The 288,358-nt window shown below is 44.9% G+C and overlaps 14 protein-coding genes, 1 non-coding gene and 3 pseudogenes across 18 annotated transcripts; 13 read left to right on the forward strand and 5 right to left on the reverse strand.

The window, feature by feature from the left end:
* Window positions 1-2,481: 2,481 nt before the first annotated feature.
* On the reverse strand, window positions 2,482-18,157 carry LOC147988492 (uncharacterized; annotated as a pseudogene).
* Window positions 18,158-65,176: 47,019 nt separating this feature from the next.
* LOC125530040 (uncharacterized) lies at window positions 65,177-68,084 on the forward strand (annotated as a pseudogene).
* Window positions 68,085-93,123: 25,039 nt separating this feature from the next.
* LOC147988493 (COP9 signalosome complex subunit 1-like) lies at window positions 93,124-95,138 on the reverse strand. Its single transcript, XM_087534937.1, has 4 exons — window positions 94,976-95,138; window positions 93,772-94,076; window positions 93,442-93,558; window positions 93,124-93,346 (listed from the first exon to the last, which is right to left on the reverse strand). The coding sequence occupies exons 1-4, from the start codon at window positions 95,136-95,138 to the stop codon at window positions 93,128-93,130; spliced, it is 804 nt and encodes a 267-aa protein (XP_087391063.1). The 3' UTR covers window positions 93,124-93,127.
* Window positions 95,139-103,941: 8,803 nt separating this feature from the next.
* Window positions 103,942-104,874, forward strand: LOC147988494 (uncharacterized). The gene has a single exon (XM_087534946.1). The coding sequence runs from the start codon at window positions 103,942-103,944 to the stop codon at window positions 104,872-104,874; it is 933 nt and encodes a 310-aa protein (XP_087391072.1).
* An 18-nt stretch (window positions 104,875-104,892) lies between these two features.
* LOC147988495 (uncharacterized) lies at window positions 104,893-110,509 on the forward strand. Its single transcript, XM_087534952.1, has 3 exons — window positions 104,893-105,007; window positions 105,115-105,430; window positions 110,353-110,509. The coding sequence occupies exons 1-3, from the start codon at window positions 104,893-104,895 to the stop codon at window positions 110,507-110,509; spliced, it is 588 nt and encodes a 195-aa protein (XP_087391078.1).
* Window positions 110,510-111,053: 544 nt separating this feature from the next.
* Window positions 111,054-112,400, forward strand: LOC125539471 (flavonol 3-sulfotransferase pseudogene; annotated as a pseudogene).
* A 4,192-nt stretch (window positions 112,401-116,592) lies between these two features.
* Window positions 116,593-118,102, forward strand: LOC125539556 (uncharacterized). Its single transcript, XM_048703078.2, has 2 exons — window positions 116,593-116,991; window positions 117,111-118,102. The coding sequence occupies exons 1-2, from the start codon at window positions 116,700-116,702 to the stop codon at window positions 117,857-117,859; spliced, it is 1,041 nt and encodes a 346-aa protein (XP_048559035.1). The 5' UTR covers window positions 116,593-116,699; the 3' UTR covers window positions 117,860-118,102.
* A 7,994-nt stretch (window positions 118,103-126,096) lies between these two features.
* LOC125543016 (uncharacterized) lies at window positions 126,097-133,996 on the forward strand. 3 transcript variants are annotated; one of them, XM_087544459.1, is made up of 17 exons: window positions 126,098-126,553; window positions 126,653-126,869; window positions 127,518-127,795; window positions 128,317-128,493; window positions 128,638-128,979; window positions 129,094-129,384; window positions 129,466-129,560; window positions 129,679-129,741; window positions 129,836-129,924; window positions 130,018-130,107; window positions 130,230-130,895; window positions 131,579-131,653; window positions 132,415-132,485; window positions 132,573-132,630; window positions 132,788-132,805; window positions 132,903-133,104; window positions 133,216-133,996. In XM_087544459.1, exons 1-17 carry the CDS (start codon window positions 126,333-126,335, stop codon window positions 133,725-133,727), a joined length of 3,465 nt encoding a protein of 1,154 aa, XP_087400585.1. In that variant the 5' UTR covers window positions 126,098-126,332; the 3' UTR covers window positions 133,728-133,996. The 3 variants fall into 3 exon arrangements, with proteins under 3 accessions (XP_048562226.1, XP_087400585.1, XP_048562220.1); XM_048706263.2 differs by having other exon boundaries at window positions 128,638-129,384; XM_048706269.2 differs by lacking the exon at window positions 132,788-132,805 and having other exon boundaries at window positions 126,097-126,553; window positions 128,638-129,384.
* Window positions 133,997-134,819: 823 nt separating this feature from the next.
* TRNAL-UAG (transfer RNA leucine (anticodon UAG)) lies at window positions 134,820-134,899 on the forward strand. The gene has a single exon. It is a non-coding gene; the product is annotated as a tRNA-Leu (tRNA).
* A 1,502-nt stretch (window positions 134,900-136,401) lies between these two features.
* Window positions 136,402-150,321, forward strand: LOC125543031 (uncharacterized). The gene is made up of 6 exons (XM_048706276.2): window positions 136,402-137,324; window positions 137,408-137,512; window positions 139,103-139,277; window positions 139,991-140,117; window positions 146,479-149,624; window positions 149,714-150,321. Exons 4-5 carry the CDS (start codon window positions 140,038-140,040, stop codon window positions 149,579-149,581), a joined length of 3,183 nt encoding a protein of 1,060 aa, XP_048562233.1. The 5' UTR covers window positions 136,402-137,324; window positions 137,408-137,512; window positions 139,103-139,277; window positions 139,991-140,037; the 3' UTR covers window positions 149,582-149,624; window positions 149,714-150,321.
* An 8,187-nt stretch (window positions 150,322-158,508) lies between these two features.
* LOC147988496 (uncharacterized) lies at window positions 158,509-166,608 on the forward strand. Its single transcript, XM_087534957.1, has 4 exons — window positions 158,509-159,015; window positions 159,222-159,311; window positions 159,398-159,663; window positions 166,512-166,608. The coding sequence occupies exons 1-4, from the start codon at window positions 158,509-158,511 to the stop codon at window positions 166,606-166,608; spliced, it is 960 nt and encodes a 319-aa protein (XP_087391083.1).
* Window positions 166,609-170,051: 3,443 nt separating this feature from the next.
* Window positions 170,052-171,162, reverse strand: LOC125539648 (protein PHLOEM PROTEIN 2-LIKE A1-like). The gene is made up of 3 exons (XM_048703185.2): window positions 170,963-171,162; window positions 170,731-170,852; window positions 170,052-170,636 (listed from the first exon to the last, which is right to left on the reverse strand). The coding sequence occupies exons 1-3, from the start codon at window positions 171,086-171,088 to the stop codon at window positions 170,258-170,260; spliced, it is 627 nt and encodes a 208-aa protein (XP_048559142.1). The 5' UTR covers window positions 171,089-171,162; the 3' UTR covers window positions 170,052-170,257.
* Window positions 171,163-181,768: 10,606 nt separating this feature from the next.
* LOC147988497 (disease resistance protein PIK6-NP-like) lies at window positions 181,769-184,456 on the forward strand. The gene has a single exon (XM_087534961.1). The coding sequence runs from the start codon at window positions 181,769-181,771 to the stop codon at window positions 184,454-184,456; it is 2,688 nt and encodes an 895-aa protein (XP_087391087.1).
* A 6,144-nt stretch (window positions 184,457-190,600) lies between these two features.
* On the forward strand, window positions 190,601-194,270 carry LOC125543041 (Ypt/Rab-GAP domain of gyp1p superfamily protein). The gene is made up of 8 exons (XM_048706288.2): window positions 190,601-191,205; window positions 191,557-192,218; window positions 192,594-192,710; window positions 192,787-192,965; window positions 193,057-193,150; window positions 193,266-193,343; window positions 193,456-193,557; window positions 193,760-194,270. Exons 2-8 carry the CDS (start codon window positions 191,670-191,672, stop codon window positions 193,889-193,891), a joined length of 1,251 nt encoding a protein of 416 aa, XP_048562245.1. The 5' UTR covers window positions 190,601-191,205; window positions 191,557-191,669; the 3' UTR covers window positions 193,892-194,270.
* A 6,008-nt stretch (window positions 194,271-200,278) lies between these two features.
* On the forward strand, window positions 200,279-201,957 carry LOC125532561 (uncharacterized). The gene is made up of 2 exons (XM_048696579.2): window positions 200,279-200,995; window positions 201,138-201,957. The coding sequence occupies exons 1-2, from the start codon at window positions 200,798-200,800 to the stop codon at window positions 201,636-201,638; spliced, it is 699 nt and encodes a 232-aa protein (XP_048552536.2). The 5' UTR covers window positions 200,279-200,797; the 3' UTR covers window positions 201,639-201,957.
* An 11,708-nt stretch (window positions 201,958-213,665) lies between these two features.
* Window positions 213,666-215,671, forward strand: LOC125532562 (uncharacterized). Its single transcript, XM_087544471.1, has 3 exons — window positions 213,666-213,964; window positions 214,498-214,709; window positions 214,852-215,671. The coding sequence occupies exons 1-3, from the start codon at window positions 213,691-213,693 to the stop codon at window positions 215,440-215,442; spliced, it is 1,077 nt and encodes a 358-aa protein (XP_087400597.1). The 5' UTR covers window positions 213,666-213,690; the 3' UTR covers window positions 215,443-215,671.
* An 11,335-nt stretch (window positions 215,672-227,006) lies between these two features.
* LOC125543050 (disease resistance protein RGA5) lies at window positions 227,007-232,261 on the reverse strand. Of its 2 annotated transcripts, XM_048706302.2 has the most exons (4): window positions 231,774-232,261; window positions 231,343-231,674; window positions 227,591-229,604; window positions 227,007-227,356 (listed from the first exon to the last, which is right to left on the reverse strand). In XM_048706302.2, the coding sequence occupies exons 1-3, from the start codon at window positions 232,140-232,142 to the stop codon at window positions 227,630-227,632; spliced, it is 2,676 nt and encodes an 891-aa protein (XP_048562259.2). In that variant the 5' UTR covers window positions 232,143-232,261; the 3' UTR covers window positions 227,007-227,356; window positions 227,591-227,629. The 2 variants fall into 2 exon arrangements, with proteins under 2 accessions (XP_048562259.2, XP_048562254.2); XM_048706297.2 differs by having other exon boundaries at window positions 231,343-232,261.
* Window positions 232,262-256,675: 24,414 nt separating this feature from the next.
* LOC125532563 (uncharacterized) lies at window positions 256,676-258,637 on the reverse strand. The gene is made up of 3 exons (XM_048696581.2): window positions 258,278-258,637; window positions 257,517-257,728; window positions 256,676-257,374 (listed from the first exon to the last, which is right to left on the reverse strand). The coding sequence occupies exons 1-3, from the start codon at window positions 258,549-258,551 to the stop codon at window positions 256,784-256,786; spliced, it is 1,077 nt and encodes a 358-aa protein (XP_048552538.2). The 5' UTR covers window positions 258,552-258,637; the 3' UTR covers window positions 256,676-256,783.
* Between the last annotated feature and the right edge of the window lie 29,721 nt (window positions 258,638-288,358).

A 288,358-nucleotide genomic window follows, 5' to 3' on the forward strand; every position in this document is an offset into this window, starting at 1 on the left:
AGGTGCAGCTTCAAGGATAAAGAAAGTCCAATTCAAGTCACACTCAGCAAACACATTGTAGATATACACATCTCTAAGGCTACTGAATATACGTTTGAGCTGTTTAGGATCTTCCGGTTGAATCCATATCTGCAGCAAAAAATAATTATGGAGCATGAGACATGAAGCGATGCAATGTATATATATGCATTTGCATTGAAATGATAAATGGACAAGGCATAGACGCAGAGGGAATTGTAGCAGTAGAAAAATACCATCTGAGAGCAAAAATCCAGACACAAAGTCGAGAGGCTTCTTGTACTACTACTGGATAAACACTTGGTCAACGTGAATGGCTTCTGCCCAGACAGGGCAGCAGAGGCGAGGCTTACTTTTTCAAGTTGGGGAACAAAGCCACAACACACAGGTGTGGTTACATACACCCCACCAGGTATCAAAGAGCACTTGCTTCAGTTTAGGAAGAGTTACTAGATCAACCCGCACGCACTCAAGGCAAAATAATTCAAGTTTCTGGAGCTCTGAGCACGGGGCATCTATGCTGAGGACAGATTTCCGACCCAATTTGCAGCATCTCAAGTTAAGAAACTGAAGCTTATCACAAGCATTGAGGAGGTTGGGGACATCCGAGTCTCCAAATGCAAGGTTGTGGAGAGTTAGTCTTGTGAGCCATCTGAAGGCGACAGGGCAAGAGTGGAAGAGACATGAACCGCTGTCCAAACGAGACAAGTTGGGCATTGCTAGGTCTCGCAAGATGCGTTAATATCACAAACTCGAGGCATTCGGTCTCGCCGTTCTTGGCCACATCCCCGACGGCATGGCCAATAGAGCACGAGAAAGGTTTTGAAAGGTAAAAGGTACTCTCTCCGTTCAAAATTGAACTAAAACCACGACGAGTAATTTGGAACGGAGGGAGTAAGTCTCAGGCTCTTGATGGAACAGCTGCCGCATTCGCACGTGGACGATAGCAATCTCCTCGTCGTTTCTGTGTACGCCCCCATTATCTGACCCAGCGTGACGTAGCTAGCGTTCTGAATGTCAGATTCACCTATGAGCAGACAATAGAGCTGGTGAGGGAGGTGTCTCCATTGTTTGGAGAGCGATCCGGTCTGAATTGCACTGGGCATCTGAAGGAGTTCGAGGATTAGGATAAGGATGTCGCTAGGGAGCGCACTGATTCTGTCTTGGGCATCTTGGCTCTGCAAAACCAAAAGGAGAATATGTCTAGCAAGACAAAACGGACTAGAAGAAGAGAGGGGGTGGTGAATTTTTATTTACCATGATTTGATTGGATGCCGCAGCAGATCGATGTAACACAGCAGCCAGCTTAGGTCTGTTGTTGCACACAACTTAATGAAACGGCCAATCTTGCAGCCGGCCGGCCGGCCTTTGTTAAATGCTCCCTCCGTCCGCGAATAAATGTACATATACCTTTTGTCTTAAGTCAAAGTTTTCAAAATTTGACCAACTTTATAGAAAAGATAATGACATATATGATATCAAATTGGTATATTATGAAAATACATTTCAAACCGAATCTAGTGATACTAATTTAGTGCCATAAATGCTGCTATTTTCCCTATAAAGCTGACCAAAATTTTAAAACTTTAACTTAGGACAAAAGCTAGAATATACTTATTTGCGGACGGAGGGAGTATATAGGAGTAGTTTATATTGGTGTACACTTATTCATTAGAAGTACACTCCCCGACCCAACGGCGTATGGCACGATCGACATTGCCAGCGATCAACTCCGGCAATGTGGCTTGGATGCCAATTGTTGGTGTCTACCCTAAACCTTAGCCCTAGCTCTCCCTCTCTGCTGCTGTAGCTCGCTCTCGCTCGCCGCACTCGATCGACAAGAGGAGAAGGAAGACGATTAGGGGAAGCACACTGGACACAGGAGTTTTTCCGGCGCACGAACGCCGCCACCGCAACCACGGCTATTCCCTCGAGCTCAGACTCGACCCGCATCTGTTACAACGCATACAAGGGGGTCTTATACCCTGGGCCACGTCCGGGCACGCACCCACTCCCTAGTCCACATCGAGCGCCCGGTCCGGCCCGCTTTGCCCACGCCCGCGACATGCATGCACACGTCCAGGTCGCGGCGAGCCCGCCTTGGACCAGCTCCACGCACCCCCTAAAATCGCCAACAAAATGCGCACACACATGCCCAGCGTGTGCGCGCCCATACACGCGCTGGACGCGTCCGACACGGCGTCGCGGCTTATTTGCCCAACACTTCACCCCCTAAGCCGTGGCTCAAAGGAGGCCGGCGTCTGCCATCAGCGCCCGCTTCGCCACTGTGCTGCCGTGTACATGAGCTGACCATCAGCCCGCTCGCCGCCCGCTTGTCCATGTCGTTGTAGCCACTCGTCGAATGCCTTAAGGCGACCAAGTGCCTCCTCGAACGCCATGGTGGAGACATCACAGAACTGCTCATTTCCGGCCGCCGCCGTGTACAGGCGGTCCTGGACAGAATCAAGGAGCTTCTTCACCATCGCGGCGGCGTCCAGCGTCCAGCGTCGACCCGAGCCCCGCGAAGCGCGCCGCCATGCCACCGAGCTTGCCGGCGAACACATCCAACGCATCGGCCTCCGCCATGCGTAGCTGCTCAAACTCTCCCCGGAGAGTGCCCAGCCGCGCCGCCCGGACTCGGTCCGCGTCGACGAACATCCTCTTCAAGCTAGCCCATATCTCCGCCGCCGTTTTCTTCGACGAGACCTGTAGCAAGATCTCCTCGGAGAGCGCCCCGAGCAAATACGCCCTCGTCGGCTTGTCCTTCTTGGCGATGACCGCCACCGCCGCATCCTCTGCCAGAACGCATGCCTCCCATAGCCTCAAGGTTGGCCTCGACCTTGATTGCCCACACGGTGTAGTTCTCACCGGTGAGCACTGGGCACGGCACAGGTAGCGAGCTCCCCGACCCAACGGCGTACGTACGGCACAATCGACATCGCCGGCGATCAACTCCCACAATGTGGCTTTGTTGCCAATTGTTGGTGTCTACCCTAAACCCTAGCCCTAGCTCTCCCTCTCTGCTATTGTAGCTCGCCCTCTCTCACGCACTCGAAAGACAGGAGGAGAAGGAAGACGATCAGCAGAAGCACACTGGACACAGGAGTTTTCCCGGTGCACGAACGCCGCCGCCGCAACCACGACTATTCCCTCGAGCTCAAACCCGACCCGCATCGCATACAAGGGGGTCTTATGCCCTAGGCCATGTCCGGGCACGCACCCATGCCCAATCCACGTCGAGCTTTCGGTCCGGCCCACTCTGCCCGCGCCCGTGACATGCACGCACATGTCCGGGTCGCGGCGAACCCGCCTTGGACCAGCTCCACGCACCCCCTAAAATCGCCAACAAAACGCGCGCACACACTCGCCTACGGTGTACACCTACACGGCCACCCCGTGCACTGCTCGCACACGCTTGCTGCAAATCCGACGCGCCCGACACGCCCATACACGCGCTGGACGCGTCCGACACGACGCCGCGGCTTATTTGCCCAACAGTTTATTACTACAAAACAACTTATTGAGACGGCCGGTCTTGCGGCAGCTAGCTAGCTAGATATATACTTATTAATGGCGGTAGGAAATGATAGTTATATTGCTGGGATTATGCAACTGCTAATCGGATCTTATCTAATACATATGAACACTATTTGATTTGATGCGGAAATTAGTTGACAGTAGTGTTCATACCTCCGTTTGGAGAGGCCATCACGGTGGAGGAAGTAGTCGGATGACAAACTGTAGCAGCGTAGCAGGTCACTCCGGCACCTCGCCGGAGCAAAGTCAGGCCTTCACGTCAACGTCCAGCGCACTCCCGATTGGATTTGGAGTAAATTTCGGAGGGCACTGTTATGCTAAATGATACAACGATCAATTAGGTGCAGGGATGCCCTCCTTTATATATAGCGTTGTATATGACGTGGGACCTAACCATAATCTTAATTAGCCCCCCAATCACAGGCGCAAATTGCTAATTACCGTTAATTAGTGTTGATCCCATAATTAACTATTGGGCCCACTTTAACTTATGGTAATTAACATATTAACCATTTAATCACTTAATTTTCTAACATTCTCCCACTTGATTGAATGGTTAATGTCATTAGTCCATACTTCAACAAAGGCATCACACCAAGATAATGTATTCGTAGCAATAGTATAATCATTACTGGAACCCCAAAATCTATAGCGTAAGACTTCATTTCGGAATGGATAATTATCTATGGTTGGGAGTTATGGGCATGCATCCATACTCCCTACTTATGGTCCTAATAGTTTGTTTCCTAATTAATCATTATGTGCACTTAGTAAGCGAAACAAACTTCCTTATTCCAAGTTCAAATATTGAGATCTCATCATTTAGTTACCCCAGTAGTTATAGGCTTTCCATTAGACCCATGTTAGCAATATGTTCTCGAAAGAGATTTGGTGGCAAGCCATTAGTCAGGGGATCAGCAATCATCATTTTAGTATTTATATGCTGAATTTTAATTGTTTGATCTTGGACTCTATCTTTCACAACAAGGTACTTAAGGTCAATATGTTTGGAAGCACCACTTGACTTGTTGTTACTTGAAAGGAAAACTGCAGCTTGATTATCGCAGAATAATGTAAGTGGTTTATTTATGCTGTCTACCACTATAAGTCCGGGGACAAAGTTCATAAGCCATACGGCTTGCCCGGTAGCCTCAGAACATGCCACAAACTCTGATTGCCTAGTTGAAGACGCAGTAAGTGTTTGTTTGCAGCTTTTCCATGAAATTGCTCCCCCTACAAGTGTGAAGATATAGCCTGATGTGGATCTCTTAGTATCCTTACACCCTGCAAAATCAGCGTCTGAGTACCCCATAATTTCTAGGCTGTCAGTCTTTCTATATGTAAGCATATGATTTTTAGTCCCTTGCAGATAGCGCATTACTTTCTTGACAGCTCTCCTGTGATCTAAGCCTGGATTAGACTGATATCTGCCAAGCATTCCAGTTACATACGCTAAGTCGGGACGCGTACATACTTGAGCATACATGATGCTCCCAACAGCCGAGGCATAATGAATTGTCTTCATTTGATCAATCTCTAATTGATTCTTGGGACACTAAAATAGACCAGACTTATCACCTTTAACAATAGGTGCGGGAGTGGAAGAACAGTTATGCATGTTGTATCTTTTAAGGACTTTGTCCATATATGCCGTCTGGGACTGTCCTAATGTCCCTTTAGACCTGTCTCGGTGGATTTCTATGCCCAAAACATAAGAGGCATCCCCAAGATCTTTCATGTCAAAATTAGATGAAAGAAATCTTTTGGTCTCATATAACATGTCTAAATCACCGCTGGCTAGCAAGATATCATCCAGATAAAGTACTAATATGATAAACTTGCTCCCACTGGTCTTAATGTATATGCAATAGTCCACTTCATTTTCCTTAAAATTAAATTTCCTTATAACCTCATCAAATTTAAGGTACCACTGTCTAGACGCTTGTCTTAGCCCATAGATAGATTTATTAAGTCGACATCCCATATGTTCCTTGCCTTCTACGACAAAACCTTCCGGTTGAGCCATATATACATTCTCATGCAAGTCACCATTAAGGAATGCGGTTTTAACATCCATCTGATGTAGCTCTAAATCATAATGAGCAACAAGAGCCATAACAATTCTTAGCGAATCTTTCTTCGAGACGGGAGAAAATGTGTTAACATAGTCTATGCCCTCTCTTTGTGTATAACCTTTTGTTGGGGAACGTAGTAATTTCAAAAAAATTCCTACGCACACGCAAGATCATGGTGATGCATAGCAACGAGAGAGGAGAGTGTTGTCTACGTACCCTCGTAGACCGTTCGCGGAAGCGTTATATCAACGCGGTTGATGTAGTCGTACGTCTTCACGTCCGACCGATCCAAGTACCGAAAGCACGGCACCTCCGAGTTCTGCACACGTTCGGCTCGGTGACGTCCTCGCCTTCTCGATCCAGCAAGAAGGGCGAAGTAGTAGATGATTTCCGTCAGCACGACGGCGTGGTGACGGTGTTAGTGAAGAACAATCTCCGCAGGGCTTCGCCTAAGCACTACGAAAACTATGACAGAGGATAAACTAGAGGAGACAGGGTTGCCGGCACACGGCTTGGTATTTCTTGATGTGTCTTTGGTGCTAGCCCTGCCCCTCTATTTATATCTTGAGCCCTGGGGTCGAAACTTGGAGTAAAAGCCTCCACAAAGTCGGTTTCACCCGAAAGGCAAGAGTCCTTCTCGGACTCCAGGGCCAGACGCCAGGGTTCCCGGCGTCTGGACCCAGACGCCAGGGACCCTGGCGTCTGGCCCCTGGACTCCGCAAAACTTCCTTTTGCACTTTCCAAAAACCTTGTGGGCTTTCCCCTTTGGCCCAAATAAAGTGTTCTCGTACCCAAACATTTCGGGAAACATCCGGAACCCCTTCCGGTGATTTCCGGAACCCTTCCGGTGACCAAACACTATTATCATATATATCAAACTTTATCTCCGGACCATTCCAGAGTTCCTCGTCATGTCCGTGATCTCATCTCGGACTCCGAACAACATTCGGTCACCAACATACATAACTCACATAGTACTATATCGTCAACGAACGTTAAGCGTGCGGACCCTACGGGTTCGAGAACTATGTAGACATGACCGAGACACCTCTCTGATCAATAACCAATAGCGGGACCTAGATGCCCATATTGGCTCCTACATATTCTATGAAGATCTTTATCGGTCAGACCGCATAACAACATACGTTGTTCCCTTTGTCATCGGTATGTTACTTGCCCGAGATTCGATCGTCGGTATCCAATACCTAGTTCAATCTCGTTACCGGCAAGTCTCTTTACTCGTTCTGTAATGCATCATCCCGCAACTAACTCATTAGTTGCAATGCTTGCAAGGCTTAGGTGATGTGCATTACCGAGAGGGCCCAGAGATACCTCTCCGACAATCGGAGTGACAAATCCTAATCTCGAAATACGCCAACCCAACATCTACCTTTGGAGACACCTGTAGAGCACCTTTATAATCACCCATTTACGTTGTGACGTTTGATAGCACACAAAGTGTTCCTCCGACAAACGGGAGTTGCATAATCTCATAGTCATAGGAACATGTATAAGTCATGAAGAAAGCAATAGCAACATACTAAACGATCGGGTGCTAAGCTAATGAAATGGGTCATGTCAATCAGATCATTCACCTAATGATGTGATCTCGTTAATCAAATAACAACTCTTTGTTTATGGTTAGGAAACATAACCATCTTTGATTAACGAGCTAGTCAAGTAGAGGCATACTAGTGACACTCTGTTTGTCTATGTATTCACACATGTATTATGTTTCCGGTTAATACAATTCTAGCATGAATAATAAACATTTATCATGATATAAGGAAATAAATAATAACTTTATTATTGCCTCTAGGGCATATTTCCTTCAGTCTCCCACTTGCACTAGAGTCAATAATCTAGATTACACAGTAATGATTCTAACACCCATGGAACCTTGGTGCTGATCATGTTTTGCTCGTGGAAGAGGCTTAGTCAACGGGTCTGCAACATTCAGTGTATCTTGCAAATCTCTATGTCTCCCACCTGGACTAAATCCCGGATGGAATTGAAGCGTCTCTTGTTGTGCTTGGTTCTCTTGTGAAATCTGGATTCCTTTGCCAAGGCAATTGCACCAGTATTGTCATAAAAGATTTTCATTGGACCCGATGCACTAGGTATGACACCTAGATCGGATATGAACTCCTTCATCCAGACTCCTTCATTTGCTGCTTCCGAAGCAGCTATGTACTCCGCTTCACATGTAGATCCCGCCACTACGCTTTGTTTAGAACTGCACCAACTGACAGCTCCACCGTTTAATGTAAACACGTATCCGGTTTGCGATTTAGAATCGTCCGAATCAGTGTCAAAGCTTGCATCAACGTAACCATTTACAATGAGCTCTTTGTCACCTCCATATACGAGAAACATATCCTTAGTCCTTTTCAGGTATTTCAGGATGTTCTTGACCGCTGTCCAGTGATCCACTCCTGGATTACTTTGGTACCTCCCTGCTAGACTTATAGCAAGGCACACATCAGGTTTGGTACACAGCATTGCATACATGATAGAGCCTATGGATGAAGCATAGGGAACATCTTTCATTTTCTCTCTATCTTCTGCAGTGGTCGGGCATTGAGTCTGACTCAACTTCACACCTTGTAACACAGGCAAGAACCCTTTCTTTGCTTGATCCATTTTGAACTTCTTCAAAATCTTGTCAAGGTATGTGCTTTGTGAAAGTCCAATTAAGCGTCTTGATCTATCTCTATAGATCTTTATGCCTAATATGTAAGCAGCTTCACCGAGATCTTTCATTGAAAAACTCTTATTCAAGTATCCCTTAATGCTATCCAGAAATTCTATATCATTTCCAATCAGTAATATGTCATCCACATATAATATCAGAAATGCTACAGAGCTCCCACTCACTTTCTTGTAAATACAGGCTTCTCCGAAAGTCTGTATAAAACCAAATGCTTTGATCACACTATCAAAGCGCTTATTCTAACTCCAAGAGGCTTGCACCAGTCCATAAATGGATCGCTGGAGCTTGCACACTTTGTTAGCTCCCTTTGGATCTAAAAAACCTTCCGGTTGCATCATATACAACTCTTCTTCCAGAAATCCATTTAGGAATGCAGTTTTGACATCCATCTGCCAAATTTCATAATCATAAAATGCGGCAATTGCTAGCATGATTCGGACAGACTTAAGCATCGCTACGGGTGAGAAGGTCTCATCGTAGTCAACCCCTTGAACTTGTCGAAAACCTTTTGCAACAAGTCGAGCTTTGTAGACAGTAATATTACCGTCAGCGTCAGTCTTCTTCTTGAAGATCCATTTATTCTCAATTGCTTGCCGATCATCGGGCAAGTCAACCAAAGTCCATACTTTGTTCTCATACATGGATCCCATCTCAGATTTCATGGCTTCAAGCCATTTTGCGGAATCTGGGCTCACCATCGCTTCTTCATAGTTCGTAGGTTCATCATGATCTAGCAGCATGATTTCCAGAACAGGATTACCGTACCACTCTGACGCGGATCTCACTCTGGTTGATCTACGAGGTTCAGTAGTATCTTGTCCTGAAGTTTCATGATCATTATCATTAGCTTCCTCACTTATTGGTGTAGGTGTCGCAGAAACAGTTTTCTGTGATGTACTACTTTCCAATAAGGGAGCAGGTACAGTTACCTCGTCAAGTTCTACTTTCCTCCCACTCACTTCTTTCGAGAGAAACTCCTTCTCTAGAAAGGATCCATTCTTAGCAACGAATGTCTTGCCTTCGGATCTGTGATAGAAGGTGTACCCAACAGTCTCCTTTGGGTATCCTATGAAGACACATTTCTCCGATTTGGGTTCGAGCTTATCAGGTTGAAGCTTTTTCACATAAGCATCACAGCCCCAAACTTTAAGAAACGACAACTTTGGTTTCTTGCCAAACCATAGTTCATAAGGCGTCGTCTCAACGGATTTTGATGGTGCCCTATTTAACGTGAATGCGGCCGTCTCTAAAGCGTATCCCCAAAACGATAGCGGTAAATCAGTAAGAGACATCATAGATCGCACCATATCTAGTAAAGTACGATTACGACGTTCGGACACACCATTACGCTGTGGTGTTCCGGGTGGCGTGAGTTGCGAAACTATTCCGCATTGTTTCAAATGTACACCAAACTCGTAACTCAAATATTCTCCTCCACGATCAGATCGTAGAAATTTTATTTTCTTGTTACGATGATTTTCAACTTCACTCTGAAATTCTTTGAACTTTTCAAATGTTTCAGACTTGTGTTTCATTAAGTAGATATACCCATATCTGCTTAAGTCATCTGTGAAGGTGAGAAAATAACGATATCCGCCACGAGCCTCAATATTCATCGGACCACATACATCGGTATGTATGATTTCCAACAAATCTGTTGCTCTCTCCATAGTACCAAAGAACGGTGTTTTAGTCATCTTGCCCATGAGGCACGGTTCGCAAGTACCAAGTGATTCATAATCAAGTGGTTCCAAAAGTCCATCAGTATGGAGTTTCTTCATGCGTTTTATACCGATATGACCTAAATGGCAGTGCCACAAATAAGTTGCACTATCATTATCAACTCTGCATCTTTTGGCTTCAACATTATGAATATGTGTGTTACTACTATCGAGATTCATCAAAAATAGACCACTCTTCAAAGGTGCATGACCATAAAAGATATTACTCATATAAATAGAACAACCATTATTCTCTGATTTAAATGAATAACCGTCTCGCATTAAACAAGATCCAGATATAATGTTCATGCTCAACGTTGGCACCAAATAACAATTATTTAGGTCTAATATTAATCCCGAAGGTAGATGTAGAGGTAGCGTGCCAACCGCGATCACATCGACTTTGGAACCGTTTCCCACGCGCATCATCACCTCGTCCTTTGCCAGTGTTCGCTTAATCCGTAGTCCCTGTTTCGAGTTGCGAATATTAGCAACAGAACCAGTATCAAATACCCAGGTGCTACTGCGAGCTCTAGTAAGGTACACATCAATAACATGTATATCACATATACCTTTGTTCACCTTGCCATCCTTCTTATCCGCCAAATACTTGGGGCAGTTCTGCTTCCAGTGACCAGTCTGCTTGCAGTAGAAGCACTCAGTTTCAGGCTTAGGTCCAGACTTGGGTTTCTTCTCCTGAGCAGCAACTTGCTTGCCGTTCTTCTTGAAGTTCCCCTTCTTCCTCCCTTTGCCCTTTTTCTTGAAACTAGTGGTCTTGTTGACCATCAACACTTGATGTTCCTTCTTGATTTCTACCTCCGCAGCTTTCAGCATTGCGAAGAGCTCGGGAATAGTCTTATTCATCCCTTGCATATTATAGTTCATCACGAAGCTCTTGTAGCTTGGTGGCAATGATTGGAGAATTCTGTCAATGACGCAATCATCTGGAAGATTAACTCCCATCTGAATCAAGTGATTATTATACCCAGACATTTTGAGTATATGCTCACTGACAGAACTGTTCTCCTCCATCTTGCAGCTATAGAACTTATTGGAGACTTCATATCTCTCAATCCGAGCATTTGCTTGAAATATTAACTTCAACTCCTGGAACATCTCATATGCTCCATGACGTTCAAAACGTCGTTGAAGTCCCGATTCTAAGCCGTAAAGCATGGCACACTGAACTATCGAGTAGTCATCAGCTTTGCTCTGCCAGATGTTCATAACATCTGGTGTTGCTCCAGCAGCAGGCCTGGCACCCAGCGGTGCTTCCAGGGCGTAATTCTTCTGTGCAGCAATGAGGATAATCCTCAAGTTACGGACCCAATCCGTGTAATTTCTACCATCATCTTTCAACTTTGCTTTCTCAAGGAACGCATTAAAATTCAACGGAACAACAGCACGGGCCATCTATCTACAATCAAACATACATAAGCAAGATACTATCAGGTACTAAGTTCATGATAAATTTAAGTTCAATTAATCAAATTACTTAAAGAACTCCCACTTAGATAGACATCCCTCTAATCCTCTAAGTGATCACGTGATCCAAATCAACTAAAGCATAACCGATCATCACGTGAAATGGATTAGTTTTCAATGGTGAACATCATTATGTTGATCATATCTACTATATGATTCACGCTCGACCTTTCGGTCTCCGTGTTCCGAGGCCATATCTGCATATGCTAGGCTCGTCAAGTTTAACCTGAGTATTCTGCGTGTGCAAAACTGGCTTGCACCCGTTGTAGATGGACGTAGAGCTTATCACACCCGATCATCACGTGGTGTCTGGGCACGACGAACTTTGGCAATGGTGCATACTCAGGGAGAACACTTCTTGATAATGCTACCGTCAATCAAAGCAAGATAAGATGCATAAAAGATAAACATCACATGCAATCAATATAAGTGATATGATATGACCATCATCATCTTGTGCTTGTGATCTCCATCTCCGAAGCACCGTCATGATCACCATCGTCACCGGCGCGACACCTTGATCTCCATCGTAGCATCGTTGTCGTCTCGCCAATCTTATGCTTCCACGACTATCGCTACCGCTTAGTGATAAAGTAAAGCATTACAGCGCGATTGCATTGCATACAATAAAGCGACAACCATATGGCTCCTGCTAGTTGCCGATAACTCAGTTACAAAACATGATCATCTCATACAATAAAATCAGCATCATGTCTTGACCATATCACATCACAACATGCCCTGCAAAAACAAGTTAGACGTCCTGTACTTTGTTTGTTGCAAGTTTTACGTGGCTGCTACGGGCTTAAGCAAGAACCAATCTCACCTACGCATCAAAACCACAACGATAGTTTGTCAAGTTGATGCCGTTTTAACCTTCGCAAGGACCGGGCGTAGCCACACTCGGTTCAACTAAAGTTGGAGAAACAGTCACCCGCAAGCCACCTTTGGGCAAAGCACGTCGGGAGAACCGGTCTCGCGTAAGCGTACGCGTAATGCCGGTCCGGGCCGCTTCATCCAACAATACCGCCGAACCAAAGTATGACATGCTGGTAGGCAGTATGACTTATATCGCCCACAACTCACTTGTGTTCTACTCGTGCAAATAACATCAAACCATAAAACCTAGGCTCGGATGCCACTGTTGGGGAACGTAGTAATTTCAAAAAATTTCCTACGCACACACAAGATCATGGTAATGCATAGCAACGAGAGAGGAGAGTGTTGTCTACGTACCCTCGTAGACCGTTCGCGGAAGCGTTATATCAACGCGGTTGATGTAGTCGTACGTCTTCACGTCCGACCGATCCAAGTACCGAAAGCACGGCACCTCCGAGTTCTGCACACGTTCGGCTCGGTGACGTCCTCGCCTTCTCGATCCAGCAAGAGGGGCGAAGTAGTAGATGAGTTCCGGTAGCACGACGGCGTGGTGACGGTGTTGGTGAAGAACAATCTCCGCAGGGCTTCGCCTAGGCCCTACGAAAACTATGACAGAGGATAAACTAGAGGAGACAGGGTTGCTGGCACACGGCTTGGTGTTTCTTGATGTGTCTTTGGTGCTAGCCCTGCCCCTCTATTTATATATTGAGCCCTGGGGTCGAAACTTGGAGTAAAAGCCTCCACAAAGTCGGTTTCACCCGAAAGGCAAGAGTCCTTCTCGGACTCCAGGGCCAGACGCCAGGGTTCCCGGTGTCTGGCCCCTGGACTCCACAAAACTTCCTTTTGCGCTTTCCAAAAACCTTGTGGGCTTTCCCCTTTGGCCCAAATAAAGTGTTCTCGTACCCAAACATTTCGAGAAACATCCGGAACCCCTTCCGGTGATTTCCGGAACCCTTCCGGTGACCAAACACTATTATCATATATATCAAACTTTATCTCCGGACCATTCCGGAGTTCCTCGTCATGTCCGTGATCTCATCTCGGACTCCGAACAACATTCGGTCACCAACATACATAACTCACATAGTACTATATCGTCAACGAATGTTAAGCGTGCGGACCCTACAGGTTCGAGAACTATGTAGACATGACCGAGACACCTCTCTGATCAATAACCAATAGCGGGACCTGGATGCCCATATTGGCTCCTACATATTCTACGAAGATCTTTATCGGTCAGACCGCATAAAAACATACGTTGTTCCCTTTGTCATCGGTATGTTACTTGCCCGAGATTCGATCGTCGGTATCCAATACCTAGTTCAATCTCGTTACCGGCAAGTCTCTTTACTCGTTCTGTAATGCATCATCCCGCAACTAACTCATTAGTTGCAATGCTTGCAAGGCTTATGTGATGTGCATTACCAAGAGGGCCCAGAGATACCTCTCCGACAATCGGAGTGACAAATCCTAATCTCGAAATACGCCAACCCAACATCTACATTTGGAGACACCTGTAGAGCACCTTTATAATCACCCATTTACGTTATGACGTTTGATAGCACACAAAGTGTTCCTCCGGCAAACGGGAGTTGCATAATCTCATAGTCATAGGAACATGTATAAGTCATGAAGAAAGCAATAGCAACATACTAAACGATCGGGTGCTAAGCTAATGAAATGGGTCATGTCAATCAGATCATTCACCTAATGATGTGATCTCATTAATCAAATAACAACTCTTTGTTTATGGTTAGGAAACATAACCATCTTTGATTAACGAGCTAGTCAAGTAGAGGCATACTAGTGACACTCTGTTTGTCTATGTATTCACACATGTATTATGTTTCCGGTTAATACAATTCTAGCATGAATAATAAACATTTATCATGATATAAGGAAATAAATAATAACTTTATTATTGCCTCTAGGGCATATTTCCTTCACCTTTAGCGACAAGTCTTGCTTTGAATCGTTCGACATTTCCTTTAGAGTCATGCTTAGTTTTGTAGACCCACTTACAGCCCACCTTTTTGACTCCCTCGGGAATTTCTACTAAATCCCAAACATCATTAATACTCATTGACTTAATTTCATCATTCATGGCCTCAAGCCACTTAGATGAGTGTCCGCTTGTCATGGCTTCCTCAAAGGAGGTGGGATCATTTGCCTTTCTAATGTCATTTCCATCTTCGGTCATGTAAACAACATATTCATCTGTATTAATGGCAGCTCTTCTATCCCGCTGTGATCTCTGTAAAGGTTCATTAGATATCACAGAAGACTGAATGATGTGAGGCTCATTATTAGGTGATGCACCAATAAACCCAGAATGATTAACTGGAGGTGTTGCGCTTGAAGACGAAGGAAAAACAGACTCTGGGATCATCGGTAATGGTATGTCAGTCCGATTTTCCTCAAGTGTGATTTTTCTTGTCTCGGAGCTCCCACTGACATTAACATTCTCTAAAAATTTAGCATGCCTCGTTTCGACAAATTTAGTGGTACGTGTTGGACAATAGAAACGGAAGCCTTTGGATGTTGCAGGATATCCAATAAAATCGCAACTGACGGTTTTAGGATCTAATTTTCCAATGTGTGGATTAAAAATCTTAGCTTCAGAAGGACAACCCCACACATGCAAATAATTTAATCTTGGTTTCTTCCCGGTCCACAATTCATAAGGTGTCTTGGGTACTGATTTACTAGGAACCCGATTAAGTATATGCACGGCTGTCTTTAATACTTCCATCCAAAAATTAACCGGTAAACTGGAGTTGGAAACCATGCTCCATACCATATCCATAAGTGTACGGTTGCGTCTTTCAGCGACTCCATTTTGTTGAGGTTCACCCGGCATTGAGTATTGGGCGATTATTCCATTTTCTTGAAGAAATAGAGCAAAGGGACCGGGAATTTGTCCATAAGGAGCATGTCTCCCATAATATTCTCCGCCTCGATCTGATCGCACTATTTAATCTTCAAATTATGCTGATTTTCTACTTCAGCTTTGTAGATTTTAAATTTATCGAGTGCTTCAGATCGTTCGCGAATAGGAAAATTGTATCCGTAACGAGAATAATCATCGGTGAAAGTAATTAAGGAGTCATATCCATCAGCAGAAGTAATAGGAAATGGATCACAAATGTCAGTGTGGATTAATTCCAAAACCCCACTACTACGAATTGCTCCTTTCTTAATTTGTTTTACGAATTTTCCCTTAATACAATCGATGCAGTGATCTAAATCCGAGAGGTCTAAGGGGTGAAGTATCTCTTCTTTAATGAGACGCTCCATTCTCCCCTTCGAAATATGGCCTAAACGACAATGCCATAATTTCGACGAAGTCTCATGCTTATTTATTACATCACAAATATTCAAAGATTCAGAGGAGTCGTTCAAAAGGAGTCTATAGAGTTTGTCATGGCGAATGCCATGACCAATATCATCATGACCAAACTTAATAACACATCGTTTGTTCCCAAAATAAGTCTCAAAACCATCATCATCTAATAGAGAAACAGAAATAAGGTTCCTCCTCATGGTAGGAACATAAATAGCATTATTAAGAAGGAGGGTGAAGCCATCTTTTAGCACTAACGGGAGAGTCCCGGCAGCTTCAACATTAGCCTCCTGTCCATTTGCAACTCTAAGAGTTCGCTCCCCCCTTTGAAGCGTCCTCACGGTAAGGAATCCCTGCAATGAGTTAGAAATGTGCACGGTGGCACCTGAGTCAACCCACCAAGTATTAGGGGAAAATCAATGTAAAGGGATTCATCAACCATGGAAATTGTGTCCATACCCATCTTTATAAGCCATGCCTTAAAGCCATCACAATCCTTCTGCTTATGTCCGTCATGTTTGCAAAACTTGTAATAAAGCTTCTTAGGTGCAGAAGGCTCATTAGCAACAGGCTTTGACCTTTTGGCCCCAGACTTGTTTGATTCGGCCTTATGTGAAGGACCTAATTTTTTCTGAGTCTTATTTTCACCATTAAACTTTCTCTTCCCTGAGTTCATGGAAGTAAGATGAGCGTAATCTTTTCTCTCAATCTTAAGTCGCTCCTCTTCTTGGACGCACATAGCCGTGAGCTCACCCATGGTCCACTTCTCCTTCTATGTGTTATAGTTGATCTTGAATGGACCAAACTCCACAGGAAGGGAGGTCATAATGAAATGAACCAAGAAGCCCTCAGAAATCTCCATGTCCATGCCCTTTAATTTTGCGGCCATATCGTTCGTAGTCATGATATGTTCTCTCACACCGCTTGCACCATCATACTTAGCGGTGAGCATTTTCATGATCAGTGTACTGGCATAGACTTTTGTGGAGCCTTTAAATTGTTCCTCCACCGATGCCAGATAAGTCTTAGCACATTCGGAATCGGGGATAGCTCCCCTAATCCCAAGAGTAATTGTGCTTTTCATGATCATGAGGGACAATCGATTGGAGCGCTCCCACTTCTCCTTGTTAGCCTCATAAACCTTAGTTCTCTCAGCAAGGTTTTCATCATCAGAGGACAAGGGAACTGGAGCCTTCTCCCTAAGTGCGTAGTCAAGATCCATGACCCCAATGTTAATGGAAATCTGCTCCTTCCATGTAGGAAAGTTAGTCCCATTGAGGTGCTCAATTGAGTTTAGGAGGCCAGAAATAAGTGATGGGTTCAAAGCTGAATAAAACATAAATAACATGGATATTAAAATTACGAATTATGAAAATATCCATATTAAAAAAAACATTGCATGATATCAATCCTACGTTGGTCTGATTAACATCATGACAAATTTAATAAAATCCTAATTCGCAATACCGTTGGGCAATAACGAAAAAAAGGACCTAATCATATAATAACATCATCGGGAATTAACCGTAATATTCATGATCACAAACAAAGTTGGTCAGTATGTAATCATGCATTACTAAAATTAATCATGGCAATTATCCCGAATATTATTGCAGTGTTAAACCAAAATTTCACGTTGGTTCTATCTTAATTTAACACAATTATGCCAAAAAAATCTACCGATTACACAAAGAATCAACTGTATGTAGATAATTAGCACTTATATGTGTACTGCATACAGTGAGTTAATGTCAAATCTGCACGTACTAATAAAATGCTGCTGTATGTTACTTGCCATCACGTAGTTAGCCGAACAAAAGAAAAGAAAAAATGCTGTACGGCCCACTAACTCGTACTAGCCCAAAGTCATTGGAACTGGCCAGTTACGAGCATGCGGGTAAATCCCTAATCGAGTTAGCTTCCTACTGCGCCGCCGCCGTTCATGAGAAAACCAGATCGGATAAGCAGAGTGAGTTAGCTCTGCGAGGCGCGCGGCGGCGGCGGGAGCGCCACCTTGAGGCGCGTGGCAGCGGCAGCACGGCCTGAGGCGCACGGCGGCGCGGCGCAAGCACAGCCGGATGTGCTCGTCTACAGCAGCATCACCCTGAGGCGGACGGCGGCTATGACACCACTGCTGATGTGCGCGGCCGAGGCCTCCTTACGTGAATTTTCAGGCAAGTTTTATGACACAGATTGATCTACTACCAGTTTTTTCTCAAATAGATTCATGTGATTAGATCCAACCGGCTACTGATACCAAATGATAATTATATTGCTGGGATTATGCAATTGCTAATCGGATTTTATCTAATACACATGAACACTATTTGATTTGATGCGGAAATTAGTTGACAGTAGTGTTCATACCTCTGTTTGCAGAGGCCATCACAGTGGAGGAAGTAGTCGGATGACGAACTGTAGCAGCGTAGCAGGTCACTCTGGCACCTCGCCGGAGCAAAGTCAGGCCTTCACGTCAACGTCCAGCGCACTCCTGATTGGATTTGGAGTAAATTTCGGAGGGCACTGTTATCCTGAACGATATAACAATCAATTAGGTGCAGTGATGCCCTCCTTTATATATAGCGTTGTATATGACGTGGGACCTAACCATAATCTTAATTAACCCCCCAATCACAGGCGCAATTACTAATTACCGTTAATTAGTGTTAACCCCGTAATTAACTATTGGGCCCACTTTACCTTATGGTAACTAACATATTAACCATTTAATCACTTAATTTTTTAACAGGAAAGACACATCGAGATGAGGCAGAGTCGGAGAAGATCATCACAATCCTTCTCCGCCACGGATTCCATCCCATTGTTAGGCATGGTCGGATAGATCCGATCATGGACGGCAAGATGCTCCTACTTTGGACGAAACCGGCCTTGCAGCTGCTACTATCTAAGAGCATCTCTGGCCAATTCCTTAAAAGGTTACAAAGGAGTACATCGATCTAATGATAGCGAGAAATCTGATAGATGTTCGTGTACTCCTTGTTATAGTAGAGACTAGAAATGAGACTAAAGGCGATGCAATCTCGAATTCGAAACCGAAGAAGAAAAAAGTGTGCAAACTCTAGAAACAATTTGAATGAGAATCAGCAATTTCAAAATAACAATATAGAGAAAATATTAATCTAATTAGTGGGAGAAGTTATGAAAAGTTGGATTTGTCTAGTTGTGATTCTTGTTTTCTTTGATTCAGTTCTCTTAGCAAAGAATTGGTGAATTATAGACTCCAATGTATGAAGATGGTGTTCAATAAAATAAAGAAGTATTGCAATTTGTTTTCATGGCCGAAAATGATTTAGATTTGACAAAAAAATAAATTAATCCTTTAAATATAGGAGATCGGCTAGGTCCGGCCAAAACATAGAGTAAAAATACTCCACTAAGTTTTAATCGACTGGATACTCCTCTATTTTTTTAGGGATCTAGCCAATCCCCTATAAACCTATAGAGCAGTAAAATGTCGGGTGTACTCCTTTAAATCATACCTAGCCAAAGTCCTAAGTTGACTAAAGCAGTAAAATTTGGGTCATGGCGCCTAAATATACTCATCCCCCATACCTGTCATTTTAAAAAATGTTTATAAAATATATTTTTAAAAAGTGTTAGCATAATTCAAAGAAAAATGTACATAACATTTAAACAAATGTTTCACGAGTTTCAAATATTTTTTCTAACATTTTCCAAAAAATGTTTCATACCATTAAAAATGTATGTGACGTTTTCAAGAAAAATTCAGGCAATTCAAAAAAATGTTTGTAATATTTTAAAATGTTTATATAATGTAAAGCAATGTTCCCATAGACTAAAACAGCATTATTTCTGTTAAAATGTACAACTTGTATTCTCAAAAAAAATGTAAAACTTGTATTTTTAAGAAAAATGTTCATGTGTATTCAAAACAGTGTTCAAAACATGTATTTAGAAAATATACCTCATGCATTTGGAAGATGTCTAAAGTGTATCATAAAAATGTTGTGTCCTCTTAAACTGGACACTGTGTTATAAAAAAAGACATGTATGAAAAAACCGATAAAGAAACAAAAAGAAAAGGCAAGAAAACAAAGAAACATAAGAAAGAAATAATCAAAAGAAAAGTATAACAAAGAAATAAATAAAAACGAAATAACCAATGAGAAAAGAAAGAAAACAAAGCAAAATGAAGAAAAAGGAAACCAAACAAAACCGGTGAAAAAAATAAAAAGTTCAAAAAATAAAAGAAAACCATAGAAAACCGGACCTACATGGACCTACAACAAAGAAAAATAAAAACAATTTAGAAAAAAATAACCCTAAGAAAAAAATAAAGAAAAATCAAGGAAATCCGTACAAGAAGCGAACGAACCTAGCTACTGGGCCGGCACGTTAGAAGTTGCCCGTAGACGATTCCTTTTAGAAATCGGTAAATCATGTATTTAATGCGCCGCATAGGAGCTCCTTATGGGCCTTATTAGTGTGTTGAAGAACTCTGGGCCTGATTTGTTGAGGCAGTGTTCATGGTACGTGTCGTGTGATAAATAAATGTGCAACTCTCAGATCATGTATATCTAAGAGAGTTATCCTCGTTATCTTATTTATCCCAACATGTAAGGATGTCACCTCATCATATAATTATAAATTAGATAAGGCCCACATCAACATGCAATCATGCATGGAAAACTCCACCCCGACAATCAACCATGCATGGAAACTTTTTGCCACTCAATTATTCTATTTATATTTAATAAATATTTTACTAATATACATAATCAAATATAATAAGTAATATGTATTTTAATTTTGGTTCTTATATTATCAATCCAAATTTTCATCAATCAATTCCCACAGCATCGCACGAGGGATCCATTGGTTATCACTAGAATTTACGAACATAATACTACAAGAGCTTAATAATGATATTAGTGGAGATGGAGATTTGTGCAACAACATGCCCGTTCAACTAGTCAATATAAAAGTTGCAAGTAAAAAAGGAAAGGCATAAAAGATACTTCCTCCATTCAAAATTAAGATATACAGACTGAAATGAGTGAACAAACATACTAAAGCATATCTATATACATTCGATTCAGAAAAAAACTAGAACACCTTATATTTGTGAACGGATGTAGTAACATTTAAGTCCCATATCCGTATGCCTTGGTAGGGTTTTTTCCTTTGTGGAAATACCATGGTAGATTATTTATTGCACTGGTATGACCAATCATCAATTCCGTTTGTCCAGCAAATTAACTGACAAAACCAGTACAAAGAATTCGTGTGCTGGATTATTTGCTAATGGCTCAAATGGTATTCTCAAAAGAAAATCATCAGGAGACGGCCTTTGCATTCATGTGTTACATTATTTGCTACTCCCTACCCTCCAGGCATGCCCTGATGTCTTGTTGTCACCTCGTAGGTCGGTTGGAGCACCTGTTTCACCGCAAGAAAGATAATTTTTGGAGAAAAATTCCATCAAAAGTTTAGGCCAATCGAAATTACGGATCTCCGGGAATATAAGAAATGGTGAAGGGCTCTGAAAACAGACGCGGAAACACAGAGAGAGATCCAATCTAGGGGCGGGCTCCCGCCCCCCGCCCCTCGGACCAGAGGGGGAATCCTTCTCCCGTCTAGGGGAAGGCCATGCAAGAAGAAGGAAGGGGCTCTCTCCCTCGGTGGCGCCGGAGCGCCCGTAGGGGGAACCATCATGGCGGCGATCTACTCCAACAACTTCGCCGTCTTCCTCAACACTAGGGGTGGACTAACGAGCAGCTCGGCTCGTTAAGCTCGTACTTGTTAAGCTCGTGCTCGTTAAGGCTCGGCTCATTAAGCTCGTTAAGATTAACGATCAGAAAACCCTGCTCAGCTCGGCTCGTTTGAAGCTCGTTAAACTCGTGAGCGCTCGCGAGCGCTCGTTAAAAGATTATAATGTGTTATGATATACATGATGAATGTGTAGGTGTAGTTTTCAAGACGAAATATGATGGCTATAAAAAGAAATGCAGTAGCTTGTTGTCTCGTATGTCGATTAGATTTAATAGATGGGCTGAGGTGCTATAAAAGTTTGTCACGTAAAATGAAAATATGTGTTGTGTTGTTACTAACGAGCTTAACGAGCTACTCGTGAAACTCGTTAGCTCGCTCGTTAAGCTCGTTAAGCTTAATGAGCTGAAATCAATGATTGGCTCTGTTCATTAAGAAGCGAGCTACGAGCTTAACGAGCCGAACTATCGAGCGCTCATTAAGCTCGCGAGTTACGAGCTTTTGGTCCAGCCCTACTCAACACATTCATCACCTTCCCTCATCTCTATTGTCAGCGGTCCACTCTCCCGCATCCCGTTGTACCCCCTACTTGAACATGGTGTTTTATACTATATATTATTATCTAACGATGTGTAACCATCCTCTGATGTTTGAATATACTCTTTTTGTCCTCTGGGTTGGTTGATGATCTTGATTGCTTTGAGTTGCATGTCTTATTTTGGTGTTGTCTTATGGTGCCCTCCGTATCGTGCAAGGGTATGTGATTACCGTTATAGGGTGTTGCAATATGTTCATGATTCGTTTATAGTGGGTTGCGGGGGTGACAACGGCCTAAACCCGACTAAGGGGATTGCTGCGTATAAGAGTAAAGAGGACTTTACACTTAAGGCTATGGTTGGGTTTTATCTTAATGATTTTTAATAGTTACTGATGATTGCTAGAGTTCCAACTATAAGTGCACTTGAGCTCATGGCTCTCCCTCGTATAAAATTGAAATAATGATTACCGATCTTATTATCAATCGCCCAGGACAATTTCACAAATTCTACCATCTAACTTTTATTTTCATATTCTCTATTATCATGCAAACCTATTCCATTACACCTACAAAGTATTTCTAGCTTTATTCTTGCATAGTAGTTTTATTCTTATTATAGGTAAAGCAAATATTAGTCTGCGTAGAGTTATATAGATGGTCGATAGAAATTGAAGAAAATATAAATTCTCTACCTTTAAATCCTCATTAGGTTCGACATTCTTACTTATCAAAAAAGGCTACAACCGATCCCTTATACTTGTGGATTGTTACACCTCCGATACAACTAAAACTATCAGGAAAAATGTTTAAAATGTCAAACCCTCCCAGTGAATGTCAGCCAAATAAGATTTCGGTAAAATGAGGGTTAGGATCTAACTGATACTCCCACTCCAACCTAGGGAGCACCAAAGTACCGTAGAAACTACTCCCTCCGTCCGAAAAAGGTTGTCCCTTAAATGGATGTATCTAGCACCAAGTTAGTGCGAGATGATGATTACGGAAGCAAAGTAACGGACGTGCGTGTCATCTCGCAATTCCCTCCTTCCCCATGAATTTCAGGGTGGGGTCCTCCCTCTTCCCAAACAGATAACGACAGCTTTGTCTGTAGCTTCCATTCCGTAAAAAATGTCCGTAACTGTAGCATCTCTCGTGAATGATTTACCCAGTCAACATGCACACGGCATGAGCCCACATATCATTGGTGCTGGAAAAACAACCGTGCGGTGGAAACATATATTGACAAAGATCGACGAACGATAGAAAGCTGAAGACTGTTTTGACCACGATCCGGTGGCTGAAAAGGCAGGAAATTGAGGGAGCATCCTACGAGGGAGTTGGCTCGAGACCTTATAGGTAGAATATAGAACAAAATGTACACATCAGTGCTACTGCCAACACATGTGCAAATTTTTGGGATAGTTTACCTCCAAACATACATAAATATTGAAAACGTGATTTACAATAATATCTAAAACTGGATTCCGATGCAAGAAATTAAATGGTTTTGCACAATCCTAGGACCAATTAATGCACCCAGAATGAACAGAAGTCATCATATGGCTTTTGGATGGGAGTGTGGCGCACTGTTTACTTTGTTCCGACGAAATCTCGGCACTAGTGATATCAGCATAGTCCACAGAATATTCTTTAGTCCTATATTATCAGTCCCCTGATAAAGATATAGTCCTGTACAAAATGGTAACCGTACTGTATACAGAATCAGTATCCTTGAAGCTTGATCTCCAGATATGATTGCCAGAACAGCCGACGGTCCAGCCAGCAGAAGTGCCATATAAAAGCTAAATTCCGCAGAAAACTTGAGCAGTTTGATTGGTCCAGTCGAGTTTAATGTCTTCCCCGGCCATTGATGTAGCATCCAAACGTGCAAGTAGGACAGAGCCGACGAAGAGCTAGAGACGCGAAACGAGCCTCTGAACCAGGACACCAACATTTCCGGGTCATATACAGCTGACGGAACTGCTAATACCATGAGTGGGTTTCGCAAGAGTAGTTGTACTACTACTAGGCCCCGTGTGGCAGAGTTGATACGCCCTTCCCGACCAGCATGATCAAAGTGATTAGTGAACCATACAATCAATACAATGAACTCCGGCATGTAAAGACTTATGGCGCCACTCCCTAGCCACTCTGCGGCCATTGTGCAAGTTGCTATCGGTAGCATTATAAGATAGAACTTGTGCAGCGCTAGCAGCACCTGTACTGCACCAGGACTGGATCCAATAGGGGATGCGGCTATCATTACTGCTAGTGCACCTAGAGACGAATTGATGAACAGAAAGAAGTGAGAGAGAACAAAAGTACCGCCTTGTTGTTCGCTGAATTTTGAGTACATATCACGAATGATAACTGCAAACAACAAGAAATCACTTCCATTTTCATCCGCCCCTGGGAACTCTCAGGGCCATGTACAAATACAACATCTTCACTGCTGTCGTGATCTCCAAAAGAGCTCTCTCCAAATACAATCTCCTCACCGCTGTCGTATGTTTTCTCTTTTCCTATACGCTTCTCAGCGGGGGGTGCGATAATGTTGTCGTACTGGAAACTAGGATTCTCCTCAAATTTCTTGGCAGGATTCTCCTTAAATTCATTCGCAAGTACACCTATGAAGACAAAGAAGATAACAGGAACGATAGCAATTCTGATATACCTTTTGTTGATCAGAAGTAATAAGACATAATGTAGCAGCACCACTGCGGCAGCTCTGTAGCAAGTCTGACCAAATCTTTTCAAATAGTACCACAGCAGCAATCGCAGCCCCACAACGACCATGAGCACGCTGAAATCCTCCTTATATATTATCAGATCTGTATTTTGTTCATTTAGCAGGGACCTGAATGATTGTGCAACCATAAAAAGGACGACTGCTGACTCCAAAAGATGATGGCACTCGTACACTAATTTCACTTTGCTTTCAAGTCCAAGGGTTGATATCATAAGTTGGATATAAGCCTGATAGCAACACAGTTTTTCGTCAGATGGTTTGGAGACAAACTAGTGTTGGCTTGTTATCTTGAATTAAACACAATACCTAAACTGATGGTGGTTTTCAGGAAATAAATGTGTAACAAGTTCGATTTTGAGATTTGCCAGGGCTTGCAATTTATGAGATGCATAGCAATGCCCTAATAATTCAATTAGTTTGAGGAAGATTGTGGAGAATTGCAATTTACTCACATCATGTCATTGATATCTCGAAAATAAGCTACAAGAGGGACGACTCATGAAGGCACAGAGCCACAGAGTAGCAAATAGTTTATTTTTTCTTCGATAAGGGGCTTAATAAGCTTTTTTTTCTTTCCGAGCCGTGGGCTTAAGCATTTCCTTAAGTTATAATATCACATCAAGCAATACAAGCAAAACTTTGCTAGCAAGTAATCCCTATATTAAGTTACATAGGGAGTAGCTAAGCTTTTAAAGGAGCGATTACGTATTACTCTTGAAACATACAGATTTCTGCAATAAAAACAAAACTGAGATGAACTGACGGACACAGCAGATTGAATCTTTTACTTCTCAGCAGTAAAATCAAAGCTATGGTTTCTTCTATTGGTTTTGTTTGAATTGAACAAAGTAGGGTTCCGGAAACCAGATCCTTCCGCTAACTTCTAGTTGATCTTTTTGTTTTGAAAGGAACTTCTAGTTTATCGGCTAGATAACTTCTGATCAACTGTATGCTAGTGATTCAAAGAGTAAAAATCACAGGGCTAGATATTTCAACATCTTTACGTAGATGGGGCAGATAAATTCGATTTTCCAAAGGACCTAGAGAAGAATCTAAGCAAACAGAGATATAAATTTGCTTTGATTCAAGGTTTACCTTGTAGAAGCCTCGATCACGCTCCGAGTGAATTTCCTTTTTCGCCATATTCTTCTCGTAAGAAGTAAAAACACAGTTCCGCCGGATCGTCTTCGAAATAGTCGACCAATTGGTTGAATTTCTTGTTCAGCTGAGCGGAGCGTGTATGTACATCAATCGGGGTGATCAAGGCAGGACAGGAAGAAGCTAGCACCTAATTACTCCAAATTCCGGCCGGCCGCCTTGTTTAGGGCTCGCCCCGTCTTGAAGCTTGTTTGAGCTTCAACACAGCTGGCTCGAATGATTGGGGGAGGAGATGGGAAATGAGATAGGGACTTGGTTCTAATGTCAACAGGCCCCATTTGAGTTGTAATTTTTTGGGAGCTCGATAAACTAAACTCTAAATGCAGCTGGCAGCAGCTTGTGGCAGATGTACGGGGCTATGGGCTGGATAATGCCGACCACCGCGGCATGTGAACTATTGGGCACTTTTGCGTACAACTCCTTTTAAAGTAAGGACAAAGCTTTTAAATATTATATTTTGGATGAGTTGGAGGAGAGAGAGGAGCAGAGAGAAGGGAAGCGGGCTACCAATTAACAGCTGGCTGTAGCACATGCTTCTAGGCATGTTGTGAGAGGAGGTAGGCCATGTATCAAAAAAAGTACATATTCATATGTAACTATTATACTTGACTGCTATTCGTTGGATGGCAAAAGTATTTCGAACACCACTAGTGCAGAACCGGGCAATAGCACCGGTTCGTAAGGCCCTTTAGTAACCGGCACTAAATTGTAGGCACTAAAGCCCCCCCCCCCTTAGTACCGGTTCAGCACGAATCGGTGCTAAAGGGCAACCACGTGGCACGAGCCAGCTTCGTGGGCGCGTAGGACATTAGTACCGGTTGGTAACACCAACCGGTACTAAATGTTTGGGTGTGTTTTGGTTTTATTTTTTATTTTTACTTTAATTTTGTGTTTTCAATTTAATTTAGTGATTGTTTTACATTATAATGAGTTGTTAAATCATTAGGTGATTAGTTTGACTGGATGCGTGGATCCTAGCTAAGTCATCAAGTATATGTCATATCCATATTATATATACTTGATCACCTACTTAAGTGATCGAGGTAATATGGATATGGCATATACTTGATCACTTAGCTAGAATCCATCCAGTTGAAACTAATATGCAATTTCTTTCATAAATGACATAATAACTCATCATCATCATCATCATATTAATTAATATAAAAACTCTTGCATCATATATATCATCACCAACGGTTTTCATAGCAAACATATCATCGAGTTCAACATGGTAATGATATTATAAGCGTTCATAACACCACAAAAGCAAATCACTCTTTGAGATTAAGTTCAGGACGAAGAACACGGACATGAGAGGACAAGTACTAAGAGCATGAACTAGCTAATTAATCACTCCTGCTGCTCTCTCTCAGGTAAAATAGCATAGAACATGTATAGCTTTGCTGATTCATCATATTGGAGCATGCAGATGAACATGTCTCCTAATTGTGGGTTGCGCTTCTGATTGCTGCCCCCTAGTACTTCTCTATGATCGTTCACAATTTTGCTCCAGTCTTTTACTATTAAGCATTCCTCGCTATTAGAAATCATGAATGCACTAAAGTGCATTGTAGGATATCTTGGCCGTAAGCTAACAATATTCATGGTACCTTTAGTCTCGATCCAATCAGGCACAACATTCATCGGGAGTCCCTGTTGAAGAACATCGTATAGTAACATACTTACCAAATGAAGTTTAGCTTAAAAAATAATGTATGCAAAAGATGCACTCAGGAGAAATAGTAGAAATCTTACCATCTTTCCTAAATATATGTGACCGTAGTTCAGTACGAACACTATTGATCGCACGTTTTGAGTACTAACATTTCTAAATGCAGGAAAGAAATTTGTCTTGACAGCATCAAGATCCTCAAGCCATGAAACATAATGACTTGTCTCCTCACAGTTTAGTTCAGCCCCGGGACAGTGGACGGTCCTGTCTACCAAGCGCCGGACATGTTTGCTTGATTGGAAGTAAACTGTCAATATAAATTGAGATTTATTAATTATTCAACTAGTTCAAATAATCTCATACCGAAGACATAAATATGGTTGAGAAACTCACATAATGGTAGAACTGAAGGCGTCTGCACATCGACTCAGATGTCTCTATTACCTTCAATATCATCTTCCGGACGAATATCAAAGGTGATAACCATATCAGGCTCAAATGCATAAGCCTTGCATAGTGCTTGCCAAGTTTTGCATTCAAAATAGGTGTATGTGTCTGCATTGTATAATTTGATGTTGAAGGTATAACCATGCTTGGTCTTCAAGTAAACTCTTTTTACCTCCATAGTTTCGTTAGGACTGAAACCTATCTTATCCAAGACAAAAATTCTTGCATGGCAGGGGATACGCTAGTAGAATAATGAAAAATTAAAATTAAAAGTTGTAGCAAATGAAGCATAAGTCATGCTTAATTACGAAAAAAGACTTGTCGTTGTGACTTACTGTATCCACTTCGAAGTTCTCATCCAGCTTGATGCTGAAGCGTCTATCATCAACTAGAAAATTTCTGCCGCACAGGCTGCGCTGGTCTTCGCAGTATTCGCACATAATAAAATCGTGTTTGTCGTCAGACGACATTCCTATGTTCATAGGTGAAACATTAAACACTTATTAGTTCTGTTAATTCAACTAATTCTGTTAATTCAACTAGTTCAACTAATTAATTGAACTAATTCAACTAAGCACTTACGAAAAATATACCTAATTAATTGAACTAATTCAACTAACTAGTTCAACTAATTAATTCAACTAAACTAGTTCTATTAATTTTCTTACTAAAAATAAGGTAGCTAGTTCTATATAATAAAATGTTAATTAGATAATGAAATCTCATATAACTAAATTAAATAATATCTAACATATAATTTATATCTAATTCATCAAATCTTATATACCTAAATTTTCTTACTAAAAATAAACTTGTTCTATTAATTTTCATACTAAAAATAAACTAGTTATATTAATTCAACTAATTCAAATCTCATATATATACCTAATTAATATCTAGCTATACTAATTCAACTAGGTCAACTTGTTCTAAGTCATGTAAAATATATTTGACATTAATATTTAACATCTTTTCCATATAATTCATCTAACATTAACATTCTAACATTATTATCTACGTAATTTATCTAACATTAATCTAAACAACAGAAAATAGAAAATAAGTAAAAACAATGTGTGTGTGTGCATGTGTGTGTGTGTGGTGTGTGTGTGTGTGTGTGTACGACTGGGGGGCGGCGGCATACGGGCGGCGGTGGGCGACGACGGGGACGGGCACGGCGCGCGAGAGGCGGCGGCGACGTACGGGCGCGGCGGGGGCGACGGGCCGGGCGGTGACGGCGACGACGGGTGGCGGGGGCGACGGCGGTGACGGCGATGACGGGTGGCGTGGGCGACGGCGGTGACGGAGACGACGGGCGGCGGGGGCGGCGCGCGATGGGGCGACGGGCGCGGTGAAGAAGTTGGATCGAGAAGAACTACTGGTGGTTGATGAAACTGATTTTTTCGTAGGTTCCATATATATAGGAGGGGTCTTTAGTGCCGGTTGGAACCACCAACCGGTACTAAAGGCCAATTTTCGCCAGGCCAAGGGGCGGGAAACGGCCCCTTTAGTACCGGTTCGTGCCACGAACCGGTACTAAAGACCCCCCCCCTTTAGTACCGGTTGGAGCCACCAACCGGTACTACAGGTTGTGCGCTGCCACCGGCGGTGCACAATGTTTAGTCCCACCTCGCCGAGCGAAGGGCAGCCGCACTGGTTTATAAATCCAGCCGCGGCTGCTCCTTCGAGCTTCTCTATATAGCAGGCTTCTGGGCCTAATTAACTAGGGCGCGCTGCCCTGTGAGCCTGCTGGCCCTTCTGGGCCTGCATTTGCACACCCTAGGTCTGGCAGGCCCACTGGGCAGCGCGCCAACAAATTTTTTATATAGTTTTTCTTTTCTGCATTATTTATTTTCTTCTATTTATTTTTGAGTAGTTTTTTCTATAGTTTTTTTCTTTTCTGCATTATTTATTTTCTTCTATTTATTTTTGAGTAGTTTTTTATATAGTTTCTTTCTTTTCTGCATTATTTATTTTCTTCTATTTATTTTCGAGTAATTTTTTTGTATAGTTTTTTATTTTCTGCATTATTTCTTTTCTTCTATTTATTTTCTTCTATTTCCAGTTTGTACACGAAGTGCGTCCAGTTTTTGCCGTGACCCTCTCTACTCTTTCGCACATGCTATGCGGGTGAAATAATGATACCATGCCAAGTTTCAACATTTTCAGGATTTATTTTGTAGTGATTTTCAATTTCACAGTCATTTAGCTCTCTAAACAATTAGGTAAATGATCGAAAAACAACAAATGATGTTAGAACATGTTGGAAATTGATGATGTCGCTTTGAATGTTGCATACTGAACACAAATGAAGTCCGGAGTTCAAATAAGTTTAAAAAACATTGAAGTGGCCGTGTAACAGATGAGTTCTCGTCCGAAACCCTGATACTCCGAAAGAGTTTGTCCAGTTTGTACACGAAGTGCGTCTAGTTTTTGCCATGACCCTCTCTACTCTTTCGCGCATGCTATGCGGGTGATATGATGATACCATGCCAAGTTTCAATATTTTCAGGATTCATTTTGTAATGATTTTCAATTTCACGGTCATTTAGCTCTCTAAACAATTAGGTAAATGACCGAAAAACAACAAATGATGTCAGAACATGTTGGAAATTGATGACGTCTCTTTGAATGCTGCATGCTAAACACAAAAGAAGTCCGGAGTTCAAATAAGTTTAAAAAACATTGAAGTGGCCGTGTAACAGATGAGTTCTCGTCCGAAACCCTGATACTCCGAAAGAGTTTGTCCAGTTTGTACATGAAGTGCGTCCAGTTTTTGCCGTGACCCTCTCTACTCTTTCGTGCATGCTATACGGGAGAAATGATGATACCATGCCAAGTTTTAACATTTTCACGATTCATTTTGTAGTGATTTTCAATTTGACGGTCATTTAGCTCTCTAAACAATTAGGTAAATGATCGAAAAACAACAAATGATGTTAGAACATGTTGGAAATTGATGACGTCGCTTTGAATGCTGCATACTAAACGCAAAAGAAGTCCGGAGTTCAAATAAGTTTAAAAAACATTGAAGTGGCCGTGTAACAGATGAGTTCTTGTCTGAAACCCTGATACTCCGAAAGAGTTTGTCCAGTTTGTACACGAAGTGCGTCCATTTTTTGTCGTGACCCTCTCTACTCTTTCGCGCATGCTATGCGGGTGATATGATGATACCATGCCAAGTTTCAACATTTTCAGGATTCATTTTGTAGTGATTTTCAATTTCACGGTCATTTAGCTCTCTAAACAATTAGGTAAATGACCGAAAAACAACAAATGATGTCAGAACATGTTGGAAATTGATGACGTCGCTTTGAATGCTGCATACTGAACACAAAAGAAGTCCGGAGTTCAAATAAGTTATTAAAAATAAAAAAGAGGTGCAATGCTGGTTAATTTGCTTCAAGCCTTTCGGAATAGTGTAGACTGCACTGCACATAGCTCAGTGCAATCTATGCTATTCCGAAAGGCTTGAAACTAATTAACATGCAGGTGAGCATTGCGCCTCTTCGTCATTGTCTGTGCACTCACGGCTTATAAACCGCTCATACTGCCTCTCTCTTGGCGAGGTGGGACTAAAAATTAGCTTACTAAGAAACTCTAGTACCGGTTCATGGCATGAACCGGTACTAAAGGTCTTTGTGGTGGCCCCAGCCTGACCATAGCCTGACACAGCCTCATTAGTACCGGTTCGTGGCATGAACCGGTACTAAAGGTTGCCCACGAACCGGTACTAATGATGCCCGTCCGCCTAGCCGTTGGAGCCGACAGTAATGGTCACATTAGTGCCGGCTCAAATTCAAACGGGCACTAATGTGCTTCACATTTGACCCTTTTTCTATTAGTGCACCGTGGTCCGGACATAGAGTGGAGGTTTAAGAGTCCGCCTTGGAGATGCCCTTAATGAATAGCACTAGAGTTGGAGATGCCCTAAGGATCAGCATCTGTGATGTGTTTCTAAAACTGGTCTAAAAGCATGATTAGGGCACCTAAGGTGCTACCGTGTTTCACTACTTCTCCTTGCTAAATGTTCGCAACGTTTTGTTTTCCTTTAGTGTATGGAGCCAGTTAAAGAAAATGGCATGTATGTGAAGGATCGAGGATCCCGCATCGCCAACAAAGACTGTAGCGGCCGCTCTGGTCGGCACCCTATCGAAGGGCCTGCTCGTCACCCCCTCGTCATGGGGACGACATCATCCGGAGGTCGTGGCCGCGTTATCCGGAACGCCGTCGTGGCCATCATCATCATCACCGCGATCTACACCAACACCTCCGCCATCTTCACCAACATCTCCATCACCTTCCCCCCTCTATCTACAGTGGTCCACTCTCCCGCAACCCGCTGTACCCTCTACTTGAACGTGGTGCTTTATGTTGGGGAACGTGGTAATTTCAAAATTTTCCTACGCACACGCAAGATCATGGTGATGCATAGCAATGAGAGGGGAGAGTGTGATCTACGTACCCTTGTAGATTGACAACGGAAGCGTTTGGTTGATGTAGTCATACGTCTCCACGGCCCGACCGATCAAGCACCGAAACTACGGCACCTCCGAGTTCTAGCACACGTTCAGATCGATGACGATCCCCGGACTCTGATCCAGCAAAGTATCGGGGAAGAGTTCCGTCAACACGACGGCGTGGTGACGATCTTGATGTACTACTGTCGCAGGGCTTCGCCTAAGCACCGCTACAATATTATCGAGGACTATGGTGGCAGGGGGCGCCGCACACGGCTAAGAATATGATCACGTGGATCAACTTGTGTTCCTCTGGGGTGCCCCTGCCTCCGTATATAAAGGCTCAAGGGGGGGGGGGTGCGGCCGGCCTAGGAGAGGCGCGCCAGGAGGAGTCCTACTCCCTCCGGGAGTAGGATTCCCCCCCCCCCCAAATCCTAGTTGGAATAGGATTCGCGGAGGGGGGGAAAAGAGGAAGGGGGCAGGCCCCCTCTCCTTGTCCTATTCGGACCAAGGGAGGGGAGGGGCGCGCGGCCCATCTCTGGCTGCCTCTTCTCTTTTCCACTAAGGCCCACTAAGGCCCATATATCTCCCGGGGGGTTCCGGTAACCTCCCGGTACTCCGGTAAAATCCCGATTTCACCCGGAACACTTCCGATATCCAAACATAGGCTTCCAATATATCAATCTTTATGTCTCGACCATTTCGAGACTCCTAGTCATGTCCGTGATCACATTCGGGACTCCGAACAACCTTCGGTACATCAAAACGTATAAACTCATAATATAACTGTCATCGAAACCTTAAGCGTGCGGACCCTACGGGTTCGAGAACGATGTAGACATGACCGAGACACGTCTCCGGTCAATAACCAATAGCGGGACCTGGATGCCCATATTGGCTCCTACATGTTCTACGAAGAACTTTATCGGTCAGACCGCATAACAACATACATTGTTCCCTTTGTCATCGGTATGTTACTTGCCCGAGATTCGATCGTCGGTATCCAATACCTAGTTCAATCTCGTTACCGGCAAGTCTCTTTACTCGTTCCGTAATACATCATCCCGCAACTAACTCATTAGTTGCAATGCTTGCAAGGCTTAAGTGATGTGCATTACCGAGAGGGCCCAGAGATACCTCTCCGATGATCGGAGTGACAAATCCTAATCTCGAAATACGTCAACCCAACATGTACCTTTGGAGACACCTGTAGAGCACCTTTATAATCACCCAGTTACGTTGTGACGTTTGGTAGCACACAAAGTGTTCCTCCGGCACATGGGAGTTACATAATCTCATAGTCATAGGAACATGTATAAGTCATGAAGAAAGCAATAGCAACATACTAAACGATCGGGTGCTAAGCTAATGGAATGGGTCATGTCAATCAGATCATTCAATCAATGATGTGATCCCGTTAATCAAATAACAACTCCTTGTCCATGGTTAGGAAACATAACCATCTTTGATTAACGAGCTAGTCAAGTAGAGGCATACTAGTGACACTCTGTTTGTCTATGTATTCACACATGTATTATGTTTCCGGTTAATACAATTCTAGCATGAATAATAAACTTTTATCATGATATAAGGAAATAAATAATAACTTTATTATTGCCTCTAGGGCATATTTTCTTCAGTCTCCCACTTGCACTAGAGTCAATAATCTAGATTACACAGTAATGATTCTAACACCCATGGAGCTTTGGTGCTGATCATGTTTTGCTCGTGGAAGAGGCTGTTGGAAATATGCCCTAGAGGCAATAATAAAATGATTATTATTATATTTCCTTGTTCATGATAATCGTTTATTATCCATGCTAGAATTGTATTGATAGGAAACTCAGATACATGTGTGGATACATAGACAACACCATGTCCCTAGTAAGCCTCTAGTTGACTAGCTCGTTGATCAATAGATGGTTACGGTTTCCTGACCATGGACATTGGATGTCGTTGATAACGGGATCACATCATTAGGAGAATGATGTGATGGACAAGACCCAATCCTAAGCATAGCACTAGATCGTGTAGTTCGTATGCTAAAGCTTTTCTAATGTCAAGTATCATTTCCTTAGACCATGAGATTGTGCAACTCCCGGATACCGTAGGAGTGCTTTGGGTGTGCCAAACGTCACAACGTAACTGGGTGGCTATAAAGGTACACTACGGGTATCTCCGAAAGTGTCTGTTGGGTTGGCACGAATCGAGACTGGGATTTGTCACTCCGTGTAGACGGAGAGGTATCTCTGGGCCCACTCGGTAGGACATCATCATAATGTGCACAATGTGATCCAGGAGTTGATCACGGGATGATATGTTACGGAACGAGTAAAGAGACTTGCCAGTAACGAGATTGAACAAGGTATCGGGATACCGACGATCGAATCTCAGGCAAGTATCGTACTGATAGACAAAGGGAATTGTATACGGGATTGATTAAGTCCTTAACATCGTGGTTCATCCGATGAGATCATCGTGGAACATGTAGGAGCCAACATGGGTATCCAGATCCCGCTATTGGTTATTGACCGGAGAACGTCTCGGTCATGTTTGCATGTCTCCCGAACCCGTAGGGTCTACACACTTAAGGTTCGATGACGCTAGGGTTATAAAGGAAGCTTGTATGTGGTTACCGAATGTTGTTCGGAGTCCCGGATGAGATCCCGGACGTCACGAGGAGTTCCGGAATGGTCCGGAGGTAAAGATTATATATAGGAAATCCTGTTTCGGGGTCGTCGGTATTGTACCGGGACCACCGGAAGGGTCCTGGGGGTCCACCGGGTGTGGCCACCTGCCCCGGGGGGCCACATGGGCTGTGGGAGGTGCGCCTTGGCCTACATGGGCCAAGGGAACCAGCCCCAAGAGGCCCATGCGCCTAGGGTTTTAAGGAGGGAAGAGTCCCACAAGGGGAAGGCACCTCCTAGGTGCCTTGGGGGGGAGGGAAACCTCCTCTTGGCCGCCTCCCCTTTCCCATCTAGGGCTGCCCCCCCTAGGGGTGGGAACCCTAGAGGGGGCGCACCCTCCTCCCTCTCCCCTATATATAGTGAGGCATAGGGGCTGCTCATAACACGCGATTAGATCTCTCTCGTTGGTGCAGCCCTCCCTCTCCTTCCTCCTCTCCCGCGGTGCTTGGCGAAGCCCTACAGGATAGCCACGCTCCTCCATCACCACCACACCGTTGTGCTGCTGTTGGATGGAGTCTTCCTCAACCTCTCCCTCTCTCCTTGCTGGATCAAGGCGTGGGAGACATCTTCGGGCTGTACGTGTGTTGAACGCGGAGGTGCCGTCCGTTCGGCACTAGGATCTCCGGTGATTTGGATCAAGACGAGTACGACTCCATCAACCCCGTTCTCTTGAACGCTTCCGCTTAGCGATCTACAAGGGTATGTAGATGCACTCTCCTTCCCCTCGTTGCTGGTTTCTCCATAGATAGATCTTGATGACACGTAGGAAAATTTTGAATTTCTGCTACGTTCCCCAACAGTGGCATCATGAGCTAGGTCTATGCGTAGTTACTATGCACGAGTAGAACACAAAGTAGTTGTGGGCGTTGATTTTGTTCAATATGCTTACCGTTACTAGTCCAATCTTGATTCGGCGGCATTGTGGGATGAAGCGGCCCGGACCGACCTTACACGTACTCTTACGTGAGACAGGTTCCACCGACTGACATGCACTAGTTGCATAAGGTGGCTAGCGGGTGCCAGTCTCTCCCACTTTAGTTGGATCGGATTCGATGAAAAGGGTCCTTATGAAGGGTAAATAGCAATTGGCATATCACATTGTGGTTTTTGCGTAGGTAAGAAACGTTCTTGCTAGAAACCCATAGCAGCCACATAAAACAAGCAAACAACAATTAGAGGACGTCTAACTTGTTTTTGCAGGGTATGCTATGTGATGTGATATGGCCAAAGGATGTGATGAATGATATATGTGATGTATGAGATGATTATGTTCTTGTAATAGGAATCACGACTTGCATGTCGATGAATATGACAACCGGCAGGAGCCATAGGAGTTGTCTTAATTTATTTATGACCTGCGTGTCAACATAAACGTCATGTAATTACTTTACTTTATTGCTAACCGTTAGCTGTAGTAGTAGAAGTAATAGTTGACGTGACAACTTCAAGAAGACACGATGATGGAGATCATGATGATGGAGATCATGGTGTCATGCCGGTGACGATGATGATCATGGAGCCCCGAAGATGGAGATCAAAAGGAGCAATATGATATTGGCCATATCATGTCACTATTTGATTGCATGTGATGTTTATCATGTTTATACATCTTATTTGCTTAGAACGACGGTAGTAAATAAGATGATCCCTCATTAAAATTTCAAGAAAGTGTTCCCCCTAACTGTGCACCGTTGCGACAGTTCGTTGTTTCGAAGCACCACGTGATGATCGGGTGTTAGATTCTTACGTTCACATACAACGGGTGTAAGACAGATTTACACATGCAAACACTTAGGTTGACTTGACGAGCCTAGCATGTGTACAGACATGGCCTCGGAACACAGAAGACCGAAAGGTCGAGCATGAGTCGTATAGAAGATACGATCAACATGAAGATGTTCACCGATGTTGACTAGTCCGTCTCACGTGATGATCGGACACGGCCTAGTTGACTCGGATCATGTAATCACTTAGATGACTGGAGGGATGTCTATCTGAGTGGGAGTTCATAAGATGAACTTGTTTATCCTGAACATAGTCAAAAAGGATTTTGCAAATTATGTCGTAGCTCGCGCTTTAGTTCTACTGTTTAGATATGTTCCTAGAGAAAAAATTAGTTGAAAGTTGATAGTAGCAATTATGCGCACTAGGTCCGTAAACTGAGGATTGTCCTCATTGCTTCTTAGAAGGCTTATGTCCTTAATGCACCGCTCAGTGTGCTGAACCTCGAACGTTGTCTGTGGATGTTGCGAACATCTACATACACGTTTTGATAACTACATGATAGTTCAGTTAAACGGTTTAGAGTTGAGGCACCGAAGACGTTTTTGAAACGTCGCGAAACATATGAGATGTTTTGAGGGCTGAAATTGGGATTTCAGGCTCGTGCCCACGTCAAGAGGTATAAGACCTCCGACGATTTTCTTAGCCTACAAACTAAGGAGAAAAGCTCAATTGTTGAGCTTGTGCTCAGATTTTATGAGTACAGCAATCATTTGAATCGAGTGGGAGTTGATCTTCCAGATGAGATAGTGATGTTTCTCCGAAGTCATTACCACCAAGCTGCTAGAGCTTCATAATGAACTATAATATATCAGGGACATATATGATGATCCTTGAGATATTCGCGATGTTTGACACCGCGAAAGTAGAAATCAAGAAGGAGCATCAATTGTTGATGAAACCACTAGTTTCAAGAAGGGCAAGGGCAACAAGGGATACTTCATGAAACGGCAAATCTGCTGCTGCTCTAGTGGAGAAACCCAAGGTTGAACCCAAACCCGAGACTAAGTGCTTCTGTAATAAGGGGAATAGCCACTGGAACAGAGTTACCCTAGATACTTGGTAGATTAGAAGGCTGGCAAGGTCGATAGAAGTATATTGGATATACATTGTGTTGATGTGTACTTTACTAGTACTCCTAGTAGCACCAGGGCATTAGATACCGGTTCGGTTGCTAAGTGTTAGTAACTCGAAATAAAAGCTACGGAATAAACGGAGACTAGCTAAAGGTGAGATGACGATATGTGTTGGAAGTATTTCCAAGGTTGATCAAATATCGTACGCTCCCTCTACCATCGAGATTGGTGTTTGCGTTGAGCATAGACATGATTGGATTATGTCTATCGCAATACGGTTATTCATTTAAGGAGAATAATGGTTACTCTATTTATTTGAATAATACCTTCACTGGTCTTGCACCTAAAATGAATGGTTCATTGAATCTCGATCTTAGTGATACACATGTTCATAAGATAGTAATGATAGTACCGCCTACTTGTGGCACTGCCACTTAAGTCATATCGGTATAAAACGCATGAAGAAGCTCCATGTTGATGGATCTTTGGACTCACTCATTTTTGAAAAGTTTGAGACATGCGAACCATGTCTATTGGTGTATATGCATGAAGAAACTCCATGCAAATGGACCATTTGGACTCACTTGATTTTGAATCACTTGAGACATGCAAATCATACCACATGGGCAAGATGACTGAAAGCCTCGGTTTCAGTAAAATGGAACTAGAAAGCAACTTGTTGGAAGTAATACATTTTGATGTGTGTAGTCCAATGAGTGCTAAGGCGTGTAGTGGATATCGTTATGTTCTTACTTCACAGATGATTTGAGTAGATGTTGTGTACATTCACTTGATGAATCACGAGTCTGAATTATTGAAAGGTTCAAGTAATTTCAGTGTGAAGATCGTCGTGACAAGAGGACAAAAGATCTATGATATGATCATAGAGATGAATATCTGAATTACGAGTTTGGCACAGAATTAAGATATTGTGGAAATTGTTTCACGACTAATACAGCCTGGAACACCATACTGTGATGGTGTGTCCGAACATCATAACTGCACCCTATTGGATATGATGCATACCATGATGTCTCTTATCGAATTACCACGATAGTTTATGGGTTAGGCATTAGAGACAACCACATTCACTTTAAAAGGGGCACCACGTAGTTCCGTTGAGACGACACCGAATGAACTATGGTTTAGAGAAACCTAACCTGTCGTTTCTTAAAAGTTTGGGGCTGCGACGCTTATGTGAAAAAATTTCAGGCTGATAAGCTCGAACCCAAAGCGGATGAATGCATCTTCATAGGACACCCAAAAACAGTTGGGTATACCTCCTGTCTTAGATCCGAAAGCAATAAGGGATTGTTTCTAGAATCGGGTCCTTTCTCGAGGAAAAGTTTCTCTCGAAAGAATTGAGTGGGAGGATGGTGGAGACTTGATGAGGTTATTAAACCGTCTCTTCAACTAGTGTGTGGCAGGGCACAGGAAGTTGTTCCTGTGGCACCTACACCAATTGAAGTGGAAGCTTATGATAGTGATCATGAAACTTCAGATCAAGTCACTACCAAACCTCGTGGGATGACAAGGATGCGTACTACTTCAGAGTGGTACGTAATCCTGTCTTGGAAGTTATGTTGCTAGACAACAATAAACCTACGAGCTATGGAGAAGCGATGGTGGGCCCGGATTCCGATAAATGGCTCGAGGCCATATAATCCGAGAGAGGATCCATATATGAAAACAAAGTGTAGACTTTGGCAGAACAGCTCGATGGTCATAAGGCTGTTGAGTACAGATGGATTTTAAAAGGAAGACGGACAATGATGGTAAGTATCACCATTAAGAAAGCTTGACTTTTCGTTAAGATGTTTTCTGACAAGTTCAAGGAGTTGACTACGATGAGACTTTCTCACTCGTAGTGATGCTAAGAGTCTGTTGGAATTATATTAGCAGTCACTGCATTATTTATGAAATCTTGCAGATAGGATGTCAAAACATTGTTTCCTCGACGATTTTCTTGAGGAAAGGTTGTATGTGATACAACGGGAAGGTTTTGTCAATCCTGAAAGATGCTAATAAGTATGCAAAGCTCCAGCAATCCTTCTAAGGACTGGAGTAAGCATCTCGGAGTTGGAATGTATGCTTTGATGAGATGATCAAAGATTTTGGTGTATACAAAGTTTATGAGAAACTTGTATTTCCAAAGAAGTGAGTGGGAGCACTATAGAATTTTTGATGAATATATGTTGTTGACATATTGTTGATCAGAAATGACGTAGAATTTCTGGAAAGCATATAGGGTTATTTGGAAAGTGTTTTTTCAATGGAAAGCCTGGATTAAGCTATTTGAACATTGAGCATCAAGATCTATAAGGATAGATCAAAAACTTAATGGTACTTTCAAATGAGCACATACCTTGACATGATCTTGAAGGTGTTCAAGATGGATCAGTCCAAGAAGGAGTTCTTGCCTGAGTTGTAAGGTATGAAGTTAAGACTTAAAGCTCGACCGCGGCAGAATAGAGAGAAAGGACGAAGGTCGTCCCCTATGCTTAAGACGTAGGCTCTATAGTATGCTATGCTGTGTACCGCACCTGAAATGTGCCTTGCCATGAGTCAGTCAAGGGGTACAAGAGTGATCCAAGAATGGATCACAGGACAGCGGTCAAAGTTATCCTTAGTAACTAGTGGCCTAAGGAATTTTCTCGATTATGGAGGTGGTAAAAGAGTTCGTCGTAAAGGGTTACGCCGATGCAAACTTTGACACTAATCCTTATTATTCTGAGTAGTAAACTGGATTCGTATAGTAGAACAGTTATTTGGAATAGCTCCAAATAGAGTGTGGTAGCTGCATCTAGGAGATGACATAGAGATTTGTAAATCACACACAGATCTGAAAGGTTCAGACCCGTTGACTATAACCTCTCTCACAAGCAACATGATCAAACCTAGAACTCATTGAGTGTTAATCACATAGTGATGTGAACTAGACTACTGACTCTAGTAAACTCTTGGGTGTTAGTCACATGGCGATGTGACCTGTGAGTGCTAATCACATGGTGATGTGAACTAGATTATTGACTCTAGTGCAAGTCGGAGACTGTTGGAAATATGCCCTAGAGGCAATAATAAAATGATTATTATTATATTTCCTTGTTCATGATAATCGTTTATTATCCATGCTAGAATTGTATTGATAGGAAACTCAGATACATGTGTGGATACATAGACAACACCATGTCCCTAGTAAGCCTCTAGTTGACTAGCTCGTTGATCAATAGATGGTTACGGTTTCCTGACCATGGACATTGGATGTCGTTGATAACGGGATCACATCATTAGGAGAATGATGTGATGGACAAGACCCGATCCTAAGCATAGCACTAGATCGTGTAGTTCGTATGCTAAAGCTTTTCTAATGTCAAGTATCATTTCCTTAGACCATGAGATTGTGCAACTCCCGGATACCGTAGGAGTGCTTTGGGTGTGCCAAACGTCACAACGTAACTGGGTGGCTATAAAGGTACATTACGGGTATCTCCAAAAGTGTCTGTTGGGTTGGCACGAATCGAGACTGGGATCTGTCACTCTGTGTAGACGGAGAGGTATCTCTGGGCCCACTCGGTAGGACATCATCATAATGTGCACAATGTGATCAAGGAGTTGATCACGGGATGATGTGTTACGGAACAAGTAAAGAGACTTGCCAGTAACGAGATTGAACAAGGTATCGGGATACCGACGATCGAATCTCGGGCAAGTATCGTACCGATAGACAAAGGGAATTGTATACGGGATTGATTAAGTCCTTGACATCGTGGTTCATCCGATGAGATCATTGTGGAACATGTAGGAGCCAACATGGGTATCCAGATCCCGCTGTTGGTTATTGACCGGAGAACGTCTCAGTCATGTCTGCATGTCTCCCGAACCCGTAGGGTCTACACACTTATGGTTCGATGACGCTAGGGTTATAAAGGAAGCTTGTATGTGGTTACCGAATGTTGTTCGGAGTCCCGGATGAGATCCCGGACGTCACGAGGAGTTCCGGAATGGTCCGGAGGTAAAGATTTATATATAGGAAATCCTGTTTCGGGGTCATCGGTATTGTACCGGGACCACCGGAAGGGTCCTGGGGGTCCACCGGGTGTGGCCACCTGCCCCGGGGGGCCACATGGGCTGTGGGAGGTGCGCCTTGGCCTACATGGGCCAAGGGCACCAGCCCCAAGAGGCCCATGCGCCTAGGGTTTTAAGGAGGGAAGAGTCCCACAAGGGGAAGGCACCTCCTAGGTGCCTTGGGGGGGGAGGGAAACCTCCTCTTGGCCGCCTCCCCTTTCCCATCTAGGGCTGCCGCCCCCCCTAGGGGTGGGAACCCTAGAGGGGGCGCACCCTCCTCCCTCTCCCCTATATATAGTGAGGCATAGGGGCTGCTCATAACACGCGATTAGATCTCTCTCGTTGGTGCAGCCCTCCCTCTCCTTCCTCCTCTCCCGCGGTGCTTGGCGAAGCCCTGCAGGATAGCCACGCTCCTCCATCACCACCACGCCGTTGTGCTGCTGTTGGATGGAGTCTTCCTCAACCTCTCCCTCTCTCCTTGCTGGATCAAGGCGTGGGAGACATCATCGGGCTGTACGTGTGTTGAACGCGGAGGTGCGGTCCGTTCGGCACTAGGATCTCCGGTGATTTGGATCACGACGAGTACGACTCCATCAACCCCGTTCTCTTGAACGCTTCCGGTTAGCAATCTACAAGGGTATGTAGATGCACTCTCCTTCCCCTCGTTGCTGGTTTCTCCATAGATAGATCTTGGTGACACGTAGGAAAATTTTGAATTTCTGCTACGTTCCCCAACAGAGGCTTAGTCAACGGGTCTGCTACATTCAGCTCCGTATGTATCTTGCAAATCTCTATGTCTCCCACCTGGACTAGATCCCGGATGGAATTGAAGCTTCTCTTGATGTGTTTGGTTCTCTTGTGAAATCTGGATTCCTTTGCCAAGGCAATTGCACCAGTATTGTCACAAAAGATTTTCATTGGACCCGATGCACTAGGTATGACACCTAGATCGGATATGAACTCCTTCATCCAGACTCCTTCGTTTGCTGCTTCCGAAGCAGCTATGTACTCCGCTTCACATGTAGATCCCGCCACGACGCTTTGTTTAGAACTGCACCAACTGACAGCTCCACCGTTTAATGTAAACACGTATCCGGTTTGCGATTTAGAATCATCCGGATCAGTGTCAAAGATTGCATCAACGTAACCGTTTACATTGAGCTCTTTGTCACCTCCATATATGAGAAACATATCCTTAGTCCTTTTCAGGTATTTCAGGATGTTCTTGACCACTGTCCAGTGATCCACTCCTGGATTACTTTGGTACCTCCCTGCTAGACTTATAGCAAGGCACACATCAGGTCTGGTACACAGCATTGCATACATGATAGAGCCTATGGCTGAAGCATAGGGAACATCTTTCATTTTCTCTCTATCTTCTGCAGTGATCGGGCATTGAGTCTGACTCAACTTCACACCTTGTAACACAGGCAAGAACCCTTTCTTTGCTTGATCCATTTTGAACTTCTTCAAAATCTTGTCAAGGTATGTGCTTTGTGAAAGTCCAATTAAGCGTCTTGATCTATCTCTATAGATCTTTATGCCTAATATGTAAGCAGCTTCACCGAGGTCTTTCATTGAAAAACTCTTATTCAAGTATCCCTTTATGCTATCCAGAAATTCTATATCATTTCCAATCAGTAATATGTCATCCACATATAATATCAGAAATGCTACAGAGCTCCCACTCACTTTCTTGTAAATACAGGCTTCTCCGAAAGTCTGTATAAAACCAAATGCTTTGATCACACTATCAAAGCGTTTATTCCAACTCCGAGAGGCTTGCACCAGTCCATAAATGGATCACTGGAGCTTGCACACTTTGTTAGCTCCCTTTGGATCAACAAAACCTTCCAGTTGCATCATATACAACTCTTCTTCCAGAAATCCATTCAGGAATGTAGTTTTGACATCCATCTGCCAAATTTCATAATTATAAAATGCGGCAATTGCTAACATGATTTGGACAGACTTAAGCATCGCTACGGGTGAGAAGGTCTCATCGTAGTCAACCCCTTGAACTTGTCGAAAACCTTCTGCGACAAGTCGAGCTTTGTAGATAGTAATATTACCATCAGCGTCAGTCTTCTTCTTGAAGATCCATTTATTCTCAATTGCTTTCCGATCATCGGGCAAGTCAACCAAAGTCCATACTTTGTTCTCATACATGGATCCCATCTCAGATTTCATGGCTTCAAGCCATTTTGCGGAATCTGGGCTCACCATCGCTTTTTCATAGTTCGTAGGTTCATCATGATCTAGCAGCATGATTTCCAGAACAGGATTACCGTACCACTCTGGCGCGGATCTCACTCTGGTTGATCTACGAGGTTCAGTAGTATCTTGTCCTGAGGTTTCATGATCATTATCTTGTAGGATCTAGAATTAGATGTGTCTAAAGGGGGGGTGATTAGACACTTAGTGCTAAAGTTGCAATTTTTAATCTTTTTCGGTTTGAGTGGAGTTTAGGCACAAATTCAATATGCACAATACATATCAAGCAAGCATGCAAAGAGTATATGAGCAGCGGAATGTAAAGCATGCAACTTGCAAGAATGTAAAGGGAAGGGTTTGGAGATTTCAAACGCAATTTGGAGACACGGATGTTTTTCCCGTGGTTCGGATAGGTGGTGCTATCCTACATCCACGTTGATGGAGACTTCAACCCACGAAGGGTAACGGTTGCGCGAGTCCACACAGGGCTCCACCCAAGGGCAACGGTTGCGCGAGTCCACGAAGGGTCCAGGAAGAAGCAACCACCCACAAAGGGTCCACGAAGAAGCAACCTTGTCTATCCCACCATGGCCATCGCCCACGAAGGACTTGCCTCACTAGCGGTAGATCTTCACAAAGTAGGCGATCTCCTTGCCCTTACAAACTCCTTGGTTCAACTCCACAATCTTGTCGGAGGCTCCCAAGTGACACCTAGCCAATCTAGGAGACACCACTCTCCAAGAAGTAACAAATGGTGTGTAGGTAATGAACTCCTTGCTCTTGTGCTTCAAATGATAGTCTCCCAACACTCAACTCTCTCTCATAGGATTTGCATTTGGTGGAAAGAAGATTTGAGTGGAAAGCAACTTGGGAAGGCTAGAGATCAAGATTCATATGGTAGGAATGGAATGTCTTGATCTCAACACATGAGTAGGTGGTTCTCTCTCAGAACAAATGAATTGGAATGATGTGTGTGTTCTGATGGCTCTCTCTTAGAATGAGAAAGAGGTGGAGGGGTATATATAGCCTCCACACAAAATCCAACCGTTACAAAGTTTTCCAATCTCGGTGGGACCGAATCATAAAACTCGGTCGGACCGAAAATGTAAACCTAGTGACCGTTAGGAATTTCGGTGGGACTGACATGCAACTCGGTAGGACCGATTCGGTTAGGGTTTGGGCATAACGTAACTCTTCATGCATAGCGTTTATCCAATCCGGATCTTCCGATGCTTCTTCAACCTTCATTGGTTCAATGCTAGAGATAAATGAATAGTTTTCACAAAAGTTAGCTAAACGAGTTTTTGAGTGAGTGATTCTCCCGGTTTGTATATCATTGAGGATTTGCTCGACGGGATGATCTTTGGCAATTCTTGCTCGAACTCGTGAGAGCTTTTGCTTGGGTCTTTGTTGAGCATCTTCTTCATCTTGTTCTTCCTCTTGGCCTTCTTCATTGTTGACGTCGTCGTTTTCTTGTCGTGGTGGAGAAGGAGGTTGTTGATGTTCATCTTGACGTACTTCCTCGTTTTACTCATCTTGGTGTGTCCCACTTGTGGATGCTTCCGTGTCGAATCTTGGTTCACCTTGTTGTGAAGTAGAAGCTTCCACTTGGACGGATGAGGTACTCTCCTTTACCTCCGTTGGACGAATTTTGCCAATGGACAAATCTTGAATTGCTTCTGAAGGGTCTTTGTCTCCTACATCAATTGGCAATTGCTCTACTTGCGAGCCATTAGATTCATCAAACTTCACATCTACCGTCTCTTCAACCTTTCGGGTGAAATTGTTGTAGACACGGTAAGTGTGAGAGTTTGATCCATAACCAAGTAGAAAACCCTCATGAGATTTAGGAGCAAACTTTGAATGACGATGCTTATCAAGAATGTAGCACTTTGAGCCGAATACTCGAAAGTATCCAACTTGAGGCTTGTTACCGGTGAGGAGCTCGTATGCTGTCTTGCCGAGTAGCTTGTGAAGATATAAGCGATTTGTTGCGTGACAAGCTGTCTCAACCGCTTCTGCCCAAAAGTGCTTTGGCGTCTTGTATCCATCAAGCATTGTTCTTGCCATTTCGATGAGCGTCCGGTTCTTCCTCTCAACAACTCCATTTTGTTGAGGTGTGTATGTAGCCGAGAACTCGTGTGAAATCCCTTCTTCGTCAAGAAAGGTGTCCACATTTGCGTTCTTGAACTCCGTTCCGTTGTCACTCCGAACCTTCTTGATCTTCACATCAAACTGATTTTGGGCTTTCCTAGCGAAGTTTCTGAAGATCTTCTGGACCTGCGATTTGTCATTAAGGAAAAACACCCACGTAAATCTTGAAAAATCATCAACTATAACTAGACCGAAAGAATTTCCACCGAGACTCTTGTAGGCATTGGGACCAAAAAGATCCATGTGAAGCAGCTCGAGTGGCCTCCTTGTGGTCATGATGTTTTTCACGTGATGTCTTCCTCCAACCTGTTTACCTGCTTGACAAGCACTGCAAAGTCTATCCTTATCAAATATGACATCGTTAACTCCAAGGATATGATTTCCTTTAATAAGCTTGTCAAGGTTTCTCATGCCAACGTGACCTAGTCATCTATGCCACAACCAGCCTTTTGAGGATTTAGCAACAAAGCAAGTTTTAGGTTGTGCCTTTTTAGAGAAATCGACAATATAAAGATCACCTCTACGCATACCCGTAAAGACCATTTTATGATTGTCTCGACGAAATACTTGGCAATCTACCTCAGTAAATAGGACATTCAACCCGAAATCAGCAAGTCTAGATACTGAAAGTAAGTTGTAGCCAAGAGATTCAACAAGCATGACATTTTGAATGGAACTATCATGTGAGATGGCCACCTTACCAAGGCCAACCACTTTACCCTTTGAACTATCACCAAAGGTGACATATTTTCGAGGGCCGTTGTTTTCAGCAAGCTCACGGAACATCTCTTCATCTCCGGTCATATGATCAGTGCATCCACTATCAAGAACCCATTCCTTTCCTCCTGATTCATATCCCCGAAGATTTGCCATAAGACCAAAATGTCTCATTGCATTGTCAAGATCGGAGTCACTATCATCATCATCATAATATTCATGTTCATCATGATCTTGTGACTCATCATTTCCTAGAGAGGGTAATTCATTAGATAAATGATCAAAGTGGTTATTTTTATGAATTCTTATAGCTTTGAGTATGATATCATTAATGATTCCAACATCTCCTTTAGCATGCTTAAGATTGGCAAGTTCAAGAAGACATTTACCAAAACTAGGATCACTAGAGTTCATCTTACTCAAGGCAATGGATTTATGGAGAATTTCATCCAAAGTTTTCAAGGAATGATTGAGAAATTGTTCCTCAAGAAATTTCCATATAGTATAGGCACAATCTTGAGTAGGCAAACAAGCAATCAGATTTTTGGGCAATCCTCTAATGATGAGCTCAATAGTTCTAAGATTGCGAATCATGTCAATATCTTCATCTAGGGTAGGATGCAAGGGATCAATATGGGGTGCACAAGGGCTAGCAATATACTTGTTCAAATGATATTGATTGAAGATTACAAGCATCTCATTTTTCCACTCATGAAAATACTTTCCATCAAGAATAGGCACTCTATGTCTAAGACTCCCTAGAGTAGACACATCCATCTTCCTCCAATGGTGATTAAACCAAGGAAATGGAGACCAAAGCTCTGATACCACTTGTAGGATCTAGAAGTAGATGTGTCTAAAGGGGGGGTGATTAGACACTTAGTGCTAAAGTTGCAATTTTTAATCTTTTTCGGTTTAAGTGGAGTTTAGGCACAAATTCAATATGCACAATACATATCAAGCAAGCATGCAAAGAGTATATGAGCAGCGGAATGTAAAGCATGCAACTTGCAAGAATGTAAAGGGAAGGGTTTGGAGATTTCAAACGCAATTTGAAGACACGGATGTTTTTCCCGTGGTTCAGATAGGTGGTGCTATCCTACATCCACGTTGATGGAGACTTCAACCCACGAAGGGTAACGGTCGCGTGAGTCCACACAGGGCTCCACCCAAGGGAAACGGTTGCGCGAGTCCATGAAGGGCTCCACCCACGAAGGGTCCAGGAAGAAGCAACCACCCACAAAGGGTCCACGAAGAAGCAACCTTGTCTATCCCACCATGGCCATCGCCCACGAAGGACTTGCCTCACTAGCGGTAGATCTTCACGAAGTAGGCGATCTCCTTGCCCTTACAAACTCCTTGGTTCAACTCCACAATCTTGTCGGAGGCTCCCAAGTGACACCTAGCCAATCTAGGAGACACCACTCTCCAAGAAGTAACAAATGGTGTGTAGGTAATGAACTCCTTGCTCTTGTGCTTCAAATGATAGTCTCCCAACACTCAACTCTCTCTCATAGGATTTGCATTTGGTGGAAAGAAGATTTGAGTGGAAAGCAACTTGGGAAGGCTAGAGATCAAGATTCATATGGTAGGAATGGAATGTCTTGATCTCAACACATGAGTAGGTGGTTCTCTCTCAGAACAAATGAGTTGGAATGATGTGTGTGTTCTGATGGCTCTCTCTTAGAATGAGAAAGAGGTGGAGGGGTATATATAGCCTCCACACAAAATCCAACCGTTACAAAGTTTTCCAATCTCGGTGGGACCGAATCATAAAACTCGGTCGGACCGAAAATGTAAACCTAGTGACCGTTAGGAATTTCGGTGGGACTGACATGCAACTCGGTAGGACCGATTCGGTTAGGGTTTGGGCATAACGTAACTCTTCATGCATAGCGTTTATCCAATCCGGATCTTCCGATGCTTCTTCAACCTTCATTGGTTCAATGCTAGAGATAAATGAATAGTTTTCACAAAAGTTAGCTAAACGAGTTTTTGAGCGAGTGATTCTCCCGGTTTGTATATCATTGAGGATTTGCTCGACGGGATGATCTTTGGCAATTCTTGCTCGAACTCGTGAGAGCTTTTGCTTGGGTCTTTGTTGAGCATCTTCTTCATCTTGTTCTTCCTCTTGGCCTTCTTCATTGTTGACGTCGTCGTTTTCTTGTCGTGGTGGAGAAGGAGGTTGTTGATGTTCATCTTGACGTACTTCCTCGTTTTACTCATCTTGGTGTGTCCCACTTGTGGATGCTTCCGTGTCGAATCTTGGTTCACCTTGTTGTGAAGTAGAAGCTTCCACTTGGACGGATGAGGTACTCTCCTTTACCTCCGTTGGACGAATTTTGCCAATGGACAAATCTTGAATTGCTTCTGAAGGGTCTTTGTCTCCTACATCAATTGGCAATTGCTCTACTTGCGAGCCATTAGATTCATCAAACTTCACATCTACCGTCTCTTCAACCTTTCGGGTGAAATTGTTGTAGACACGGTAAGTGTGAGAGTTTGATCCATAACCAAGTAGAAAACCCTCATGAGATTTAGGAGCAAACTTTGAATGACGATGCTTATCAAGAATGTAGCACTTTGAGCCGAATACTCGAAAGTATCCAACTTGAGGCTTGTTACCGGTGAGGAGCTCGTATGCTGTCTTGCCGAGTAGCTTGTGAAGATATAAGCGATTTGTTGCGTGACAAGCTGTCTCAACCGCTTCTGCCCAAAAGTGCTTTGGCGTCTTGTATCCATCAAGCATTGTTCTTGCCATTTCGATGAGCGTCCGGTTCTTCCTCTCAACAACTCCATTTTGTTGAGGTGTGTATGTAGCCGAGAACTCGTGTGAAATCCCTTCTTCGTCAAGAAAGGTGTCCACATTTGCGTTCTTGAACTCCGTTCCGTTGTCACTCCGAACCTTCTTGATCTTCACATCAAACTGATTTTGGGCTTTCCTAGCGAAGTTTCTGAAGATCTTCTGGACCTGCGATTTGTCATTAAGGAAAAACACCCACGTAAATCTTGAAAAATCATCAACTATAACTAGACCGAAAGAATTTCCACCGAGACTCTTGTAGGCATTGGGACCAAAAAGATCCATGTGAAGCAGCTCGAGTGGCCTCCTTGTGGTCATGATGTTTTTCACGTGATGTCTTCCTCCAACCTGTTTACCTGCTTGACAAGCACTGCAAAGTCTATCCTTATCAAATATGACATCGTTAACTCCAAGGATATGATTTCCTTTAATAAGCTTGTCAAGGTTTCTCATGCCAACGTGACCTAGTCATCTATGCCACAACCAGCCTTTTGAGGATTTAGCAACAAAGCAAGTTTTAGGTTGTGCCTTTTTAGAGAAATCGACAATATAAAGATCACCTCTACGCATACCCGTAAAGACCATTTTATGATTGTCTCGACGAAATACTTGGCAATCTACCTCAGTAAATAGGACATTCAACCCGAAATCAGCAAGTCTAGATACTGAAAGTAAGTTGTAGCCAAGAGATTCAACAAGCATGACATTTTGAATGGAACTATCATGTGAGATGGCCACCTTACCAAGGCCAACCACTTTACCCTTTGAACTATCACCAAAGGTGACATATTTTCGAGGGCCGTTGTTTTCAGCAAGCTCACGGAACATCTCTTCATCTCCGGTCATATGATCAGTGCATCCACTATCAAGAACCCATTCCTTTCCTCCTGATTCATATCCCCGAAGATTTGCCATAAGACCAAAATGTCTCATTGCATTGTCAAGATCGGAGTCACTATCATCATCATCATAATATTCATGTTCATCATGATCTTGTGACTCATCATTTCCTAGAGAGGGTAATTCATTAGATAAATGATCAAAGTGGTTATTTTTATGAATTCTTATAGCTTTGAGTATGATATCATTAATGATTCCAACATCTCCTTTAGCATGCTTAAGATTGGCAAGTTCAAGAAGACATTTACCAAAACTAGGATCACTAGAGTTCATCTTACTCAAGGCAATGGATTTATGGAGAATTTCATCCAAAGTTTTCAAGGAATGATTGAGAAATTGTTCCTCAAGAAATTTCCATATAGTATAGGCACAATCTTGAGTAGGCAAACAAGCAATCAGATTTTTGGGCAATCCTCTAATGATGAGCTCAATAGTTCTAAGATTGCGAATCATGTCAATATCTTCATCTAGGGTAGGATGCAAGGGATCAATATGGGGTGCACAAGGGCTAGCAATATACTTGTTCAAATGATATTGATTGAAGATTACAAGCATCTCATTTTTCCACTCATGAAAATACTTTCCATCAAGAATAGGCACTCTATGTCTAAGACTCCCTAGAGTAGACACATCCATCTTCCTCCAATGGTGATTAAACCAAGGAAATGGAGACCAAAGCTCTGATACCACTTGTAGGATCTAGAAGTAGATGTGTCTAAAGGGGGGGTGATTAGACACTTAGTGCTAAAGTTGCAATTTTTAATCTTTTTCGGTTTAAGTGGAGTTTAGGCACAAATTCAATATGCACAATACATATCAAGCAAGCATGCAAAGAGTATATGAGCAGCGGAATGTAAAGCATGCAACTTGCAAGAATGTAAAGGGAAGGGTTTGGAGATTTCAAACGCAATTTGAAGACACGGATGTTTTTCCCGTGGTTCGGATAGGTGGTGCTATCCTACATCCACGTTGATGGAGACTTCAACCCACGAAGGGTAACGGTCGCGTGAGTCCACACAGGGCTCCACCCAAGGGAAACGGTTGCGCGAGTCCATGAAGGGCTCCACCCACGAAGGGTCCATGAAGAAGCAACCACCCACAAAGGGTCCACGAAGAAGCAACCTTGTCTATCCCACCATGGCCATCGCCCACGAAGGACTTGCCTCACTAGCGGTAGATCTTCACGAAGTAGGCGATCTCCTTGCCCTTACAAACTCCTTGGTTCAACTCCACAATCTTGTCGGAGGCTCCCAAGTGACACCTAGCCAATCTAGGAGACACCACTCTCCAAGAAGTAACAAATGGTGTGTAGGTAATGAACTCCTTGCTCTTGTGCTTCAAATGATAGTCTCCCAACACTCAACTCTCTCTCATAGGATTTGCATATGGTGGAAAGAAGATTTGAGTGGAAAGCAACTTGGGAAGGCTAGAGATCAAGATTCATATGGTAGGAATGGAATGTCTTGATCTCAACACATGAGTAGGTGGTTCTCTCTCAGAACAAATGAGTTGGAATGATGTGTGTGTTCTGATGGCTCTCTCTTAGAATGAGAAAGAGGTGGAGGGGTATATATAGCCTCCACACAAAATCCAACCGTTACACAGTTTTCCAATCTCGGTGGGACCGAATCATAAAACTCGGTCGGACCGAAAATGTAAACCTAGTGACCGTTAGGAATTTCGGTGGGACTGACATGCAACTCGGTAGGACCGATTCGGTTAGGGTTTGGGCATAACGTAATCTCGGTGAGACCGATTACACAAACTCGGTGAGGCCGAGTTGGTAATTAGCTAACCAGAGAGTTGGTCAGGCAAACTCGGTGGGACCGATTTGCTTTTTCAGTGAGACCGAGTGGAACTCGGTGAGACCGAAAAGTTACAAAGGGGAAACACTGAGTTTACATTGCAATCTCGGTGGGACCGATTGCATATCTCGGTGGGACCGAGAATATTACAATAGGTAACAGAGAGTTTGCAATCCCATCTCGGTGAGACCGAGATCCTTATCGGTAGAACCGAATTGCTAGGGTTTGGCAGTGGCTAATGACAAGTGAAACTCGGTGGCGCCGGATAGGAAGAATTGGTAGGACCGAGTTTGGCTTAGGGTTTTGGTCATATGTGGATATGGGAAAGTAGTTGAGGGTTTTGGAGCATATCACTAAGCACATGAAGCAAGAGGCTCATTAAGCAACACCTCATCCCTCCTTAATAGTATTGGCTTTTCCTATGGACTCAATGTGATCTTGGATCACTAAAATATAAAATGAAGAGTCTTGAGCTTTTGAGCTTGAGCCAATCCATTGTCCTTAGCATTTTGAGGGTTCCACTTTCACATCCATGCCACTCCATTGTTGAACTTATCTGAAACATGCTAGATAGAAGTGTTAGTCCAACAAGAGATATGTTGTCATCAATTATCAAAACCACCTAGGGAGCACTTGTGCTTTCAATCTCCCCCTTTTTGGTAATTGATGGCAACATACATCAAAGCTTTAGATAAAGATATACAGAACAGCAAGTAAAGCTTTGGAAGAACATGTAGCAAGCATAGGGTCCCCCTACATGTATGCACTCATGTAAATATGAAATATAGAGGCATGTGAGAGCATAATCATGATAGAGTAGGCAATGTGTTACATGTATCTTGACCATATGCATCAGAGCAAAAGATCATTAAGGAAAATACCTTCATGCTCATGAGTCCTTCTTGCAAACAGTATGTACATAAGCAAGAACTCCTCATACTCATGATTTTGATGCATATACTTACCTTGTGGTCTCGAGTTGGCGTAGAATGGAATGAACCTGCAAACAAGGTTAGATAACACAGGTACGTCCACTAGCCAGAGCAAACAAAAGAAACCATAAGAGTGCCAAGACTGGGATGACATGTAGAGAGTGATATCATTGGATTCAGCATGTCCCCAATAATAAAGATATGCAATGAATTTGGCTGATTTCTTTTCCTTTAGGTGTCTTGCTCCCCCTGAATCTTACATGGGGTATTGGGAGAAGATAGGAAACAGAAAATCAGAGCTGAATAGAACTAAATTCAAATGAGTTCATATGAACATGTCTTTTGGAGTTCATATGAACATGTCTTTTCCCCAAAAGACATGTGGCATCTCTCCTCTTGAACATCAAGCATCTGGGATCCTTGAATATTTTTCTCTCCCCCTGGAGATCTCTCTCTCCCCCTTAATACCTTTACTCTCTTGGTGTGATCTCTCTTTCCTGCAAGCTTTGATGTGATCTCTCTCTCCCCCTTTGACATCAATTTCCAAGAAGGTTTTTCCTGGAATCCGTCGAAAGGGTTTGGTCCTTGAGGTTCAGCACAAGGCAGAGGATAAAATTGTGATGCTTGTGGAGGACAAGATTCATTGAGTGGAGCTGGATCATGAGAAATGTAGAACAAGTGGCAAACTGTTTTTCTGATTGCAAAGTCGGTGGCACCGAGTGGCATATTTCGGTGGTACCGAAAATATTCGGTTGGACCGAAATTTGCAAGTCGGTGAAACCGAGTTTACACAGAGAAAAACACTTGTCACCTCAGCTCACTAGTCAAGTAAGATATCACAAAGATTTGCAATGAATTAAGTGATGGATTTGCAAGGAATTTGATGCAGGAATGTGCGGAACAAAACTAACAGGAAAAAGTGAAAGTTTCTAGATGAAGTTTTTTTTGATTTTGTTTGAGACAGAAGGAAACAAATATGCAAGGAACAAATGCAATAACTCAGAAAAGGACACAAGAGAACTTCATCTAGAATTGGGCGGTGACATAGTCACCTATGTTAGAGTATATTGACTTAGGAGTCAAGTGAGGACACTTGATCATAGGTCATACTCATCGTTTAAGCTCAAAATGGGGTTACCATTTGTCGTTTAAGCATCTTGATGTATTCTCATCTTGTTGAGTTGCTTTGACCCATGTCTTGGAGTAAAGCTTCTCTAAGATGGAATGACATACCTTGGGTGGTGATGTGGTTCTTGCTCATGTAGTTGAACTTGTGTGGGTGCTCAGGGTTGATGTAGTTCATCAAGAGTTGGGAGCACCACTTGGAGTTTGAGTTCATCTACCTACATGGGTTAGTTCTTGCAAGGAAGAGCACTTGTGTATCCAAAAATGAACATGGAATTTCTCAAAGGATATGTTTGAATGGTTTTGTGCTTCCTTGTCTTCAACCACTATTGTGTAGAGTCTTGGTGATGTAGAGATTGCTCAAGATATGAGTGAGTCGCAATCTCATGGAATTAGATTCAACCAAGTACCTACATGGGTTAGACAACATGCAAGGTGCAAATATATCCAAGACATAAGATAGTTATCATAAGAGATATATCATGGATTAGTCATAAGCTCATGTCTTGCATGTATCCAATGGAGTTTTCTACTCCAAGTTCGAGGCATCAATGATGTTCAATTCTCCTCTCAACCTGCAAAACACTTTCTCATCAAGCGGTTTAGTGAATATATCCGCTAACTGCTTATCGGTGCGAACATGCTTAAGATTTATGTCACCCTTAGCAACATGATCTCGAATGAAATGATGACGAACTTCAATATGCTTAGTTCGAGAATGTTGTACAGGATTATGACCAATTTTGATAGCACTTTCATTGTCACAAAGCAGTGGAACATGTCTCACATAAATCCCATAATCTTTAAGAGTTTGGGTCATCCAAAGTAATTGAGCACAACATGAACCAGTAGCAATGTATTCCGCTTCGGCGGTGGATAAGGATACCGAGTTTTGTTTCTTGGAAGACCAAGACACAAGAGATCTACCAAGGAATTGACAAGTACCCGAAGTGGACTTTCTATCAACCTTGTCTCCGGCATAATCTGAGTCGGAATAGCCAACAAGATCAAAAGAAGACCTCTTAGGATACCAAATGCCAAAATTTGGTGTATGGATTAAATATCTCACTATACTTTTCACAGCTTTAAGATGACAATCTTTAGGAGCAGCTTGATATCGAGCACACATGCACACACTTAGAATAATATCGGGACGTGAAGCACATAGGTATAACAATGAACCAATCATAGAGCGATAAACCTTTTGATCAACAGGTTCACCATCTTTGGTCAAATCATTATGTCCACTAGTGGGCATGGGTGTAGACATACCTTTGCATTCTTGCATATTGAACTTCTTGAATAAGTCCTTGGTGTACTTTGTTTGAGAGACAAATGTACCTTCCTTAGTTTTCTTGATTTGCAACCCGAGAAAGAATTTGAGTTCACTCATCATAGACATCTCAAACTTCTCTGACATTAGCTTTCCAAACTTTTCACTAAAGAGAGGGTTAGTTGAACCAAATATGATGTCATCAACATAAATTTGGCATACAAATAGTTCTCCATTAACCCTTTTAGTAAAAAGAGTAGAATCAATTTTACCAATTTCAAAACCACTTGTAGTGAGGAACTTGGTCAAGCATTTATACCATGCTCAATTTCATAAGGCGTCGTCTCAACGGATTTTGATGGTGCCCTATTTAACGTGAATGCGGCCGTCTCTAAAGCGTATCCCCAAAACGATAGCGGTAAATCAGTAAGAGACATCATAGATCGCACCATATCTAGTAAAGTACGATTACGACGTTCGGACACACCATTACGCTGTGGTGTTCCGGGTGGCGTGAGTTGCAAAACTATTCCGCATTGTTTCAAATGTACACCAAACTCGTAACTCAAATATTCTCCTCCACGATCAGATCGTAGAAACTTTATTTACTTGTTACGATGATTTTCAACTTCACTCTGAAATTCTTTGAACTTTTCAAATGTTTCAGACTTATGTTTCATTAAGTAGATATACCCATATCTGCTTAAGTCATCTGTGAAGGTGAGAAAATAACGATATCCGCCACGAGCCTCAATATTCATCGGACCACATACATCTGTATGTATGATTTCCAACAAATCTGTTGCTCTCTCCATAGTACCGGAGAATGATGTTTTAGTCATCTTGCCCATGAGGCACGGTTCGCAAGTACCAAGTGATTCATAATCAAGTGGTTCCAAAAGTCCATCAGTATGGAGTTTCTTCATGCGCTTTACACCGATATGACCTGAACGGCAGTGCCACAAATAAGTTGCACCATCATTATCAACTCTGCATCTTTTGGCTTCAACATTATGAATATGTGTGTCACTACTATCGAGATTCAATAAGAACAGACCACTCTTCAACGGTGCATGACCATAAAAGATATTACTCATATAAATAAAACAACCATTATTCTCTGATTTAAATGAATAACCGTCTCGCATTAAACAAGATCCAGATATAATGTTCATGCTCAACGCTGGCACCAAATAACAATTACTTAGGTCTAATACTAATCCCGAAGGTAGATGTAGAGGTAGCGTGCCGACCGCGATCACATCGACTTTGGAACCGTTTCCCACGCGCATCGTCACCTCGTCCTTAGCCAATCTTCGCTTAATCCATAGTCCCTGTTTCGAGTTGCAAATATTAGCAACAGAACCAATATCAAATACCCAGGTGCTACTGCGAGCTCTAGTAAGGTACACATCAATAACATGTATATCACATATACCTTTGTTCACCTTGCCATCCTTCTTATCTGCCAAATACTTGGGGCAGTTCCGCTTCCAGTGACCAGTCTGCTTGCAGTAGAAGCACTTAGTTTCAAGCTTAGGTCCAGACTTGGGTTTCTTCTCCTGAGCAGCGACTTGCTTGCCGTTCTTCTTGAAGTTCCCTTCTTCTTCCCTTTGCCCTTTTTCTTGAAACTAGTGGTCTTGTTGACCATCAACACTTGATGTTCCTTCTTGATTTCTACCTCCGCAGCTTTCAGCATTGCGAAGAGCTCGGGAATAGTCTTATTCATCCCTTGCATATTATAGTTCATCACGAAGCTCTTGTAGCTTGGTGGCAGTGATTGGAGAATTCTGTCAATGACGCAATCATCTGGAAGATTAACTCCCATCTGAATCAAGTGATTATTATACCCAGACATTTTGAGTATATGCTCACTGACAGAACTGTTCTCCTCCATCTTGCAGCTATAGAACTTATTGGAGACTTCATATCTCTGAATCCGGGCATTTGCTTGAAATATTAACTTTAACTCCTGGAACATCTCATATGCTCCATGACATTCAAAACGTCGTTGAAGTCCCGATTCTAAGCCGTAAAGCATGGCACACTGAACTATCGAGTAGTCATCAGCTTTTCTCTGCCAGACGTTCATAACATCTGGTGTTGCTCCAGCAGCAGGCCTGGCACCCAGCGGTGCTTCCAGGACGTAATTCTTCTGTGCAGCAATGAGGATAATCCTCAAGTTACGGACCCAGTCCGTGTAATTGCTACCATCATCTTTCAACTTTGCTTTCTCAAGGAACGCATTAAAATTCAACGGAACAACAGACAGGCCATCTATCTACAATCAAACATACATAAGCAAGATACTATCAGGTACTAAGTTCATGATAAATTTAAGTTCAATTAATCAAATTACTTAAAGAACTCCCACTTAGATAGACATCCCTCTAATCCTCTAAGTGATCATGTGATCCAAATCAACTAAACCATGTCCGATCATCACGTGAGATGGAGTAGTTTCATTGGTGAACATCACTATGTTGATCATATCTACTATATGATTCACGCTCGACCTTTCGGTCTCCGTGTTCCGAGGCCATATCTGCATATGCTTGGCTCGTCAAGTATAACCTGAGTATTCCACGTGTGCAACTGTTTTGCACCCGTTGTAATTGAACGTAGAGCCTATCACACCCGATCATCACGTGGTGTCTCAGCACGAAGAACTTTTGCAACGGTGCATACTCAGGGAGAACACTTCTTGATAATTTTAGTGAGAGATCATCTTATAATGCTACCGTCAATCAAAGCAAGATAAGATGCATAAAAGATAAACATCACATGCAATCAATATAAGTGATATGATATGGCCATCATCATCTTGTGCCTGTGATCTCCATCTCCGAAGCACCGTCATGATCACCATCGTCACCGGCGCGACACCTTGATCTCCATCGTAGCATCGTTGTCGTCTTGCCAATCTTATGCTTCCACGACTATCGCTACCGCTTAGTGATAAAGTAAAGCATTACAGCGTGATTGCATTGCATACAATAAAGCGACAACCATATGGCTCCTGCCAGTTGCCGATAACTTGGTTACAAAACATGATCATCTCATACAATAAAATTTAGCATCATGTCTTGACCATATCACATCACAACATGCCCTGCAAAAACAAGTTAGACGTCCTCTACTTTGTTGTTGCAAGTTTTACGTGGCTGCTATGGGCTTAAGCAAGAACCAATCTTACCTACGCATCAAAACCACAACGATAGTTTGTCAAGTTGGTGCTGTTTTAACCTTCGCAAGGACCGGGCATAGCCACACTTGGTTCAACTAAAGTTGGAGAAACTATCACCCGCAAGCCACCTATGTGCAAAGCACGTCGGGAGAACCGGTCTCGCGTAAGCATACGCGTAATGTCGGTCCGGGTCGCTTCATCCAACAATACCACCGAACCAAAGTATGAAATGTTGGTAAGCACTATGACTTATATCGCCCACAACTCACTTGTGTTCTACTCGTGCATATAACATCAACACATAAAACCTAGGCTCGGATGCCACTGTTGGGGAACGTAGTAATTTCAAAATTTTCCTACGCACACGCAAGATCATGGTGATGCATAGCAACGAGAGGGGAGAGTGTGATCTACGTACCCTTGTAGATTGATAACGGAAGCGTTTGGTTGATGTAGTCGTACGTCTCCACGGCCCGACCGATCAAGCACCAAAACTACGGCACCTCCGAGTTCTAGCACACGTTCAGCTCGATGATGATCCCTGGACTCCGATCCAGCAAAGTGTCGGGGAAGAGTTCCGTCAACACGACGGTGTGGTGACGATCTTGATGTACTACTGTCGCAGGGCTTCGCCTAAGCACCGCTACAATATTATCGAGGACTATGGTGGCAGGGGGCGCCGCACACGGCTAAGAATATGATCACGTGGATCAACTTGTGTTCTTCTGGGGTGCCCCTGCCTCCGTATATAAAGGCTCAAGGGGGGGGGTGCGGCCGTCCTAGGAGAGGCACGCCAGGAGGAGTCCTACTCCCTCCGGGAGTAGGATCCCCCCCCAATCCTAGTTGGAATAGGATTCGCGGAGGGGGGAAAAGAGGAAGGGGGGCCGTCCCCCTCTCCTTGTCCTATTCGGACCAAGGGAGGGGAGGGGCGCGCGGCCCATCTCTGGCTGCCTCTTCTCTTTTCCACTAAGGCCTACTAAGGCCCATATATCTCCCGGGGGGTTCCGGTAACCTCCCGGTACTCCGGTAAAATCCCGATTTCACCCGGAACACTTCCGATATCCAAACATAGGCTTCCAATATATCAATCTTTATGTCTCAACCATTTCGAGACTCCTCGTCATGTCTGTGATCACATCCGGGACTCCGAACAACCTTCGATACATCAAAATGTATAAACTCATAATATAACTGTCATCGAAACCTTAAGCGTGCAGACCCTACGGGTTCGAGAACGATGTAGACATGACCGAGACACGTCTCCGGTCAATAACCAATAGCGGGACCTGGATGCCCATATTGGCTCCTACATGTTCTACGAAGATCTTTATCGGTCAGACCGCATAACAACATACGTTGTTCCCTTTGTCATCGGTATGTTACTTACTCGAGATTCGATCGTCGGTATCCAATACCTAGTTCAATCTCGTTACCGGCAAGTCTCTTTACTCGTTCCGTAATACATCATCCCGCAACTAACTCATTAGTTGCAATGCTTGCAAGGCTTAAGTGATGTGCATTACCGAGAGGGCCCAGAGATACCTCTCCGATGATCGGAGTGACAAATCCTAATCTCGAAATACGTCAACCCAACATGTACCTTTGGAGACACCTGTAGAGCACCTTTATAATCACCCAGTTACGTTGTGACGTTTGGTAGCACACAAAGTGTTCCTCCGGCACACGGGAGTTACATAATCTCATAGTCATAGGAACATGTATAAGTCATGAAGAAAGCAATAGCAACATACTAAACGATCGGGTGCTAAGCTAATGGAATGGGTAATGTCAATCAGATCATTCAATCAATGATGTGATCCCGTTAATCAAATAACAACTCTTTGTCCATGGTTAGGAAACATAACCATCTTTGATTAACGAGCTAGTCAAGTAGAGGCATACTAGTGACACTTTGTTTGTCTATGTATTCACACATGTATTATGTTTCCGGTTAATACAATTCTAGCATGAATAATAAACTTTTATCATGATATAAGGAAATAAATAATAACTTTATTATTGCCTCTAGGGCATATTTCCTTCACTTTATGCTTCGTATTATTATCCAATGATGTGTTGCCATCCTATGATGTCTGAGTCGATTTTAGTTGTCTTATCGGTGGTTGATGAATTGCTATGATTGATTTAATTTGCTTGTGGTTATGTTGTTGTCCTTTGGTGCCCATCATATGAGCGTGCGCGTGGATCACACCATAGGGTTAGTTGTATGTTGATAGGACTATGTATTGGAGGGCAAGAGTGACAGAAGCTTCAACCTAGCATAGAAATTGATGCATACGGGATTGAAGGGGGACCAATATATCTTAATGCTATGGTTGGGTTTTACCTTAATGAACGTTAGTAGTTGCGGCTGCTTACTAATAGTTCCAATCATAAGTGCATAGAATTCCAAGTCAGGGATGACATGCTAGCAGTGGCCTCTCCCACATAATACTTGCTATCGGTCTAGTAAAGTAGTCAATTGCTTAGGGACAATTTCGCAACTCCTACCACCACTTTTCCACACTCGCTATATTTACTTTATTTCTTCTTTATCTAAACAACCCCTACTTTTTATGTACTTTCTCTTTATATTCTTGCAAACCTATCCTACAACACCTACAAAGTACTTCTAGTTTCATACTTGTTCTAGGTAAAGCGAACGTCAAGCGTGTGTAGAGTTGTATCGGTGGTCGATAGAACTTGAGGGAATATTTATTCTACCTTTAGCTCCTCGTTGGGTTCGACACTCTTACTTATCGAAAAATGTTGTGATCCCCTATACTTGTGGGTTATCACGGGGGCGGCACGGGCACGGGGCGGTGGCGCGGGTGTGATGAGGGAGGAAGAGAGAGGGGAGAGAGAGGGACGTGGGGCTAGCCGCTTATTAGTTTAGGTCACAGCTCTTTGCCGTCTGCTAGCGGACGACAAAGAGTCTAGCTAACGGACGTTAGTTCGCCATTTTCTTTGCCGTCTGCTAGCGGACGGCAAAGAAAGTGGCAGTTAGGTGGCCCTCGGTAGTATGCCACCCTCCCTCTTTGTCGTCTGCTAGCAGACAGCAGAACTTCTATGTCGTCTGCTAGCAGACGGCAAAGAGCTGGCTGACGGCAAAGAGCATCTTTGTCGTCCGCTCTTTCTTTGTCGTCGGCATTCTGTATGTTGATGGCAAACACCTCCTTTGCCGTCAGCTAGCGGGCGGCAAAGAACTAGCTGACAGCAAAGATCCTGATTCCAGTAGTGTTGGTAGCCTTCTATTTTCAGTTGTCTCTACCCATACAAGTTTATGTTTCCGCTGGTTTGTAAAATAATACATGATCTCCTTGGTTTCAGCCATACTTGGACCAATCACAATGACCGAAGTATCATGGAGTTCAACTACGGCAATGCGCAAAGTTTGCTTGAATCCATGTGAAAGCAGCTCTGGCTGCTTTCCTTTCCTTCTTCTTCTTCTCTTCTCCCTCCTCTACATCAACCTCAGCCTCGGTAGGAGCCATACCGATAAGAGCAGTCATCTACTGGCGCCACCCACCAGAATCGGTGCTCATACAGAGAGGCCTCCCGTCGATAGGAAGACCGGTGATCAAGGAGACATCCTGGAGCGTCACAGTCATCTCCCTAGTCCGAAAATGGAAACTGTGCGTCTCCGGCCTCCACCGATCAGCAAGAGAGGACACCAGTGGAGCGTTGAGGTTCAGCGTGGACCAGCTGACCAACTGAATCCACGGGAGGAGTCTTGCCTGCTGGATGTAGGGTGTGTACCGCTCATCATAGGGCATGACAGAACCAGAGACCCCGTGATACCGAATCTTCAGAGGTTCAAGCTTCTGCAAAAAAACAAGTACTGACAAATCTTAGGGCATGTCAATTTCAACTTAAGGCAAATTTGCAAAAAAAATAGATTACTCATTATTAGCATTCCCTTCTCGCGCATCATGTAGGCCCGGTGTCGTGTGTCGTAGGCATCGTCGAGAAGGCAAACCATCCTTGCAAAGTTCAAACAATAAACATATATGAGTTCATCTCAAATATCGGTATACACTAAACATCTCATATGTATTCATCTACAAGAATCTCAGCATCTCCTTCTCACACAATGAATAAATGATTTACAATACTCATTTGAAAAATTCTCATATATATCTCCTATGTCATATGTATCTAAAAAAACTCAACATCTCATATTTCCAATAAACTCAACATATCATATATAGCTACAAAACTCAACATCTCATAATTATCTACAGTACTAGGCATCGCATATATATCTAAAAAAACTAAACAATCTAGGGTTTCACTAACAAGAATCATATATTGTGAACTAATGAACAATACTAGGGTAGTACTTACACATCCTAAATCACAACACCCGATCATGGACAAATAAAGATCCAAACCAAGCAAATCAAGGGTTCCACCCAATCTTGGACAAATCTCTAAAATGGAAACGAATTTACGGAGGAAAAGAAAGGGAGCGGAGGAGTTTACATAGTAGGAGGGATTAGAGATCGATTCCGCGGCTGAAATCTCCATATCTAAGAGGCGTGTGGGGGAGGGGGGTCGAAGGGAGCGCCGCCGCCGCTCTCTGTTGACAGAGAGCAACTGCCTGGGGAGGGCTGGCCCGATGCGGCTTAAGTCAATGTGCAGCGCCTAAGCGCTAGGCGCTGCACATTACATGTGTGGCTCCTATGCCTTAGGCGATGCACGGCTGGACGTGGGGCCGCGCCTGGCCTCGGGCTACCATGCTGGCCGAGCGTGCGACGCCTAAGACAAATGCGCTACATAGTGAAGTGCAGCGCCCGGCTGTCAAGCGCCACACAAAATGGCATTTTGTAAAAAAAAATAAGATCAGTTGAGAAAGTTATTTTTTTTAAACTTTGGAGACTTTAATTAATTCATAATCATATCCTTTGCAATAAGCGGAATCAGGAAATCAGGAGGTTTATCAAGCCACACCCTTGACTCCTGACCCAAGAAACTAAAACGAGCAATAGTATGAGTGCACTCGTTTACATCACGCACATAATGATTTATTGTCGCCTTGCCGAAAGAACTCATCAACCTTCGACAATCGTCAGTAATTACCGCACGTGATGCCCGGTAGTCATCCGGATTCTAGATAGCTTGAACAATCTCCATAGAATCACTCTCAATGGACAAAGAAAAAATGCCCATCTCCTCAGCAAGCCGTAGTCCCAATAATAGCGCAAACGCCTCCATCGTTGGAGCGTCCATTGCATTCGGTTTATATTCCATGGCCGCTGCAACAAAACCTTCCTTCGAATCTCGTAAAATAGCACCACTTGCCCTTGCACCTGAGTCAACATGATATGAAGCATCAACATTAAGCTTTATACAGCCTGATGCTGGTCTAGACCATCTAGTCTGTCGTGGAGGAACTAGCTTCTTTTCTGCTACCCAGTTAGCAGGACGAAATCACTATTCTGACCCTTTGAATGAACTTTGTCACAAAATGAACTCGATGTGAAAGTATTTCACGATCTGACCCTTTTAGCAACGCCACAGCCCGCGGCGTTTCTGTCCAACATAGAAACGCCGAGGTAGCTAGCATGTCTGACCAAAGAAGAAACGCCAAGGTAGCTAGCGTTACGGACCATGTAAGAAACGCCGAAGGCGCTGGCGTTGCAGCCCATCATGGAAACGCCAATGACCATGGCATTGTTGCCCTGTTTGGTCATAATTAATTAGCCTTATTAATTAGGTTGTTCATCCACGTTCCACATGCACATGAAAAAGGGCAGATCGTTGGGCTTGTCGTCCCCGCCACCATACGCGGGGTTCGTCTCCACCGCGACCCTGTCTCCTTTCCAGGCCGCTCCCTCCAGATCCGACGCTCGCCTTATCCTTATCCTTATCCTTATTCAGCAGTTAGGGGTAGCTCAATTTTCTGGAATTCAACAGTGAGTTCTTCTGGTAATTATTTGGATTCGCTCTAGTGTTACGAGCATCTTGCCGTTCATGATTAATATTACTCTGCTAAATCCAACCCGCGTCAATATCGGGCGCGCGCCGTTTAGATCGGATCTGTCCCGCTATGCCTAACAATGGAATGGAATCCGTGGCGGAGGGGGATTGTGATGGTCTTCTCCGACTCTGCCTCATCTACGTGTGTCTCTCTTACCTTGATAAGTATATCTAATCTAGCTAGCTGCCGCAAGGCCGACCCGCCATCACAATAAGTTGTTCTGTAAACTGCTGCAAGGCCTCAACAAGTCGCTAGCTATAGATAGGGCTTCAACTTTGGCCGTTCCAGCAAGTTTTTGTGCAACAAAACAAACCTAGGCTGTACATCCATCTGCTGCGGCATCCAATCAAATCATGGTAAATTCACTGCCCCCTCTCTTCTTCTAGCCCGTTTTGTCTTGCTACTAATATTCTCTCCTTTTGGTTTTGCAGAGCCAAGATGCCGAGGACAGAATCAGTGCGCTCCCTAGGGACATCCTTATCCGAATCCTTGAACTCCTTCAGGTGCGCAGTGCGAATTCGGACCGGATCGCTCTCCAAACGGTGGAGACACCTCCCTCACCAGCTCTCTTGTCTGCTCATAGGTGTATCTGACATTCAGAGCGCTAGCTATGTCACGCTGGGTCAGATCATGGGGGCGTACACGGAGACGACGAGGAGATTGCTATCGTCCACGTGCGAATGCGGCGGCCGTTCCATCAAGAGCCTGAGACTTACCTTTTACCTTTCAAAACCTTTCTTGTGCCCTATTGGCCATGCCGTCGGGGATGTGGCCAGGAACGGCGACACTGAATGCCTCGAGTTTGTGATATTCACGCATCTTGCGAGACCAAGCAATGCTCAACTTGTCTTGTTTGGACAGCGGTTCATGTCCTTCTTCCACTCTTGCCCTGTCGCCTTCAGATGGCTCACAAGACTAACTCTCCACAACCTTGCATTTGGAGACTCGGATGTGCCCAATCTCCTCAATGCTTGCGATAAGCTTCAGTTCCTTAACTTGAGATGCTGCAAATTGGGTCCGAAATCTGTCCTCAGCATAGACGCCCCGTCATCAGAGCTCCAGAAACTTGAATTGTTTTGCTTTGAGTGTGTGCGGGTTGATCTAGCAAGTCTTCCTAAGCTGAAGCAAGTGCTCTGTGATACTTGGTGGGCTGTGACCACACCTATGTCTTGTGGCTTTGTTCCCCAACTTGAGAAAGTAAGCCTCGCCTCTGCTGCCCTGTCTGGGCAGAAGCCATTCACATTGAGCAAGTGTTTATCTAGTAGTAGTACAAGAAGCCTCTCCACTTTGTGTCTGGATTTTTGCTCTCAGATGGTAAGTTTCTACTGCTACAACTCACTCTGCGTCTATGCCTTGTTCATCTATTATTTCAATGTATATATACACATTGCTACACGTCTCATGCATGCTCCATATTTGTTTTTTTACAAGTGCAGATCTGGATTCAACCGGAAGATCCTAAACAGCTCACACGTATATTCAGTAGCCTTAGAGATGTTTATATCTACAATGTCTTTGCTGAGTGTGATTTGAATTGGACATTCTTTATCCTTAAAGCTGCACCTTCACTGAAGAACTTCTATGTAAGTCTGTTAATTAAGATTTTCTATGCCATTTGCCCACTTGATATTTTTTTTTCTTTGACATGTTTATGCATTTTCAGCACTAACTATATACCAGCATGCCACTAACGCTCTTCTGTCACCAATAATAAAGATGAGAGCAGGGTATGTGCAAGTGTAAATAGTTAGTTTTATTGCAAACAAAAGCACTTGTGGAAAATAAGTTAGTTGTATTGCACAAGCTAGAACACAAGGCAAACACACTCAGTCACTCGCAGCTTTAACGAAAGGTACTACATGCTGCATTGGGATGTAGGCAATATGAGATTCATTAAATGATATCATTGACAATGCAATGCAAAAAGGTAGAAATTCTTAAACATGGATTTTCTTGGGAGAGAATTTCCATGCAAGTTAATGTTAGAATTCCTTCAAATTTCTACAGATCATGATATAATTGCATAGGTACCATATACAGCGTCATTCCTGTTTCAGAGAGCTGTATGCAGATTCCCCTAAAACCATATGAGGGCCTATCTTTAAATACTAATATGAAGCTCAATGCATTTTTTTGAATAGTACTCCCTCCGATATTGATGCAGGTTTAGTACAACTTAGAACTAAAGTTGTGCTAGAGCAGCATCAATTAATATTGATCGGAGGGAGTAGTACATTTACTTGTAAGTTTTTGTAGCTACCGGTCTGTCGCTGTACTGCATCTTGAAAACTAGTATTGAGGTTGATGCTGATTTTATATGTAATATTTGCCGTTTCTTTTGTTGTTGGGTCCATGCAGTTATCTCGACACTCTTGTGAACCCAACAAGTTTGAGGATATTGCCAAGAAGACCGACTTGGTGTGGGAAACCTCCAGTTTCAAGCATTTGAACTTGTCATGAAAAGATCTATGGGCTTGAAGAGAATCGAACTGCATGATAAAGACCCATGTGAGGAGTGCAAAGCCATATCCCCCGAGTGTTTAAGGTTTCCTGTGGATGAATCTAGCAAGCGTCGGATTAAGGAGCAACTCACATATGGATTCTCCTTAGATGTGGAGATAATAATGGGATGATGCATATAATCAAGCAGTGCGCAGAACCAAGTTAGTTGCTTAGCACGCCCATTAACAAGGGATATATATATAGAGAGAGAGTAGGTGCGAGCATATGTAGGCTTACTTTTTCAGAGACATGGTGAGTGCCCATGTGTTGCAACAGGAGTCAAAAAAAATTCATGTTTACAAGGTATTGGGTTAAACTAACACCTGTTATTGTAATTTTTTACACACATATTTAGTAGGTCAATGTGTAGAACTTAGCTCATTTGACATGCATGGGACCCAGACAATGGATATCAAAGCAACAGCAAATGCAACCATGTGAGCATCATACTAGTAACGGTCTAAAATAAAATTCATTTTTAAATATTATCCTTCCAAACAAAATGTAATGGCTGGTTATTGAAAGTGCACAAGAAGTTGCAAGCGAGAATGAAAAAGCATGTGTATATGCGTTCCAGCAACAAAGCATATGCATAAATACATTGATTATGCCTTTTTATGTAAAAAAAATATTTACAAATTGAACATTACAAGTCCAAAATAAAAAGAAAACAGAAGTTTCACCAAACATATTTTTCAAAGTGTTAACTAAGATTTGATAATCCACAAGGGACCTATCCATAATGTAGCCGGGCAAACAGTATTGTGGTAGACAGTCATATCGACGGTTATTATGCCGATCGCCCCAATATCGTGACTCTGCAAGAGTTGCTCCTGTTACCTAATCTCACGGAAGACACGTAATAGGTAGAACATATTTTGGAGATAACTTGGGCCTCTTTGATTCATAGGGTTTTCAAAACGTAGTAGCAACAGAAGTATAGGATTTGAGTGGCGTGCCCACTTGAATACTAAAGGATTAGCAAAGGAGTGCTTGATGCCACAAGAGAAACAAAGAAATTGTAAAGAGGTTGAAGTAGATGTTAGATTTTCTATGAAATGTAGTACAAAAGATTTCATAGAAAAAATTCCTATGGGATCCAATCCTATAAATCAAAGGACCAACGTAGGAAAATTGCCTATGGATTTCAATCCTCCAGAAGTCCTATAAAATTCCTTTGAATCAACGTAGCCCTTATTGTTTAATAAATCTGTTTTGCCTTGTGCACATTATTGGCGGCGACATCTTGATGACAAAGGTGATGTTGCATGGAAGAAAATTATCATGCTTCTGTTTCCATCTTCGTGCGGCATGTGCTTGCGGGTGTAAGCAGCTTCAAATTCAAGAACTTCGTACAAAGCATCTTGAAGGAATATGTACATTTTTTTGTGAAAAAAAAGGTGAGATTTGTTGAGTCAGAAGAATAGCTCAACACAATAAACGTATGAAGAGATTCAAATGTTTGGATCCTAGCAAACTTAATAAGAAAAAAGTGCACGTGAACTAAACAAGTAGATGGCAAACTTGAAGAAAAAATACTTTCTTTGTCATTTGTTTCTATTTTAGTTTGTTCACCTAAAGAGCTATAAAGTCAGATTCTTTTCTAGTAAGATGATAATGTGAACAAAACACACATCATTAAAAAAAATGCACACATTGATACACTTCAAAAAAACAGTTGATATTTAATATTGGTTCTGAGAAGTACCCATAATCAATTATCCAAAATGTAGTTTAATATTCTCCTGAAAGGAGCAGTATCACATTATCCGTAGCATCACAACAGTGCACACGACAGAACTTGTAACAGTTTGTTAGACAGCTCCATGACTACATATTATCCGGTAACACTTGACAAAGCTTGCACCTACTCATTACTACCAAGGCATATTATCCAGTAACACGTGACTAAGGCAACACCTACTTATCACCACGGAAGGTCATCACCACGAAGGTAGCTGCGGAGTTCTTTTGAATCAACCGGAACTTCAGGTGTCAAATCAAGCTCAGGATCCGAAGCGCTCAGCTCCAATGAGGTCACTCCTTGAGCAAGCTCCAACTCTGGACCGTACAAGTTCAGCGGCTTTGTCGAATCATCGGATGGCCAGTCTAAGCTATTGACAGCCTAATAACGACATAAAATGAATAAGGCACAGCAATTCAAAGCATATTGATGAGTATTCACAGAACTAATTATGGAATATCTCACATCCGTTGCTTGGAGATATTTGATAAACGCCTGATTCTTCTCTGTTACATCAGACCTTATGTTGTAAAGGTAGAACTGAAGCATTGCAATCCTAAAGAGAACAGCTTGTTAGAGATGGCAAAAATGAAAGTCCAATGACAGATGATGGTAGTGACTTACATGTTATGACACGCTCTAATCACCTCCTGTGTTGAAGCGGCCGACAAAACGTGCTCGTTAACCAAAGTAATTGCTTCATTGCAAGTTCGCTCAAACTCCATTTTCAGCTTCTGGAGATAGATCGTCATGATCTCCTTATCCTCCCATTTGAGCTCGAAAGTTTGGATCATCCGAAGCTTAGACTCCAATATGTCAACCAAGGCATTGTGAAGATAGTCAAGCTCATTTTGAGAAATCTGAACGCCCAATTTAGCAATCGATGAAAAGTAGCTGATAGCATCTACAAGTAGAATAAATAAGTTATTTATTGAAACTATTATGCAATCCTCTCTACATTAGTGTAGACAGTTTGAAACTAGATTTTTTTTTTCACTTGTTTTTACACACTAGTTTTGCCCTATGTCTCTTTAAAAAGCTCAGTTTTCCCTTTGTATTCCCACATGTCTAAACAGAGATTTTACAGACAAGTGCAAACTGGCCAGTGTCAATACTAGTGTGGAAAATGGAAAAAAAAATATGAACATTTCAATCCATATTGAAGGGTGTCTTTGAACTAAATTAAACAACTTATCACAGGTTCAAAAAACTCACAACAATTATAGAGCAAAAACTATGATATTGCAGAATATGGCGCTGGGCACTACTAATGAGCAGAATACCTCTCATTGATTCGGAATTCATAAAAGAGGGAACAGTTATGACGTACCATCTGAGCGGCCAGAGACATGCGCAAGCATACCAGCAATGGCCAAGTTGGGTCGGCCAGCGAGGTGCGCGGCGTAGACAAGGTGCTCACCTACTGGAGGGTCATCACTCACTCCAGCAGCAAGGTCAAGGTAGGCAAAGCAGGTGCTAGCTGTTTTCCTGGTAGTATCCAGCCTCTTCATCTGCTTTGACAGTTTGTGGTGAATATCCTTGTAGAGATTTTCTAAATGTTCACGCAGATACATATCCAGAAGCAGATTTGGCTCCAGCTTATCAAGATGCTTCAAACATGATGCGTGGTGACTGTCATGAATATTACATGGTTAGAATATATGACACAAATCGGTTGGGGAAAACATGTAACCTACTCTACCAGAGTTAAACAAACAAAAGTTTTTCATAAAGAAAAACTCCAAACCAAACTTTCGAATGGACAAAAAAGGGCACACTCGATAGCTTCAGCACAAGTGGTTCAACCAACGAGATACTATGCCATATTTCAGTACACAGTCAAGCTTTCATGGTATTTGAAACTGGTGGGTCCCAGGTTTTTTCTGTGCACATACAGTCCATTAGAAAATAGGAAATACTTAATGGCCACTCATAATGATGAAAAGCTGTACAGCGCACTACCGGAAACCGGCCCAACCCCGACGGCCAAATCAATACCGACGGCTGCCGTCGGCCTACTTTGAGCTATGCCGACAGCCACGACTTGGCCGTCGGCGTATCTTGGCCGTCGGGCTACCACGAGCTAAGCCGACGGCACCCGTCGGCATACAACAGTCGTCGGCCCAGCTGCGAACACGGCGACAGCAACCGTCGGCATATCCAGGCCGTCGGCATACCCGTGGGCCCGGCGACCCCGCCCGTGACCAGCGGCTAACGTCGTCAAATCTATGCCGACGGCCTGGACGGGCGGCCGTCAGCATATATCGTCATGCCACGTCACCGATCCGATGCGCACCGTCCATGAGCTAAGCCGACGGCTGCCGTCGGCATACCCGCCACGTCAGCAATCCGCGGCATGCCGCCCACCTAAACCCTGCCGTTTATATGCCTACGGCAATGCCGTCGGCATATTAACTGACATGTAGCATGTGCTTTTTTAATGCTTTTTATGTATTATTATATTAACTGACATGTAGCATATGCTTTTTTATGTATTATTATATGAATATATATGTAGTCTGTAATTTTTTTCCATAGATTATGAATATATATGTAGTTTGTAATTTTTTTCATAGATTATGAATATATATATATATATAGTTTGTATTTTTTTAGCACAGTAATAATGTGACGTCATGTTCTTTTGAATATAGGACATTTTATTTTATTAAAATCAAAAACAGCTATGCCGACAGAAGTTTTGTGGCGGTTGCAAACTCCCGGCACCCGTCTCCAGAGTGTGACCCCCTCACGTCCGCGGTCTGCCCCCTCACGGACAGCGCCGACGCCGGCATCTATGGGATGACCTACCACAACCGGGTGGTGTTGTGGCATGTCCGAAGAGGCGGCACACATCTCCGGGGCATGGTCCCCCTAACGGACGGCGCCGCCGCCGGCACCTGGAGGGGGGAAACGGACGCGTCGGGTCTACACGGAGGGGATCTTGTTGTGGGTCTGGCCCGGATGTTGCTCCAAAGTCTTCCTATGGGCTGACCTAACACAACCGGGTGGGGAGGTCCGCTGGTCAAAGCCCGTCTGTGCAAAGTCAAAGGGCTAGATCCCGTGGTCAAACGCTACAGGGTTAGGCGGGACGAGGGCCCTGGGAGGGTACCAATGCCACCGGAGCGTCGCACCGGGCCCTCATACATGCGGGGTGGTGTGGTGGCATGTCCGAAGAGGCGGCACGCGTCTCCGGGGCGTGATCCCCCTCACGGACGGCGCCGCCGCCAGCACCTGGAGGGGGGAAACGGACGCGTCGGGTCTACACGGAGGGGATCTTGTTGTGGGTCTGGCCCGGATGTTGCTCCAAAGTCTTCCTATGGGCTGACCTAACACAACCGGGTGGGGAGGTCCACTGGTCAAAGCCTATCCGTGCAAAGTCAAAGGGCTAGATCCCGTGGTCAAACGCTACAGGGTTAGGCGGGACGGGGGCCCTGGGAGGGTAGCAATGCCACCGGAGCGTCGCACCGGGCCCTCATACATGCGGGGTGGTGTGGTGGCATGTCCGAAGAGGCGGCACGCATCTCCGGGGCGTGGCCCCCCTCACGGACGGCGATGACACGGTAGTAGACGTTCTGCGGTAACGATGCGGCGTGAATATTAATAAATACTCGGAGGGCGATAAAATCATGAGTTTTTTACACGACGTGGGCACATGTGCTATAGGACTGATGGTAATTTTTTCATAATTGTTCGTGATGGAGAAGTATCCGAACAATTCCCTCTACGCGGATTGCTCTTCGCGCGTCTACGACTGTGGCCGGCGGCCTCCGGGGGCTAGCATGCCGCCAAATCTTGCGTAGGCGGCCTCTCACAAGTCTGGAAGTGTTTTTGCGGTTGCAAATGCCCGGCACGGGTCTCCGGGGTGTGCCCCCCCCTCACGGACGGTGAAGTCGCCGGCACCTGGAGGGGGGAAACGGACGCTTCGGGTCTACACGGAGGGGATCTTGCTGTGGGTCTGGCCCGGATGTTGCTCCAAAGTGTTCCTATGGTCTGACCTAACACAACCGGGTGGGGAGGTCCGCTGGTCAAAGCCCGTCCGTGCAAAGTCAAAGGGCTAGATCCCGTGGTCAAACGCTACAGGGTTAGGCGGGACGGGGGACCTGGGGGTAGCAATGCCACCGGAGCGTTGCACCAGGCCCTCATACATGCGGGGTGGTGTGGTGGCATGTCTGAAGAGGCGGCACACATGTCCGGGGTGTGCCCCCCCTCACGGACGGCGCCGCCGCCGGCACCTGGAGGGGGGAAACGGACGCGTCGGGTCTACACGGAGGGGATCTTGTTGTGGGTCTGGCCCGGATGTTGCTCCAAAGTGTTCCTATGGGCTGACCTAACACAACCGGGTGGGGAGGTCCGCTGGTCAAAGCCCGTCCGTGCAAAGTCAAAGGGCTAGATCCCGTGGTCAAACGCTACAGGGTTAGGCGGGACGGGGGCCCTGGGAGGGTAGCAATGCCACCGGAGCGTCGCACCGGGCCCTCATACATGCGGGGTGGTGTGGTGGCATGTCCGAAGAGGCGGCACGCGTCTCCGGGGCGTGGCCCCCCTCACGGACGGCGATGACACGGTAGTAGACGTTCTGCGGTAACGATGCGGCGTGAATATTAATAAATACTCGGAGGGCGATAAAATCATGAGTTTTTTACACGACGTGGGCACATGTGCTATAGGACTGATGGTAATTTTTTCATAATTGTTCGTGATGGAGAAGTATCCGAACAATTCCCTCTACGCGGATTGCTCTTCGCGCGTCTACGAATGTGGCCAGCGGCCTCCGGGGACTAGCATGCCGCCAAATCTTGTGTAGGCGGCCTCTCACAAGTCTGGAAGTGTTGTTGCGGTTGCAAACCCCGGCACGGGTCTCCGGGGTGTGCCCCCCCCCTCACGGACGTTGCAGTTGCCGGCACCTGGAGGGGGGAAACGGACGCGTCGGGTCTACACAGAGGGGATCTTGTTGTGGGTCTGGCCCGGATGTTGCTCCAAAGTGTTCCTATGGTCTGACCTAACACAACCGGGTGGGGATGTCCGCTGGTCAAAGCCCGTCCGTGCAAAGTCAAAGGGCTAGATCCCGTGGTCAAACGCCGTGCAAAGTCAAAGGGCTAGATCCCGTGGTCAAACGCTACAGGGTTAGGCGGGACGGGGGACCTGGGGGGTAGCAATGCCACCGGAGCGTCGCACCGGGCCCTCATACATGCGGGGTGGTGTGGTGGCATGTACGAAGAGGCGGCACACGTGTCCGGGGTGTACCCCCCCTCACGAACGGCGCCGCCGCCGGCACCTGGAGGGGGGAAACGGACGCGTCGGGTCTACACGGAGGGGATCTTGTTGTGGGTCTGGCCCGGATGTTGCTCCAAAGTCTTCCTATGGGCTGACCTAACACAACCGGGTGGGGAGGTCCGCTGGTCAAAGCCCGTCCGTGCAAAGTCAAAGGGCTAGATCCCGTGGTCAAACGCTACAAGGTTAGGCGGGACGGGGGCCCTGGGAGGGTAGCAATGCCACCGGAGCGTCGCACCGGGCCCTCATACATGCGGGGTGGTATGGTGGCATGTCCGAAGAGGCGGCAGGCATCTCCGGGGCGTGGCCCCCCTCACGGACGGCGATGACACGGTAGTAGACGTTCTGCGGTAACGATGCGGCGTGAATATTAATAAATACTCGGAGGGCGATAAAATCATGAGTTTTTTACACGACGTGGGCACATGTGCTATAGGACTGATGGTAATTTTTTCATAATTGTTCGTGATGGAGAAGTATCCGAACAATTCCCTCTACGCGGATTGCTCTTCGCGCGTCTACGACTGTGGCCGGCGGCCTCCGAGGGCTAGCATGCCGCCAAATCTTGCGTAGGCAGCCTCTCACAACTCCGGCAGTGTTGTTGCGGTTGCAAACGCCCGGCACGCGTCTCCGAGGTGTGCCCCCCCTCACGGACGGTGCAGTCGCCCGCACCTGGAGGGGGGAAACGGACGCGTCGGGTCTACACGGAGGGGATCTTGCTGTGGGTCTGGCCCGGATGTTGCTCCAAAGTGTTCCTATGGTATGACCTAACACAACCGGGTGGGGAGGTCCCCTGGTCAAAGCCCGTCCGTGCAAAGTCAAAGGGCTAGATCCCGTGGTCAAACGCTACAGGGTTAGGCGGGACGGGGGCCCTGGGGTAGCAATGCCACCGGAGCATCGCACCGGCCCTTCATACATGCGGGACAGTGTTTGGCATGTCCGAAGAGGCGGCACACGTCTCCGGGGTTTGCCCCCCCTCACGGACGGCGCCGCCGCCGACACCTGGAGGGGGGAAACGGACGCGTCGGGTCTACACGGAGGGGATCTTGTTGTGGGTCTGGCCCGGATGTTGCTCCAAAGTGTTCCTATGGGCTGACCTAACACAACCGGGTGGGGAGGTCCGCTGGTCAAAGCCCGTCCGTGCAAAGTCAAAGGGCTAGATCCCGTGGTCAAACGCTACAGGGCTAGGCGGGACGAGGGCCCTGGGAGGGTAGCAATGCCACCGGAGCGTCGCACCGGGCCCTCATACATGCGGGGTGGTGTGGTGGCATGTCCGAAGAGGCGGCACGCGTCTCCGGGGCGTGACCCCCCTAACGGACGGCGCCGCCGCCGGCACCTGGAGGGGCGAAACGGATGCGTCGGGTCTCCACGGAGGGGATCTTGTTGTGGGTCTGGCCCGGATGTTGCTCCAAAGTGTTCCTATGGGCTGACCTAACACAACCGGGTGGGGAGGTCCCCTGGTCAAAGCCCGTCCGTGCAAAGTCGAAGGGCTAGATACCGTGGTCAAACGCTACAGGGTTAGGCGGGACGAGGGCCCTGGGAGGGTAGCAATGCCACCGGAGCGTCGCACCGGGCCCTCATACATGCGGGATGGTGTGTTGGCATGTCCGAAGAGGCGGCAGGCATCTCCGGGGCGTGACCCCCCTCACGGACGGCGCCGCCGCCGGCACCTGGAGGGGGGAAACGGACGCATCGGGTCTACACGGAGGGGATCTTGTTGTGGGTCTGGCCCGGATGTTGCTCCAAAGTGTTCCTATGGGCTGACCTAACACAACCGGGTGGGGAGGTCCACTGGTCAAAGCCTATCCGTGCAAAGTCAAAGGGCTAGATCCCGTAGTCAAACGCTACAGGGTTAGGCGGGACGGGGGCCCTGGGAGGGTAGCAATGCCACCGGAGCGTCGCACTGGGCCCTCATACATGCGGGGTGGTGTGGTGGCATGTCCGAAGAGGCGGCACGCGTCTCCGGGGCGTGGCCCTCCTCGCGGACGGCGATGACACGGTAGTAGACGTTCTGCGGTAACGATGCGGCGTGAATATTAATAAATACTCGGAGGGCGATAAAATCATGAGTTTTTTACACGACGTGGGCACATGTGCTATAGGACTGATGGTAATTTTTTCATAATTGTTCGTGATGGAGAAGTATCCGAACAATTCCCTCTACGCGGATTGCTCTTCCCACGTCTACGACTGTGGCCGGCGGCCTCCGGGGGCTAGCATGCCGCCAAATCTTGCGTAGGCGGCCTCTCACAAGTCTGGAAGTGTTGTTGCGGTTGCAGACGCCCGGCACGGGTCTCCGGGGTGTGCCCCCCCCCTCACGGACGGTGAAGTCGCCGGCACCTGGAGGGGGGAAACGGACGCTTCGGGTCTACACGGAGGGGATCTTGCTGTGGGTCTGGCCCGGATGTTGCTCCAAAGTGTTCCTATGGTCTGACCTAACACAACCGGGTGGGGAGGTCCGCTGGTCAAAGCCCGTCCGTGCAAAGTCAAAGGGCTAGATCCCGTGGTCAAACGCTACAGGGTTAGGCGGGACGGGGGACCTGGGGGTAGCAATGCCACCGGAGCGTTGCACCAGGCCCTCATACATGCGGGGTGGTGTGGTGGCATGTCTGAAGAGGCGGCACACGTGTCCGGGGTGTGCCCCCCCTCACGGACGGCGCCGCCGCCGGCACCTGGAGGGGGGAAACGGACGCGTCGGGTCTACACGGAGGGGATCTTGTTGTGGGTCTGGCCCGGATGTTGCTCCAAAGTGTTCCTATGGGCTGACCTAACACAACCGGGTGGGGAGGTCCGCTGGTTAAAGCCCGTCCGTGCAAAGTCAAAGGGCTAGATCCCGTGGTCAAACGCTACAGGGTTAGGCGGGACGGGGGCCCTGGGAGGGTAGCAATGCCACCGGAGCGTCGCACCGGGCCCTCATACATGCGGGGTGGTGTGGTGGCATGTCCGAAGAGGCGGCACGCGTCTCCGGGGCGTGGCCCCCCTCACGGACGGCGATGACACGGTAGTAGACGTTCTGCGGTAACGATGCGGCGTGAATATTAATAAATACTCGGAGGGCGATAAAATCATGAGTTTTTTACACGACGTGGGCACATGTGCTATAGGACTGATGGTAATTTTTTCATAATTGTTCGTGATGGAGAAGTATCCGAACAATTCCCTTTACGCGGATTGCTCTTCGCGCGTCTACGACTGTGGCCAGCGGCCTCCGGGGACTAGCATGCCGCCAAATCTTGTGTAGGCGGCCTCTCACAAGTCTGGAAGTGTTGTTGCGGTTGCAAACCCCGGCACGGGTCTCCGGGGTGTGCCCCCCCCCCCTCACGGACGTTGCAGTCGCCGGCACCTGGAGGGGGGAAACGGACGCGTCGGGTCTACACGGAGGGGATCTTGTTGTGGGTCTGGCCCGGATGTTGCTCCAAAGTGTTCCTATGGTCTGACCGAACACAACCGGGTGGGGATGTCCGCTGGTCAAAGCCCGTCCGTGCAAAGTCAAAGGGCTAGATCCCGTGGTCAAACGCCGTGCAAAGTCAAAGGGCTAGATCCCGTGGTCAAACGCTACAGGGTTAGGCGGGACGGGGGACCTGGGGGGTAGCAATGCCACCGGAGCGTCGCACCGGGCCCTCATACATGCGGGGTGGTGTGGTGGCATGTCCGAAGAGGCGGCACACGTGTCCGGGGTGTACCCCCCCCTCACGAACGGCGCCGCCGCCGGCACCTGGAGGGGGGAAACGGACGCGTCGGGTCTACACGGAGGGGATCTTGTTGTGGGTCTGGCCCGGATGTTGCTCCAAAGTGTTCCTATGGGCTGACCTAACACAACCGGGTGGGGAGGTCCGCTGGTCAAAGCCCGTCCGTGCAAAGTCAAAGGGCTAGATCCCGTGGTCAAACGCTACAAGGTTAGGCGGGACGGGGGCCCTGGGAGGGTAGCAATGCCACCGGAGCGTCGCACCGGGCCCTCATACATGCGGGGTGGTATGGTGGCATGTCCGAAGAGGCGGCAGGCATCTCCGGGGCGTGGCCCCCCTCACGGACGGCGATGACACGGTAGTAGACGTTCTGCGGTAACGATGCGGCGTGAATATTAATAAATACTCGGAGGGCGATAAAATCATGAGTTTTTTACACGACGTGGGCACATGTGCTATAGGACTGATGGTAATTTTTTCATAATTGTTCGTGATGGAGAAGTATCCGAACAATTCCCTCTACGCGGATTGCTCTTCGCGCGTCTACGACTGTGGCCGGCGGCCTCCGGGGGCTAGCATGCCGCCAAATCTTGCGTAGGCAGCCTCTCACAAGTCCGGCAGTGTTGTTGCGGTTGCAAACGCCCGGCACGCGTCTCCGAGGTGTGCCCCCCCTCACGGACGGTGCAGTCGCCCGCACCTGGAGGGGGGAAACGGACGCGTCGGGTCTACACGGAGGGGATCTTGCTGTGGGTCTGGCCCGGATGTTGCTCCAAAGTGTTCCTATGGTATGACCTAACACAACCGGGTGGGGAGGTCCCCTGGTCAAAGCCCGTCCGTGCAAAGTCAAAGGGCTAGATCCCGTGGTCAAACGCTACAGGGTTAGGCGGGACGGGGGCCCTGGGGTAGCAATGCCACCGGAGCATCGCACCGGCCCTTCATACATGCGGGACAGTGTTTGGCATGTCCGAAGAGGCGGCACACGTCTCCGGGGTTTGCCCCCCCTCACAGACGGCGCCGCCGCCGACACCTGGAGGGGGGAAACGGACGCGTCGGGTCTACACGGAGGGGATCTTGTTGTGGGTCTGGCCCGGATGTTTCTCCAAAGTGTTCCTATGGGCTGACCTAACACAACCGGGTGGGGAGGTCCGCTGGTCAAAGCCCGTCCGTGCAAAGTCAAAGGGCTAGATCCCGTGGTCAAACGCTACAGGGTTAGGCGGGACGAGGGCCCTGGGAGGGTAGCAATGCCACCGGAGCGTCGCACCGGGCCCTCATACATGCGGGGTGGTGTGGTGGCATGTCCGAAGAGGCGGCACGCGTCTCCGGGGCGTGACCCCCCTCACGGACGGCGCCGCCGCCGGCACCTCGAGGGGGGAAACGGACGCGTCGGGTCTACACGGAGGGGATCTTGCTGTGGGTCTGGCTTGGATGTTGCTCCAAAGTGTTCCTATGGGCTAACCTAACACAACCGGGTGGGGAGGTCCCCTGGTCAAAGCCCGTCCGTGCAAAGTCAAAGGGCTAGATCCCGTGGTCAAACGCTACAGGGTTAGGCGGGACGGGGGCCCTGGGAGGGTAGCAATGCCACCGGAGCGTCGCACTGGGCCCTCATACATGCGGGATGGTGTGTTGGCATGTCCGAAGAGGCGGCAGGCATCTCCGGGGCGTGACCCCCCTCACGGACGGCGCCGCCGCCGGCACCTGGAGGGGGGAAACGGACGCATCGGTTCTACACGGAGGGGATCTTGCTGTGGGTCTGGCCCGGATGTTGCTCCAAAGTGTTCCTATGGGCTGACCTAACACAACCGGGTGGGGAGGTCCACTGGCAAAGCCTGTCCGTGCAAAGTCAAAGGGCTAGATCCCGTAGTCAAACGCTACAGGGTTAGGCGGGACGGGGGCCCTGGGAGGGTAGCAATGCCACCGGAGCGTCGCACTGGGCCCTCATACATGCGGGGTGGTGTGGTGGCATGTCCGAAGAGGCGGCACGCGTCTCCGGGGCGTGGCCCTCCTCACGGACGGCGATGACACGGTAGTAGACGTTCTGCGGTAACGATGCGGCGTGAATATTAATAAATACTCGGAGGGCGATAAAATCATGAGTTTTTTACACGACGTGGGCACATGTGCTATAGGACTGATGGTAATTTTTTCATAATTGTTCGTGATGGAGAAGTATCCGAACAATTCCCTCTACGCGGATTGCTCTTCCCGCGTCTACGACTGTGGCCGGCGGCCTCCGAGGGCTAGAATGCCGCCAAATCTTGCGTAGGCGGCCTCTCACAAGTCTGGAAGTGTTGTTGCGGTTACAAACGCCCGACACGCGTCTCCAAACGCCCGACACGGTAGTAGACGAATCAGGCACTCGCATAGTTACCGGATCAGGCACTCGGTAACGGTATCCCTCAGTCAGTTGCTCTCCTATGTATCACCTTTCGCGAGACCATAGAAAAAAATATACGTGATATTTTAGAAAATTGTTGTACAATATAAAAAAAGATCATGTCATTAAAAATAATGTTTCAAATCATTAAAGAAAATGTATGGTACATTTTAAATAATGTTCATGCATGTAAAAAATATGTATAAGAAAACATTAAAATATTTATATAAAATAAGAAAACATTACAAAATTTATACAAAATAAGAAAAGTAAAAAATAAAAATATGCATGGATGGATGTTGGATGTTAGATTGTTAGGTTAGATGTTAGATGTTAGGTTGTTAGGTTGATATATAGTTGAATGTTGGATGTTAGGATGTTAGATTGTTAGTTTGCATTATTTTTATCATGATGATCTTGTTATTTGAGATGTGCTCTAAATTGGTATGAGATGAGTGATTATTTTTATCATGATGATCTTGTCAAAAAAATTGAACCGGACAAAATTTGACACTTGACAAAATATGATTTTTTTTTCATAGTTTTAAGTGTCAGTGCTTAATGTTAAGTAGCTATGTGAGATGTGCTGCAAAATTATGATATGATGAGTGGTTATTTAATCATGATGATCTTACTAAAAAAATTGAAGGACAAAATTTGACACTTGACGAAACATGATTTTTTTTTCATAGTTAAAAGTATCAATGCTTAATGTGAGGTGATGACCTAAAATTTTTCACTCGGTGTAATTAACAGGATTTGTGGTGTTCCATCTTCGTGGAGTGATTGTCGACGTTGGAGGTGTTGGTCCACAATCGTCCGTCTCCTTTGATCGACTGCATCGGAGGGTGAGCAACAATTCCATGACCTCGTCCACTTTTTTTCCATGTCACTAGATTAAATTTTCACATCAAGTCGCGTAACCTAGGTCTCCCGTCCGAAAGGGTTGCATCGATAAATATGCATTCAATTGCATATTTATCACCGCAGCTCTTTCGGATTGTCCAGCGCTTTCCACGGACAGCCCGAGGATGTGTAGATTGGGTACGTTGTTTATGCTCTACCCCGTTCCGAGACAGGATTTCGACGGCGCCTCCCTGTTGTTCTCCAGATGCACATTCTCTCGGCATTTTGCCGAGACGTGTATTTGGAGAACAGCGGGGAGGTGCTGCCGAAATTTTGTCTCGGAATGGGGTAGAGCATGGACAACGTACTCAATCTACACATTCTCGGGTGGGATTAGGACCCATCTTTACCTATTAGAGATGTAGGTGGATTAAATGCCGTTTCTCGTCAACCCTGTAAAAAATAAAATATTGATGTGAGTAATTTAAATGAATCATTAATTTTGTTGTGTGGCTTCCAATAAAGCAGATATGGCAGATAATCAGTGGATGTATAGTGGGTTTTTCCGTTGGAATCAAGTAACAACAGAGTGGGTCGAGAAAACTGATGTGTTTTTGAAAGAGACATTCTGTAGTCCAATGAGGATGGTGCCAGAATGCCCGTGTGCCAGATGTAAGAGGCGTATCCGCAGAGATAAGAGTGAGATGACTAAGCACCTTCGCACGCATGGATTTATGCCCAACTTTAATATGCCGATAAACTTTGCCCAGCGGGACCGTGGTAGAGAGGATGTGATACGACAACGCGTCGCTGGTTATGAGGACGATGGGGTTAGAGACATGCTAGATGATGTCTTTGCTGCACAGCCAACACCTCCGTCACATTCAGCGAATGAACCGGAGGAGCCGGAGGAAACCGCAAAGGCCTTCCTGGAAATCTTGGCCTCGTCAAAGAAACCTCTCTATGAGGGTGCCAAGCTGTCTGTGCTGGATGCCATCTCGCAACTGATGGCAGTCAAGGTTGAGTACGGCTGTAGCCGAGGTTGCTTCGAAGCATTTCTGGGAGTATGGGCTAACACCCAGCCTGAGGGCCATGAACTGCCGAAAACCATGTACGGTACGAAGAAAATCATGAAGGCGCTCTCGATGGACTATGACAACATTTTCTTATTGTACACATGGCAATCATTTGATTCTTTTGCAGAAACTGGATCCTTCGCGGAAAGGGCCGTAAACCGAATGGCCTTATCACTGTCCTGTTGAAGGAGTTTTGGCCTAGCCTATTCTGCCCGCGGCCAGACAGGGACCCGCAGCAGCGGGTTTTGGCCACGAGCTGGGCCCACTACGAGGCTTGCAGCAACGCGGAGTACGGGACGACCGCTAAGGCCATGATCACCAAATTTTGGGTAAGTTCTCTTCTGAATCACTTGTCTTCAGTTTCGTTCATAGTTTATCATTGAATCACTCAACTCATGCCTTGTTTGCTTCTGGTTTATGCATGATTGCAGCAACTCTATAGAGTTCTTGACGAGCACAAGGCCAGAGCCGACGTGGTTTTGCTTGCGGCTGCGAAGAAGAAAGCTCGTCAGTTCCAGTACGAGATGCGCTGGGTTGCCGTCTCGCAGTACTACCACTACTACCTGCACCAAAAGATGACCAAAACTCAAGCGCAGAAGCTACGACTTACCTTGAGCAGGGAGCAGTTCATGATGGTAACTATTACTAACTTTTCATTGTTTCAAGCAGTCAACTATATGTTTCGTGCTCACATGTCATGCTTCCAAAATTTGCATAGGTTGTTCCTCATTGGTGCTATGGAAGGCATGACGGATGGGCGAGTTTGGTGGATAGGTGGCTCGGCGCCGATGCAGAGTTTGCTGCCAAGAGCATCAAGGCACGGGCTAACCGTGGAGACGACGGGACACACGGCCAAGGAAACAGGAACCACTGGGGCTTCAAGGCCATGAAGGTATATCTACTTGTGTTCCTCTGGGGTGCCCCTGCCTCCGTATATAAAGGCTCAAGGGGGGGTGCGGCCGGCCTAGGAGAGGCGCGCCAGGAGGAGTCCTACTCCCTCCGGGAGTACGATTCCTCCCCCCCCCCAATCCTAGTTGGAATAGGATTCACGGAGGGGGGGGAAGAGGAAGGGGGGCCGGCCCCCTCTCCTTGTCCTATTCGGACCAAGGGAGGGGAGGGGCGCGCGGCCCATCTCTGGCTGCCTCTTCTCTTTTCCACTAAGGCCCACTAAGGCCCATATATCTCCCGGGGGGTTCTGGCAACCTCCCGGTACTCTGGTAAAATCCCGATTTCACCCGGAACACTTCCGATATCCAAACATAGGCTTCCAATATATCAATCTTTATGTCTCGACCATTTCGAGACTCCTCGTCATGTCCGTGATCACATCCGGGACTCCGAACAACCTTCGGTACATCAAAACGTATAAACTCATAATATAACTGTCATCGAAACCTTAAGCGTGTTTCGAGAACGATGTAGACATGACCGAGACACGTCTCCGGTCAATAACCAATAGCGGGACCTGGATGCCCATATTGGCTCCTACATGTTCTACGAAGATCTTTATCGGTCAGACCGCATAACAACATACGTTGTTCCCTTTGTCATCGGTATGTTACTTGCCCGAGATTCGATCGTCGGTATCCAATACCTAGTTCAATCTTGTTACCGGCAAGTCTCTTTACTCGTTCCGTAATACATCATCCCGCAACTAACTCATTAGTTGCAATGCTTGCAAGGCTTAAGTGATGTGCATTACCGAGAGGGCCCAGAGATACCTCCCCGACTATCGGAGTGACAAATCCTAATCTCGAAATACGTCAACCCAACATGTACCTTTGGAGACACCTGTAGAGCACCTTTATAATCACCCAGTTACGTTGTGACGTTTGGTAGCACACAAAGTGTTCCTCCGGCACACGGGAGTTACATAATCTCATAGTCATAGGAACATGTATAAGTCATGAAGAAAGCAATAGCAACATACTAAACGATCGGGTGCTAAGCTAATGGAATGGGTCATGTCAATCAGATCATTCAATCAATGATGTGATCCCGTTAATCAAATAACAACTCTTTGTCCATGGTTAGGAAACATAACCATCTTTGATTAACGAGCTAGTCAAGTAGAGGCATACTAGTGACACTCTGTTTGTCTATGTATTCACACATGTATTATGTTTCCAGTTAATACAATTCTAGCATGAATAATAAACTTTTATCATGATATAAGGAAATAAATAATAACTTTATTATTGCCTCTAGGGCATATTTCCTTCAGTCTCCCACTTGCACTAGAGTCAATAATCTAGATTACACAGTAATGATTCTAACACCCATGGAGCTTTGGTGCTGATCATGTTTTGCTCGTGGAAGAGGCTTAGTCAACGGGTCTGCTACATTCAGCTCCGTATGTATCTTGCAAATCTCTATGTCTCACCCCTGGACTAGAACCACTGGGTTAGGCAGGACGGGGGCCCTGGGGGTAGCAATGCCACCGGAGCGTCGCACCGGCCCCTCATACATGTGGGATGGTGTGGTGGCATGTCCGAAGAGGCGGCACACGTCTCCGGGGTGTGCCCCCCCTCACGGACGGCGCCGCCGCCGGCACCTCGAGGGGGGAAACGGACGCGTCGGGTCTACACGGAGGGGATCTTGCTGTGGGTCTGGCGTGGATGTTGCTCCAAAGTGTTCCTATGGGCTGACCTAACACAACCGGGTGGGGAGGTCCCCTGGTCAAAGCCCGTCCGTGCAAAGTCAAAGGGCTAGATCCCGTGGTCAAACGCTACAGGGTTAGGCGGGACGGGGGCCCTGGGAGGGTAGCAATGCCACCGGAGCGTCGCACTGGGCCCTCATACATGTGGGATGGTGTGTTGGCATGTCCGAAGAGGCGGCAGGCATCTCCGGGGCGTGACCCCCCTCACGGACGGCGCCGCCGCCGGCACCTGGAGGGGGGAAACGGACGCATCGGGTCTACACGGAGGGGATCTTGCTGTGGGTCTGGCCCGGATGTTGCTCCAAAGTGTTCCTATGGGCTGACCTAACATAACCGGGTGGGGAGGTCCACTGGTCAAAGCCTGTCCGTGCAAAGTCAAAGGGCTAGATCCCGTAGTCAAACGCTACAGGGTTAGGCGGGACGGGGGCCCTGGGAGGGTAGCAATGCCACCGGAGCGTCGCACCGGCCCTCATACATGCGGGGTGGTGTGGTGGCATGTCCGAAGAGGCAGCACGCGTCTCCGGGGCATGGCCCCCCTCACGGACGGCGATGACACGGTAGTAGACGTTCTGCGGTAACGATGCGGCGTGAATATTAATAAATACTCGGAGGGCGATAAAATCATGAGTTTTTTACACGACATGGGCACATGTGCTATAGGACTGATGGTAATTTTTTCATAATTGTTTGTGATGGAGAAGTATCCGAACAATTCCCTCTACGCGGATTGCTCTTCGCGCGTCTACGACTGTGGCCGGCGGCCTCCGGGGGCTAGCATGCCGCCAAATCTTGCGTAGGCGGCCTCTCACAAGTCTGGAAGTGTTGTTGCGGTTGCAAACGCCCGGCACGGGTCTCTGGGGTGTGCCCCCCCCCCTCACGGACGGTGCAGTCGCTGGCACCTGGAGGGGGGAAACGGACGCGTCGGGTCTACACGGAGGGGATCTTGCTGTGGGTCTGGCCCGGATGTTGCTCCAAAGTGTTCCTATGGTCTGACCTAACACAACCGGGTAGGGAGGTCTGCTGGTCATAGCCCGTCCGTGCAAAGTCAAAGGGCTAGATCCTGTGGTCAAACGCTACAGGGTTAGGCGGGACGGGGGACCTGGGAGGGTAGCAATGCCACCGGAGCGTCGCACCGGGCCCTCATACATGCGGGGTGGTGTGCTGACATGTCCGAAGAGGCGGCACACGTGTCCGGGGTGTGCCCCCCCTCACGGACGGCGCCGCCGCCGGCACCTGGAGGGAGAAACGGACGCGTTGGGTCCACACGGAGGGGATCTTGTTGTGGGCCTGGCCCAGATGTTGCTCCAAAGTGTTCCTATGGGCTGACCTAACACAACCGGGTGGGGAGGTCCGCTGGTCAAAGCCCGTCCGTGCAAACTCAAAGGGCTAGATCCCGTGGTCAAACGCTACAGGGTTAGGCGGGACGGCGGCCCTGGGAGGGTAGCAATGCCACCGGAGCGTCGCACCGGGCCCTCATACATGCGGGGTGGTGTGGTGGTATGTCCGAAGAGGCGGCACAAGTCTCCGGGGCGTGGCCCCCCTCACGGACGGCGATGACACGGTAGTAGACGTTCAGCGGTAACGATGCGGCGTGAATATTAATAAATACTCGGAGGGCGATAAAATCATGAGTTTTTTACACGACGTGGGCACATGTGCTATAGGACTGATGGTAATTTTTTCATAATTGTTCGTGATGGAGAAGTATCCGAACAATTCCCTCTACGCGGATTGCTCTTCACGCGTCTACGACTGTGGCCGGCGGCCTCCGGGGGCTAGCATGCCGCCAAATCTTGCGTAGGCGGCCTCTCACAAGTCTGGAAGTGTTGTTGCGGTTGCAAACGCCTGGCACGCGTCTCCGGGGTGTGTCCCCCCTCACGGACGGTGAAGTCGCCGGCACCTGGAGGGGGGAAATGGACGCGTCGGGTCTACACGGAGGGGATCTTGCTGTGGGTCTGGCCCGGATGTTGCTCCAAAGTGTTCCTATGGTCTGACCTAACACAACCGGGTGGGGAGGTCCGCTGGTCAAGGCCCGTCCGTGCAAAGTCAAAGGGCTAGATCCCGTGGTCAAACGCTACAGGGTTAGGCGGGACGGGGGCCCTGGGGGTAGCAATGCCACCGGTGCGTCGCACCGGCCCCTCATACATGCGAGATGGTGTGGTGGCATGTCCGAAGAGGCGGCACACGTCTTCGGGGTGTGCCCCCCCTCACGGACGGCACCGCCGCCGGCACCTGGAGGGGGGAAACGGACGCGTCGGGTCTACACGGAGGGGATCTTGTTGTGGGTCTGGCCCGGATGTTGCTCCAAAGTGTTCCTATGGGCTGACCTAACACAACCGGGTGGGGAGGTCCCCTGGTCAAAGCCCGTCCGTGCAAAGTCAAAGGGCTAGATCCCGTGGTCAAACGCTACAGGGTTAGGCGGGACGGGGGCCCTGGGAGGGTAGCAATGCCACCGGAGCGTCGCACCGGGCCCTCATACATGTGGGGTGCTGTGGTGGCACGTCCGAAGAGGCGGCACGCGTCTCCGGGGCGTGGCCCCCCTCATGGACGGCGATGACACGGTAGTAGACGGATCAGGCACTCGCATAGTTACCGGATCAGGCACTCGGTAACGGTACCCCTCAGTCAGTTGCTCTCCTATGTATCACCTTTCGCGAGACCATAGAAAAAAATATACGTGATATTTTGGAAAATTGTTGTACAATATAAAAAAAAGATCATGTCATTAAAAATAATGTTTCAAACCATTAAAGAAAATGTATGGTACATTTTAAATAATGTTCATGCATGTAAAAAATATGTATAAGAAAACATTAAAATATTTATATAAAATAAGAAAACATTACAAAATTTATACAAAATAAGAAAAGTAAAAATAAAAATATGCATGGATGGATGTTGGATGTTAGATTGTTAGGTTAGATGTTAGATGTTAGGTTGTTAGGTTGATATATAGTTGAATGTTGGATGTTAGGATGTTAGATTGTTAGTTTGCATTATTTTTATCATGATGATCTTGTCATTTGAGATGTGCTCTAAATTGGTATAAGATGAGTGATTATTTTTATCATGATGATCTTGTCAAAAAAATTGAACCGGACAAAATTTGACACTTGACAAAATATGATTTTTTTTCATAGTTTTAAGTGTCAGTGCTTAATGTTAAGTAGCTATGTGAGATGTGCTGAAAAATTATGATATGATGAGTGGTTATTTAATCATGATGATCTTACTAAAAAAATTGAAGGACAAAATTTGACACTTGACGAAACATGATTTTTTTTTCATAATTAAAAGTATCAATGCTTAATGTGAGGTGATGACCTAAAATTTTTCACTCGGTGTAATTAACAGGATTTGTGGTGTTCCATCTTCGTGGAGTGATTGTCGACGTTGGAGGTGTTGGTCCACAATCGTCCGTCTCCTTTGATCGACTACATCGGAGGGTGAGCAACAATTCCATGACCTCATCCACTTTTTTCCATGTCACTAGATTAAATTTTCACATCAAGTCGCGTAACCTAGGTCTCCCGTCCGAAAGGGTTGCATCGATAAATATGCATTCAATTTCATATTTATCACCGCAGCTCTTTCGGATTGTCCAGCGCTTTCCACGGACAGCCCGAGGATGTGTAGATTGGGTACGTTGTTCATGCTCTACCCCGTTCCGAGACAGGATTTCGACGGCGCCTCCCTGTTGTTCTCCGGATGCACATTCTCTCGGCATTTTGCCGAGACGTGTATTTGGAGAACAGCGGGGAGGTGCTGCCGAAATTTTGTCTCGGAATGGGGTAGAGCATGGACAACGTACTCAATCTACACATTCTCGGGTGGGATTAGGACCCATCTTTACCTATTAGAGATGTAGGTGGATTAAATGCCGTTTCTCGTCAGCCTTGTAAAAAATAAAATATTGATGTGAGTAATTTAAATGAATCATTAATTTTGTTGTGTGGCTTCCAATAAAGCAGAGATGGCAGATAATCAATGGATGTATAGTGGGTTTTTCCGTCGGAATCAAGTAACAACAGAGTGGGTCGAGAAAACTGATGTGTTTTTGAAAGAGACATTCTGTAGTCCAATGAGGATGGTGCCAGAATGCCCGTGTGCCAGATGTAAGAGGCGTATCCGCAGAGATAAGAGTGAGATGACTAAGCACCTTCGCACGCATGGATTTATGCCCAACTTTAATATGCCGATAAACTTTGCCCAGCGGGACCGTGGTAGAGAGGATGTGATACGACAACGCGTCGCTGGTTATGAGGACGATGGGGTTAGAGACATGCTAGATGATGTCTTTGCTGCACAGCCGACACCTCCGTCACATTCAGCGAATGAACCGGAGGAGCCGGAGGAAACCGCAAAGGCCTTCCTGGAAATCTTGGCCTCGTCAAAGAAACCTCTCTATGAGGGTGCCAAGCTGTCTGTGCTGGATGCCATCTCGCAACTGATGGCAGTCAAGGCTGAGTACGACTGTAGCCGAGGTTGCTTCGAAGCATTTCTGGGAGTATGGGCTAACAGCCTGCCTGAGGGCCATGAACTGCCGAAAACCATGTACGGTACGAAGAAAATCATGAAGGCGCTCTCGATGGACTATGACAACATTTTCTTATTATACACATGGCAATCATTTGATTCTTTTGCAAAAACTGGATCCTTCGCGGAAAGGGCCGTAAACCGAACGGCCTTATCACTGTACTATTGAAGGAGTTTTGGCCTAGCCTATTCTGCCCGCGGCCAAACAGGGACCCGCAGCAGCGGGTTTTGGCCACGAGCTGGGCCCACTACGAGGCTTGCAGCAACGCGGAGTACGGGACGACCGCTAAGGCCGTGATCACCAAATTTTGGGTAAGTTCTCTTCTGAATCACTTGTCTTCAGTTTCGTTCATAGTTTATCATTGAATCACTCAACTCATGCCTTGTTTGCTTCTGGTTTATGCATGATTGCAGCAACTCTATAGAGTTCTTGACGAGCACAAGGCCAGAGCCGACGTGGTCTTGCTTGCGGCTGCGAAGAAGAAAGCTCGTCAGTTGCAGTACGAGGTGCGCTGGGTTGCCGTCTCGCAGTACTACCACTACTACCTGCACCAAAAGATGACCAAAACTCAAGCGCAGAAGCTACGACTTACCTTGAGCAGGGAGCAGTTCATGATGGTAACTATTACTAACTTTTCATTGTTTCAAGCAGTCAACTATATGTTTCGTGCTCACATGTCATGCTTCCAAAATTTGCATAGGTTGTTCCTCATTGGTGCTATGGAAGGCATGACGGATGGGCGAGTTTGGTGGATAGGTGGCTCGGCGCCGATGCAGAGTTTGCTGCCAAGAGCATCAAGGCCCAGGCTAACCGTGGAGACGACGGGACACACGGCCAAGGAAACAGGAACCACTAGGCTTCAAGGCCATGAAGGTATATCTATGTGCATGATGCATTTTTGTTCTTCTTTACCGTCATGTTCTTATGTATGGCTGACTTCTATTTGACGTTGTAGGAGGACAAGTTGAAGAGGCCGCTCTCAGACATGGAGTCGTGGAAGCTGGCCCGCGAGCGGAGTCATCGCAAGGAGGGCGAGAGACAGTACTACGGCAAGACCGAGGAGCACCTGGGGTCTTACATTCATCACTATCAGGAGTTGCATCCGGATGTTCCTGTTGCTGAGGTCGCCCAGTCTCAGATCGACGACACGGCGGTGGTGGCCATCCAGGGGAAGAAGAATGGCCGGTATCCGTGTTTCGACGGCTTGATCACTCCTTCGATCTCGTACACACGGCTTCGGGCTACCAACCCGAGCCAGTTAGAGAGTACGGGGCGTTCACAGACTCCCTTAGCCCGCCAGCATGCTGTAAGTACTTCCTCTTTATCTTTTTCTATCTAGCATTCTCAGTTTATTTTCAGCATTGCTCACTTAGAAACAACCTAAATTATGTAGGCATATAAGGAGTTTGTCGAGCATAGGAATCTCGAGGTGCGGGAGTACTTGAAACGAGTGAAGGCAAATGATGATTACAACCGTTAGATGATGACGGTTAGTTTTGCCCTCTTAAAACCAAGCTAAATTTTTGCACTTTCATTCCTTCTGATCTTCTAGTTTGCTTGTTTAACTAACATTCAGGCTATGTTGGAGTCTTGGACTAACCGCACGGATCCACCACAAATGGGACCCCCACCACCACCTGCGGGAGAACCCCCACACGTGCCCACGTTCGATGAACGGGTGGCACTAGGCAGTGATGGTCCGGTTAGTACATTTGCCTAACTACTGGCAAACTAGTTCTCGTTCATGAAACACTATCATATCATATTTACCGTTAGAATCTTTTCTGAAACATGTAGGGGACCGGTGGCTCGACTCCTGCTCCGTCGACCCCAGTCACTCCGATCTGGCAGAGTGGTGGTGGTCGCGATGGCGGTTTTGGCGAAGGTGGTGGTGGTTTTGGCGGAGGAGATGGTGGTTTTGGCGGAGGTGGTCTTGCTTGATGATTCCGTGCATGTGGCCATCGTGCCATGCCTTTCATATTCCTACTTTTATGATGTTTCATGTCTTGCACTACTTTTATGTTCATGAACTTCCGTCGGTGATGATCTTTAGATGATGTGATGAACTTGAGTATGTTTAGATGATGATGGTGAACTTGAGTATGTTTAGATGAACTTGAGTATGTTTACATGATGAATTGTCATATTTCTGCATAATTTCATATTGTTCTGTTTTGAAATGCTGTCAAATGAATTGGAAAAGAGAAAACAGGGAAAATAAAAAAAACTATGCCTACGGCAAAGTCGTCGGCATATATACGCCCAGGAGTTACCAGGGCTTGCCACGTGGCACATCTATGCCTACAGCAAAGCTGTAGGCATAGCTGATAATCTATGCCGACGGCTTTGCCGTAGGCATAGCCCTGCTGCCAGGAGGAACCAGGAGATGACACGTGGCAGAGATATGCCTACGGCAAAGCCGTCGGCATAGATTCATCTATGCCTACGGCTTTGCTGTAGGCATAGCCCTGCCACCAGGAGTACCACGGGTTGCCACGTGGCAGAGGTATGCCGACGGCTTTGCCGTCGGCATAGCTCTGCGACGTGGCATTGCGTGATTCGTCAGCGCTTTTGACGGTGCCGTCCGTTGCCGTCAGACGGAAAACACTGCCGACGGCTATACTATGCCGACGGCTGACGTCAGGCTGTCGGCATAGGCCCCTATGCCGACGGCTATACTATGCCGACGGTCTGACAAGACTACGCTGACGACATCTACGCCGACGGGCCTATGCCGACGGCAACCGTAGGCATAGATCTATGCCGACGGCCTAGGGGTCTATGCCGACGGCCCGTGGCCGTAGGCATAGACCGCGAGTCCGGTAGTGGCGACTCAGAACATCAGTCTCATTCTGTACCATGACCTCACAATGTGGGACACCCATATTGAAGGGCCTAATAATTTCTAGCAACCGTTGTGCTACTGGATAACAATTGTCAGTCGTCGCCTTTTCTTTTATAGAACTAGCTATTTTGTTTCCCTTAGTTACTAGGTTGAATTTGATACTGTCCAAGGAGAAAGAAAGGAAAAGGGTTGAAGGTTGAAAGTATCATTTTAATTATGTGAGACCAACACTTGGACTGATGAGCACTAATCCTCCTACTTGTCACATAGTTTCCAGTATTGAAAAAAGAACATAAACTTATCAATAAAATTACAAAGTGTATATTCTCTCCGTACTCTTACGATATAGCAAGAACGTAAAATTGCAGCACACATATGCTATATGAGCAATAAGATGTAATAAGAACCACCACTCTGAACAGGTGGCCAAGAACAATATAAAACAGTAAAATCTGTTCAATGAAATCATACCACGAATCAAAATCCATAACCAGCTTCTTCACTTCAGGCATTTGATCCAGCAAGGGGTAGAATTGATTGTTTTCAATAACCCTGACCTGTAAATATAAAAACAATCATGTTTTGAGTTTTGACTGTCACCATATAAATGGCACCAAACAAAAGATAAAGAGAGAAAGAACAAGGATTGAACCTGCAGCTCTGCGCGATCGAAAGAAGCAAGTGCACAAAGTGTACCATAGAGAACCACATCTTGTGGAGCCAAGACTTGCACATAGTTCCTTCCCAGTTTAGGTGCTGCCTCGATGAACTTCAGGAAACGCAAAGTATCAGCAAACAAGTTGTGGGTTTATCAAGAATATACTATAGCAAATGAAAGATGCACTGCATGGACGGATCTAACAAATATGTCGGGAGGGCATGACATTCAAATATAAAGTTAAATTAAATCCTAAAGCATACAGAGAACGCCTTGAAAATTTACAGGTGCAAGGAAACATAGCAGGATTTCTTGAGGACAAACCGTATATGCAGCCATTCCGTAGTCTCCTAGTCCCATGTAGGCTAAACCTCCAGCTGCTCGCAGCTTTGATGTGGTTATCGCATCCAAGGGGCCTGGGGTTAGCTCTGCTTTCCTAACATAGTCAGCAACATCTTTGAACTGTCTCAAGTCAATGTTAACCAGAATCAGCTTCATACACATCTGCACTGTATTCTTTGAAGTGCTGCAGTAGCAGCTCGTCTTGGCATAGCTCTGTGCGGCTTCGGAAAGATGACCATGAGAATAGTACAAATCACCAATCTCGTTATGCGCCGCTCTGATACTTTCTGTGGACATATTGATCTGCATTTATAGAAGGAGCATTATGCAGTGTGCCTTGCCCTTGCTTGATACATATATGATGTTACCATACAACAGAATTAATGAACACACCAAGCCGACCACTATCATACATCGATCTATATATTAGGTTAATTGTTATGAGTCAATATAATAGATGCAGTAATTGTTGGTCCTACAGCATCTACAGAATAAGTAGATCCTACAATGGGCTAACCGCTGCGCCACACCCAATCCTTAAAGCAGCAAGCAGACCACAGGCAAGATTAGTTACTCAGAGAAGTCATACTCATCGCCTATGTTAATCACGCCCATATTAAGATGAGGATATGGGATTGTTGCCCCCTGCCCTCATGCCGCACCCACAAGGAACTAGCAGATGAAATACACAACAGAAATAAGAAACACTGCTGTAATATAGGGAATCAATTGCCAATGCATGTCGTGGCTATACTTGACACTTGCTCTCTTCACAAACAATGCTTTTATGGCATACATATATAGACATTAAATTAAAGAATTAACAAAAGATCAATAGATCTGCTATTTGGTTCACTGGTATGACAAAATATAGTAGAGGCAGTAATTGTTGATCCTACCTAGAGCATCTATAGAACACCTAATTCCTGCATTGGGCTACAAGCTGGCCACACGCACACCACCATATCGCTAAAGCAGCAGAGCGTTGGCGTGCGAGATTACTCAGAGCGACCTGAAAGCCGCACGACCCTATCTGTTCTTCTCAACCATTCCTGCGTGCCAGGCCCAGGCGACGCACGGAGATGAACCGGACGAAATTCGCATGGCAAATAGGCCTTCATCGCGGGACACCAACGCGTCCAAACTCCAAAGGCGCGCCGCCGAAAGGGAGGGCGAAAAGGCGCACCTGGTGCCCGCAGCGCCTCCAGCTCCAGCGCCTCCGCCCCGCACCGGTCGGCGACGAACAGGAGGCGCGCGAGGCGGGCCCGGCCCGCGTACCGGGCGGCGTACTCCTCCAGGCTCAGCTTCTCGACGGAGACCAGGTCCGCCGCGGCGTCGGGGGCCGCCATGCTGAGGATCGCCCGCCTGTTCGGGGGGTTGGGAGAGGTAGGAGGAGGGGGGGAGGGAGAGGGTTTATTTCTTTCTCTTTCTGGATTGGAATGGAGGAGGAAGGAAATGGGGCGCGGTCTGGGTTGGAACAAACCGGGATGGTATTTTCCTCGGATTGGAATTGGTCATGGCTTTTTTTTTGGGCCTGTCGTTCCATTTCTGGCCCATCATTTTGCTAACCAATCTTTTGAGTGCTACTAGTATAAAAGCTTGGCGGATTGTTCATTTGTTCTTACTCCCTCCGGTCCTTTTTTGTCTGCATATAAGTTTTGTTTGAGGTCAAGTATTTCTATTTTGATCAAACTTATAAATTCATAATGAAATATATATATATATATATGGTATTGTATATGTTGACATTTTTTAGTATAAATTTGCTCAAAGTTTGTAAAGTTTGACTTGACACAAATCTAATACGCGGAGTAAAAATGACCAGAGAGAGTACTACAAAAAATGTAGTCCTTCTCCTTTCAAAAAAAAATGTAGTCCTTGTTTAAGTGTAGCTTCCTCGGCCCCGGATTGATCATGTAGTTGTATTAGAGGTTGTCGTCTGGTGTATTGATTGACCTCCCTCCTAACAATATTTAGCCAATGTAAGATCGATCTCCTCCCCCCTCGCCTCTCGCCATCACTCTGGCACCATTGGGTAAGGGATGGATTTTCACCTCTCATTCTTTCTTCGCTTGGCTTTGGTCTGGCGGCAATGCCACTCGAACGACGATGGTGGTGTCATCTCAAATAAAAATCCTCCGACTCTAATCATGTCCCGGCTACGTTTGTTATAGTGTTGCCGAAGAGTTGGGAGTTTTTGTCCCTTTCATTCTTCATGGATGTCTGGTTGGTTATTTCTGGTGTCTGCCAGTGTATCTTTATGTGGTGGCCCCATCTCTTCCCATTTGTCTCTCACTGATTTCCCATTTTAGTGGGGGCCAAGCACCTGCAGCTTTGTCTTTCTAAAATGTTGCTTTATTGTGCATAGTTACAACATTTTGAAAGTAAAAAAATGAGCAATTAAATTTCAAAAGTTAATATGTTTCAAAGTTGAAATGCGGAAAGTGGACTTGGGAAATTGCAAATTTTGAAACTTAAGAAGTTTAAGAGTTCCAAAAAAATAAACTCTGAAAGGTTGACAAGAATTTTAAAAGGACAATAAGTTTAAGAGTACTACATTTCTGAAGTTGCTAAAAGGGAAAAGCACCAAAAATGGAACGATTTCGAAAAGGAAAAAACGCTTGTCCTTAAATACACCGCAGGGAAAACTGGGAATGCATCCAACAATAAGCGATGTCCAAGAGTGATATATATGTTACTGTCTCTCCTCAAAACAAAAATACTTCTGACAACCAAAATGTATTTCTACTCATAAACATTTGAGTTGAGTCCATTACCCTTAGACACGAACTCCTTTGGACGAGAAGAAATGTATATGTACTCGTAAACAATGGGCACGTGACTAGAGAGGAAGCATCACCCAGATGACAAACCCATGCTAGCAGTGGCAATGCGAAACCTAAGAAGTTGTGGGGGTTTTTTTTGCAGGGAAAAAAGGAATTCTCATTACTCAAGGAGGCTTCTCAGCGAGACCTAAGAAGCTGTGGGTTGATATGCACTAAAACCTCCATAACATCAACTTTTAAATAATTATGAACAGGGTAAGAGGTGTTTCCATAAGAACCATGGGTCACCTACCACATAGAATCGCCGGTACGCATCTACCTTGAGGTCGTGCACTAGTTGAATCAACGCCTTCTTGACGGTTACGTATTTACAGCCAGAAGCAGACACGATGTAGCATCACGTCGCTTCTCACAGTTCCTTGTCCTAACTTTCTGATTTCAGTAAAAAAAAATTGAATACATAACAAAAGGAAAAAATGGAAAGCAGAAAACCAGTGGAGAAACCCGAAGAAAATAATAATAAATAAAACCAGAATGAACCGACCGAAAAAGTGAAGGGGCGCAAAACGGAGAGCTCCTAGTTGACGCTCGTTAGCGTTGAGCAGCCGAGCTTTCGCGCAGGGCGCGCCATCTGAATGGGACGGCCCATTCGGTGGCGAGCAGTTATTAAAATGCCAACAATTGATGCTTGGTTGAGGGAGCTCACAAACCCTACATTACAGAGTATGTGTTAGTTACCAGTTGAGCTGCCAAGGGTTGGTCATTAATAGGCCACGCAAATATTTAAGAACTAAACGCAGCGGCAGAAAAAATATATTGAAAATTTTGACCATTGAACATTTTGTGTTATACCCTGAATTATTTTTAAATACATATTGAACATTTTGTGATATACATTGAACATTTTTGTAATGCATGTTCAACAATTTCATAATATATGATGAACATTTTCTTAAATACGGTGAACATTTTGTAAGCAGGTGAACTTTTTATATAACACGCATAAAAAACAACAAAAAATATACAAAAAAAGTGAAAGGGCGCAAAACGAGCAAAGGCATCGCGCAATGAACAGCTAATGGGCCGGCCTGTCGTCGTCCGCCCATAGGTGATTCCTATTAGGAATCGGTACAGGCGAAACATAGTCCCGGAGGAACCCAGCGCCCACGGCGTCACCCATATGGGCCAGGCCCAGGAATGCTCCCTGGCCCCGGCTCGCTCCCTTATTTTTTTTTTCTCCCCTTTCTTTGACATCAAAGTACTCTTTATTGCAAGGTGATCACTGTACTATCTTTTACAAGAGCATCAATAATTTCTACGGGTGGATCTTCCATCCACTCCGCACATACCTTACTTCTAGCTAGTTTGGCTAAATTATGTGCAACACAATTTCTCTCTTATTTTTTCACAGTATGTGCTGTTGTTTTAGAAGAAGAAAAAAAACATCTGGTTTGCTTCAGCACACACTGCTGTTTTTGAAAAAACCGTCCGGTTTTAAGTTCATGAAATTAAAAAAATCATAAATTTGCAACAAAAAAAATACGAATTTGGAAGTTCATGAATTTGAAAAAACTTCTTGGATTTTGGAAAAAAAAAGTTTGCAAATTTGGAAAAGGTTCATCGATTTTAAGAAAACCAGACTGGAAGCTTCGCAAAACCAAGGATGAACTACCCCTAGAGACCTCTTAATGGGCTGGCCGATAGAACATCGATGGAGGAAGGGGGTGTGCATCGTGAACATGACCCCCAAAGAAAATGCAAGAGAAGCGGCTGGGCAACGCGCGCGACCCCTTCTAGTACATAACTAAGTATGATTTAGAGGAGGAAAAGCAACAGCAAGAGGAAGATCAGTTTAGGAGAAGACCCTACACACACTAACAACAATGTCTCTGAAACTCTGTACACGATCGTGTTGCCTTTAAACTTCTAATGACCCGTCCCTTCCTAGTCTGCTAAATTCCATGAAATTAGCATATTTGGTTTATCATAAAATTGCCGTGTTCACTAATTCTGTCTTTGATCGTTTAAGGGTTTCCATTGTCTCTTGTAAACATATGCTCCATGTCAATTTTATGGTCATGGATTTGTGCAACTTTTTTCCCTGGAAAGAATCATATCTGTTGTAAAAGTTCATCACAAACATAATAAAAATTACATCAAGATTTCAAGACCACCAAACAATCACTACTCCCGCTAGGAAAAGCCACAAACGTGCAATTGTCGCTGCTCCCCCACCGGGGCCAGCTTGACCTTGTCGATGATAACCGAGAAGTCTTCGTGCACATGCCCCTAAGGACCAGCGTCCTGAAGCCATAGTCGTCGCCGTTGAACCCTTGCATAGATCTGACTAAGACACCCAATCTCGCCACACCTCACCACCCCCAAAGAGACAGCAGGAATCTACGCCAATCTATGCCGAATTTGTGCAACTTATGGGCCACATGACTGGCTTTGTTCTTATTAGTACAGCATCAAAACACATTGAGCTAGTTACAAGCTCAAAAAGCTGTAACAAAGGAAAAAAGCTAAAAGAGAAAACATTCAGGCTCCATATCAGTGTCATGGTACTTCAGTGCACTAATACTATGAATCACTAACTCCATTTGTTTAGCAAAGTGACACTGCTACGGAGAATCTGTGTATTCAATTATTTGCTATTTCTACAACATTGATTCAAATGGCATTATCAAAATTTCATCAGTAAACATTCGCCTCACCGGCTGACCATAGAAAAGTGCAAGGAAAAAAGAGTAAGAAACTCTACACAAGACCTAGCCTCTATTAAACTTGCCTTGTGCCAACTATGGTCACACGAGTGTCTGTCATATCTACATCCACACACCCTCAGCATAAAACACAGCAGGATATAAAATATTACACCCTAGAACATTTCGCACATAACTTGATACCATTCAAAGAAGAGGAAAAACAGTAACAACAACAGAGAGGTAAGATGAAAACAAGGATTATTCACATCAATGTCTCTGAAGACTTTGTATTTACATGTTCCATTCATGATCATGTTGCTTCTAAACTTTTACTGACCCCTTGAGTAAAAAAGAAGATCCTTCTTAATCTGCTAAATTCCATAATATTGTCATCTATGGATTCATAAAGACTGATGCGCCACATGACTGAATTTGTTTTTATTATTTCTGCTGCAAGGCAGATGAGTTCAAAGTAAAAGCTAAAAAATATTGCAATAAAGGCAAAAGCTTAGAATTAGAAGTATAGCACTCAGGTTCCATATCCGTGCTTCATGGTAGTTTACTCCACTGGTATACTGATCATTAGCTCCATTTTGTCCAGCAAACTGACAAAACAACAAGGAATCTGTGTATTTCAGTTATTTGATATTTCTACAACAATGGCTCAAATGGCATTATCAAAATTTCATTAGGAGACATTGGCCTGACCGGCTGACCATACAAAAATTAAGAAAAAAAGAGTAAGAAACTCTACACAAGACTTGGCTTCTATTAAATTACGGTCAGCTTGTCAGTGCACGAAAAAGGCAGAAGAAACTCTCATGTCTGCGCCCTTCATCATATGCCAGGTGTACGGCCAATATTTTGTAGGTGACTGCTAAGTTAGATGCAGCTCGTCCGCCTCGATCTGGACACTCACCAAACAAATCTCCTAGTACACCTGACAACTCTTTTAACATGGGAGCATTGTTTACCAGGAAGGATAGTACTGTGGCCTGTCGGTGTTGCAGCATTTCATCTCAGCTTAATTCTCTCGCTGTTTGTTAACTGCAATTGCACACAAAACCAAATAAGATTCAGGAAAGAGGAGAAGCAACACCTAAAGGAAGATCCTCTGTTCTGTTCTGTTCTGTTCATGGTTGTGTCACTTCTAAGCTTTTACTGATCCAATATTAGTCTGCTAAATCTAACTAAATCGCCACCCTTTGTCTACCATGAAATTGCCATGCTCGTGGATTCCGTCTTCACTCATTTTGCGGCAAGGTTGGATTCGCCTTTGCATTTCCTCGGGTCAATAAGTACAAAAATAATATTAAAAACCTGTAAAAAGGGAGTGGCTAAAAAATATCATTCAGGTTCCATATATCTGTGTCATGGTGTTTGCAGCACTGATACTATGGATAAGCGATCCAATTTATCCAGAAAAGTAACACAGCTCCAAAAAGAAGTCTGTGTGTTCAGTTATTTGCTGTTTCTACAACAATGGCTAAAATGGTGTTATAATAATAAAATAAAAACATCAGGAGACGTTGGCCTGACAGGCTGACCATAAGAAAGGTGTATGAGAATAAAAAGACAGGCTGACTATAAGAAAGGTGTATGAGAATAAAATGGAACTCTACGACAAGACTTGGCTTCTGTTAAAGCTGACTTGTGCCAAGCCTAGTCAATGCCAGTGCAGGAAGAAGGCAAAGGAAAAGACCTCATGGCCGCACCCTTCATCCTATGCCAAATGTATGAAGAATAATTTGGTCTCACCAGAATAACTACAGGTCCCCATAAAAAAATAACTACTGGTCAGACCAGTGTCCATTGTTCTTTGACCAAGTCCAAATGATACGAGTCTGTAGATTAACTAACCAAGCATGGCCTACATTGGTTAGATCACCAAGCTGAAGACTCATGATCAAAGAACTAGATGATCAGGTTTATATTGACTAAGGAGAAATCAACCAGTGCCATTATAATTTTTGTCTTGGATAAGATAGGTTTCAGTCCTAACGAAACTATGGAGGTAAAAAGAGTTTACTTGAAGACCGAGCATGGTTATACCTTCAACATCAAATTATACAATGCAGACACATACACCTATTTTGAATGCAAAACTTGGCAAGCACTATGCAAGGCTTATGCATTTGAGCCTGATATGGTTATCACCTTTGATATTCGTCCGGAAGATGATATTGAAGGTAATAGAGACATCTGAGTCGATGTGCAGACGCCTCCAGTTCTACCATTATGTGAGTTTCTCAACCATATTTATGTCTTCGATATGAGATTATTTGAACCAGTTGAATAATTAATAGATCTCAATTTATATTGACAGCTTACTTCCAATCAAGCAAACATGTTCGGCGCTTGGTAGACAGGACCGTCCACTGTCCCGGGGTTGAACTAAACTGCGAGGAGATAAGTCATTATGTTTCATGGCTTGAGGATCTTGATGCTGTCAAGACAAATTTCTTTCCTGCACTTAGAAATGTTAGTACTCAAAACGTGCGACCAATAGTGTTCGTACTGAACTACGGTCACATATATTTAGGAAAGATGATAAGATTTCTACTATTTCTCCTCAGTGCATTTTTTGCATACATTATTTTTTAAGCTAAACTTCATTCTAAGTATTTTACTATACGATGTTCTTCAACAGGGACTCCCGATGAATGTTGTGCCTGATTGAATCGAGACTAAAGGTACCATGAATATTGTTAGCTTACGGCCAAGATATCCTACAATGCACTTTAGTGCATTCAGGATTTCTAATAGCGAGGAATGCTTAATAGTAAAAGACTGGAGCAAAATTGTGAACGATCACAGAGTACTAGGGGGCAGCAATCAGAAGCGCAACCCATGATTAGGAGACAGGTTCATCTGCATGCTCCAATATGATGAATCAGCAAAGCTATACATGTTCTATGCTATTTTACCTGAGAGAGAGCAGCAGGAGTGATTAATTAGCTAGTTCATGCTCTTAGTACTTGTCCTCTCATGTCCGTGTTCTTCGTCCTGAACTTAATCTCAAAGAGTGATTTGCTTTTGTGGTGTTATGAACGCTTATAATATCATTACCATGTTGAACTCGATGATACCTTTGCTATGAAAACCGTTGGTGATGATATATATGATGCAAGAGTTTTTATATTAATTAATATGATGATGATGATGAGTTATTATATCATTTATGAAAGAAATTGCATATTAGTTTCAACTGGATGGATTCTAGCTAAGTGATCAAGTATATGCCATATCCATATTACCTCGATCACTTAAGTAGGTGATCAAGTATATGCCATATCCATATTACCTCGATCACTTAAGTAGGTGATCAAGTATATATAATATGGATATGACATATACTTGATGACTTAGCTAGGATCCACACGCATCCAGTCAAACTAATCACCTAATGATTTAACAACTCATTATAATGTAAAAAAATCACTAAATTAAATTGAAAACACAAAATTAAATTAAAAATAAAAAATAAAATCAAAACACACCAAAACATTTAGTACCGGTTGGTGTTACTAACCGGTACTAATGTCCTACGCGCCCACGGAGCTGGCTCGTGCCACGTGGTTGCCCTTTAGCACCGGATCGTGCTGAACCGGTACTAAAGGGGGGGCCTTTAGTGCCTACAATTTAGTGCCGGTTACCGAACCGGCACTAAAGGCCCTTACGAACCGGTGCTATTGCCCGGTTCTGCACTAGTGCATCATTCCTCCCCCATGGCCTGGTGAGTTGGGTATGCATCTTCATGTTGATTCAACTCTTAAGGCTAGCTTGATGGATTTCCGTTTGCGCCGTCGGAGGGTGCATGATTATGTTGGTTCGATTGAACGTCCGTCTGGTTCGATTACTGATGCACCTGTTCAGGATTTGGTGATGGAGATGAGGGTTCTCCCTCTTGACCCCCAGTGTAATAAGAAGTGTGTGGCTGCTTCTGCAGTTGGCGAGACCTCGTCGGAGGATTTCTCCGGCGAGGGGCTCAGTCATAATTTGAATTCCAGCCCCAACCCAGAAGCGACGTCTCCCTGCCGTCCCCACCTAGTGAACCCAACTTTGCCTGGACCCACGCTCAAAATACGTGTTGTTGGGGAGAAAGCGGATAAGGCGAGGGGATTGCGTAAAGACGAATCCCTAGAAACGTAGAGGAGCACTTTGGCCAGCTCTGGCTCATCCCCTCTCCCCCCTGCCGCCGCCTCCCTAGAAACCCTACCCAACAATCGCAAGACCCCCGAAAGACCGAATTCCTTTGCTGGATCCGAAGAGACCTGGTCGAGAACAAGTCCTTTTCGGTTGCGGATTGTTTTCCTGCAGTCCATCGTACGTTTGATCCACCTCCAAAACAAATCAAGGTTGTCCGTGAGGGGATTGGCCCTGGTTCTATCTCTTTCGCGAAGGCTGTTAAGCGAGGGGTGAGGATGTCAGATCGCCGTGTCGGGGGGTGTAGCAATCCGACTGGTCCGGCCAAGGGGACGGGGCAGAAGCCTGCTGCATTCGCCGGGCGGAAGCCAGCTGCGCCTGCGACAAAGGATCAGGCCCCTGCCCCCAAGCCCACCAGATCCACAGCCTCGACTGTTGGATCTGCTCAGGTACAACCGTCCCAGTCTGTAGAGGTTGAAGTGGAGCAAGTCCTTGATCCTAGGTATAAAGACATGATATGTTTTAATTGTGGTGGACCGGGACACTATGTTGGAAATTGTGTGAAGCCGAAAGCCTGCTTTATCTGTCAGCAGAACCACAACGTAAACAATTGTGCAGCGTGGTCTAAGATTCAACCTACTGCTGCCTTTTTTGGTAGTGGAGCTCAAGGCCTTGGTTTTTACCATGTGGATGTACCTGTTGCAAATGAGTCCAAGTGGTTAAACTTCCAGAATTGTGCGGTGGTCAACATCCTGAAAGGAGAAGTGAATTGTGCCAAACTTATGGAATTACTATCTGCTACTTTCTGTAAGACTAAGCATTTGCCTTGGCAAATCAGAGGGCTCTCCAATAAGACCTTTTTGGTAAGGTTCCCTCCTTGGAAGAAAGTGGAAGATCTTATTGAATTGCCTGGGTTCTCCCTGCCACAGGATGTCAATGTGACACTAACTGAATGGAAGGGTGGATGTGAACATTTTGGTGAGTTGATTGAAGCCTGGGTACTGATTGAAGGGATTCCCCCAAAGTGGTGCACTTGGAAAGTATTTGCCCAAATTGCTTCATTGTTTGGGGTGCTTACAGATGTGGATTGGAATGGAATGTTCAGAACTTTCTTTGAGAATGTCAGAGTTAAGATAGCCTGCAGAGATCCAACCAAGATTCCTTTTGAGAGACTAATTGAGATGAAGAAGAAGCTGTTTCTACTTGACTTCACTGTTGAGGGCTTTGAACAAACAAGTGGGGTTGATACTGTCATTGATGTAGATGGGGATGAAGATGATTTTGAGGAAGATGAGAGAGCTGAGGAAGATCAGACAGGAAGATGGGATGGAACACGGGGTGAACATGCTTCTGATGGATCAGGGGGTGGTGACTTAGTTATTGATGAACTTGACAAAGCCAATTTCTCAGCCAAACAAAAATCCTCAAACAAGTCTGGTGCTTAGATGGTGGTGGTTGCACCCATGGGAGATGGAATAGATGTTGATCAGGAGGAATTTATTCTAAAATGTGCTTTGACAGCTGGTGGCCTTGATGGTTCATCTTCTCATGGACATGAACCTGAACCTGATTGTGTGGGTAATCCTACAGATCAAACCATGAATACTGTTGGGGAAAAAGAATGGGATATTATCCACAAAAACCCCTCTCCAACTAAGGAAGATACTATACACATGACTCCTGAGAGGAATACTATGAGGATCTATTGAGATCAGTGGATATATATGACTCTGAAAATGAGGAAACCAAAGAAGAAGAGTTGGGGGTTCTCCCTCCTGAGGCTGTCCAAATGCTACAAAGTGAAACTTGGAGGAGGTCCTTGCTGGAATCACTTACTCAATCCAAGTGTGAAGAGGCTGGTCATGAGAACAAGACAAGATGGGGGCCTGTTGTAGCACAAAGACCTGCTACTAGAGGCCATGGCAATGTTAACATCATGGAGAAAGTTGCAGCATACAAGAGGAAGAAAAACCTGGAAATCCCACCCACATTCAAAGGTAAATCCTTCTCTACTATGGATAAAATCATCCTTACTAATCAAATGAGTCAAATGAACCTGATGATTGGGGGGATGACACTCAAAAGAATCTTACCATTGATGAGATGATAGCTATGGAGAAAGAGATATGTTTGGTGTTTGCCAACAATAACCCTGAAATTGTGCTTCCTGACAACTTTGATATTGATTCTAATGACTTAGTTAGTACACCTAAAGGCGCCCCCCTGGAGTCAGTGGGCACTGCTGATACTCCCAGGGGAACACCCATTGTTCTAACTAAAGTTAAGACTTGTGGCTTGTCCCACCCTTTCAAAATTAATTAGTTATGATAGGTCTTATCTAGAACATTAGAGGTCTAGGGCAACATGGAAAAATACAGTGCCTTTGTGATACCATTGCCAAATCTGATCCTGATTTCATTGGTTTTCAAGAAACTAAGAGGGAGATTATTTCTGAGGGTTTCCTCAAGACTATTGATAAATTTGATAATTTTGTGTGGCATTTCTTGCCAGCTGAAAATACTGCTGGAGGGATACTTGTGGGTTTTAAGAAAATGTGTTTTGAAGTAGTTGGTTTTATTAACCAAAAATTCTCTATAATTGCTACTGTTAAAAATAAATCAGATGGCTTTGTATGGCAGATGGTGTTGGTGTATGGGTCTGCCTACCCTGAATTTAAGATAGACTTTATTGCTGAACTACATGATACTTTATCTAATGCTTCTTATCCTATCATGATATGTGGAGATTTCAATTTGGTTAGGAATGAAAAGGAGAAGAGTAGTGGTTTGGTGAATCAACAGACTGTATTTTTGTTTAATGATTGTATCAATAGATGGGCATTGATGGAGATTTCTATCTCCAATAGGGTGTTTACCTGGTCTAACAACCAGGTTTCTCCTGCGTTTGCTGTGCTAGATAGAGTATTCATTTCTGTGAATTGGAACACCCACTTTCCTTTCTCCACTTCGGTAGCTCTTCATAGGGTGGGAAGTGATCACACTCCTCTGGTCCTGGACACTGGTGCTAGAGCCCCAAACACCCCTAAACCTTTTAGGTTTGAGAAGTGGTGGCTCTCCCAACCAGACTTTCATCAAATGATGGTGGAAGTCTGGAACTCTGTGTCTTCATCCAAATCCTCAACTGATAATTGGATGCTTAAAACTAGAAGTCTCAGGAAAAAAACTAAAGGATGGAGTATTAATAGAGAGGCAGCTCTAAAGAAAAAGAAGAGGGCACTCCTTATGGAGTTTGACATATTAGATGTCATGTCTGAAACCCACCAATTATCTGCTGCTGACTATGACAAAATGAAAGAGATTAAGAAAGAATTGGATGAAGTGTAGAAAAAAGAGGAAACTGCTCTTTGGCAGAGATCTAGAGATTGAAAAATTCTAGAAGGGGATAGGAATAATGCTTATTTCCAAGCCCTGGCTAATCACAGACACAGGAAGAACCATCTTTCTAAGCTGAATAGTCCTGATGGTGTGGTCACTTCGACCAAGGAGATGCTTGAGGTGGCCACCTCTTTTTATAAAGAATTGTTTGCTTTTGGACCAAAACCTGATATCCATTCGGATGCTAACTTCTGGTCTGAGGATGAAATGGTTAGTAATGATGAGAGAGAGCAGCTAGAGAGGCCTTTTTCTGAGGAGGAAATCAAACAAGCTGTGATGAGTTCATATGCTAGTGGTGCCCCTGGCCCTGATGGCCTATCCTTTCTGTTTTACCAAACCTTCTGGGACCTGATTAAAAAAGACTATGTGGATGGTTAGAGACTTTGAGAGTGGTATCCTTGACATTTATAAGCTGAACCATGCCATTATTACCCTTATTCCTAAAATCCCTATGGCTAGAGATATGAAAAATTTCAGGCCTATTAGCCTTAGTAATTGTGTTGTTAAGATTTTCTCTAAAGCTATGACCACTAGGGTTTCTCCCTTGTGTGACAAGCTTATTTCCTCTAACCAAACTGCATTTATTAAAGGTAGATTCATTCTGGAGAGTGTGGTTATGGCTCATGAGGTCATTCATGAAGTTCATAGGTCTGGATGTGCTGCTTGATTCTTAAACTAGACTATGAGAAAGCATATGATAGAGTTAGTTGGGAATTTTTGAAAGAGATGCTTCTATCTAGAGGCTTTGGTAATAAATGGGTGGATTGGGCTATGTCTACCATCCGTCAAGGGACTTTCCAAGTTAGGATTAATGACTCTAATGGTCCCCAGTTCTCTGGGGAAAAGGCTTGAAACAGGGTGATCCTCACTCGCCCCTTCTGTTCAATTTAGTTGCTAATGTGTTCTCTAAAATGCTTCATAAGGCTACCAATAATGGTTTAATTCGTGGACTTCTACTACATGCTTTTCCAGGTGCTGTGATCAGCCTACAGTATGCTGATGACACCATCTTATTCTTGGATAATTCATTGGAATATGCCAAGAATTTGAAATGGATTCTCTCCTGCTTTGAAAGTCTGTCTGGCTTGAAGATTAATTTCCATAAAAGTGATCTTCATGCTATTAACATCTCTGAGCAGCTATCTAATGATTTTGCACAGGTTTTCTGCTGCCAACTTGGGGATTTCCCCTTTAAGTATTTAGGTGTCCCCCTTCACTTTAAAAAGTTGAGAAGGGAGGACCTTCAACCCATTATTGATAGGATCATCAAAAACATCTCTGGTTGGCTAGGGAGATTTCTCTCTTATAGAGGAAAATTGATTTTGCTTATCACCTGCATTGCTAGTATTCCTGCCTGCCTAATGTCTATTGTGAAATTTCCCAAATGGGCGATTGATATGATCACTTCTCAAATGTCTCATTTCTTCTGGGGGAACATGGGGGATACTCATAAATATCACCTTGCTAACTGGGGTTTGATTTCCAGAAAGAAAGAGTTTGGGGGTATGGGGGTTCCCAACCTAAGAGGTTGTTTGGATAAGAAGAATATACAAAACCCGATCTCTATAAACTGGGAAACGGCTCTAACAGAATAAAATCTTGTTTGGATCTCCTAACTAACCTGTGGATATAGCAAACTTGGTTCTCCATAACCCAGGATTTTGCGTTTATGGAAAAACGACTATTAGTCGTTTTTGCAAAAACGCGATTAACATATACCTGTTCCTCGGTATCGTTGACCTCAGGTTCATCCTCGTATGCGTTGCCGGCGGGTCGACGAGACGTCGGCTAGCTCCTGCATATGCTACCACAAGTGCTCAGAGACACAGACGGCGGACACCCAGACTTGATTCGTCGACCGTGTGCTCAAAGGCTGCGGCTGGGTTAGCGGTCGCCGATCAGGTCCTGCCGCTGCCATAGCTACAGCGCCTCCGGCCGACGAGGCCCAAGATGTTAAGGAGTCCATGAACACAGAGGTCCCTCGATGTGGCAGTCAAGGAGTACGGTTGACACGCATGAAGACACAACCTCTTTCTGGCTCATGGACGTCGTCAACAACGACGTCGAGCTTCCCGGTATGGATGAGGAACGACAAGAGGATGAAATTGATTCCTCGTCGTGGTGAGCTCCATCAGTGGACATGACCAACAACGCCTCGTTGGACTTAGTCGTGCCAGACAATGCCGCCACGACGGGCATTGAGCTTGGCAGCTACTTCGCTTTCAATACGAAAATATGTGGCCGCACCATGCTCGTCTGCCATGTCTGTGTGCTCAGCTTGGCTGCGTCCAGCGCCACATCTGCCTCGTACGGGCGTGCCCCATGGCCCATGCATAGCTGCAACTGCAGCCTGCGAACGAATCATGTGCTCATGTGCTAGGTCTCGCCACCATCGTGCTCGGAGCGGGACGAGAGAAGCGCAGTCCGTAGAAGGCGACCAGCGAAGAGAGGCAACTGCGTACGAGGCAACCCAAACAAAGAATTGCTTAATCTCGTTTTTCTATTTTTTTTCCCATCCAAACAAGAAATTATATAGACCGACCGTAACTGAAACGATAGCGAAAACCGGTTTTCCTAAAAATTCTCTAAAACCCCGTTTTCTATAATCTCACAACTAATTCTTAGTATCCAAACAAAGCCTAAGGGAATTTAACATGGCCCTTTTGGCCTCTTGGGGAAAAAGATTTTATAATGACAGGGATAGTGATTGGAAGAAGATATTGGTATATAAATATAACACTGCTAGCCCTAATTTCTTTAACACCAGGGTGACCCTTGGATCTCCATTTATGAAAAGTTTATCTTGGGCTCTTACAGCTACTAAGAACTTTTATAGATGGATCCCTGGAGATGGTAAAAGCATTGCCTTTTGGCATGACATTTGGACCGGAGATTGCTCTTTAAAAACTGCATTTTGGGACCTATATAAAATCTGCCAACAGCAAGATTCTACCCTTGTGCATGTCTGGGTGAATGGTGAGCTGCGATTAACCTTTAGGAGGTGTGTCACAGAAAACACCTTAGTGAGATGGGAGGAACTTATCAAAATTGTTGAACCTGTCTGTCTGTCTGGCTCTCCAGATCAGCCTGTCTGGATGTTGGATTCTTCTAACAAGTACTCGGTTAAATCCTTTTATAAGCTAATTAACTTTGGAGGGATTTCTTCTGTCATTAAAGATGATATATGGAAGATCAAAGTGCCACCTAATATACATGTTTTTCTCTGGTTAATATACTATAACAAGAGCCTAACTAGAGATAACTTGGCCAAACGCAGGCATGTAGATGACATGTCTTGTGTCTTCTGCAGCGAACCTGAAACTATCCAGCATCTATCTTTGATTGCATTGTTGCTAAAAATGTCTGGAATCTAGTTGCTGATATTTTTAAGGTTGATGTTCCTAATTCATTTGCTCTGCTGACTTCCTTCTGGAAGAGAAGAAAACACCTTGAAGCTTTAAACATCGTTACTGCTGCTACCTTGTGGAGCTTATGGCGTTTTCGAAATGACTTTGTTTTCCAGGGGCGAAGATGGCGAAGTATACGATGTGTTTTGGACCTGTTGGGGGCAACAATCAAACAATGGAAAATACTATGCTCAGAAGCTCAGGGTGCGCTACTCCTCCGATGTTTAAGGCTACTGGACCACCGAAGAGGGGAATTGCTTAAGATTGCTTGGAGATAAATGCTATTTTTAAGGACATCGCTGGGCCATGTTCTGCTAGTTTACAATTCTTAGCTTTGATCTTAAGTAAGCTGGCATGTTGCTCCCCTGGCTATGTCTCTTGGCTTGAAGTACCTAAAAACTTGTAATAGGGCAGTCTAAAACCTTGTTTCTTATCTGTGGCAGCTACTCTCCGGTTGCCGCCGAGCGCTGTTAACAGTCTATGTTTGATTGACGTTTGCCTTGGCTTTCTATAAAGTTGGGGTAGGGAGAAAACCCCTTTTGTTTCAAAAAAAAAAGATGCTGCCAAACACCATTAAAATTAATTCGTCTTCTAAGCTGGTTAGAATTGTCAACGTACTTAAATTGTTAATAAGACTGATGTGCAAGTTTTCAACCTTGTTCACGATAATTATCATTTGTATTGGATCTTTTTATCTATACTTGCCTTGGCCCTCTTATACCCAAATTCTGGCTCTGCTATACGACGACCTCGACGTGAAAGATCAGATCGGCCGGCCGGCGCCTAGTAGTACTCGCCAAATGAATCCTGAAATTTTTTGCAAGCGACGGGCAACCGGCCGAAGGAATCTCCCGGCTTAGATAATTATAAACCAGACAGCCCAGAGCACTAGCTCAGTGGAGCGGGAGTAGTGATTATCTCCAACCAAACCATTTGCTCATGGCTGCTCCTCCTAGCGCGTCCATCCTCGTCGGCCCGGTCCCGTTCAAGGACGTCGTCGGCGACGACGACGACAACGGAGCCGCCCCACCGGGCGAGTACGACGACATCGTCTCCGCCCTGCCGACCAGCACAACGATCGGCTTGCGTCACTACCACGGCGCCTGGGTCAGCGAGTGGAGGGTCCGGGGTGTCATCTCCGCCCAGCGACGCTTCGTCCCGCGCCCCGGCGACATGCTCCTGGGCAGCCCGCCCAAGTGCGGCACCACGTGGCTCAAGGCGCTGTCCTTCGCTGTCATGGCGCGCGACGCGTACCCGCCCGGTGCCGACGGGCACCCGCTCCGCCGCCTCAACCCGCACGACTGCGTCCCCTTCATGGACGAGCTGTTCAGCGCCGGGCAGCAGGCCAAGCTGGACGCGTTGCCGTCGCCGAGGCTCATGAACACGCACATGCACCACTCCCTTCTCCCGGCCTCCGTCGCCGACAACCCCGCCTGCAAGATCGTCTATGTCTGCAGGGAGCCCAAGGACATGGTGGTCTCGATGTGGCACTTCCTCCGCGGCGCCTGGCGGTTCACCTTCGCTGAGCTATTTGAGTGGGCTTGCGAGGGGAAGACGCCCAACGGGCCGGTATGGGAGCACATCCTCGGGTACTGGAGGGCGAGCAGGGCCGCGCCGGAGAGGGTCATGTTCCTGAGGTACGAGGAGATGCTCGCGGATCCCATCGGCCACGTCCGGGAGCTGGCGCGGTTCCTCGGGCGGCCCTTCTCGGCCGCCGACGAGGCGGCGGGGCTGCCGGCGAGCGTCGTGGAGCTGTGCAGCTTCGAAGCTCTGAGAGGCGTGAGCGCCCGGAGCGCGGGGTCTTGCAGCGGCTCGCGCGTCGAGTTCTCGCACCAGTCCTACTTCAGGAAAGGGGCGGTGGGGGACTGGACCAACCACATGACGGCAGACATGGCGCGCCGCTTCGACGCCATTGTTGAGGACAAGCTCCGTGGGTCGGGTCTCGCTTTCAACTGACTCATCGTTCCCCAACTTTGAGCCGAGGTTGGACTTGAAAACGAGCATTTGGACGGCTTACTTTCAATAAACATTGTGTATGTTTTATATTTCAATAGCACATAATTGAGTTGGTGAAGGTAGTTCGACTGTCACTCCACCAAAGGTAACTTGTACAAATCCTATTAAAACAAGCAACTTACAAACAGTGGGGCATCTCCTCGTTATTTTTCACTATTCTATTCTAGAGCAAAACAAAACATATAAGTTGTGGCTAGATCTCAGTCGACTCAAACTTAACGAAGTCTCAGTCAAATGACAGAACATATAGAAAAAGAAAAAAAAATTTAAAAGAAAATTTTACACGGATCTTCATGTAAGATCTAACGAATATAGCATCGACTGAGACTTCATTAAGCCTCGGTCAATTGAAATTTAACAATTCCAAAATATATATGCCATGTGTTCTTCGCGGAGCTGGCTACACTGACTCCCAGGAGGCAAGTTAAGGAGCTACTGTAGTCCCTCGTGCAAAACAAGGGAGACAAGACAAAGGCGCCGTAGCAGTACTGTGGATCGAAAATTGTTGATGGCTACTGTAGATATCCATGTTGTGTTGGGGGGACTTTTTTACTGTTTTGACCCATGCATTAAGAAAAGATTCTCATGATTTGACCTTTGTTTGGATTTTTTTTGGATGTGAACCTCTTTGGTCTTCGGCGTCTGGCCATGACCCACCTGTTGGTCAGTTTGGTTGATCATCCACGCGGCAAAGGGCAAACGTCAGAAGCTTGGCATCTAGGTCCGAAAGGTATGGTCGTGTACGAGTAACAACACGAATCAAACACGTAAGTGCGTAATTTTGGAATTAAGATAAACAAGAAGTGTTGTTGCCAAACCAGCGAGATCACTTGATGAAGAACACACAAAGAGAGAGAGAAAGAGATTTACATCGCCTAACTTCGCGGCTGATACGCAATTCCAAGTCCGCTAACACAAGCGTTTCTGACCCACATGCGTCAACTAGGCCCAATCGGAAAGTAACACCGACTTATAAGAGGCCTTGGGCCCTCTCCCCTAAAAGACTACCCTGATAGGAAGAGACACTCCGCAAGTCGTGTTCTGTCTCCCCTCACAACTGATGTGGGACTAAACCCAACACCGACTTTTCTGTTATTCATTCCTATGAAACAAACTGGTTATCCACGTATGCCACGCCATCCCACATGGCTGCTTCCTGTGTGCCATGCTAACGAATAAATCAAAAAAGAAGAAAGGAACGTGCATGCGGCACTTCCAGCCTAGCTACGTGCATGTGGACGTCACATCCACCAAAACCACCATGCAAACATTATTGACAGAAAAACAAAGTCTAACTAGCCAAACTATGGATCCCGCTCAATTCATCTGATTGCTTTCAACCTCGATCAACCCACTTTTAATTTCGTTTACAATCTGTACTCTTATTTCTTTGTTGCAATAATCACTTCCAAACACAAAGTGCATTAATCCTCATAAGATTGAACTGAACTAACACACACAACTCTCTCTTGGAGATCATTCATGTAAACATGGACAATAGAAGATTAATAGATTGGAGAGTATATATGTATATAAATGATGCAGCAAATAACTCATATGAATGGATGAATAAAACATGTGCAATTTGTTCATAAAGTGGAAATTCATCACACCGCAACAAAGACGCCTTAAAAATGACATCAGATGAAGCATAATCATGTAGGCTAGCTCATGTAATATAGTGAAGAAAAAGGTTGATATTGCCACCTAGCTGCTCCTATGGACCCATAGTCCAAAGGAGGACTGCTCACACATGAAGATGGGGGCGGCAAGGTTGATATAGATGGTTGTCATGAGGAATTCCTCCTCCGGCAGAGTACCGAGAAAAGGCCTCCATATTGGGTCGTGATGGAACAAAGAGGTGTGGCAGTGGAAAATCCTCGATCATTATTTTAAGGGTTTTTGGGAGTATATAATGGCGGCTGAAGAAATAGGTGCTGGAGGTGGCCCATCCGCTGCAACCCTAGGTTATGTGGTGGGACCATGTAAGGCCCATGGGAGAGGCTCTTTACTGTCACACATGCCATTGGCTTCGTCTCGTCTCGAAACTTCCAGAAAAAGTTTCCTGATTTTATTGGTCCCCAAAAACTGGTTTTCCAGAAAAGTCCAAAAACAGGGGCAAAATTGGCACTTGGCACTGAATTAATAGGTTAGTCAAGAAAAATAATAAAATTTGATATCAAAACTATTCCATTATGATATAATTATAGCATGAAGCAAACAAAAATTATAGATACATATCATGCACCCCTCTGGATTTTCTATACATACATCGCCAATGTTCATTACTATCGGATCCGGGTGAAAACCTTGTGCTCGGCTTGATGCCAAGACCGGCGTTGGTGGCACGCTGTGGTGTCATTGCCTTCTTGAAGGCATCGCCGTGGAGAAGCTCTAGACCTCTATCCGCTACCTCCGGGGGAAACCCTAGATCAGTTGATCGGATGCCGGCGGTGCGTTGGTGTCGTTTCCTCCTTGGGGGCGTCATTCTTGGAGGCGTACACGGGTTCGAGGGACCAGCGGGTGCCTTTTTTGGTGGAGCGGTACTTCATCCTTCACATTGATGACGGCGGATCTCGGCAGCGTGGTGCAGTGGAGACTCGGCGCCCGATGCGTGGTGATGGACTCGCGCAGGTGGAGGTAGTTGTCTGGTGTCAAGGTGGCGTCGATGGCGGCGTGGCCTGATAAGGTAGAAGCCTCAATATCTGCTCTGAAGATGGACCTGTGGAAGATGGCGGCGACGACACATGTGAGTGTGTCAGACCAGTTTATGCCCCAGACCCGGTATGTGGCTCGGCTGGGGCTTCTGGCTTTTGATGATAAGCTTAGATGAGTATACCGGGTATTTGGCCCAGGTAGCACCCCTTCATCATATGGATAGGAATAGTGGCATATGTTGCCAAGATGGCGAATTCAGGCATTTTGTTGTGATACTTTGTAAGGTCCTCGTGAATAATTAATAAAGTGGCCGTATACATCTCCCAAATGCAGAGGCCGGGGATCATCCTCTTTTTCTAAAAAAAAAATCTAAATACTCCAGGCTGCTAAAATGATAACCTCCACGAATAAAGGAACTCCTAGTTTCGATTTGGTGGCCGCAAAAGGCTTCAAGGCTTGGAGAATTTAGAGTTTATCATGGCATAAAAATTCTAGCACATAGCAGCAAAAGGTACTGAAACAATAATGATCGTATGTACTCCCTTCGTAAACTAATATAAAAGTATTTAGATCATTATTTTAGTAATCTAAATACTCTTATATTAGTTTACAGAGGAAGTACTAGCCTACTAGCCAGCTACGAGAAAAGTTGCTGCAAGGTTCCCTTCACTAGGCACTCCATAGTCGCAGAATCGTAGGAAGGCGTGGAAAAGTTTTTCATGTGCAACAGTCTCTTTGTATACTATCATGAAGGAGTTGCATGTCTGCGTGTCGACGCCTACGCGGTGCAACCGTGTACTGCGCGTCAGGCAGTACTGCCTCGCCGGCCGGCGGTGGCGCCACGCGGTGCCAAGATTAGTTAACTCCCTAGCTCGCCGCGTCAACGCATTGACAAGCCCCGGTCTTTACGCCATGTAGGAGCACGTAACATGCATACTCCTATGCGCCGCTAGTCTCGCCGTAATTCCACGCGGTACAACCTCTACGTCGGCAAAAGGTGATCAAGTGACGACGACGCGAGACCAAGGAGGAAGAAAGAAGATGGCTGAGTCGACTAGTGGAACGGACCGACAGCTTGGACGGTAGCTAGTAGCCTACTAGTGCATATACAAAATACAAAAATCTACTACATACATGCTTTGCATTGCACTGCGTGCATGTTATGTACGTGCGGGCGACGCCATTGACCATCCTAGAGTTATCCACGTAGGAGCGTAATTCACCAAGCAATGGAGCGATTTTTGCATTACCTATGTAGGGTTGCTTAGCAGGGAGAAATGGGGAAAATGCACGGTCTTCATAGGTTCCTATTTTTTCACGTCGAAGCATGTACATTTGACTCTCAACTGGCTTGGCACTCGATTGATGCAAGTGTGCATGCAATAATTACTCTGTGTTATATATGCACACCACGTTCGGTAGCTTAGCGGGGAGAAATGCAGCTACTTCCTGATCGGTCACCTGGCTAGCTCTACAACCTGATCACCTGTGACTTAATAAAACTTATGCAAGTGTGCATGCAATAATGACCGTCTCGTGGTCGTGGTGCACCCATGCACGCACGCTTCGCAGGTAAGAAAAGCCAGCCCCATTGCTGGCCCGGCACGTACCCTCCGGCAGCTTTGCCTCTAGGTCAACTCCCCTAGCTAATTCATGGCGCCCAGGCCCAGCCGCTATAAGACACACACCCTAGTACCACCACCACCACAACAACGACAACCATCAAGAGCTAGCCAAAGAAACACATCAATCCAGCATCCAACAAGTCACTAGCTTGTCGAGCCGCAGCTAGCAATGGCGGTGCGGTGGCCGTCGACCGCCGTGGCCGCGTGCGCGATCGGCGCGAGCCTCCTAGTCCTGTGCACGCTCATGGCGTCGTCGGCGTCCGCCCAGGCGCCGCCGCCACAGGTGCGTACGGTGCCCAAGGGCAGCAACCTGGTGGTGATCAAGCCGGGGGGCGGGAAGCGCAACAGCAAGTTCACCTGCACCGACACCAAGAAGAAGCGGCCCGGGTGCGAGGCCACCTGCCCCAGCCGCTGCCCCAAAGAGTGCCTCGTCCTCTGCCCATCCTGCATGACCTTCTGCCGTACGTAGTTTATACAGCATGGCTATTATTACTTGATGAATTGAGTGTAATTTTTGTAGTGCACTTATACATGCATATGCTAATCTTCCTGCATGCATGATGCACTTTTTTGCATGCAGTGTGTGACTTCTACGCGGGGGCGTCGTGCGGCGACCCGCGCTTCACCGGCGGCGACGGCAACAACTTCTACTTCCACGGCAAGAAGAACCAGGACTTCTGCATCCTCTCCGACGACGACCTCCACATCAACGCGCACTTCATCGGCAACCACAACCCCGCGACGAGCCGCGACTTCACCTGGATCCAGGCCGTGGGTGTCATGTTCGCCCACCACCGCCTCCACCTCGGCGCCGTCCGTTCCACCCGGTGGGACTCCGACGTCGACCACCTTGACATCGCCTTCGACGACGAGCGCGTAGATCTGGCTCCCGCCGACGGCGCGCGCTGGTCGTCCACCTCCGTGCCAGGCCTCTCCATCACCCGCACGGCGCAGGCCAACAACGTCGTCGTCGAGCTCAAAGGGGTGTTCCGGATCGTGGCCAATGCCGTGCCCATCACCGCCGAGGAGTCAAAGGTGCACAGCTATGGCGTCACCGCCGACGACTGCCTCGCGCACCTCGACCTCGGGTTCAAGTTCCAGGCCCTCTCCGACGACGTCCACGGCGTGCTCGGCCAGACCTACCGCTCCGACTACGTCAACAAGCTCAACGTCACCTCGAAGATGCCCGTCATGAGCGGCACCGCCGACTACGTCTCCTCGGCCCTGTTCGCCTCGGACTGCGCCGTCACGAGGTTCGGCCGCCCCGCCGCGGCAACAGCACGCACCGCCGGCGGCATCGCCATGGTCACGGACGCCAAGTACGTGTAGGCCACCGAAGAGTCAACCAGCCAGTACTTGCGTGCTAGCGTATGTGCTGCGTCTGGCGTCAACCTTCAACTAAAGTAACGTGCACTAGCGATCTCTACGTATCTGATCTGCTAAGTAATGTTTGTTAAAGTATTTTGTCATGGATTGACCATCCTGACGATTAATTTGTTGGTATATATATGTAAGTGGATATGTATTGTTTTGACAATAATTAATTAAAAAATGAGAAATAAGTTCGAAGTCTATATATAGTAAAGTAAGCCATCATGCATATGGAATGTATACTGCCTATTGTCTTTTCTTTCCAAATTGCTAAAATGCATATATTCAAAATGTTTTACATAGTACAACTAATTCATTCGGGCGTGTTAGAGTTGTGTCGAATATTGTGTACAAGGTAGGTTACAGTTAGACTAGGAGTTGTATTGTGTTTACATAAGATGTGGAGTCGTATCCTAATAGGACACTTGTATCCTAGGCCTCTCATATATAGCGGGGGTAGACACACGATGTAACCTATGCCAACATAATAGCACAGGCACGCAAGGGGGAGCCGGCGGCGTGTGCCGACGCTCGGCTGGCCGGTGTGCGGTATTGTGACGGTGTCACGGGAAGGAGCGTCCGTAGTCAAGCCCCAGGGATGTAGCCATGTCGGTGAACCTCGTTAACAAATCTCAGTGTCGTGTTCGTGTGATTGCTTGATCCTCGAATGATCAACGGTATGCCTCGGATTTATTCTAACAAGTGGTATCAGAGCTAGGTTGTTCGGAAGTTGTAGATTGTTGATCAACGAGGATGAAGAAGAAACAGGCGCGTGGTGGATGCGTCAGCGGTGGCGAGTTGCAAAGGGCGTCGGATCAACAGAAGGCTCGTATACGTGTACAACGGCACGCGCGCGGGGATGTGCGGCGATCGATCGGATGGATGGATCGGGCGAGCATCAAGCAGCGCGTACGTGCTGGTGGGATCGCTGGCGGCTGGTGCGTGCAGCAGTGGAAGCCTAGGCGAGGCCCAAGGCGGTGCAGCAGGGCAGAGCGCTTGGCGCAGTGCTTAGAGAGTCTTGGAAGGAGCGCGTGGCTGGCCGGGCCCTGTGTGAGGCCCAGGTGGCGTGCTGTGGCCGGGCAGGCCAAAGGTGTTGTGTGGTATGCAGGTTGTGCTGGTGGAATCGCAATTTGGGTCGTATAGCGGAGGCACCTGATGAGATTTGTTTGGACCAAAAGTGGACTGAGTCCACGTATGACACGGCGAGAGGCAAATCAATCGGCGAAAGAAGAATCCAAGGGATATGGATCCATCGGAATAGCACAGGGTTGGCAAAGCAAAGCAAGCCAAATTAGTGTCAAGGGAGCTGCCCATCGCGTGAAGACCAGGAGGTCTTGTTTGGCTGGAGTTGTGCACGGAAGTGCTTGTGTACTTCGGCGTCGCGATGATAGCTCGGATATTTTTCACGGGTCAGCTGTACAAAGAACCATGCATGGTGTCAATGGGTGTCAGGTTTGAGGCGGAGAAGTTCGTGGAACTGAAAACCTTGGGTTATAGCAGACATGAATGAAAGATTGTTGGCGCGACAGGGATGCTTGAAGGCGTTGCAGGAAGTCATGTCAATTGTGATGGAATTATCATGTGATGCATGGGAATTCGCCGAAGACGGTATGGGAGCCTCGAGCGTGTCGTACAGTCGAACGAGTTCGGCTGGGTCGGACTGGACAGTTTGACGGGATCGACGCAAGTCGGTTGATACAGAAGACGGTGATGGGTTCGGCGCTGACGACGTAGGAGCGTGATGCTGATGGTGACCGACTTCTAGGGCGTGGAAACACGTGGCGCAGGCCCGTGGGCTTGTGCGGCTTCGACAAGACTATGGCGCGGGATTAATTCAAGGTGGTGTATACACGGAGCTTGAAGTCGATGAGGCGCAGGGGTGGACTAATCATCTACCATGAAGTCATGTTGAAGGTGGAGCTGGATTGAGGGGCTACGGTGTAAAGATCCAGGGAATCGAAGCCTATTCAGCAAGGAGGAAAAGCGAGTGACATGCAGTTTGGACTGGAGCCCAGTGGTCTGATGGAAGCGTGAAACTCGTCATCAGTCGATGATGATCGGTGGTACTCTGCAGTAGGGCTTGAGTGGTGTGGGTTCGCGACCCTTGAGACTCGACCGGGACAGCGGAGGCTCGACGCGGTAATAGCGGCGAGGCGTGCGGTATGCACGGGTCATGGAGACGGGCCAGGGCTCTGGTGGTCATACATGTGGTGAGGCAACTGCGAATTTGACTCGGGATGACTAAAAGCAAGGGTGAAGTTCCTTCAAGTTTCAGACAGGTGGTCAAGAAAGGAGCGGTGATGTTGAGTTCAGGTAACTTTTATGTGTGACACCCAATATGTGAGTTGTTCATTTTCACGCAGGTCAGTGATCAGTGTGTGATGCGTTGAACGAAGCTCTGGAAGTTGGGAGCATACACTAGAGTAAAGAGGAACTTAATTTTGCTCGAGTGTTGACTGTGGTCAAGAAAAGAAGAAACTACAAGTTGCAGGTGGAGTCATATGGAGTCTTTGGAGTAGCAGCGGTACTCATGGGATAAGTTTAAGTCCAATGTACATGGAAGTTTGACACATTGACGAATTCAAGGTGGTGGAGAATATTCGCCAAGATGGAGTTTGTTAGAGTTGCGTCGAATATTGTGTACAAGGTAGGTTACAGTTGGAGTAGGAGTTGTATTGTGTTTACATAGGGTGTGGAGTCGTGTCCTAATAGGACACTTGTATCCTAGGCCTCTCATATATAGCGGGGGTAGACACACGATGTAACCTATGCCAACATAATAGCACAGGTACGCAAGGGGGAGCCGGCAGCATGTGCCGGCGCTCGGGTGGCCGGTGTGCGGTATTGTGACGGTGTCACAGGGAGGAGCGCCCGTAGTCAAGCCCCGGAGATGTAGCCATGTCGATGAACCTCATTAACAAATCTCGGTGTCATACTCGTGTGATTGCTTGGTCCTCGGATGATCAACGGTATGCCTTGGATTTATTCTAACAGGACGAGACAGATTACGATGTCATGATGCGCCCATTCTATGGCCATTACTTTAATACTTTTAGTTCTCGGGAGTCTCTTTGCAGGATGCTTAGCTAAAGTGTGACATATTAGTCTATAAGCCAGTACCGTGACTAAGCGGTTGTTGCTCATCTAATACGATCGAGCGAGGTCATAATTTACCCAACACGGTCATCTGGGGTGAACAAGAATTGGAAATCGGATGCGGGTGAAATTCCCGCCAATGACTGAGATGTTCAGTCGACAACATGTGAACCTTTGGGTTGTGCTCCAACAAAAGGAAACAATTTTGTTAAATCCTGCTACTAATTGAACTGTCAAAACATCTTAAATTTAGGAACAAAGGGTGTATATGGCTAGGCAATGTTGGCTCCTATGGGTTTACTTAGTTACTTTATGTGAACTCCAAATATATCTTTTTCAGGTTTTCTATACAAAATAGATGTTTTCGGTGTTTCATGTTCACATATTAATGATATCAATAAATGATAATTATCTTTGGGATCCCATTACCTTTCTTTAACATAGTAAAAACGCAGATGCTCACATACACTCAATCCTATTGCACACACGCACACTCTATCCCTATAAGCATCTCCGAGATACTAAGCTGGCATAATATCTTGAGATTGACGAAATTGCCACAGGTGCCTCGTAGTAGTTGATGGGAACATCTCATCTCACTAAACGAAGATTGTCTGAAAGCCTGAAGTAAATTCAGAAAAACGCGAGCACTAGTGCCAAGTCTAAGACTTGATCCCTAGTGGGCTGACTGCACCATAAGGAGCATAACCATCTCAGCTACGCTCAACTTGCATAGATGATAATTATTTGCGAGGCACTAATTAAATAACTATCTCCACATCGACAACCAAGAAATACATTCTCGAGAGGGCACATAGTGTTTGAAACACAATGGAACCAAGTTGACATGTGTTCTATTGTTTCCCCTTTCAGAACCGCTAGAACATCAGCGCCTGAATTTATTGAAAATTCTATCTGTTTTGTTCAATTGTTTTTATTCAATCATTTCTTTATTCGGCTTGTTACAGTTGCATTTGTGTGTGTGCGCGCGCATGCTCACACACTTCAATAGTGTAAAACAAAATTGATCAGAAATTTCCAAAATTTGAGTCACTTGTACCATCGACAATCACTTCTTCTTTACCACTGTGTATTAGACCAGATGCTCAATCCCAGTAATTAAATATGATGATGTATTCTACTTCCTCCATATAACAAAAGTATTTCTAGAATATTATATTTTCATGTGGTTTTATACATATGACACAATACTATCGGTAGTCAATGTTGTATATATCTTAAAGATTAGTGCCAAAACTAGCATTTTTTTGGTAATGAGGAGATAGTAGTTGCTTGCTTGTGTGTCCCATCTTCGTTGCCTATTCATCACCTTTCCATTCCCACTTCAAGTATGGATTTTCATACCACGAACCAAAATTCGAATGGACAATTCAAAGTTTTGTCCCCACCGAGTTTGTTGGCATAGAAGGATGATCAACCTTCACAAAGAGAGTCAATTTAGTTTGTCCAGTGCATTCAAAAGTTCTTGATCTCGAGTTGTTGAAGGTTTAAATGACTTCCAGCGGTGACCTCAAGCAGTCGGTCAGGCCTATACAAACCATCTGAGAATTTTTATAGTTGTTGTCCATGGCTAGGTTTGGCTTGTGTAGAGCGTCCGATCTGGCTATCTATAGGGTCAAGAGAGGCGATCTTATGGTTCTTAGGGCATCTCCAGCCGCGCCCCCAACAGGGCCCCCCAGGCCACTTTTTCGGCGCCGGCGCCGAAAAAACGGCCCAGTCGCGCCCCCAGGACACCGAAAATCGCCGGTTCGGACCTTTTTTCCGCCCGGCGGTCACAGGCCGAACCCGGCGCGCTGGGGAGCAGTTGGGGGCTCCGGCGCTAGGGAAAAGCACGCCTGGCCCACACCGACAGGGGAAAAGTCAAGGTTTTCTTCCCCCGGCTCGCCTCGCACCCCCCGCGCCCTCGGCCACCACTAGCTATATCCCGGCGACGGCCGCCGCCCTACTCCGCTAGATAGCCATTCCCCGCCGGAAAATAGCAGCGCTTCGCCGCGGCAGCCCCTCCCACAGCAGCTGGGCGTTTCCGCCCGCCGTTTCCGGCCGCGGAGGCGCGGTTTAACGGCAGGTACACGCCCACCGAGCGCAAGGTGTTCAGCGTTTTGCCTGCCTCGGCGATGGACTCGGATGAGGAGGAAGAGCTCGCCGCGCTGCTGGAGGAGGAAGCCGCGGTCGATGTCCAGGAAGAAGAGCATCTCATGGTGCTCGCCGCCCTCGCCCAGCTGCTGGCGAGCAATGAAAAGCCGCGGCGAGGTGGCTTGGCGCCGGGGCGGATGAAAGCAAAGAACCGGCATCGTCTCCAAGGCTACTGCATGCTCTACTCCGACTACTTCGCTGATGCTCCACTTCATGGCGAGAGAACATTTCGGCGCCGTTATCGGATGAGCCGAAAGCTCTTCCTCAGGATTGTGAATTCCATCCGGGAGTTCGACAACTACTTCAAGTGCAAGATGGATTGCACTGGCGCTCTTGGATTCACCTCCATCCAGAAGTGCACGACAGCGATGAGGATGCTTGCATATGGAGCTCCCAGTGATTCACTCGACGACTATGGGCGCATGGCCGAGTCCACCAACATAGAGTGTTTCTACAAGTTCTGTCGGGCAATGGTGGCAGTGTTTGGGCCACAATACTAGAAAACACCCAATGCGGAAGACACTGCTCGGATCCTAGCCCGGAATGCAGCAAGAGGATTTCCTGGGATGCTTGGAAGCATCGACTGCATGCATTGGAAATGAAAGAATTGCCCATTTGGTTGGCAGGGGATGTACAAAGGCGCCAAAGGCGGTTGCAGTGTGGTGCTTGAGGCGGTAGCCACACAGGACCTCTGGATTTGGCACTCCTTCTTTGGTATGCCAGGAACTCACAATGACATCAACGTGTTGCAGTGCTCTCCTGTTTTTGCCAAGCTCGTTGAGGGCCATTCTCCTCCGGTGAACTTCGAGATCAATGGGCACCAATACAACAAGGGGTACTATCTAGTTGACGGCATCTATCCGAGATGGTCAACATTTGTGAAGACGATCTCAAACCCTGTGGCAGGAGGCAAGAACGCCTGGTTTGCGAAGCTTCAGGAGGCTTGCAGGAAGGATGTCGAGCGGGCATTTGGTGTGCTCCAATCTCGATTTGCTGTTGTTCGGTACCCCGCTCAGACCTGGTCCAAAGATCAAATGTGGGAGATTATGACTTGCTATGTCATCTTGCACAACATGATCATCGAGAGCGAACAAGAAGACCCAGTGTTTGACACTGAACCATACTACAGGCAGGGTCCTCTAGCCGAAGTTGATCACCAGCTACCGGCAACTTGGACTGCCTATCTTAGTATGCGTCAGGAGATTCGAGACCCACAAGTGCATCATCAACTGCAGAAAGATCTGATTGAGCACCTATGGAGGCTCAAGGGGGACGCCATGTGATGAAATACGAGTTTTTATTTGTTGAACTATATAATTTGTATTGAACTATTTGTTGTTGTACTATTTTGTTGAAGTATTTGACTTTTCTGTGATGAAATATGTGATAAGAAATAATTGTGTTGATAATTGAACGCCGAGACACGGCGAAACCACGCCGAATATGGGCCTATTCTCGCCCATATGGGCCCTTTATTCGCCGAAATTGGGCTGCAAAGTAGGCCAATTTCGGCGCCTGCGGACGAGCTGAGGGCGACGACTGGGCGCAAAACAGCCCCCAGCGCCGATTGTATCGCCGGCTCGCCCCTAGGGGGCGATTTTTATGCGTCCTGGGGGGGCCAACGGCTGGATATGCCCTTACCAATTTGAATGTAATGCTTTTCTTTAAACATCAATGGTGGTAGATTGAACAGGTCCATGTACGAACTTGTACTAGTGTCGATTTGTCTTTTTCATTGCTTTTGCATCTTTCTCCTTTGCTTTCACTACACTTACTCTTCAAACCTCACAAACTGACATAAGCATCAAGTAGTAACCATCCTTATTAGAACAACAAACATTAATTTTTCTATGATTTAGCTGTTCTTTTCCATACGTATAGTCGTGGTCCTACCTACGGATCTAGATTCCTCCAGCTGCCACATCTCCTCCGCTGGTAGTTCATCGACGTTCTCCTCCTTCATGGGCTCCGCGGGTGGGGGAGTGCAGGGAGGCCCCAATCTATCGGTGGGAGTTTTAGCTCGTTCTCTTCTTGGGGCTTTTCATAGGTCTTTGGTGTTTGTCGCTTTGGTCCTTCTAGCAGTGGTGGCAACACCACTTCATAATGGTTCATTTGACTTCTTCTATGTCTCAGGCAATGCGTGAGATGTTGGAACGCGCAACAAATCCTGATAGGTAGGTAGGTCTTTATTGTCTGTCGCTTCAGCTCTTCCGGCAGCGGTGGTGGTGGTGCGCAATAAGTCCTTCTCTGGCTTCTTCGGCTTTGGCGGTGCGTGCGCCTTCAGATCTAGTGGAAGGATCGGGCGAAAAGGTTTGCCTTTCCTCTGCAGGCAATGCAAGGAGAGTCGGTTGTGTCTTTCGTCGGGCTGGTGGTGCTTTGGCTGTAGCGGTGACTATTTATTACACCCTCAACTCGAGCGGACGTCTAGGTGTAATCAGCTCAGCACCATCTTCTTCTTTGGGCCATGAACCCTTCGGGGTCAATGTCTCTAACACTTCACGACAAAGATCGATGGCTTCCCAGCCGCCTGTGTGGATGCAACTTTATTGTTCTAGCAATGGCATGAAACTCCAACAACATCAATTTCGGCGCGTCATCGATTGTGCAAGATGGCAGAATCCCTGAGGAGTGCATTGTATTTTCAGAAGTGCATTGTATTTTCCTTTTTTCCTTTTGGGGATTTCATGTAACGCCAATGTTTGATTAATACAGAGCCACAACTCATTCACACAAAAGAATGAAATGCAAAGTTTCTATTTTTTTGGACGAATGAAATTTTTCCATGGGATTCGACGAGTGTTCATCTAAACTCGGCACCTTTTTGGAGGGACCTTTGGTGCTCTAAATTACCACAAGTGGAAAAAAAACTAGAGTGGCACGTGCTCTATTGCCGTTGACCCATCCTAGGGAAAGAGGTTGACTCCAATCCCACCCTCCCCTCCATCCATCCCTATCCATCATCAAATCCATCCCTTTCAGCAAAGCCTGCGCCTTTCTCCCCATCGCCGCCGGCCCTTCCCCTCTCCCCCGCCGCGGCCGGCCCTCCACCGCGCGCCGGCACAATTCCGCCGCCCCCCTAGCCCCCGTCGCCGCGCGCGTCCGCCTCGGCAGCATTCGCCGTGGCCCAGCCTATCCATCCGCCCAGCCCTAGCCCGCCGGCCCGTCCCGTCTCGCGCCCCCCATGGCCGGCGCGCCCCGCGAGGGCGGCGAGGAGGCGGGGGCTCCCCCTCTCCCTCCGACCACTGGTCTCGCGAAGTACATCTCGCTGGGCACGGTCCCCCCGGCGGGGGAGCCCAGGCACGCGCGCCACGCCGAGCTGCGGCGGGCGCTCCAGGCGGGCGACCCGCCCGAGGAGCTCCGGCGGGTCCGCGACAGCGTCGCCGAGTCCTCCGGCAAGGCCAGGTACGTGCCCCAATCCTAACCCACCGCGGACGCCTGTACCGGTGCTTGTCCCCTGCGCCTGCGCCGTTGCTAGTTGGTTGATCGGTCTGCCTCTGCCAGGGACAAGGTGCGATCGCTGGAGGACGCGATCCAGAAGATCGAAAAGTACAAGAACGTCGTCACGCGCAGGCGGCAGAGGAGCGATGCCGGCGCCGCCAAGACGGGGGCACCACCTGCGGCCCCCGCTGCCGCGTCGAGGGCCGGTGCTCAGGGCTACAACAACAGCTCCCTGGGGGCAATCAGCAAGCGCATGCGGTCCTCGATGACAGAAGGACGGGTTCGTGCCGCATTTTATTAATCTGTCAAGTGACATTGTTCCATTATCGATGCTTTCAAATATTCAGTTGTCAGTTCACCAGGTTTTAGTCTTATTGCTTTCAGGCTTATAATTTGTAGCTTAAGCAAATGTTATAATTTGGGCTAAACTGCCAATGCCATCTACCTGCCCTTGTTTTAATCTTATAATTTGTATAAGATTTCATACAATTTTCTGGCCTTCTTTAAAGCAGAACAAGGGTGGGAAGATGGTGATTTAGGTTTAATGCCCATAGAAAGAACCGATGTTCCTGCTCTGTTCTCTGACCATTCAGTCTTTGTTGCTAGTGTGGTCATTTCATAATCCAAATGCAGTCTTCAGTTTTGAACCTATCCTAAAACTTGCGAATTTCTATGGATTGGCCTCTGTGATTTGTACTTCCCTGTTGTAACTCGTTCCTCGGGGATTTGAAAATAAAATAAAAACTGTAACTCTGGGTGAGCTTGTTTGAGTGACCTATCTCAGTTTAAAAGGTGTTTTTATCTCTGCTATTCTCTCCACAGTTTCTGTAACAGTCACACTCATTATGTTTTCATACTCCTTAAAAAATTCCTGTGCTACCATTTTCTGCGATTTCAACTTATTTCAATGTATTTCTGCATATTTCAGTTGGAAGGACGTGGTAGTGTTCCGACAAGGCAAGGTCCTCTAGCTAATAGTGCTAAAACGTCACCACTGGAGAAGGAAAAAACTTGTGCAAGAACATCTGTTACAGTATCGGAGTTGTCTGAGGACAAATCACAGTGCTCACCCAAAGTAAAACGCAAGCGCTCTCTGGGAACAATGCTCAGTAGAAGCAATGATGCTGATCGAGATGTTAAACCTGTGGGTCAAAACAGGCCAGCTAACGAAGCACGTCCGCGGTCTAGTGATGGTCTTGCATTCAGGTAAATTTGTTTGGCGTGCTTACCTGTTGCTTCAAGTTTTCGTTTTTTTGGCCGAAAACTCAGGTTAATTGATTTTTAGTCCCAATTGAGTACTATGCTGAACTAAAGTTTGTAATGTGAAAACAACTCAAGCATAGTACTATGGTAAATGTGACATCTAGGTTTTTAAGCATCATACAGACAAAGTTCATAATTGAAATAGAGCGCGAGGCCTGACATGCAGTGCATTGAAAAAAGTCAAGCATCACGAGAAAGATGAATGCCATTACTATGTATGCCGATCAGGCGTAACCACAGGATTGATACTTGGGGTTTCTTCAACTCTTTCTTGGCTGAGCTGTTGTTTATTTATTTGATCTACATAGGTTTTCGTTAGGTTGCAATCATATTTGTGCTGCTTATCTACTCAACTTAAATCCTCTACCAGCACTATTTGGCTATATGTGGATACGTGTTCTGCTAATTATGTCATCATTTCATCACCAGGTTAGAACTCACCGTTTTTCATTCTTTTGTTGCAGACATGGAGCTTCTGTCGGAGCAGTAGCAGGTAGCAAGATGGATAGCAGTTTTCAGCAGAATAACATTGGGTTGCGTATTCTATCCAAGATTGATGTGGATTATGCCAGTCTACCAAATGAAAGAAGAATCCGGCATGCTGGACCTGGAAAGGAGCGTGCTATGATAAAAGGAAACAAGTAAGCATAGTCCTTTACTTTATTCTCATGCATAAGTACCTCTCATCTTGACAAATCGCACTTTGTTTGCATATACTTGAATAAGTACTGCAACATTATCATTCTTAATTCTTGTGATGATCTGCTGCATTTCTGTATATGCAGGGTACATACTTCTGATACAAACTTAAGTCCCTCGCCCAAGACTAAAGCATGCAGGTCACCAAGAACAAGTTCACTTGTCATGCCCCCCTTCCAACGTTCAGCTGGAGTAAGCGATGAGTGCGAAGAAGCACCTTGCTCAAATAAAGCCTCACCTTTGAGAAGCATGACAAACCGCAAACGTTCAGGTGGTTCGACACCTTCAAATGCGTCCACACCTCCGATTGCTTGGGTTGGTCAGCGCCCACAGAAAATTTCACGGACAAGGAGAGCGAATGTAGTGTCTCCAGTCTCAAATTTAGATGAAGCCTTATCTGATGGATCTCCACTTGATACTGCTGCTAGGTCAGCATCTATTGAGTCATGCAGTATTTTGCTTCCAAAAACCGTTACTGGCAGTAATTCACAAACAGTAGCCAAGATTGATAACATCTCATCTCCTGTTGGGTTGTTTGAAAGTGGGCGGCTCGCTGCTACCGAAAGCATGGCCAAGGAGAAAGTTAAGAATAGTGGTGAGCTGGAGAATGAGGAGGCAACTGCGGTCCACAATGCAACAGGATCAATTGTTCCATCAAATAAGGCACCTTCAAAAGAAAAACCTGAACATGGAGGTGTTCTTCGGCACGGGAGGAGCGGAAGAGGTTCTATGGACTTAAAAGGGTGCTCTTCAATATCAGAAGAAAATTTGGATGCTACAGGAACAAGAAAACCACTAAAATGTGGAAGAGCTGGAGAAGAAAACAATGGAAGGTACCTAATGCTTCTTCAGTAACAATGTGAATTTTAGTTTCTTTATATGAAACTGATTTGGGCCTCTAAACGCTGGTGCAGTAAAGTGGGGCACTCCATGATGACTAAACCTTCTGACTGCAAAACTTCACCCAGTCATGAACAGACTCTGAATTGCAAGCCTACAGTTATACCAGGTTTGTAGAAAGACATTTCACCTTTATGCTTCAACTATCATGGTTCAATTTTGGATACTTTCCATCTCCTCTGCCCTAATTTAGTCTATCGATTTTAATAACTAACTGATCATTGCAGCTGAACCAGACGGTGACCTAGAGGAGCTTTTAGCTGCTGCAAATGCTGCTCGCAGTGCTATCAGTGCGTTTATTCTCTTGTCTGATTTTGCCGGTTGAGCTATGTCACATCTCTTTGGGCTGATGCGCTATAACTTCCTTTTTTCTTTTTTCTGCAGTTGGTGCATATTCTGGACCTTTTTGGAAGGAGATGGAGCCAATGCTAACTTTCATAAGCTCTGAAAATTTAGCTTTCTTAGAGCACCAGGTTGGTGCCCATTATAATTTAAATATGTCATGCTCGACCATACTTGCTTCCTTGTTGGGTTTGGATAAATTCTCACTTGAAGTTCATTGTCAGATTGACCTTGTGGAAGAGCTTGAGATGAACATGTCCTATGGTGGACATAATGTCATAGCATCCACCGACTGCATCAAACCACAAACAATGGTATGTTACACTTCTTGCGTGAGTCATCCCATCTAATAAAACTTTGCCCTCTCATGAAGTTCATCTCACTTTTAGAGCTCGTATCTTGCTTCAGTGCTTGACGTGTTCCATAACATCTACAGGAGGATATTTCTTCTCAGGTGCTGGCTGCATCTAATTCATCTCTCTCATCCGAGCTAAGCAAAACCAGTGGAGTTAGAACAAAAGGACCTGTCAGAAGTTGTATCCCTGGCGAGGAAAACCTCATCAATGGGCCACAAAATGTAGAACCCAACGAATGGTTTCATGAGATGGCCCCGATGGCACACAGACTCCTTTCAGCTTTAATCATGGAAGATAATTTTTCTGGCTCCAGTGATGTGCAAAGAGACATCTTTGTCGATATTTCAGATAGCCATATTCCCTGCACTGCCCACAGATACCTAACTAATGAAGTTCAAGTCAGTGACATAACATATAATTCTGGGTTGAGTGTGGATTTTACACATTCAAGCAATTCTTCAGTGGTAAATCAGAGCCTGTGCGATGGATACACAGCTTCGAGCAATTTCATGAGCTCCAGTAGTCAAACTTCGATCCATTGCGAGAGTTTGTCAGATGGATTCAATGGTGCTGTACACCCAGAATATGGCCATTTGCATGACTTAATACCACAGATTTCACAGCAGTGTGGAAATTCAAGGAAAAATATCTCTATACCTCCACATGAATATCAGTACATGCAGATGTCTATGGATGATAAGATTCTGATTGAGCTGGAAAGTATTGGCATTTGTCTGGAGACAGTGGTATGATTCCATAAAGCCTAAATCTCTTAACATCTTGAGCATTTGAAAACTTAAATACCCCTGTATGTAGTTCTTTATAAGTTTATATGCCTAGGAATCAGGTAACATGAAACATCACAAATTGGCAAAATGTGAGCAGTCTCATTTGTTTGTTGGGATGTTAGTTGACAGGGACTTATCTTCCTTGGATGTCATCTGTGGCACACAAGGTTTCTATACCTTTTGTAAACGTAAAACTATTAATGTTGGGCATTTGAACCTTGTACATGGAAGGGTTAAAAATTGAGGAGCTGTGTTGTATGGTTTGATGCTCGTCATAGTTTAAGATAATTTATTAAGTAGCCACAAACGCAGATGATTTCGAAGAGTAGTTGAGATCCTTGCAGGAAATGCCTTAATATCGGTATCCTAGTATGCAATTGCTACTATATATTATCGGCTGTTTTACTCTGGTAGCTAACATGGTTAGGAGCATAATATGCCTAGGCATACACTTAGTTAGCAGTTTTTTACTTTTGATATTTGATGTCATTTTCGGCATATTTCAATTTTTGTGTAGTCCTGTCATCCTGTGTAATGGCTGGTTAATTTTATGCAATAACCCGATCAAAATTTACTTGGGTGAACTTTTCCTTTTTATATTTGATTTTTGTTTCTTGCCTTATCTTTGCATTATGATTCAGCCAAATCTAGATGATGAAGGGGATGAGGACATCAATAAAATGATTTCAGAGCTGAGGAGAAGGCTACATGATCAGGTTGCCTTTGCAACCACTCCTTTTAACATGCTTTGAATGCGCTTTAAGTAAAATGTCATCATTTTCATTAAACATGGATGCTTACCCTATTACTTTTTTCTCCCAATGTGTTACTGTGATTGCGTCAGATTAGTGTAAGGTGTTACAATTTTGTTTGTTTTTAGAGCTTGTGCTTTGGTGTACTGGTTATTCGAAAAGGAAAAAAAATGACAACTTGAATTTGAGCATATAAGGCCTTGTTCACCTTGTATCAACATATGGAAGTATAGGGGTAATGTAACTTATGTGTTTAATGACGTCTATTAACATCATCAGATATGATTAACAAATAACAACTAGTTATTTTCCATGGAAGAACTGCATCTTGGTACCCTTCATGATGGTTCGGAGCCATAATATCACGTATAGATCTTAATCTTGCCATCCTAAATTGTGATTATTCCAATTTGAACGGCGGGGGTCCAAATCTAGTCAGCACAAAATGAAGTTGGTATGTCCCATATCACTAGAAAATAGCATATAAGTCCAATATGGAATACCTCAAGGGGTCTATATAATAGTTTCAGTGGCTTTAAGTGGTTGATCTACACCATAAGATAAAGATTCAACCTGATTAGATTGATAATTCATTTTATCCTATTTTAAGACTTCTCATTTGATGCATTTCCTTTGATGCCTTTTCTTATCTCTGAATCATATGTAGTTTTCTTCTCATTAGGGGTTTTTAACAGTTTACATAATGTATCATTTTTATTTTGCAGTTGAAGGAAAAGAAATATGGATTGCATAAGTTAGACAAAGCAATTCAAGATACAAAAAGTATCGAGGAGAGGTATAAATGGATTTTGTTTGTGGATTATATCTTAAATGGCACTGTATAGGATTTCTTCAGTGGCTAACTTAAAAAATCCCCTGACAGGAGCTTAGAGCAACATGCATTGAACAAACTGGTTGAAAGCGCGTACAGTAAACTTCAGGTACTTAAGGCATCTCTCTACATGGTCGCATTTCTGATATCGGTGTTAATACCTTATATCAGGAGAATGATCATCCTGCTCTTATAAACTATAGTTTTCCTTATAGAGGAATGCTGAGTAATCCTGGATACTGATTGTATGTCTTGATGATATGTAGGGTGTGGAGGCTGCGGAGGTTGTTCATTCTTCTTTTGTCAGCGCTTTAACAGTACCGTTTATAGAGGAATGCTGAGTAATCCTGGATACTGATTGTATGTCTTTATGATACGTAGGGTACGCGAGCCGGTTCTCGTCAAAACAAGGCTGTTGTCAGTAGGGCTGAAAAAGAACTAGCATTTTCCTCAGCCTTTGCCAGGCGCACCCTTGCCCGATGCGAGAGGTTCGAGGGAATGAAGAAGAGCTGCTTCAGAAAGCCTTCTCTTTGGAGCGTGCTATCTGCACCCTTCCCAATCAGCGACGCAAAGTCTACAGAAGGTAATACACGCGCCCCCACTGTTGATAAGAGAGAAAATCATATCGTTGTTTGTTACTGGAACTGGTGCTTCGGAAGCTAACATAGACTTGTGCTTGCCCATTAATTTCCAGGTGTTACAACAAGATCAAAAAAGGGCAAGAGGGAAAGGGACCGCAGCAGAGAAGCATCGGCGAAGGGCTCCGGTGGAAGATCAGGGCGCCGCTCCTCAGGCAGCGGGAGGAGCGGTGACCGCAGAAACAAGACAAAGTCAAAGCAGAAGCTGGTGCAGCTATCAGCCTCCGGCGACGTCCTAGGCAGAGCCGCTGAGCCATCTCCAGCACCGGCAGTGCAGGAGCACCCGGAACCGTCGGCGGGCCCTTCAGGCACAGCAAGAATCTCCCGGCAACAAAGGGCTGCTCCTGGCAACGCCACCCAGCGATCCACCCATCCCGTGATGCCAGCAAGCCTGCCTGGACTGGACGACGACATGTTGGACGTCCCGGTGGGGCTCGACGTGCAGGAAGGCGGCGATTTCAGCTCGTGGTTCCCCGACGGGCTCGACGAGTCGTTGCCGCAGGACTGTGACTTCTCAGGCGTTCTTGAGGTGCCTGATGACGACCTGACGCAGCTTGGGTTCATGTGAAAGAAAAGGGGAATAACCTGATTGTTTTATTTAAACTGTGCATATGTAGTTGCTAGTTGTGACCTATTGTTGCACATTGGTTCCTGTAGCTAGCAAGAATAAGATGGTGAGGGTGCCAATGGCATCTTAGCTTGCAATTTTGTTTCCTGCGATTGATTCCGCCTCCGTTTATCGGGGTGCTGTTTGTTATATATATGAAACATTTTTTTTTCTTCTGGGACGCAAAATTGTTCCCGAGAAAAAGGAAAATAAAGCTGAGGTTTATGGCACATCTTCATTTCTGCTGGTGTGGATTTTCATTTTGATGAGATGTGATTTTTTTTCCTCTGTTCATCGCAAGATAATTGCATCTGGTGTGATTAAAATGTCACATATACTATGTAAGTTGATGAGAAGGACTGTAGGTTAATAAACACCAATGGAGGAAGATGTCCTTGTTTTTGGAGGTTGGCGCCCAAGGCACCATTTAGTTCATGACCAAACGTAGTTTGCACCAAGGATTTTGAGACCTAGCTTTGCCTTGTTTTTATTTTTAGTTTTTTCAAAACGGAGGTAATTTTGCCTCATCCATTAATTAAACCGAAAGTGAGTTGTCCAGTTAGTTAGTGAAAAACCGGGCGAAAACCATCGTAATCTGCTGAGCGGCACACACATCAGGCCTCGTGGAGCTAAATGAGGATCTGCATGAGAACTCAGCCACGTGCGACAGCGCAGCTTTGACTTTGACGAGAAACTACGAAGGAGGACTAGGCACAGCTGGTGCCACGAAAGTTCACCGAACGAACCAGTTGCCGCTCGTCATTGCACGCCACCTGACCCCGCCACCGCAGTTTCGACTTTACAATGACAAACAAGATTTGCCTAGCTTCTCAAGCATAGGAGATTGCACACCCATGTGAGCTGAAGCTGAATCACAACAACGTAGACGTTGAACTTCCCATCTGGATTTAGCATGTGAAAATCTGGAGCACAGTTGTGTGCTGACTGCGTTGAGATCTGCAGGGGCTGGGCCGGAGGCCTCAGTAACTTGGGAAGAAGACCGTGAAGGTGATCACCCTAGTAATATGTATTTTGTCCATTGCTGTCACCAAAGACAGTTTGGCCGAGTGGTCTAAGGCGCCAGATTTAGGCTCTGGTCCGAAAGGGCGTGGGTTCAAACCCCACAGCTGTCAAAACAAGTTTTTTGTCTTAATTTTTTTTTGTTTTTCTCTTCGGTACTATTTTCCTTTTTGTTCGTGAAAAATGAAGGAAAGGGCGTGGGAGTAACCATATTTTGCTCCTCTTCGTATTTCCATACGGTTTTGCTTGCCATGCCATGGTATAAGTTATATTGGATTGCAAACAAAAGCTCGCAAAATCGACGTTCGGAGCATAAGGGGTACGTTCAACAAGTACTTTCAAGTTCTGTGTACCAATTAAGATAGATTCAGCGCAGATTTAGTCTGAGAGAAGATGCCCCGCTCCCACATGTAGATTGCAAATAGAAAGTGTTCCTCCCATCCCATGAAATCACCTTTACTTTTTTTTTGGGTCTAGGAAAGCAAGTGTTTTATCAATGTCAGAAGGAACTTGAGGTACTCCATTTGTTTTTGCATGTGATGAACTGAGCTGTGGTCGACACTACCCGAGCAGTGGGACGTACGTGATGTCTCAGCAGCCCAGTATTTGAGTGTTTCACCTCTCTAGATTATATTTGCAACTGTCGATTTCTCTCTAGATGCCTGCAAATGCCAATGAAATCGTCGATTCCTTCGCTCGGACTGAGCACAGCTTCTGTTACTGCACAAAGCACGCAAACTGATACAGAGGTGTCCAGCTTTAGTATGCATACATATGAGATAGCGTGCACACAATCAATCTGGAACCCAGTCAAATATCCATTTCAAGTTGATGGCATGGAACACCCTCCGATGTGTGAAGTGCACTTCCATAGCCATAGGAAAGGTGATGCTGGCTCGGGCTTCCAGTTCACCAAAGCACCTTCACTTATGAGTGATGCACAGGATTAAAAGACATAGCCATGATGACCAACCTATTCCGTCTTACAAGCTTGTGGCTGCCATGCCCTTCTTCTTTTGCTTTTGCTTTTGCTTTTCTTTGTCTGGTGTGCTATGTGTATGTAAAAGATGAAGTATAGAATCAACATACAGATCAAAGATTTATGACTTCATTTCATCTCCTCTTGAATTCCTCTTCCATTTTTTCCCCATTTTGTTCTTAAAACTTGCCAGTAAAGCAGAAACCTCTCGAAGTTATCTTATTATCGCCGCATGTATATGTTCTGGAACACCCCTAGCCACACACGCAAATATCTAAGGCCTAACTATTTGACATACCAGATAGAAGTGCGACGGTCCATCGTGAATACCTAATGACAGGACCATTGTGGTCTACAACCATGAATCGCAGAGCTGAATTAATCTTGAAGGCTACACCTTAAACATTATGCAACTTTGACTTTACATAATACCCCTTTGGCCTTGTTGCACATGGCAGGTTATCCCCTTTATTCTTTGGACATTCATGATTTGTTTCCTTTAACTCTTTATCTGTCAGAGAACCGTAGTCTTTGCTTGCTGATGTAACCAAGCATCGCACCCTTCCTTCGGTCGATGTTTAACTTTTGTGTATATATAAGTGATGAGTCCAGGCGTTGAGACGCCCATCCCTCTTCTGTCCTAGCCATTTGTTTCTCCTACCACCAAAACGATTGACACTATTCTTCTAATTCCTTCGTCTTCTAATAGCTAGAAGCATCATTTCGATTTCAAATTTTGTTGGTGTTTTCACTCGCTTTTGTGGTTTCACATCCAGTCTAGGATTAATCTTTTTTTCTAGTCATCAATACAAAAAAAAAGTTGGTGTTTTCACTCGCTTTTGTGGTTTCACATCCAGTCTAGGATTAATCTTTTTTCTAGTCATCAATACAAAAACAAAAACAAAAAATAGTTGGTGTTTCCCCCTTTCCATTCTTGTTCTCCCATGTGTAAAAAATAGTCCTTGTTCCTAGTGATCAACACAAAAAACCAAAAAATATGTGCATGTTCGAGTCGTTCCAAGAGAAAAAGAATTCTATTTGTTGTTTCCCCGTTCATTGTTGTCCTTTCACATCAACAAAATACTCCTTGTTTCTAGTGATCAATACAAAAATCAATTGATTGCACGCTTCACTTCGTCATTGCTCTTCCACATCTACACTGCAATCCCGTTTCCTAGTGATAAACATTGAAAAAAATATCATTTGTGTTTCCCTTTACCGTTGTTTTTTCAGATCTGCAACTATTCCTTTTATCTAGCTCTATCTTTTGATTGATAAAAAAATACAAAAAAAAAGTCATTGGCTTTCCATCATTGCTATTGTGTTATTCTTTTATCCAGAATTTGTTCACTTTCTGCGGATAAATACCGAAAAAAATAAATCTTTGGTTTCACCCCACTGTTGTTTTTCCACATTTATCATTGCTTGCTTTTCTAGTTACCAGCTCCACCAGAAACACCAAAAGATTGTTGGCTTGTCCCAGTACTGAGATATTTCAAGTAAATATGGTTGAGGTCATTTCTTCACATCCGTATTACGGTGCCTAATTCAACCACCAGGTACTTTATATATTCTCCTTTGTGATTTTTTACTCACTTCTGGGCTATATAACAAGCAGGGTCAATTTGCTTGTGTTTCTCAGGACCATACAAGGAAGCTAGTCTGCAGCTTTTAAGCAGAAACATGAACACTTAATGTTTATACTATACAAAGTTATCCCCAGTTCAGGTTTCTTAGCCGCTGAGAGGTAAAACATATATTGATGGTTAATGAATCAGTATTATGTCTACAAAGCTCACCCAGTATGGTTTACTCTATTAACAGTTAGTACATGGTTATGCTTACATTGTTTATGTCATATCTATATAGTCCATTCATTCGTGATGTAAGATGTTGGAAATAATCTTGACGTGCGTAAGGCCAAGGTCGTGGGCTGTTTGTTGGCTGCATGCATGGTTGTTAGCTGCATGTGTGTGTGCTAGCTGACTTGTGCGTTTGTGGACTTAGTTAGTGCATCCGTGGGTTAGCTGGTTAGCGTGTGAGTGCATGTGTACATGGAGGTAGTAGGCGAGTAAGAGTTGGTGTTAGTCGCCATGTACATGTGAATCGTGTGAGTCGTGAATACAAGAAAAGTGTGGCGTTTGTCGCCGCAGGCATTCATCGCTGAATAATGAGTTCGTGTCTAGTTTGACTTTTCATTCCGGTGTTCGAGTGGCCGGAGGCACAGCTCAGCGTTCGTCGCAGAGGCTGTTCGGCGTATGTCGCCAGAGGCAACTCCAACATAAGAGCTTTCAATGTCATGTTTATGCTCACAATCATTCATGATGTGTTCCGTTCCTTAAATAATTTATCTACTGAGCAAAATGTATTGTTTGCTTGTTGTTGTAACCAAGCATCCCGTCTTTTGACCATCAGTTTCGGTATATATAAGTCATAAGAGTGCATTTGTTGAAACCCCTCGCCCTCTCATCCTAGCCATTCCTTTTTTTTCTGCAACTAAAATTTTCAATATTGTTCATCACAATTCTTTCATTTCTGTCCTAGCTAGAAGCATTACTTCAATTTCAACTATCGTTGGTGTTTTAACTCATTTTTGTGCTTCCATATCTAGTTTATGATTAATCTTTTTCTAGCCATCAACAAAAAGAACTGGTCTTTCCCCTCTTGATCCTTGTTCTTTTGCATATACGAAAATAGTCTTTGTATTCATCATTAAAAATAAGAAAAATTTATCCCCTTTTCTATTCATCATTACAAATACATAAAATCTATTTCTGTTTTCCCTGTTAATTTTTCTTCTTTCGCTCATCCAAAATAGTGCTTGTTTCTAATTATCAATACAGAAAAAAAATTGATTGCTTGTTCCATTTACCATTATAATATTGCTCTTGCACACCTATAGTACAATCCCTATTTTCAGCGAGTAATCATTATTTTAAAAAATCATCTCTGTTTCCATTTACTACTGTTATTTTATATCTGCAACTACTCTTTTTATCTAGCTTTTCGTTTTTTCTATTGTGTTCTTGCATCTAGACTTAATTTCTTTTTCCACTGATTAATACAAAAGAAAATCATTGGCTTCTCCCATTTGATGTTTCTTCATGTTTAATTTGCTTGCTTTTCTAGGTATCAATTCCAACAAAAATACCAAAAAGATTGTTGATTTTTCCCTTTATTGAGAGTGTTTCAAGTAAATCCAGTTGATCAGATCGATCATCTCTTGACATTTATACTATAGACATATAGTGCCACATTCTACCAACAAGGTACTTTTTTGTTATTTTTTTCTTGGCTGTATAACACCTAAAAATGTCAATTGCTTATGTTTTCTCAGGACCGTGGAAGGAAATTAGCTGTAGCTGTCAAGCCAAGTCAAAGGGAATTAATATTCGTTTGCCAGCCTTCAGTTTAAGTGTTACTCAATATTGTTTCTTGGTGATCTAAGATCCTGCATGTGACAAGTTATTCCCGGTTCAAAGCTTCTCAGAAGGCCAGCCCAGAGCTGAGAGGTAAATATGTGGTTAATTTTATCTGTATTGAATTCAATAGTATAGCAATCTCTATGTCTTCACTGATTCTTGACATAAATTTAGGTGTCTGTTTACCAAAAAAAAACACCCGGTACTAGGAAAATGAATAAGTGTAACTACAGAATAATTTAAAACATGATAATATGTATTCAATATATCTTGCCATTTGTTCTAGAGCAAAGAGTTCATGCCTGCTCTTATCTCAGACTGTTTGTGCCCGATCTACATGTTCTGTAGACAAAAGTGAATAGGCCGATGTCAAAGGTTGGCATTTGACATTCGAAGAAATTTAGAGGACAAGCAAGAGATATGGACATCTAAACAAGTAATTTAACAGAAAAAATCAACATTACCGACGGAAATTCGTGCCAAATAGAACTGTTTCCCATCCTCCTCTCGCTCCAAGTAAAAGACTCCTCACCCAGAAAAAATCAAAAGCTGCTCCACTTGTATCTCCCCTTGACCATATTACCACCGCAGATTTGGAATGTTCCTTCCTTGAACTTCTGATCGAGAAACACCCATGGAGGGTATCCTTCAGCTCCTTCTTCCGCCACCATAAGTGTCGGATTTCTAATAGTAGGAGTACTATCCAGCTTATGCACACTATATAGAAATTTTGTTTCGCTGATTATTCTAGCGATGATGTGATTCCATATGAATAACCGATTCACATCATCTTTTTCTTTCAGGTCAATTTGTGCAAACTAGCAAGTGTGGTACACTACTGAACCGGGTCATGGCATCATCTTCATGGGAAAAATGGCCCGATCATGTGCGGGATAAATGGCGTGATGATCTGAGAGATATAGATTTTTGGTAGGATTTGTAACTTCCTAATTTACATTCCTTACTTTTAGAACGTGCTTTTTTAATTGTTTATCCATGTCTCTTTTTTGTTAGAACAACCTTAAAGTGGTAATTTTACTTAATAATCATGGCACATTCATTTATAGTAAATCAATATCTGACATGATACCCTGTCCCCAAACACCTATAATCCTCTACCATTGAAGTAGAGGCTGAAATCCTATCTGGAGGTTGCTTGGCCCCTGCCGTCAATAGAATTAGATGTTACTTGCAATAGAAGTCGATAGAAATAGATATGAAGTATGAACTAACATGCCGGTGAACAAATTAAGCTGAATAAGGGTCCATTTGATTATGCGGTGTATTTTGAAAAGTACTTTTTTCTTTTATTTTTTTGACATAATAGTTTACTGAATCTATCTTTTTTTACTGTAACAAAACAGTTTTCCAGAAATAAATTTCAGAATTCAACAAGACATCACAACAACTACAAACTGGGAAAAACATTTAAAGTACTTGTAGAGCTTAATTTGACAGCACGACACGACCCGTCCTAGCCTAAACGGCCACGCAGGGCACGACCCACCACGACACACTTGATACACGGGTCATGTCGTGCCAGATGCACTCCCTAGCCCGGGCGCCCCCCTTAAACGGGCCGCCCGATGACACGTTTAGCACATTGGCCCGCATAGGATTCAGCCTATTGGGTTGTTTTGGGCCTAAATTCAGTGTGCCAGCACGTATGCCCAGTTCGCGGCCCTGGCATGGCCCTAAGTGGGCCACGTGCTGGCATGGCCTGATTGTAAACGTGTCGGGCCAGACCCACTAGGCCAGCACGCCGGGACCGGCCCATTTTGCTACCTTTGGCGGTGCACGAGGAAGAGGATGCACGGTTAGAGCATCTCCAACGATTCTTCTAAAAAATCTTCGTAAAAGTGGTTTTACGGTGTGTCCATATAATTTAGGGGAAGTTGTCAGGTGAGGTCTTTTCTTGGTTCCCATAAAAATCTTTCCCTAAAATCTGTTTTGTTTATTTCCCATTAAAATAGCATACAAAGGCTAATGGCCTAGGACCCGCATGTCAGTGAGACGAGCGACGTTGGCTGTTACCGTTGCCACACGCAGCATGACAGTGTAGCACGGGATGCACGCCTGAGCGGACCAACGGAAGGCGCAAGGGGTGCAGAGTGCAGCATGGGATGCACGCCAGAGCGGACCAACGGGAAGCGCAAGGGTGTAGAGGCTTGCGCGAAGCGGTGCGGGGAGGCGCGGTGACGCGTGGTAGCGTGACTGCACGGGGAGGTGGCCGACCGGCAAGCGGCCGCAGCTGGGCAGCAGGGTAAGGCGTGCATCCTGAATCTTCAGCGGTTGCCTCCCGCAAAAGTTTAGGAAAAATGCCATAGATTTATTATAAAGGTTCAACAGAAGTAAAAAGCATCCCAAACATAATTAAAAATTACATCAAGGTCTCTGGACTACCGAATGACCACTGTCGGCATCGGAGCAAGCCATTGACGTGTTGCTGTCGCCACTCCTGCACCGGAGCCGGCCTAACCTTTTTCATGGCGGTTAGGAAGTTTTCGTGCACGTGCACCTAAGGACTAGCGCCTCGGCGCCACCTTTGTCGTTGTTGTACCCTTGAGTCGATTCATAGAACTTGACACCAAATCTCGCCGTCACGTACACTCAGCGAGAAATCCACACCTTTCCCCCCACGAAGCTGGCAGAATCTACGCCGGAGCTCCGTCTAATCTGTTCCGACAAACGAACTCAAGGAGGACCGGGCCTAGAAGACTGGAGAAGAAGCGTCACTATTCATCCAAGCGATGCCCTTGCGAGGACTAAAACCGTAACCTATCTATTAGCTGGAGCCAAGGCACTAGAATTTCCCTCCCCGCGACTGCTATCGGAGTGGTAGGTAAAGAGGGGAGGCGAATCCACGGACTTGCCAGAGATCGAGGGGAGGAAGGCTTTGCCTTTGTTGCCTTGCGAGCGAGGAAAGGAAGACGCCACACTCTGGAAGTAGATCTTAATGAACATGTTTTTTTATGAGATTGGAATGACTACCTTACTTTGCGGCTTAAATTTTGTGTGTTCGTTTTCTAATGTGATCTGACCATTGCTTTGTGTGTCACGTACATTCTTCCTTAAGGAAGTAATCCGATTGTCCATGAGTATTATGTGTTTTCTATAGTTTTTTTTAACATATTATATACCTCTATATCTATATCTATACCTAATAATAAAGCGGCTATTGCTTCTGGCAGCATGTCATGGAAATTGACCCCAAAATTGTAAAATATTAACAAACAATGCCATATATAAACATTTCACACAGAAGAATCCCTGCTTGGGCGGGGCCATGCCGTAGGGACCTTGTATATTGCGCTTTGCACACTGGGTGAAGACGCAGCGGGCCTGTTTGAGCCGACCCATGTTTGGGCGGCCTGTTTTTTATTTTTATTTTTAATTTTCTGTTTTTCTTTTTTGTACTTTAAATAATTTGGGACTTAAAAAAGTTCCAAAAAATTAAAATAATAATTTTTTTGAACTAAAATGTTTAATAAATCATAATTTTTTTGTTGATTCAAAAACTGTTCGTGATTTTCTAAAAAAAGTTTGAAATTTTGAACAAAATATTTAGGAAATCGAAAAATGTTCATAATTTTTTTAAAAGTTCGTGTATTAAAAAAGTTAATGTAATTCATCAAAATTTTGGCAAATTTGAAATTGATGATGAATGGAAAAATATCCAAAGAATTCAAAAATTGTTTGTAACTTAGAAAATGTTCGCTGATTCAAAAAATGAGAATACATTTTATAAAAAGTTTGTTAAATCAAAAGAATGTTCTTTAACTCAAAGAAATGTTCATGAATTTCAAAATTTGTTCCACCAATTTCCTAAAAAATACCTTTCGATTCTAGAAATGTTCGTAGATTCAAGAAAATAGTTTTAAAAACATTCACAAAATTTTAAAAAAATATTTGCAAATATTATAGAATCTTCATAAATTCAAAAAATGTTCTTTATTTCAGAAATGTCTGAAAATTTCTAAAAGTCCTAACGAATTTGAAAGATGTTCACGATTTCAAATATGTGGACAAGTATAAAAGAACATTCATGATTTCCAAAATTGCTCATGATTTCACGAAATTAAGGGTGGTAGTGTATTTTGGTGATGCAGCAAAATGTGGTTATGGCATTGGAGACTATGATTTTTTTTGCTACCGTTGCAATGCACGGGCCCTTTTCTTAGTAATTAGAAACGGACTATTGCTTCTGGCGGTACATCACGAATATTTCCCTTAAAATTACAAAATATTAACCATCAATGCCATATATAAGTGATGTAAAATGCGTCACACAGGGGAATTCCGTGCCTTGGCCGGCCCATGCTGTAGGACCTCCGATACTGCGCTCTGCGTGCTTAGAGAAGACGCAACGCTCCAGTTTGGGCCGGCGCATGTTCGGGCGCCCTGTTTTTTTAAATTTCCTTTTTTATTTTTATTTTCTGTTTCATTTTTTCCTTTAAATAATTTGGGACTTCATATAACTTCTGAAAATTGGAAAAACAATTATGAAGTAAAATGTTTAATAAATCATAAAACGTTGGTGGATTCAAAAAAATTTCAAAATTTTATAATGTTTCTTGAAATTTTCAAAACCAATATTCGGGAAATCTAAAAATGTTCATGATTTTCAAAATGTTTGTGTATTAAAAAAATGTTAATGAGAGTGAACAAAATTTAACCAATTCACAAAATATTAATAAGTGCAAAAATATACTAAAAATTCAAAAACTGTTCGCGACTTACAAAATAGTTTATTCGTTCATAAAATGTTCGCTGATTCAAAAAATGATGATGCAATTATTCGTTCATAAAATGTTCGCTGATTCAAAAAATGATGATGCAATTAAAAAATGTTCTTTAAATCGAAAAAATATTTGCTAAATCAGAAAAATATGCGTGTATTTCAAAAATTGTTCAACCAAGTTCCGAAACAATGTTCGTCCATTCTAGAATTGTTCGCCGATTCAAGAAAATTGTTAAAAAAATGTCACAATTTAAAAAAATGTTTGCAAATAGTATAAAATGTTCAAGAATTAAAAGAATGTTTGAAAATTTGTAAAAATGTTAATGAATTTGAAAATTTGTCATGGTTTCGACTTTGTTCACGAGTTTAAAAAAATGTTCATGATTTCACAAAATTGAGAGTGATAGTGTATCTCGGTGATGCAACAAAATGTGTTCGTGTCCATTGAAGATTATGATTTTTTTTTCTCCCGTTGCAACGCACGTACCCTTTTACTAGTATTAATGAAACAAATTGCTTATGGGTCCATTTGTTATATTATTTGTACGCATGCATTTTGTAGTTTACATGTTCGATATGAGAGACTGGTTGGAGTAATCAAGCTGATCGAGCGTGACAGATTGATGTTGGCCAGCCGGCTAGCTAGCAAAAGGGTAATTAACCCGCCATCAAAATTTAAGTTGGAAAACAAACCGGTTTTTACAGTTTTACAGAAAGCCTCCCCACTAACCCACACTCCGTGATAGAAAACAAATTGTTTTTCCGCGTTTTAGCGGAAAACCCTGCCAATTCTGTTATTAACCCACAGTCCATCTAGAACAAATAATACTTTTTAAAAATATTCACATCTATTAAACTATAACTTCAATTTTAACATGTTATATATGAATTTTGATTAGAAAAATATGTACAATATGAATACAATATTAATTTTAACTAACCAACATTTAAAAAAAAACTCTATTTAGGGTGCAACCTTAATCAATAGCGTACAATCCATCTTTCTTTCGTACCGACATCGACCCAGATTGCAAGACACCTCAGCAAAACCAAATAAGAAACGAATGAAACCATCGATAACCATGCATGCACGTCTCGGCAAAAACCTTGCATGGGAAGATTGTTGATTCCTCATCTTATGCCGAGAGAGACATCTCGACAAGACCAATTGGGGGTCTTGAGACATTGTTATTGGGTTAGGGTCATGCAGTATTCTTCCATTGCTACGCACGAGCACTTTTGCTAGTAATAATAAAGCGGCTATTACCTCTGGTGGTACGTCACGAGGATTGCCCTCAAAGTTGCAAAATATTACCCAGCAATATCATCTACTCCCCCCGTTCCTAAATATTTGTCTTTCTAGAGGTTTGAACAAGTGACTACATACGGAGCAAAATGAGTGAATCTACATTCTAAAATATGTCTATATACATCCGTATGTGGTAACCATTTGAAATCTCTAGAAAGACAAATATTTAGGAACGGAGGGGGTAGTAGTGATAAAAGCCATTTCACACAGGGGAATCCCGTGCCTGGACCGGCCATGCAATAGGGACCTCCTATACTGCGCTCTATGCGCTGAGAGAAGACGCAACGCGCCCATTTCGGCCGGCCCATGTCCTGGCGGCCTATTTTTTGAAGTTTTTTTTTCTTTTCCGTTTCGTTTTATTCCACTTCAAATAATCTAGGACTTCAAAAAGTTATGAAAATTAAAAAAAATAAGTGAATTTTGAATAAAATGTTTAAGAAATCATAAAATGTTTGTGGATTCAAAAATGTTCATGATTTTTAGAAAGTTCGTGTATTAAAAAATGTTAATGAAATTTAACAAAATTTCGCCAGTTCAAAAAATATTCATGGACGAAAAAATATCCTAAAAATTCAAAAACTGTTTGTGACTTACAATATAGTTTATTCAATAATAAAATGTTCGCTGATTCAAAAATGATCATGCCATCCAGAAAATGTTCTTTGAATAAAAAAATTGTTGGTTAAGTTAAAAAAAATGTTCATGAATTTCAAAAATGGTTCAACCAATTTCCCAAACAATGTGCGTCCATTCTAGGAGTGTTCGCCGACTCAAGAAAATTGTTAGGAAAAAGTTTGCAAATATTATAAAATGTTATTTATTTTAGAAAATGTTTGAAATTTCTAAAAGTGTACATGAATTTGAAAATTGGCCACGATTTCAAATTTGTTTACGAGTTTAAAAAAATGGTCATGATTTCACAAAATCGAGACTCATAGTGTATATCGATGATGCAGCAAAATATGTTCATGGCCATTGAAAATTATGATTTTATTTTTCTCCTGTTGCACGGGACCTTTTGTTAGTATTAATGGAACGAATTGCTTATGGGTCCGTTGGTTATATTATTTGTACGCATGCAATTTGTAGTTTACAAGTTCGATATGAGAGACTGGTTGGAGTAATCAAGCTGATTGAGCGTGACAGATTGATGTTGGCCAGCCGGCTAGCTAGCTGTTGACCATTTTGATTAGTAACGTAATACATGTGCTAATAGTTAATTCATTGGCTTATGTGTCCAGGTTTAATGGATACCTTAAAACGGAGGCATACATTTTCTTGGTGTATCAACCGTTCTTAGGTCATAATGTTTGTTGGAATGTTGGGGTGGGGCCCATGGCTTCATTCACACGAGCCATATCAGGCATGGCCGTGGAGGAAGTGCTTCAATACTACGCAAACTTCGAACACGTGATAAAGGTTGATGTGAAGCCCACGCCAACGGCAGAGGAAGCCCAAGGAAGAGGATTCATGAGCACAAAGTACCAGCTGGCCGTCGCTGCAGCAAAGGAGCTCGGCCTGCTCGGCCAAGATTACATTAGAATCAAAGAAACGCAAGACGAGCTACAGTATTACAACTACGGGTCCTATGATGATGCTACCTCCGCAGATTTGGCGAGTCTCGTGCGGTACACTATAGTTCCTCAGATCATCAAACAGTTGGCAGCCGAGAGGTACTTGCTAGTGGCTGAGAACCTCCAGTGGCCAATTGAGCCTGGCAGTTTTACACGGGATTGCGGGCTTCCTCTGCCCGAGTGGGCAAATTCTCGTTGGCTCATCTCGACCACTTCTCATGATGCCTACAACAAGAGCAAGTCAGAAGGCGATCAAGTTATATCCATTGACAAAGATGAACATGTTGTGGTGCTTATCCTCTTTGCAATGCATCAATCAGCAGAGCACATACACGGTGCGATGCGTCAAAAAAGCAAGCAGTACTGGCATTGCATAGCCCTCCAATGCTTCCACTACGCCATGGCAGTGTTTGGCAAACATTCACACGTTGCATCTATTACCTCGGACGAGCTCATCCACCACTGGGCCGCCCAGGGCATCTTGCCATATATGGCCATCGAGGAAGAAGAAGAAACCAGCACCATCAACACCAAGTTTTCAAATATGCATCGAATTGGAAGGGTCATCCTCGAAGCATTCCATAAGTACTCTTTGTTGCAGCTACCCTTTTCTCCTGCAACTGAAGCTTATGAAGCCTCCAATACCGGCGCACAATTCTTTACATACCATGGCCTCATTGCAGAAGACATCACAGTTGATGAACTCTTTGGTAAGAAGAAGCAATGGATTTCCTTCTCCGGTGACCATGGATGGCATGTAAGCCGAGAATGGTGGAACCCAGAGGGAACAAGGGGCACAAGTACACTTATCCTAAGAGGCTGCTCAGATCAATCACTCATTCTTTCCAAGCTAGACCATTTCTTGCCAGAACTTTGTTTTCTTCTTGTTCTTGATCTGTCCTACACTCCAATAAAAGCACTCCCTTCTTCCATTGGTTATCTACAGAACCTTCGGTTGCTCTCACTTAGAGGTTGCCATGATCTGAAAACTCTTTCCAATTCATCCACAACAAATGCCACAAACTCATCAACAAATATTAGTTCATCGTCACCATTGTCCACTCTATACAAGCTAGAAATTCTTGATATGAATAGTGTTCCTGTTTCTCATCTGACACAAGATGTGGCCAACCAAAAGAGCAATCTGATTTATCTCGACATGTCCTATTCGAAAATAACTACTTTCCCTCCCACTTTTTTTGAGGACATGTCAAATCTGGAGGAGCTTATTATGACAAGCTGCTCTAACCTTGTGGAGCTACCTCCTTCAATGGCTTCTCTATCCAGCCTAACGGCCCTTGAGGTCACAGGGACTCAAATAAAATACTTCCCGCAGAAGATATTTGAAGAAAATATGCAGAAGCTACGGTCTTTGAAGCTCATTGACAACAAGGAATTGATTTCACTCACAAGTCCAATCTCTGGTGTCCAGGTAGTCAAATTGGAAGGGCATCCTAACCTTACATCCTTCATGTTGGTTGGCGCACCTCACATAAGGTGCTTGTCTCTACGTGGATGTAGAAAACTTGAGTCTGTTGAGATCAATAATCTTGGTGCCTTGGAGGAGATTGATTTGTCCGGTACAGCTACCAAGGAGCTCCCTGCAGATATCCCTAACCTTCCCAAGCTTAGGCGATTGCTCTTGCTGGATGTTCCGTCTCTGAGGCGATTTCCTTGGCATAGGTTGGAGCGACTTCCTGATGTGTTTTACTTGGATCATTGTTCAGAAGGAAATGGTAATCACTCTAATCAAGTTTCCCAAGTGTGTGTTACTGACCCAAGGTTCTTCCATAGCTTCCGTGACACTGTTGTGGATTTAGTAAGGCGTGGACAATTTTTCCAATCATTCTATATTCGAGTCGCACCATGCATTACAAATAGCAGACGACTGCAAGATGAAGAAGCCATGCTGGATACCAAGTTGCGAGAGTTGGTGCAGAAGCAATTAACTTATGTGGATGTGCATAGCAGTTGCGATGCAGAGGAAATTTCAATTGCATCAGCAATTACAGTTCCCCTTAACCGAACTGAGCGCCACGTGGAGATCACGGGGACACAGTCGGCAATTGATGGTTTATGGTATCTTCTAAGTGTCACCAAATCAATATCGATGTCATGTGCTACTGCTATTGACTATTTTCCTTACGAGATCAATTTTCACGAGCTGGAAGAATGTGAGCTACGTTGGTGCCATAAAATGATAGGAGTTCTATATTACCCTCAAGGCTTGAAAAACCTACGCAACATGCATGTATGTAATCTCAAAAGTCTAGTTTGGTTCTGTTTAGAGTATAGGCCCTGTGACTTCAGTAGACTAGAGCACCTGCACTTAGAGGACTGCCCAAGATTGGAGCACGCGGTGCCACATACAGCAACACTACCGCGTCTCAAGACACTTGACATCTTGTTCTGCTACAAGCTCAAGACAATTTTCATCAGCAATTGTACACAAGAGAATACTTATCAGCTCCCAAGCCTCCAAAGGATACGTCTCCAGGAGCTGCCACTGCTCCAGCACTTCCACAACAACGACGCCACCATCACAGCACCTGTGTGGAAGGAGCTCCACATCCGAGGGTGTTGGAGCCTCCGACGCCTCCCGCGCCTACAAGGACGCCAGCCGGAGACTGTGAAGGTGAACGGCGAGAGGACCTGGTGGAGGAAGCTCCAGTGGGGCTCGCCCCTGCACTGCGGCAACTACGACCCCAAGCTTCCCCCAAAGTTTGCCTCCTTCGACAAGTCTGCCAAGATGAGTAGCTACCTCAGATGAATCAACCCAGTCTCCATCAACACATCCATCCATCCATCCCTTGGTATGTGATTTCACTCTGTATATTTATCCTCTGTACATCAAGTATACATTCACCACTGAATACTTTCCTAAACATTACCTTGTTAACAGTGCTCCATCATACGGCCATGTTGTATATATGCCAACCACTCTGGTCTGCAAGATGATACTTATCAGCTCCAAAAGCTACGTCTCCAGGAATTTCCACTGCTGCAGCACTTCCATGACAACGACATCACCATCACAACGCCGGCGTTGAAGGAGCTCCACGTCCGAGGGTGTTGGAGCCTCCGATTCCTCCCACGCCTACCTAAGTGTTCCACCAACCATACACCACCGAGTACCTTCCTCAACACTACCTTATTAACAGTGTTCCACCATACTCTACATCCATAATGTATATGTCAACTACCATTGTGTCGTTCGACCCCCTTGTCTCTATAGTATGCATCCATAACATACATGCCACCTATGTACATACCCCTGCCTCCATATACACCTGCATGTCATCCATTTGATTTTAGAGTTTTTTGCAAATAAAAGTCCACTTTCCTTGGTTATTGTTGACGGACCACTTTGTCCCCCGTGGAATCGTGTTTACTTTTTACTATTCCAACGCATTTTATTGGAGTATCAACTACTTTATATTTGGTGATGTACGGGGGTCATTTGGGTTGTAAAATATGTTAGATTATCAAGTGTGGTTTGTACTGCCAGGAGGCCTGTGTATTTTACTTGATTCAGATAATGGTTTGGCTATAAATGTTATACCAACATTGCTAGCTAGTTTTATTTGTGAAAATCGATTTCACTATATGATGCAAGTTTGGCGGGTGTTACGCTCTGCCTTTGTACTCTCTTTATAAAGAACAGGACGGTCAGAAGGAAATCATTGGACAAGTCTGAGATTCGTAAAGAACAACAATATTTACTTCGGGTTAAGGTTATGAAGTAGCTTGCAGAAGGGGTTGCAGATTTCTATTGCAAATTACAGCATGCTTATGAACCTACAAATAAGTAAAGGAGGGATTGGAATCATTGGTGTAAAAGTATTGGTTAAATCCGCTCAGATTAATTGTCTAAATATGACAGCCCAGCATAATCAATTTGTACCTCTGCAATTGTTGTCACTTCTTTTATAGCAGTGTCTACAGCCTTAGTGAGAAAATTGGATGGCTGCATCAATTCCGACTGAGAGCGTGCCCTTAGGGCATCTCCAGCCGTTGCCCCCCCAGGGGGCGTCTAAAAGCGCCGCCTGGGGGTGAGCCGGCGCAAAAAATGGCCCTGGGGGCGAGTCGGCCCCCAGCCGTCGGCCCCCAGGGCCGCCCCCAGGCGCGTATTAAAAAAAAAGAACGTTCGGCGAAGTTATGATAAAAACTAGTTAAATTTCGGCCAAACATTACAAATTTCGGCGAAATTCGTCCAAACATTACATTAACCTAATCTAAAAAAAAGAAAGGGGGAAGTCGTCGCCGTCGTCGCCGCCATCGTCGTCGTCGGCCTTCTCCTCCTTGACGCGGGCGCCCCTGCTGGACCCCTGCCCGGCGTCGCCATGGCGAACAGGCAGCGGCGCGTCGTCGTCGCTGTTGTCGCATAGGACGACGACCCCGCCTTCCTCGCGGCCGCGCCGGCGCTCCTCGAAGCGGCGTAGGGCGGCGCGCTGGCGCTCCTTCTCCTTCTCGCGGCGCGCCTTCTCCATCGCAATGGAGTCCTGGCGCGCCCATTCGAGGGCGGCGTCGTCGTCGTCGGCGAACTCGGCCTTCACCGGCGCCAGCGGCTCCGTCTTCATCGGCGCCAGCCCCGGCTCCGTCTTCACCGGCGCCAACCCCGGCTCCGTCTTCGGCTTGACTAAGCGCGGAGGAGCCCCCGGCGAGGGAGCGCGCCGGCCGCCCTCGTTGATGACGATGCCGGCGCTGCGAGTGCGCCGGCCGAGCGGCGTCTCCGCCGCGGGTTCGGCCTTGACGCCGAGCAGCGCCGGAGAGCCGGAGGAGTGGGAAGAAGAACGGGACGACGAGGAGGAAGAATAGGATGCGCCGAACCTTCTTGGAGCCCATGGCCCGGCGCAGCGGTGCTGCGCCGGGGCGGCCGCCCTCGCCGGGGGGTACGCCAACAGCGGGTTGTTGCCGCCCTCGAGGTGCGTGAGCACGCCCTCGAGTGTGCGGCCGGGGACGCCCCACCAGAGGTAGCGTCCCTCGCTGTTCTGCCGGCTGCTGACCACCGGCGCGCCGTTGGTGGACGCCAACCGCTGCTGTTGGCGGCGCTCGAAGTACGCCGCCCAGGTCGTGTGGTTGTCGGCGGCGTACTGGGGGAGGGAGAGCTCGGCGTCGGTGAGGGACGCGCGCACGATGTCGACCTCCTCGGCGAAGTACCTCGGGTCCACCGCGGGATCGGGCACCGGGGGAATGGGCACTCCCCCGGCGCTGAGTCTCCACCCCGTCAGCCCGGCGCGCATGTCCGGCGGCGCCGGCATGTTCGCCTGGAACAGGAGCCACGACTCCTGTTTGCGCAGCGAACGGCGGCCGAAGCCGTTGGCCGCCGCCGTATCTCCGGGGAAGCGCTCTGCCATGGCGAAGGCGGGGCTGGGCGGGCTCGGAAGAGGTAGAGGGAGGGGCTGGGCGGCGGCGCTCGGGGAGAGGTAGGGAGAGGAAGGGCTGAACGGCGGCGAGGGGCGGGGGTGGTGTGGGTGCAGGTGAGCGGAGGCCGCCGGCTTTTATAGCCGGGCCGCGCCCGTGTGTACGCGTGCGAGGGAGTGGAGGCGTCGGCGCGCCGTCCCGTGAACGCGCCGCCCATGAGGAATCAATGGCAAGGCTGACCGGCGGCAGCCTTGCCATTGATTCCCCGCGGGAACCGAGGCCGTTGGGGGAAGACGAGGCGCCGAGTCGCTGACGCAGCTGGCCCGCGTCTTTTTCGCGCCAAAACAGCTCGCCCCGGCGCCCCCGGGCGCCCCCCAGCGCGCCGGGTTCGGCCTGGGTCCGCCGGCGCTGTTTTCGGCCCAAGCCGGCGAAAATCGGGCTCCTGGGGGCGCGACTGGGCCGTTTTTTTGGCGCCGGCGCGAAAAAATCGCCTGGGGAGGCCTTCCTGGGGGCGCGGCTGGAGATGCCCTTATCAACATCCTTACCATTTACATGCCTTTTTTTTCTAGAAATGGAGGAGGACCCTTGGCCTCTGCATCTGGACGATGCATGCAGCCACTTTATTAATTATTCACACAAGACCTTACAAAGTCATACAACAGTAAGACTGAAGCCACCATCCGGCGCACTCCTCAACCAGGACGCCTGCCGGGTCTGAGGCCGCCGCAGCCACCTGCCACCAATCCATCTTCAGAGCTGTACTGCTGCATCTATCTTGCCCGGTCTAGCTGCCGTCGATGCCACCACGACGCCAGACCACGTCACCCTCCTACGCGAGTCCATCTCCGCGCATCGGACGCAGAGTCACCACTCCACCAAAGAATCCGTCCTCTGGTCTTGCATCCAGCCGCTGCTCAAAAAACGATGCCCCCATGAGGGAAAACGACACCAAAAGCACCGCCATCGTCCGATCCGGAAACTCCGGATCTAGGTTTTCACCCAGAGCAGCGCAAGCAAGTCGACAGAAGCTGCAGAGGCGATGTCTTCAACAAGATAACGACGCGAAAACGCCGCTATCGCCCGCCATGACCCGAGTCATAGCACGGTTTTCACCAGCAGCCTCGTCTCCCAACTCTACGCCGGGACCGGATGCGAGAATCCACAACCATCTAGCCGACCACCTCCAGCGAAGAAGATGGCCACCACCTCCACGCCCAGGGCCGGAGCCCCTGACGTCCTCATGTCGCGTGCCTAGTCCAGAGGCCGCTTGCCACGCCGGAACAAAGGATGCGCACGACGGCTCGAGGAACCACCATCCAGATCTGAAGGGGATCCAGATCGGACACCATAGCCGTCGCTGTGATCTCTTCGTCGCCGCCGCCAGCACGACAACCCTGGTCGCCACCGGCCTCCACCACCGTCCTTGAATTGGCCGGAGTGGGTCGCCGCCACCCAGATCCGATCGCTGGCTGAGGAAGATTGCCGCCGCCGCTGCTGCGGCCCGCAGGCTTAGCCTGCGATGCCCTCGGCGGCGGCGGCGGGAGGAGAGGGAGGCCCGGCGGCGAGGCCCCGGGGCGCCGCCGCAGGAGGGGAGGCCCCGATGCCGTTGTCCTTTACTTCCTGGTAACCATTTACATGCCCTGATAAACAAAAAAATATGTTGCTGCATGCACACATTTCTTTATCCATACATTTCAAATCAAATCTAACTACAAGGCTCGGGCAAATGGCACTCTCCATACGAAAATTGATACAAAAGCCGCATGAACTTCTGGCGAATCAAATATGATGAGCTCAAAAAGATGAAGAAAAAGATTCATCTCACCATCGCCAAATAGATACCAAACAGACTAGTGTCATCATATGTACAGTACTAAATGCTGAAACTGATTGGACTGGTTCTCATCAATGTTTTAACTAGCGGGCTATGGCATTTAGCGGCGACCCTTAAAAACAGCTATAGCTGGGCTATAGCGGGCTATTGCGGAGCTATAGTGGCAAATTGTACATGAAATCATTTAGCGGCAACACCCTCAAACAGTTATAGCGGAACTATAGCGGGGCTATAGCCGGCTATTTAAAACTATGGTTCTCATACTCCATCATAACCTGGAGATCTGGAAAGAAACAATGATTCCCCTCAGCCTTTGTCAAAGGAGCTAATCCATTTTCCATGAATGCAAATTAACAACAAATCAACAATGCACTTATGAGCATGTCTGCTGTCATGACTTTCATGATTGCAGCTACTTTCTCCTGACGCCAGCCTCCAGGAACTTGGAAAGCCAGAGCTACATGTGTCACCTGCACAAAAGCAACATGGTCCTAGTATAAAGCAGAAGAAGCAAGGAAAGAAGCTAAGGACTATGATATGAGAGGGTGGAAAGAAGCTAAAGATAAGGACACAGAGGGTGGAAGAATCAAAAACGGAAAGTGTTCATCACCTTAGAGTCAGTTTTTGCATAAAACCTCCACCAGTATATCAAAATCTCGACTAGTATATGCAGACTTTGGTTCGTGAGTTTCATTTCGGTGTTCGAAAACTTTGAAAAAGAACACTATTCAGAGTTGATTTGTTTTTTTTTCTGGCATGCGTAAATGAGCATCTTGGATGCCTAAAAAATTCAGTTTTTTTTTACTTTTTCTTAGAATTTATTGTTCACGCCCGAGTAACTCGCAATTCTTCAAGGTGGTTTACCAGCCCATGAAAATCAAACCCCACATTTTACCAGTCCTCGAAGATCCAAAAAAACACAGCCCTTGAGGTGGAGAGATTGAGGATTGCAGCCAAGGCAGAGATGGTGAGTCTCGCACCCTGTAAGATCATTTTGGCCTGTATATATAATTTGTTTCGAGGTCTACAAAGGGCAAGTCGGTACTACATGAATATGAACGGTCTGCGAGTGAGTTACCCGGAACTTCCTTGGCACTTCCGTGGTAAGATTCGCAATTATAGACAGACATTAAGCAAGTAATAGAGCTTCCGCCTTGGTTGGGCTTTGCTCTAACCAATTGGAGTCTGAAATCAAAATAACGGCAAGCTCACGGATGGCGCTGGGCTCTTCGACGCCGGCCAGCGTGCGTGCCCCCGGTGATCGCCGGAGGGTGGGCGGGCGCTTCTGGGCGCTTGCGGACGATGACAGCGGGGACAATGATGAAGACGGCGGGCGCTCCGGTGGCTCGACGGCCTACTCGCCGACTCCCTTAGATGTGTTTTGTGAAGCGTTTGGTCCCAGCTACGACGAGGATGAGGTGGCAGAGATCGTGGAGGCGGTCGTCCCTCCCGAGGATCCGGCGAGGAACGGCTTACGTCCCGGAGAGAAGATGGAGCTGCTCCGGCGTATCGTGTATCGGAGGACGGCGGCGACGGCTCCTCGGCTGTGGAAGGGCCCTCTTCCCAAGGTGAGTCTCCCCAAGCTTACTGCGCTCGATTTGGTTAGACCGGAGGCGTGGGTGGTTGTAGTCAGAAGGAAGAAGGGATGCCGTGCAGCGGCCGGCCGGCAGCAGGCGGCGCCTGCGGCATCGCTCGGGTCGCGGCCGCTAGGGCGGAGCGTTTGAATTCCCTGATTGGTGCGGATGGGCCGCCAGTGGCTATTGGGCCATCTTCGGCTGGGTATGAGGCCCATTGCGAAGAGGCTGCAGTTGGGCCGGGTTCGGTTGGGCTGGGAATAGAGGGTTGCGAGGACGTACCGATCGACTACGTGCGAGGCGCATGCAGCGATCAATCTGTCTCCTCTCTTTCCATAGCGCCCCGTAGGGTTTTCGTTCGTCGGCGTCCTCTTCGACGTGCTGATCGTGGCGGCCGAACTCGTCGCATCCCTCCGCTAGAGCCCATGGCGGGACGCGGTGCGGCGGGGAAAAGCCCGGCCGAGCCTAGTGGGACGGGCCGCGCCGGCCGGGGTCGCGCCGCCGGCAGGTTCTGGTGGTGGCCGTGGAGCGGTGGTGCCGCCGCCGGTTGCTGCTTCCGGCCATGGTGCCCTGACCCCTGGGGCCAGCCGTGGTGCGGCGCCCTCGGTGGTGCCGGCGGCGGGTCGGGGAGGGGCGCTGGCCGGTGCAAACACTTCGGCCATGGGCCATGGTGCTGGAGTGATCGGCCCGCGCCCGCCGGCTCCGGTCGCTGCTGCTGCCTCGGGTCGGGGTGGTGGCCTTGGTTCCCGGCCGCCGTTCCAGGGCCCGAGGAATGTTGGACGGGGAGTTCCGCACGGCCCGCGACCTACGCTGACGACCGGGGTGTCGCCGGCTGTCGGCCGTGGTGGACTTCGGCCTCCCGCGCAGGCCAATGCTGCTGTGGGGAGCGGCGCCCCTCCTCCGAGGCCTCCGGTACCTACGGCGGTGGTGCGGGGTGTTGCTCTGCCGCTGCCTCGTGCCACGCCACCACCGCACTACGTCGCGAGGCCGACGCAAACGCGTTCAGGCCCAACGCAGACGCGGCTGAACGCGGGTGCTGAAGAGTCTGATGAGCCGCCCAGAGGACAGTGGGGGGACGATGGATATGATGCTTACGGGGATGGCCAGCACCGTGGATCGTCGTCTACGGGAGGTGGACGTGGTTATGCATGGCAGAGTGATGGTTCTGCTGAGAGACGAGTCCTTGGACCGTCGGGTGGTTTTGTCGAGGGAGCTTCTGGCCCGAACTTCCGGCAGAGAGGTGGCTACCGCAGGCATCGTGGTGGCCGTGGCAGTGGTCGTGGTTGGTACCGCAGACAGCCTCCACCATCGGTCATGGTAGACCATCAGGCTTCTGATATGGCGGCCGATCCCGTGCAGTCGACCGAATTGCCTTGCCAGGCGATGGAGGTAGTGACGGCTTTGGCCAATGTGGAGGTCCCTACGACTGGTGTTGCTGCTGAGGCAGGTGACAGGTCTGAGCCTGAGAGGGCGTCCAAGTGGGCGCATAAGAAGGAGAAGATGCTATGCTATCGATGTGGTGAGAAGGGTCACTTCATTGCTGAGTGCGTGGCGGAACTATGTGATTCGTGTGGTAAGACAGCTAATGCTATGGGGGATTGCCCGCATTTGCGTGATCAGGCTCCAGCTCTCACGATGTATGGTTGTGCTGAGCTCACGTTCTTTGAGTCCCCGGCGGCGAGAGAGATTCCGGTTGAGACACAGAGCTTGACTACTGGAATTGTGAAAGCTACCCAGGGAGTGGTGTCTGAGGCTCAAATTGTGCAGAGACTTCAGGAACAGGCCCCTGGTGATTTGCAGTGGGAGCTTGTCCAGATTGAGGACAGTGTGTTTAGGGTTGACTTCCCAACGGTGGACGATTTGCAGAGGCTGCTGAGTTTTGGGTTGTGCAAGGTCCCTGGTACTAAATGCATTCTGGAATTTCATGAGTGGAAGAAGGTGGAGCCTAAGGGAAAGCCGCTCACTCAGGTGTGGCTGCGGTTTTCAGGGGCTCCCTCTGAGTCTTTGACAGATGCTCGAGTTGTGGCTAGTCTGGTATCCTTGGCTGACTCTTCAGCGCGAGGTTTTACGCGGGAGGAGGTTATTACCTTTGGTGGGATCCCCGATCCGGTCTCTGCGGGGCGACGGATGAGTTCTCGTCTCCAGGACCACCCGGAGGTTGATGACATGCAGCAGAGGTGCGCTATGAGGGCGGCCAAGCTTCGTGATGCTGAGATCTCTACTGGTATGTCCGTCAACATATCTAATTCTTTATTGCATTTTTAACAAGGAAATTATAAATAATGCAAACCAATTAGGAGTTTCGCTAGGGGCTAATGATAGTGAAATTTCCAATTCGGTAAGTGATCTTTTAGTTTAGGAGGCGGAACGTGCCTTAGAGACTATTCGTAATCTAGCTGCGGTAAAACCCATGAATGATGATGAGATTGATGCGTTGGGGGTCCGAGTGCTCGATAATCTGCGTGCGGATCTAGCACCATCCAACCATGAGTCTGAGGATGATGATGTTCCTCTAGATAATGCAGTAGTTAGTGCCACTGAGCCCGGTTATGAGGACCGGGTGGAAGAACCTAATAAACCAAAGCGCAAGTGGAAACAGAAGATTTATCCCGATTCTGCGGTTCGTAGGAGTGCTAGGATTCGGACTACCAAAAAATTTCATGATGAGTTATGAAAGGAATCTTTTGGAATAGCAGAGGTCTGAAAGACTTGGCTTAAAGAAGGTTTCTTGCTGAGGCATCTTTGGAGCATCGATTAGATTTTATTGCTCTCTCAGAAACTGGTCATGAAAACTTTGCGCCCCAGTTTCTTACCTCTCTTGTGGGCGGTGTTGACTTCGATTGGCATTGCCTTCCTCCGCGAGGAAGATCGGGTGGGATCTTGCTTGGTGTGATATGCGATTCGATAGAAGTCCGAAGTGTAGTGATGGGCGACTTTGCGGTTAAGTTTCGAGTCAGGTCTAAAGCTGATGGTTTCAACTGGGTTTTGGTGGCGGTTTATGGTGCCGCACAGCCCGAGCTTAAACCAGAGTTTTTGGCGGACCTTGTTCGAATCTGTGGGTCTGAGCAGCTTCCAATTTTAGTTGGGGGTGACTTCAATATCATTAGGAGGAGAGAGGAGAAGAATAATGATAATTTTGATGGCAGGTGGTCGTTTATGTTCAATACCATTATTGAAAGCTTGGATCTGAGGGAGATAGAGCTTTCTGGTAGAAAGTTTACCTGGGCTAATGCTATGCCAAACCTGACGTATGAAAATCTTGATCGAGTTCTCGCGAGCGTTGAGTGGGAACAGAAGTACCCTCTTGTAGTGGTACAAGCCATCTCATGTGGAATATCCGATCACACTCCATTGTTCATGGACTCAGGGGAGCCGAACCACGTGGGAAACAAAAACACCTTTTCATTCGAGATGCCTGGTTTGAACGCGAAGGTTTCTTGGACCTGATTGCTAGGGAATGGGCTAAGGGTGCAGGAGGTAGGACTTCAGTCGAGCGTTGGCAGAATAAGATTAGGTATTTGAGAAGTTTCTTACGAGGGTGGGCTAAGCATCTTAGTGGGGTGTATAAGATTGAAAAGGACAGGCTCCTTTCTCTTATTCAGACCCTTGACTTAAAGGCTGAATCCATGATTTTGCAGCCAGCAGAGCTTCAGGTTAAAATCGAGGCGGAGAAGAGGTTGAAAGAACTTCTCCGCGAAGAACAATTGAAGTGGGCATTGCGGGCTAAGGTCCGCAAAGTTGTCCGGGGGACGCGAATACTCAATTCTTTCACTTGATTGCTAATGGTAAGCACAGAAAGAAGAGAATCTTTCAGCTTGAGCAAGATGAAGGAACTATTTTAGGACAGGACAACCTAAAAACTTATATAACCGAGTATTACAAGCAGTTATTTGGACCTCCGGAGGATAGTTGTGTGTCCCTCGATGAGTCCAGGATTGAGGATGTGCCTCAACTATCGGCTGCTGATAATGATATTCTGGTTGCCCCGTTCTCAGAGAAGGAGGTGTTTGATGCTATTGCACAGATGAAAAACAATAAGGCTCCCGGACCAGATGGTTTCCCGGTTGAGTTCTACAAAAAGTGCTGGCACATTATTAAGGGGGATTTGTTACCTATGTTTCATGATCTGTTCTCTGGACAGCTTCATTTATTTCACTTGAATTTTGAAACAATCACATTGCTTCCTAAGAAAACGGATGTTGTGAGAATAGAGCAGTTCAGGCCGATTTGCCTTCTCAATGTTAGTTTCAAAATCTTCACCAAGGTCGGGACTAATAGGCTCACACAGATTGCGCATTCTGTGGTGCAATAGTCCCAAACTGCTTTCATGCCGGATAGAAACATCCTGGGTGGTTGTCCTTCATGAAACGCTCCATGAAATCCATTCAAAAAAATTAGATGGAGTAATTTTTAAGGTGGATTTCGAGAAAGCGTACGATAAAGTCAAATGGCCATTCCTCCAACAGGCATTGCGTATGAAAGGTTTTGATGAAGCCTGGCGCCGCCAGGTTGAATCGTTTACGTAAAAAGGGAGTGTTGGAATTAAGGTGAATGTCGATATTGGCCATTACTTCCAGACACATAAAGGCCTAAGACAAGGAGATCCGATGTCCCCTATCCTGTTTAACATTGTGGTTGATATGTTATCAATTATGATAGGAAGGGCTAAGGAGAATGGTCAAGTAGGTGGCTTGGTACCTCATCTTGTTGATGGAGGTGTATCCATTCTTCAGTACGCTGATGATACAATCATCTTTATGGAGCATGATTTGGCCAAGGTGAGAAATATGAAGCTGGTGTGATGCCTTTTCGAACAATTGACCGGGCTGAAGATTAACTTTCACAAGAGTGAGTTGTTCTGCTTTGGTAGAGCCAAGGATGAACAAGAGGCTTATAGGCAATTGTTTGAGTGTGATTTGGGGGTGTTACCTTTTTCTTACCTAGGTATACCAATCCACCACCGTAAGCTGACAAACAGAGAATGGAAGTGCATCGAAGACCGATTTGAAAAGAAACTGAGTTGCTGGAAGGGCAAGCTCATGTCATACGGAGGCCGATTAATTCTGATAAATTCGGTGCTCACGAGTATGCCTATGTTTCTCTTGTCGTTCTTTGAAGTCCCAGTTGGAGTCGGGAAAATACTGGACTTTTATCGATCGCGTTTCTTTTGGCAGGGTGATGAACTAAAAAGAAAATACCGGCTAGCTAAATGGGATATCATCTGTAGACCGAAAGACCAAGGGGGTCTTGGTATTGAGAATCTCGAAGTTAAGAACATATGCCTTTTTAGTAAGTGGCTGTGGAAGCTATCCCATGAGACTGATACCACGTGGGCGCAAATACTTCGTAGCAAGTACCTTCAGACCAAAACTTTGTCCCAGGTGACAGTTAGGCCGACCGACTCGCCTTTCTGGAAAGGACTGATGAAAGTCAAACAGTCCTTGTTTAATAGGACAAAGTTTATTATTGGCAACGGTGCTAGTACACGTTTCTGGGAGGATACTTGGCTCGGAGAGACACCCTTGGCCATTCAATACCCGTCATTATATCATATTGTTCAACGGTGTGAGGTGTTCGTTGCAACGATATTTCAATCTATTCCCCTTAATATTCAGTTTAGACGGTCGCTAGCGGGTAATCGTTGGGAAGAATGGCTCCGTCTAGTTAGGAGACTGATGGAGGTTCAGCTTTCCCAACAACCCGATGAATTACACTGGAAGCTTACTAGGTCTGGAGTATTCACAGTTAAATCAATGTATATTGATGTTATCAATTCGAGCTTCATTCCTACCTCCAAGCATGTTTGGGCTGTCAAAGTTCCTTTGAAAATAAAAGTGTTTATATGGTTTGTCCATAAACAAGTTATTTTAACCAAGAACAACCTGACAAAGCGTAATTGGACAGGACCAACTAGGTGTAGTTTCTGTGATCGGGATGAGACGATTAAGCACCTTTTTCTTGATTGCCCGCTAGCTAAAGTTCTTTGGCGGACAGTCCATATTGCTTTTAATATTACTCCACCGAATATTGTCAACTCGTTATTTGGGTTATGGCTTAATGGGATTGAGCCCGACTTAGCGAGACATATTCGTGTGGGAGTATACGCTTTGCTGTGGACTATCTGGAATTGCAGAAATGATTTGGTTTTTAACAGAACATCACGCATTCATTTTTTGCAGGTTATCTTCCGAGCCACGGCATTGATCCGTTCGTGGTCGCTACTCACTCCGATGGAGGCCAGGGAGCATTTGGTTACTGGATCTATCCGCTGGGAGATGGCAGCTCGGGATATCTTCAACCGGTTTGGATGGCGGTCATATAATAGGATAGTCAATTAGTTTACCTATCTATCTTTAGCCAGCCGGTTGTGGCATCCTTTATTTGGCTAGTTTGTCTTTCTAGCCCTTTTTGGCTCTGAGTGAGCTCTTTTTTTCAGTTGGAGACTTTGAGACCTTGTTGGAACCTTATTTATTTGTTTTAATAAGATGGCCGTATGCATCGTTCTGATGCAGAGGCCGGGGTGACCCCCCTTTTCGAAAAAAAAGAAAAAAATTAAGCAAGTAATCACTTTGTATTGAGCAAGGAAACAGGGAGACTCCTAAGTATTAGCCATGGGGAACGGCAACAACCGGCTGTCACTATAGCTGTTGTACTTGCTGTAACTTGTTAGGCAAGATGTATAGCCACTTGCTGTAAAAAGCATATCTAATAGCCAAGTAGTGTTACACAAAGCAATAGACAGCATGGTAACCTCCGTCACAACCACTTGCATCTCTGGATGTAAGAGTCTCTGCAATACTACTCACAGTTTCATATGCAAGGAAGCTCCAGGCACAAGGGCACCACTTGGGTCACAAGTCGTTGGTTCCAAGTCTCCGCCGGTGACGAACATTTGACTTTGTCAATACATCTACTCCAAAGATGCTACTAGTAGGAAAACCGATGATTTGACTTCCAATTGCCTTGGGGAAAGTATACTAATTGTATTAGTATGTTATGTAATAATCCCTCCGATCCATAATAAATGTCGCAGATTTGAACTAAAGTTAGTTCGACCTTAGCTCAAAACCGCGACACTTATTTTTGAACGAAAGGAGTAGTAATTAATAAGGGTATGTATAACCATTTCGCATTTCTCTTGTCATGATTAACTTGGTGTTTTATTAGTTTTGATCATGTTTAGCTAAGGATGTGCATCGTGGAAAAGGAGTACATTATTTTTCAATTCAAAAGTCATCTGATGACATTATTAAGGGTCATTTTACAAACCCCATAATTTTAGTAAGTTACAGAAACCCAGCCTTTTCAAAATAGCATAATATTCAAAAACTTTGAATTAGCATGAACCAGTTGTTCCTGGCGCATGTGCGTGGGCCAATTTGCTAGTTTTCTAAAAAAATAATTGTTAACCCAAGTGGTTTCATGTGTAAGCACTACTCGAATTTTCATATACGCCGGGTGTCGGCGTCTTCGCCGAGAGCCAAAACAAGTGATTTACTATGAAGGCAGCTCCCACGACTCGTTCAATACTAAAGAGAAGGCAGAGTATCATTACAATCAGTGTATGCTTAAGTAGAATAGAAAATCTGAATTACTGGGTTGAGTGGATGGGTTTACTGGATGTGCTAACTAGAAACGGCTTATCGGGTTTAGTGGATGGGAGAACTTAATAATAATTCTTCAGTTTGTAATAATTGGTGTTGCTTTTATCTTGTGGTCGCATGTAGAAATGCAGTGACCACTTTATTGTTTAGTTAGTAGGCATTTGTACTAAAAAGCTACCAGCTTGTGATCTCAAAAGAAGTTCGTGTAAACTATTTTATGTAATGGTTATGTAAGTTTGTTGTTAAGCATTTAGACTTGAAATGCTTGTTTGTGTATTGTATATAAATTTTTACGGCAGGGATCAGGGGAAAAGCAATAAAAAGTTATCTGGAAACGGATGCCGAGAGCTGCTCTTGGCAAAGTTGCACACTGGCAGTTGGTTGTGGCGGCTTTGCCGAGAGCAACTCTCGGCAAAGTGGCATGCGACAGCTGTTGGTTGTGGCATCTTTGCCGAGAGCCACTCTCGGCAAACAGCTGACGGAACCAGCCAACGTGAAAGTCACTTTATTTTGCCGAGTTGTACTGTTTGGCTCTCGGCGAAGTCTTTGCAGAGTGCTCATACCCTAGCTCACGACAAATTTCTGATTGCCGGAGAGGTGTATGCCGGGTGGCTTTTGTCGTGTGTAGCACTTGACAAAGGCTTTGCCGGCGGTTATAGGCCCTTTGCCAAGTGTTCGTGGCACTGGGCGTATAACTAGATTCCAGTAGTGAAGGAAGCTCTAGCAGCCAGAGCACCACTTGGGTCACAAAGTCTTCGGTCTCGGTGTCTCTTCCAGTGAAATCAACATTTGACTTTGTCAATAGACTTCCATCCTATAGGTGTACCCCGATCAGGGTCCGATGCAGAGTTGATAAGCTGCAAATAAATGAAGGCAGCCCCCATATAAATAGCAGCCAAGCCAAGAATCCATTCACTCAGCTTCATCCATAGCACGCTAGAACCTGGTAACTACTTGCATTAGATATGAAGAAGTCTGCAAGGCTTAACTCCATCAACATCGTCCGCCTGCTGCTCGTCGTCGCCATCCTCTGCGCCGTGAACATTGGGGTAGTCCAGGGAGGCAGAAGGTTTTGGCGGCGGCCTCCATCTCCACAAGGGCGCCCTGCCGCCCACGGGGTTTGCCCGAGATGTGGTGAATACGTTTACACCACCGCCTCTACCGCTGTCGACGAAAGGAAGAACTCTGCCTCCACTACACCATTCTCCGACCTACGCCACTAGCCAGTTAGCTATGCTCGATCACCGGCTATTTCGTTCCCTAATGTGCTTCGTCGGCTTTACTCATTATGTTTTACTACGAGTGGTCAACACATTTAATGATTTTATACTTTCTCTATTGTGTTGGTCCTGTAATATGTAGTGATCTTTCTGAATTTCGTACGGTGTTGACAGGATTTTTCCCTATTGAACATGTGTCGAGTTCCTTGCTTATAGAAAGGGGATCTACCTGGGTAGAAAAAGAAAAGCTATGTGTATTTTGTATTTTGTATTCCTTTTCAAAAAAATGTGTATTTTGTATTACTAGCAATAGAACCGCTGCATTGCAATGGGCGAAAAAAAATACCATACTCCCCTAACCCAATAATCATGATTCAACATCCCAATTAAGTATCCAGGGTGGACTTGTAACTGAGACAAAAACAATACAGGGACAAAAATGGTCATCCGCCAATTATATGTCGAGGGTGGAGTTGTAACTTGAGAAAATGGTCATTCCCCAATTGTGGAGTTGAAAATGAGACAAAAATGAATCTGATCCTAGTTGCATATCTAAGGTGGACTTGCAACTGAAAAAAAGGCGGCCCCATTTGCATGTTAGATGTGAAGTTAGAACTGGCCCCAATTGTATGTGGAAGGCGGATTGCAAATAAAAAATGGGTCGAGCCCAATTCCATATGGAGGGTGCATTGCAAGTGGGAATAGAAAAAATGTGAGCCCGTAGTTGCATGTCAAGGATGGAGTTGCAACTTAAAAAATTGATCGCCCGAAGTTACGTGTGGAGGATGGACATGCAAAAGGGACATATCTAGTTGAGTATCCAGGATGGGCTTGCAACTGAAAAAAAAAAGGCGGCCCCAGTTGCATGCCAGATGCGAAGTTGCAACTGGGGACATAAATGAATCGATCCCCATCCAGTTGCCTGTCAACGGTGTACTTACAATTCAGACGAAAAAGAATAAGGCCAATTGCACTTACAAAAATGATTGATATGCTAGATGTGTGCTCCTGCGACTCCCTAGTAATGCTTCCTGTCATTTTGTAGTCTACTTCAAGTCGCTTGGTCTGTTGTTGGTGTAGCTCTTTGGCATCTATGGGTGCGTTTGGTAGCATTCCCGACTTAGCATGGTTGTTCTCCTCTCATACATGCTGAGTACAAAATTTTTAAAGAAGATACTGTAGCAACCGGTATTTTCAAATAAAGTGAATAAAAAATTTCTAAAATGTGAACTTTTTGAAACATGGAAAAAATAACATTCTTTGAAGGTCTCATCATTTTTAAAATTAAAACAAAATTTGAAAATCTGAACACTTTTTGAATATATTTTTTGAAAATCTGATTTTGTTTGGAAAATGTAAAAAAAATTAAAAATTTTGACTTTTTAAAAAATTAAAAAAATTGAAATTCTGAACCTTTTGAAAATTTTAATAAAATTTTAAAATCTAGACATGCTAGGTTATCCTTGCGCTCTTGGACCCTTGCGCCGGCGAGCTCGAGTTAGAGGTCCACGGGCACTTGCCACCCAGCGCACCCCTGCTTGAGCATCATCTCGAAGGCAACCTCGTAGGTGGCCCCCGGTGTGAGCTGCGACAACTCCAACCACCAGCCACCACACGACCTTTAGCTCTGCCACCTCCTCTCTGTGTGTAGCACAGTGAACGATCTATCAGCTCAAGGTACAATGCTACGCAAGGGAGAAAGGCGCTTTTAGGGCATTTCTAACCAGTCTCCTATCCGGTGTTAGAGTAAAAAGTTGGTTTTACTCTAACACTCACCTAACCGATTCCTAATCCACCGTGAGGGAGTAGAAATTATACTCTGGCCTCAACTTTCTCCCTAAATAATCTCAGCCGTTGCGGCTTCGAGTAAAAGTCGCGCCTCTCCTTCGCGTCGTCCCCCGCCCCTGCGAAGCGAGCCTCCCGGCGACCACCCACTGGCCCCACTGCCCTTTTGCCTAACTTCGAGCATGTTCGGCCCCCATTGCCGTCACCAGAATCAAGGTGAAACGCCGCCGCCGTCACCATATCCGATTTGTCGGATTGCTTAGAAACTTCTTCATTTTCTATCGACGCTGCATCTCACCTTGCTTACACATTGTTGCAGGTCATTCGCACGTGTCACGGCCTGCCGGTATGGTCTAAACGACATCGGCCGGCTGGTGCATCACCACGGCACCGCAAGTGTTCAACGAATTGCCTAGGTGAGTTTTTTTTGTTTGTTTCTATTTGAATGGAGACGTTTGGATTCAACCTAGCCATTTGAATTGTAGTTGAAGAGGTTGAGGGAGATAGTCTTGGAGGACTCGTTGTCATCCGAAGAGGAAGAAGACGATGATGACTTTGACACTGTTTTAGGCATGATTTTCAATGATGATGTTTGGTGGTCTAGGGGAGGATCACATTTTGGCTGCATACACATCAACCGTGATAGAGCGGAGGTCCATGCCAAGATCATGATAGACTACTTTGATCCAAGCCAACCTATGTGAAGAAGTACTAAAGCAGTGATCGTTGTATTTGGCCCGGAGTACTTGAGGGTACCAACCGAGGAGGACACCCAGAGGCAGATGACTAAGAGTGAAGCAAGAGGATGGCCAGGGACGCTTGGATCACTTTACTGTATACACTGGACATGGAAGAATTGTCCTGCAGGGCGGAAGGGTCGGTACAAATGCCACTACAACGATCCAATGATCAATCTTGAGGCAGTTGCATCGAAGGATCTTTGGATATGGCATTCATTCTTTGGTTTGCGTGGCTCTCACAATGACTTGAATGTGTTGTCGAGATCACCATTGTTTTCTAGGATTATTACAAGCGATGCTCCTGCTTGCAACTACTCGGTCAACGAGCACAAGTACTCGAGGGGTTACTACCTTGCGGATGGCATGACCAGAAGCGTTGTGCAATTGTTCATGGCCCTGCCGAGTACTGGAGCTCCAAGGTTCTATGGCAGATCATGACTTGTTGCATCATATTGCACAATATGATCATTGAAGACGACAGGGATATGCCTGAGAACATCGTTACATCACCAACGGGACTTCGATTGAGCCAGAGTATGATACGAACAGGACCCTGGCATTCCCTGAGGATCATCGCAAGATCAAGAACCAACAAGTTCATGCTCAGCTACAACAAGATCTTATTGAGAACCACTGACAACGTCTTAGCGAGTCCTAGTTGTTCTATCATATGCTATTTGCTACATTTGGACCATTTGGCGTGTTTAAATTTGAATAATTTGGTTTATAAACTTTGAATTCGGTTTATAAACTATATTCGTATTTTGCTTGAACATCAAATGTATGTATAGTTTCTATAGGTGTGCTAATATGTAGTTGCAATGTATACTAGAATTGCAAAGTTTAGGAAAATCAAAAGTTTACTTCGTTATATATAGGGGATCGGCTAGGTCCGCCAAAATTTAGTAGAGTAAATATATTTCCCTAATTAAGGGTGTACTCACTAGTAGAAAAAGGGCCATTTGTCCTGGTTCTAGAGGGCTTTTAGTCCCGGTTGTGAAACCGGGACTAAAGTGTCGTTAATAAAGCCTCCCCCTTTAGTCCCGGTTCTTACACGAACCGGGACTAAAGGCCGTCCACGTGGCCGCTGTCTGGAGGTCCACCTTTAGTACCGGTTGGTGTTACCAACCGGGACTAAATGTATTTTTCGGTAATTTTTTCTGAATTTTTTAAAATTGTTTTTTGATTTTTTTGATTTTTAATTTCTAAATTATTTTCCAATTTAATCTCTAATCGCCCCTCATCACTGCTCTATTTAACCTCTAATCTCTAATCACCTCTCATCATTCCAAATCATCTAACTTTCCAACCGGTCACCCATCATCTCACTACTCCAGCCTGGGCACGCTTAACTTCCGGGTTCTATTCCCCCTCGTTTCGAAGTCTGCATTTGTTGTTTTCCTGACAATAGTAAGATGTCAATCCTGTTAACCCTCAGGAGTTTAGCTTGAGCATGAAGTCACACGTTTCACTGTTTGAGTTTGAAACTATTATTCTAAAAAACAATAATGATTTAGTAACACTAATATTTCTTAAATAAGTAGTTTGACCATAGTTTGACCAGATTTGACCAAAATTCAAAAAAATGAAATAATTATTTAGTAACACTAATATTCTTGAATAATTATGTAGTAACACTAATACTTCTTGAATAAGTAGTTTGACCAACGTTTGACCTGATTTAACCAAAATTCAAAAAAAACTGAAATTTGAGCATACTTTTTTCTTTTTAGAATTTGAGGATTCTAGAAATTTGCAAACAGGCCGTAGGCGGTCAAAATCAGATGCGGATTTTCATGCTGAACATTTTGATATATTATATCTTTTTTCGACATCGTATGCAAAAGTTATAGCCGTTTTACTTTTTCATGACACTTTTTTGCAAAACATGTCCAAATTTAAAGTTTTTTTATTTTCCTAACTAGTAGATGTAGTAATATAACTACATCTCGAAGAATTTTATTTTTTGAAGTTTTTATCATTTTCTTTTGCTTTTTACAAAACTGAAAAGGCGATCCACAGGGGGGGAGGGGGTAGAGTTTGAAAATGGGACCTTTAGTCCCGGTTTGAGACATGAACCGGGACTAAAGGGTGCGCAGGTTCATGTCTCAAACCGGGACTAAAGGTCTAATCTTTAGTCTTGGTTTGAGATACGAACCGAGACTAAAGGGCATCGCACCCTTTAGTCCCGGTTCGTGTCTCAAATCGGGACTAAATGGCTCATTTGAACCGGGACTAATGCCTTTAGCCGCACGAATTGGGACCAATGCTCACATTAGTCCCGGTTCGTGACTGAACCGGGACTAATGGGCTTATCTAGCCCGAACGAAAGCCCTGTTTTCTACTAGTGACTCCACTACTTTTAGAGGATCAGTTAGATCCGGCAATAACTTAGTAGAGTAAATATGTTCTCCCAAAAGTGTACTTCATTACTTTTAGGGGATTGGTTAGAAATGCCCTTATGTGAAGTGTTATTCTAATCCTGCCTTTTCTAGGGCTTTGGAGGGAAACAGGGACTAGGTCGGGCCAGGTTTGGTGTTGACTGATCGATTGGCTAGAGCCTATCTAGAGGTAGATGGCTAGCTAGGGTTTTACGGTACATGCGTAGATGCGCACTCCCTGGCTTGTCAGAGCATTTCATGATTCACATGGTATGTAAATGTGAGCTATGACTCATCGGGGTGGTTTGCTGACTTTTAAGAGTATTACTCCCTCCGTACCTAAACTAGCCTACCAAAATAACTTATATTTAGATACAGAGAAAGTAGTATATAATTGGTTTAAAGGAGTACATTTGTTGAGAATAAAAAATTGGGTAAGAGAAGTCTACAAGACTCAAACGTGCATGCATGCCCACGTCTATTGGTTTGCATTTTCTATTGGGCGTGGTGCTGTCTGCCCCAATAATGGATTCTCAGATGCATCGGGTGGTTGCTATAGGGCAAAAGCCTATTTTGAGAGAGGGTTTTACATTACATGCGTAGATGCACACTCCCTGGCATGTCAGAGCATTTCGTGATTCACATGGTATCTGACTGTGAGCTGTGACTCGCCGGGGTGGTTTGCTAACTTTTCAGAGTAATATTCCCTTTGTACCTAAACTAGCCTACCGGAATGACTTATATTTAGATACAGAAGAAAGTATATAATTTGTTTAAAGAAATACAAATGTTGAGAATAAAAAAATTGATAGGAGCAGTCTACAAGACTCAAACGGGCATGCATGCCCACGTCGTCGGGTCAGCTCGGAGCACAAGTGATTCCTCAATCTAATCAATGATAGTAGTACTAGTTGATAACCAAGCAGAACCAAATAAAATGTCCATCACGTTTTGGGGGCGATCCTGATGCCCCTGACGACGAGCCCACTCTTCCAGTGCCCACCGTCCTGAGACATGGTGACCACAAGCTCCCCACCCTGCTGCCCCTTCTCCACCTCTACATCCCCTACCTTGAGCGGCAGCCACTGGCCCCTGGCCTTCTTCTCCATGCTCTCCTTGCGCCCCTGGGCCCTCGCGCCGGGGAGCTCGAGCTGGAGGTCCACGGGCACCTGCCACCCAGCGCACCCCTGCTTGAGCATCACCTCGAAGGCAACCTCGTAGGTGGCCCCCGGCGTGAGCTGCGACAGCTCCAGCTTCCCGTTGACCTCCAGCGACCACACGTTCTTCAGCTCCGCCACCTCCTCTCCGGCAGCGTTGCCGTCGCTGCATGTCAGGTTAAGCTCCGCATCGATATATCAGCGCACGTAAGCAAATTCCATAGGTGGCATCCCTAAGTCTAGAATTCCATAGGTGGTACCTTCCTTCTCCCGGGGGCGGGGGCAGCCAGGCCCAGTAACTGGGGTCCTCCGCCCAGGCGATGGACAGGCCTCGAGGGAGCAGCATGAAGCAGCTGTTGCCCTTCTCATCCACCCAGTGCTTCTGCGTTTACATGGATACACAATCATGTTATGTTCGTCCAGAAAGCAGCAAAGCTCATAAGATCCAGTTCATGCTCATCAGAAGCAAGTCCGTGTATGTGTAATATTCACCTTGGTGGGTCGTTCGGGTTGCGTCTTGTCCGAAGTAGTAGAGGTGCTGCGCTCGGTGATAGTAGCAGCCGGTGCCGCCGGCGAGCCGAAACAGCACGGGCATAGTCGCGACAGTGCCGTACCCATTGGCAGCTTCTCCACGAGTGCAACTAGAGCTCAGACGTGAGACAGGTTGTGTCTGACATATATATGGACCTAGTTGCGGGTGGTCTAGAAGCCGGAGACGACCCTGCATTAGGTTAGTGATGGAGAGATCTAATTCCTCTAGCACTGATTAAGCATGGGATCTGGTTCCCACGTGATGAAGTTCAAGAGAATCTACTTTCTTGGCAAATGATAAGTACGCATTATTGTTGCACTGATGCTCTGCTTTTTATTGAAATGTCATGCTTGCATTGATGCTCCTTCACGCTCTTGTTTGGAGTGGCAGACATGCATGCTTACACATCCGGCCCAAGTAAATTGCATCCACAGTCCTCATAGTTGCTGGCAAGGTCGGCGATGGTCCTCGAGCTTGCAACGTGCCTCACTAAGGTCCTCAAGCTCGAGGATACGGCCCATCATTGGTGGCCCATCACTAGTAGAAAAAGGACTTTTAGTACCGGTTTGTAAGGACCTTTAGTACCGGTTCTGAAACCGGTACTAAAGGGTGGGCACTAAAGGTCCCCCCTTTAGTCCCGGTTTAGCACGAACCAGGACCAAAGGCCGCCCATCACGTGGCACGAGGCATGCCATGGTCTTGGGGGCCTTTAGTCCCGGCTGATGGATTTTTTATATATATTTTTTTGAAATAAAGCAAAAACAGCCCGCCTACTGGGCCGGCACGGTCTGCATACGACTAGAAACCCAACCTCTAGTTGGGCCAGGATGCAGGCCCGTACGGCCCAGTAGGCCCCACAGGGCAGAAGACTTGCAATAGGCCCACAAAGGCCTGCTTAGAGAGGAGCTCGACACGGTAGCCGCGGCAGGGCTTATAAACCAGTGCGAGCTCCTCTCAACTAGCGAGGTGGGATTAAACATTGTGCACTGCGGGTGGCAGCGCACCACCTTTAGTACCGGTTGGTGGCTTCAACCGGTACTAAAGGGGGAGGGGGGTCTTTAGTACCGGTTGGAGCCACCAACCCGTACTAAAGGCCATCACCTTTAGTACCGGTTGGAGCCACCAACCCGTATTAAAGGGGAGTCTTTAGTACCGGTTGGAGCCACCAACTCGTACTAAAGGCCATCACCTCTTTAGTACCAGTTCGTGTCACGAACCGGTACTAAAGGTTCGCCACGAACCGGTACTAATGAGCGCCGCCCGCCTAGCCGTTAAAACCGACACTATTGGTCACATTAGTGCCGGCTCAAATACAAACCGGGACTAATGAGCTGAACATTTGACCCTTTTTCTACTAGTGCATGCAAGTCCCACAAGGCAAACTCAGAGACTAAATGGGATCTTCATTCGGCGCCGGCGTCTTCGCATTGGGTCAGATCTTCGTCTTCGGGGCAATGTGCTACATTGCTGATTTGACATGTCGTCTTTTTTTAAAAAAAGATGATAGTCCCCGGCCTCTGCATCAAAGCGATGCCTGCAGCCTATTTTTTAAACCTAAGTACGGTAGCAAGATCTCAGGTCTAGTACAGGCTCCCAAACAGAGTCCAAAAAAAAGGAATAAATAAATGCCATAGTCGGTGAAAAAAATAGCATGCTCCTCAGGAGATCCAAGGATGTCGGAGAAGTGGGCGAAAGCAGCCTCAGCAAGGGATGTCAGCTCAGAGATGATGCTATCGTTGACCTTGAGCGAGAAGATGCGGTTCTTCTTGAGCCAATGGACAACATGGATGTGCGGGAAAGCGGAGATAGCATCGCAATTCTTGAGCTATGCAAAACGCGTGCGTTGCATGGAGATGAAGCGATCCAAGGACGTGAGGCCGAACTTAGCACAGAATAACTACAAGTGTTTCCCTATCATTTTGAGGAAGTGTGCATAGAAATTATCAATAATTGTCTTTCTGGAGAGAGTAATAATGATTTAGCTTGAGTCGTGATCTCTCTGGTATGTGTATAATTCACATGCACTACATGAGGAGATAATACTTTGAATAAAACTTGGAGCAAAGATCAGCTCATTCAATTTCAAATTGATCGTCCATAAATGTAAACCGTTTTTGCCCTCGGAAGATAAAGGGAATACCTTTTTCTTAACTCGATCACAAGGAGACCTGGAATTCTAAGGAGACCACATTTCTACTCAAGCATGAGCAAGTGTTCTTTAGATAGACGGTGACATAACCAGCATAACGGTGCCATAACATGCTCAAATGTGTCAATAGGTATTTGATAAGATTCTTTTTCAGATTTAGTGGGTGAAGGCTCTCTTATAATCTCAATATGAGAGCACCCGAGGCCTCCCAACAAGTTATAACTAGCAATAGGTTCCAAAAGGAACTAAAAGAACGAACAAAAAATAGCAAGCACAATAATGTTTCTCTTACCAATTTCCACTTACCAAGAGCACTACACTCCCTAACAACGGTGCCCATAAGTAAATTTTATTTAGGTTGCTGAGTACGATGAGAAGTACTCATTGTGTATGTTGCTCATGTTGGTGATCACTATAGAGATTGACGACTACGACAATGAGTACTATATGATGAGACGTGGAGATGACATTGATGGATTTCTTTGACTTTTGCCTGTAGAATCTTTGATGGTGCGACCACTATCTTCATTTTCTGTTGTGTTATTTGGATTCCAATTATCATCATTTATGTAACAGGCATATGATCCGAATAATGTAAACTTTTTACTGCTATTTTTTTATCAACGAACATGTGATACTCATGCTACCCTACCTTGTTATCTGCAACTCATCCTTGGGACAGATAATGGTTTATGGTGTGACTCCTGGACCCCACGGTTGTGATCTCAGAAAATAATCCTGCATTTACTTTGATTATGGAAGCACTGCTAACAATCTCAAGTTCAATTATAACTTATCTCATAATTTTCATTTCATAATATTTTTAAATAAGTTACATTTAAGAATATCTTCGAGGTAATTACGCAAAGCTGCGACTTTACTGAAACAAATGATATTTCCCCACAACCGCTTGGTTTTTTAACGCAAAACCGCATGTTTTGTACTAATATTTAACATAGACCACAAATGTACTTGTTTAACTATTTTGCAATGGATTCCAATAGGGTGGGCCCATTGGGTCATGGTGACAAAAAAAGGCCACACAGGGCAGTTAACTTTTGTTTTATCCCCCCCCCCCCCCACCACCACCACCACCACCACCAAAAAAAAAAGAAACAACCATGCTTGGAGGACAATGCTGAATTCAATGGTATTGATTGCGAATCAACCTGTGGTTGGATGGTTAGAGGGACTGTGGTATTCCAACCCACCAGGGTTCAAATCCTGATGCTCGCATTTATTCCTGGATTTATTTCAGGATTTCCGGCGATGCGCATTCAGTGGGAGGAGACGTTCCCGTCGACGACGAGGTGCATACGGTGACTTCGTAAATTTCAAGATGATATGCCGGCTCAGTCTTTCGAAGGTGCTCATAGAGGTAGGGTGTGCATGTGTGCATTCATAGGGATGAGTGTATGCGCGTGTATATGAGTGCTTGCGTCTGTACTGTGTTAAAAAAAATCATATTGATTTTGTATTGCAGATTTTAATAAAAGAATATTATAACCTTAGTCAAAATTTACAAAAGTCAGACTTAAAACAAATCTAATATGGCAAAGTAAATAAAAATGAAGGGTTATATCATTCGTGGAGACGTGCATGATTACTAGTAGTACTTTTGATAAAGGAGATGGATTCATTACTATTACCTCTATACCAAAATATAAGGAATAGATTGTTGGGTCAATAGCTCATGTGCGACACATTTCATGTAAATTGGAAGGGATGCAACTTTGTTCGAGTTGATGGCTCTGGTGCAACACATTTGAGCCCGTAAATAGTCCAGGCACAATATGACCCTTAAACTCAAATGATGCCCTCATTAGCTGTTAGTGGTTGGACCCACCACTTATCCACGTATGCACGGACCCACCACTTGTCCATGTAAGAGTGGGACCCACTATTTGTCCAAAGTTGTGATGTCATGGTTGATACTCTCTATGAACTTGTAATACAAGTATGTAGATTTGGGATTTGATTAACCCTGATGGTACTTCCATCAGGTTGAATTCTAGCAGATATGTACCACTTGCAAGGCCTGACGTTTCCATCAAACCTCTGCACCTTGCATAAAATTTCTGTTTATCAGTCCACATAGTCTTAGTATCAAACTCATGTTTGACTGCATAAGTCTTGAAACACATTCTGAACTCCTTCATGCTTGGGAACAATTTGCCTACTTCAATAACAAGATTTTCTTTGTCATACACACTTACAAGCTCATCATCATATGCATCATCCACATCATCTGCAGCATCTTTCATCAGCTGTCCATCCACATCTTCACAAGCATCTATGTCAGGATCATTAGGCAAGCTCGATTCATCCCTCTCTTTCTCATCTTGATCATCTGCTGGATGGATCTACTAGAATGCCAAAAAAAATTGGCCATCTTAGTGTCAGCCATTGGTGCAATGACCAAATCAGTAGTGTCTTCTAATTGTACCGAATTCCAATCAACACAAACAACCCTTGCAACACCATCACAGGCCTCTTATGCATCTTGAGCGGGCCCCTCTATTACTGTCACTTCAACCATACACATGGCGTTATCTGTCTCTGTGAAGCCCAATCCTCATCTACCATCTGCGAAGCCAACTTTGAGGGCACATATCCAACCTTAGAATCTGATTTCAGATCAACGGGCTCTGCATGAAAGGTAGTTTGTTTGCTTGCCCAGCCATCTTACCGATCAATTTCATCAACCATCTCTTCATCATTCTCAATTCTAACATAATCACCCTTCCAATTATCAAACCATAACAATGCTATCTCTTGCTCTGGACCCAAACAAATGATTTCCCCAATTTTCTCCACAACATTCCTCACGAGCCTCTCTCCATGCTTTGTATCTCCTATGGATTGATCTCTTCAAATTCAACCTCCCATTTCACAATTGTATCTCTCTCTATGTCTCGCACGCTACCATCAACTAGCTTTGCTTTAGATGGTAAGAATTCAACACTAAATTCGAAGGTCCGAGCAACATTGCCCCTGTCTATCAATGGCGGGCACTGTGGGGCAGTGAAAGCAGATGAGGCACACATCGCAGGGTTGAAGAGGTTGGACAGGGTGATTACCTGGTTGACGTTGTCTCTCGTGGCTCCATCTCGTTCAGCCCTACACCGCCCCGCCGCCGCTCCCTAGTCCCACCCACCTCCACAATCTGGATCCCGTGGAAAACAGGGGCCAACAGAGGCTCACTTAGGTCAGATCTAACTCAAGACGAAGGGGAATGGTGCCGAATACACTCACCACATGCGCAGCCGCAACCGTGGACGAAAGCTCCGCCACCGCCACCGCCGCCGCTGACAAGAATGAATAAGAGAGCAACAGCCAGGAGCAGGGGAGAAGCACGTGTTCAGTCAGGCGGGGAATCGATGCACTGCCAAGTGGGACCCACCACCAGATGCACTGATTAGTTTGACCCACTATTTTTACCTTAACCCCAGTCCCATTGACGACCGGACCTGTGTTTTAACCATCTGGTCATATTAGGGATATTATTGCCATGTAAGACGGTGCACAGGAGCTATTTCTGGCAACTACGTCACACTCCTTCCAATTCACATGAAATGTGTCGCACATGAGCTATTGACCCATAGATTGTTTGGGGCAACTCCAAGGTATGGTGTAATTTGAACTAAAACCATGATGCTTATAATGGAACGGAGGGTTAGTACCATTGATAAAGGAGATGGATCCGTTCCTGTATGTGGATTGTTTACACCAACTCAGTAGCGTGTAAACCCAATAGATTACATGTCGCTCTTCAGAAGAAAGGAATAAATAAAAGGGAGCAAATCCATCAGCCTGTCACTTGGATACCACCCTAATGGTTGCAGGTTAAAGACACGGATCTGCATTTCTTTCTGTCTTTGTACGCTTCATTCTCTGCACACTTGTTGGACAAGGATGACAAATTTAGCATCTGTTCTTTTCTTTTTTGAGAGGAATCTGTTCTTTAAAGTTTTTTTTTTGACAGCGAATAGACTTTATTCCTCACATAATAGACAAGTCATTTACATAACTGTGGTAAAGGATTCTCACACGTAGATGGGATGGATGCTAGAGATCAAGCTAGTAAATCCAATCGCTACAATAATTTTGATAATGTGTAAGCATGCATGCTGAGATAATCGGATGCAGTAGGGATCACTCTCTTAGATATACAGGATGGGTGTGGCTTGGGTTTAGATGAGTCACCAGCTGGCTTTTAATAGTCGAGGTAGGCTACTTGGGTCGGTGATCTTCAATGAGTTAGGTGGAAACCACTGGCAGTAGGGGGAGGTGGGATTAGTGCGTTCGGACTGTCGAAGTCTTATGTGGTGGGCGTCCGAACTCCTGTACTCCACCCCTCGATTTTGGGCCAGACTATGTGATTTCAAACATCCATCCGTGTCCAACCCAATGGACGTCCCCATTGAGATCTAAAGGTGTCTGGTTCAGACCCCTATGAGGGTGGAGTAGGGTCCGCATACCATGTTGGTGATGTCCTTGGGGCATATATAGACAGACTAGGCAAATTTGGCTTCTCAAACATTCATGGACGCGTCTGGGAGTGTTCATTTGAAGCCTCTATTTTTTGCACACACAGTCATGCTCTCATTCCCCCTTATATGTCCGGTCACGTACATGTGACTGGTGAGGAGAAAAAAGGAGGAAGGAAAGAAAAGGGAAAATAAAGAGGAAGGTGGTCTGCATGGGTTGAATCCTATATGGCATATTGACCGGACACGGGTGGGCACTCCTTATATTGCCTCTATAATATATACTTCCTTCATTTCAAAATATAGTGCGTCCGCGTTTCCCGAGGTCCAACTTTGACCATAAATTTAACCAACAAGACCAATTGCGACGGGAGAAAATTATATAATTGAAAATTTCTTTCAAATACGAATTTACTGATATAAATTTTGCTCCCGCCGCAATCGGTCTTGGTAGTTAAATTTACGGTCAAAGTTAAAGCACGTGGATAGAGGAAGCACTACATTATGAAATGGAGGGAGTATATGGGTTGAGAACATATATGAAAATAAAGGCCAGAGGTCTGATTGTGTCAGCTTTTTGCTTCTATAATATCTTATGTCCGGTCAGTGACCCGGGCGTTCATCCGGTCAATTTTGATGGACCGGCCGTAGATGCTCTTGCCTTACCTGCCTGGGTTACAACTTTTTTTTAAAAGAAAAGGCGGTCCTCCATTGTTGAGTCTTGATGTCGTCTTCAACATGCCATAGGCAGGATGTGGGGGGACTCAGGGCATCTCCAGCCGCGCCCCCAACAGGCCCCCCCAGGCCACTTTTTCGGCGCCGGCGCCGAAAAAACGGCCCAGTCGCGCCCCCAGGACGCCGAAAATCGCCGGCTCGGACCTTTTTTCCGCCCGGCGGTCACAGGCCGAACCCGGCGCGCTGGGGAGCCGTTGGGGGCTCCGGCGCTAGGGAAAAGCACGCCTGGCTCACACCGACAGGGGAAAAGTCAAGGTTTTCTTCCCCCGACTCGCCTCGCACCCCCCACGCCCTCGGCCACCACTAGCTATATACCGGCGACGGCCGCCGCCCTACTCCGCTAGATAGCCATTCCCCGCCGGAAAATAGCAGCACTTCGCCGCGGCAGCCCCTCCCGCAGCAGCTGGGCGTTTCCGGCCGCGGAGGCGCGGTTTAACGGCGGGTACACGCCCACCGAGCGCAAGGTGTTCGGCGTTTTGCCTGACTCGGCGATGGACTCGGACGAGGAGGAAGAGCTCGCCGCGCTGCTGGAGGAGGAAGCCGCGGCCGACGTCCAGGAAGAAGAGCATCTCATGGTGCTCGCCGCCCTCGCCCAGCTGCTGGCGAGCAGTGAAAAGCCGCGGCGAGGTGGCTCGGCGCCGGGGCGGGTGAAAGCAAAGAACCGGCATCGTCTGCAAGGCTACTGCATGCTCTACTCCGACTACTTCGCCGATGCTCCACTTCATGGTGAGAGAACATTTCGGCGCCGTTACCGGATGAGCCGAAAGCTCTTCCTCAGGATTGTGAATTCCATCCGGGAGTTCGACAACTACTTCAAGTGCAAGATGGATTGCACTGGCGCTCTTGGATTCACCTCCATCCAGAAGTGCACGACAGCGATGAGGATGCTTGCATATGGAGCTCCAAGTGATTCACTCGACGACTATGGGCGCATGGCCGAGTCCACCAGCATAGAGTGTTTCTACAAGTTCTGTCGGGCAGTGGTGGCAGTGTTTGGGCCACAATACTTGAGAATACCCAATGCGGAAGACACTGCTCGGATCCTAGCCCAGAATGCAGCTAGAGGATTTCCTGGGATGCTTGGAAGCATCGACTACATGCATTGGAAATGGAAGAACTGCCCATTTGGTTGGCAGGGGATGTACAAAGGCGCCAAAGGCGGTTGCAGTGTGGTGCTTGAGGCGGTAGCAACACAGGACCTCTGGATTTGACACTCCTTTTTTGGTATGACAGGAACTCACAATGACATCAACGTGCTGCAGTGCTCTCCTGTTTTTGCCAAGCTCGTTGAGGGCCATTCTCCTCCGGTGAACTTTGAGATCAATGGGCACCAATACAACAAGGGGTACTATCTAGCTGACGGCATCTATTCGAGATGGTCGACATTTGTGAAGACGATCTCAAACCCTGTGCCAGGAGGCAAGAACGCCTGGTTGCGAAAGTTCAGGAGGCTTGCCGGAAGGATGTCGAGCGGGCATTTGGTGTGCTCCAATCTCGATTCGCTGTTGTTCGGTACCCCGCTCAGACCTGGTCGAAAGATCAAATGTGGGAGATCATGACTTGCTGTGTCATCTTGCACAACATGATCATCGAGAGCGAGCAAGAAGACCCAGTGATTGACACTGAACCATACTACAGGCAGGGTCCTCTAGCCGAAATTGATCACCAGCTACCGGCAACTTGGACTGCCTATCTCAGTATGCGTCAGGAGATCCGAGACCCACAGGTGCATCATCAACTGCAGAAAGATCTGATTGAGCACCTATGGAGGCTTAAGGGGGACGCCTCGTGATGAAATACGAGTTTTTATTTGTTGAACAATATAATTTGTATTGAATTATTTGTTGTTGTAGTATTTTGTTGAAGTATTTGATTTTTTTGTGATGAAATATGTGATAAGAAATAATTGTGTTGATAATTGAACGCCGAGACACGGCGAACCACGCCGAATATGGGCCTATTCTCGCCCATATGAGCCGTTTATCCGCTGAAATTGGGCTGCAAAGTGGGCCAATTTCGGCGCCTGGGGGCGAGCTGGGGACGACGACTGGGCGCAAACCCGCCCCCAGCGCCGAGTGCATCGCCGGCTCGCCCCCAGGGACGATTTTTATGCATCCTGGGAGGGGGGGGGGGGGGGGTAGGGCCAACGGCTGGAGATGCCCTCACTTGTACGCTGGCGGACGCGAAGAATAATCCATTCCAATCCACAACCAAAGCCCACACAACCTCGCATGGCGGATTGGCAGCTATCCACGCCGCTAAGCTAAGCCTGCAGCAACCATGGCTGAGCTCGCCTCGCGCGCCGTCCAGTCGCTGCTAGGCGTCATCCGCGACGAGACCCGTCTCCTGGGCCGCGTGGAGACGGACGTGAAGTTCATCATGGAGGAGATGGAGAGCATGAACAGCTTCCTGCTGCACCTCAGCAGGAGCGAGGGGCACGGCGAGCCGGTCCACACCTGGATGAATCAGGTCCGGGTGCTCGCCAACGACTGCAGCGACAGCATAGACAGCTACCCTCTGCAGCAGTTCCGCTGTGTGCCGCCATGACAGGTGCCCCCTGGGTTACATCTTCTGGTGGGTTCCCCTTTACATGAAGAAGCTGGCCGCTCAGCACAAGGCCGCCACCCAGTTGAACGAGCTAAAGGTCCGTGCGCGCGGCGTCGCTGATCGACGCCTCCGGTACGATGTCCACATCCCCAATCCGGCCACCACTGGCAGCCGAGGCGACCCTGCATTATTGTCTTATGTCATAGGGGTGCACCATGGGGAAGAAGAAAAAGATGAAGGTGAAGATGACGGGCCCGGCATCGGCTATCGGCTCGCAGTCAGGGAACTCGTCTTTGCTGAGCCTTGCACCAAGGAGGAGTGCAGGGTGGAGCTGGTTGAATGGCTCCGCCAAACCCAAGTTTGTGGTGGTGTACCTTGGACCATACCCATTCCGGTATTCAATCAAGAGGAAGGCACTAGTACCGTTGGTGGCATAGGAACCATCACCATTGCGGAAAGCAACCAAGAGGAAGGTAGCGCCTATGGTGAACTGAGGACCTTCACCATTGCCGGCCAAGAGGGATTCAGGAGCATCGCCATTGTAGCACCCCAACAAGAGGATGGAATTGATGTTGCGTCTGCCGTGTTTATTGCTAATGAGGCCAAGTTCGATTACAAGTTAACAATCAACATCTTCACGGGGCAGGAGCTGATGCCTACCGGCTTGCCAGCAGGGCCATTCGACATTCTCGAGTCCATCATGAACCAGTTTGATATAGAACAAGTCGAAGAGGCAGAGCTGTGAAGTCAATGAGGCACAACAACCCAAGCTGAGAGACGTCGACCAAAAGATTGACAAAATCAAGGCGAAGATTAAAAAGCATCTCCATACAACAACGGCAACAATGTTTGACAATAATGTTCCACTGCCGGAACCCTTGGATATACTTCTTCAAAGCATTCATGAGCAGCTGTGGGTTCAGGTGGTCAACACAGGTTTAAGCACCGATCAAATGAAGGAGCAGAAGATTGATGAAACAGCCAAGAAGATTAAAGAGCACATGGAATCAAAGTCCTCGCCCGTTCGCCTCAATCATAACGAGTATGTAAACATCCTCCAGAAGCGGCTTGCAAGAACTGATGAGGAAGGCACAGAAAATTCCGATGATGGAATCAGCAAAAATATCAAAGAAATCATGCTGAAGATCAAATCGGTGGAGGAAGCCACAGAGAAACTAGGTGATGAGCAACACACCAAGAAGATCAAAGAAACGGCTGAGAAGATTATTATGGTAAACAAGCTGCAGGCGCTGCTTCTCAAGCCCAACGAAGCAAACAACCAGGAGGAGGAGAAGAAGAAAGGCACAGATAAACTACATGCTGAGAGCCAAATGTTGGAAAAGAAGATTGAACAGATCACGACCAAGACAAATGCAGTCTTGCAGGATATCAAAGAGAAGCTACAGTCTAAAATGGCCGAGAAGATCCAAGGGTATCTGGCAAATAAAAAGACCCTGATTTTGCTCATTGGTATGGATTATTCATACAAATGGGATGAGATCATGAAGGCTTTGAGCTCTTTAGGTTGTGCCCCTGGCAGTGCCGTGGTAGTGACCACAAGGTACACCCACGAGGCCGAAGAGTTTTGCAATCCACCAAAGCAGCCTATACTCTGTTCTCTCGCTGGTTCCTACTACAAGAAAGTTCTCGAGATTATGAAGAACCAGCCCATCGATTACAATACCAGCATCTTTCGTGATATATTGGAGAAATGTGAGCCGCGTCAATTCAGCATGAAAATCTTCACTCATGCAATGTTTGCTAATCCTAGAAGAAAGAAGGAAGACCTGGATAAGTTGCTTGAAACCCTGGCTCCAAGAGGATCACTGGATAAAACTAATAACAAGAAGATGATAAAGTTCTCCTACAATGATCTGCCCAAAGATTTCAAGACCTGCTTGCTGTATCTAGCTATCTTCAGGCCTAAAGATGGTAAGAAACCTGAAGCCATCTTCCGGTCCAAATATGATAGGAAACCTGAAAAAGAATATGATATGATCAACCGGTCAAGACTAGTAGGGCGGTGGGTGGTGGAAGGCCTGATAACAAAACAGGACTGGTCAAGTTCAGTGCGTCAGGCTGAGCGATGTTTCAATGCGCTCATCGACCGATACCTTATCTGTCCTGTTGGCAACATTAGTGCTACAGGAAAGGTCAAGAGCTGCATAGTTGATGGTACAGTTCAGGAGTTCATTACCATGGTTGGCAGGAAAGAGCACTTTGTGGGAACAGGATTATCACGCCACATGGCTAGACAGTTGTCCGTTTTCAGTGGCATACGACTCCATAGCTCATATATCTCGGAATGCACCTTGGGAAAACTCAGCGGAACACCTAAATTGCCTTTGGTCAAGGTGTTGGATTTAGAAGGGTGTAAAGACTTGGACAATAAAAAGTGCCTCAAGCACATCTGCAACAACATGTTACTGCTTAAGTATCTGAGCCTGAGGAATACAGGTATAACTGAGCTGCCCTGTCAAATCAACAACCTCCATCAGCTGGAAGTACTGGACATCCGGCAAGAGAAAAATATTGTGGCTGCATCCACCACCAGGGATGTCGTGCTCCTCAAAATCAAGCGTCTGGCTGGTAGTCGAACTCCAACTGATCTTGAAAATATTGCTACTGCATACACCACCAGAGATGTTCTGCTCCTCAAACTCAAGCGTCTGCTGGCTGGTAGTCCAACTCCAACTAAAAGTGAACACGCCCGGATTCCTCGAGGGATAGGGAAAATGACAAACTTGGAGGTACTATCCACTGTCAAGGCATCACAGTATCGCGATTTCAAAGACATTGGCAAACTATGGCAGCTGAGGAAGCTGGGTGTGGTTCTTGACGACGACAAGCCAGATCACCTCACTTATTTGCTTGAAGCAATCGGTGATCTGAGTGAGTCCCTCCAGTCTCTGTCTATCACTCTAACCCACGGCAAGGGTGGCCTACCTTGCAACACAGACATAGAAGAAAACATTGGAGACAATTACTCAAACAACCCTCCGAAGCTACTTGAGAGCCTAAGAATCGACGGATACACATGCAAGGGGCAGCTTCTTCCATGGTTGCTCAAAGATAACAAGCTACCTGCACTTGTCAAGGTAACTCTGCAAAATACCTATCTGAACAAGGGTAATATGGAACACCTCGCCGAGCTGGACAACTTGTGCTATCTCAGGCTTATGTGCGGCGCCTACACCGACAGCAGGCTCTCCTTCCTTTGTGCTAAATTCAAAAGGCTCAAGTATCTTCTCGTTGAGTGTGGCAAGCTTGATGAGATCAGCTTTGATGTTGGAGCAGCTCCTGAGCTCAGCAAGATCGCCTTGTCCTTCACCAGCATGGAGGATTCCCTATCTCCCTGTCTCTCTGGGATAAGCAATCTTATACAGTTGAAGGAGCTCGAGTTCAACCGCGATGAAATCCCAAGTCAGGTGATGCAAGACATAGCAAACCATCCAAACAAGAAGAACCTTGCTCTTAGAAGGATCAAAGCCAGCCAGGGACAAGAAGCTAGCGCAGCTGCAGCGGCGCCTTGACTCCAGCGCAGTGCAGTGCTGCAAAGGTCGTTCCTCTCTTCTCAATTCAGTTGGGTGAATAAGGATATTGATTTGATGCTGAAGGAAAGACGTACGTGCGATCTTTCCATCCATTCATCATCGAATTCCATGTGTGGTTTGTGTGTGAGCATGTGTGGTTATTTATTATGCTTGTGTGTGTACGCACGTTTAATACTTGCGCAGAAGTGCTTGAGTGCTGATGTGTGCCTTTGAGTGTGCGAGTTGGATTTGTGTGCCGTTTCTCTCCAGACCATCATGCATGGTTTCATTTTTTCATGTAAAGTGTGATCATGTTTGTGTGCACACAATCATTTTTGTATAAAAAATATATAAATACACACCATGTTGTGATGTATTTTTTATCATCATGTCCTGTTTCCGCAGTTCTATAGCACCGTCCCTTGTCTATATATGGCCAACAAAACCACACCACAAATTCCACTGCCCAGAAAAGCCGTATCAGGTGACAAGATCAACATTTGGAAAGTCATTTGCTATGAAAAATGGATTCTTTATCCCCAGTTTACTGTCCTTACCAACCAAAGTAAACCTATAATATGATTGTGATTGTATTTGCTCTGGTTGTGATTGTATACCAATATACCATTAGAAATAAGCTTGTCATTTGTCAACTGCAAAAAGGGAAATAAGCGTGGTGATGTGTTTATTATAAGACAAGCGGGTCATTATCCATTATGTCTACTTGTTTCCCTACTGCAACAAAACCCAGATGTTGAGTATTGGTGTAATGAAAAAACAATCATTCATATCAGCATGAAAAAAATTCAGGTAGAATAATGTATAGGCCTAAATCAAACTAAAACTGCCCTTAGGAAGAAGTGACAAGTGAGAAGAGCACACATGTTTGGAAAGATCTGGAGATGCGAAAAGAGAAGCATCTGGAAGTGATAGTGGGTGTATTGGTGTAAGAATCAAAAGATTGTCATCAATAATAATAGGTTTGCAACCTTGTCTGAACTTTGGGTGTCGTTCCTATGGAATGGGACAGGTCGAGTTAACCTATGAGCTGTGGATGTGAGATAATCTAAGCGGAGGCGTGTGAAAATGCAGAGTATGACAACTGCCTAATGAACCCAGACATGTAACCGGGCCACATTGTAGTACATTCCTAGAGGATTCTTTCATCGGATACAGTTGCATCCTGGATTTTGTCGATTTTGCTTTTCAGTTGCAATTCCCGGGGCACGGAAACACAAGCAAACAAAACGAAATCAGCCATGTAGTAATGTAGTAGAGAACATGAGAGCCTACGTATATATATATTACCTCAATCTGAAGTTCTGAGCTGGTGTTTCCACTCTGTCTCCTCTGTTTTTTAAACGGGGGTAGGGGTTTCCCCCTGGTTCAGTTGAGCGGGGCGTCATGTAAAATCCCCTTTGGCGACTACTCCGAGGTCCGAGCAGGCCACTGCCATAGATCGGTTTTGCCATGAATCAAGAAACAGAGCAGCGAGCAAGGAAAAGTATCCATTACAGGGTCGGTACCTTACCTGTGGCAGCAGGCGAGACAGTAGACGCACGCTCCATGGGAGTGAAGATGATATCCCTGCACTCTCTGCTTCCTGCAATCTGAAGATGGAAGCATCATCCGGAGGACGCCGCCGCAGCCGCAGGGGGGTGGCACCGTCGCCGCCGTGTTGCGCTCCTGCTGCCTCCGCGGCGGAGACCGCGCGTGGGCGGGGGGACTGGGGGACTGCGGCGGCGACGCTCGATATTTCTTTTCTGTTTCGTGGAACGGCTTCAGCATTTTTCGGGATTTTCTTTCTTTCTTTTGCGCTGTTTTTTTTTCCTTTCATTGGGCCAAAGGGAGTCAAAGGGCCTCCTCCACATCTTTTCTTTCTTTCATTGGGCCAATAGGGAGTCAGTCCCCTGCATGGGCCAAGGGGGCTGCTCCACATCTTTTTTTTTTCTTTGATTGGGTCACAGGGAAAAATAAATGCACACAGATTTTTTTGAGGGAATAAATGCACACAAGTTAATTAGAGGTTTCTTTGTAATCTACGCTCTAAGTAGACCGACTGCAATTACATAAACTATGTTGCATTGGGCTCCTATATATGTTGTGTTGGCTCCTACTGGGTCCCAAAAAAACCACCAACTCAATAAGTCGGTTCTTCACGAAAGTCATGTTCGGCTCCCGAGCTCATTTGAGCTCGGGATGAACAGTAAAATCGAAAAAAATTGAGAAATATTTCAAAAAATTCTGAATTTTTTTGGGTAGAAACATTGACAAAAATTCTCAGTGCTTGCAAAATTTCATCCAAAAATGACATTCCTACAAGTCATGGCAAAAAAACAAAATCAGTAGTCGAAAATGTTTTTGGAAATAACATTTTTGGAGCATCAATTTTGTTTTTTTTTCTGCGACTTCCACAAATGTTATTTTGTCATGAAATTTTGTGAGCTGTGAGAACTTTTGTCAATGTTAGCACCCAAAAAAATTCAGAATTTTTTGAATTATTTTTAAATTGTTTTCGGGGTTACTGTTCACCTGAGCTCATTTGAGCTCGGGCTCAAATACATCACGTCCGGTTCTTCCTATTAGCATTAAATAGTACCACCTCGTCCCCTTAGATTCTAAACTACCAATTTATATACGTCCTGGAGTTACCTATTATCGATCAAACTCAATAAAACCGGCTTGGAAATCAATAAGCGAAAGATGAGGATGATGGCATCAGAATAAGAGAATGAGCCCGATGAAAAGAAAGAAACAATAGCTATCCTATGTGGGGTATTAAGTGGTGCGCAATTAAACGGTTTGGTATAATTAAAGGAGGTTGCACGCTGTGCATGTTAGGATTCAATACGTGGTGCGTAATTAAACGAAGTACGGGACATACTGAAATATGTGGACACATGAGACGGGTAATAATGTCTCCTGTTACAACGTTAAATCCTTTAAACCACAATGTAAGAACTGGCAGTATTTTCTTTTAAGTCAGCCCCAAAGGAGTTTGATTTGTTAAAAAAGAGTTATTCGATTAATATATTTAAACGAGACTAAAACTGTCACAACAACCCGCATAGGGAAACACCGTCCAACCTGGCCACCCACATGAATGCAAATATGCCGCAAAGAAGGAAAAACATGGTTGACGCTATCACTCAGCGACTCCAACTTGTCCATCGACTTCCACCAACGAAGCCCTTGTGGCAACAGACGGCAAGGCGCATGCCAAACAGACAACCACCCGCGTTGGTCGGTGTCCAGATAGCTCCGACACAAGCAACGAACCTTGCTGGAGAAAAAAGCATGGAAATTCAATTTAAATCAAAATGTAAGAACTGGCGGTATTTTCTTTTAAATCAGCCCCAAAGGAATTCAATTTGCTAAAAAGAGTTGTTCGATTAATACATTTAAAGTCAGACTAAAACTGTGACAACAGGCCACATAGGGAAACAACGTCCCACCTGGCCACACACACGAATAAAAATATGCCACCAAGAAGAAAAACATGGTTGAGGTTATCACTCGACGACTTCAACTTCACCATTGACTCCCAACAAGAAAGCCCTCATGGCAACAAACGGCGGGGCTAGGGGGAAAGCAGACAGAGATTTTTTTTTTTTAACCTTAGGGATGACGTCCTAGCAGTGCCAAATGGCAAGTCGCTGTGAAAACCTAGACGTGACTCCCATAGCGCCAAATAATAATGCAGGAGAAGAGACAGCATACGTAGTAGGCACATGCAAAACCGTTGTTGTCTCTATCCCCTGGGATTAGAATAACCACCTTGACAAATTCGTTGTGCATCCCTAGTTTAAGACACGCCCCATTGATAGATAGTTTTGGCTTCATGCATGCTTGGTAGAGAATCGAGCAGATCGACATGCCGGCTCAACGCAGATTATATACAATAAATAAATATGTGATCCGAAGCCGTGTGATCAGCTTAGCTGCCGAATGGTCCGTGGCACGTTTGATGGATCAACATGGAGGGTCTTTGGAGGGTCGTGGTAGTTAGCAGGCACGTGCAACGGACTACTGATTCAATGGACGACTTGAATCCGCTACGGCCGCGTTGCACGGTCGGGTTGGGCGGCAGAGACGATAGGTGGAGGAAACCACGTGGCCCTGTCGCCTTCAGGACACTAATTCAATTCAGAAAACCATCAACTTTAGTTTTCTTTTTAAACCATCATCATTGTGCTGACGGTTTTCAGTAAAACACTGATCGACCGATTAAAGCAGTTTGATGCAAAATCTGACAGGCGGGTCCCAGTGTCAGGTGCCGCGTGGCTGGGGTGGAGATGGCGCCTGCCACGCACGCACCAATGCGCGCTAACTGATCACACAAGTACCAACACCCTAAGGTTTGACCAGTCAAAATCACACACATCGTCGCGCCGCAGCGCACTGGCGCCCGCATGATAGTTGGCCACCGGCAAGCCTGCCTCTTTGCGTCGCCGCCCAGCGCCATCATTGTCCCCTCCCTTCCCCTAAGGCAGGCTGCTGCCACCTGCTCCTGGCCGAGCCGCCCAGCTCCGACCCGACCTGCGACAGCAACATCGTTTCCACCGGCCGCTGTGACCATCGAGCCTACATCTAGCCTTTCTACCTCCGTCAGGGAGCACAGGCGCCGCGGTGGTTGCCAGCTTGACAGGGGGAGAGGAGAGCACGGGAACTGGCGTGGCTGTCAGGGCTCAACCAACAGAGGGACACGATGGATGGGTGGGTGGGGGGGAGCAAGTGGTGGAAGACAGCGAGGAGCGCCTCGCGGCGGGATGGGCACCGGTGCAACTCCTCGTCCAAGCTGGAACCAGGACCTCGCCGCCATTACACAGTTGGGCGGCGCGGTGGCACCACGGACTCCGATGTGGAGCTCCTTCACAACGTTGCCGGTCTGCATCGTCCACCCCCGTAGCGGCCATGGGTGAGCAACACATCCGGCAACCAACTCACAAGGTGCTCGACATAATGCCAGAGAAGGGAAGGGGAGAAGGAGAAGGACACAAGATGTTGACAAGTGGGCCTATTTCAACTTGACGGTTCATGCAAACATTGTTGATTTTTCTTGCCACGTGATCACTTCCAGGCAGGCCATAGGCATTAGGTTTCCACTCGTCAATCAACATTTTTGAAAACTGTCAGAACAATGTTGACGGTTATAAAAACCCAAAATAGGCTGGTTTTCTAAATTAAGGTCCTCAATTATGATTTTGTTTTTTGCAATTTACTCATCGTCACATGTGTGGATAGAAAGCTTGTTTTGTGGTCGCTTGCTCTTTAGTGAACCCAATGAATTGTTATGTTTTAGCTCGCGTTAGGTTCAGCGAGCTTAAGGAAAGAGCTAACTAGTTTCATGAGCCAGTACCAAGGGCGGATTATGATTTTGCCTCCACTCTTTGGCATCTCTAGCTTTCAACTGCAGTGGCGGAGCCAGGAAAATCGGATGAGGAGGATCGAGTGTTGTTAAATATTGTTAGGGAGGCCCACTCCATCAAAAATACACCAATTTAGCAGAAAACACACACTGTTTTCATTAGTGCTAGGCTTAAATCAGTGACATGAGTGGGGAGCCTGGGCCCTGCTGACCCCCCTGTCTCCGCCACTGTCCGACTGTGTATACAAGGTCCATCGACGACAACCCATCACCTTTCGTCTCCTTTTCATCTCCATCTGCAACAGATTGGCATCTACAACAGGTTGGAGCTCCCAAGCGGGTGGAGTTGAGGAAGAATGCGTTGAACGGTCATCGTCTATTTTCTCTTGCGAAAAAAAGACCGGATATATTATAAAGGTTCACAAATAAATACAAGGCATACTAAACAAAACTAGAATTACATCGAGGTGTACCACCAAACAACAACCAGTGTCGTTAGGACCAGCCGTCGACACACCGCACCTCTACCAAACCCCTATTAGCCTTGTCGATGACAACCGGAATGACCCACGGCTTGGTTACAACTAGACGAGCATTTGATTTTTACACACCTCAAATCAACCAAGCTTACTAATTAGGAGCTGTGGCTACAAAACCCTAATTACGAGATTAAGGAAAGCCGAGCCCATCCAAATGAACTCTCCGACCACATCTCCAAGGGCGAGCAAAAGGACAGCCCTACCCTTTTCGGTACACCAACAAGACAACCAATCCTCCCGTTGAGCAGGCGCGCACGTACCGAGGACTCATCCAAAAAAGATCCCCTTTTTATTTCATTTCATTTCACCACCACCAACAACTCTCGATTGATTTGGTCCCGTGCGATACAAAATTGATTGATTGATTGATCGATCCATCATTTTCCGTTCCTCCTTTAATCCTCTGACCAAATCGCCCACCGACCGCTTCCTCCCCCATCCCCCATCCCCATCCCATCACCGCAATGCCGTGCTCGTCTTCAATGGAGGAGATCGCAAGCCGGGCACTGTCGACCCTGTGATCCGCCGCATCGCCCACTCCCCGTCCCCCGTCCCGGCCCTCCACCCGCGTCCGCTGCGGCCGGCGGCAAGGGTCGGCCAGCCCGAATCGAGCTTGTTCACGGCCGGAGAGCGGGGCGAGGTCCGGTCCGGTCCGGGGTGCCGCGAGCGGTCCAGCGGGAGCAGAGTGCTCTGCCGGCCGGCGGTGGCGGAGCCCGGCCTCGGTTGAGCTCGTGGAGGTGGGATTGGGGTTGGGACTCCATCGGCGGTGAGCAATCCCAACAGATCCAGGTGGTGGTGGTGACTCGGTCCCCTTCCTTCTTACAGCTGCTAGAGCTAGCCAGGTACTACCCTTCTTCTTCTCTGTTACTCCCATACTTCACGAGTAGTCTTTTATTGCTACCAAAAATTCAAAATTTGTCTCAGATATGTGAAATGATATCCATTGCCGAGTCTACATTAGTTAGAAAAGAACATGCCAATCTTGTTTGCCGAGAGAGCCTGCTGAATCAATAAAAATGAGTGCCAATACTCCTTAATCACTTTGGAAGACATCGAATCGCATAACTTTGGATGGGATTCTTTACTGTTTACATTTCCGGATGGCTTTTCTACATTTTGGATTTGATTGTTGTGCATGCCAGGAATGGCGACTAAGGAACAAACTCAGGTTTTGTTTTTTGGAATTGTTGTAGGGGTCGACGACGAGAAGGGGAACAGATACAAAAAGCAGGCTTCATTTGGTGGTAGATTGATATTGATAAAGTTGCATATATAGTTGTACCACGTTAGACTTCCGGACAAGAATATGTTTGGGATCCAACCCAGGGATGTGTCCGATGACGATTTCAACCCGAGGAGGAGGAGGTGGTCATTGTGGACCACGCCACCTGCATCCATGCCCACCACCAGCCACACTAGCACGCCCCGGAAGGGCCATGCCAACACCTACCACATGTCGGTCAAGTTTGAAGATCTCTGCGGCTTCATGGTGGAGGGCAATGTGGACGATGTCAACGTGCTGAACGAGGTGAGGGAGAGGATAAGGGAGCAAGGGAGGGTGTGGTGGGCGCTGGAGGCAAGCAAGGGCGCAAACTGGTACCTCCAGCCGAGGATCTCCTCCAACGGTGGCCAGGGTGTGATTAGTGTCACGTCTCTCAAGCTATCAGTGCTCACAAATACAGTTACATTGAGGAGGCTGATCAGGAAGGGGGTGCCGCCAGCGCTGAGGCCGAAGGTATGGCTGTCGGTGTCGGGTGCAGCCAAGAAACGATCGACAGTGCCTGAGACATACTATGACGAGCTGATCAGGGCCACGGAGGGGAAAACTACGCCGGCCACTCGCCAAATCGACCATGTAAGTACATACCTTTCCGCATACCAGGAGCAAATTAAGAGTACATACATCTCTTTCTAGAGAATAAGTGTATGCCTTGTTTAAATTATTAATGAGCAACATCCTGGAAGCAAGCATCAGATGGATTCATCCATATGAATAATTGGTTTTCATATGCTTCATTGGTTTGAGGGTGTTTCAAGCAGCATTCTCCTATTCATACTTGTCGTTTGCTGCAAAGGCCCTTTTTGTAGTTGATCTACTTTGTTTTGATCTTAATATGTAGCTTTATACTGTTCTATCCAGATTGTTGTCCTCACTTATCACCATATATTGGGCTTTATATAAACTAGTTTGGTGAATCTGTGAAGTAAAATGGATGCTTTGCCATTATAGGATCTCCCTCGCACCTTCCCCTGCCATCCCTGGTTGAACAGTGAGGAAGGCCAGGCATCTCTTCGACGTGTACTTGTTGGGTACTCATTCCGTGATTCTGAAGTTGGATATTGCCAGGTAGCCGCCGTGCCAGGTTCTTGTTCATTAACTGTAATTTGTCTCACATAGAACCTCCTAACAGCATGTACTACAGGGTTTGAATTATGTCGCCGCTCTGCTGTTGCTCGTTATGAAGACAGAGGAAGATGCATTTTGGATGCTGGCCGTACTCTTGGAAAATGTTCTTGTCAGTGATTGTTATACTGATACTCTTTCTGGATGCCATGTTGAGCAGAGAGTATTCAAAGATCTGCTAGCCAAAAAATGCCCCAGGTATTTTTTTCCCTTCAATTTTTATGCTAGTATTTCTCAGTGAGAATCATGCCGTGATTGTGAACTATATTCGATTTTCCAAATGGTACAGGATTGCTGCTCATCTTGAAGCAATGGGCTTTGATGTTTCACTTGTTGCCACAGAATGGTTCTTATGTCTCTTCTCCAAAACATTGCCTTCGGAGGTTAGACAGTAGTTTACTTATTGCTTGGTACCAGTGTTTATCTAGCCTGTCAATGATTTGTCCAGAACTTACTGTAAAGCCATTTCACAATTACCATTTTTGTTGTTGTGAACAGACAACCCTTCGGGTGTGGGATGTTCTATTCAATGAAGGAGCAAAGGTCTTGTTCCATGTCGCTCTAGCAATTTTCAAGGTGTGTACCAAGAAAATCTGCTCTTTCCATGTTTTCCCAAAGTGTTTGGGTTCCTTCTGCTTGTTTGGCATTACTCCATTACCATGTTTCATAAGTTATTGAATATCTGCAGATGAGAGAAGACGATCTTTTACGCATCCAACATATTGGTGATGTAATTGATGTTCTGCAGACAACTGCCCATCACCTATACGAGCCAGATGAACTGCTCACGGTAAATATTCGCCCTTTTGTACCCACAGATACATTGAAGTAGTCAGGATGATGCACAATGTTATAAGCGTACTGAGCTGGAACACCAAGAAATTACAGTAAACTGAAAGTCGCCCGTAATTTGGAGTAGTTTGCATGCTTCAAAGCATTTAATTGCCAATATTGGAGTCTGACCTATCCATGTTTACCATTTTCTTTCCTAGTTTGCTTTCGATAAGATTGGCTCCATGACAACGAACACGATCACGAAAGAAAGGAAACGGCACGAGACGGTGGTCATGGCGGAGCTCGACCAAAGAACCAGACGGCTGGGGTCGCTCAAGATGGATGCATGATGCGCAGAAAAAACATGTTGAGAGGCTTAGCTGAAGCCCTGTGTGTTTTGAAGGAAAGGCGAGACGACACTGTGAGTTTGCACTCAGTTCCTGGTCAGACTGGATTCTGCGACGAGTAAAAAACCCACTCGTGGTCCACTGAAAACAGGAATGTATTATGGGAAGTTGCCAAAACTGCAAATGTGGGTTTGTTTTTGGGACCTTCATATTTGTGTGTTTCTGTGCGTGTGCACGATGCCGTGGGAGCAGGTTCTGCCGCTGGTTGAAACCTGTACGAATCCGATGCTTGTCGGCGGCGCTCATGGCATTTGCTTGATTTGTAGTCCCGATTTGTTGTATGTGTGAAATGGAGCTAAAAAGATTTCTTGTGTTTTTACTAGTAACTTGATCTTGCTTCTGGCTTGAAGTTGTGACATGGATTTGATGTGGTTGACAGTTGAGAAAGCCAGGTTGTGAAGGTGTCCAAATTCTCAGTGTTTATGGCATTTGATTTGACCTAGAAAACTGAGCTGCAGGATTGTGTTTAGAAGCCGTATCTAGTGTTCGTTTATTTTTGGTGTTAATTACCAAACGTTCAAGTAAGCTAGCATTGCAAACTCAGCACGAAAATCAGAGTGGCGCAGCGGAAGCGTGGTGGGCCCATAACCCACAGGTCCCAGGATCGAAACCTGGCTCTGATATGTTTTTTTTTATTGTGATATATACGCTGACGTTGCAAATTCAGCAAGAAAATCAGAGTGGCGCAGCGGAAGCGTGGTGGGCCCATAACCCACAGGTCCCAGGATCGAAACCTGGCTCTGATAAGTTGTTTTTTATTGTGATATATACGCTGACGTTGCAAATTCAGCAAGAAAATCAGAGTGGCGCAGCGGAAGCGTGGTGGGCCCATAACCCACAGGTCCCAGGATCGAAACCTGGCTCTGATAAGTTGTTTTTTATTGTGATATATACGCTGACGTTGCAAATTCAGCAAGAAAATCAGAGTGGCGCAGCGGAAGCGTGGTGGGCCCATAACCCACAGGTCCCAGGATCGAAACCTGGCTCTGATAAGTTGTTTTTTATTGTGATATATACGCTGACGTTGCAAATTCAGCAAGAAAATCAGAGTGGCGCAGCGGAAGCGTGGTGGGCCCATAACCCACAGGTCCCAGGATCGAAACCTGGCTCTGATATGTTTTTTTTATGTTATTTTTTACTGTCGGCCTCAGCTCAATATGATTGCGCTTTTTTTTCCAGGGAGTATGATTGGCCTTGATGATGAGCAGTTGCGTGCATGGCCCAGTACGACGTGCCTCCTCTTCCTGACGTCACCCGAAATTATTTTCTTCTCCTCATTTTTACTTTATTTACATTTTATGCATACCCCTAAAAAATTTAAAATTAAATGCATATATTTTTAAAACCTAAATTTATTTATAGAATTTAAAATCATGAGCTTGAAAAAAAATCTTAACATAGTATAAAAATTTGTTACACAGTTTAAAAAAATGATGATATAACTTCCAAAAAAATGTTTCTGATAATGAACTAATATTCTCATGTTTCAAGAAAATGCATGTAATTAAACCTGCGTGGAAGCTGAGGAACCTACTGATGTAAAATATTCATAAACATATTTAAAATTTGTGAACATTTTAAAAATTTATGAATATTTAAAAAAACCCGAGGGAATAAAAAATCCGTCTGATGTAAAATCTCGGCCGAAAATTAAAAAGCGTCTGTAAATCATTGTACTGTACACCAAAACTGATTGGACCGTATGGATCGTTCTCCTTCCGAACAGAGCGACGGAAATGAAAAACTGGCTGATGTAAAATATCGGTCGGGAAATAAAAACCTCCTGTAAACCATCGAACTGTACACCAAAACTGATCGGACCGACGAACCAACATGTGGTTGGATGGTAAGGAGGACAGTGGTATCCCCCGCCCACCAGAGTATAAGTCCTAAAATTAACATTGGTGCTCGCATTTTTCTGGATTTATTTAGGTTTTCGGCGATGTTCGTTCAGTGGGAGGAGACGTCCTCGTCGAGTACGAGGAGCCTATGATGACTTCAGAAAATCTCAAGATGCTATGTCGGCTCAGTCTCTCGAAGGTGCTCATAGGGGTGTGTATGAGTTTTTTTTAAGCAAAGGTAGCTAGGCTTTTATTAATTGGCAAAGATGTTTATAGGAAAAGCTATTGGGTCACTTCTGACGTGCCCAATCAAAGATGCCGACTCTAGGGAAGAGAGACACCTGACCTAGCTAGCCTATGAGCTTCAAAATTAGAAGCTCGAGGTTCAAACAAAAAATTATTGTAATTAGACATTGTAACAGTTTGCAACTAATCTTTGAGAACACTCCCATGGTTTCCTTCAACCCCCCTTGGCGAGTATGATTGATGACCTGTTTGCTATCTGATGCGATCTGAAAATGCTGCATGCCCAAGTCTTGCGCCAACGATAAAGCCTCTCGGCAGGCTAAAGCTTCTAGGAGTAGCAGGATCAGCGATGCCATGAATCACTAGCACTGAAGACCCAATATAGTAACCATCTTGGTCTCGACAAAAGATGGTCTCGATAAATTGTTGTTGTTGTGCCTACATTGTGCTCCAATGATAATCCCGCATCAACATTAATTTTTATTTGTTCTGCAGCCACTAGTAGAAAAAGACTCATTTGTCCCGGTTCTAGGGGGCCTTTAGTCCCGGTTCTGGAACAGGGACTAAAGGGACGGGACTAAAGGCCCCCCCATTTAGTCCCGGTTCTGTTACGAACCGGGTCTGGAGCTCCACCTTTAGTCCCGGTTGGTAACACCAATTGGGACTAAAGGAAATTTTACGATTTTTTATTTTTTTTATTTTTCCTGATTTTCAAATTTCTGAATTATTTTACAATTTAATCTCTAATCACCCCTCATCACTGCTCAATTTAATTTCCTGGTTTTATTCCTCATCGTTTCCAACTCTGCACTTATTGTTTTCCTGACAATAGTAAGATGTCAATCCTATTAACCCTCAGGAGTTTAGCTTGAGCATGAAGTCACACGTTTCATTGTTTGAGTCTGAAACTATTATTCTAAAAAACAATAATTATTTAGTAACACTAATATTTCTTGAATAAGTAGTTTGACCACAGTTTGACCAGATTTGACAAAAATTCAAAAAAACCAAAATAATTATTTAGTAACACTAATATTCTTGAATAATTATTTAGTAAGACTAATACTTCTTGAATAAGTAGTTTGACCATAGTTTGACCAGATTTAACCAAAATTCAGAAAAAAAACTAAAATTTGAGCATAACTTTTTTCCTTTTAGAGTTTGAGGATTCTAAAAATTTGCAAAACGGCCTATGGCAGTCAAAATCGGATGCGGATTTTCGTGCTGAACATTTTGATATATTATACTTTTTTTTCCGACATCATATGCAAAAGTTATAGCCGTTTTACCTTTTCATAACACCTTTTTTGCAAAACATGTCCAAATTTAAGTTTTTTTAATTTTTCTAACTAGTAGATGTAGTAATATAACTACATCTCGAAGGATTTTATTTTTTGAAGTTTTTATCATTTTCTTTTGTTTATTTCAAAACTGAAATGGCGATACACCGGGGGGGGGGGAGGGTAGAGTTTGAGGCACGAACCCCTTTAGTCCTGGTTTGAGACACGAACCGGGACTAAATGGCATCGCACCCTTTAGTCCCGGTTCGTGTCTCAAACTGGGACTAAATGTCTCATTTGAACTGGGACTAATGCCTTTAGCCGCTCGAACCGGGACTAATGCACACATTAGTCCCGATTCGTAAAGCAACTGGGACTAATGTGTATATTGAGCTGTGACCGAAGCCCTGTTTTCTACTAGTGAGCAGACAGGATCCAACGATGTTGCCCATTATTGCATGTAGTCCGAATCATACCACGTGCTTCTGGTGTTCCCGAAAGTCGATCCAACTCCGAGATAAAGCATGAAACAAATCTATGTGTTTGATAGGGACTCAAATTAATCCCCTCATGAATAAGTTTCCTTCTCGCATACCATATTGCCCAAAGAGTGATTGACATCTGTGTGAATTCATCATGACTAGGACATCTATCATAGAAAAGAGTCAGTTCTTCACATCTAATTCCGTTGTTGCGATCATGTGTTCCAAAAGGTCATAGTCCACTAAAACCCATACACAACGCGCCATGGTGCACTCAATGAGGCTATGACGCCATGAGTCTTGAGCCCCACATGCAAAACACTAGTCATGGTGCGACATTTTCCTGTGCTTTCGAACATCCTCTGTTAGCAACGAATTATTTGACAATCTCCATAAGAAAACTTTTATCAGCATAAGTAGGGTGTGCATGAGTGCGTTTATAGAAACGAATGTATTCGTGTATGTGAGCGACTTCGATTGGACCGTAGAGGTCGTTCTCCTACCGAACAGAGCGCACTATAGCTTATGGGCCGTCCTTACCCTCGCATAAAACGGAGGAGTCAGGAAGGAGAGCTCCTCTTCGGCGCCCTCAGTGCCGCTTACGGCAGAGGGCGCCTGAAGGTGCGTGATAGTGGGCCAGCCCAGCATTGCTCGCGTCCATATGCTAAAAAAAGAAACATCAAGAAAAATATGAAAGAACTAGGATTCGAACCCACATGCCATTGCGAGGAAATTGCCGCAGTGATCATTGCACCACGATGAATTTGATGTGTTTGATCCGAGAATAGTTTATATGACCATTGTTTCCATACCAGTATATTCTTTTTAAAGAAAAAGTAAATTTGAAAAAGAAAACACATTTTCTGAAAGTTGATCGATTTTAAAAAAAATCATGGATTTTCAAACAAATGTCCACAAAAATCGAAAATATCTCATCAATTATGAAAAAAAGTTCACCGGATTTTGAAGAAAAAATCATGGATTTTAAAAAAAGTTAATCGATTTTTATAGAAAAAGTTAAAAAAGTTCACCAGATTTTGAAAACCGTTCACCGATTTTAGTAGAAGTTCATCGATTTCATACTAATTTGGAATAAGTTCAGGTATTTGAAAAAAGTTCATCGATTTTGATAAAAAAAGTTCATCCTGAAGCTTTATTATTAGGTAGATATAATGTATCTGCAAAAAAAAGCTTAATGGACCATCTTACCGTCACATGTGGTTCGCGTGTCGATGGAAAAAGATTAATAAGGCCCAGCGTGAAGCAGGGCTCATTGGAATCTCTATATAGACGGCACATTGCAATTTGAATATCCTATTCCCCGCTTATAAAACCTGACGAAACTAAAAAACAAGATGATTTAAAAATTTAGTAACATTTCTTTCATATTCATTAACATTTTTTAAATTTTGTGAACATTTTATGAACAGTTTTTGGAAACCCGACAAAACTAAAAGACCGGCTGATGTAAAAATTTAGGAGCATTGTTTTCATATTTGTAAACATTTTTACAATTTGTGAAAGTTTTCAAATTTATGAACAATTTTTTTTATAAAACCTGACTGAACTAAGAAACTGGCTGATGTAAAATATCGGTTGGGAATTATCAACCGTGTGTATACTATTTATAGCTTATAATGGGCCGTCCTAAACGTTGCAATTTGGCCGTCCTAAACATGCTTTTCGTGTTCATTTAAAAAGTCATGAATATTCTTTTGAAATTTCTAGAACATTCATAATAACATAGGATCATTTTTTATATTTCTAAACATTTTTAAAATTTGTGAACGTTTCCAAATATATGAACATTTTTTTTATAAAACCTGATGGAACTAAAAACCGGCTGATGTAAAATATCGGCCAGAAACTAAAAACCGTGCGATCCAATTTCTCCGGTCCCACCCGTCAATCTCGGGGGCCAGAGGGGAAATTATCAAATGGAGAAGGAAAGTGTGGCTTATATGATCCAATTTCTCTTCTCCTGCCGAACGGAGCGCACTATAGCTTAATGGGCCGTCTTTCGCGTAAAGATTAATAAGGCCCAGCCCGAAGCAGCAGCGGCGATTAGGAATGAAAAGGAGGAATCGGGCAGGCCTCGACCGTGGACGGCGACTTAGGGTTAGCTTCATCGGCCTTGGAGGCGACGGCGACGGCGACGGCGGGGAATTGGGATTCATGGCGTGCGTAGGGGAGGAGGAGTTGAGTTGGGAGGACCTCTTCTTTAACAAGGCGGCGATGCTGGCCGCGGCGCAGGAGGAGGGGGAGGCGGAGAAGGAGAAGGCGCGGGAGGCAGAGGAGAAGGCGCGGAAGGCGGCGGAGAACCGGCGGCGACGCCTAGCGCACCAGCAGGTCATGGCATCCATCCTGGAGCATGACCCCAAGACGAAGCGCAAGGTCTACACCCGCTACTCTTTCAACGACTTCTCGGTCTTCGACATCAACGCCGAGTGTAAGTCCGCCATCAAAACCTAGATCCCGACCTGATTCTATTTCAAAGGCATACATTTCCAACTGTGTATGTATATATGTATGTATGTATGTATGTATGTATGTATGTATGTATTTATGTATGTTTCTTTCAAGTTGTTTTCACGATTGCTAGCCTCGTTGGTGGAATCTCCCTTGCATATCTAGTTATGTTTAGAACAATTGCATTCAAAGCCTAGACTCAAAGCCTGATTAATTGTAAAATTTAACAGAAAATGTTTCATTCTTTCCACGTCTTGTTATTTATTTGTCTCATGTTGTTTGCATCAACTATTTATGCTATTATTGTTCAGTGATTTGATTTGTACTGTTTAAGTGAAACAAGAATAGTTTGCTGTGTCGAGAGGCAAACATGATTTGAAAACTGAATTTCTTGCAGTATGAATATGAATAGGAAATCTGAATTGTATCCTTGTCGTGCTGCTGCGGTGCATTTTATGCTTTACATAATTCTTTTTGCCCCTCACAACTAGCTTATGCTTTTGTTTTTACATCGCAGCGCCTATCCCTCCAATGCGATACACCAAGAGGTGTGTAGATCGTTTGAAACTCCAAGACACTGCAAACATACTTACTGTCAAGATAGTCTCCTCGGATAAAGGCTTCCCAATCGATGTGTATGGCACTATCATCGCTAGAGACAGCATCGACCACAAGTGCATGTACCTCTTTAACCGCACCGGGGACAATTGCCAACCTATCAAGTCAAGGGTACGTACCTCTTTGCTTCAAAATCACTGCTTATGCGCCTCTTGATTTTGTTTAGTTTGTAACTCTATTGTATATTCCGTTGCAGGCTTTATCCGTATTTGGATTTTCATAATCTAATCTTTTGAGCTATTGCTTTTCACAGGATGAAAATTTGATCTTAACTGGCCCAGGTCGAGATCTGGTATTACTTGATTTCATATATCTGGAGATAGATCTTAAAATCAAGGTTGGTGAAGAGCCTCTAAGCGAGCAAATCAGCAAGGGTTTGCTTATGATTGATGGACGAGTTCTGCCTAGAGACGAAAAGGTTGCTGTTGCACATCAAACTCTTGAGAGCTGGTTTAGTGTTGTGGACGTGAGGTATGCAACTCTTCTTAATGCTATCGAGGGTACGTTCGAGATCAAGTTACTCGAGGGAAGTTTTTGTGGAAAGATCGTGGCTGGCATAGAGGGCATTGAGCCTAGGATTGTGATTTATAATAGCGAGGAAGACGGTGTGGTGTCTTGTGAAGACCGTGCAGTTATCACACTCCGGCGGCGTGTCATGACCCTCCGTCTGAATGGTATGCTCACATTTGGCTTTGCAGTCCCTGGTGGTGCTGCTGCTGCTACTAGAGAATGGGAAGTTGAATTCACACCATGACACCGTGGTGAAGAGAAAAGGGAGATCTCTTGTGGTACTGCCAAGCTTCAAGTGAAGGTCTTTTGGTCCATGCTGGACTATAGGCCGTAATCCTGTGGTAACATGACAAACAAAGTTGCGGGTGTAATGAAGTGAGGGTTGTGTTATCATGCTTCAAAATGATGTAGTGGATCAAGTAATGTTTGTAGTGAACTAAGTTACATGTTTATATTGTCGTGGGGTAGTATATTGAATTGGTTGCTTCTGCCTTTTGGCAATACTGGATGGAAGCACTTCTGTTTGAAGTATATTATGCAGAAATCTGAACGTTTCTATTTTCTGTTATCTACTACTAGTATGTCATTGGCTGACAGAAATTGGTAGATGTATATACAAGGCATGGCTGAAGGCCATCATTCATGTGGAACTTGAGAAGAATGACAAGTTGAACTTATGAAGAATGCCAGGTCAAATGTGTCATTGCTTCTGACTACAAATAATCTCTTGTGGTCTGACATTAAACAGATCTGGTGGCAGGTACACTTTAATCTCATACTCAAAGAAGATACTCTGGAGGGGATAAAAAAAGATCTCTCAACAGATCTCTTTGATTCTCAACTCTCCTTTGCAGCTGACTGTGGGGGTGAAAAACATGGGAAGTAACACTGGAGGTGTTTCTGATCCCCATGCATTTAACCTCTATTGTGCTGCCGAAAAGCACTAGAGGGAATCATACAAGCAGCCCTGGGAAATCTCGAAAAGCTCAGGTGGCGCCGAGCCCTATCACTCTACTGGACCTGCCTCCTCCTCCTCTGCAAGCTATCAAGCGGATTGGGGACGAGCTTTCACACCAACTTGAGGCGGTGCCGATGAAGTTGATGCTACGTGATGCTGAAGTGCTGAACTGGGGAGCTGCTGGCGAGGTGGTGCAGTACCAGTCTTTCTGACGCTTGTTTGCGACGCCATTACTGTCCTGCTGAAAACCACTTAGTTTACTCTACTGTATTTGTTTCGTTGGAGCTGTAATAAACTGTTGAGCTGTAAGGGGACAGCTCAGTCTCCCCTTGTGCCTTTAGTTTTAGTTCCTTCTCCCTGCTCTGCTAGAGCCTGGACATACGAATTGCGTGTGAAAACTTTGTTACTTGCTCTGCTTTCGTGTTCCTTGTATGAAAATGGAACGCGGGCTCCCGGGCTCAGATAGCCTCGACCTGAACAGTAAAATCACTAAATATAGTAAAGAAATCCAAAAATTCTAAAAAAGACTAATCAATGGACTGCAGCACGAAATATAGTAAACAATTTGATAAAATTTTGCATGGAGTTCTTCACTCGCAGGAGCATCTTGCACCACGAAACAATTTGATATTTTTTTTATTTTTTTTGGTGATTGTACTGCTGATCGGGTGCATCTAAGCTCAGGTTTTGGATTGAGTTATCTGGCGAGGCATACATTTCCCGGAATGAAAGGAAATCAACAAAGACTAATCAATGGACTTGAGCGGCACTCGATCTTCGTTTTCTTCAGCGGCAACCGGCTTTGGTCAGTTTGGGAGCTCCAAAGGTGAGATCATGCCGAGGGTGGAGACTTTTACTCTGTCGGACATGCATGTAGGTGAGATCATGGTGCATAGCGCACCTGCGAAGCTGTCTCAGAGAGGCCAGGGTTGATCATTCATTGCTACCTGGATAAAAACCATTCATTGCTACTTTGTTAATCTGGTGAGACGGAGGTTGATAGCTTCTGAAAGCATTTTGGAGAGAGCCATCCATCTCTCCAACTCCGATGGAGGGCTTTTTCCTCTTTCTGAAAGACTACACACAACATACCCGAAAATTCACAGAACGAATGCAGCCGACAGGTACACCTACGGCCTACATCGAGATATCTCCCAGACCACCCGGGTCCAATGTCCAGGAGAAGAGAGCATCAACATTTTGCAATAGCAGCATCACACAGGACATTCAAGGACATCTAACCAACTCAGGAAGATGAAAATAAAGGAAGCTCATGTGTGTGGCTGTGTGTGTACAAGTTACTGTGCGCATTCTAGCTAGCTAGCTAGTGTGTCGGTCGAAAAGAGTTGCTATATACAAGTTGCCACGCGCGGCACGGTTGCTTCTTCCCTGCAGCACTGGGTTTGTGGGTTCCAAGTCCTACTCTACTCGGAAGACTCATGTGTGAGTCCAGTTACTCCAGTATACTCCAGTTACAATGAATGAATGCCTCTCACTCATATCACTCATCTGTTTTCACGGACGAATGCCACACGCAACTATGCCTCGATCCCAACTCGACCAAGTGGGTACTCATGCTGTCCATCGTCAAGATCGTGGTGATGATGATGGTGAGATGATGACGGTCGATGGCAGTCTTCTACTGTGGCTGGATTCCAATCCTGTGCACACTCATATCACTCATCTGTTTTCACGGACGAATGCCACACGCAACTATGCCTCGATCCCAACTCGGCCAAGTGGGTACTCATGCTGTCCATCGTCAAGATCGTGGTGATGATGATGGTGAGATGATGACGGTCGATGGCAGTCTTCTACTGTGGCTGGATTCCAATCCTGTGCACACTCTGCGCCGACTGCAAGCTCCACGATGTCAGGGCCGCACAAGAGCTTCAGCATCAACTCAGACACCATTTCCTTGGCAGTTTCTGCAACAGCGACCTGAAAACTCAAGCATAAAGAAGTCATTTCTTGAGAACAAGATGACCATGCATATACTAAATCCACACACCAAGAAAAGAAAATAGGGTACACATAGGGGGTTTCCATGGCTTCATTAGGTGGTGTAGTAGCTTTTCAAAAGCACATGCATGTTTTCAACCAGTCCTGGATACAACAGTTAGTCGAGAGCATCTTTTTATCCACAAGAGCAATATCTTACTAGAACTAGCAACTACTATTACTAGAACCGCAGATGTGCTGACTGCATATCAACTTTGTCCACCTATTAGACAACCATTGGAAGCAACTTAATTGAAAACATTGGATACAGTTCAGTTCAAGAAAAAAATGTGAGGGAAAGGACCCAAAGAAGCAAACAGTACCCCACTCTGGACATGTACAATCATTAATCATCAGATATGGCACTGTAACTGATCTCTAAGGTGCAATAACCACACAGATCACATGTTGTAGACGTAACAATTACCTCCCGAAAATATGGGATTTCTACTAAAGGTCAAGGAGATTATCATATCAATACTGATCACTTGCAGCATTGTCCCTCCATATAGTAGGGTCGATCACATAACCAAAGCTACCATGACAGAAACACTATGTATAATCTGTTTCTGAGATTGAAATTTAAGGCGAAAAAGATACTTGTACTTGAAGAAAATAATCAGACTGGCACACTCACTAGCACATGCAACACATGCTGATGGCAAAGTACCAACCTGCCGGGTGAATTTTGTAAGGTACAAACAATCTTATTTGTTGACATGATTTTTAGGCAACTGAAGAGATGTACCTCTTCTGGTGCTGAATATCTACACAGTACTGCACTGATTTCATTAGAGTTTCCCTGAGTGATAGCAACAGTTCCAACCGAACCATGTGGAATTATTTTCATCCCACCAGAGCATGCTCCCACCATTGAAGCATCCTGAGAAGACTCTCTAAGTTCTTTGGTTGGTTCAGCAAAAAACTGAGTGCTGCTTGATGCTCAGATGTCCTGTCATATAACTTCTTTTTATTATATGATCAGAAAGGAGAAAATCAAAGTAGTTTGAAGTAAAGATATGCTTAGAACTAAGTCTTTCATGGCAAAGAAATTTCAAGAATCCAAAAATTCTCATCTCAAACAATATGAACTCTGAAGGCTACAAAAGAACCTACCCGCTCTCAATGAAGCCCTTCCCAGAAGGATAAGAAGCAGCTTCCAGTGACCCAAGAGATCTCAATTTCATGAAAAACTGATCGATAGCTTCAGCCTATTGAGGATCCAATTTTTGCAGGTCCCGAAAAAGACGATTAGTGCATCACTAGGTGGCTCAACTGTAATTAAAAAACACAGCATACAAGCCACAAGCTTCACCTTTGTTTCATCCTGCAGTGCCTCTAACTCATCAACAGCTCGTATATCGCTCCCTTCCACCTATAGTAACCCAAAAACTTGGTGAATTACCAATAAAAGAAATAATCTCCCCAGAATTATATACAGAAAACGATGAAGCTTACTGTTGAAAGTGTTCCGTGCTGGGCTTCTGGAGGGATCTCAAAGCCCAGTTCTGGTATCTGCATACAAGTCAAAATGTAAAATTACAGCAAACACAGTGAATATGTGTAGCACAAATGCACTAACAAGTAGATCATGCGGGAGTTGTCGGCTCTCCTTGGGAGATAAGCTATCAACTAAACCCTAGAAGCTATCCTAAATCAAAGTGTTATATACCAACTAAAACTATTAACTATGTCTAAATATTTGCTAATTCAGTTAACCATACTAAATCAAAGTGTTATATATCAACTACAAACTATCAACTAGAAACTATTAGAAAACTATGGCCCCCGGGTTTACCTTTATAATAATATAAAACCAAAAATACCTTGCTGAAATTTTATACTTTTTATTATCTATCTATCACTACCAGAATTAATTCTTGCAAGTAACGAGTTCAAGGGGATTGGCAACCCTCTTGCCCGTGTTGGGTGCAAGTATTTGCTTTTTTTTGTGTAGGTGCTGCTCATTGGAGTTTGCTTTGTGCTCCTATTGGTTCTCAATGAGGGAAATACTTATCTCTACTGTACTGCTTCACCCTTCCTCTTCGGGGAAAAACTCAACACAGTATACAAGTAACAGACTACGATGATGATGAGTTGTTATATCATTATTATAATGATGAGTTGTTATATCATTGGGATGGAACAAACACGGATTAGATTAAATTGGATGAATCCAAGTGACCAAGTTGAATTAGTAGAATGATATGATGTTAGGATGGCACACAAGTGTCGAATGAAGAAAATGCCTATCAAGTCCAATTTGCATATTGGGGGCATATATAAGGAGGTTGTTGCATCATCTAAAGTCAAATCGCTCGAAGTGTTTGCAACTAAGATGGTCAAGACTCCTCTAAACATGAAAGAGAGGAGCCTTGACCATCTTAGTTGCAAACACTTCAACACTTGTATAACGGTGTGTTGTTCCAACGTCATATCTTCCTACTAATTCAACTTGGTCACTTGGATCCATCCACTTTAATATAATCCGTGTTTCTTCCACAACCTCTTCATTGCTACTGTATAAATTTTTGTATAGCGGTGTATAAATACAGTACAAATATAAAGAAATGAAATATGCACGAATAGTAGTAGCGCGGGGAAACAACCGACGTTGTTGTTATTTAGCAGTAGCACAGGTCCAACCCCACGCTACTGCTAGACAAAAGTAGTAGTAGCGCGGGGTCAGACTCGCGCTACTACTAACAATTAGCTGTAGCACCCTAGAAGTAGCACCGGGAACCCACGCTACTGCTAGCCCTTAACCCCGTGCTACTACTAGGGTTTTCCCTAGTAGTGTGCGATGATCTCCAAACCCCCTGGTCACCAGCGATGACATCCTCCTCCTCCATCTCCTTCTCCTTGTCTGCAACATCCTCCTCCTCACTATCCTTCTCCTCTTCCTCATTGCCCTCCTCCTCCTCCTCCATGTTGTCCTCATCCACTGTCTTCTCGTCGACCACTTCGGTAATCTGCAAATTCGCTGGCCCTTCAACCTACGAATTCAGAGAGGAGAGGCGAGAATGGTACTCATGCCAGTGAGCTCACTGTTGAGGATCCGACGCCTCCATCGCCTCCTTCATTGCCCAGAGCATAGTTTCAATAGAAATCACCCATTTTTCTGCAAGCATCATTTTCATCACCTCCTCTACCGACGCTTCCAACGTTAGATTCAACGCATGCTTCATGAGAGCTTTTTGGCCAGGAGCTTATCTCCTTGCACTTTGAAACCAAGAGCTCATCGCCGGCGCAGAACTCTTCCATCGCACTCTTCCATCACTGACCTACCAGCAGAATCGATTGAACCCGAAAATCAGTATTGAGGGGGTCCAAACTAACTAATTAGTTCACAATTTGGTAAATAATTATTCCAATTTGCTAAATCCAGTGGCCCTATCAACTAATTCTATACATATTCACTAGATATTTCAGGACTATTTAGTAGGGGTTGAATTAGGGTTTCTAGGGTTAGGATTTGATACTTACCTGATGGCCAAGGACCTGGTACTCCTTGAATCAATTGGGCCAAAGGGCGACGACACTGCACAAGGTACCTGCGTCATCGGAGCTCTCCCAAGGAAGACAGACGAAGTAGGTGACGGGGGAACAACGGCGGCGGCGGCTACGTGGGGGCTGTGTGGGAGCGGTGGCTAAATGGGGGTCGGGCGCGCGGGTCGGTCTATTTTAGGCGATAAATAGTGATAGCCTAGCCCTAGGTCCCACTCGTTATAAGATCGCTCGGCCCACCTGCCACAAGCGGCCTCGGCCCACCTGTCATAAGAGCCCTGGTCCCACTCATCAGTACCTACACGAGGTAACGGTCAACTGCTTTGACCTAGCGGCAAGGTTCCATTTGGTCATTTGTGAGAATGGGCCGAGTGGTGGAGGGGAAAAGTTAGGAATGTTATGGGCCATGTGCAAAACTGAGTAGAACTAAGGAAGGAGGAGCATAAAAATAAAAATCCCAAAATAAATAGGTAGGGAGAAAGGCGATCTCCCTACATAATACCCCTTGTATGAATAAAAAAGTATGTTTCCTGCGAATTGAACCTCACTTTATACATAACAGAGCTCACACATGCCATCATCATCTCAATTCATCTCTTATCAAAACCTAAGGTGACCATCATATCATCCAGAAAGGACCATTCCATCCTATCATAAGCTTTGTGCATATCAAGCTTGACTGCACATAATCCAGTCTGGCCAACTCATTTATTCTTAATCTTATGCACACATTCATAGGCTATCAAGATGTTATCTGTGATCATTCTTTCTGGCACAAACACACTTTGTGTAGGAGAGATATTTTCAGGCAGAATGTTTTTCAGTATAGAGGCCTACATCTTGGAGATTATTTTATATAGCACACTACACAAACTAATGTGGCGAAATTGTGTTACCAATTTCGGTGTGTCAATCTTGGGAATCATCACAACGGTTGTATCATTCCATTCATTAGGAATCTTTCTTGAATTGATAGCCGACAATACTTCTTTAGTGATATCTTCCCCAATTAAGTGCCAATACCTTTTAAAGAACATCATGTGCAATCCATCTGGCACGGGGGCCTTTACATCTCCAATACTCCAAACTGCTTATCTAACATCATCGGCAGTGAACGGGGCCAGCAAGAAATTGTTCATTTGTTCGGTCACTTCCCGTTGCACTTTTTCCAGAATACTAGGATCTGTGTGCTGCACTTCCAAGCTAAATAGTTGAGTTAAATAGTTTAAAATATGATTGTTTAGCTCCGGCATACCTTCTATCCAACACCCTCCTCCATCTTTAAGTCTCTTTACATAATTATTTTTAGTCCACGCTGATGCAAACGCCTGGAAAATGCTCGCGTTACGATCTCCATACTTTACCCAGTTTGCTCTAGACCGTTGCATCATTTGTATTTCATCAAGTTCAATGAGATACTCTACCAACTCAGCGAATTCTTTCCTTCTCACTTGCATCATTCATCGGCCCCGACATAATTTTCTCCGGAATCGTTTCTTGGGTATCTTGAGGACATGTTGGTCCCAATCATGAAACTGAGCATGCATCTTGTTAAGCTTCTCGTAAACACTGCTCACCAAGGGATCAGCTGCAACTTCATTCCAAGCTTTCTCAACTGTAACTTGGAAACTGTCCTCTCGAAGCCAGCTCGCAAATCTCTTGGATTGTGCACGGTTACCTGCCAATGGCCGGTTATAGTATTCAGTATAAACCAAGATTGGGCGATCATCAGAGTGGTTGAATTCCAAATTTTCCAACGCACCAGGAGGAAACAAATTGGACCAGGCATCATTCACCAATCCACGATCAAACCACTCTTTTATCCTTCCTCTGGACCATGTAAAGCGGTCACCGATGAACCCAAGATCGTGCAGCTCACAATCATCAATTGCATCTTGGAAAGTCGATCTGCATGTACTGAGGTGGTCTCGTGTTCCCACCCACCTTATCATTCAGATCTCTCTGAGAAGCCACGGGAGATTATGTGCCTGATGGAGCTGGCTCATGCGGCTCTAAGTTAGGTGTTTATTTTCCCATTTAGATTCTCCATACATACCAGTCAAACGTTAACTAGTATTAGTTGTTCCTTTAAATTTTACATCAACGAACATGGCTATTCCAGAAAAGAGCTACACCTCCTTTTCTACCATCACTCATACAAACTATTTTGTGATCCATCTTCAATCCCTTCCGCAAACACCCAGCCGATAACTATCAAGGTGAGTCTCTGACAAGAACATCACATTGGGGATGCATCTTCACTGGACATCCAGCAAAGCTCGAACTGCTGGGGCGTTCCCAAGCCCCCGGCAGTTCCAGGTTAATTGCGTCTCATCACCCCGCTCCCGGTGCCGGAGGACAGAAAAAACTCACAGACAGCAGCGCCACCAGAGGATAGAAAACCCCACGTTCAGTCGCTAGGGGATGACAAGTTCTGGAGAGTCTCCGAACCTAAAGCTCTCATGACCAAGCTGCTGATCCGATCACAAAGCAAACAGTAGAAAACAGATCCTACTTCAGGTGAACTTCATCAAATTCTTCCGGGAGAGAGATAGAGCAGAGCCGACGTCTCAAGACGCCGTCCTGAGCCAAAAAGCAAACAATTTTGACAATTGCATGTATGCTTTATGGTGAACATTTATTAAATTGTATGAAGAAATTTTACGTAAGTGTGAACACTTTTCTGCAAATTTATGAATATTATAGAATGTATACACAGACAATAAAGAATAAATAAAAAGGAAAACCATAAGAATATAAAATGGAAAATTAAGAATTAAATCCTGTAAAGAAAATCGGCAACAGAAAATTAAAAAAAATAGCAGAAACCCGAAAAGAAAACCCCGAAAGAAAAGGAAATTATCAGAAAAGGAAAACGGGAAGAGGAAATCGGTATAATGAGCCAACCCATGTGCCTTTGCACGTTTTTTTTACATGGAAATTTGGGGCGCTTTATTAAGTCAACACAGCTGCAGCAGCATACGACCATGCTCCAGTGGTCTACCCCGCCGGCCGGACGTGTCAAGCTGAATGTGGACGGATGGTAGTTGGCGGGAGCCGGCATGATCATCCGCGCTAACGACGGTAGCATTATCTTCTTCGCCTGTCGTTCCATATGACATTGATCTGGACCTCTTCAAGCTGAACTTTTGGCGTGCCACGAGGGTTTGAATCTTGCTCTTCAGTTGTCTTCTCGGTATAATTGAGATGGATTGCATGGATGCACTCAGGTTGATCAAGTCGCCCAATCTCGACAGCACCTCATATGATGTTAGTTCAGGAAATCAAAAGGCTCTTTGCTGAATGGGACAACTCTATTGCTCGTCTAAGTAGGAACCAGAACATTGTCAGTCACACCCTTACTGGTTTCGGTTCCTGGGAGGGCCAGACCGCAGTCTGGTTGCGCTCTGGGCATGTAGATGTTCCTCTTCTTTGTAGGAACGAACTCATCACACATTGAGCAATGAAATCCCTTTTAATCCCCAAAAAACAAAAAACAAAAACTGCTCCAGCAGAATCTGCTAGGAGACTAACTACAAGAAAACTAGGAATACACTCCAACCAGCATTTTGTCACGTCAAGGGTGTGTTAGCCTGTTTAGCACACAAATGTGCCGTGAAGTTTGCTGATCGGAAAACATGCTGAATAGGGAAGGAACTAAAAGATGAAGCGAGCTCCCCAATTTCATCCAATATACTTCCTTCGTTTCTAAATATTTGTCTTTTTTAAAAATTTCAGCAAGTAACTGCATACGAAGCAAAATGAGTGAATCTATATACTATAAAATATGTCTATACACATCCGTATATGGTAGTCCATTTAAAATCTCTAAAAAACAAATATTTACGAACGGAGGGAGTAGACGCCAGTATTGACTGACACATATTCTAGAGATTAACAATCTCCAAGGAGTCTGTTTCCATCACAACTTTCACATCACCCCTTAGAGCATCATCAATAGATGATGCAAATTTGAAGATATGAAACAGCAGATGTAAAATTTTACGTCTCCAAAAAGTGCATTTTACATCTTTAAAAAAAGGCAACTCCAACCGATGATGTAAATTGGTGAGGTAAAAGTACAACTCCAATAGATGATGCAAATGAAGATGTAAAACTAGTCAGCATGAGTGTTGGTGGACTGAGCGGCAGAAGAAGGTGCATCGACGGCAAAGCGACAAGAGCCAGGAGGTCGAATGCGGCGGCGGGAGCTCGAATGGTCGGTTGCGCGATTCTGAATCGAGCGGCGAATTGCCGCGATGGGACAGCAGGGCGACGGCTGTGTGGCGCGAGAAGGTCGAGTCTGGTGGGGGAAAAGCAGCGGTGGCGGGTGTGTGGCTCAAATCCACCGACGGTGGGGTGTGTGTGGGGGGGGGGGGGGGCTCAAATCATACGACAACGAAGAAGCGGCCAATTCGGCCGATTTGGAGGCGGGTGGTGGTGGAGCAGCGGCGGAACCGGGGGCGGGGGCGGTGGAGCAGCTGGATCTGGTAGTGGGGCGACAACCACGACGGTGACAGGATGGGGTGAGGCAAAACTGAGGCGGCGGTGTGGAGGCAGATGCGGGATTGGAGACAGTGGTCGCGCCGTCGAAGGCCCCGACGGGGTGGGCGGCTGTGGCGGAGGAGGCGGTGGGGTCGAAAGAATTAGCCATGGCCCGGGCGGCAGTCGGCGGGCGACTGGCGGGCGGGCGAAGGAAAATAAAAGCGGTTAGGCAGTTGACACACAACCGTACATCTTGTGGAGGTGAGGGTTGTATTTTACATCTTCTGGTGATGGATATGTAAGTTTACATTTACATCATCTGTTGAAGAGGGGTTTTGAGATTTCGGAGATGAAAAACTATTATTTTTACATCTACATCATCTACTGAATATGCTCTTAGCTTTGCAAATATAACCCCATCGCGCAATGCAAGAGCTTCAGAGATTAGCGGATCAGTAATACCTGAATATGGTTTACACCAAGCGGCCATGAAACCGGAGCAGGACCTGGGCAAACCTCCTGATCCTCCCCTGCGAGCGTCCGTCGAAATCCCTTCTGTATTGATCTTGAACCGGTAAACTCTTGCAGTGATAGTGAGCGACGCATTGGAATTTCTATAGAGAGTAAATTGAAATTTGAATATCCCATTCCCCGCTCCTAGCGGTGAATACTTTATTTTAGGGACCTTTTTTTTTCGAGGGACCTAGAGGTGAATACTTTGTTAATCGAGCATACACAAAACCTTTTCCACCTGATTTTGTGAACGGTTACGTGGCAATTGTTCTTTTCTTTTCTTCCGGATTTTTTTCTCATGTTTTCTTGCTTTTTTTTTGTGAAAATCTAGGACATGCTTTTCGTGTTCATTTAAAAAGTCATGAATATTCTTTTGAAATTTCTAGAACATTCATAATAACATAGGATCATTTTTTATATTTCTAAACATTTTTAAAATTTGTGAACGTTTCCAAATATATGAACATTTTTTTATAAAACCTGATGGAACTAAAAACCGGCTGATGTAAAATATCAGCCAGAAACTAAAAACCGTGCGATCCAATTTCTCCGGTCCCACCCGTCAATCTCGGGGGCCAGAGGGGAAATTATCAAATGGAGAAGGAAAGTGTGGCTTATATGATCCAATTTCTCTTCTCCTGCCGAACGGAGCGCACTATAGCTTAATGGGCCGTCTTTCGCGTAAAGATTAATAAGGCCCAGCCCGAAGCAGCAGCGGCGATTAGGAATGAAAAGGAGGAATCGGGCAGGCCTCGACCGTGGACGGCGACTTAGGGTTAGCTTCATCGGCCTTGGAGGCGACGGCGACGGCGACGGCGGGGAATTGGGATTCATGGCGTGCGTAGGGGAGGAGGAGTTGAGTTGGGAGGACCTCTTCTTTAACAAGGCGGCGATGCTGGCCGCGGCGCAGGAGGAGGGGGAGGCGGAGAAGGAGAAGGCGCGGGAGGCAGAGGAGAAGGCGCGGAAGGCGGCGGAGAACCGGCGGCGACGCCTAGCGCACCAGCAGGTCATGGCATCCATCCTGGAGCACGACCCCAAGACGAAGCGCAAGGTCTACACCCGCTACTCCTTCAACGACTTCTCGGTCTTCGACATCAACGCCGAGTGTAAGTCCGCCATCAAAACCTAGATCCCGACCTGATTCTATTTCAAAGGCATACATTTCCAACTGTGTATGTATATATGTATGTATGTATGTATGTATGTATGTATGTATTTATGTATGTTTCTTTCTAGTTGTTTTCACGATTGCTAGCCTCGTTGGTGGAATCTCCCTTGCATATCTAGTTATGTTTAGAACAATTGCATTCAAAGCCTAGACTCAAAGCCTGATTAATTGTAAAATTTAACAGAAAATGTTTCATTCTTTCCACGTCTTGTTATTTATTTGTCTCATGTTGTTTGCATCAACTATTTATGCTATTATTGTTCAGTGATTTGATTTGTACTGTTTAAGTGAAACAAGAATAGTTTGCTGTGTCGAGAGGCAAACATGATTTGAAAACTGAATTTCTTGCAGTATGAATATGAATAGGAAATCTGAATTGTATCCTTGTCGTGCTGCTGCGGTGCATTTTATGCTTTACATAATTCTTTTTGCCCCTCACAACTAGCTTATGCTTTTGTTTTTACATCGCAGCGCCTATCCCTCCAATGCGATACACCAAGAGGTGTGTAGATCGTTTGAAACTCCAAGACACTGCAAACATACTTACTGTCAAGATAGTCTCCTCGGATAAAGGCTTCCCAATCGATGTGTATGGCACTATCATCGCTAGAGACAGCATCGACCACAAGTGCATGTACCTCTTTAACCGCACCGGGGACAATTGCCAACCTATCAAGTCAAGGGTACGTACCTCTTTGCTTCAAAATCACTGCTTATGTGCCTCTTGATTTTGTTTAGTTTGTAACTCTATTGTATATTCCGTTGCAGGCTTTATCCGTATTTGGATTTTCATAATCTAATCTTTTGAGCTATTGCTTTTCACAGGATGAAAATTTGATCTTAACTGGCCCAGGTCGAGGTCTGGTATTACTTGATTTCATATATCTGGAGATAGATCTTAAAATCAAGGTTGGTGAAGAGCCTCTAAGCGAGCAAATCAGCAAGGGTTTGCTTATGATTGATGGACGAGTTCTGCCTAGAGACGAAAAGGTTGCTGTTGCACATCAAACTCTTGAGAGCTGGTTTAGTGTTGTGGACGTGAGGTATGCAACTCTTCTTAATGCTATCGAGGGTACGTTCGAGATCAAGTTACTCGAGGGAAGTTTTTGTGGAAAGATCGTGGCTGGCATAGAGGGCATTGAGCCTAGGATTGTGATTTATAATAGCGAGGAAGACGGTGTGGTGTCTTGTGAAGACCGTGCAGTTATCACACTCCGGCGGCGTGTCATGACCCTCCGTCTGAATGGTATGCTCACATTTGGCTTTGCAGTCCCTGGTGGTGCTGCTGCTGCTACTAGAGAATGGGAAGTTGAATTCACACCACGACACCGTGGTGAAGAGAAAAGGGAGATCTCTTGTGGTACTGCCAAGCTTCAAGTGAAGGTCTTTTGGTCCATGCTGGACTATAGGCCGTAATCCTGTGGTAACATGACAAACAAAGTTGCGGGTGTAATGAAGTGAGGGTTGTGTTATCATGCTTCAAAATGATGTAGTGGATCAAGTAATGTTTGTAGTGAACTAAGTTACATGTTTATATTGTCGTGGGGTAGTATATTGAATTGGTTGCTTCTGCCTTTTGGCAATACTGGATGGAAGCACTTCTGTTTGAAGTATATTATGCAGAAATCTGAACGTTTCTATTTTCTGTTATCTACTACTAGTATGTCATTGGCTGACAGAAATTGGTAGATGTATATACAAGGCATGGCTGAAGGCCATCATTCATGTGGAACTTGAGAAGAATGACAAGTTGAACTTATGAAGAATGCCAGGTCAAATGTGTCATTGCTTCTGACTACAAATAATCTCTTGTGGTCTGACATTAAACAGATCTGGTGGCAGGTACACTTTAATCTCATACTCAAAGAAGATACTCTGGAGGGGATAAAAAAAGATCTCTCAACAGATCTCTTTGATTCTCAACTCTCCTTTGCAGCTGACTGTGGGGGTGAAAAACATGGGAAGTAACACTGGAGGTGTTTCTGATCCCCATGCATTTAACCTCTATTGTGCTGCCGAAAAGCACTAGAGGGAATCATACAAGCAGCCCTGGGAAATCTCGAAAAGCTCAGGTGGCGCCGAGCCCTATCACTCTACTGGACCTGCCTCCTCCTCCTCTGCAAGCTATCAAGCGGATTGGGGACGAGCTTTCACACCAACTTGAGGCGGTGCCGATGAAGCTGATGCTACGTGATGCTGAAGTGCTGAACTGGGGAGCTGCTGGCGAGGTGGTGCAGTACCAGTCTTTCTGACGCTTGTTTGCGACGCCATTACTGTCCTGCTGAAAACCACTTAGTTTACTCTACTGTATTTGTTTCGTTGGAGCTGTAATAAACTGTTGAGCTGTAAGGGGACAGCTCAGTCTCCCCTTGTGCCTTTAGTTTTAGTTCCTTCTCCCTGCTCTGCTAGAGCCTGGACATAAGAATTGCGTGTGAAAACTTTGTTACTTGCTCTGCTTTCGTGTTCCTTGTATGAAAATGGAACGCGGGCTCCCGGGCTCAGATAGCCTCGACCTGAACAGTAAAATCACTAAATATAGTAAAGAAATCCAAAAATTCTAAAAAAGACTAATCAATGGACTGCAGCACGAAATATAGTAAACAATTTGATAAAATTTTGCATGGAGTTCTTCACTCGCAGGAGCATCTGGCACCACGAAACAATTTGATATTTTTTTATTTTTTTTGGTGATTGTACTGCTGATCGGGTGCATCTAAGCTCAGGTTTTGGATTGAGTTATCTGGCGAGGCATACATTTCCCGGAATGAAAGGAAATCAACAAAGACTAATCAATGGACTTGAGCGGCACTCGATCTTCGTTTTCTTCAGCGGCAACCGGCTTTGGTCAGTTTGGGAGCTCCAAAGGTGAGATCATGCCGAGGGTGGAGACTTTTACTCTGTCGGACATGCATGTAGGTGAGATCATGGTGCATAGCGCACCTGCGAAGCTGTCTCAGAGAGGCCAGGGTTGATCATTCATTGCTACCTGGATAAAAACCATTCATTGCTACTTTGTTAATCTGGTGAGACGGAGGTTGATAGCTTCTGAAAGCATTTTGGAGAGGGCCATCCATCTCTCCAACTCCGATGGAGGGCTTTTTCCTCTTTCTGAAAGACTACACACAACATACCCGAAAATTCACAGAACGAATGCAGCCGACAGGTACACCTACGGCCTACATCGAGATATCTCCCAGACCACCCGGGTCCAATGTCCAGGAGAAGAGAGCATCAACATTTTGCAATAGCAGCATCACACAGGACATTCAAGGACATCTAACCAACTCAGGAAGATGAAAATAAAGGAAGCTCATGTGTGTGGCTGTGTGTGTACAAGTTACTGTGCGCATTCTAGCTAGCTAGCTAGTGTGTCGGTCGAAACGAGTTGCTATATACAAGTTGCCACGCGCGGCACGGTTGCTTCTTCCCTGCAGCACTGGGTTTGTGGGTTCCAAGTCCTACTCTACTCGGAAGACTCATGTGTGAGTCCAGTTACTCCAGTATACTCCAGTTACAATGAATGAATGCCTCTCACTCATATCACTCATCTGTTTTCACGGACGAATGCCACACGCAACTATGCCTCGATCCCAACTCGACCAAGTGGGTACTCATGCTGTCCATCGTCAAGATCGTGGTGATGATGATGGTGAGATGATGACGGTCGATGGCAGTCTTCTACTGTGGCTGGATTCCAATCCTGTGCACACTCATATCACTCATCTGTTTTCACGGACGAATGCCACACGCAACTATGCCTCGATCCCAACTCGGCCAAGTGGGTACTCATGCTGTCCATCGTCAAGATCGTGGTGATGATGATGGTGAGATGATGACGGTCGATGGCAGTCTTCTACTGTGGCTGGATTCCAATCCTGTGCACACTCTGCGCCGACTGCAAGCTCCACGATGTCAGGGCCGCACAAGAGCTTCAGCATCAACTCAGACACCATTTCCTTGGCAGTTTCTGCAACAGCGACCTGAAAACTCAAGCATAAAGAAGTCATTTCTTGAGAACAAGATGACCATGCATATACTAAATCCACACACCAAGAAAAGAAAATAGGGTACACATAGGGGGTTTCCATGGCTTCATTAGGTGGTGTAGTAGCTTTTCAAAAGCACATGCATGTTTTCAACCAGTCCTGGATACAACAGTTAGTCGAGAGCATCTTTTTATCCACAAGAGCAATATCTTACTAGAACTAGCAACTACTATTACTAGAACCGCAGATGTGCTGACTGCATATCAACTTTGTCCACCTATTAGACAACCATTGGAAGCAACTTAATTGAAAACATTGGATACAGTTCAGTTCAAGAAAAAAATGTGAGGGAAAGGACCCAAAGAAGCAAACAGTACCCCACTCTGGACATGTACAATCATTAATCATCAGATATGGCACTGTAACTGATCTCTAAGGTGCAATAACCACACAGATCACATGTTGTAGACGTAACAATTACCTCCCGAAAATATGGGATTTCTACTAAAGGTCAAGGAGATTATCATATCAATACTGATCACTTGCAGCATTGTCCCTCCATATAGTAGGGTCGATCACATAACCAAAGCTACCATGACAGAAACACTATGTATAATCTGTTTCTGAGATTGAAATTTAAGGCGAAAAAGATACTTGTACTTGAAGAAAATAATCAGACTGGCACACTCACTAGCACATGCAACACATGCTGATGGCAAAGTACCAACCTGCCGGGTGAATTTTGTAAGGTACAAACAATCTTATTTGTTGACATGATTTTTAGGCAACTGAAGAGATGTACCTCTTCTGGTGCTGAATATCTACACAGTACTGCACTGATTTCATTAGAGTTTCCCTGAGTGATAGCAACAGTTCCAACCGAACCATGTGGAATTATTTTCATCCCACCAGAGCATGCTCCCACCATTGAAGCATCCTGAGAAGACTCTCTAAGTTCTTTGGTTGGTTCAGCAAAAAACTGAGTGCTGCTTGATGCTCAGATGTCCTGTCATATAACTTCTTTTTATTATATGATCAGAAAGGAGAAAATCAAAGTAGTTTGAAGTAAAGATATGCTTAGAACTAAGTCTTTCATGGCAAAGAAATTTCAAGAATCCAAAAATTCTCATCTCAAACAATATGAACTCTGAAGGCTACAAAAGAACCTACCCGCTCTCAATGAAGCCCTTCCCAGAAGGATAAGAAGCAGCTTCCAGTGACCCAAGAGATCTCAATTTCATGAAAAACTGATCGATAGCTTCAGCCTATTGAGGATCCAATTTTTGCAGGTCCCGAAAAAGACGATTAGTGCATCACTAGGTGGCTCAACTGTAATTAAAAAACACAGCATACAAGCCACAAGCTTCACCTTTGTTTCATCCTGCAGTGCCTCTAACTCATCAACAGCTCGTATATCGCTCCCTTCCACCTATAGTAACCCAAAAACTTGGTGAATTACCAATAAAAGAAATAATCTCCCCAGAATTATATACAGAAAACGATGAAGCTTACTGTTGAAAGTGTTCCGTGCTGGGCTTCTGGAGGGATCTCAAAGCCCAGTTCTGGTATCTGCATACAAGTCAAAATGTAAAATTACAGCAAACACAGTGAATATGTGTAGCACAAATGCACTAACAAGTAGATCAGCAATACTGTAATACTTGCTGAACAGAATTTTCACAAGCTGACAGTTCAGTACCCATGCGAAAACAACATCTCAGTTACATGAATAAACTAGCATACAACTCAAGAAAGTACATCAAAAAAAATATGTATGCACTAACACATGGATTTGGATACAATCTGGAAATTTTGCATTGTGGTCATCATACTACAAGTGCCGTGGTTGTCTATAATACATCAAAGTTTTGACAGAAAACAGTGGTCCATATGCTGTCATTCGATAGGGGACCTTTTGGTATGCAAAGAGTTGCTGTAAAATTAACTACAACAGAGCGATACACATGAGTTTTGCCTTTTGAAGAAAAGAAACAATACTATCTTATTACAAAACAAAGGTGCAATGCTAGAACCGGGGAAAATCACTTAATGTTCTAATATAAAATTGTAGTGTTTTTTTTAAACATCAAGGGCCCTGCGAAAATTGGATGGTGCTCCAAGAGTAAGAACTGTCCTAGTTGCACATGTAAACAACATATGAACCCACTAGTGTGATAGTGCTCTTGTTAAAGAGAATGTCATACCAGCACTTTGTTTTGTCGCTTCGGGACATAAGCCAATACCGGGGCTTGGTAGAACCATGTCTTCTCCGTATTATCCTGGACAAGCCTTCTGTTATCTTGAGCATCTTCTTCATCGTTGTCCTGATCTTGGTCACCCCTCTCGTTATCATCAATGTGATTATCATTGTTGTTGTGATTTTTCTCTCCTTCATGCTCAAGCATCCTTTTCTCTGCAACAACATCTTTATTTGTGGCCAAGGCGATGAAATTCATTATATCATTGAATGAATATATCCCTGATGTTGAGACTGAAGTGATACTGAAAGAATTTTCTCCATTTTTACTGATCGTGGAGTATAGGTCCCAACTGGTCAAATGGAAAGACAAATTTTTGTATTCCTGGTCCTCTTGCACTGGACTGTCCAAACCAATATCGAAAATGCCGGAATAAAAGCTTCTGAGGTTGAATTGTTGCAAAAAGTAGAATCAGGTGGACTCAGGTACTGTGATGATTGTCCTACAAAGTGATCTAATAAGCTGCCCCTCCGTTGTGGTACCTCCAAAGCCAGCAAGATTGTTGTAAGTATCGCATTGACCTCTAAAACCAACAATTAACTCCAAGTAGTTCTGGCTAATTGCATTATAGTTTCCAGCAAATGGCAACTTTTGTACATACATATCTTTAGTAGCTTGGCTAATTCCTATAATCGTTGCATCATTAAAGACACGCCAGATCTCATTATAATCGAAGCCTATGAGATAAAAGCTGCTGAAGTTGTGAAGGAGTTTTATCGGTTTGTTGTCCTTCATTGGAACGTCCAATGTCACCTCAAGTATCCGTGGGTATGATTATACGATATGCATCACACAATCTCAGATTCATCTATTCAACCAACACAAATAACTTGAAAGAGTGCCTCAAAGTTTCTACCGGAGAGTCAAGACGAAAACGTGTGCCAACCCCTATGCATAAGTTCACGAGGTCACGGAACCCGCAAGTTGATCACGAAAACATACATCAATTCGATCACGTGATATCCCATTGTCACCACAGATAAGCACATGCAAGACATACATCAAGTGTTCTCAAATCCTTAAAAACTCAATCCGATAAGATAACTTCAAAGGGAAAACTCAATCCATTACAAGAGAGTAGAGGGGGAGAAACATCATAAGATCCAACTATAAGAGAGAGAGAGAGAGAGAGAGAGAGAGATCAAACACATAGCTACTGGTACATACCCTCAGCCCCGAGGGTGAACTACTCGCTCCTCATCATGGAGAGTGCCGGGATGATGAAGATGGCCATCGGAGAGGGATTCCCTCCTCCGGCAGGGTGCCAGAACGGGTCTAGATTGGTTTTCGGTGGCTACAGAGGCTTGCGGCGGCGGAACTCCCGATCTAGGTTTCTTTCCGGAAGTTGGAGTCGGAAACAAGTCAGGGGGGTCCCCGAGGTGGCCACGAGGTAGGGGGCGCGCCCAGGGGGTAGGCCCCGCCCCCACCCTCGTGGTTGCCTCCGGACTCTTTTGGCCCATCTCCGGTACTTCGTGGGCTTCTTCTGGTCCAAAAATTATCTCCGTGAATTTTCAGGTCAACTGGACTCCGTTTGGTTTTCCTTTTCTGCAATACTATAAGGAAAAAACAGAAACTGACACTGGGCTCTAGGTTAACTAGATGATTCCCCACGCGTTGCGGCGGGACCTCCGCTTAAAAATTGTTGTAAATAATGTATTGGTTCACCACAGAAAGTTTGAATTTGTTAGCAGTAAAATATTTGAAGGAAGGTTTATGTAAAGTTAATTTTAACTATTTGATTAAGAGAACACAGCTAAATCCAATGGATAATTCATGGAGATGACATACAATTGAGTGCAATTCTTAGCAGATAGTTAAACCGAAGCATGCCGAAAAATATGCTTGATTCCAGTCACAATTAGTACTGGATAATCTATACAATTCAAGCAATTGAGTATATGAAAACAACTTTACCTCGTTATTTTATTTCTTTCTTGTCTTTTATTTTTTTATAAATAGTTTATCTTTGCATGAGAATTAAGAGCATTATGTATTATGATCTTCATCGCCGCATTCAGATAACGCCTGAAACAGACACAATTAAGAACACAATGAATACATTTTCTCCTGAAGGGTTTCCACTAAATAATCACATCATTTTTTATACCAGCCAATAATTTGTAAAAGGTAACCGAGAATGTGTGATGAAACTTTTAATGTGAACTGATAAAATCCAACAGTATCCTCGCTTATGTTATCTGAATAACCATCTTTCGGATTGCAACTTGCAAGAAGGAATACAGCCCAGCAGCTGTTGCACATAGAAGGAGAAATGTATGCAAGTTAGGAAAATTTAACATGAGACAAAAAGCATGAACTAAGTCTTGATGATTTACATTGGTTTCTTATCCATTGTGATCATGCATTCGATGCAGCCTATTCTGTGAACAACAGCAGCAATATTAATGATTTGCACACATCTGCAAGAACAAATCAAGAATGAACCAACCAATCTGAATCAAACAATCAGGCAAGCAAGAAGCTTCACGTGCATAACATAGCCAAGCAGAATTGTCATATCGAAGAGTAGCAAGGAAAATAGCTTACCAGATGTGTGATACTTGATATGTCATCTTAAATATAAACCAACTTGGCACCAGATCAATTCCCACGCTAGCAGCAGAACAACAACATGGGAGAGCCGTCAGAAGGGAGGCCGACCCGCGCCCGTGCCGGAGGACCGGACCTCATGCCGAGATCTAAATTGTGGAGCTGCGACAGAGCTCATCTCTGCCCGCATCTATGTCCTGCAGGAAGTGGCTGTGGTGGCGGCCTCTACCCTCGTCTTCGGCAACCACGGGCGCTGCTCAATTAGGAATTACAGCCCTCCCAGCCTCGAGCCGGTGGTGGCCGCGAGCATGTCGGCAAAGTGCCAGCGCTGCGTGGTCAGCTTGGTGTAGATGCCGAGGTAGGGTGGGTCGGGCGCGAGATGAGATTTACCATGTGTCAATGTGTGTGAATACCTTGATGTACTGGGCGATGGCGAACTCGAGAACGACGTCTAGGTGCCGGCCACTGGGGAGTTGCCAAACATGGCCAGGTAGGAGAAGAGGGCGACGCCGTAGGCCGCGTGGCTACGGCCGGAGGCAGCGTCTGCGTCTCCCACCTGGGGCTGCTAGTTCTAGAAGCTTCCAACCCCCGCCTCCTCCTCTAGACTTGTACCAGCAGCGACGGGGATCCACATCGGGGACTTCAATCTGAATACATGACTAATCCTCTCCAGCAGAGGCACTATTTATTGTGGAGAGAACAACTTTGTCAGTTACTCCATTTATTCGGTGGAGAAGAAGAAAATGAGGTGGAGAAGATGAAGATGGGTATGGAAAAGAAATCAATCGACGGGGGAGTTAATCGGGAGATGAAAGGGTTGTCTTTTGAGGATAAGCGGCGGTTGTGCTCAGTTAAATCTAGCAGTTTCTTCCGTATTTGTAGGGTAACGGGGCCTGAGGTATTGAGAGGCGATGAATGATTCCGTTTCATAAGTATTTTTTGGTGTCGTTTTAAGGAGAAGAATGGAGAGCCGAGAGCATGTCGGTCATGGCGGTGCTGACCAGAAGACAGAGCGACAGGGAAGACGAACACGCAGCGACCATTTTTTTGAGCAAAACGAACACTCAACGACCTAATGCGATAAGCAGGTAGATGGGCCAGGTACATACATGTATGACCAAGCCCAGCAAGATGGAACGTAGCCCAGTTGCAAAAGAGTAGCTTCGTGCAGCCCAGCTCGCTGAGTTAAGCGATTAGCGATGGAAAACCATGCGGCTGGAGCCTGGAGGATTAGTGCTGACATGGCCGCACGAGAATGGATGCTGATGTGGACAACTTGCATGTTGAGAGAATTGATAGTAGTGGGGATCAACTTCTTAAGAATGTAAGATTAGCATTCACGTTGTTTACCATCGATGTTGCAGGACTCTGGAAGATGGCAGGGACGGAGGCAGGTAAAGCTAGCCGGTGTCTCTGGACACCGTTTGAAATTTATTCATACATTATATATAAGCTGGATATGAGGCTTGGACACCGGCAGGTTTTTGAGCTGGATATTAGCAATAGCAGCCTATCCAGCTTTGAACTAATTGGATCAATGGAGATTTGGAACGTGCGTCAGGGTGTCCGCCGTCGCCCGCTCAACCGAGATGGTTGGAATGATGAGTATGAATTAGTGATCCGTACTTAGTATAGTCATTTATGGGGAGAATAATATCCAACTCTACCATGCATTCACGGTGGAACAATATGCAATTGTACTGTTCAATGATAGTCCGCTAAAAAAATATGAATTAAGAATGACCAGTGCAGAGTACAAACAGAACAAGCAAAATAGGGCCAATTGAAGTTCCAAGATAAAGTTGCTACTAGATTACATGCCATCCCAACAATCCAAACCGCTGATGTTTTCAAGAGAAATTCTGCCCAGGTGAGGGCAAAGCTTCTTGTTATTTCACGGAGCTGTCCAAGTTCAAAAGCTCAAGACTACACATTAAATTCCTCTCTCGGGAAGTTCCATAGTTTAAGGACAAAACACACTTGTCTTTCAGATAAAATATAGGCAACATGCCACATGAAAAATTAGTGAAAATACGACGGCACTGACAACAATGTAGATCGTTATAGCTGAGCCACACTCTCCGTACATATATAGCACCCCCAATGCATTAATATACTTCTGCAAATTAATGAGTATATGAGATAAAGAGTTCTGTCAGATTAGTAGGAACAGAGGACAAGATGACCAAAATTAATAGAATTAGAACTGGGGGATCTCCTGAATTCAAGGCCACGCGAAAAATCTAACTGCTGTGTTTGTGTCGAAAATTGTGTACAAGTTGGGTTATCTTTGGACTTCGTATTGTACTGTGGGTAGGATATGTGTAGTGTCAGAATCTAACTGCTGCATATGGTATACCCTTCGTCTCTTATATATGAGGAGGCACTCCACGTTGTAACCCATGACGACTGATAGCGACAGGCACGCAAGGGAGAGCCGGCGGTTTGTGCCGGCGCCAGGGTTGCCGGTGTTGAGTGTCCGGATCGGAAGAAGCTGCCCGAAGTCGTGATCACTGTGTTTGTGTCGAACATTGTGTATAAGTTGGGTTACGTTTGGACTTGGTGTTGTCATGTGGGTAAGATATTTGTAGTGTCGGAGTCGGGCATGTTGTACCCTTGGCCTTTTATATATGAGGGGGCACTCCACATTGTAACTGATGACGACTAGATAGCGACAGGCACACAAGGGGAGCCGGCGGTTTGTACTGGCGCCAGGGTGGCTGGTGTTGCGCTATCTCGGGAGGAGCGCCCGTAGTTATTGCCCCAGACAGGGGCGGAGCTGGAACCAACGCCACCCTGATGCACCACTTTAAGTCTTTAACAGGACGTAAAAAACTTAAGCAATGTTGTACTAAATAGAAGTGTTTTTTTTAACTTCTATCATAAATCATCACACACAATATAAGATAATATATAATACAAAATGTAACAATCAAAATTCTTAATAAAACAAAGGAAAAATCTTGAAAAATATGTCTCGCATTTTCAAATTAGACCAAGTTTCAGTAGCCTACAAAGATTAGGTTTTATGGTGGAACCTAGTAGAATGGCCAATTGAGAGTGCTTAAGTAGCTAAATATTTGAACATTAGCTTTTAGTATATTCACTTTCTAGTCATTGAAAATTATCATAGCGAATTGAGTAAATTAGAATTTAAAACCATAGCCAATGCCTCAAGTCAGACAAGACACAAAATAGAAATCTTTAAAAACAGCAGCAAAGACAAAGGATAACGGGGCAGAATCCGGATTGACTTATAAAGTTAATCTAGACGAAGAAACAGATTGATAAGAGAGAGCTAGGAAATTACGGTGTGGTGGCCTGGTCGTGTGGCCGTGAGACCTGGACGTGGGCGCTGCACTGGCAGGCGTCGTCGGCTTGTCGTCGATTGGTGGCCGCTGCGTACGGTGTGCCAGCCGCCAGGCATACACGTCTACGGGACCGAATCAGTCGATCGAATCAGCGCGTTTGCCGATGTGCGTGCGTGATTGGGGGTTGCGGGCGTAACCTGACGTGGGTTGTAGGCCTGCCGGGCCGCGGTAACTAGAGCACGAGAAGACGGGCCCTGATGCACTGCTGCCGGGCCACCCTGATGCCCAGGGCCTTTTATGTGACGGTTACTACTAAAATTATTTTTGGACCCTGATGCCTGTGCCACAGGGTCGGCCCACTGGGCTCCGCCCCTGGCCCCAGAGAATAGGCGAGTTCGCCGAACCTCGTTAACAAAACTTGTTGTCGTCATCGTGCTGTGATTGATTGTTCCTCGAATGATCAACTACGCGCCTCGCATTAATTCTAACACAAGAGCATGAATGTTTTTTTTCTTCCTACGTACCATTTTGATCTCTGCGGTTCCATCTCCTGCATTCCACGGTGCCGTGTCTCGCCTCCCACGCATCCGAATGAAATTGGCAGCTGAAAGCGGACGAGAATGCCCCCATCAATGCAGCACACGCACACACAACAAATGCCCACTAGTCAGACCACGCACCCCCCAGTAGCACACACGTAGACAACAAAGGCCAACTAGTTAGACCACGCGCCCCTAGAAGCTGGGCAGCCATTCCAGACCACGCCATCCTGCGAACCCACCCAAAATAAATGAGAAAGTAGATGATGCGCAGAAATGTTTCAGTTTCTGGTAGTGAAGCATGATCGGTGCAGACTAAAAACAGCACAAGCAAAATAGGCAACAAGGTGGCTAATTGAAGTTCCAAGATATAAAATATGCAACCATTTGGTCTTAGATTACATATATGCCACTCCAACAATCCAAAACACTGATGTTCGCAAGAGAAATTCTGCCCAAATGAGGGCAAAGCTTCTTGTTATTTTACAGAGCTGACAAACTTTGAAGACTAGGAATCGCTTAATCCGGAAGTTCCATGGCTTAAGGACAAAACACACATGTCCTTTCAGATTAATATAGGCAAGCCACACGAAATATACTGAAATTACGATGACACTGACAATGTAGATCGGTATAGCCGAGCGGCACTCTCCATATATACAGCACCCCCATTGCATTCATATACCCTGCAAATCAGTATATGAGATAGGGAGTTTTGTCAGATTATAGTAGGAACCAAAGACGGGAGAACAACAAGACTAAGGGTTCACGACCAGGACCAATAGGATTAGAACAGAAAGATCTTCCAAGAAAAATTGAGTGCTGCATTTGGATAATAAAAACATGTTGAGCTTTTTCATACAACTGAAAGAAGAGATCAAAGTAGTACAAGAGCATGAATAGTTTTGGCTCGTACGTACCACTTTGACCTCCGCTCTTGACGACGGTGCTGTGCCACTTTACACATATGATATGCTAATATCTGGGCTTCCAGGATGTTTGCTGATGGCCACCCTGACGGCAGCCTCCAAACTCTGCATGTCCCACGTCGTTGGAAGCTCCTCCACGTGTGGCGGTCGAGAACGTAGGAACCTAGAAAGGAAGTCCCTCCGCTTGTAAATATGCACCTTACATGCATTGAGGCTCCGCAGGTGCTCGATGCCATCAAGTATACCATCGCTTTGCCGGGCTGCTTGTGCATAACACTGTATGGTGAGACTCTGAACCCTCGGCATTGCCCCTGCCTCGAACTTGAGGCAAGGCACTAGAGATCTGAAACAAAAATCCGTGAGATTTGGGAACACTCCACCGGGAACAACCACGCCTTCTTCCGGAACATGCTCCGTAACGTGCAACCTAAGGTGCACCAGCAAGGTCAGCCTGGCAAGAACCTCAACACCATCCCTCTGCAGAGACACAACTTCAACTTTTAAGCTCCTGAGCATGTCGAGCTGGGCGATCCAATCAGAGACAGTGGAGAAGGGGCATTCCAGCACGTGCAGTCTCTGGAGATGGCGTGGAGGTGGGGACCAACAAGTCAAGACGTCAACGTTGAGGGAACCCCTGATAGTTAGGGACTGAAGGCTGCCCAGCCTGCGGAGGGAGGAGAGCAGAGAATCGCAAGTATCTCCGATACCATATTGGCAACGGAATAGCTGTAATTCCCTTAGATTGCTCAGATCACCAAGACTCTTCATTCTATCCACATCATCCAGAATTATCTCGAATTCAGCCAAAGTACGGAGAGATGTCATCCTGCCGATCCCACCAATCAGATCCACACCTGCCGGGACAATCAGATACCACAACGTCGACGGTAACTCACGAACATCTAGCTTTAAATAATCATCTGCATCGACTATCTCCAATGTCTTCAATTTTTGTAATGTTCGCAGTTGCTTCAGCAGTTCCTTGCACCGAGCGCCTCTGGTCCTCAAATATCTCAGCTGAAAAAGGCTGCTTATGGAAGATGCATCGTACCGCTCTCTCTTGGAGTCATAAAAATCAAGATGTAGAACTCGCACAAGTTGAAACTTGGAGAGAGAAGGCATGCAATGGGCAGGACCCCAAAAGTTAAATGACCTGGCTTGGGTGAGATCCATGTTTTCTACAAGGTCGTTGCAATCTGAATTTCTGACTTGGAGAGATAACCGACGTACCGCCAAATGTCCGCTCGGGCTATGCGGGTCATTGATTATAGTAGTAAAGTTTTCTTCTCTGGACTTCAATATGATAAATTCAAGCATTAAATCATGCACCCGACAAGACAAGACATGCCCGCAGTCATCCAACTCACCTATCTGGATCATGTTTTTATTGATGAGCTGACTCAGGTAACTTTCTGCAAGCTCTTCTGGACCACCATAACCATGCTTTTCAGGAATAAATCCCTCGGCTATCCATCTCTTCACCAAATCGTCCTTAAATATTTCAGAATCTTCTGGGAAAATTCCCAGATATAGCAAGCAGGTCTTAAGGTCCAGAGATAAATCTGTATATCCAAGATTAAGCACATGTCTCATGCACCCTAAACCAGGGTTTGCTTCCAGTTGAAGACCTAAATAATTATGTATCTTCTCCCAGATTTCCCTTGAGTTTACCTCTTCATGGCTAGCCAAAATGCTGGCCACACTAAGTATGGCTAATGGCACCCCTCCACATTTCTTTATAATTCCATCTGAAACACTCTTCAGTTGCTCCGGACAAGCATCTTCAGTGTGAAAAATCCTTCTATGAAATAATCTCTTTGAGTCAAGATTATTAAGAGGTTTGATCTTGTAGACATGGCCGCGGAAAGAAGAACAGCAATGCCGAGCAACATCTTCATTACGTGTGGTTGTTATAACTCTACTGCCAAGATTATTTTCCACAAATAAACATTTAATAACGTCCCAGGCTCCACTTGACCACAAATCATCAATTACGATAAGGTATCTGTCGAACAATATGAAACACAATTTATCACACTAATAGAGTTTCAAAGTGCAATAGGTTATTAATATGTGTAACTATGGGGAATTAAAATAAATTTTAGCCAAATGCATCATCGTGAATTATGCATATTTTCAAGAACCCCTGCAGGGGTTAGATAAGCGTAATTTTGGCTGCATATGCAACATCCATGAATGATTACAAAAAATAAATTCAGTATAGAGTCGCAGATTTCTATTTATGTGGTTAAATGATACCGAGATTGATTTCACAGACGAGGACAAGTCTAGACCTATATAAATCCGTGATGTGATGACCATTGTAAGACAGCCCAAGCGGTCAAAAACCAAAGTGCAAGTAAGAGGAAATATGAGGCTAGGTTTTCTACGGAAATCCAATTTTGCTCTTGGGAGCATGTGCTCCTGCACGCAAAAAATGGTTTTTGAAATGTCAAAAAAAATCCCAATATTTTTTTATGTATTCATAGCCTCATCCAACTGCTATCTGCAAAGTTTTATTCAAACGGGTTAAACATTTTGGCCTGTGCAAAAAACAAAACAAATTGAACACCAAGTGTTGCCCAAAAATGTCACCCAAATTTCTTTTTTCACCGACGAAACAATACTGCTCCATTTCACATGAAAATTGTCAAGCATGCTTGTGACACTAACACAAACATCCACAATTGTTTTTCAGAATATTCATTTTACCACTTTTTTGAGGTACTGTTCATCCGGGAGCAAATGCTCCCGGGAGCCAAAACGCCATCCCCGGTTTTCTAGCACTGTGTTAAAAGGTGTGAGAGGCTTGTTAGTGAGCCACAAATTTTTTTTCAGAATAACCATTTTACCACTTTTTTTTGAGGTACTGTTCATCCGGGGGCAAATGCTCCCGGGAGCCAAAACGCCATCCCCGGTTTTCTAGCACTGTGTTAATTTAGATATAAGACAAGAATCTACATGTCATAAAAGGTGTGTGAGAGGCTTGTTAGTGAGCCACAATCACATGTACTCTTTTAAGGTTGTGCTTAAAAAATTCGCGATATGATTAGCTAAATATTTCCCTTTTTGCCATGATTGTTTGTTGTCGTTATTTTGATAATCTCTATGGGATTCATCCTCTTTGATGTTTGGTGAGAGAGTGTTAATCACTTTGGACTTATTTGAGCCCGGGCTTAAATAATTTATGCTTCGCTTACTTAAATCTTTCTTTGTATGGTCATGTTTGTTCATTATAATTATTTATATCAAGATTAGGACATCGCTAACTATGCAAGCTCACAAATTTTAATAGAAATTTCACACTGATGCAAGTGATAACATGGATGAACAAGGATGCCAATATCTTAAATATGGAAACGCAATTTTAGATTGTTAATGGCACTAAAAATCATATATCTTTATGTATCATTCAGTTGATACTTTTAAAAATAGGAAATATACTGATTTTCTATGTGGGCCATGACGAATTTGGTTTATAAAAAAACAATTAATGGTAAAGATCTGCGCTAGGTAGATTTAATAATGACACTACACTGCCCTCCTATTCTGCACACTAACCTAGCCCAATAAGAAAAATTAGCAAGCAAATAGAATTAATTGCAAACGACTGTAAAGAAACTGGCTGTATCTCCACTGGGCAAATCTTCCAAGGTTACCACGAGGTTATTCATACTTCATAGTAGTACTCCTATTTAATCATACTGACATACATCAAATCTCAAGTGACCAAGTGAGCATACCTTTTGTCTTGGAGACGTGTCCTGAGTCGGTCGATGAGCTGGGCTTCGTCATTCAGGCTTGAAGGCACCCAGCTCCAAACTCCTTTGTGTATATCTGACAATACTTTGACCATGCTGGGATTTTGAGACACCGACACAAAGGCCGTGCAATCGAAATCTCTCCTGATCTTCTCATAGACTTGTTTTGTGAGGGTTGTCTTTCCCATGCCCCCAAATCCAACAACTGATACCACCTTCAGTTGCGGTGCGTTCTCCTCCATCCTTAGCAACTCCACGAGCTTGCCTTTTGGGCCATCTATGCCGACAAGGGTGCCAGGATCTGCATAGAGTGCCTGCAGACGAGGGTCAATTTTCGCATGGTCCTGAGGCCGAGCACAGCCAACGCGCTCCTGCAACTTATATCTACTGTAGCAATTTCTTGCTTCCACCACCTGAGCCTTGAGTTCTTCGATCCGCTTGCCAATCTTGTAGCGCGACTTGAGCTTCTTGAGCCTGCGCTTATACCAGCCCTTGGCGGTACCGCCATCGAGCTCATGCCTAAAGATGTCGATGCAGTCTTCCATATCATAGGAGAGCTCACGCACCTTGTCACGCCACTCCTTGTCTTGCACATCGAGATCCTCCACCCCGGACAGCTTCAAGAGCAGAGCATTCATGCTGCTCATCTCATCTTTCATGGACGAGATCTGCTTCTCCACGCCCCTCGACAGTTTGTACTTCTTCCCCAGCAAGGCGGCGAGTTTGGGCAGGAGCGTCCTCATCGCTCCCGTCACAACAGCGCCCGCCACCGCCCCCTCCATCGGAGGGATCTGCCGGATTTTTCCTTCCCACGGCAAAGCAATGCAAGAACAGTATATATGCACTGTGTATGAGGTTGGATGAGGAGGAAGAGCTAGTGGGTATGGGAGCAATGATTGTTTGCCAAGCAGCAGTATATAGGACCAGAGGAGAGTTAATTCATGGACCCTCCAAATAGTGATTCCCTGTTGGGACAGAGACTTTCGGTGTGGCAGTGTCTACACCAAACTTTGTCCCCGCCACGTGCATCATGCAGGCCATGAATTCCATGGGACGCAAGCCAGGGCACTGCCGCTGGCTGGTCACTGCCCCAAACATGTCTCAAACGTTTGTGCGGACGATCCGATCAATAAGGCCAACTCCAGCGCGTGACCCATCCTGTCCGGGTGCGTTCGTTTGAGGCAAAATGGACAAACCAGACGGCCCAGCGCGCGGGCGCAAACGGACTTTTGTCCGTTTTCTGTCCGCTTTCGACCCATTCCTGGCCCAAGTTTGCGCCGCTTTTGGGGTGAAACGGACAGCGCGCGGACGGATGGGACGCGCGCGCTTGTCCTCCCCTGGCCCGCCCGTCGGTGGCACAAAGCAATACCCCCCGCGCCCCATTTGGCGCCATTTCCCCCCAAACCCTCCCATGTCCTGCCCCCACCCTCCCCCATCCATGGCCGACGCCCCGCCGAATTCCGGTGGCCTGGCCGTCGATCCGCTCGGAAAGGTGAAGAAGAAGGCGGCCAAGGGTCCAAGAAAGCCGCGGTCGGAATGCACGCCGGAGGAGCTCGCCAAGATGGACGCGGAATCGGCGAAGAGGAGGAACCGGAGGGCGGCCGTCAAGGGCAAGACCGCCGCGGCCAGGTTCGCCGCCGAGCGCGATGCGGTGGAGGCCGCGCGGCGCAAGGCCGAGATCGACGAGAAGGAGGCCATCGTCAACAAAGTGCACGCCCTCCTCATGCTTGGCCGTTGCCGTCCGACGGGTTTCTCTGGTGCAGCCGTCGGCCCGGCGAGCACAGGCTCATCGGGCGCCAGGCCTCAACATTGCCCGTCGTCGAAGGATGGGGCCAAAGGATGCTTCCACGCGATGGGCGCACGGCCACCGTATCCTAGAACAAGTCCGGACACGACCCCATTGCCCTACCCAAACAGACAGAATCCGGGCAAAACGGACGTCCGTTTGGGGCCTGGCAGGTCATGAAAATGCGACCTAAACGGAAGCCTCAAATGGGTCTCAAACGTCCGGACTGACAGGCACTCGACATATCCAGCGTAAATATGGGGCGGACATGGGGCGCTCGGGTGCGTCCGCCACATTGGACCCGGCCCACGCTGGCTCAGCCGACCCATATATATTCCTCCCCATCCGCTCACCGGACCTAACCCTAGCCACTTCACTCCATTCCCCTCCACTCTCCTCCACCACTGAGCTCACCTCTGGCGATCTCCATCCTTCTCCGACATGGCGGGCAGCGGATCTGACTCCGACCCAGATCCGTCGACTAGGGTGTCATTCGGTGCGAGTTTGTGACGCCCCCGTTTGACCGTGCACCAATTATACACACAAAATGCGCACGATCAAGATCAGGGTCCCACGGGAAGATATCATCCCATGCGGGTTGGAGGAGGCAATGGCCGTGGAGCATTTTAGTACTTTGTGTATATACCCAGAATGGTGTTGCGGAATCACTTGTCAAGAGGATAAGTTGGTAGCAATATTGCTCCTACAGAAGGGTAATCCCCCAACATCTTGTTGGGGTCATGCAGTTTCTCATGCTACGTTGATACAAATTCAACCAACTGCATATTATACGGTCTCCCTGTTGAAGTTAGTACATGGAAATCATCAAGTATTTCCCATTTGTGATTATTCGGTTGTGTTGGATAAATCTCTGTTAGCATCATTAGGCATACTAGATTCATCATTCTCCTCCTTATCTTGATCATCTACTCGAATGCCAAATTTTTGGCCATCACAGTGTCATCCATTGGTGCAATGACCAAATCAATAGGGTAATTTAATTCTACTGAATTTCAATCAACAGAAGTAACCCTTGCAACACCATCAGAGCCCTCTTGTGCATCTGCATCAGCCCCCTCGCTGACTCGCCGCTGAGAATGAAGAGGAGGGAGCAACACGGGTTCAGTCAGGTGACCCCAGTCAGGCACGGGCACACGTTTCACCTGAGGCACTGCCAAGTGGGACACACCTGTCTTAAACATAACCTAACTCCCGTTGACGACCATTTTAGTCGCTCAGGTGGGCCTTGGCTAGTTGGGATTCTGAAACATAGCACAAGAGCTATTTTCGTCAACTCCATCGTACTCCTTCCAATTCACCTATATGTTGTCGCATACTAGGAGCTATTGGCCCCACCATTAATACAACGCGCTACGTGTGCACCACACACACCCAACATCAATAAGTCAGCAGTGGACAGACAACATACATTGAATTCCACAGCAAGGCAAATTAAAACGGCCCTGCGCCCATCAATTCAACCCAGCTGCCCTCCAGCCCATCATGACACACATCAAGTATTTATTTGCCATCAACAAATCGCTCCCAGCAAATCCTGTTAGTGATCTTTCCAGTGCAGTTGCCCTTTCAGCATTTGTTGTTCTCTCGTCTGGGATCGATGTTCTCCTTTTCCTGAAATCATCAAGCAATGAGATACTTCTAACACCGAACAAGCTGTGATAAAAAAACATGGCAAAAAAACCTTACCTCCTAACCCATCCAACTTTATCATCAAGGGCTATGTATTTGTTATCTATCCTCTCGTGTTTTTTCTCGTATTATCTTCAGTTACCTCTCGTGTTGGAACTAATCTTGTTATTAGTATTAAGTGTATATGATTATATCATGTTTATTTGTGTTTGTGTCATGTTAGTTGGTATAGTCGACTAAGTTCTAGCTAGTTATATGTATCGAGTCATCGCAGCGGCGTGATCGGCAGAGAGCGCAAAACAAAGAGCTAGAGTGTGTGTAGTGCAGCGGGCGGATCAGCAGTCATTAGTTGAGTGATGCATTCACAAGTTGCCAGGATTAGTCATGTGTTTAGTGGCCAGTTAATTAGCACATGCAGTTAAGATATGGCTGTTAGATTGATCTCTTCCCCAATGGGCAGGCCCATTGGACCCTTGACCCACGCCCTGATCGAGGACGTGAAGCCCAAGCAAGGCTGGTGGGCTCCTGTCACGGAGTGCCATATAGAGGAGGTGGGGACCATGGCACAAGGTACGAGGTTCATCGCCGCCACCGTATCCCCACTTTTCTAACCCTAGTCCGATTGAGAGGGAGGCGCTGAAGCGATGGGAAGCCCACCGCCACCACCACTACTCTCGGTCATCGCCGCTCTCACCATCCCACCATGGCCAACGGCGGGAGCTCCTCAGGCCAAGGAGAAGGTATCTCCTCTACTCCTCCCCATCTATCTGTTCTCTACATCACACACACACACACACACACAAACACACACACGGATCATAGACAAATGCATAGACAGATCACAGATAGTTCGATCTACTCCGAAACCCTAGCCTAGTCGATCCCCTAGATATAACTTTGGTATCAGATGCAAGGAAAGGCATCGGTTCTCGGGTAGAGATCAAATCAAAAGCAAATAAAAAGAAATCACGGAAAAGAAAGCGCCGCCGCTGTGCCGCGCCATTCCTCTCGATCCCGTCGCGCATCTTCAAGCTGAGGCGATAGGGAAGAAGAACTCCACCCATTCCGGGGCAATGGGCACAACCACCGAGCCGCTTGACGGCAGCGTGTTCACCCTCAGGTGCTCGCGCACGCCGGCAAGGGGACCAGTGGGGGGCCGTCGAGTCTCTGTCTCTTTCACTCTTGCATGTAGGTTGCGGTGCATGGGAAAAGAACTTGAGAAAGAAAAGGTGGTGAGGCGCCGTGCGGTGGCAACCGCCGCAGGCGGCCGGGGCGCTGCCCCTGATTCGCCGTCGGCTGACAAAGACGGCAAAGAAAGAGAGAGATCGAGAGAGACAGGTAAGGGTGGCGACGTGATGCAAATGGGGGCTAGGCTTCGGGATCGGGGGAGTCTCCCGTTTTTGTCCAACCGAAAACCGTGCCCGGCCGTCTGATCTAAAAGAACGGTCAGGATCAAAGACCTAGCGCCGCCCCGGGCCAATTGGGCCGAAAGCATGAACTCACCAGGCCGCTGTCGCACTGCCGCGGTGGGCCATGGGCCGATGAGCTAGGGCGGCCGAACGGCGCTCGACCAGCAGGCCGTGGGCCGCGCAGGGGCTGTTTGGCCGGCTGGTGGTGTTTTATTTTTTGTCCGTTTTGGGCAAATTTTTTATATACTTTTTTCTATTCAAATTAATCCAATGAAATTTTTTCTAGAAAATAGAAAAGTGACAGAAAAGTGTCTGAAAATTAAAATAAAAGTTTCTGAAAAGAATAAAGTTCATGATTTTTTATTCATGTTTTCCCGCTACAAAATAAAAATAAATGTGCTCTTTTAAAAGTGAATAGAACTAAAGTAAAAGATTAAATTGTTGCTTCCCTAATGGAATTTTGAACCAACCTGTTAAAATTGCTTAGAGAGTAAAAGAGTACAGAATTGTTTCTTAATAGAATATTATAAAGTTTCCGCTGCGAAGTAAAAGTTTTATCCTCAAATTAAATTGGAACCAACGGGAAAATTTAATTGGAAGAACTGTTCTTAGCAATGTTTTTCCCCTGCGGGTGAAATCAGATTCAGATAGCTTCCGCTATGACAAAAGAAAGATATTTGTTTTAAAGCTAAAATATGGTATTGTTATTTTCTGACCAACGTTGATGATAACAGTACTATAATTCTATGAGTCTTATGTTCAAAAGCTTAAATCTCCGATAAATTTTGTATCAAAGTGATCAATTTTCAGAGAACAGATAAAGATGAAGAAATGCTCTTGAGCTAGAGAAATGCATATTTCTTGTTTTCGCTGATGATTTCTTAGCAAATTTGTTTAACAGAAATACTATCATCACATTGTTTATGAGTTATATGCATAACTTCCATTTCCGCCCAACCGTGATATGGAATTAATGTAGAAGGATGATGTTTTATTCTAATTCTACCACAACGGTTATTTAGAATATAAAAAGAAAGTTTTAAAAAGTTTAACGTGCATATTTTTTAACCAGACCAACGTAGGGTTATTTTTTATGCTCATTATTGTTGATTATTGGCTAAGTTTTCTCAGACTAAATTTTTTCCATGCTTTCATTCGCGAAAGCGAATTGCTGGGTACTTGTGACCCGTAAGATGACCAAAAAAGGTCATAATGTGAGGGAGTATGTTCTCTCTAAAGAATGGCTTCAAAAGAAAAGAATTCTTGGATATTAATCCAAGAAAAGAAAAGAGATAGACCATTGAGAGTCTTGGTTGACGAATGTCTTTCATGTACTCTCTATGAAGAAGATTTTTCAGTCAACATGATTTGAGATGAAACAAGCAACATGCGTGTTTAATTTGACCAACGTCGGATCAAGCATGTGTGTCCAAGAGCATTCAGATTTATTTCTGAATTTGGAATATGCAGTCAAAAGAGCCAATTCTGGCGTTTATGTCCCTTACAGGGAATTACCCGCATAGCGGGAACAGATGATTTTGATAAAACCCACATGGCAGGAAAAGTCTGGGAAAATACATGCGTAACTGGGTAAAGTTGACATAGTATTATGTCCAAAATCCTGTATGGTGGGAGAAATTTGACAAAGGACTTATCTTGTATGACAGGAGAAAGATATGATGAGTCATGTGCGTTTAATGTGTCTCACTCTGGGAGAAAAGTATGGAGTAGCTATTATGCTTTCCTAGCATCAACCGTACACCTCATGTGTAACGGTCATTAAGCACTCAATAAATCCAAAGAGAATAAAAGTTAGAGACGAATCTAAAGATAAGAATGATATGCAAGTGTGACTTGCAAAAGTACTAATGATAAAGAACTCTGTTGAGTTTCTGAAATGGAATGAGGAAATAGTACTCCCATACCAGTTAACGGATAACTTCATTTCGTATGAAGTAATCAGATGAATGAAATAGATAATCAGAGTTTCATCAATTCACAAGAGTTATGAATGGTTTTCGAAATTGTGGCTTAAAAGTTCTTGCCACATTTCGAGGGGGAGAAAGAAATATGAAATAAATTAAAAATGATGAAACTCCCATATACTTTAGATAATGTGATGCACATTATGCATCTAAAGTGGTCCATTAATGAAGAATGTGATCGTCTAGGGAGTACGACGGTCATAATAATACCCCTAACGAAAAGAAATAGCTGTATTCCTGGATCTTTTACAGTTTCGAAAGCAGACTAAGGAATACTAAGACGGTGCTTAAAGTACCATAAAGAAGAAAGTTTTAATAGAATAAACCCAATTAGTAAAGTTTAAAGATACCCCATTTTTAGTGAAGATGGAGTAATCTGGGGGAGCATGGTATGAAAATACCTAAGACTCGAATAGATTGTATATGGGGGAGCACGTTGTATGACCTATACAACACCTATTGTTAGCTCTATATAGGAGGAATGAGTAAACATGGATCTTGTGATAAAGGTCCCCATAAAACATATCGCCTCTTGGAAATGAAAGACTATACAATTAATTTGCCTCTTGGCAATGACAGAGCAACAACAGTCCCATATGAAAGAAGTGCCAGCACCTGAGACACAGATGATTTCAAGGAATGAGAAAATTGTTGGGGAACGTAGCAGAAATTCAAAATTTTCCTACGTGTCACCAAGATCTATCTATGGAGAGACCAGCAACGAGGGGAAGAAGAGTGCATCTACATACCTTTGTAGATCGCTAAGCGGAAGCGTTCAAGTGAACGGGGTTGATGGAGTCGTACTCGTCATGATTCAAATCACCGATGATCAAGTGCCGAACGCACGGCACCTCCGCGTTCAACACACGTACAGCCCGGAGACGTCTCCCACGCCTTGATCCAGCAAGGAGGAGGGAGAGGTTGATGGAGATCCAGCAGCACGACGGCGTGGTGGAAGTAGCGGGATTCCAACAGGGCTTCGCAAAGCGCTGCGGGAGGAGGTAGATGTGTCACGGGAGGGAGAGGGAGGCGCCAGGCCTTAGATTGGTTTGCTCCTCCTTTTCCCCACTATATATAGGGCCAAGGGAGAGGGGGAGGCGCAGCCCTTGCCCCTTCCTCCAAGGAAGGGTGCGGCCAAGGGTGGGGAGGAGTCCATCCTCCCCAAGGCACCTCGGAGGTGCCTTCCCCCTTTAGGACTCTCCCCTTTTTCTCTTCTCTTGGCGCATGGGCCTCTTGGGGCTGGTGCCCTTGGCCCATATAGGCCAAGGCACAACCCCTACAGCCCATGTGGCCCCCGGGGCAGGTGGCCCCACCCGGTGGACCCCCGGGACCCTTCCGGTGGTCCCGGTACAATACCGGTGACCCCGAAACTTGTCCCGATGGCCGAAACAGGACTTCCTATATATATAATTCTTTACCTCCGGACCATTCCGGAACTCCTCGTGACGTCCGGGATCTCATCCGGGACTCCGAACAACTTTCGGGTTACCGCATACTAATATCTCTATAACCCTAGCGTCACCGAACCTTAAGTGTGTAGACCCTACGGGTTCAGGAGACATGCAGACATGACCGAGACGTTCTCCGGTCAATAACCAACAGCGGGATCTGGATACCCATGATGGCTCCCACATGTTCCACGATGATCTCATCGGATGAACCACGATGTCAAGGACTTAATCAATCCCGTATACAATTCCCTTTGTCTATCGGTATGTTACTTGCCCGAGATTCGATCGTCGGTATCCCGATACCTTGTTCAATCTCGTTACCGGCAAGTCTCTTTACTCGTTCTGTAACACATCATCCCGTGATCAACTCCTTGGTCACATTGCGCATATGATGATGTCCTACCGAGTGGGCCCAGAGATACCTCTCCGCTTACACGGAGTGACAAATCCCAGTCTCGATTCGTGCCAACCCAACAGACACTTTCGGAGATACCTGTAATGCACCTTTATAGCCACCCAGTTACGTTGTGACGTTTGATACACCCAAAGCATTCCTACGGTATCCGGGAGTTGCACAATCTCATGGTCTAAGGAAATGATACTTGACATTAGAAAAGCTTTAGCATACGAACTACACGATATTTGTGCTAGGCTTAGGATTGGGTCTTGTCCATCACATCATTCTCCTAATGATGTGATCCCGTTATCAACGACATTCAATGTCCATGGTCAGGAAACCGTAACCATCTATTGATCAACGAGCTAGTCAACTAGAGGCTTACTAGGGACATGGTGTTGTCTATGTATCCACACATGTATCTGAGTTTCCTATCAATACAATTATAGCATGGATAATAAACGATTATCATGAACAAGGAAATATAATAATAACCAATTTATTATTGCCTCTAGGGCATATTTCCAACAGTCTCCCACTTGCACTAGAGTCAATAATCTAGTTCACATCGCCATGTGATTAACACTCATAGGTCACATCGCCATGTGACTAACACCCAAGAGTTTACTAGAGTCAGTAGTCTAGTTCACATCACTATGTGATTAACACTCAATGAGTTTTAGGTTTGATCATGTTGCTTGTGAGAGAGGTTTTAGTCAATGGGTCCGAACCTTTCAGATCCGTGTGTGCTTTACAAATCTCTATGTCATCTCCTAGATGTAGCTACCACGTTCTATTTGGAGCTATTCCAAATAACTGTTCTACTTGGAGCTATTCTAAATTGTTGCTCCATTATACGTATCCGGTATCTCTACTCAGAGCTATCCGGATAGGTGTTAAGCTTGCATCGACGTAACCCTTTACGACGAACTCTTTTACCACCTCCATAACCGAGAAACTTCCTTAGTCCGCTAGTTACTAAGGATAACTTTGACCGCTGTTCTGTGATCCATTCATGGATCACTCTTGTACCCCTTGACTGACTCATGGCAAGGCACACTTCAGGTGCGGTACACAACATAGCATACTGTAGAGCCTATGTCTTAAGCATAGGGACGACCTTCGTCCTTTCTCTCTATTCTGCCGCGGTCGAGCTTTAAGTCTTAACTTCATACCTTACAACTCAGGTAAGAACTCCTTCTTTGACTGATCCATCTTGAACACCTTCAAGATCACGTCAAGGCATGTGCTCATTTGAAAGTACTATTAAGCGTTTTGATCTATCCTTATAGATCTTGATGCTCAATGCTCAAGTAGCTTAATCCAGGCTTTCCATTGAAAAACACTTTCCAAATAACCCTATATGCTTTCCAGAAATTCTACGTCATTTCTGATCAACAATATGTTAAAACATATACTTATCAGAAATTCTATAGTGCTCCCACTCACTTCTTTGGAAATACCAGTTTCTCATAAACTTTGTATACACCCAAAATCTTTGATCATCTCATCAAAGCACACATTCCAACTCCGAGATGCTTACTCCAGTCCTCAGAAGGATTGCTGGAGCTTTGCATACTTATTAGCATCTTTCAGGATTGACAAAACCTTCCGGTTGTATCACATACAACCTTTCCTCAAGAAAATCGTCAAGGAAACAATGTTTTGACATCCTATCTGCAAGATTTCATAAATAATGCAGTAATCGCTAATATAATTCCAACAGACTCTTAGCACCGCTACGAGTGAGAAAGTCTCATCGTATTCAACTCTTTGAACTTGTCGAAAAACATCTTAATGACAAGTCGAGCTTTCTTAATGGTGACATTTACCATCATTGTCCGTCTTCCTTTTAAAATCCATCTGTACTCAACAGCCTTACGACCATCAAGTAGTTCTTCCAAAGTCTACACTTTGTTTTCATATATGGATCCTCTCTCGGATTATATGGCCTCGAGCCATTTATCGGAATCCAGGCCCACCATCGCTTCTCCATAGCTCGTAGGTTCATTGTTGTCTAGCAACATGACTTCCAAGACAGGATTACGTACCACTCTGAAGTAGTACGCACCCTTGTCATCCTACGAGGTTTGGTAGTGACTTGATCTGAAGTTTCATGATCACTATCATAAGCTTCCACTTCAATTGGTGTAGGTGCCGCAGGAACAACTCTTTGTGCCCCGCTATACACTAGTTGAAGTAACGGTTCAATAACCTCATCAAGTCTCCACCATCCTCCCACTCAATTCTTTCGAGAGAAACTTTTCCTCGAGAAAGGACCCGATTCTAGAAACAATCCCTTATTGCTTTCAGATCTGAGACAGGAGGTATACCCAACTATTTTTGGGTTGTCCTATGAAGATGCATTTATCCGCTTTGGGTTCGAGCTTATCGGCCTGAAACTTTTTCACATAAGCGTCGCAGCCCCAAACTTTTAAGAAATGACAACTTAGGTTTCTCTAAACCATAGTTCATACGGTGTCATCTCATCGGAATTACGTGGTGCCCTATTTAAAGTGAATGTGATTGTCTCTAATGCCTAACCCATAAACTATCGTGGTAATTTGATAAGAGACATCATGGTATGCATCATATCCCATAGGGTGCAGTTATGATGTTCGGACACACCATCACACTATGGTGTTCCAGGCTGTATTAGCTGTGAAACAATTTCCAAAATGTCTTAATTCTGTGCCAAACTCGTAATTCAGATATTCATCTCTATGATCATATCATAGATATTTTATCCTCTTGTCACGACGATCTTTCAACTTCACCCTGAACTTACTTGAACCTTTCAATAATTCAGACTCGTGATACATCAAGTAAATATACTCAACATCTACTCAAGTCATCTGTGAAGTAAGAACATAACGATATCCACTACATGCCTCAGCACTCATTGGACTGCACACATCAAAATGTATTACTTCCAGCAAGTTGCTTTCTAGTTCCATTTTACTGAAAACGAGGCTTTCAGTCATCTTGCCCATGTGGTATGATTTGCATGTCTCAAGTGATTCAAAATCAAGTGAGTTCAAACGGTCCATTTGCATGGAGTTTCTTCATGCATATACACCAATAGACATGGTTCGCATGTCTCAAACTTTTCAAAAATGAGTGAGTCCAAAGGTCCATCAACATGGAGCTTCTTCATGCGTTTTATACCGATATGACTTACGTGGCTGTGCCACAAGTAGGTGGTACTATCATTACTATCTTTTGGCATGAACATGTGTATCACTACGATCGAGATTCAATAAACCATTCATTTTAGGCGTAAGACCATTGAGGGTATTATTCAAATAAACAGAGTAACCATTATTCTCCTTAAATGAATAACCGTATTGCGATAGACATAATCCAATCATGTCTATGCTCAACGCAAACACCAATCTCGATGGTAGAGGGAGCATACGATATTTGATTAAATCAACATTGGAAACACTTCCAACACATACCATCAGCTCACCTTTAGCTAGTCTCCGTTTATTCCGTAGCTTTTATTTCGAGTTACTAACACTTAGCAACCGAACCGGTATCTAATACCCTGGTGCTACTAGGAGTACTAGTAAAGTACACATCAACACAATGTATATCCAATATACTTCTATCGACCTTGCCAGCCTTCTTATCTACCAAGTATCTAGGGTAATTCTGCTCCAGTGGCTGTTCCCCTTATTACAGAAGCACTCAGTCTCGGGTTTGGGTTCAACCTTGGGTTTCTTCACTAGAGCAGCAGCTGATTTGCCGTTTCATGAAGTATCCCTTCTTGCCCTTGCCCTTCTTGAAACTAGTGGTTTCACCAACCATCAACAATTGATGCTCCTTCTTGATTTCTACTTTTGCGGTGTCAAACATCGCGAATATCTCAAGGATCATCATATATGTCCTCGATATATTATAGTTCATCACGAAGCTCTAGCAGCTTGGTGGTAATGACTTCGGAGAACCATCACTATCTCATCTGGAAGATCAACTCCCACTTGATTCAAATGATTGTTGTACTCAGACAATCTGAGCACAAGCTCAACAATTGAGCTTTTCTGCTTAGTTTGCAGGTTAAGAAAATCGTCGGAGGTCTTATACCTCTTGACGTGGGCACGAGCCTGAAATTCCAATTTCAGCCCTCAAAACATCTCATATGTTTCGTGACGTTTCAAAACGTCTTTGGTGCCTCAACTCTAAACCGTTTAACTGAACTATCATGTAGTTATCAAAACGAGTATGTCAGATGTTCACAACATCCACAGACAACGTTCGAGGTTCAGCACACTGAGCGGTGCATTAAGGACATAAGCCTTCTAAGAAGCAATGAGGACAATCCTCAGTTTACGGACCTAGTCCGCATAATTGCTACTATCAACTTTCAACTAAATTTTCTCTAGGAACATAACTAAACAGTAGAACTATAGCGTGAGCTACGACATAATTTGCAAAATCCTTTTGACTATGTTCAGGATAATTAAGTTCATCTTATGAACTCCCACTCAGATAGACATCCCTCTAGTCATCTAAGTGATTACATGATCCGAGTGAACTAGGCCGTGTCCGATTAACACGTGAGACGGACTGGTCAACGTCGGCGAACATCTTCATGTTGATCGTATCTTCCATACGACTCGTGTTCGACCTTTCGGTCTCTGTGTTCCGAGGCCATGTCTTCACATGCTAGGCTCGTCAAGTTAACCCTAAGTGTTTTTGCATGTGTAAAACTTCTTACACCCGTTGTATGTGAACGAAAGGATCTATCACACCCGATTAACACGTGATGCTTCGAAGCGACGAACTGTAGCAACGGTGCATAGTTAGGGGAGAACACTTCTTGAAATTTTAATGAGGGATCATCTTATTTACTACCGTCGTACTAAGTAAACAAGATGCATAACATGATAAACATCATATGTAATCAAATAGTGACATGATATGGCCAATATCATGTAGCTCCTTTGATCTTCATCTTGGGGCTCCATGATCATCTTGTCACCGGCATACTCATCGACATGTAAGTTGTGATTCCTTTGACAAGAACATGATCAATCTCATACATCACATATATCATTCATCACATCCTTTTGGCCATATCACATCACATAGCATACCCTGCAAAAACAAGTTAGACGTCCTCTAATTGTTGTTTGCATGTTTTACGTGGCTGCTATGGGTTTCTAGCAAGAACGTTTCTTACCTACGCAAAACCACAACGTGATATGCCAATTGCTATTTACCCTTCATAAGGACCCTTTTCATCGAATCCGATCCGACTAAAGTAGGAGAGACAGACACCCGCTAGCCACCTTATGCAACTAGTGCATGTCAGTCGGTGGAACCAGTCTCACGTAAGAATACGTGTAAGGTCGGTCCGGGCCGCTTCATCCCACGATGCCGCCGAATCAAGATAAGACTAGTAACGGCAAGCATATTGAACAAAATCAACGCCCACAACTACTTTGTGTTCTACTCGTGCATAGAATCTACGCAATAGACCTAGCTCATGATGCCACTGTTGGGGAACGTAGCAGAAATTCAAAATTTTCCTACGTGTCACCAAGATCTATCTATGGAGAGACCAGCAACGAGGGGAAGAAGAGTGCATCTACATACCTTTGTAGATCGCTAAGCGGAAGCGTTCAAGTGAACGGGGTTGATGGAGTCGTACTCGTCATGATTCAAATCACCGATGATCAAGTGCCGAACGCACGGCACCTCCGCGTTCAACACACGTACAGCCCGGAGACGTCTCCCACGCCTTGATCCAGCAAGGAGGAGGGAGAGGTTGATGGAGATCCAGCAGCACGACGGCATGGTGGAAGTAGCGGGATTCCAACAGGGCTTCGCAAAGCGCTGCGGGAGGAGGTAGATGTGTCACGGGAGGGAGAGGGAGGCGCCAGGCCTTAGATTGGTTTGCTCCTCCTTTTCCCCACTATATATAGGGCCAAGGGAGAGGGGGAGGCGCAGCCCTTGCCCCTTCCTCCAAGGAAGGGTGCGGCCAAGGGTGGGGAGGAGTCCATCCTCCCCAAGGCACCTCGGAGGTGCCTTCCCCCTTTAGGACTCTCCCCTTTTTCTCTTCTCTTGGCGCATGGGCCTCTTGGGGCTGGTGCCCTTGGCCCATATAGGCCAAGGCACAACCCCTACAGCCCATGTGGCCCCCGGGGCAGGTGGCCCCACCCGGTGGGCCCCCGGGACCCTTCCGGTGGTCCCGGTACAATACCGGTGACCCCGAAACTTGTCCCGATGGCCGAAACAGGACTTCCTATATATAATTCTTTACCTCCGGACCATTCCGGAACTCCTCGTGACGTCCGGGATCTCATCCGGGACTCCGAACAACTTTCGGGTTACCGCATACTAATATCTCTATAACCCTAGCGTCACCGAACCTTAAGTGTGTAGACCCTACGGGTTCGGGAGACATGCAGACATGACCGAGACGTTCTCCGGTCAATAACCAACAGCGGGATCTGGATACCCATGATGGCTCCCACATGTTCCACGATGATCTCATCGGATGAACCACGATGTCAAGGACTTAATCAATCCCGTATACAATTCCCTTTGTCTATCGGTATGTTACTTGCCCGAGATTCGATCGTCGGTATCCCGATACCTTGTTCAATCTCGTTACCGGCAAGTCTCTTTACTCGTTCTGTAACACATCATCCCGTGATCAACTCCTTGGTCACATTGCGCATATGATGATGTCCTACCGAGTGGGCCCAGAGATACCTCTCCGCTTACACGGAGTGACAAATCCCAGTCTCGATTCGTGCCAACCCAACAGACACTTTCGGAGATACCTGTAATGCACCTTTATAGCCACCCAGTTACGTTGTGACGTTTGATACACCCAAAGCATTCCTACGGTATCCGGGAGTTGCACAATCTCATGGTCTAAGGAAATGATACTTGACATTAGAAAAGCTTTAGCATACGAACTACACGATCTTTGTGCTAGGCTTAGGATTGGGTCTTGTCCATCACATCATTCTCCTAATGATGTGATCCCGTTATCAACGACATTCAATGTCCATGGTCAGGAAACCGTAACCATCTATTGATCAACGAGCTAGTCAACTAGAGGCTTACTAGGGACATGGTGTTGTCTATGTATCCACACATGTATCTGAGTTTCCTATCAATACAATTATAGCATGGATAATAAATGATTATCATGAACAAGGAAATATAATAATAACCAATTTATTATTGCCTCTAGGGCATATTTCCAACAAAAATCAGATACTTCTGATTACTATAAAGTCTGTGTTAGTGAAATTCAAATGGAGGTTGATTTCACCTCATTTAAAGCGCTCAATCGAGCTTTGAGAAGTGTCTGTTTTGTCGAAATGATAAGAGACTATGTGAGATGAAATAAAATTGGTGAATCCCGACGATGTTTGGGATTCATAAGTATTTCCAATGGAACCAAAACAGTAGGCTGTAAAAGGTCTACAAGGTCAATATGACTCCAAAGGAAATATGTAAAGGTGTAAAGCGCGACTTAAATCGAAAGATTTTGTGCAAAGAGAATGAATAGGTTACAATGAGTGTTAAATGGCACATCATGATCGACATCATCATCTGAGTTACATCAGATGAAAGTAAAGAACACAAGGGATACTGCTTCAAGAAGTTTTTTATGGACTAGAGCAAGTCTCTAGACAGTGGTATTTGAAGTTAAAGAATCAGATGTTATTTTTGGTGAAAGAAAATGTGAGGACAATTGTATTTGTGCAAAGTTATAGAATGGGAAACTCATTTCCTCATCATGTGCATGTGGATGACGTCCTACTTGCTAGTGGCGATGTCAATCTACTGCAGGAGGAGAAAAGAAGTTCTTGTCCTCAAAGTTCAAAAGAATGTTCTCGGTAGAGTGTCTCTCGTTATAAGTATTGAGATTCATCAAGAAAATAAATAAAAAGGGGTATTAGGAATGTCGCATGGACATGCTAAGAAAGGTCTCTAAAGTATGCATGCGAAAAAACCTACGCCTGTTCTTATAGTAAAGGGTAATGTAACTGGAAAATTTGGTGTTCCCAAAGTTGATGAGAAAAGACTGAAAATTGATATGGTACCATATGCTCTAGTTGTTCGAAGCTCAATATATTAACCTGACATAGTTCACGTATCCGGGTTGTTTTGGCAATGTCCAGTCCATATATAGATCACTGGAATGGAGTCAAAGATATCAGCCTCATGCTGAAAGAAATAAGTGCTCTCAAAAGATTCTGAGTACAAAGACATGACTTGTGAAATGTATAGCGAAATCCTCAATTGTCGCTAACTTTCATACTTGGAGTTTTTTGTGTGGAAAAGCTCCAAAGAATAAAACAAGTATCATCAATGTGATGCAAAAATATGTTATAGCTTGATATGAGGCTGAGGGACAGGCAAATGGTTAAGGAGACTTGTACCCGGAGTTGATAATGGTTGACAACATCGATAACCATTTTAAGTTTTTCGCTCCTATGACAACGAGTCAAGTGTTGATGCCAAACACACTGACACAGAGTTATGCCTTGTAAAGGAGAAAACCCGAAATTATTTAGAAATGCTTGAAGCATAAAAGCAATAGACAAGTGTTTGCAGATCCGCTTATTATAGGCTTACCGCCGAGTGTGTTCAGAGAACACACAGTCGACATGGGTTTTATGGTATAGTCTAAGATTTCCGGACAATAAAAGGGCCCAAGGTTAAAGAATCTGTTTCAAAACAGAGGAGTATGTTGTAGGTGTTGATTCTATCGGGGATAGACTGTGATGATGAGACATGTTCTACATGCAAACCTGTGATGGAACGAGTACTTTGAAAAGAGTTATTTCAAAGTATAAAGTTAAAAGTATATGATGAGATCAAGGGGGAGAATGTTAGATTGATCTCTTCCCCAATGGGCCCAATGACCCATTGGACCCTTGACTCATGCCTTGATCGGGGGCGTCCAGCCCAAGCAAGGCTGGTGGGCCCCTATCGCGCAGTGCCATATAGAGGAGGTGGGGACCACGGCACAAGGTACGAAGTTCGTCGCTGCCACTGTATCCCCACCGTCCTAACCCTAGTCCGATTGAGAGGGAGGCGCTGAAGCGATGGGAAGCCCACCGCCACCACCACTACTCTTGGTCATCGCCGCCGTCACCATCCCACCATGGCCAACGGCGGGAGCTCCTCAGGCCAAGGAGAAGGTATCTCCTCTACTCCTCCCCATCTCTCTGTTCTCTCTCTCTACACACACACACACACACGGATCATAGACAAATGCATAGACAGGTCACAGATAGTTCGATCTACTCCGAAACCCTAGCCTAGTCGATCCCATGGATATAACAATGGCCTGCATGCACAAGGATTAGCGGTCAAGAGTTTGTTAGCTACATGCATGCTACTTTGGCCTCGTCGTGTTGCCGGTTGAGGAGGGGTTGCACAAGTCGGACGAACTTGCCTGCTCCCCGCGCGTGCGCCCATCCGTGCCCCTGCATATGTGGCTTGATTTGATTGGAACAAAATAAGGCCCAGCCCCACCCCCTTAAAATCAGGGGGGAGATGATTAGATTAGAAAGAAAAAAGAAAAAAAGACAGCCGTAGGATGAGATGGGAGCACGGATGGGAGCATGGGGAGGGAGTAAGCAAGCCAGATCCGCACAAGTCTGTAGATGCCCATGCAAGTAGCTTGTGGTGTGAGTGAAAATAGGATCAGCTGGTGTGTGGCTTGACCGACGTGTGCACACATGCTAGGTAGTGGGTGCGTGAGGTGTGTTGGGTCTGGCTATTTAAGCCTTTGTGAATTAGTTCATTGGTCTGGGATAAGAAATAGAGAGGAAGGAAATGCTCCGGCTAAGAGGCGTTGGCCGAGCACCAAAAATTTCTGCATTTGTGTTCTTCTTGTGTCCACCATCTATGTGTTGATCCTTGGGCGAAGCCAACATCTCGGACCATGCCAAGCCTATCCGAATGGCTTTCAAAAAATGCTTAATCAAGGTAAACACATGCAACTCTCCCTCGTTCCACTATAAATATCGTTATGCTAAGGTTTGATGCAGCAGAGAGAAGATAACAGGTGGGCAAGCTCGATCGTACACAAAGAAAACAAGAACGACGGATCAGATATAGATTTGGTGGGCCAACCTGTTGAACTCCATATCCACTGAAGCCATCTCCTTTTTTTCTACTGTTTCTCCACAGTGCACCCCTTGGAGAACACTACAGTGCGCTCCAACAGCAAGTGCGTGTGCTTAATGTTGCCTGCAATTGCGATATTGGTTGCTAATGCAAAGCATGTATTCCTTTGAACATTATTGCCGTCTGGCCCACTAGAGGGGAGTATAGCACATGTATTCACGAGCATCGGTGATTAACGTGTCAGGTATTGTAAATGGGCTTATATTAAGTAGCAATCCTGATGCGTGCGCGGGCGGACAGAATTTCGGCATCGCATGGCCGCATATCCCAAAAATCCGCGTCCCTAGTCAGGTTGCTTAAATAGGAGATTAATTAAGTGGCTTATTTGTGAAGAGAATATCTCAAGGGTAGGTATATGGCAGTGAGCTGAACGAGTAATTTAAGGTGGCTCCAGCCATATCTCAAGGTTATATGGCAGAGTGAACTGGACGAGTGTGGCTGTAATGTAAGCTCGATGGCCAGAAGGATATGAGTGTGTAAGTTACTGGCGATGCAACATGCATATATACGAATGATACATGTACGTACGTGTCTGTGCTCTAATGTACGCGCTCGCTGAAATTTTAGGTTCAAACCAAAAAAGAGAAATTCAAACCCCCACCCCAGCCAACCCATCAAAACCAAAGTTCAAACCAATCCCATGCAAACCACTCAGTCTTCCTCCTCGTCTCAACGAGATTAATAACATGTGAACAGTAATTACAAATACATATGACTTATTATATTTGATTATATATAGTTGTAAAATATTTATTAATATAAGTATAATAATATAACAAAAAATATTTTCTCACACATGGTTGCATGCTCAGGTGGGACACTTCTTGGTTGAGATAAATAGGTCTCTGCTTTGTTACCGGAATTGGATGTAGTAAGTTCTATGAGATTTCATGGTATAGACCTTTAGTATTCTGATTAGCAATATGAGAATTGAAACTCAAGCCATATAATATAATATGTTTGATTATTATATAGTCATAGAAAATTTATCTAATATAAGTAACATGCATGATGCATATTAAGGTGAGTCTTCTTTCATGCATAATGCCATAGTGAGGTGGCGTAGTTGTATGTTGAGAGAATAAAATTAATGGGGCATGTGTGGTGACATGATGAGTTGGTATACTTATATGTCAAGATAATTGAGTTAGTGGGGATAAACTATTTAGGTATATAGGATACGATATGCTTGCCTCATATACACTAGAAACTTCTATTAAGATTATGTGTATGATTTGGAAATTTCAAACATGATATTCATTAATATTAAAATATAAATATGAACACATGCATAGGCATGCAAATATATGTGTATACACTATACACTTTATGCAATAATTAAAAATATATTCAAGTGATTTTTCTGGAAAAATAATTTGTTACATCATACAATTTTAATTTCATACAAGAAAATATCCAATGAAATATATGTTAGAACTGTATGAAATATAATATATCTATTATCTAGAAATATAGTTATGTGTCTAACTATGATAACTAATTATAAAAAACACTAATTAAAATTGTAATATGGTACAATTAATTTAAAATAAGTATAAAGATTTATTATAAATAAATATTATTTCATATTGCCTCCAGTCTAAAAATGACATGGACTGGCTCCGTTAATTTGCTGGTTGGTTCTATTTACAGTACACAATTTTCTTGTTGGCTTCAGAGGTCGAACAACGAATGTGAGACGACAATTACAATATCCGAATCAATATCCCTGATGTTGAGACTGAAGTGATACTGAAAGAATTTTCTCCATTTTTACTGATCGTGGAGTATAGGTCCCAGCTGGTCAAATGGAAAGACAAATTTTTGTATTCCTGGTCCTCTTGCACTGGACTGTCCAAACCAATATCGAAAATGCCGGAATAAAAGCTTCTGAGGTTGAATTGTTGCAAAAAGTAGAATCAGGTGGACTCAGGTACTGTGATGATTGTCCTACAAAGTGATCTAATAAGCTGCCCCTCCGTTGTGGTACCTCCAAAGCCAGCAAGATTGTTGTAAGTATCGCATTGACCTCTAAAACCAACAATTAACTCCAAGTAGTTCTGGCTAATTGCATTATAGTTTCCAGCAAATGGCAACTTTTGTACATACATATCTTTAGTAGCTTGGCTAATTCCTATAATCGTTGCATCATTAAAGACACGCCAGATCTCATTATAATCGAAGCCTATGAGATAAAAGCTGCTGAAGTTGTGAAGGAGTTTTATCGGTTTGTTGTCCTTCATTGGAACGTCCAATGTCACCTCAAGTATCCGTGGGTATGATTATACGACATGCATCACACAATCTCAGATTCATCTATTCAACCAACACAAATAACTTCAAAGAGTGCCCCAAAGTTTCTACCGGAGAGTCAAGACGAAAACGTGTGCCAACCCCTATGCATAAGTTCACGAGGTCACGGAACCCGCAAGTTGATCACGAAAACATACATCAATTCGATCACGTGATATCCCATTGTCACCACAGATAAGCACATGCAAGACATACATCAAGTGTTCTCAAATCCTTAAAAACTCAATCCGATAAGATAACTTCAAAGGGAAAACTCAATCCATTACAAGAGAGTAGAGGGGGAGAAACATCATAAGATCCAACTATAAGAGAGAGAGAGAGAGAGAGAGAGAGATCAAACACATAGCTACTGGTACATACCCTCAGCCCCGAGGGTGAACTACTCGCTCCTCGTCATGGAGAGTGCCGGGATGATGAAGATGGCCATCGGAGAGGGATTCCCTCCTCCGGCAGGGTGCCAGAACGGGTCTAGATTGGTTTTCGGTGGCTACAGAGGCTTGTGGCGGCGGAACTCCCGATCTAGGTTTCTTTCTGGAAGTTGGAGTCGGAAACAAGTCAGGGGGGTCCCCGAGGTGGCCACGAGGTAGGGGGCGCGCCCAGGGGGGTAGGCCCCGCCCCCACCCTCGTGGTTGCCTCCGGACTCTTTTGGCCCATCTCCGGTACTCCGTGGGCTTCTTCTGGTCCAAAAATTATCTTCGTGAATTTTCAGGTCAATTGGACTCCGTTTGGTTTTTCTTTTCTGCAATACTATAAGGAAAAAACAGAAACTGACACTGGGCTCTAGGTTAACTAGATGATTCCCCGCGCGTTGCGGCGGGACCTCCGCTTAAAAATTGTTGTAAATAATGTATTGGTTCACCACAGAAAGTTTGAATTTGTTAGCAGTAAAATATTTGAAGGAAGGTTTATGTAAAGTTAATTTTAACTATTTGATTAAGAGAACACAGCTAAATCCAATGGATAATTCATGGAGATGACATACAATTGAGTGCAATTCTTGGCAGATAGTTAAACCGAAGCATGCCGAAAAATATGCTTGATTCCAGTCACAATTAGTACTGGATAATCTATACAATTCAAGCAATTGAGTATATGAAAACAACTTTACCTCGTTCTTCTATTTCTTTCTTGTCTTTTTTTTTTATAAATAGTTTATCTTTGCATGAGAATTAAGAGCATTATGTATTATGATCTTCATCGCCGCATTCAGATAACGCCTGAAACAGACACAATTAAGAACACAATGAATACATTTTCTCCTGAAGGGTTTCCACTAAATAATCACATCATTTTTTATACCAGCCAATAATTTGTAAAAGGTAACCGAGAATGTGTGATGAAACTTTTAATGTGAACTGATAAAATCCAACAGTATCCTCGCTTATGTTATCTGAATAACCATCTTTCGGATTGCAACTTGCAAGAAGGAATACAGCCCAGCAGCTGTTGCACATAGAAGGAGAAATGTATGCAAGTTAGGAAAATATTCGTGTAAGAGGAGTAGGAGGAGAATATTCGTATTCGCATCGTTCATCCGAGGTCCATCATGCAACTGTAAGTTTTCTCCATCAATTTATGTTTTTCTATCCGATAGAGTGCATTTGATCATGGATCAGATTTTTCTCTATTTCCTCATTGGATCTGTTATCCGAGTCTCTGGAGGTACAAATTATCTAATTGTCCGACGGTACCATCCACACGGCCGTCGCCCGTCGATGTCTATGCTGGGAGTGTAACCGCCTCGACATGGCCCCGTTCTTCCGCCTAAGGCTGGACATGGTCCGGTCATGTCTACCGGTGAATGGATTTTAGACGACCGAGAGGACCGGGCCAACCATTACCAGCAGCGACGTGCGCGAGCGCCGGCAGCGAGATGGACGACATGCGCGAGCGCCAGTAGCACGGATGCTGCGACGAGGTGGGCGGCTTGCGTGGGCGCCGACGGCGAGATGGTCGTACCCTACTACCGCTTCTGGTCATGTACGTGCATGTGGCCGTGGTGGCCGTGCGCTGCTGCTGCCGGCTGTGCCCTGTTGCTGCTGCTGCTGGCCATGCTGCCTGTAGCGCCATGCCCTGCTGTTGTCGATGTTCACCGCATGTGCGCGTCCTGCTGCATTACACGCGCCCTGATGTGTGTCTACTCTAGAGTCCACAGATTTGTTCGGTTTTTGCATTGTAATTTCTTTCTGTGTTGGCCGTTGTGTAACTGTTTGGAGTTGTGATTCTTTCATGCCTGCTGAGATGGAAGGTCAAATAGGAAAATGCATCTCCATGGATATTCTGTATGCATCAAAATAGCCTCTATTTTTTCATTCTTTATTGAAGGTTATAAGTGAAGATGGAAGTTCTCATCCTCTGCACCAGTTGGAGATTTCTCAGTTAACTGAAGCCAAGATATTGGATTTCTAAGTCCATTGTTACTCTGGTATGGAATTTTCACCCTTAGTTGAACTTTTTTTATCACTTTGTGCAACAAAGCATCACCATTTGGAGAGATCAACATTTTAAATGAGATAAATTATTATGGTGGCAGTGTTGCACTGAATTCACATGAGAACTGAGATGCCCGGGCTTCTGTTATTTAAATTGTTTTGAGAGATCATCTTCTATTATGTTGTAAGTTTTATTTCCAGTGTCCAGTAATATCCAATGATGTTTCACTTGAGCAATTATGTTTCTTTCCGGTCTCTCTTAGATTGAATCTTACTTTTGATATGGAGGATAACCTAAGTTGCAATATAAGGTATTCACTCCTTGCATCATTCTGTCATCATTGATTTGCAGAAAGTTACTATTTTGTTGTAGGAAACAATTTCACAAGTATTCTCAATGTGCAATTCAACATACAAAATGAAATTGTTGAGTTACCTTGAGGTAAGTCAAATGACCCTTGAGTAGTTTCTCTCGAGGTATAGGTTAGACGGACAACCTAATTAGTGTTTCTTTTTGAGTCATTTGTTGGATATAATAGTTTGCACACAAAAACAATTCACATGTGAAATTTCATACATATGTTATTTGAGTTCTTATATCTCCCATGCCTCCACTAATATAGGAGCACATTGGCTATTTTATTGCAGCCACAACCCAATGTTGACATTAGGGCAAATTCGAATTGTCCCGCAGCAACACGCGGGGTTTTATCTAGTTTTACAAGTTTATACATCAAACTCACCAGCACGTGCAAGTTTTATGACTCACCATGTATTTATCTCATTTTATTAGGTATACTACCGTGAATTTATTTAACCCGGTTTATAACAAAAGGCCAACCTGATATATAGAAGGCTAATTAATTATTTCCTTCATTATTCCCTGAGCCTCTCTTTCCTTCCTTATATATTTGTCAGTCATAAATATCCAGGGATGAAAAGGAGCGGAAACGGATGGAACTTAGTGCTATCACATTTGTTTTCACATTTTTCTGTAGAAATGAAAACGAATACAGAAACCCCGAAAACAAATACGAAAACAGATAATACCAGAAACAAACAGAGAGCGAATACAAAGCGGACAGGGAAACAGAAGTGGGTGCTGACCGGAAATTAAAAACCCCTTGAATCATATACACACAAAAATAAATAAATAAAATTAATTGGTAGCATGGCTACAAAATATTATGATTATGTTAGCAACTTAGTGTAGTATTGTAATAGTAATGGACAATTGCATATAGGGTTTACTTGAGTACACGTGTGGTAGTGGAAATTGGGTTTCAAATGATCCATTATGCTCGTTGTGTCATTGTGTGTTGCTTGGTGGCTGAGCTACAAAGCAACCATATGCCTATAGTAAAAAATAGAAATTCCATATTCACGGAAATGAAAAGTTTCGTTTCCACGTCTGTTCCGCCGGAAAAAACTGTTCCATTTTTGTCTATGTTTCCACATAAAAATTTCCATTTCCACTTCCGTTTTGAAAATTTCCGTTTCCATTTTCATATTTCCTTTCAGTTTTCATTTTTCCTACGAAAAAGCAAAAATTTCCACTCCATTTTCATCCCTGTAAATGTCCACTCTTTCCATCCCTAGTTGTCCGGCCGTGCTGAAAGCCTATATTTCCTTATTATATCTGCCACGATTGCCATGACAGAAAACTAAACATGTATATAAATTGAGTAAACTGGATGTAAATGAATTGAGTAAACTGGATGTAAATGAGCGAGGTGAGACTATTTAATACGTGAATTAACCTTCAATTGAAAATACAACACGAGCTAGTTTGTTTAGCTTTATATACGCATAAGGCATGACGCTGGATTAGGCCCTATAGTCCATCAAGGACCAGAAGACCTTCACTTGAAGCTTGGCAGTACCACAAGAGATCTCCCTTTTCTCTTCACCACGGTGTCGTGGTGTGAATTCAACTTCCCATTCTCTAGTAGCAGCAGCAGCACCACCAGGGACTGCAAAGCCAAATGTGAGCATACCATTCAGACGGAGGGTCATGACACGCCGCCGGAGTGTGATAACTGCACGGTCTTCACAAGACACCACACCGTCTTCCTCGCTATTATAAATCACAATCCTAGGCTCAATGCCCTCTATGCCAGCCACGATCTTTCCACAAAAACTTCCCTCGAGTAACTTGATCTCGAACGTACCCTCGATAGCATTAAGAAGAGTTGCATACCTCACGTCCACAACACTAAACCAGCTCTCAAGAGTTTGATGTGCAACAGCAACCTTTTCGTCTCTAGGCAGAACTCGTCCATCAATCATAAGCAAACCCTTGCTGATTTGCTCGCTTAGAGGCTCTTCACCAACCTTGATTTTAAGATCTATCTCCAGATATATGAAATCAAGTAATACCAGACCTCGACCTGGGCCAGTTAAGATCAAATTTTCATCCTGTGAAAAGCAATAGCTCAAAAGATTAGATTATGAAAATCCAAATACGGATAAAGCCTGCAACGGAATATACAATAGAGTTACAAACTAAACAAAATCAAGAGGCACATAAGCAGTGATTTTGAAGCAAAGAGGTACGTACCCTTGACTTGATAGGTTGGCAATTGTCCCCGGTGCGGTTAAAGAGGTACATGCACTTGTGGTCGATGCTGTCTCTAGCGATGATAGTGCCATACACATCGATTGGGAAGCCTTTATCCGAGGAGACTATCTTGACAGTAAGTATGTTTGCAGTGTCTTGGAGTTTCAAACGATCTACACACCTCTTGGTGTATCGCATTGGAGGGATAGGCGCTGCGATGTAAAAACAAAAGCATAAGCTAGTTGTGAGGGGCAAAAAGAATTATGTAAAGCATAAAATGCACCGCAGCAGCACGACAAGGATACAATTCAGATTTCCTATTCATATTCATACTGCAAGAAATTCAGTTTTCAAATCATGTTTGCCTCTCGACACAGCAAACTATTCTTGTTTCACTTAAACAGTACAAATCAAATCACTGAACAATAATAGCATAAATAGTTGATGCAAACAACATGAGACAAATAAATAACAAGACGTGGAAAGAATGAAACATTTTCTGTTAAATTTTACAATTAATCAGGCTTTGAGTCTAGGCTTTGAATGCAATTGTTCTAAACATAACTAGATATGCAAGGGAGATTCCACCAACGAGGCTAGCAATCGTGAAAACAACTTGAAAGAAACATACATAAATACATACATACATACATACATACATACATACATACATACATACATACATATATACATACACAGTTGGAAATGTATGCCTTTGAAATAGAATCAGGTCGGGATCTAGGTTTTGATGGCGGACTTACACTCGGCGTTGATGTCGAAGACCGAGAAGTCGTTGAAGGAGTAGCGGGTGTAGACCTTGCGCTTCGTCTTGGGGTCGTGCTCCAGGATGGATGCCATGACCTGCTGGTGCGCTAGGCGTCGCCGCCGGTTCTCCGCCGCCTTCCGCGCCTTCTCCTCTGCCTCCCGCGCCTTCTCCTTCTCCGCCTCCTCCTCCTCCTGCGCCGCGGCCAGCATCGCCGCCTTGTTAAAGAAGAGGTCCTCCCAACTCAACTCCTCCTCCCCTACGCACGCCATGAATCCCAATTCCCCGCCGTCGCCGTCGCCGTCGCCGCCAAGGCCGATGAAGCTAACCCTAAGTCGCCGTCCACGGTCGAGGCCTGCCCGATTCCTCCTTTTCATTCCTAATCGCCGCTGCTGCTTCGGGCTGGGCCTTATTAATCTTTACGCGAAAGACGGCCCATTAAGCTATAGTGCGCTCCGTTCGGCAGGAGAAGAGAAATTGGATCATATAAGCCACACTTTCCTTCTCCATTTGATAATTTCCCCTCTGGCCCCCGAGATTGACGGGTGGGACCGGAGAAATTGGATCGCACGGTTTTTAGTTTCTGGCCGATATTTTACATCAGCCGGTTTTTAGTTCCATCAGGTTTTATAAAAAAAATGTTCATATATTTGGAAACGTTCACAAATTTTAAAAATGTTTAGAAATATAAAAAATGATCCTATGTTATTATGAATGTTCTAGAAATTTCAAAAGAATATTCATGACTTTTTAAATGAACACGAAAAGCATGTCCTAGATTTTCACAAAAAAAAGCAAGAAAACATGAGAAAAAAATCCGGAAGAAAAGAAAAGAACAATTGCCACGTAACCGTTCACAAAATCAGGTGGAAAAGGTTTTGTGTATGCTCGATTAACAAAGTATTCACCTCTAGGTCCCTCGAAAAAAAAAGGTCCCTAAAATAAAGTATTCACCGCTAGGAGCGGGGAATGGGATATTCAAATTTCAATTTACTCTGTATAGAAATTCCAATGCGTCGCTCACTATCACTGCAAGAGTTTACCGGTTCAAGATCAATACAGAAGGGATTTCGACGGACGCTCGCAGGGGAGGATCAGGAGGTTTGCCCAGGTCCTGCTCCGGTTTCATGGCCGCTTGGTGTAAACCATATTCAGGTATTACTGATCCGCTAATCTCTGAAGCTCTTGCATTGCGCGATGGGGTTATATTTGCAAAGCTAAGAGCATATTCAGTAGATGATGTAGATGTAAAAATAATAGTTTTTCATCTCCGAAATCTCAAAACCCCTCTTCAACAGATGATGTAAATGTAAACTTACATATCCATCACCAGAAGATGTAAAATACAACCCTCACCTCCACAAGATGTACGGTTGTGTGTCAACTGCCTAACCGCTTTTATTTTCCTTCGCCCGCCCGCCAGTCGCCCGCCGACTGCCGCCCGGGCCATGGCTAATTCTTTCGACCCCACCGCCTCCTCCGCCACAGCCGCCCACCCCGTCAGGGCCTTCGACGGCGCGACCACTGTCTCCAATCCCGCATCTGCCTCCACACCGCCGCCTCAGTTTTGCCTCACCCCATCCTGTCACCGTCGTGGTTGTCGCCCCACTACCAGATCCAGCTGCTCCACCGCCCCCGCCCCCGGTTCCGCCGCTGCTCCACCACCACCCGCCTCCAAATCGGCCGAATTGGCCGCTTCTTCGTTGTCGTATGATTTGAGCCCCCCCCCCCCCACACCCCACCGTCGGCGGATTTGAGCCGCACACCCGCCACCGCTGCTTTTCCCCCACCAGACTCGACCTTCTCGCGCCACACAGCCGTCGCCCTGCTGTCCCATCGCGGCAATTCGCCGCTCGATTCAGAATCGCGCAACCGACCATTCGAGCTCCCGCCGCCGCATTCGACCTCCTGGCTCTCGTCGCTTTGCCGTCGATGCACCTTCTTCTGCCGCTCGGTCCACCAACACTCATGCTGACTAGTTTTACATCTTCATTTGCATCATCTATTGGAGTTGTACTTTTACCTCACCAATTTACATCATCGGTTGGAGTTGCCTTTTTTTAAAGATGTAAAATGCACTTTTTGGAGACGTAAAATTTTACATCTGCTGTTTCATATCTTCAAATTTGCATCATCTATTGATGATGCTCTAAGGGGTGATGTGAAAGTTGTGATGGAAACAGACTCCTTGGAGATTGTTAATCTCTAGAATATGTGTCAGTCAATACTGGCGTCTACTCCCTCCGTTCGTAAATATTTGTTTTTTAGAGATTTTAAATGGACTACCATATACGGATGTGTATAGACATATTTTATAGTATATAGATTCACTCATTTTGCTTCGTATGCAGTTACTTGCTGAAATTTTTAAAAAAGACAAATATTTAGAAACGAAGGAAGTATATTGGATGAAATTGGGGAGCTCGCTTCATCTTTTAGTTCCTTCTCTATTCAGCATGTTTTCCGATCAGCAAACTTCACGGCACATTTGTGTGCTAAACAGGCTAACACACCCTTGACGTGACAAAATGCTGGTTGGAGTGTATTCCTAGTTTTCTTGTAGTTAGTCTCCTAGCAGATTCTGCTGGAGCAGTTTTTGTTTTTTGTTTTTTGGGGATTAAAAGGGATTTCATTGCTCAATGTGTGATGAGTTCGTTCCTACAAAGAAGAGGAACATCTACATGCCCAGAGCGCAACCAGACTGCGGTCTGGCCCTCCCAGGAACCGAAACCAGTAAGGGTGTGACTGACAATGTTCTGGTTCCTACTTAGACGAGCAATAGAGTTGTCCCATTCAGCAAAGAGCCTTTTGATTTCCTGAACTAACATCATATGAGGTGCTGTCGAGATTGGGCGACTTGATCAACCTGAGTGCATCCATGCAATCCATCTCAATTATACCGAGAAGACAACTGAAGAGCAAGATTCAAACCCTCGTGGCACGCCAAAAGTTCAGCTTGAAGAGGTCCAGATCAATGTCATATGGAACGACAGGCGAAGAAGATAATGCTACCGTCGTTAGCGCGGATGATCATGCCGGCTCCCGCCAACTACCATCCGTCCACATTCAGCTTGACACGTCCGGCCGGCGGGGTAGACCACTGGAGCATGGTCGTATGCTGCTGCAGCTGTGTTGACTTAATAAAGCGCCCCAAATTTCCATGTAAAAAAAACGTGCAAAGGCACATGGGTTGGCTCATTATACCGATTTCCTCTTCCCGTTTTCCTTTTCTGATAATTTCCTTTTCTTTCGGGGTTTTCTTTTCGGGTTTCTGCTATTTTTTTTAATTTTCTGTTGCCGATTTTCTTTACAGGATTTAATTCTTAATTTTCCATTTTATATTCTTATGGTTTTCCTTTTTATTTATTCTTTATTGTCTGTGTATACATTCTATAATATTCATAAATTTGCAGAAAAGTGTTCACACTTACGTAAAATTTCTTCATACAATTTAATAAATGTTCACCATAAAGCATACATGCAATTGTCAAAATTGTTTGCTTTTTGGCTCAGGACGGCGTCTTGAGACGTCGGCTCTGCTCTATCTCTCTCCCGGAAGAATTTGATGAAGTTCACCTGAAGTAGGATCTGTTTTCTACTGTTTGCTTTGTGATCGGATCAGCAGCTTGGTCATGAGAGCTTTAGGTTCGGAGACTCTCCAGAACTTGTCATCCCCTAGCGACTGAACGTGGGGTTTTCTATCCTCTGGTGGCGCTGCTGTCTGTGAGTTTTTTCTGTCCTCCGGCACCGGGAGCGGGGTGATGAGACGCAATTAACCTGGAACTGCTGGGGGCTTGGGAACGCCCCAGCAGTTCGAGCTTTGCTGGATGTCCAGTGAAGATGCATCCCCAATGTGATGTTCTTGTCAGAGACTCACCTTGATAGTTATCGGCTGGGTGTTTGCGGAAGGGATTGAAGATGGATCACAAAATAGTTTGTATGAGTGATGGTAGAAAAGGAGGTGTAGCTCTTTTCTGGAATAGCCATGTTCGTTGATGTAAAACTTAAAGGAACAACTAATACTAGTTAACGTTTGACTGGTATGTATGGAGAATCTAAATGGAAAAATAAACACCTAACTTAGAGCCGCATGAGCCAGCTCCATCAGGCACATAATCTCCCGTGGCTTCTCAGAGAGATCTGAATGATAAGGTGGGTGGGAACACGAGACCACCTCAGTACATGCAGATCGACTTTCCAAGATGCAATTGATGATTGTGAGCTGCACGATCTTGGGTTCATCGGTGACTGCTTTACATGGTCCAGAGGAAGGATAAAAGAGCGGTTTGATCGTGGATTGGTGAATGATGCCTGGTCCAATTTGTTTCCTCCTGGTGCGTTGGAAAATTTGGAATTCAACCACTCTGATGATCGCCCAATCTTGGTTTATACTGAATACTATAACCGGCCATTGGCAGGTAACCGTGCACAATCCAAGAGATTTGCGAGCTGGCTTCGAGAGGACAGTTTCCAAGTTACAGTTGAGAAAGCTTGGAATGAAGTTGCAGCTGATCCCTTGGTGAGCAGTGTTTACGAGAAGCTTAACAAGATGCATGCTCAGTTTCATGATTGGGACCAACATGTCCTCAAGATACCGAAGAAACGATTCCGGAGAAAATTATGTCGGGGCCGATGAATGATGCAAGTGAGAAGGAAAGAATTCGCTGAGTTGGTAGAGTATCTCATTGAACTTGATGAAATACAAATGATGCAACGGTCTAGAGCAAACTGGGTAAAGTATGGAGATCGTAACGCGAGCATTTTCCAGGCGTTTGCATCAGCGTGGACGAAGAATAATTATGTAAAGAGACTTAAAGATGGAGGAGGGTGTTGGATAGAAGGTATGCCGGAGCTAAACAATCATATTTTAAACTATTTAACTCAACTATTTAGCTTGGAAGTGCAGCACACAGATCCTAGTATTCTGGAAAAAGTGCAACGGGAAGTGACCGAACAAATGAACAATTTCTTGCTGGCCCCGTTCACTGCCGATGATGTTAGATAAGCAGTTTGGAGTATTGGAGATGTAAAGGCCCCCGTGCCAGATGGATTGCACATGATGTTCTTTAAAAGGTATTGGCACTTAATTGGGGAAGATATCACTAAAGAAGTATTGTCGGCTATCAATTCAAGAAAGATTCCTAATGAGTGGAATGATACAACCGTTGTGATGATTCCCAAGATTGACACACCGAAATTGGTAACACAATTTCGCCACATTAGTTTGTGTAGTGTGCTATATAAAATAATCTCCAAGATGTAGGCCTCTATACTGAAAAACATTCTGCCTGAAAATATCTCTCCTACACAAAGTGTGTTTGTGCCAGAAAGAATGATCACAGATAACATCTTGATAGCCTATGAATGTGTGCATAAGATTAAGAATAAATGAGTTGGCCAGACTGGATTATGTGCAGTCAAGCTTGATATGCACAAAGCTTATGATAGGATGGAATGGTCCTTTCTGGATGATATGATGGTCACCTTAGGTTTCGATAAGAGATGAATTGAGATGATGATGGCATGTGTGAGCTCTGTTATGTATAAAGTGAGGTTCAATTCGCAGGAAACATACTTTTTTATTCATACAAGGGGTATTATGTAGGGAGATCGCCTTTCTCCCTACCTATTTATTTTGGGATTTTTATTTTTATGCTCCTCCTTCCTTAGTTCTACTCAGTTTTGCACATGGCCCATAACATTCCTAACTTTTCCCCTCCACCACTCGGCCCATTCTCACAAATGACCAAATGGAACCTTGCCGCTAGGTCAAAGCAGTTGACCGTTACCTCGTGTAGGTACTGATGAGTGGGACCAGGGCTCTTATGACAGGTGGGCCGAGGCCGCTTGTGGCAGGTGGTCCGAGCGATCTTATAACGAGTGGGACCTAGGGCTAGGCTATCACTATTTATCGCCTAAAATAGACCGACCCGCGCGCCCGACCCCCATTTAGCCACCGCTCCCACACAGCCCCCACGTAGCCGCCGCCGCCGTTGTTCCCCCGTCACCTACTTCGTCTGTCTTCCTTGGGAGAGCTCCGATGACGCAGGTACCTTGTGCAGTGTCGTCGCCCTTTGGCCCAATTGATTCAAGGAGTACCAGGTCCTTGGCCATCAGGTAAGTATCAAATCCTAACCCTAGAAACCCTAATTCAACCCCTACTAAATAGTCCTGAAATATCTAGTGAATATGTATAGAATTAGTTGATAGGGCCACTGGATTTAGCAAATTGGAATAATTATTTACCAAATTGTGAACTAATTAGTTAGTTTGGACCCCCTCAATACTGATTTTCGGGTTCAATCAATTCTGCTGGTAGGTCAGTGGTGGAAGAGTGCGATGGAAGAGTTCTGCGCCGGCGATGAGCTCTTGGTTTCAAAGTGCAAGGAGATAAGCTCCTGGCCAAAAAGCTCTCATGAAGCATGCGTTGAATCTAACGTTGGAAGCGTCGGTAGAGGAGGTGATGAAAATGATGCTTGCAGAAAAATGGGTGCTTTCTATTGAAACTATGCTCTGGGCAATGAAGGAGGCGATGGAGGCGTCGGATCCTCAACAGTGAGCTCACTGGCATGAGTACCATTCTCGCCTCTCCTCTCTGAATTCGTAGGTTGAAGGGCCGGCGAATTTGCAGATTACCGAAGTGGTCGACGAGAAGACAGTGGATGAGGACAACATGGAGGAGGAGGAGGAGGGCAATGAGGAAGAGGAGAAGGATAGTGAGGAGGAGGATGTTGCAGACAAGGAGAAGGAGATGGAGGAGGAGGATGTCATCGCTGGTGACCAGGGGGTTTGGAGATCATCGCACACTACTAGGGAAAACCCTAGTAGTAGCACGGGGTTAAGGGCTAGCAGTAGCGTGGGTTCCCGGTGCTACTTCTAGGGTGCTACAGCTAATTGTTAGTAGTAGCGCGAGTCTGACCCCGCGCTACTACTACTTTTGTCTAGCAGTAGCGTGGGGTTGGACCTGTGCTACTGCTAAATAACAACAACGTCGGTTGTTTCCCCGCGCTACTACTATTCATGCATATTTCATTTCTTTATATTTGTACTGTATTTATACACCGCTATACAAAAATTTATACAGTAGCAATGAAGAGGTTGTGGAAGAAACACGGATTATATTAAAGTGGATGGATCCAAGTGACCAAGTTGAATTAGTAGGAAGATATGACGTTGGAACAACACACCGTTATACAAGTGTTGAAGTGTTTGCAACTAAGATGGTCAAGGCTCCTCTCTTTCATGTTTAGAGGAGTCTTGACCATCTTAGTTGCAAACACTTCGAGCGATTTGACTTTAGATGATGCAACAACCTCCTTATATATGCCCCCAATATGCAAATTGGACTTGATAGGCATTTTCTTCATTCGACACTTGTGTGCCATCCTAACATCATATCATTCTACTAATTCAACTTGGTCACTTGGATTCATCCAATTTAATCTAATCCGTGTTTGTTCCATCCCAATGATATAACAACTCATCATTATAATAATGATATAACAACTCATCATCATCGTAGTCTTGTTACTTGTATACTGTGTTGAGTTTTTCCCCGAAGAGGAGGGGTGAAGCAGTACCGTAGAGATAAGTATTTCCCTCATTGAGAACCAATAGGAGCACAAAGCAAACTCCAATGAGCAGCACCTACACAAAAAAAAGCAAATACTTGCACCCAACACGGGCAAGAGGGTTGCCAATCCCCTTGAACTCGTTACTTGCAAGAATTAATTCTGGTAGTGATAGATAGATAATAAAAAGTATAAAATTTCAGCAAGGTATTTTTGGTTTTATATTATTATAAAGGTAAACCCGGGGGCCATAGTTTTCTAATAGTTTCTAGTTGATAGTTTGTAGTTGATATATAACACTTTGATTTAGTATGGTTAACTGAATTAGCAAATATTTAGACATAGTTAATAGTTTTAGTTGGTATATAACACTTTGATTTAGGATAGCTTCTAGGGTTTAGTTGATAGCTTATCTCCCAAGGAGAGCCGACAACTCCCGCATGAAATTCATGCTAGCACTTGCGGGCACCACGCGGCTCCTCGAACCCTGGTGAGCAAGGACTACCGTGCAGGCTTCTATTCTCCTACAACAAGGGCAGACATAGTGGACCTCGTCAACAAATGCCTGGGATGCCAGCTTCTCGCTAAAGCCAACCACTTACCGGCTAAAACCCTTAAAACAGTTGCAATAACATGTCTTTTTGTGGTCTGTGGGGTGAACATTGTTGGACCTTTGCGCAAAGGCAAGGGCGGTAATAAATACCTCCAGTCAAGCTGCCGAGCCGGTCATTTAAATTTCTGTCTAATGTGATTCATTGTTAAGACATATGCCCCATAGCATCATCATGGATAACTGGAAGGACATCACATCGGGAGCGGTCCAAGGTTACTATGAAGAGTGCAACATCAAGATGGACTTTGCTTCCGTGTATCACCCGCAGACCAATGGGCAGGTTGAACGAGCCAAAAGACTTCCTCGGCAATATCAACCCTAGGTTGATCAAATCGCTAGAGAAAGTTGACGGGAAGTGGGTCAAGGATCTCGACTCTGTCTTGTGGAATCAAAGGACTATGCCCAACTGATCTACCAACAACATGCCATTTTTTATGCTTTACGATGTAGAAGCCAGCCTCCCCAGGGACATACTGCAGAGCTGGAGCGCTCTAGATGTGGAAGTTTTTTTCTTTCCCTTTTTACTTTTGTTTGGCATCAAGGTATAGAAAGGTACTCCAGTAGCAGAAAAGTTCAGCAAAAACATAGAATTAACCATCTGCTTAAAGTAGTAAAATATCCTGACTTAAAATCTACTAGATTACAAGTGAAAGCATGGCACTTGGAGAGCATAAATGCAAACATAGTCTTGGTTCGTATAACACAGAATAGGTAGAATAAACCATGATGAAACATCCAAATATTCACTTGCAGCCAGAATCCATAGCATAGTCATCAAAACAACGATACATCTGATTTGCCCTTCTTCAGAAGTTCCACATGAATGTTGTCCTTCGGCCATGCCATGTATATACATCTTCCAATTTATGCCAGCCAATGATATACTACTCCCTCCGTTTCTAAATTTAAGACATTTTAGAGATTTCAATATGGGCTACAAATCGATGTATATAGACATATTTTGGAGTGTAATTCACTCATTTTGCTCCATATGTAGTCCGCATTGGAATCTCTAAAAAACAGGGGGAGTAATAGATGACAGAAAATAGAAACATTCAACTTTCAGCATAATACACTTCAAACATAATTGCTTCCATCCAGTACTGCCAAAAGGCAGAAACAACAAATTCAATATACCACTTCATGACAATATAAACATACACTAGTAGAAAATAGGGCTTTGGTCACAGCTCAATGCACACATTAGTCCCGGTTCATTACGAACCGGGACTAATGTGAGCATTAGTCCCGGTTGCATTACGAACCGGGACTAATGTGAGCATTAGTCCCGGTTCGAGCGGTTAGAGCATATCGGGAAGGCATTAGTCCCGGTTCAAATGGGACTTTCAGTCCCAGTTTGAGACACGAACCGGGACTAAAGGGTGTGATGCCCTTTAGTCTCGGTTCGTATCTCAAACCGGGACTAAATATTAGACCTTTAGTCCCGGATTGAGACACGAACCGGGACTAAAGGGTGCGATGCCCTTTAGTCCCGGTTCGTGTCTCAAACCGGGACTGAAAGTCCCATTTGAACTGGCCTTGGTTATCGTTCCTTTTATTTTCTACATACATTTTCTTTTATTTTAAAACTTTACGTTTCGCTTTATTAATTCACAATTAAAAATTTCCTAGCATTTTTCAAATTCTACAAAAAAAATCAAAATTTGGAAAAATTATAAAATTCGTGGAAAGAAATTCAGTTCATGAAAATTTTGAATTCAATACTAATGTATAAATTGCTAAACATTTTATATTTGCAGACCTTTTAAAATTCATGAATATTTTCCTGATTTTTTAAAATAATTGAATTTTCAACATTATTGAATTCAAGGATAATTTCCAAATCCATGAGCATTTTTTAATACAAGATTATTTTTCAAATTTTTTACTATTTTAAATTTTAACAAAATAATCATGAGCTTGTTTTGAATTCAGAACATTTGTTAAATTTATGGTTTTTTTTAAAATTAGCAAACTTTTCCATAATCATGAACATTTTTCTAAATTTTATGATTTCTTCAAAATTCACAAACATTATTTAAATTCATGATTTTTTTCAAATTCATGATCGTTTTTTAAATCCGTGAACATTCTTTAACTTTCATGAAAAATTGAACTCATGAATATTTTTCAATTTTGCTAATTTTTTTATTTGTGAAATTTTTTAGTTAGGTCTGGGGTATTATTTGAGGACAACTTGCAAGAAAAGGAAAGATGATATGGTGACAACCAAGATTGCTGGAATCGCGATTCCATTATACAATTCTACGACTTTACAGTCCAAACTAACCCCTTTTATTCTACAATTTTTGCTAGTAGAATCTACGTTTCCACTATTCTAATAGCGAAGATTCTATGATTTGTGATCCTACCATCGAAGCTCTGATTCGATTCAGAATCACGATTCTAACAACCTTGGTGACAACAGTGCTAGAAGTGCAACTTCTAGAATTGTGTGTCACAGGAAGTGCAATTGACAAAAACACAAAAGAGGTGAATGGAAAGCTCTGCTTCCCTTGTTATGTCAGAAGCAAAACCAATGAATACCTAGTTCAGTATTCCTACTTCCAGCAGCGGGAAATCAAAAGGATATTGGAGGAGTTGTTGCAGCAAGGCTTCGCTCCTCAACTAGCCCCTATGCATTGAATGTCTTTGTTTGTAAGGTAGACGATATCACAGGGTCACGCCTGTTGCTGGTGTTGTAGGTTACCATACGCGGCTCTTCCCCTACCCATAGAAGGCTTGCTCTATTCGGTACCCGACCATTGACTCAGGGCCCATTCGGATCTCATCCAGCTTCATGAAATAGCCAGCTTCCTGAGAAGCCAGCCGCCGCCAGCTTCTGACCGGATTCGAATGCGTTCGCCCCACCACCAGCTCCTCCTCTCCGTCATCATGGGCTGGCAGCCCAGGAAGCGAGTTTGTGGCCCAGTTTGGTTGCTCGTAACGAGGAAAACTGTTTGAGCGAAAGAAAACAGTTCGCACCGAGGCACTTCTGAAGGGCATTTCCCAGTAATTACCAGCAACTTCCCCTCCTCCTTTACGTGAAGCTACGCTTCTGCTGCTCCACGGATTTACACTGCGGGCCGCTCGGTCTCCTGGAGCGGGATTCTCATAGGTGAACCATTCGGGTCGCTTCTCGCTGGCTTCTCGGGAAGCTGGATCATGGATGAGATCCGAACGGGCTCTCAATAGGCTACTAACATTTGGTAAGTGTATCATGCTCACTTATGTGTTGTAGCTGATTTCGCAATTTGCAATTTGGTGGTACTGGGTTATGTGCACAATGGGATGTTCTTAAGGCTTTGAACACGTTTCAATGGAGGCATATCGTTGATTTGAGAATTAATTCCTCAAGAACCATTAGATGCTACTGTTGGGGAACGTAGTAATTTCAAAAAATTTCCTACGCACACACAAGATCATGGTGATGCATAGCAACGAGAGGGGAGAGTGTTGTCTACGTACCCTCGTAGACCGAAGCAGAAGCGTTGACGCAACGTAGAGGAAGTAGTCGTACGTCTTCCCGGTCCAACCGATCCAAGCACCATTACTCCGGCACCTCCTAGTTCTTGGCACACGTTCAGCTCGATGACGCTCCCCGGGCTCCGATCCAGCAAAGCTTCGGGGAGGAGTTCCGTCAGTACGACGGCGTGGTGACGATCTTGATGTTCAACCGTCGCAGGGCTTCGCCTAAGCACCGCTACAATATGACCGAGGCGTAATATCGTGGAGGGGGGCACCGCACACGGCTAAGGAACGATCACGAAGATCAACTTGTGTATCTATGGGGTGCTCCCTGCCCCCGTATATAAAGGAGTGGAGGAGGGGAGGGCCGGCCCTCTCTATGGCGCGCCCTAGGGGAGTCCTACTCTCACCGGGAGTAGGATTCCCCCTTTCCTAGTCCAACTAGGAGTCCTTCCATGTAGTAGGAGTAGGAGACAAGGAAGGGGAAGGGAGAAGGGAAGGAAGGAGGGGGCGCAGCCCCTCCCCCTAGTCCAATTCGGACTAGGCCTTGGGGGGGGGGGCCTGCCCTAGGCAGCCCCTCTCTCTTTCCTGTAAGGCCCAATAAGGCCCAATACTTGCCCCCCCCGTATTCCCGTAACTCCCCGGTACTTCGAAAAATACCCGAATCACTCGGAACCTTTCCGATGTCCGAATATAGTCGTCCAATATATCGATCTTTACGTCTCGACCATTTCGAGACTCCTCGTCATGTCCCCGATCTCATCCGGGACTCCGAACTCCTTCGGTACATCAAAACTCATAAACTCATAATATAACTGTCATCGTAACCTTAAGCGTGCGGACCCTACGGTTCGAGAACAATGTAGACATGACCGAGACACGTCTCTGGTCAATAACCAATAGCGGAACCTGGATGCTCATATTGGCTCCCACATATTCTACGAAGATCTTTATCGGTCAGACCGCATAACAACATACGTTGTTCCCTTTGTCATCGGTATGTTACTTGCCCGAGATTCGATCGTCGGTATCCAATACCTAGTTCAATCTCGTTATCGGCAAGTCTCTTTACTCGTTCCGTAATACATCATCCCGCAACTAACTCATTAGTTGCAATGCTTGCAAGGCTTAAGTGATGTGCATTACCGAGAGGGCCCAGAGATACCTCTCCGACATTCGGAGTGACAAATCCTAATCTCGAAATACGCCAACCCAACATGTCCCTTTGGAAACACCTGTAGAGCTCCTTTATAATCACCCAGTTACGTTGTGATGTTTGGTAGCACACAAAGTGTTCCTCCGGCAAACGGGAGTTGCATAATCTCATAGTCATAGGAACATGTATAAGTCATGAAGAAAGCAATAGCAACATACTAAACGATCGGGGTGCTAAGCTAATGGAATGGGTCATGTCAATCAGATCATTCAACTAATGATGTGATCCCGTTAATCAAATAACAACTATTTGTCCATGGTTAGGAAACATAACCATCTTTGATTAACGAGCTAGTCAAGTAGAGGCATACTAGTGACACTCTGTTTGTCTATGTATTCACACATGTATTATGTTTCCGGTTAATACAATTCTAGCATGAATAATAAACATTTATCATGATATAAGGAAATAAATAATAACTTTATTATTGCCTCTAGGGCATATTTCCTTCAGTCTCCCACTTGCACTAGAGTCAATAATCTAGATCACATCGCCATGTGATTTAACATCAATAGTTCACATCTTTATGTGATTGGTTCACATCTCCATGTGACTAACACCCAAAGTGTTTACTAGATTCAATAATCTAGTTCACATCGCTATGTGATTAAGACCCAAAAAGTGATCATGTTTTGCTTGTGAGAGAAGTTTAGTCAATGGGTCTGCCACATTCAGATCCGCATGTATTTTGCAAATTTCTATGTCAACAATGCTCTGCATGGAGCTACTCTAGCTAATTGCTCCCACTTTCAATATGTATCCAGATTGAGACTTAGAGTCATCTGGATCAGTGTCAAAACTTGCATCGACGTAACCCTTTACGACGAACCTTTTGTCACCTCCGTAATCGAGAAACATATCCTTATTCCAGTAAGGATAATTTTGACCAATGTCCATTGATCTACTCCTAGATCACTATTGTACTCCCTCTCTTAACACAGTGTATGGTATACAATAGATCTGGTACACAGCATGGCATACTTTATAGAACCTATGACTGAGGCATAGGGAATGACTTTCATTCTCTTTCTATCTTCTGCCGTGGTCGGGCTTTGAGTCTTACTCAACTTCACACCTTGTAACATAGGCAAGAAACTTTTTCTTTCATTGTTCCATTTTGAACTACTTCAAAATCTTGTCAAGGTATGTACTCATTGAAAAAACTTATCAAGCGTCTTGATCTATCTCTATAGATCTTGATACTTAATATGTAAGCAGCTTCACCGAGGTCTTTCTTTGAAAAACTCCTTTCAAACACTCCTTTATGCTTTGCAGAATAATTCTACATTATTTCCGATCAACAATATGTCATTCACATATACTTATCAGAAATGTTGTAGTGCTCCCACTCACTTTCTTGTAAATACAGGCTTCACCGCAAGTCTGTATAAAACTATATGCTTTGATCAACTTATCAAAGCGTATATTCCAACTCCGAGATGCTTGCACCAGTCTATAAATGGATCGCTGGAGCTTGCATATTTTGTTAGCACCTTTAGGATTGACAAAACCATCTTGTTGCATCACATACAACTCTTCTTTAATAAATCCATTAAGGAATGCAGTTTTGTTTATCCATTTGCCAGATTTCATAAAATGCGGCAATTGCTAACATGATTCGGACAGACTTAAGCATAGATACGAGTGAGAAACTCTCATCGTAGTCAACACCTTGAACTTGTCGAAAACCTTTTGCGACAATTCTAGCTTTGTAGATAGTAACACTACTATCCGTGTCCGTCTTCCTCTTGAAGATCCATTTATTATCAATGGCTTGCCGATCCTCGGGCAAGTCCACCAAAGTCCACACTTTGTTCTCATACATGGATCCTATCTCAGATTTCATGGCCTCAAGCCATTTATCGGAATCTGGGCTCATCATCGCTTCCTCATAGTTTGTAGGTTCGTCATGGTCAAGTAACATGACCTCCAGAATAGGATTACCGTACCAGTTTGGTGCGGATCTCACTCTGGTTTACCTATGAGATTCGGTGGTAACTTGATCTGAAGTTACATGATCATCATCATTAGCTTCCTCACTAATTGGTGTAGTAGTCACAGGAACAGATTTCTGTGATGAACTATTTTCCAATAAGGAAGAAGGTACAATTACCTTATCAAGTTTTTTACTTTCCTCCCACTCACTTCTTTCGAGAGAAACTCCTTCTCTAAAAAGGATCCATTCTTAGCAACGAATGTCTTGCCTTCGGATCTGTGATAGAAGGTGTACCCAACTGTCTCCTTTGGGTATCCTATGATGACATATTTCTCCGATTTGAGTTTGAGCTTATCGAGATGAAACTTTTTCACATAAGCATCGCAACTCCAAACTTTAAGAAACGACAGCTTAGGTTTCTTGCCAAACCATAGTTCACACGGTGTCGTCTGAACGGATTTAGATGGTGCCCTATTTAACGTGAATGCAGCTGTCTCTAATGCATAACCCCAAAACGATAGTGGTAGATCGGTAAGAGACATCATAGATCGCACTATATCTAATAAAGTACGGTTATGACGTTCGGACACACCATTACACTATGGTGTTCCAGGTGGCGTGAGTAGTGAAACTATTTCACATTGTTTTAATTGAAGGCCAAACTCGTAACTCAAATATTTTACCTCTGCGATCATATCGTAGAAACTTTTATTTTCTTGTCACGATGATTTTCCACTTCACTCTGAAATTCTTTGAACTGTTCAAATGTTTCAGACTTATGTTTCATCAAGTAGATATCCCCATATCTGCTCAAATCATCTATGAAGGTCAGAAAATAATGATACCTGCTGCAAGCCTTAATATTCATCGGACCACATACATCAGTATGTATGATTTCCAACAAATCTGTTGCTTGCTTCATTGTTCCGAAGAACGGCGTTTTAGTCATCTTGCCCATAAGGCATGGTTCGCAAGCATCAAGTGATTCATAATCAAGTGATTCCAAAAGCCCATCAGCATGGAGTTGTTGGGGAACGTAGTAATTTCAAAAAATTTCCTACGCACACGCAAGATCATGCTGATGCATAGCAATGAGAGGGGAGAGTGTGATCTACGTACCCTTGTAGATCGACAACGGAAGCGTTAGGTTGATGTAGTCGTACGTCTTCACGACCCAACTGATCAAGCACCGAAACTACGACACCTCCGAGTTCTACCACACGTTCAGCTCGATGACGATCCCCGGACTCCGATCCAGCAAAGTGTCGGGGAAGAGTTCCGTCAGCACGATGGCGTGGTGACGATCTTGATGTACTAATGTCGCAGGGCTTCGCCTAAGCACTGCTACAATATTATCGAGGACTATGGTGGAAGGGGGCACCGCACACGGCTAAGAATATGATCACGTGGATCAACTTGTGTCTCTAGGGGGTGCCCCTGCCTCCGTATATAAAGGCTCAAAGGGGGGGGGGGGGCGGCCGGCCAAGAGGAGGCGCGCCAGGAGGAGTCCTACTCCCTCCGGGAGTAGGATTCCCCCCCCCTTTCCTAGTTGGAATAGGATTCGTGGAGGAGAGAGAGGAGGAAGGGGGGCCGGCCCCCTCTCCTTGTCCTATTCGGACCAAGGGGGGAGAGGCGCGCGGCCCATCTCTGGCCACCTCTCCTCTCTTCCACTAAGGCCCACTAAGGCCCATATACCTCCCGGGGGGTTCCGGTAACCTCCCGGTACTCCGGTAAAATCCCGATTTCACCCGGAACACTTCCAATATCAAAACATAGGCTTCCAATATATCAATCTTTATGTCTCGACCATTTCAAGACTCCTCGTCATGTCCGTGATCACATCCGGGACTCCGAACAACCTTCGGTACATCAAAACGCATAAACTCATAATATAACTGTCATCGAAACCTTAAGTGTGCGGACCCTACGGGTTCGAGAACAATGTAGACATGACCAAGACACGTCTCCGGTCAATAACCAATAGCGGGACCTGGATGCCCATATTGGTTCCTACATATTCTACGAAGATCTTTATCGGTCAGACCACATAACAACATACGTTGTTCCTTTTGTCATCGGTATGTTACTTGCCCGAGATTCGATCGTCGGTATCCAATACCTAGTTCAATCTCGTTATCGGCAAGTCTCTTTACTCGTTCCGTAATACAACATCCCCCAACTAACTCATTAGTCGCAATGCTTGCAAGGCTTAAGTGATGTGTATTACCGAGAGGGCCCAGAGATACCTCTCCGACGATCGGAGTGACAAATCCTAATCTCGAAATACATCAACCCAACATGTACCTTTGGAGACACCTGTAGAGCACCTTTATAATCACCCAGTTACGTTGTGACGTTTGGTAGCACACAAAGTGTTCCTCCGGCACACGGGAGTTACATAATCTCATAGTCATAGGAACATGTATAAGTCATGAAGAAAGCAACATACTAAACGATTGGGTGCTAAGCTAATGGAATGGGCCATGTCAATCAGATCATTCAACTAATGATGTGATCCCATTAATCAAATGACAACTCTTTGTCCATGGTTAGGAAACATAACCATCTTTGATTAACGAGCTAGTCAAGTAGAGGCATACTAGTGACACTCTGTTTGTCTATATATTCACACATGTATTACGTTTCCGGTTAATACAATTCTTGCATGAATAATAAACATTTACCATGATATAAGGAAATAAATAATATCTTTATTATTGCCTCTAGGGCATATTTCCTTCAGTCTCCCACTTGCACTAGAGTCAATAATCTAGATTACACGGTAATGATTCTAACACCCATGGAGCCTTGGTGCTAATCATGTTTTGCTCGTGGAAGAGGCTTAGTCAACGGGTCTGCTATATTCAGATCCATATGTATCTTGCAAATCTCTATGTCTCCCACCTGGACTAGATCCCGGATGGAATTGAAGCGTCTCTTGATGTGCTTGGTTCTTTTGTGAAATCTGGATTCCTTTTCCAAGGCAATTGCACCAGTATTGTCACAAAAGATTTTCATTGGACCCGATGCACTAGGTATGACACCTAGATCAGATATGAACTCCTTCATCCAGACTCCTTCGTTTGCTCCTTCCGAAGCAGCTATGTACTCTGCTTCACATGTAGATCCCGCCACGACGCTTTGTTTAGAACTGCACCAACTGACAGCTTCACTGTTTAATGTAAACACGTATCCGGTTTGCGATTTAGAATCGTCCGGATCTATGTCAAAGCTTGCATCAACGTAACCGTTTACGATGAGCTCTTTGTCACCTCCATATACGAGAAACATATCCTTAGTCCTTTTCAGGTATTTCAGGATGTTCTTGACCGCTATCCAGTGATCCACTCCTGGATTACTTTGGTACCTCCCTGCTAAACTTATAGCAAGGCACACATCAGGTCTGGTACACAACATTGCATACATGATAGAGCCTATGGCTGAAGCATAGGGAACATCTTTCATTTTCTCTCTATCTTCTGAAGTGGTCGGGCATTGAGTCTGACTCAACTTCACACCTTGTAACACAGGCAAGAACCCTTTCTTTGCTTGATCCATTTTGAACCTTTTCAAAATCTTGTCAAGGTATGTGCTTTGTGAAAGTCCAATTAAGCGTCTTAATCTATCTCTATAGATCTTTATGCCTAATATGTAAGCAGCTTCACCGAGGTCTTTCATTGAAAAACTCTTATTCAAGTATCCCTTTATGCTATCCAGAAATTCTATATCATTTCCAATCAGTAATATGTCATCCACATATAATATCAGAAATGCTACAGAGCTCCCACTCACTTTCTTATAAATACAGGCTTCTCCGAAAGTCTGTATAAAACCAAATGCTTTGATCACACTATCAAAGCATTTATTCCAACTCCGAGAGGCTTGCACCAGTCCATAAATGGATCGCTGGAGCTTGCACACTTTGTTAGCTCCCTTTCGATCGACAAAACCTTCCGGTTGCATCATATACAATTCTTCTTCCAGAAATCCATTCAGGAATGCAGTTTCGACATCCAACTGCCAAATTTCATAATCATAAAATGCGGCAATTGCTAACATGATTCGGACAGACTTAAGCATCGCTACGGGTGAGAAGGTCTCATCGTAGTCAACCCCTTGAACTTGTCGAAAACCTTTTGCGACAAGTCGAGCTTTGTAGACAGTAATATTACCGTTAGCGTCAGTCTTCTTCTTGAAGATCCATTTATTCTCAATTGCTTGCCGATCATCGGGCAAGTCAACCAAAGTCCATACTTTGTTCTCATACATGGATCCCATCTCAGATTTCATGGCTTCAAGCCATTTTGCGGAATCTGGGCTCACCATCGCTTCTTCATAGTTCGTAGGTTCATCATGATCTAGTAGCATGATTTCCAGAACAGGATTACCGTACCACTCTGGCGCGGATCTCACTCTGGTTGATCTACGAGGTTCAGTAGTATCTTGTCCTGAAGTTTCATGATCATTATCATTAGCTTCCTCACTAATTGGTGTAGGTGTCGCAGAAACAGTTTTCTGTGATGTACTACTTTCCAATAAGGGAGTAGGTACAGTTACCTCATCAAGTTCTACTTTCCTCCCACTCACATCTTTCGAGAGAAACTCCTTCTCCAGAAAGTTTCCGAATTTAGCAACAAAAGTCTTGCCTTCGGATCTGTGATAGAAGGTGTATCCAATAGTTTCCTTTGGATATCCTATGAAGACACATTTCTCCGATTTGGGTTCGAGCTTATCAGGTTGAAGCTTTTTCACATAAGCATCGCAGCCCCAAACTTTCAGAAACGACAACTTTGGTTTCTTGCCAAACCATAGTTCATAAGGCGTCGTCTCAACGGATTTTGATGGTGCCCTATTTAACGTGAATGCGGCCGTCTCTAAAGCATAACCCCAAAACGATAGCGGTAAATCAGTAAGAGACATCATAGATCGCACCATGTCTAGTAAAGTACGATTACGACGTTCGGACACACCATTACGCTGTGGTGTTCCGGGTGGTGTGAGTTGCGAAACTATTCCGCATTGTTTCAAATGTACACCAAACTCATAACTCGAATATTCTCCTCCACGATCAGATCATAGAAACTTTATTTTCTTGTTACGATGATTTTCAACTTCACTCTGAAATTCTTTGAACTTTTCAAATGTTTCAGACTTATGTTTCATTAAGTAGATATACCCATATCTGCTTAAGTCATCTGTGAAGGTGAGAAAATAACGATATCCGCCACGAGCCTCAATATTCATCGGACCACATACATCTGTATGTATAATTTCCAACAAATCTGTTGCTCTCTCCATAGTACCGGAGAACGGTGTTTTAGTCATCTTGCCCATGAGGCACGGTTCGCAAGTACCAAGTGATTCATAATCAAGTGGTTCCAAAAGTTCATCAGTATGGAGTTTCTTCATGCGCTTTACACCGATATGACCTAAACGGCAGTCCCACAAATAAGTTGCACCATCATTATCAACTCTGCATCTTTTGGCTTCAACATTATGAATATGTGTGTCACTACTATCGAGATTCAATAAGAATAGACCACTCTTCAAGGGTCCATGACCATAAAAGATATTACTCATATAAATAGAACAACCATTATTCTCTGATTTAAATGAATAACCGTCTCGCATCAAACAAGATCCAGATATAATGTTCATGCTTAACGCTGGCACCAAATAACAATTATTTAGGTCTAATATTAATCCCGAAGGTAGATGTAGAGGTAGCGTGCCGACTGCGATCACATCGACTTTGGAACCGTTTTCCACGCGCATCATCACCTCGTCCTTAGCCAATCTTCGCTTAATCCGTACTCCCTGTTTCGAGTTGCAAATATTAGCAACAGAACCAGTATCAAATACCCAGGTGCTACTGCGAGCATTAGTAAGGTACACATCAATAACATGTATATCACATATACCTTTGTTGGGTAACGTAGTAATTTCAAAATTTTCCTACGCAAACGCAAGATCATGTAGATGCATAGCAACGAGAGGGGAGAGTGTTGTCTACGTACCCACGCAGACCGACTGCGGAAGCGTTGACGCAACATAGAGGAGTAGTCGTACGTCTTCCCGATCCGACCGATCCAAGCACCGTTACTCCGGCACCTCCGAGTTCTTAGCACACGTACAGCTCGATGACGATCCCCGGGCTCCGATCCAGCAAAGCGTTGGGGAGGAGTTCCGTCAGCACGACAGCGTGGTGACGATCTTGATGTTCTACCGTCGCAGGGCTTCGCCTAAGCACCGCTACAATATGATCGAGGTGGAATATGGTGGCAGGGGGCACCGCACACGGCTAAGGAACGATCTCAAGGATCAACTTGTGTGTCCTAGGGTGCCCCCTGCCTCCGTATATAAAGGAGCCAAGGGGGAGGGGGCGGCCGGCCAAGGAGGGCGCGCCAAGGGAGTCCTACTCCCTCTGGGAGTAGGATTCCCCCCCCCCCCAATCCTAGTTGGAATAGGATTCCTCGAGGGGGGAAAGAGAGAGAGGGGGCCGGCCACCTCTCCTTGTCCTAATAGGACTAGGGGAGGGGGAGGCGCACGGCCCACCTTGGGCTGCCCCTTTCTCCTTTCCACTAAAGCCCACTAAGGCCCATATAGCTCCCGGGGGGTTCCGGTAACCTCCCGGTACTCCGGTAAAATCCCGATTTCACCCGGAACACTTCCGATATCCAAACATAGGCTTCCAATATATCAATCTTTATGTCTCGACCATTTCAAGACTCCTCGTCATGTCCGTGATCACATCCGGGACTCCGAACTAACTTCGGTACATCAAAATGCATAAACTCATAATAACTGTCATCGTAACGTTAAGCGTGCGGACCCTACGGTTCGAGAACAATGTAGACATGACCGAGACATGTCTCCGGTCAATAACCAATAGCGGGACCTGGATGCCCATATTGGCTCCTACATATTCTACGAAGATCTTTATCTGTCAGACCGCATAACAACATACGTTGTTCCCTTTGTCATCGGTATGTTACTTGCCCGAGATTCGATCGTCGGTATCCAATACCTAGTTCAATCTCGTTATCGGCAAGTCTCTTTACTCGTTCCGTAATACATCATCCCGCAACTAACTCATTAGTTGCAATTCTTGCAAGGCTTATGTGATGTGCATTACCGAGAGGGCCCAGAGATACCTCTCCGACAATCGGAGTGACATCCTATTCTCGAAATACGCCAACCCAACATCTACCATTGGAGACACCTGTAGAGCTCCTTTATAATCACCCAGTTACGTTGTGACGTTTGGTAGCACACAAAGTGTTCCTCCGGTAAACGGGAGTTGCATAATCTCATAGTCATAGGAACATGTATAAGTCATGAAGAAAGCAATAGCAACATACTAAACGATCGGGTGCTAAGCTAATGGAATGGGTCAAGTGAATCAGATCATTCAACTAATGATGTGACCTCGTTAATCAAATAACAACACTTCTGTTCATGGTTAGGAAACATAACCATCTTTGATTAACGAGCTAGTCAAGTAGAGGCATACTAGTGACACTAAGTTTGTCTATGTATTCACACATGTATTATGTTTCCGATTAATACAATTCTAGCATGAATAATAAACATTTATCATGATATAAGGAAATAAATAATAACTTTATTATTGCCTCTAGGGCATATTTCCTTCAGTCTCCCACTTGCACTAGAGTCAATAATCTAGATTACACAGTAATGATTCTAACACCCATGGAGCTTTGGTGCTGATCATGTTTTGCTCGTGGAAGAGGCTTAGTCAACGGGTCTGCAACATTCAGATCCGTATGTATCTTGCAAATCTCTATGTCTCCCACCTGGACTAGATCCCTGATGGAATTGAAGCGTCTCTTGATGTGCTTGGTCCTCTTGTGAAATCTGGACTCCTTTGCCAAGGCAATTGCACCAGTATTGTCACAAAAGATTTTCATTGGACCCGATGCACTAGGTATGACACCTAGATCGGATATGAACTCCTTCATCCAGACTCCTTCGTTCGCTGCTTCCGAAGCAGCTATGTACTCCGCTTCACATGTAGATCCCGCTACGACGCTTTGTTTAGAACTGCACCAACTGACAGCTCCACCGTTTAATGTAAACACGTATCCGGTTTGCGATTTAGAATCATCCGGATCAGTGTCAAAGCTTGCATCAACGTAACCTCTTACAGTGAGCTCTTTGTCACCTCCATATACGAGAAACATATCCTTAGTCCTTTTCAGGTATTTCAGGATGTTCTTGACCGCTGTCCAGTGATCCACTCCTGGATTACTTTGGTACCTCCCTGCTAAACTTATAGCAAGGCACACATCAAGTCTGGTACACAGCATTGCATACATGATAGAGCCTATTGCTGAAGCATAGGGAACATCTTTCATTTTCTCTCTATCTTCTGCAGTGGTCGGGCATTGAGTCTGACTCAACTTCACACCTTGTAACACAGGCAAGAACCCTTTCTTTGCTTGATCCATTTTGAACTTCTTCAAAATCTTGTCAAGGTATGTGCTTTGTGAAAGTCCAATTAAGCGCTTTGATCTATCTCTATAGATCTTTATGCCTAATATGTAAGCAGCTTCACCGAGGTCTTTCATTGAAAAACTCTTATTCAAGTATCCCTTTATGCTATCCAGAAATTATATATCATTTCCAATCAGTAATATGTCATCCACATATAATATTAGAAATGCTACAGAGCTCCCGGTCACTTTCTTATAAATACAGACTTCTCCGAATGTCTGTATAAAACCAAATGCTTTGATCACACTATCAAAGAGTTTATTCCAACTCCGAGAGGCTTGCACCAGTCCATAAATAGATCTCTGGAGCTTGCACACTTTGTTAGCTCCCTTTGGATCGACAAAACCTTCCGGTTGCATCATATACAACTCTTCTTCCAGAAATCCATTCAGGAATGCAGTTTTGACATCCATCTGCCAAATTTCATAATCATAAAATGCGGCAATCACTAACATGATTCGGACAGACTTAAGCATCGCTACGGGTGAGAAAGTCTCATCGTAGTCAACCCCTTGAACTTGTCGAAAACCTTTTGCGACAAGTCGAGCTTTGTAGATAGTAACATTACCATCAGCGTCAGTCTTCTTCTTGAAGATCCATTTATTCTCAATTGCTTGCCGATCATCGGGCAAGTCAACCAAAGTCCATACTTTGTTCTTATACATGGATCCCATCTCAGATTTCATGGCTTCAAGCCATTTTGCGGAATCTGGGCTCACCATCGCTTCTTCATAGTTCGTAGGTTCATCATGATCTAGCAGCATGATTTCCAGAACAGGACTACCGTACCACTCTGGTGCGGATCTCGCTCTGGTTGATCTACGAGGTTCAGTAGTATCTTGTCCTGAAGTTTCATGATCATCATCATTAGCTTCCTCACTAATTGGTATAGGTGTCGCAGAAACAGTTTTCTGTGATGTACTACTTTCCAATAAGGGAGCAGGTACAGTTACCTCGTCAAGTTCTACTTTCCTCCCACTCACTTCTTTCGAGAGAAACTCCTTCTCTAGAAAGGATCCATTCTTAGCAACGAATGTCTTGCCTTCGGATCTGTGATAGAAGGTGTACCCAACAGTCTCCTTTGGGTATCCTATGAAGACACATTTCTCCGATTTGGGCTCGAGCTTATCAGGTTGAAGCTTTTTCACATAAGCATCGCAGCACCAAACTTTAAGAAATGACAACTTTGGTTTCTTGCCAAACCATAGTTCATAAGGCGTCGTCTCAACGGATTTTGATGGTGCCCTATTTAACGTGAATGCGGCCGTCTCTAAAGCATAACCTCAAAACGATAGCGGTAAATCAGTAAGAGACATCATAGATCGCACCATATCTAGTAAAGTACGATTACGACGTTCGGACACACCATTACGCTGTGGTGTTCCGGGTGGCGTGAGTTACGAAACTATTCCGCATTGTTTCAAATGTACACCAAACTCGTAACTCAAATATTCTCCTCCACGAGCAGATCGTAGAAACTTTATTTTCTTGTTACGATGATTTTCGACTTCACTCTGAAATTCTTTGAACTTTTCAAATGTTTCAGACTTGTGTTTCATTAAGTAGATATACCCATATCTGCTTAAGTCATCTGTGAAGGTGAGAAAATAACGATATCCGCCACGAGCCTCAATATTCATCGGACCACATACATCGGTATGTATGATTTCCAATAAATCTGTTGCTCTCTCCATAGTACCGGAGAACGGCGTTTTAGTCATCTTGCCCATGAGGCACGGTTCGCAAGTACCAAGTGATTCATAATCAAGTGGTTCCAAAATTCCATCAGTATGGAGTTTTTTCATGCGCTTTATACCGATATGACCTAAACGGCAGTGCCACAAATAAGTTGCACTATCATTATCAACTCTGCATCTTTTGGCTTCAACATTATGAATATGTGTGTTACTACTATCGAGATTCATCAAAAATAGACCACTCTTCAAAGGTGCATGACCATAAAAGATATTACTCATATAAATAGAACAACCATTATTCTCTGATTTAAATGAATAACCGTCTCGCATCAAACAAGATCCAGATATAATGTTCATGCTCAACGCTGGCACCAAATAACAATTATTTAGGTCTAATATTAATCCCGAAGGTAGATGTAGAGGTAGCGTGCCGACCACGATCACATCGACTTTGGAACCGTTTCCCACACGCATCGTCACCTCGTCCTTTGCCAGTGTTCGCTTAATCCGTAGTCCCTATTTCGAGTTGCAAATATTAGCAACTGAACCAGTATCAAATACCCAGGTGCTACTACGAGCTCTAGTAAGGTACACATCAATAACATGTATATCACATATACCTTTGTTCACCTTGCCATCCTTCTTATCCGCCAAATACTTGGGGCAGTTCCGCTTCCAGTGACCAGTCTGCTTGTAGTAGAAGCACTCAGTTTCAGGCTTAGGTCCAGACTTGGGTTTCTTCTCCTGAGCAGCAACTTGCTTGCCGTTCTTCTTGAAGTTCCCCTTCTTCTTCCCTTTGCCCTTTTTCTTGAAACTAGTGGTCTTGTTAACTATCAACACTTGATGCTCCTTCTTGATTTCTACCTCCGCAGCTTTCAGCATTGCCAAGAGCTCGGGAATAGTCTTGTTCATCCCTTGCATATTATAGTTCATCACGAAGCTCTTGTAGCTCGGTGGCAGTGATTGGAGAATTCTGTCAATGACGCAATCATCTGGAAGATTAACTCCCATCTGAATCAAGTGATTATTATACCCAGACATTTTGAGTATATGCTCACTGACAGAACTATTCTCCTCCATCTTGCAGCTATAGAACTTATTGGAGACTTCATATCTCTCAATCCGGGCATTTGCTTGAAATATTAACTTCAACTCCTGGAACATCTCATATGCTCCCTGACGTTCAAAACGTCGTTGAAGTCCCGATTCTAAGCCGTAAAGCATGGCACACTGAACTATCGAGTAGTCATCAGCTTTGCTTTGCCAGACGTTCATAACATCTGGTGTTGCTCCAGCAGCAGGCCTGGCACCCAGCGGTGCTTCTAGGACGTAATTCTTCTGAGCAGCAATGAGGATAATCCTCAAGTTACGGACCCAGTCCGTGTAATTGCTACCATCATCTTTCAACTTTGCTTTCTCAAGGAACGCATTAAAATTCAATGGAACAACAGCACGAGCCATCTATCTACAATCAACATAAACAAGCAAGATACTATCAGGTACTAAGTTCATGATAAGTTTAATTTCAATTTAATCAAATTACTTAAGAACTCCCACTTAGATAGACATCCCTCTAATCCTCTAAGTGATCACGTGATCCAAATCAACTAAACCATAACCGATCATCACGTGAGATGGAGTAGTTTTCAATGGTGAACATCGTTTATGTTGATCATATCTACTATATGATTCACGCTCGACCTTTCGGTCTCCGTGTTCCGAGGCCATATCTGCATATGCTAGGCTCGTCAAGTTTTAACCTGAGTATTCTGCGTGTGCAAAAACTGGCTTGCACCCGTTGTAGATGGACGTAGAGCTTATCACACCCGATCATCACGTGATGTCTGGGCACGACGAACTTTGGCAACGGTGCATTTTCAGGGAGAACACTTCTTGATAATTTAGTGAGAGATCATCTTATAATGCTACCGTCAATCAAAGCAAGATAAGATGCATAAAAAGATAAACATCACATGCAATCAATATAAGTGATATGATATGGCCATCATCATCTTGTGCTTGTGATCTCCATCTCTGAAGCACCGTCAAGATCACCATCGTCACCGGCGCGACACCTTGATCTCCATCGTAGCATCGTTGTCGTCTCGCCAATCTTATGCTTCCACGACTATCGCTACCGTTTAGTGATAAAGTAAAGCATTACATCGCGATTGCATTGCATACAATAAAGCGAGAACCATATGGCTCCTGCCAGTTGCCGATAACTCGGTTACAAAACATGATCATCTCATACAATAAAATTCATCATCATGCCTTGACCATATCACATCACAACATGCCCTGCCAAAACAAGTTAGACGTCCTCTACTTTGTTGTTGCAAGTTTTACGTGGCTGCTATGGGCTTAAGCAAGAACCAATCTTACCTACGCATCAAAACCACAACGATAGTTTGTCAAGTTGGTGCTGTTTTAACCTTCGCAAGGACCGGGCGTAGCCACACTTGGTTCAACTAAAATTGGAGAAACTGTCACCCGCAAGCCACCTATGTGCAAAGCACGTCGGGAGAACCGGTCTCGCGTAAGCGTACGCGTAATGTCGGACCGGGCCGCTTCATCCAACAATACCGCCGAACCAAAGTATGACATGCTGGTAAACAGTATGACTTATATCGCCCACAACTCACTTGTGTTCTACTCATGCATATAACATCAACACATAAAACCTGGCTCGGATGCCACTGTTGGGGAACGTAGTAATTTCAAAATTTTCCTACGCACACGCAAGATCATGTAGATGCATAGCAACGAGAGGGGAGAGTGTTGTCTACGTACCCACGCAGACCGACTGCGGAAGCGTTGACGCAACGTAGAGGAAGTAGTCGTACGTCTTCCCGATCCGACCGATCCAAGCACCGTTACTCCGTCACCTCCGAGTTCTTAGCACACGTACAGCTCGATGACGATCCCCGGGCTCCGATCCAGCAAAGCGTCGGGGAGGAGTTCCGTCAGCACAACGGCGTGGTGACGATCTTGATGTTCTACCATCGCAGGGCTTCGCCTAAGCACCGCTACAATATGATCGAGGTGGAATATGGTGGCAGGGGGCACCGCACACGGCTAAGGAACGATCTCAAGGATCAACTTGTGTGTCCTAGGGTGCCCCCTGCCTCCGTATATAAAGGAGCCAAGGGGTAGGGGGCGGCCGGCCAAGGAGGGCGCGCCAAGGGAGTCCTACTCCCTCTGGGAGTAGGATTCCTCCCCCCCAATCCTAGTTGGAATAGGATTCCTCGAGGGGGGAAAGAGAGAGAGGGGGCCGGCCACCTCTCCTTGTCCTAATAGGACTAGGGGAGGGGGAGGCGCGCGGCCCACCTTGGGCTGCCCCTTTCTCCTTTCCACTAAAGCCCACTAAGGCCCATATAGCTCCCGGGGGGTTCCGGTAACCTCCCGGTACTCCAGTAAAATCCCGATTTCACCCGGAACACTTCCGATATCCAAACATAGGCTTCCAATATATCAATCTTTATGTCTCGACCATTTCGAGACTCCTCGTCATGTCCGTGATCACATCCGGGACTCCGAACTAACTTCGGTACATCAAAATGCATAAACTCATAATAACTGTCATCGTAACGTTAAGCGTGCGGACCCTACGGTTCGAGAACAATGTAGACATGACCGAGACATGTCTCCAGTCAATAACCAATAGCGGGACCTGGATGCCCATATTGGCTCCTACATATTCTACGAAGATCTTTATCGGTCAGACCGCATAACAACATACGTTGTTCCCTTTATCATCGGTATGTTACTTGCCCGAGATTCGATCGTCGGTATCCAATACCTAGTTCAATCTCGTTACCGGCAAGTCTCTTTACTCGTTCCGTAATACATCATCCCGCAACTAACTCATTAGTTGCAATGCTTGCAAGGCTTATGTGATGTGCATTACCGAGAGGGCCCAGAGATACCTCTCCGACAATCGGAGTGACAAATCCTATTCTCGAAATACGCCAACCCAACATCTACCATTGGAGACACCTGTAGAGCTCCTTTATATTCACCCAGTTACGTTGTGACGTTTGGTAGCACACAAAGTGTTCCTCCGGTAAACGGGAGTTGCATAATCTCATAGTCATAGGAACATGTATAAGTCATGAAGAAAGCAATAGCAACATACTAAACGATCGGGTGCTAAGCTAATGGAATGGGTCATGTCAATCAGATCATTCAACTAATGATGTGACCTCGTTAATCAAATAACAACACTTTTCTTCATGGTTAGGAAACATAACCATCTTTGATTAATGAGCTAGTCAAGTAGAGGCATACTAGTGACACTAAGTTTGTCTATGTATTCACACATGTATTATGTTTCCGATTAATACAATTCTAGCATGAATAATAAACATTTATCAAGATATAAGGAAATAAATAATAACTTTATTATTGCCTCTAGGGCATATTTCCTTCAACCTTTGTTCACCTTGCCATCCTTCTTATCCGCCAAATACTTGGGGCAGTTCCGCTTCCAGTGACCAGTCTGCTTGCAGTAGAAGCACTCAATTTCAGTCTTAGGTCCAGACTTGGGTTTCTTCTCTTGAGCAGAAACTTGCTTGTTGTTCTTCTTGAAGTTCCCCTTCTTCTTCCCTTTGCCCTTTTTCTTGAAACTAGTGGTCTTGTTGACCATCAACACTTGATGCTCCTTTTTGATTTCTACCTCCGCAGCTTTCAGCATTGCGAAGAGCTCGGAAATAGTCTTATTCATCCCTTGCATATTATAGTTCATCACGAAGCTCTTGTAGCTTGGTGGCAGTGATTGGAGAATTCTGTCAATGACGCAATCATCTGGAAGATTAACTCCCACCTGAATCAAGTGATTATTATACCCAGACATTTTGAGTATATGCTCACTGACAGAACTATTCTCCTCCATCTTGCAGCTATAGAACTTATTGGAGACTTCATATCTCTCAATCCGGGCATTTACTTGAAATATTAACTTCAACTCCTGGAACATCTCATATGCTCCATGACGTTCAAAACGTCGTTGAAGTCCCGATTCTAAGCCGTAAAGCATGGCACACTGAACTATCGAGTAGT

Source organism: Triticum urartu, chromosome 1A, assembly GCF_056163025.1.
Source record: "Triticum urartu cultivar PI428250 chromosome 1A, HENAU_Tu73, whole genome shotgun sequence".
In the NCBI taxonomy this organism is placed as follows: Eukaryota; Viridiplantae; Streptophyta; class Magnoliopsida; order Poales; family Poaceae; genus Triticum; species Triticum urartu.

What these genes read in the sequence shown, in the direction of transcription:
- LOC125543041 (XM_048706288.2), top strand. Translation starts at nt 191,670, where the DNA reads ATGTTTGGGATCCAACCCAGGGATGTGTCCGATGACGATTTCAACCCG. An exon ending in CCACTCGCCAAATCGACCAT is followed by an intron (nt 192,219 to 192,593) that starts GTAAGTACATAC and finishes TTGCCATTATAG; the next exon opens with GATCTCCCTCGCACCTTCCC. An exon ending in AGCCAGATGAACTGCTCACG is followed by an intron (nt 193,558 to 193,759) that starts GTAAATATTCGC and finishes TTTCTTTCCTAG; the next exon opens with TTTGCTTTCGATAAGATTGG.
- LOC125539556 (XM_048703078.2), top strand. Translation starts at nt 116,700, where the DNA reads ATGGCGGTGCGGTGGCCGTCGACCGCCGTGGCCGCGTGCGCGATCGGC. An exon ending in ATCCTGCATGACCTTCTGCC is followed by an intron (nt 116,992 to 117,110) that starts GTACGTAGTTTA and finishes TTTTGCATGCAG; the next exon opens with TGTGTGACTTCTACGCGGGG.
- LOC125532561 (XM_048696579.2), top strand. Translation starts at nt 200,798, where the DNA reads ATGCGATACACCAAGAGGTGTGTAGATCGTTTGAAACTCCAAGACACT. An exon ending in GCCAACCTATCAAGTCAAGG is followed by an intron (nt 200,996 to 201,137) that starts GTACGTACCTCT and finishes TGCTTTTCACAG; the next exon opens with GATGAAAATTTGATCTTAAC.
- LOC125532563 (XM_048696581.2), bottom strand. Translation starts at nt 258,551, where the DNA reads ATGGCGTGCGTAGGGGAGGAGGAGTTGAGTTGGGAGGACCTCTTCTTT. An exon ending in CTTCGACATCAACGCCGAGT is followed by an intron (nt 257,729 to 258,277) that starts GTAAGTCCGCCA and finishes TTTACATCGCAG; the next exon opens with CGCCTATCCCTCCAATGCGA. An exon ending in GCCAACCTATCAAGTCAAGG is followed by an intron (nt 257,375 to 257,516) that starts GTACGTACCTCT and finishes TGCTTTTCACAG; the next exon opens with GATGAAAATTTGATCTTAAC.
- LOC147988495 (XM_087534952.1), top strand. Translation starts at nt 104,893, where the DNA reads ATGGGAGATGGAATAGATGTTGATCAGGAGGAATTTATTCTAAAATGT. An exon ending in ACCTGAACCTGATTGTGTGG is followed by an intron (nt 105,008 to 105,114) that starts GTAATCCTACAG and finishes ATGACTCCTGAG; the next exon opens with AGGAATACTATGAGGATCTA. An exon ending in CCACCCACATTCAAAGGTAA is followed by an intron (nt 105,431 to 110,352) that starts ATCCTTCTCTAC and finishes TTTCCAGGGGCG; the next exon opens with AAGATGGCGAAGTATACGAT.
- LOC125543031 (XM_048706276.2), top strand. Translation starts at nt 140,038, where the DNA reads ATGGCATCATCTTCATGGGAAAAATGGCCCGATCATGTGCGGGATAAA. An exon ending in CTGAGAGATATAGATTTTTG is followed by an intron (nt 140,118 to 146,478) that starts GTAGGATTTGTA and finishes TTATGTGTCCAG; the next exon opens with GTTTAATGGATACCTTAAAA.
- LOC147988493 (XM_087534937.1), bottom strand. Translation starts at nt 95,138, where the DNA reads ATGGCGGCCCCCGACGCCGCGGCGGACCTGGTCTCCGTCGAGAAGCTG. An exon ending in ACGGAATGGCTGCATATACG is followed by an intron (nt 93,559 to 93,771) that starts GTTTGTCCTCAA and finishes CGTTTCCTGAAG; the next exon opens with TTCATCGAGGCAGCACCTAA. An exon ending in TCGATCGCGCAGAGCTGCAG is followed by an intron (nt 93,347 to 93,441) that starts GTTCAATCCTTG and finishes TTATATTTACAG; the next exon opens with GTCAGGGTTATTGAAAACAA.
- LOC147988496 (XM_087534957.1), top strand. Translation starts at nt 158,509, where the DNA reads ATGGGCGACTTTGCGGTTAAGTTTCGAGTCAGGTCTAAAGCTGATGGT. An exon ending in TGCCTGGTTTGAACGCGAAG is followed by an intron (nt 159,016 to 159,221) that starts GTTTCTTGGACC and finishes ATGATTTTGCAG; the next exon opens with CCAGCAGAGCTTCAGGTTAA. An exon ending in CCGGTTGAGTTCTACAAAAA is followed by an intron (nt 159,664 to 166,511) that starts GTGCTGGCACAT and finishes ACATTGTTGCAG; the next exon opens with GTCATTCGCACGTGTCACGG.
- LOC125543050 (XM_048706297.2), bottom strand. Translation starts at nt 232,142, where the DNA reads ATGGAGGGGGCGGTGGCGGGCGCTGTTGTGACGGGAGCGATGAGGACG. An exon ending in ACACGTCTCCAAGACAAAAG is followed by an intron (nt 229,605 to 231,342) that starts GTATGCTCACTT and finishes ATTGTTCGACAG; the next exon opens with ATACCTTATCGTAATTGATG.
- LOC147988497 (XM_087534961.1), top strand. Translation starts at nt 181,769, where the DNA reads ATGTTTGACAATAATGTTCCACTGCCGGAACCCTTGGATATACTTCTT.
- LOC147988494 (XM_087534946.1), top strand. Translation starts at nt 103,942, where the DNA reads ATGATATGTTTTAATTGTGGTGGACCGGGACACTATGTTGGAAATTGT.
- LOC125543016 (XM_048706263.2), top strand. Translation starts at nt 126,333, where the DNA reads ATGGCCGGCGCGCCCCGCGAGGGCGGCGAGGAGGCGGGGGCTCCCCCT. An exon ending in GCTATGATAAAAGGAAACAA is followed by an intron (nt 128,494 to 128,637) that starts GTAAGCATAGTC and finishes CTGTATATGCAG; the next exon opens with GGTACATACTTCTGATACAA. An exon ending in CGACGCAAAGTCTACAGAAG is followed by an intron (nt 133,105 to 133,215) that starts GTAATACACGCG and finishes ATTAATTTCCAG; the next exon opens with GTGTTACAACAAGATCAAAA.
- LOC125539648 (XM_048703185.2), bottom strand. Translation starts at nt 171,088, where the DNA reads ATGGGTACGGCACTGTCGCGACTATGCCCGTGCTGTTTCGGCTCGCCG. An exon ending in AACCCGAACGACCCACCAAG is followed by an intron (nt 170,853 to 170,962) that starts GTGAATATTACA and finishes ATGTAAACGCAG; the next exon opens with AAGCACTGGGTGGATGAGAA. An exon ending in CCGCCCCCGGGAGAAGGAAG is followed by an intron (nt 170,637 to 170,730) that starts GTACCACCTATG and finishes CCTGACATGCAG; the next exon opens with CGACGGCAACGCTGCCGGAG.
- LOC125532562 (XM_087544471.1), top strand. Translation starts at nt 213,691, where the DNA reads ATGGCGTGCGTAGGGGAGGAGGAGTTGAGTTGGGAGGACCTCTTCTTT. An exon ending in CTTCGACATCAACGCCGAGT is followed by an intron (nt 213,965 to 214,497) that starts GTAAGTCCGCCA and finishes TTTACATCGCAG; the next exon opens with CGCCTATCCCTCCAATGCGA. An exon ending in GCCAACCTATCAAGTCAAGG is followed by an intron (nt 214,710 to 214,851) that starts GTACGTACCTCT and finishes TGCTTTTCACAG; the next exon opens with GATGAAAATTTGATCTTAAC.